General features: G+C 42.3%; 3 protein-coding genes, 1 non-coding gene and 1 pseudogene across 5 annotated transcripts in view; 2 read left to right on the top strand and 3 right to left on the bottom strand.

The window, feature by feature from the left end:
• LOC145400254 (ADP-ribosylhydrolase ARH3-like) overlaps positions 1 to 64,466 on the bottom strand; it is a 92,801-nt gene extending 28,335 nt beyond the window's left edge. The window contains exons 1-7 of one of the 2 annotated variants that reach the window (XM_080272770.1): positions 64,297 to 64,466; positions 58,925 to 59,024; positions 44,410 to 44,558; positions 39,726 to 39,856; positions 18,956 to 19,068; positions 7,449 to 7,644; positions 2,608 to 2,698 (exon numbers count right to left, since the gene is read on the bottom strand). In XM_080272770.1, the coding sequence (XP_080128896.1) occupies positions 2,608 to 2,698; positions 7,449 to 7,644; positions 18,956 to 19,068; positions 39,726 to 39,856; positions 44,410 to 44,558; positions 58,925 to 59,024; positions 64,297 to 64,462 (946 nt within the window). In that variant the 5' untranslated portion in view covers positions 64,463 to 64,466. The remainder of the gene's footprint in view (positions 1 to 2,607; positions 2,699 to 7,448; positions 7,645 to 18,955; positions 19,069 to 39,725; positions 39,857 to 44,409; positions 44,559 to 58,924; positions 59,025 to 64,296) is intronic. The other variant, XM_080272771.1, reaches the window with a different exon arrangement.
• Positions 64,467 to 64,977: 511 nt separating this feature from the next.
• LOC145400306 (5S ribosomal RNA) lies at positions 64,978 to 65,096 on the bottom strand. Its single transcript, XR_013897413.1, has one exon. It is a non-coding gene; the product is annotated as a 5S ribosomal RNA (ribosomal RNA).
• Positions 65,097 to 103,139: 38,043 nt separating this feature from the next.
• On the bottom strand, positions 103,140 to 255,698 carry okr (DNA repair and recombination protein RAD54-like okr). Its single transcript, XM_080272769.1, has 13 exons — positions 255,622 to 255,698; positions 226,214 to 226,413; positions 211,662 to 211,731; positions 204,275 to 204,469; positions 185,130 to 185,345; positions 169,257 to 169,432; positions 158,677 to 158,778; positions 146,218 to 146,363; positions 143,246 to 143,399; positions 123,714 to 123,912; positions 114,538 to 114,744; positions 112,602 to 112,768; positions 103,140 to 103,645 (listed from the first exon to the last, which is right to left on the bottom strand). The coding sequence occupies exons 1-13, from the start codon at positions 255,685 to 255,687 to the stop codon at positions 103,447 to 103,449; spliced, it is 2,097 nt and encodes a 698-aa protein (XP_080128895.1). The 5' UTR covers positions 255,688 to 255,698; the 3' UTR covers positions 103,140 to 103,446.
• A 14,695-nt stretch (positions 255,699 to 270,393) lies between these two features.
• LOC145400333 (5S ribosomal RNA) lies at positions 270,394 to 270,512 on the top strand (annotated as a pseudogene).
• Positions 270,513 to 280,638: 10,126 nt separating this feature from the next.
• The window catches only part of LOC145400192 (bridge-like lipid transfer protein family member 3B), a 265,439-nt gene continuing 257,719 nt past the window's right edge, over positions 280,639 to 288,358 (top strand). Inside the window, exons 1-2 of the mRNA XM_080272706.1 lie at positions 280,639 to 280,649; positions 280,696 to 280,897. Coding sequence (XP_080128832.1) covers positions 280,639 to 280,649; positions 280,696 to 280,897 — 213 coding nt within the window. The remainder of the gene's footprint in view (positions 280,650 to 280,695; positions 280,898 to 288,358) is intronic.

The raw sequence follows: 288,358 nt of genomic DNA, 5'->3' as shown, positions 1-288,358 counted from the left end.
ATCTTTAACTTGGCGGCGTGTGTCAGAAGTTTCTTTACTCTTGGGGTTGGAGCCATGGTGCAGCAAAGTACAGGCAGCACAAAAAACACCACACGTTGTACACGACAGGTTAGTTGTAGACAGCGGATCCGCACAGTGCACAAGCCAGGACTGTTATGGCGCGCCCGCTCCCTTGTACCCCAAGCTGCGCAGTAGAATGCCCGGGAATTTCTGCACATCAACATGACGACACGTGTCACGCTCTGTGAGGGGTGGTCGCGCATTAGTAGAAAATGGCATTTTTGAGCCACTCCTTGCCTCTGCCTCGCGTTCTGTGCGGTAAACTCGCGCATTAAAGGGTTTTTAGTTATGATTTTTGGTCACTCGTGCACAAGGCGAATCGCACACTGCGGTGACGCGCACTGTGCGAGCCCACTGTATGTATGTATTATATATATATATATATATATATATATATATAGACACATATACATATATAGTATATATATATATATATATATATATAAATATATATATATATATATATATAATATGTCTATCTATCTATCTATAGCCCAACGCCCTAATCCTGCAAAGGGTGGTCACAGACAAAATGCCTCCAAGTCGCTCTGTCACCCACCATTTGACTACCCTTCCCCCAACTCACTCCTCCTTCCCTCATATACCTCTCAACTCCATCCCTACACCTCATCCTCAGTCTTCCCCTTCCTCTCCCTCCTCCACCTCACCTACATACACCCTCTTCGTCAGTCTTTCATGCTCTCCATATGTCCAAACCACCTCAGTGTATTTCTCCTAACCTTCTCAACCACATCCACATCCACCCCACAATGTTCCTTCACTTCTTCATTCGTCAACCTGTCCCTCCATGTCACTCTACATGCTCCTCTCAAGTAACTCATTTCCACTGCTCTCACTCTTGACTTGTTCCCCTCTTGCAAGGTCCATGCCCCGCTTCCATACGTCAGGGCAGGGATCACAATACTATCATGCAGTGTCTTCTTAACTTCCATACTCACCTCCCTATTTCTCATCACTGTTTTCGGTGAACCAACAACCTTCCTTCCCTGCTGTACCCTTTCAAGCACTTCATCCCCAAAAGTTCCATCCTTACTCATCACACTACCGAAGTACAGTACTTGAATGCACTCACATTCTCCATATCCTCACCATCCAACCTCACTGTGCATTCTGTGACTTCATTCCTCTCAAACACCATAACTTTACTCTTGTTTACATTAACTTTCAGATTTCTCTTCCTACACACTCTCCCAAATTCATTCACCAAACCCTGCAACTCCCATTCATCTTTACTCAACAATACTGTATCATCAGCAAACAACAACACCGGAAAATCCCACATCTCACCCTCATTCATTAGAGCCACCCCCACATCCACTGCCCTACCTTGCACCTCCCTTACAACGCCATCCATGTATATATTAAACAGCCATGGAGACATCACACAACCCTGTTTCAGTCACACTTATAGATCAAAGAACTCACTCAGCTCACCATCCACTCCCACCATAGCCCTAGCTCCTTCATACATACTTTTCACAGCACTCAACAATTTCCCCTCCACTCCATATATTCTTAATACCTTCCACATACCTTGCCTATCTATTCCATCACAAGCTTTCTCCAAGTCCATGAAGGCAGCATACAATTTCTTTCCCTTCTCTGGATACTTCTCCACTAAACATCTTAGAACAAATATCTGATCTACACACCCTTTTCCCTTCCTAAATCCCCCTTGATCTTCTCCAACTAGCTCCTCTGTTATATGCCTAACCCTATCAATGAGTATTCTATCATACATTTTTCAAGTCCCACTAAGAAGGCAAATACCCTATGGTTACCACATACTTCTCTCTCCCTTCTTCCTTTGTATATAAGAACAATTACACCTGATTTCCAATTCCACAGCTTTCTCATCTATCTTATTCTGCTATTTGATACCCTCATTAACCATACAGTATTACTCATTTTGTTCTTGGCCTACCACATCTCCAAGAATCAACTTTCTCACATATTCTTTTCACTACCTATATCCATGCTATCACCACACCGTTATATGCATACAGTACTCCCTTCTACTCTTTCATCAATATATGTCTATACTCATGATTTCTCATGAATTTCTATTTCTTATCCTATCCACTGTAAGCAAACCACTCACGCATTTTCCTTAACAATCATAATTCCATTACTCTCACTCTTGACTTCTGAAACCCATGCTACACCAAAGTCTCACAACCTTACACAAAAGTGTGCACTAATAAACCTTCATATAATATTCTGACAGCTTCCATACTCAAGTCCAATGTTTTGTAGCAAGATCATTGCATCAGCCACTTTTCTTGCTTAAGCCAATCTACCCATACTCAACTTAATTTACACAATAATCTCTCTTTTTTTTTTCAAGCACGAAGGTACTCCACCTCTTCCATCAACTCAAATCTCTCTCTCCATTCACCACCATAGTACGCTACAAGTCATTACTTTCAACATTCTGACCAACACTTGACTTCTCTGAACTCTGGCTAGTACTCTCCAATGGAATCTCTTGCACCACCCTGTACCCATAACCCTCCATCACCTCACCTGCAATGCTGCCAGCCATGGAGGCGATGGTATCAGTGTCACCCCCAAGACCAATGGCATAGTGTATTGTCCGCACAAATGCATTTTCAGCCTAGAAAAAATAAATATAATGAACAATCACTGAACACTTGAAAAAACAACTGATATGAAACAAATATACTGAGTTTCTCTTGCAGGGCAACTATTAGTTCCAGCACATACCTGATAAACAAATGTATCAGTTTAGTGCAAAAAATTGCTTTAAAAGGTATCCATATGCACCACTCTGGTGCTAAGTGGATCAAACATCAGTAAAGATTCATTAATTCTTCCATAATTCATTGTCATAAAGTACAATGATCCCATGCTTTATACAGCCACATACCAATTTCATCAACTATACAAATTGTGGGTTTTAGAATAAAACCTTCCATTTGCTGACAAGAAATGTTATAGTGACTGAGAGCTATGTATTACATAGCAGCCCTAGAACAGGCTTCTAGTTCTTCAAATCACTTGGTAGAGATACTGGCCTATGAAAGAAAAACTTTGCCCATACACTATACTCAATTTTTTTCTAGCTGATGATCCACTTTCGTGAATGTGGCACCTGTGCACTCCTGCCGCATGATTGGTTGGTTCCAGTTTCATACCTGACTTATCATATTTACAAAAAACAATTGTATCTTATATTCTAATTCTCATAAATGCTGTCTTGCATTGTCATTGTACTATACAAACAGACATGAAATGAGTATGTATCTGCTTCACCCAAACGGACAATGAATAAGTTGAATTTGAACTGGAATATTTATTGTTGTAAAAGGTACAGAGTTGTTGCATCTTCCTATATTTTTTTAAATAAACGCATTTGGCTGGGTAACTGCAAATAAAAGGTATCTTAATACTTAGGCAATTGTTACATTAGACCATAGTACCTTTCTAAGTAAATTAGCAGTTTTGTCAGTGGTAAAGTGGTGGAAGTGAGGAGGCGAATGGAACATTCGCTACAGAGAAGGGAGGGGGGAAACAAGAGACAGTCAGGTGGGAAAAACAAGTTGTCTCGTCTTGCAAGATGTCAGACTTTATTATGGAGCACACCTACTCCACTGCTTCGATACCTTTGCCCATATTATCCGAGTACTTGGGTAGTGTGATGAGTAAGGATGGAACTTTGGGGGATGAAGTACGTGAAAGGGTACAGCAGGGAAGGAAGGTTGTTGGCACACTGAAAGCAGTGATGAGAAATAGGGAGGTGAGTATGGAAGTTAAGAAGTCACTGCATGATGGTATTGTGATCCCTACCCTGACGTATGGAAGCGAGGCGTGGACCTTGCAAGAGGGGAACAAGTCAAGAGTGAGAGCAGTGGAAATGAGTTACTTGAGAGGAGCATGTGGAGTGACATGGAGGGACAGGTTGACGAATGAAGAAGTGAAGGAACGTTGTGGGGTAGATGTGGATGTGGTTGAAAAGATTAGGAGAAATACACTGAGGTGGTTTGGACATGTGGAGAGGATGGAGAATGAAAGACTGACTAAGAGGGTGTATGTAGGTGAGGTGGAGGGAGGGAGAGGGAGGGGTAGACCGAGGATGAGGTGGAGGGATGGAGTTGAGAGGTATATGAGGGAGGGGGGGGTGAGTTGGGGGGAGGGGAGTCAAATGGTGGGTGACAGAGTGACTTGGAGGCGTTTTGTCTGCGGCCACCCTTTGCGGGATTAGGGCGTCGGGCTATAGATAGATAGATAGATAGATATATAATTATTTATTAGAGCTGGAACAACTCTGCACCTTTTACAACATTAAATATTTTAATTCAAAGTCAACTTCCTCATATTCATTGTCCAATTGGGTGAAGCACAGATATATACTCGTTTCATGTCTGTTTATATGGTACAATGTAAATGCAAAACAGCATTTATGAGAATTGAAATATAAGGTACCGTACAATTGTTTTTTGTAAATGCAATACTTCAGGTATGAAACTGAAACCAACCAATCACGTGGCAGAAGTGCGCAGGTGCCACATTCACAAAAGTGGATCATCAGCTAGAAAAAAATCAAGTACAGTTACCCTCTGAACTTTCAACTAAGCCACACAAGTTCCCAGTATAGGCTACATAACTGCAAGTACCATGAGCTGCTCTTCTGTTTATTTATGTTGTCATTCCATAAACCAAAGTAAAAGATATGAAGAGGTTTGAAAGTGGGATGAAGGAGAGACAGGAAAACTGAGGGCCATGGAGGGCAGTATTATGGCACTATACCCTTCAAGTCAGCAAAACAGAGGGTATTATTCTAAAACTTACCAAGTTACTCACATTTACTTGGTGTAGTTCCTGAAAGCTATGAATTTCATACAACCACACCAAAATAAGAGAAAACAAGGAAATTTTTTCTTCCAGTGCACTTCTTTCCCCATCCCACCCTCCACTACAATAATCACTTGCGTATCCGAAGTAATTGAGCCAGAGGAGGGTCAGATAATTTAAAAAATTCAGTTAAAGACAAATATAGTATTCTAGGAATACAATTGTCTGTACAGTATAGGTGCATTACATTACTCACTAATGTACAAGCCTGCCTCCTCAATCTCATCCTCACTGTCGTCATTACTCATAGATTTTGCCATCCTTTTTTAGGTATAAGGATAGAATCCCCAAAGCTTTATGCTCTAACATTGTGTACAAGTTTAACTGTTCCTACTGTAATGCAGGATACATTGGGAGTTCTATTCAAAACCTGAAAATTAGGATGTTTGAACACAAAGGCCTGTCATATAGAACCACTTTACCACTCTCAAACCCTCCCTTCTCAGAAATTAAGGAACATTCATTTGTTTCGGGTCATACATTTGATCTGGATGATTTTGAGATTTTAATGACAAATAATGATAAAACTAGTCTTAGAATAGTGGAATCATTGTTCATACATGACTTAAAGCCTTCACTGAATACCTATGAGTCTTCCATTAAATTATTTACCCACTGATTCACGGATTCGATTCAGCAGTCACATGCAGCTCAACCTAAGTTTACTTTTCCACAGACTTTCCTCTACTGATTAGTTGCTTTGTGAAGTTGCCACGGTGTGGACGTGTTTAGGTTAGATTTTTAGTAATTTTGTGAATGATTTCTTTTTTTACTAATTCATTTTTTAATTTCATTCATTCATTCATTGCCAGACGCCATGTATCCCGAACGGGGTGGTCAAGGGCTTAGAGTTAATTGTTTTACAGGGAGGGGCACTAATCCTCCACCAACCCCACTTGACTAATTTGTATATATTTTATTGGTTTTTATTAACCCTTTAACCGCGGGTATTGTTTTGGTCTGACTGTCCTCTCCCGCGGGGGTTTCAGCCAAATGTAAACAAACCTTTTAACCTTAATAACTCTGCACAGAATAAAGCTAGAGAAAAAAATAAGGTACCATTAGAAAGTACTAACCTTCAGCTTTCCATTGATGTAGGTTTCATGACTTTGTTGACTTTCACAGGACGGGCAGTGCCGTTAGAAGTGAGGGGTGTAAAATCACTATTTTTCGCTCACACATCATTACCTTCGCTCATACACCATTACCAAATGCCAGCCTCATTCTGATAATAATACTATAAACATATATGAACACTGCACATACGATAAACACCCACTCTGTGTTCACTGAGGCAGGTAAAAGGCACTGTAATTACCTGCACTTCACTGCCACATCAGCGGTGTTGTAATCACTATTTTCGCTCACACACCATTACCAAATGCCAACCTCATTCTGATAATAATACTATAAACATATATGAACACTGCACATACGATAAACACCCACTCTGTGTTCACTGAGGCAGGTAAAAGGCACTGTAATTGCCTGCACTTCACTGCCACATCAGCGGTGTTGTAATCACTATTTTTCGCTCACACACCATTACCAAATGCCAATCACATTCTGATAATAATACTATAAACATATATGAACACTGCACATACGATAAACACCCACTCTGTGTTCACTGAGACAGGTAAAGGCACTGTAATTGCCTGCACTTCACTGCCACATCAACATGTGTTGTCACTCACACAGCTGGACAGATACTGATGCGCGCTTGGTCAGGGGTGGGGTGGGGGGCCCAGGGGGTGGGAGGTGGGGCCCCAGGGGGGGGAAGAGGGAGATGGGGGTCGGCTGGAGTGAAAGAACTTAATAGCTACTCTCCCTTGAAACAATTGGCGCACGGAAAAAACGCGGGGTATTCAAAATATTCACAAACATTCGAGAATGACACCCGCGGTTTGGTCCAGTTTTTGCAACGTCATTCTGGAATGACACCCGCGGTTAAAGGGTTAATTTGTGAATGAGGTTTTGGTGATACTTCATTTTGTAATTCATGTTACGTATTTTAGTTTGTCTGATGATGAGGTTGGATTTCCTCGAAACGTCACTGGAATAAATTGTGAACATGGCCCCAGTCCATCGTCTCCTTGTCCTGGTCTTCAGTTTTATATATGCCATCAGGTTCCCTACTGGATCCTCAGTTGTTAACATTCTACAGACTCGTTATGGCCGACCAGTACTCTCCATATATCGTCGATTGGAACGTCTGCACTGGACATCACACAAGGCAGCTCAGGATTTGGTCTTTTTAACCAGTAAATATCGAAATTCGTTTGGTATTGAAAAAATGCAAATATTGGCTATATATTGGTTCAGTGAATCATATCAGTTACAGCACTAAATTATGCTGATACAAAATCCTCATAAAATGAGGGTCCACTATATAAATAAAAAACTAATTACAAGGCATAAATTAAATTTTAAAGCTTCTCAATCAACTGTAAATTATGTCAGCAAAACAAGTACTAAATATTTCAAATTACCTCAATGTTAGGGATAGGATTAGTTGCCCTGAGGAAGGAGTATATGGCAGTGGGGACGGACTCAGATGCTATAATGTTTACTCCAAGCTCCTCTTCCACCTGCTGGCAGCTTACTGCATCCCCACGGTCTAACAGTCCAGCCACATGACTCAGAAGACTTGTGTACTCAAACTCCTTTTGACCTTTGTCCAGGATTCTGTAAGTGCAATAATTTATGTGTGAATTTACATACAAAATATATTCACATATACTGTAGTCAATGTAATTATTTTTTTTTTTAAAGAGGGGATGAACAGAGGAAGGAAAAAATAATCCATACACCAGAAAACAGGTGTTTTCCATTAATAAAAAATATTTAACAACTGGATTTGAATGAATGTAGGTTGAAGTTTAGTGGGAAACAAATCTGGGAAAGTGAGTTCCAAAGAGAAACAATTTGGGGAATAAAGGAACTCGGATATGCAGAAGTTTTGCAGTATGGTAGTGTGACACTCAAAACACGAGCACTACTGTACCTGCATCCATCCTAAAGATGGCTGACATATATACAGGGTGTCCCCTAAACTTGATTCACACACTTCAGGTGCTGATTCTAGGGCTAATTTTGATTAAAAAATGCAATGCCAACATGGCTTAATTTCTCATCTGTTATAGAGTTATAATTACTAGTGGCCTGATGGATAAATTATGAAGGAGGTCATTTTTCACCCAGTAGGTTGTCAGTAACGGTAGCTGAGAACTGGATCTAAGTTGATATGGCATTATTTGCTCAAAATCATCCAATGAATCACCTCTTTAAGTTAGTATGTCAAGTCCCTGCTGGTGACTGTGTGTGTCTATATATATATATATATATATATATATATATGTATATATATATATATATAAATATATATATATATATATATATATATATATATGTATATATATACACACACAGGTAGGATTGGAAAAGTACAAAGGGCAGCTACATGATGGGTACCAAGCTCAAGGGATCTAAGCTACAAAGAAAGACTAGAAAAACTGAATCTACCAACACTACAGGAGAGAAGGAAAAGAGGAGACATGATTATGTTATGTAAATGCATCTCAGGGAAAGAGAAAATAGATATAAATGAATATATAACCTATGAGGAAGCAGCAACGAGAGGACACTGCAAAAAACTACATAAAATGAGAGGCGATAAAGTCTTAAGGAAACTCACAAATAGGGCAAATGATCAGTGGAGTGCACTACCGAAGGAAATAGTATGTGCCAAAACTATTCATAAATTTAAGGATATGTATGATAAAAATGGTTTACTACATGGGTCAGTACAAGTCTGACTAATTCCTGTAAAGATATAAATAGGTAAGCATACACACACACACACACACTATGACAGAGTTACAGAAACATTACAGAAAAGAGGATGGGTAAACAGTATTTATTTAGATTTCAAGAAAGCATTTGACAGAGTACGACATCACAGACTTTTATGGAAACTGTACCATCAAGGAGGTATCCAAGGCAACCTGTACTGTTGGATACAGGATTTTCTCAGAAAAAGGGAAATGAGAACAGTATTAAGGGAAAATTACTCATAATGGGGGGAAGTGACCTGCGGAGTTCCACGGGTCTTAGTGCTGGCACCAATTATGTTTTTAGTATAAATAAATGACACAGTAACATTGGAAATGGAAGCTATCTAAATATGTTTGTTGATGATGCAAAAATCTATCTATCTATCTATCTATAGCCCGACGCCCTAATCCCGCAAAGGGTGGCCGCAGACAAAACGCCTCCAAGTCACTCTGTTACCCACCATTTGACTCCCCTCCCCCCAACTCACCCCCCCCTCCCTCATATACCTCTCAACTCCATCCCTCCACCTCATCCTCAGTCTACCCCTCCCTCTCCCTCCCTCCACCTCACCTACATACACCCTCTTAGTCAGTCTTTCATTCTCCATTCTCTCCACATGTCCAAACCACCTTAGTGTATTTCTCCTAATCTTTTCAACCACATCCACATCTACCCCACAACGTTCCTTCACTTCTTCATTCGTCAACCTGTCCCTCCACGTCACTCCACATGCTCCTCTCAAGTAACTCATTTCCACTGCTCTCACTCTTGACTTGTTCCCCTCTTGCAATGTCCACGCCTCGCTTCCATACGTCAGGGTAGGGATCACAATACCATCATGCAATGACTTCTTAACTTCCATACTCACCTCCCTATTTCTCAAAAATACAAAGGAAAATTACTAACACAGATTCTTACAGAGAGCTACAAGAAGAATTAAATAAACTTCATGAATGGAGCAATAAATGGCAAATGGAATTTAACGTGGACAAGTGTCATGTAATTAACTTGGGTAAAAATGAAAAAACACAAGACTGGGATTATAAGTTAGGAAGTTCAACCCTACACATCAGAAAGGGACAAGGACCTAGGAATGATTATCAATAACAGACTATTTCCGGCTGACCACATCAGTGAGATGTTACATAACATGTATACACTGCTTGCTAATATGAGAACAGCATTCACATATATAAATGATGACATGCTGAGAAAGATAATAACATCATTCATCAGACCAACCCAGGAGTATGCATCAGTAGTCTGGAATCCTCATCTCAAAAAACACATTCATAAGACTGAAAAAGTACAAAGTGCAGCTACAAGATGGGTACCAAGCTTAAGGGATCTAATCTACAAAGAAAAACAAGAAAAACTGAATCCACCAATACTACAGGAAAGAATGAAAAGAGGAGACATGATTATGCTATGTAAATGCATCCCAGGGAAAGAGAAAATAGACATAAATGAATATATAACCTATGGGGAAGCTGGAGCAAGAGGACACTGCAATAACTACATAAAATGAGAGATGATAAAGACGTAAGGAAATTTAGTTTCACAAATAGGGCAACTGATCAGTGGAATGCACTTCCAAGTGAAATAGTGTGTGCCAAACTATTCATAAATTTAAGGATACGTATGATAAAAATGGTTTAACACACAGGACAGTATGAGCCTGACTCATTCCCGTAAAGATATGATAAGGTAAGAACAATTAGGTAAGAACACACACACACACACACACACACACACGAAAGAGACACGGGAAGGGCCGGATGTGTTGGCGGTTAGTTCCGCTCTGTAAACAAACAACATGGCATGCGAAGGCAGTCAAACCCCTCGCAGTAAAAAGAAACTTGATTTCATTAGGTTCGATACTGAAGAAAGAGAATTTACTGTTAAATTAGGATGGAGGAGAATTCTGAATTTTGAGTATCATGGAGGGGCTGCTGAAGACTGGAAAAAGTGGAAAATGTGGCATGTGAGCTAAAGACTGAAAATAATGAATGATGGCAAAAGTTGGAATCAAATGAGAAGAAAATTAATGGGGTTATTTCCAATCTCAACACAGAAAGCCAGATTCTGAAAGAAAAATTTGAAGCTTTGTGTGAGAGGATATAAGGAAATGAAAATGAGAAGGAAACTGTCGAACATGTCAAAGGCTTGCAGAAGGAATGGAAGGAAGAAAAGGAGGAAGTGAAAGTGAACTTCAGGGATATAATGGAAAACCAACTGAAGGAAAAGGTAGTGTTATAAAAGAAATGGGGACTCTGGTAAGGGAAACAGCCAACAAGAAAAAATGTGTAGGTGTTTTTGGGGGGTTACTGAGGATTTAATGGCAGTCCATCACCTCAGAGAGAAGCAGGAAAAAATGGTGGCCAAAAAGATAATAAAGGAAGTTCAGGAGACAGACGCAGCATTGGATGAAGAAACTGAAGAGGTGCACGGGTTAGGGAAATACGAAGAAGGTGGTGAGACCCATGAAATTCAAATTCAAGTTGCAGACTGCTGCCAAAGAAGTTATTACAAGGTCATGGAAACTGGCTGAGAAAGAAGAGTTTAACCTGTTAACTGCTCTATACAGCCTGGGCTGTTCCGAGTGCAACTGCTCAATACAGCCCTGGCTGCGCAGGTGAATTTCGAATATAGTGCCATGGTGACCAAGGCAGACCCATGCAAGCATGTCTGACCCTTCAAAACCGAAACTGAAAACATAACCGAAAAAGAAAAAAAAAAAACATACGTTCCAATAGGGAATCAGACACTTCGATGTTCATCCATGGCTTTACCAAGGTAAATATTGAGCTAATATTTCGATACATATACTTTGGTATGTGTTCTCCCAATTCCTAAAACAAAATTTGGTCTTCGGGAAATATCATTTTTACCCCTATGTCTGTGCACCACGGACACCACCAAAAAACCGCCATGAGCAGTTAACGGGTTAAGAAAATTTGTACCGGGAAAGATATGAATGAGGAAAAAAAGCCAAAATAAGTTACCGTAATTTGAGGGATATAAGACGCATTTTTTGGTCTCAAAATTACCTTCAGATACCCCCATGCATCCTGGAGGCCTGACTAACCCTTTAACCGCGGGCTTGTTTTGCTTTGACTTGCGGCTCCCGCGGGCATATTCGCGCTCCGACACTCTCTAAAAATATTTGCCAAAAATCAGTTATTAGTCCTAGAATATTAAAATCACATATACTTACGGCACATACCTTCAGCTTTCTCCTTGGGTGTTTGTTGAGCCTTCGTCGAGTACCATAGGACTTGTGGAGACCTCTGAAGTTGGGTAACGAAGTCTCCACTTTACACTTCCTGACAATCCATAATATGATTACCACAGCCTGATATTATCACTAGAAACACTATTCTATGATTCTCAAATAGTTTGGAATCCATACTAAAAAAAAAAAAAAAAAAAAAAAAAAAACACTGTGAAAGCAATGAAAATTATGAGGGCATATGACCATCCCACTTCCGATTGTTCGCCCCTAGTGTTGTATATTATTCATAAAAACACTCACAGTTTATATTTCTGTTACTATATAACACTTATATATATCTACAGTCTTTATCCATAAGTTTCCTTCAGTAATAGTAGTTTATTGTCACTGTTGGGATTCAATTTCTTTCAGTAAAATACATAGCATTCACTTTCTCGTCCAGTATACTGGCATTAAGAGTGAATGTCACTTTCACCTTCACTCTCATAACTCATAGTATTCATACATGCTAGAGTGAAACTTTCACTTCCATTACTCCTAGTATATATACTCGTATTCTTATAATACTACTCATTTACATTTCTATTTACGTTCTCTATTTAGTTTACATTATTTACATTTCTATTTTATTTACACTGTGTTATGCACTATCACTTGAAGTAACTTATAAAACTATTTTCCACTGTTCACTTATATTTACATTCATTGCTTTCACTTGCTGTTTACACATTATTTACACATTATTTACAATTCCACTTGCACTGTTTTACTCAAGAAAAAGATTGTAGTCACTCTCTATCAATTGTCAGCCCTTTACCTCTTTCCACACGAGGTTTAGTAAGCGGTAGAGGTCACAGGGCCCTTTGCATGGGGCTCAAAAGCATCGGAAGTTAGCAGGAGCTAATCAGACGTACCTTCACCTTCAAAGACAACAGTGAACTGATAGTAGTGGCCTCCTGATGCCTGGCTAGGGTGAGTGCAATACTACCAACTTCAGCCCTGTGAGACCTGCTAATATATAGCAATAAAATGATTGGCAGGAAATCAAGACAATACATAATAAATTAGGTAGTTCCAGGTGAATGTAAATATCACTTAGGTTTCTCCCTTCCCTCCTTATATGTATATTTATTACGAAAATAGATTATACGGCATATTTCAAGGGGAAATAAACAGCGAAAATTAGCAAACGAGTGCACGTGAGGTGTTGTCAGGGGATAATTAGCCAATTCCAGGTGTATGGCACTATCACTTACCTTATTTCTTTTTTGTATATATTATTTGGTATAAGAATAGGGCATAGGGCTTATTTCAATGGATGAAATCAGTGGAAAATTCCAGGGAAGATTTACTTAGCGTAGAAAACAGTGTGGTGGCCTGCAATAATTATTTTTTATTTATTTTTTTTTTTATGCGAGGAAGAAGGAATCAAAGGCAATAAGCCCGCAGTAACAGCTCCCTCCAAGAGAAAAACAAAATACAATAGAGAGTCAAATTCAAGATCCGATCATTCTGAGATGCCTGGACACACTGCGTTTGAAAGACTGGAGATCATAGGCAGCAGGAAATACAGACAGAGGGAGACAGTTCCAGAGTTGACCTGTTGCATAAATGAAAGACTGGGAGTAACGGTTAACTCTTGCATTAGAGAGTTGGACAGAAAAGGGATGAGAGTTTGCTGCTAGACAGGTGCTACGCGCCCGTCGTAGAGGTGGAGGAATGCAAGCAGACAGTTCAGAGGAGCAGTGACCATTAAAGTAGCGATAGAAAAGAGATAAAGATGCAACAGTGCGGCGAAGGGACAGAGGTTGAAGGGAGTCAGTAGGAGGAGGAGAGTTAATGAGACGAAAAGCCCTTGACTCCACTCTATTGAGAAGAGCTGTATGTGGGGAGCCTCCCCACACATGAGAGTTATACTCCACACAGGGGCAGATAAAACCCCTGTATAGAGTCGACAATTGTGCAGGGGTAAAGAAAGAGCGGAGTCGGCTTAGCACACCCAATCTCTTGGAAGCAGATTTTACAAGAGATGTAATATGACTTTTCCAAGATAAGTCCCGAGTAAATGAAACCCCAAGCAAGTTCAAGGATGATGCAGGGTTAGGCTGAATATTATTAAACATTAGTGGGTATACCTGTGGAAGATTTTGTCGGGTAGATAGGTGTAAGAACTGAGTCTTAGATGCATTAAAAACAACCAGATTATTTTTACCCCAGTCAGAGATACGAGCCAAGTCAGACATTAGGTGTGCCATAGCCTCATCCCTTGTTTGTTGAAGTAACTGTTGAGATGGGCGTTGCGGGAACTGAATGGAAAGGTGAAGGGTGGAGTCATCAGCGTATGAGTGGATAGGGTTAGATGTACAGCTTAGAAGATCATTGATGAAAAAAAGGAAGAGAGTTGGTGATAGAACAGAGCCCTGAGGAACACCTCTGTGGATAGATCTAGGAGAAGAACGATGGCTGTCTACAACAGTGGCTATAGAACGACCAGAAAGAAAGCTCGCGATGAAGGCACAGATAGAAGGATAGAAACCGTTGGAGGGCAGTTTGGAAATTAAAGATTTATGCCAGACTTGATCGAAAGCCTTTGAGATGTCAAGTGCAATGGCAAAGCTTTCGCCGAAGTCCTGAAAGGAGGATGACCAGGAGTCTGAAAGGTAGGTGAGAAGATTGCCAGTGAAGCGTCCCTGACAGAACCCGTACTGACGATCGGAAAGAAGGTTGTGAAAGGAAAGATGCCTTAAAATTTTTCTATTGAAAATTGACTCGAAAACTTTTGAAATACAGGACGTTAAAGCAATTGGACAATAGTTGGAGGGTTGGGAGTGGTCACCCTTCTTTGGGACTGGCTGAATGAGAGCAAACTTCCAGCAAGAAGGAAAGGTACAAGTTGACAGACAAAGGTGAAAGAGTTTACCTAGGCAGGGTGTAAGCACAGAAGCACAGTTCCTGAGAACAACAGGAGGGACCCCATCAGGCCCATATGCCTTGTTAGTACTGAGGCCAGTGATGGCAGAAAATACATCAGCTGAAGAAATTTTAATGTCAACCATGAGGAAGTCAGAGGGGGGAAGTGATGGAGGAACGGCACCGGAATCGTCAAAGGTGGAATTGGAGGAGAAAGTCTGTGCTAAGAGGTCTGTTTTATCAGTAGAAGAAATAGCTACAGAACCATCAGAGTAGAAAAGAGGAGGGAAAGATGATAAGGTAAAGTTGTTAGAAAGGTTTTTGGCAAGGTGCCAGAAGGAGCGGGAAGAATTCGAGTTGGAGAGTTGAGAGCATTTAGTATGGATGAAATTATTTTTAGCAAAGCGAAGAACAGACTTAGCACGATTCCGGGCAGAAACGTAAAGTTGATGTGATTCAGGGGTGGGTTGGCTCCGGTACCTTTTGTAGGCCCTCTCCTTGTTGCGGACAGCATTAGAACAAGAGTGATTAAACCAAGGCTTTCTTGCGTTAGTCAAAGGATATGAGAAAGAAATGTATGCTTCCATGCCCGAGAGAATAACCTCCGTAATGCGCAAGTCACACTCAGATGGCTCACGGCCATGAAAGCAATAATCATTCCAGGGAAAATCAAAGCTGTACTGCCTGAGGGCCTCCCAGTCCACGACTCCAAAATGCCACAGACGACGTTTCCCTAGAGGGTCCACAGGCCGTACCGGAGTGATAGGACAGGTTAAGGTGATAAGGTTGTGATCGGAGGAGCCCAACGGAGAGAAAAGATTAACAGAGTAAGCAGAAGGATTAGTTGTGAGGAAGAGGTCAAGTATGTTGGAGCTCTCTCCAAGGCGGTCTGGGATACGGGTAGGGTGCTGTACAAGCTGCTTTAGGTCATTAAGGATAGAAAAGATGTAGGCTTGTTCACCAGGTGGATCAGTGAAAGGAGAGGAGAGCCAAAGGTGGTGGTGAACATTGAAATATCCTAGAATAGAGATTTCAGAGAAAGGAGAAATGGACAGAATGTGTTTCATCGTAGAAGTAAGATAGTTGAAGAATTTTTGATAGTCAGCAGAATTAGGGGATAAGTAAACAGCACAGATATATTTAGTCAGAGAATGACAGGAAAGCCAAAGCCAAAGTGTAGAGAATTCAGAAGAATCAAGTTCAGGAACACGTGAGAGCAAGATAAGTCATTGCATACATATACACAACAGCCACCTTTGGCTTTGAAATGAGTATAGAGAAAGTAGGAGGATACAGAAAAGGGTTTGCTGTCAGTTGCCTCAAACAGCAGAGTCTCAGTCTGAAAAAGAAGGTGAGGTTTAGAGGAGGAGAGGTAGTTACAGGTGAATGTAAATATCACTTAGGCTTCTCCCTTCCTTTCTTATATATATTTTTATTACGAAAATAGATCATACGGCATACTTCAAGGGGAAATAAACAGCGAAAATTAGCGAACGAGTGCACGTAAGGTGTTGTCAGGTGATAATTAGCCAGTTCTAGGTACAGTATATGGCACTCTCACTTACCTTATTTCTTTCTTGTATATATTATTTGGTATAAGAATAGGGCATAGGGCTTATTTCAATGGATGAAATCAGTGAAAAATTCCAGGGAAGATTTTCTTAGCGTAGCACGGCCGGGCAGGCGAGAGGATAGGGTAATGGAGGCGAGGTAGGGAGGGGAGTCAAGAACGGGGAGAAATGGCTAAATTGTCAACAATGGATGGGAGTACAGATGAGATTAGGAGTGCTGACTAGTGTTGGACATTGGCAGTACTGATAGATGATACAAGCCCCCACTTCGAAGCCCAGGCGAATTCAAAATAACACAGAATCACAAAAGTGTCGCCCTGCGGTATGATCCCTTGCTCCCAAGCGTCACAGAAGTGATGCCCCGCGGTTAAGGAGCTAAACAGGTTTGCTTGACTCCATTTAGAAGAATCTCTTATACAGATGATTATCTCCCTGCTTGGCAGTCACAAGGATTTTCTAGAGTATAGAGACCTTTGATTTATTGTAAAAAGTTACATTCACTTGTGTATATACTCAGATTTTACAAACAGAAACACCCAAGTTCAAGAACAGAACACTCAGGGTTTGAGATCTGGGGGTTTAGCGGTACAGCAGTTTAGCAATTTAGCATCTAGCATAGATACACCCTACTCTAGCAGGCTAACATGATCACTGGTGAACTCCCTGCTAACTTTCTGAAATGCAGTCATGATCACTTTGCTTGCCATCCACTCAGTAACTAGTAAGGGAATCATATTGGAGATGTTGGCCAGTATGGCTGCTGAGTCATTGTAACAGACGTCTGTCCCATATGGAAATTCAATAACACTTGTTAGGCTGGCTTCTCTTACTGATATTTTGTTTCATTCAAGACAAGAATATCATAGAAGGAAACAGTCTTATATTACTGTTAGTTAACAATGGGAAAAGCAGTTACAACATTAAACAATATTGTTATGTCCCAGTCCCAGACTGCCACAGGCTCTAACAGCAGCAGATCAGCATAGCAAGGATGTTGCCCAGTGAGCTGTTCTTCCTATGGTCAGCCTTTTGGTGTACAGCACACAAGAGCAGCTGAGGCTTTGTAAATAAATACTAGCTTCTTAAGTTCACTGTCTTTATTTTCCAAATAATTACACTTAATGCTTTCCAACTTCACTGTTTTCATAAGCACTGGAGCTATACAAACTTTACCAACTGCAATTCAGTGTTTGTCAACAACACTTCACTATTTTCACAAAGACTGATGATATACAAACTTCACTGACACTTCACTGTTTGCCAACAACACTTCACTAGTTTCACAAGTACCAAAAATATACAAACAGCACTGCATTGACACTGAACTACACTCAAACTGTACTGAAAACCGACTGAACTTGCTCTAGTCTCTTCCCCATCATTATATAAGCTTGCACTGTTCTAGAATGATCTACATTTCACCACAGTTCTGGTGTATTCCAGAGAGAGAGCATTGGTTACAACAGCTACCAACTCAAAGACACCTGAAACATGCCGGAGTTCTCTACACTGCATAACATTCTAAATTATTTAGCATACAAACTTAAACAAACCCCTAGGATATGCAATTCGACTGATCGTACCGGCGTGAAAATCTGTACATGAAGCAGATTTTTTTACTCTTCCAGAAGTAAAAAGTATTATGCCCCAGGTTTAGAGCCTGAATTTACACACCTTATGCCGCAAACCAGAGCATTTTAGACCAACTGGTTCATGAGCTATAGCCCGTCAAAGTTGAAACCCTCGTGCTAGGGGTGAGCTTGCTGTGTATATATTTACAGTATATATATATATATATAAGCCTCTGTGGTACAGTGGTAGAGTGTGCGCTTTGAACGCTGGTAAGCGCGGTTTTGCCTCCCGCCAGAGTTGTAAAAACTTTGGGAAGCGTTCACCATGCCACTTGCTACTTTGGCGGACACAAGGGGTGCTGTGGTTGAACCAGTGTCGCATACTAGTATGCTTGCACCCAATCGACTTAAAGCAGGCCGATTACACTTGGTTCACAGACTACACACACATCCAAGCCACTACAACACTACAATTACATTTAAAAGCACTTCTCACCCTACATAGTCTCTACCAGACAGCCTAAGCCACTTGGTAGAGATACATTGGCTGTATTGTCCCTGCTTCGATAGGGATAGGCCGGTCCTGCAGTGGACCTCAACGGCTGAGGATGAATGGATGGATGATATATATATAGATAGATAGATAGATAGATAGATATAGATAGATAGATAGATAGATAGATATTCAGTATACTGTATAAGTTGCTTTTTCTTACCTCCACCTGTCATTATACTTCTTTTCAAACTGTATACACTCATCTTTTAACTCCCCCTCAGTAATGTTAAACCATACCTTACTGATAAGTAATTCCTCTTACAGCCTGTCACACTTCCTTTATCACTCTAAACTACTCTTCTACTTTCTATTCACTTACTCATCTTCTCCCAAGGTCTCCACTCTTTTCATCTTCTCTGTGAGGCACTGTAAGAATTTTGCTACATCAAGTTGGTTTGGAGGCGTTCGAAGTGCCTCAAGGACTGCCAAACACTGCAAAGAGATTATAAAAGTCAGTTGGTTAGTGGTGAATGGGGATTTGCATGATTCACTCACTTCAGGTACGTGGTTCTGAGGAAGGGGATGGAGAAATAGAAATAGGAAGGGAGTGGAGAAATAGAATTAGGGATTAACTCCTCAAGCAGGGCCTAATCTTTGAATCCCCCCCCCCCCCAAAAAAAAGGCTGCACTTTCATTGTCAGCAAAAAGCAGCTCAGATGTGCAACACACACACACATATACTGTATACTATCTATCTATCTATATATATATATATTGTCTGACGCCTTAATCCCTTATACGGGGTGGCCACAAACAAATCGCCTCCACATCACCACGTCCCCTGCCATTTCACTGCCCCACTCCCAGCTCAAATCCCCTTCTCCCATATACCTCTCCACTCCATCCCTCCATCTCATCCTTGGCCTTCCCCTCCCTCTCTCCCCCTCCACCTCACTCATATACACTCTCCTCGTCAGTCTCTCACTCTTCATCCTCTCCATATATATACAGTATATATACAGTATACAGTATTTCCTCGTTTTTCGCTGCTTGGATGTTCCGCCAAAACCTTGCGAACTGTGAAACGTCAAATTGTGAAGTTAAGAATCAATAGGAAAAATATAGGAGCATTCCAGTGAGACATGTACCTACCCTATCAGAAAGTACCATAACACCAAACAGGCCCTACCCAAAATTAAATGAAGAGTGTTTACTAGTGCTAAAACAGCATAACACAATAAACATGTACCTGAAAAGATATTAAAACTGTTATAAAGAGCTGAAACACCAAAAATCCTTACCAGAAATAAAGTGAAGACTGGTTTGAGTGGCGAGTGAGGGTGTGTTGAGGGTGGATGGGCTAGTTCCCAGTGTCACTAACCAATGAAAAACTGCCACTTTTCACCAGATTATTTAATATTCAAAATCAAAGTCAGTTAACTAAACCCTGGTCATTTTATGTCCCCTCTTTGTCACTAAAAGGAAGGGAGAAATTATAACAACATTATTTTACTCACTGCTACAAGGAAGAGAGGCTGTAATAGGGTAAAATAGAATAAAAAATTGGTGGGCTGAGTCTACCATCTCTGTATTGGGACGGTTATTATTCTTTCCTTCCTTAAATATCGATAAGCTTTATTTTACATCCATTTCAGGTATTTGTCCATCAAAACAAAAATAAACAGCGTTACGAGAAACATGTAACGATTCTTTGTCAAGAAATAGTAGCACAACATGGCTAAAGATCGTACATTACGATCACAAACAATAACAAACTCACGTGTGCATACTGCCCAGCTGGACCTGCTGTGTATTCACGACAAGGCTGAAGATCTACATTACGATCATAAACAATAACAACCTCACGTGTGGCTACTGCCCCGCTGGACCTGCTGTATAAAGATCATGGAAAACTGTTGCATAGAAAAATGGACAGTGCTGAGACTGAGCATCGGTACGCATCATCTGCTGAGTGTCGGCTGCCGGCTGGGAGCATCAAATTGTGGGGAAATTCGTGAATTTTGAGACAACTCAGAAACTTTTTTCTTGCGTGAAAAACGAGGTGTCGAAGTAAAATGTGTCCAAACATGAGTACTGTATATATACATATACATATATATATACAGTATATATATATATATATATATATATACACACACGAGGTGCTACCCAAAAGTTCCAGTAATTTGAAAACATGGAGCCAACCCTTTTATATATATATATATGTAGAAGCCTCTATGGTACAGTGGTAAAGTGTGCGTTTTCGTACACTGAAGAATGAGGGTTCGCGCCCTGCCAGGGTAATAAACTTTGGGAGCATTCTTCTGGCCACATACTGCATTGGCAGACATCAGGGGTCCTGTGGTTGAACCAGTGATGCTTACTATAAAGTATGCTTGCACCCAGTCGGCTTGCGCGGGCTGATTACACTTGGTTCACAGACAACACACACATCCAAAGCCACTCCAACATTACAATTACACTTACAAGCACTTCTCACCCTACATACAATCTCTACCAGACAGCCTAAGCCCCTTGGTAGAGATACATTGGCTGTGTCGTCCCCGCTTCGGTTGCGATAGGCCGGTCCTGCAGTGGACACTCAAACTGCTGATGAGATGAGATAAGATGAGATATATATATCTATCTATCTATCTATTGCCAGACGCCTCAATCCCGTTTGGGGTGGCCACAAACAAATCGCCTCCAAGTCGCCCTGTCCCCCGCCATTTCACTCCCCTGCTCCCAACTCACACCCCCCTCTCTCATATACCTCTCCACCCCATCTCTCCATCTCATCCTCGGCCTCCTCCTCCCTCTTTCCCCCTCCACCTCACTCACATACACTCTCTTCGTCAGTCTTTGACCCTCCATCCTCTCCACATATATATATAATATATATATATATATATATATATATATATATATATATATATATATATACAGTAAAAGTCCTTTAATCCGAACATAGATAATCCGAAAATCAGAATACAGTAATTCCTCTAATATCCAAATGCCCAATATCCAAACATCCCCACTATAAACATAATCGTCCCGGGATCCAATATTCCCAAAATGGGCCAAAAACCGCAAAAAATTAGAAAAAAATCTGACTTTTTCCCTCAAGTAATTTTAAATTGCCGCCTGGCGCCGAACAGCTGTTACACCATGGTCCCTTCACCCCTTCCTTCCTCCCCCTCCCCTGTCAGGGTTGCCATTTGGTATTTTTCATTACCAAGTGTGGGCCAATTTGGTAATGAATCAGAATAATGCATTACCAAATGGATTTTTCACATGTATGAGGATACACAGGATGGAGATGGTGGATTGTTTGTTCTCTCTGATTAATCTGCTACCCTACATGGCGTGAAAATAATCAACATGGTGTTAATTATAAGGAGAGTGATTACATGTATTTCCACTTGTATATATAATTAGTGAAGAATAAATGCTAGCTTTACAAATTTGGTAATGAAAACTTAAATTTGGTAATGAAAGTTGAGGAGATTGGTAATGTGGCTGTTGCAATCTGGCAACTCTGTTACCCCGCCATCATCAACAGTCACAGCCAAACTCCGATCGAGAGCAGATGCTTATAGCAGTGCAAGCCACAAGTGCTTGTTTTTTGTGAATAAACAGTGAATAAACTGCAATACCTTGCCACTAGAACACACGGGAATTTACAGTGTTGTGCAGTGTTAAGAAATTAGAATTTAGAGTCCAAAGGATTAACTGTGGACTGCAAACTGGCGGTTCAAACCAGTCCAGGAGCCAGGGACTTGTAAGTACCCAGAATGTTTAATATTGTATAAACTCACCTCTAAAACCTCATTTTATGGTTCTTTTCCATTTATTTCAGTCTTTTATGTCCCTTATTGGTGTGATTTGGGTCTTAAATAGGTGCAATGCATGTCCAGAGGGAGTTGTATAGGTGTTTTTCTAAGTTAGGGTCCATAAGTACAAGTCCAGGAGGCTGGGGCTCAATATCCAGACAGGATCACTATCCGGACATGCCTTTGGCTCTATTACATCGGATATTGGAGGGATTACTGTAATCCGAAATTTTGAAGAAGGCTGACAATAACTCCAAAAGTAAAAAAAATCAGAATTTAAAAATTCAAACTGGGCGCCAAATGCGCCGAACGGTGTGGTCATGGATCAGATAATGCATGGATTGGCAACTCCTCGTAAACAAACGACCACTTTTGGATCTATACCGTACCTTTAAGGAATTTTCCACAGTAATACATACTGTATTAAGTTTTTGTGCTTTTACAATATGTGCATATTATTACTGACCCTGGACTTACTCTAATTGGATATACCTGCCTACAACTGCTGTTTTCAACACTACACATAACTGGTGAGTTAACTCCTAAAGTACTAATCTTGTCGATTGTGCTTTTTGAGCAATGCCAATCGGGTAACATCCACAAAAACTGGCGGCAGCTGGCTGCACCCCAGCTGTGACGTAGATGGCTTCTAACCATTTAGAACTAAGTGTTGGACACACCAGGTGGGGGGGGGTCCCAGGCTCATACCTAGGCAGTAGGGGATGTACCCCCCACCTCCCTCTTGCCACATCCCTCTACCCCACTACCTTGTTACTACCTTACCTCCCACCATTCTTACCACCACCACCACCATCCCTCCCACACCCTCCTCATGCATCCCCCCCTCCCATGTGGATCCCCCCATGTTCCCCCCTCAGTCATCTGGGGGGAGGGTATTTCCCCCCTACCCTCCCTCCATGTTCCTGTACTCCACTGGCGTCCTTCCTTCGTATCTGGTGATGGTCTCCTCCCATCCCTCCATCCCCATACACCACCTCCAGGCCTTACCACCTCCCACCACCTTCCACCATCCCCACCCCCTAGCACACAGTATCTTTACCTCCCCGGCCTTGAATATATTGCGTATTTCTTACGCTTTATGGAGCGTCTTTTTTAATCATTACCTGTAATTTATTCGTGTCTTTGCATACAGATATGCAGATCACAATTATCTTAGCTGTCTTTATTCAAAACCCAATCGAAAAAGAAATTTTATTTTATGCCGAGGCATGCAAGCATGTTGCAGCCTTTGAAAACAAAACAAAACGAAAACTAGCTAGATTTGACAGCTCGAAGGGGAGAGGAGGGGGAAGGAAAAAGGGGGGAGGGGAGGTTAGGTGAGGTGAGGGGAGGGAAGGAAAGGAGAGGGAGTGGATTGGAGGTATGGGGAGGGGAGAGGAGGGGAGGATATTTTTTACTATTTATCATATTTTTATTGGGGGGTTCATGACCATTTTCCCTAGCTAGATTTGACAGCTTGACAGGGAGGGGAAAGGGGGAAGGGAAAGGGGAAGAAGGGAGAGGAGAGGAGGGAAGGGGAGGGAGGGGATTGGAGATATGGGAAGAGGAGAGGAGGGAACGATAATTATTACCATTTATCATATTTATTTGGGGGGTTTGTCACCATTTTCTTTTTTTCTAAGCACATTACAATGGTTGATAACATCTGTACACCAAAAAAAATTTATTTCGGTGATTTTTGTACTTTACATACTTTTGTGAAGAAAAAAGGTGCGAGCAGCGTATTTTCTTTCTCGCTGGGTCCATGACAGGTAACTATTTTCAACTTTGACAGGCCATAGCTCAGTAACTATTGGGTCTAGGAGGGTGGGGTTTGCGTTTTCAGGTGTGTAAATTCAAGCTCTATAAATCGGGCATAAAACTTTTAACCTCTGACATAGTTGAAAAATAGGCCTGTTTTTGTGTCTTGGGGGGTAGTCGAGGCTGGAGAATTGCGTACCCTACGGGTTAAACAACCTATAACATCTCTTAAGTTACCAATTACACTTCATGTCTTCAGTAATACATTATTACATAAAAAATTTGAGTAATAAGTAATGTTAATATGTGTCATATTGTATCATGAATGACAGAAAAGTCATCCATTCGGTAAAATTTCAGTTTAAACATGAATTTGTCATAGGGATCCCACCCAAAAATCCGAAAAATCTGATAATCCGAATGATTCTCAGTCCACTGCCGTTCGGATTAATGGACATTTACTGTACATACATATATATAAGTAATCCCCCTAATATCCAAATGCCCAATATCCGAACATCCCCACTAACCGGACATAATCGTCCCGGGATCCAATATTCCCAAAATGGGCCAAAAACCGAAAAAAATTAGAAAAAAATCTGACTTTTTTCCCTCCCATAATTTGAAATTGCTGCCTGGCACTGAACAGCTGTTACACCATGGTCCCTTAACCCCTTCTTTCCTCCCCCCTCCCCCCTCCCCTGTCAGGGTTGCCATTTGGCATTTTTCATTACCAAGTGTGGGCCAATTTGGCAATGAAAAATTCGTTTGGTAATGAATCAGAATAATGCATTACCAAATGGATTTTTCACATGTATGAGGATACACAGGATGGAGATGGTGGATTGTTTGTTCTCTCTGATTAATCTGCTACCCTACATAGCATGAAAATAATCAACATGGTGTTAATTATAAGGAGAGTGATTACATGTATTTCCACTTGTACATATAATTAGTGAAGAATAAATGCTAGCTTTACGAATTTGGTAATGAAAACTTATAGAGAGCAGAGGATTAACTGTGGACTGCAAACTGGTGGTTCAAACCAGTCCAGGAGCCAGGGACTTGTAAGTACCCAGAATGTTTAATATTGTATAAACTTACCTCTAAAACCTCATTTTATGGTTCTTTTGCATTTATTTCAGTCTTCTATGTCCCTTACTGGTGTGATTTGGGTCTTAAATAGGTGCAATGCATGTCCAGAGGGAGTTGTATAGGTGTTTTTCTGAGTTAGGGTCCATAAGTACAAGTCCAGGAGGCTGGGGCCCAATATCCGGACAGGATCACTATCCGGACATCCCATTGGCTCTATTATGTTGGATATTGGAGGGATTACTATGTATATGTATGTATATATATATATATATATATATATCTATACAGTGCTCCCTTAACATCCACAGGGGTTAGGTAACAGAGACACCCACGTATATATATATATATATATATATATATATATATATATATATATATATATATATATATATATATATATATATATATATATATATATATTTATGTACACTCAACTCCCTGCTATTGTGCCTAATTGGTCACAGGAAACGCGCGTGATTGCTGAATACGTGATAGCTGAACTGAACAATCAATGGGAAAATTTCTAATTGGTTTTTCAGTGGCCCATTTTTCTAACTTTGAACCACTTTATGCCTACGATTTCCTGCCAATCTCTCCTCTAACATGAAATAAAGCATTATTATATTAATAATAACAGTATAATGAATAAATAAACAACATAAAAGGCCATCAAACTTTTATAAGGATTATGGCCTGGGTGGTTTGATGGGTTCCGAGGCTTGGGAGTGGCTTAGTTGCCGCCAGATCACTTTGGCTGTCTCCATTTCTTTAGTGTCCACAGCTAAAGGGGGTATCACATGGTACCTTATATCAGGAATGGCTGAGGAACATTTAAGTGGAACAAAACTTGGACGCTATCACACACGTTCCTCACACTGTCGTCAGAGCCCCGTCTCAGTTTTAAACATGTGATTACTTCATCGACATCACAGTTTTTTCGGCATAGGAAATTTTAACTCTTTATAAGGGTTTCAAAACGATTGATATTTATTCTAAAATACAATATTAATAAGTATTCATTGTTAGGCTAAATTTCAATACTGTAGTACGATATATTCTTTCGAGCCGAATCTGTTTTGGTCACTGTTTTGCCCGTCGTGTCCTCGGCAGGAATCCGTTCAGATGCATTCCAAATGCCCGTGCAATAATCGGGAATTTTACCACGTTACCGTTCCGATTAACCATCGTATCCTCTGCAAACCTCGTATGAAGTGCCGTGTGAATAAGTTTCGCTTAGCCTGTCTTCAAACTCGACGTGTGATAGCGGTCTTGGGGTGCATGATAGCATGTATGGTTGTGCATTTGATGTGTGCGTGATAGCATATAAACGTGATAGCTGAATGCGTGATAGCAGGGGGTTGAGTGTATATACAGTAAAATCTCAAATTTCGATGGACATATGTACCCAAAAACCGCATCTAAATTCAAAACATCAAAATTTAAACTGAACTTCTTATAGGAAAAATCAATTTGGGTCCAGGGCCTCCCAACTTCACTACGTAAAATCATGATTTTTTGCCCACACTCCCTGTAAACTTTATGAACTATAAATGTGGATAAGTAAGTGTAGTTCTGCACTGTATTGCCATACTGTACTGTAGTGTAGAATACAGCAAAATTTGTTACAGTTTGTCAGTATCCTGTCACAGTTTTTATTACAGTAGTTACAGCACACTGTACAGTACAGTACAAACCTTAGGTTATGGAATATTATCACTTGGCTGGCTGGTGTTTGTGGTGTGTGCCAAGGGTGGAGTACTCAGCTGAAGTGCCTTCTCTGTGGAGGTATCCAACCCAAACTCCACAAAATCAAAATCATCCTCGAGTATCTGGAAATCTGCAGTGTCGACATCTTCCTCCTCCCCCTCTTGGATGGTTATTAAGCTAATATATTTTTTGTTTTCACTATGTGGAGATAAATTATAATAATGGTATTTAAGCACTAAATGGCAGAAACATGCTTAATTTTTATAAAATAAATGGTTGTAAGATAATCTTAGCGAGAATACTATAATTTTGGCTACAATGTACGATAACCTCGGATCCAAGAAATTCCATCCCTGCCTGACAGCATCAAAATACATGACTTTCCATCAAAACGTGAGGTAGGCAGACCACTCGAAAATGCATCGAAATTTGATTCATCGAATTCTAAACTGTCGAAATTTGAGATTTTACTGTATATGCATACTGTATATATATATATATATATATATATACAGTGCTCCCTTAACATCCACGGGGGCTAGGTAACGGAGACACCTGTGTATGTCAAAAATCCGCAGATATCTGATGTCCCCCTTAAAAACACCCTTGAACCCCCCTTAACCCTTTGGCTGCAGCAGTTGTGATGACAATGTACTGACTGTGCTCACTGCGGAGAAATAGGAAAAAAATTGTGTGTTTTCAACTTCTGTTTAAACCCACATCGTTATCAGACAAACGTCAATCTTTCTACTATCGTTTGCAACAAACTGCAAGTCCATAGGCACTCCAAGCACGGAGAATGATTTGAGAGAATCCAAGGTGTGTTTTGACTGTTTGATGCAGGAGATAGCCCAGGGAGGTGGAAATTTCCACCAAAAGACAAGATTTTTTCAACACAAAACAGGGTTACAGCCACATTACCTCATCACAGTAATTGCAATAATCTCTATCTATCTATCTATTGCCATATGTCTCAATCCCGTTTGGGATGGCCACAAACAAATCGCCTCCACGTCGCCCTGTCCCCTGCCATTTCACTGCCCTGCTCCCAACTCACACCCCCCCTCTCTCATATACCTCTCCACCCTATCCCTTCATCTCATCCTCGGCCTCCCCCTCCCTCTTCCCCCCTCCACCTCACTCACATACACTCTCTTCGTCAGTCTCTCACCCTCCATCCTCTCCACATGGCCAAACCACCTCAGTGTGTTCCTCATAACGCTTCCTATCACATCCACATCCATACCACAACGCTCCTTTATATCCTCATTCGTCAGCCTGTCTCTCCATGTGACTCCACAGGCTCCTCTTAAATAACTCATTTCCACTGCTCTCTTGACTTGTGTCCTTCCAACAACGTCCAAGCTTCACTTCCACACGTTAGAGTTGGTATCACAATACTGTCATGTAGTAACTTTTTCACTTCCATGCAGTGATAAGAATTGCAATAATAATACAAATAAAACACTTCTAGCTAGTCTCTTATGATTCTGTTATGATATTCCAGTGTATACGTTAGACTTCAGCAAAACAGTAACGATGTGAGGAAAATCATTACAAACTTTATCAAACTTCATGAATGACTTTTTACCACTTACTTTTATAAAGCTTACTGATATGTCATGAGCCATTTCATAGCATAGCTGCAGTTTGCAACCGCAAAAATGATCGCTAACTAAAGCGCTTAGCATCATGACTTCTCTGATTATCGCAAAAATATCACTAAATCACTTGTATTTTATCACAGTAATTCTATCTATCTATCTATTGCCAGACGCCATAATCCCATAAGGGGTGGCCGTTTGATTTTCAGTTATTTGTTTTACGAGGAGGGGCACTAACCCTCCACCAACCCACTTGCTGACACGTAGGGAGCACGTACGGTTTGGTTATATGGCTACCACCCAGCATTGTACAGTAATCCCTTAACATCCGCAGGGGTTTGGTAACAGACACCCACGAATGTTAAAATTCCGCAGATATCTGCTGCCCCCTTTAACCCTTTCAGGTCTCCTGGCCACTATAGTGGCTTTTTCGGCAGGGGTCTCCTAGCCACTCCCGTGGCAGCATATTTAGGCATGAATGAAAACTGTTGCATGAGGCTGGTGAATTAAATAAGGATACAAGCTGCTCCCCAGACCCCTCTGCTTCCACCGGGCATGTGCAGATCACAATATTTTAGTTTAAACAGTCTGGGAAGAGCTAATCATGGTGGGGGGTTGGGCTGCATGTACTGATTTTATTATACTGTTGATCTGGCAATATTTTTTAATATTTTGGTATCAGACAGTTCATTTAGCAAAAGAATATTATTTGCAATACATTTTTACTGCTCTGGAGTATACATAGCTCTCACCTTCCTCCTCCCTTTCAGATCCCCCTTCCTCCAGCCCCCTACCTCCCACTGATTCCCCACCCCTCTACCTCCCACCCTCCACCCTCCACTCTCCCTCCAATCCCCCACCCCTTACTTCCTCCACCCTCCTATCTCCCACCGATCCCCCACCCCTCTACCTCCCACCCTCCACCCTCCACTCTCCCTCCAATCCCCCACCCCCTGCCTCCCGCCTACGCACGTAGCTGCTGCGTCACAGGCAAGCAAGAGATTTCCACGTTGTATGTCTCAATATTTATTCATTTCCTGGATGTTAGAGTGTCTGATTGAGGGAAATTAATTACAGATTTATGATTTAGGTTTCTAAGGTTGTTTCTGTAGCCTTTTATACATGTACCATGCATTTATTTGTTACCAGGCAGACATACACGTGCAGCAAGTGTTGCCTTTCTCAGTGACAAATGATTGTTAGTGTCTCCTTACTTTTTTCTGATTTATATTTCATGAATTTCTCACATTTCCTGGTTATACTTATAACACCGTCAATTTTGAGAAATAATAAATATTTGATCACTGTCTCTAGTGCTGCCTGTAAGTATACAGGATGATATAGTTAGCAACGATGAACTAAACATACGTACATACAAAAAGCAAGCTCGTAGGCTTACCCCCATGTCCTCACCTCCACAGCCTTGGACAGTACTAAGCAAAATAAGTGCAAATTAAAATAAATTGGTCAGTAGCCTAGTAAGCGATAGTTTTATATGGATCTTGTAACTGTTTAGTTTGTCGTTTGTAAAGAAAACATCTCAAGAATCATTCACAAATCATGTGAGATATAGTGTACATATATTAGTGCACTGTTTTTTATGGAAAAACATGGAAACAAACAATGCAGTCATGTCACCTATGCACCAAGAAATCACCTACCCACCGAGATGGCAATACTCATCACGTTACCCCACCACTTGCTACGCAACTTCCCATCATTTTTGCGGCACTTGTAGAGTGAGTAGAGCGCTAATGTTTTATAGGTAGATGTGTATTACTACCTTGTGCATGAATATGATATTTTTTCTTTATTTACAAACCTTGACTTTATTCAAAAAAATGCATCTCTCAAACGTGACCTTGGGACCTATTTGAGACCTGAAAGGGTTAAAAACACCTCTGGGCCCACCTTTTCCTTATATAACTAAAGAAAAACCCTATGTGCATGTTTACAACCACTTTACTTAATACAAGAACACTAAACAACCACTTTATTTAATACAAGAACACTAAAAGTTAAAAATAATGAATAGTGTACTCCTGCATGGCCTCTTCTGACTACTGTGCTCATCCTAGCTTCCTCCAAAAGGAAGAGTGTTACAGTATATTTCATTCACTGGATAATGCCATTGCTGTACTAAAACAGCCATGAACTGTGCCTGGGATAACGTTACAGTGTCAGCAGAGTTCAACGATATTTTTCTTATTTCTGTAGCCATCCGCGGATATTCAAAACTGTGTATGTTAAAACCGCGGATGTCAAGGGATGACTGTAAATGGTTTCTTGGCTTACAGTAATTCACAATACAATATAACACTTTCGGCTAATCTCACATGATTTCAGTGCAATTTGGGTGCATATTGCTTCGTATTATTTACAAAAGAGGGGGGGGGGGCAGCAAACTGGTTTAGACCAGCTCATTGATGTATGTGTATATGTGTGCATGTATGTACGTATGCCATTATTTAGTACTGGGGTAACTGTCAGTGTTTAAAAGTTTAACCCCTAATGTTGAAGTCACTCATCCACCAAACGAATTTTTCCCCATTATAGTAGCCGCAGCGAGAAATGAACACTGTGGTGGGGCAGGCGGGATGACCTGGGATTCCCCCACTGTTGCCATATCCAAATGTCACCGACCATAGAGGTACGATGTCACCGACCATCGGCCACCGCTGCAGCCCCGCTCCATGATCCTTACCCTGTGTCTCTGGCTTTCTCTTTCTCTCTCGGTTTTTATATAAACTGGTGTATTTCCGAAACTAATTATGAAATTATTATGACTTTTGTTCCACACCATCACTGAGGTAAAAATCAAGGAGAGTTTTCTGTATAAAGGTTCCCCCCCCCCTTGTCTGAGGGCAGGTCAGTTCTGGCGAGTGTATAATTATAGGTCAGGCGGAGGTATCGGCAAGGCCGCACTCCCCCGCTCATATGCCACATTTAGGAGGGGGGGGGAAACTTTTATACAGAAAACTCTCCTTGATTTTTACCTCAGTGGTGGTGTGGAACAAAAGTCATAATAATTTCATAATTAGTTTCGGAAATACAGCAGTTTATATAGAAACCGAGAGAGAAAGAGAAAGCCAGAGACACAGGGTAAGGATCATGGAGCGGGGCTGCAGCGGTGGCCGATGGTCGGTGACATCCTACCTCTATGGTTGGTGACGTGGATATGGCAACAGTGGGGGAATCCCAGGTCATCCCGCCTGCCCCACCACAGCGTTCATTTCTCGCTGCGGCTACTATAGTTATGTGTATCATTTAGTGCGATATCAAATACTGTAGTGTGCACTCGCACATCCACCATATAGGCATGTTAATTGGCATCAAGGTGTCTTTACAAACAATATAGTAATAAGGGCAAGAAAAGCTATAAAAACAGTTTAAATTTTCAATTTACCTGTATTTGGCGATGGGAGCAGGGTCATCAGGTTCATCAGCGTTTCAACCGTTACCATCTGATTTCTGATTTGCCAATGACGAAGGTTCTTACACACAAAGCTTTGGTATGACCAACCAATCACGGAGCTTTCCCTTTGTATCAGCTGGTAAACACAACAAAGCCCTTCGCCGTCAAGATTGCAAAGGAGAACACGGAAGAAAAGAAATACTCCCAGTCCACCCTAACTTTTCCCCTGATGAATTAATGGCATTAATAAATCAAGTGGGCAAAAGGAAGAGTGTTATATTTGATTCACTGGATAATGCCATCACCAAAATAGCCATGAACTGTGTCTGGGATAATGTTACATTTGCAGTGAATGATGTCATCAGAGTTCAACCAGATAAAATGCTTTTGTGAATCCGGCCCCAATACTGTATCCACCTGTGGATATTTAAAACTGCTTATGTATGTTAAAAACGCGGATGTTACGAGATGACTGTTTGGGTTTATGCCACGCAGGGGGACCACTGATACCATATTCATTGTTCGGCAGCTTCAGGAAAAATATACTGGGAAGAAAAGGGATCTGTATTTTGTTTCTGTTGATTTGGAAAAGGCATTTGACAGAGTCCCTAGCCCTTTAAGTCCAGGTCGGGTCTTAAGACGGGTTCTCTTGACGGATACCTAGTCGGGTCTTATGAGTTAAATCAGGCGACGGGTGACATCGTTTGATACCCCCCACCTTCTATGTTGCACTCCGAGTGGTCTGGGCTATGACATCATATGTAAACAAACCTGCTGGTACAAGTGTACTGGGTTTTGGGGTGGATTTTTTTTTTTTTCGCATGTTATGCTCAAATAATTACCTAAAAATGACCCATAAATCATAATATAATTTTCTACAAACAAACATATGCCTAAAATGATTTAAAAATATGCTATAGTAACAGTACACGTGGCCGATTTTTTTTCACGTCTGTATACACGCAGGGTTTAGGCAGCACGATTGTGTTTATGATGGAGTTAGAAAGAAGTCTTCATTTTTCGCTCTCAACACAAGCTTCATATGCGATGGCAGAACTGGACAGCAACTTGGAGAACTCTGAAGTGACCAGTAGACTCGGTGAAGAGAGGGAAGTGCATGACATCACCGATTTTGAAGGATTTTCAGCCAGTGATACACAAACTCCATCAACCTCTGGGGTATCAGTGAGTAGTATTGGCATGAAACGTAAGTTATCGCCAGGTTTGGAGTACGATAATGATGACCAGGAGAGTGATAGTGAGTGACAGGATGGCAGACAATGACAGTGATGGATTTATTCCTGAGTGATGAGAGTGATGATGATTCAGACCTAAGTGATGATGATGATGATGATGATAACCCCAAGGTGTGTGACCCTCCCTGTAGGCCTGGTGGTACTGGTAATGCTGATGGATCTGGGTTTATATGGGAAAATGGTGACAGATTCATACCAAATTGCTATAGATTTGATGCAACTCACAGTGGAGTGACAAGGGCTGCTGGTGTAGACAAAAACAGTTCTGAAATGGAGTATTTTCTCCTGTTTTTTGATGGTGAAATTCTTGATTATTTGGTACAAGAAACCAATAGATACTATCAGTTCATGAAGGACAAACATCCTTTTTCTCCACACAATAAAATGAAACGTTGGTATGATACCAGTGTACCTGAAATGTACACTTTTCTTGCACTCACTCTTCTGATAGCACAAGTAAAGAAGCAAAATGTTCGTGACTACTGGAACCGAGATCCTCTGATTTATACCCCAATGTTTCCCAAGTACATGCCCAGGGACAGGTACCAGCTACTCATGCGATTTATTCATTTCACAGACAACAACCATCCCAGTACTGATGACCACCTTTGGAAGGTTCGTCCAGTAATAGAAAAGATAAGGGAGTGTATTTGCTCCTTCTTTGCACCCTATCAGAAGCTTGTCATTGATGAAAGTCTCATTCTGTTCCGTGGCAGACTTATATTCAAGCAATACATTCCCTCCAGAAGACATAGATTTGGAATAAAAAATTTTATTTGTTACTGCCTAACTGGCATAGTGTTAGACATTATAGTGTACACTGGCACTGATATTGATGTACCTGCAAGAGATCCCCTAGGATTTTCTGGTTCTGTGGTAAAAAAAAACTGATGGCACCATTTCCGAACAAGAGACATGTTTTGTATACTGATAATTGGTATACTTCCCCAGCCGTGTGTAGCTTCCTTCATGATCATAACACTGGTAGTTGTGGGTCAGTCCAGAAGAACAGGAAACATCTTCCAAAGTTTGGAGGACGTAGTGCTCGAGGAACCTGTGAGTGCTACAGAAGTGATCCTTTGCTGTGTGTCAGATGGACAGATAAACGGGAGGTTTGTATGCTGAGCACCTTCCATCATGGCAACTTGATTCCATCAGGAAAAGTGCACTATAGAACAAAAGAACCAGTCCTCAAACCGGACGTAGTAAATGATTACACAAAAAATATAAGACTTGTTGACAAGTCGGATGCCCAAATAGGTACTGTGGAGTGTATCAGACGTACCGTAAAATGGTACAAGATGTTATTTTTACTGTGGAGTGTATCAGACGTACCGTAAAATGGTACAAGAAGTTATTTTTACTGTGGAGTGTATCAGACGTACTGTAAAATGGTACAAGAAGTTATTTTTACTGTGGAGTGTATCAGACGTACCGTAAAATGGTACAAGAAGTTATTTTTACTGTGGAGTGTATCAGACGTACCGTAAAATGGTACAAGGTTATTTTTACTGTGGAGTGTATCAGACGTACCGTAAAATGGTACAAGAAGTTATTTTTACTGTGGAGTGTATCAGACGTACCGTAAAATGGTACAAGAAGTTATTTTTTCATTTGGTTGATTTGTCAATGCTGAATGCCTACCATATGTAGAAGGCAGAAACCCAAAAGAAGAAGTCATTGAGGCACTTTGTTCTGGAAGTGGTGAGACAACAGCACACCAAGTATGGCACACTGAACAAAGACCATCCTGGACGCCACTCTGAACTTGCTGCTGACAGACTTATAGCATCGGAATTCGCCAATAGGCACTATCTACAAAAGCTCCCTCCAACACATAACTGAAAGACTGTCTGCCTTCATTCTGTGAGAAAGCCAAGGAAGAACAACCGAGTGAGCACATGGTGCAAAGATTGTGGTGTCGCACTATGTTTTGAGTGTTGGCGTGACTACCACACACTTGCTAAGTTCTAGCTAAACAGAAGTAGTGGATAACAAGAAGAAAAGTTTTGTTGAATGAGAGGAAATAAGTTCTGTTCTGGACTGTCTGGGTAGTGGTTGTCTGGATAATCGAGAGATGACTAGATTTCTTGCTGTTACACATTAACAGGTTTCATTACATGGAGGGAGCAAGTTGAAAACCTAGCTATTCTAAATAACTCCCAAAGGGGGAGGGAGTATTCCCCCCTTTGGCAGTTGGAGGGGGTATCGTCAAATATTTCTAGCAAATGTGGGGAACGACCAGGAAAAGTTTGGGAACTTCTGACCTAGATCATCACCGCACACCATGGGGCCTGAGCTGTAAAAAATACATCTGGGCAGTGACAGATAATGCCAAATTTGTCCCTATGGTCTCTAGTACCTTGGATATAGCTGCACTGCAGTAATGCTGACAACCTTCTGCATTATATATGATCAACATTATGGAAGCACACATTATAGGCAAGCTAACTGTATTAGCTATGGCTGTCTCATCTAGATCTGGCATAATGGAATTTGTAAGAGTGTTTTTGCAACATATCAGTAGGCCTTTTGTGGAAGATCAATAAAGGTTATTTCAGCTTACAACATCAAACTGTTCCCTGCCTTGGCCGGGTTTTTTTTTTTCCCCCCTCTAATAGCAGCCAACTTATTTAACCACTCAACCGCCACCTCCCTTTTATAGAAAATTCTAAGATAAAATGGATGGAAGAATACCATTTCCAAACATCATGTGCCCTGGATGCTGACTTAGGACCCACTAGCTCTGTCACTGAACACAAAGTTTAGAATGCTGACTGTGGAGAATGGCTGCTTGGAGTCCAGCCACACTCAAGACTACACCAGCTGGGCCCAGACAGCTCCCCTGAATAAATCCCAAACTATAAAAAAAGAATTGGAATATGCCACAGTTTGGGGTGGAAGAATTCACTCTGTATCTTCCTCATAAAACTAGGAGGGGCTAGTATGATTTTCACAGTCATGCCTCATGCAAGGACAACTGATATCCTGAAATTAGAAGTGCTGCAGCTTGGTTCACCTGAACTGCATTTTTGATGAGATAACTAAACACCCGACCTTCCTGAACCCAGAACAGTTCCCTCATGGATGCATTTCAGACCATTTGGCCTTCATATGGCAGGATCATGACAGAACAGAAGATAGTGGATATGAAGCTAGCAAAGCAGTTCATAACTATTCAAACTTCTCTTACTTTCCTGTTCATCCATCCATCCATCATCCAATCCTGCGTTGTCCCATGAGGGACGTAGGAGCTTGGGGTTAGGCAAGTTGGTCCTAACATTTAAGACGAATGTGACCAGCCTCACTCATCCCTGAGTGGCATTATGATAACAATACACCCCAACCACCCATTGGATATAAACCTTCACCGGCTCAATCCGACTGGAGTGCCGCAACTACCCACTAAACCCCCAGGTGCCATAATTTGGTTATATGGTTACCACTTAGTGTAGTAAATGGTTTCCTGATGCAGAGGAAACCATTTGGCTTATCACTCAGTGTAGAGTCACCCACAGGCAGAAGGAAGAGGAAAGAATGAAGGAAAGATAGACAGAAGAGGGAGTGTCAAGTCACTCATAGGCAGGAGGAGGAGGAAAGAATCAAGTAAAGAACAACAGAAGGGGAAGGAAAGATGCCAGGAGGAAAGGAAAGGAGCGACACCCGAGAGCAGCATTACATCAAGTGAGTGGATGGTGAGCACCCCCATCTACCACAATTCCTCATAATAAATGGAGACAAATACATGGAGGCTGCTCAGATAAAAGGAATCATATGCTGCTTCAGAGTAGCACTTAAATACTGATAGGTAAGATTGATAAGCAGGAGCCTGGAAATGAAGAATACCACTCCATAGCATTAGTTGGAGCTGTGACCTGGTGGCACTGTAAAAACACTGCAATACACGTTTACATAATGCACAAACCTTACCTGTGATTCAGGCATGCATTAGTTAATGCAGAATAATTTTTATAAGTGATAGAAGTGTATTGATAGAATGGTATCATTAGTGAACATTTATCAAATGAGTGTAAACAGCACTGATTTCATGTGAAGCTCCAGACACTACACTGCATCATGAAAACTGTTGTCTTGTGTATGTGGTCTCAGCACAACCACTGGTAGCACCTTTTAGTGAGTTACCTCATCCTACTCCAAGACAGAGCAGAATACCAAATTTGGACTTGTATCAGAATCAATCAACTCCCCCCCCCCCTCTCTCCAATACTCTGCATACTTTTTAAATGAATACAATAGAAGACTTGGCAAACATGTGAGTTCCTCAGCACTTCTGGTATGCAGGCTTCTAAACACCATCTTGAAGCAGTTTCAAACTTTATTATGGTACTTAATGCTAGAAAGGGGTGCCTTCATGCAATGGCACTGATAATGCAGAAGCTCTACTGCCTGGCTATAACATGTCCCTCAACTTCTTATCACTTAACAGGAGGGTTACTGGAAGAAGATGGCAATTTCAGTCTACAGTTCACCAGGTTCATCTCCAGTTCAGACAACAAAAACAAAAATCATGACAAGATTGTCTAAAAAGTAGTGTATTGATGGTGTGTGGTGAAATGTTTAAGCATGGGAGAGAGAGTAGGAGAATGGATGTGGAAGATGTGCATATTGGCACGGGAGGAAGGTAAAGTCACGGAGGATTGGAAGTCAGGTTTAATTATTCCCCTGTACAAAGGAAAAAAGGAAAAAGAAGCACCGCCAGATTAAGGGGGGGGCCCAAGGGGCCCGGGCCCTGGGCCACCCACCAAGAGGGGGCCTCCCACCAGAGCAGCAGAGAGTTGAGCACAGGCACCCACCTGTGCGGAGAAAGGTATCCCTAATATTCAAAACTGTATCTGGAACATTAAACATATTCTATGAAAAATATTGGATGAATAGTCCCCGTTCAGTATTTCCTAACTAAAAGTGTCCTATTTATATGTTAGGATTTAGGTTACCAGTCTGTGGTGTATGCCATTGGGGGAGTTGGAAAGGGGGCCTCCCTTCCAAGTGGGCCCCGGGCCTCCCACATGCTTAATCCAGCCGTGAAAAGAAGTGTGTGGTAATCATAGGGACATTTATCTTCTTAGTGTAATAAGAAAAGTACATGGTAGGATACTTACCGACAGAGTTAGGAAAATAACAGAGGAATTAGTTGGAGAACAACAGGGAGGCTTTAGGAAGGGAAGAGGTTGTGTAGATCATATAATCACTCGAAGGTCTTTAGTGGAAAAGTTTCTAGAGAAGGGACTAGATGTTGTATGTGGCCTTCATGGATTTGAAGAAAGCATATGACAGGGTGGATAGACAAGGATTGTGGAAAGTATTAAGAATATGTGGAGTAAATGGGAAGTTGCTGACTGCCATGAAGAGTACATATGACGGTGCTAAGGCTGCAGCGTATGTGGACAGTGAACTGAGTGAATTTTTCTATTTGAAGGTTGGATTGAAACAGGGATGTGTCAAGTCTCCAAGGATGTTCAATCTGTATATGTATAGGGTTGTAAAAGAGACACCAGGTAGGGCAGTGGATGTTGAAGCAGCCCTAGTGAGAGAGGGCAGTGTGTAGAAACTCCCTGTACTGTTGTTTGCAGATGGTACAGTATTGTTAGACAAAGAAGAAGGGAAACTGCAAAGTTTGGTGAATGGTTTGAGAGAGTTTGTAGAAAACAGAATCTAAAGGTCAATGTAGGGAAGAGTAATGTTATGGTCTTCGACAGATATGAAGTCACTGAATGTACAGAGAGGCAAGATGAGGAAGAAATGGAAAATGTGAGTGCGTTTAAGTACCTGAGGAGTATGCGAGTGAGGAGGGAAGTTTAGAGGGTGAAGTGCTTGAAAGGGTACAGCAAGGAAGAAAGGTTGCTGGTTCTTTGAAAGCAGTGAAAAGAAACAGGGAAGCGAACATGGAAGTGAATAAGTCACTGCATGACAGTACTGTGATACCAACTCTAACATATGGAAGTGAAGCTTGGACCATGTTCGAGGGACACAAGCGAAGAGTGAGGGCAGTGAAAATGAGTTATTTGAGAGAAACATGTGGAGTTCCATGGAGAGACAGACTGACAAATGAGGAAGTGAAGGTGCATTTTGGTGTGGATGTGATAGGAATGTGGTTTGGCTATGTGGAGAGGATGGAGAGAGAGACTGACAAGGAGAGTGTATGTGAGTGAGGTGAAGGGGAGAGAGAGGCTGAGGATGAGATGGAGGGATAGAGTGGAGAGGTGTATGAGAGACGGGGGTGTGAGCTGGAAGTAGGGCAGTGAAATGGCAGGGGACAGGGCGACATGGAGGCGATTTGTTTGTGGCCACCCATTACGAGATTAAGGCATCTGGCAACAGATACACAGACAGACAGATTTTTTTTAAAACTGGAGCCTAACATAAGCCCTGCATGTCATAAACAGCAGATCAGATACCATACTCTCCATACCAAGCAGACAGAAGATTTTATTAAACACCTGCCAATATTTCAACTTACTTGCAATACAGCTCCATTGTAGCCCAATCTGTTGGCATGAGTGAGAAGAGCTGAATTTTTTGCCATGGTGGTTACATCTTGGTCAGTTGCAGCATGGCAGAACAAGGCCACAGGAGCCACTCTCATTGCTCCTGCAGCCAGTACAAGTAATGAATAACATTAAAATATAATATTATTAATTTATATATATATATATATATATATATATATATATAGTAGAAGTCCGATTTTTCGGCATCTATGGGACCAGGCAAGTGCCGAAAAATCAAAATTGCCGAATTATCAAAAACCCTACCCACTCAGTACCTTATATGTTTCGGTGAACACTATCATCACTACTCATATCATTACAAATGTGTTTGGAGAGAGTACTGTATACTGTTTGATACTGTACAATACTGTAATGAATACAGTACTATACATGAATATGAAAAATAAAGAAATTAGTGAACATACTGTATATAAATGTAATGGTACAGTAGGCCTACAAGTTCACATGCACTTACCTTAACTTATAGTAGGTTCCTTATTTACATATGTACAATAGAAGGGGTTGATTGGAGTCTGCTACTGCTGGAAGAAGTCCCCAGCAGTAGAGGGGACGAAAAAAATCGGAAAATCTGCCGAATGATCAGAGATTTTCGCAAATGGGACAATTTCTCAAAACTGCCGAAATGTCAGATTTGCCGGGGAATTGGATGCTGAAGAATTGGACTTTTACTGTATATCTGACCACCAATAATCTGAAAATTCCAATACTCCAAAAGTGAACTGAGTGAAAATTAACATTATTCTGGGAGCAAACCAAGTGTTGTTTTTTTTTTTTTCTATCACTGGGCCTTATCTATGGATTTATTTGGCTTGGACTAGCTATCTTGCTACATTTCTATGCATTTCCGGAAAGCAAAACAATAACCCGTATCATTTTAAGTGCTTATTTACTGATCACTTACTTATTTCTAATGTTTTTAGGTAACTCCCAATAGTCCAAAAAAAACAATAATTCGAAAGACCCTTGGTCCCCTACCATTCCGATTACAAGACTTTTACTGTGTAAGTGTGTGTGTGTGTGTGTGTGTGTGTGTGTGTGTGTGTGTGTGTGTGTGTGTGTGTGTGTGTGTGTGTGTATACTGTATACATACATACATATATATATATATATATATATATATATATATATATACAGTATATATAGACAGCAATCCCTCCAATATCCAACGTAATAGAGCCATAGGCAGGTCCGGATAGTGATCCTGTCCGGATATTGGGCCCCAGCCTCCTGGACTTGTACTTATGGACCCTAACTCAGAAAAACACCTATACAACTCCCTCTGGACATGCATTGCACCTATTTAAGACCCAAATCACACCAATAAGGGACATAAAAGACTGAAATAAATGGAAAAGAACCATAAAATGAGGTTTTAGAGGTGAGTTTATACAATATTAAACATTCTGGGTACTTACAAGTCCCTGGCTCCTGGACTGGTTTGAACCGCCAGTTTGCAGTCCACAGTTAATCCTCTGCACTCTAAATTCTAATTTCTTAACACTGCACAACACTGTAAATTCCTGTGTGTTCTAGTGGCGAGGTATTGCAGTTTATTCACAAAAAACAAGCACCTGTGGCTTGCACTGCTATGATCATCTGCTCTCGATCGGAGTTAGACTGTGACTGTTGATGTTGGTGGGGTAACAGAGTTGCCAGATCGCAACAGCCACATTACCAATCTCCTCAACTTTCATTACCAAATTTAACTTTTCATTACCAAATTTGTAAAGCTAGCATTTATTCTTCACTAATTATATATACAAGTGGAAATACATGTAATCACTCTCCTTATAATTAACACCATGTTGATTATTTTCACACTATGTAGGGTAGCAGATTAATCAGAGAGAACAAACAATCCACCATCTCCAACCTGTGTATCCTTATGCATGTGAAAAATCCATTTGGTTATGTATTATTCTGATTCATTACCAAACGAATTTTTCATTACCAAATTGGCCCACACTTGGTAATGAAAAATACCAAATGGCAACCCTGACAGGGGAGGGGGGAGGGGGAGGAAGGAAGGGGCGAACGGACCATGGTGTAACAGCTGTTCTAATTTCAAATTACGGGAGGGAATAAAGTCAGATTTTTTTCGAATTTTTTGCGGTTTTTGGCAAACTTTGGGAATATTGGATCCCAGGATGATTATGTCCGGTTAGTGGGGATGTTCGGATATTGGGCTTTCGGATATTAGAGGGATTACTGTATATATATATATATATATATATATATATATATATATACATGTACACGTCACTTGCACAGTGTGAGAGAGATTGGGTGGTCTGCGACCTCAAGCAGTGTGAATTCGCGCACTAAGAATACATAATCTTATGGGAAAAATTACATATGGGCGGTACCCCCTCAAATCTGGACCTTTTTTGGCCCTTAGAGACATAATAAAGGGAAATTTTTTCAGACACTGTACTACAGATATAGCTACAATAACAAAAATATGGGCAGTCACCTTAACAACAGTAGACAACAGGCCTGATGGACTTAAATAACAGGTGTTCCGAGGCGCGGCAACACACTTACAGTTCCCCCGCCGCCACCCCGGTTGCACCACGCTTGTTTAACAGTTGCCAATGTTGTATTATTCCAGACTTTGACGAAGAAATTTACGGCCTGTCGAATGTTACATTTCTTCCAGAATGCAGCAACAGTCATTATGGTGGGGGTTGCAGGTATGCCAGGTGATGCACGTGAGTCAGGTGGGGCTGTGGAGATGGAGGGGAACGCGGCTGGTGAGTCAGGTGGGGCAGTGGATGAGGAAGGGACAGCAGCGGGCGAGTCAGGGGAGGTGGTGAGGGGAGGATCCTCCCTCTCCTCCTCGCTACTGCTAACATTTTTGGCAATTTCCTTCATCTCTTCTTGCTTGTTTGTCTCATTCCTCATCTTGTTATGGATGTATTGGCAGTATAACAACATGGTATTCACAAAATAAATGTCATTATTATAAAAACTGGGTATCTATTCTAAGTTACTGTTATTACTGAAAACGTTATTGTCTAAGTTCTTATTAGCAGGATCTTACTGTAGACTCCTCTTGAGCACCTTCCCACGAGCCTCTAGGTCACTATTGGCACACTGTGCGAGGGTCAGGGTCACGTACTCATGGAAAAAGGCGTTTTTGAGCCATTCCTTGCCTCTACCTCGCGTTTTGTGAGGTAAACTCGCGCATTCAAGGATTCTGGTTATGATTTTTGGTCACCCGCTCACAATGCGATTCGCACACCCTTAGCTCGCGCAATAGGCGAGCGAATTGTATATATATATATATATATATATATATATATATATATATATATATATATATATATATATATATAAAATATATATTCTTTCTTAGATCTTTAATGGAAAAGTTTCTAGAGAAGGGAAAGAAGTTGTATGCAGCCTTCATGGATTTGGAGAAAGCATATGACAGGGTGGATAGACAAGGATTGTGGAAAGTATTAAGAATATATGGAGTGGATGGGAAGTTGCTGAATGCTGTGAAGAGTACGTATGAGGGTGCTAATGCTGCAGTACGTGTTGATAGTGAACGGAGTGAATTTTTCTATTTGAAGGTTGGGTTGAAACAGGGATGTGTCATGTCTCCATGGTTATTCAATCTGTACATGGATGGGGTTATAAAAGAGATACAAGGTAGGGTAGTGGATGCTGGAGTGGCCTTAATGAGAGAGGGCAGTGTTTGGAAACTCCATGTACTGTTGTTTGCAGATGATACTGTGTTGTTGAGTGAAGACAAAGGGGAGCTGCAAGGCATGGTGGATGAGTTTGGGAGAGTGTGTAAGAAATGGAATCTTAAGGTGAATGTAGAGAAGAGTAAAGTTATGGTCTTCGAGAGAAGTGGAGTCAGTGAATGTACAGTGAGGTTGGATGAGGAGGAAATGGAAAATGTGAGTGCGTTTATGTACTTAGATAGTGTGATGAGTAAGGATGGAAGTTTTGAGAGTGAAATGCTTGAAGGGGTACAACAAGGAAGGAAGGTAACTGATTCCTTGAAAGCAGTTTTAAGAAACAGGGAAGTGAGAACGGAAGTGAAAAAGTTACTCCATGACAGTATTGTGATACCAACTCTAATGTAAGGAAGTGAAGCTTGGACCTTGTTGGAGGGACAGAAGTCAAGAGTGGTAGCAGTGGAAATGAGTTATCTGAGAGGAGCATGTGGGGTCACATGAAGAGACAGACTGACAAATGAGGAAGTGAAGGGGCATTGTGGTGTGGACGTGGATGTGATAAGAAGCATTAGGAGGAACACACTGAGGTGGTTTGGCCATGTGGAGAGTATGGTGGGTGAGAGACTGATGAGGAGAGTGTATGTGAGTGAGGTGGAGGGGGGGAGAGGGAGGGAGAGACTAAGGATGAGATGGAGTGATGGAGTGGAGAGGTGTATGAGAGAGGGGGGTGTGAGCTGGGAGCAGGGCAGTGAAATGGCAGGGGACAGGGCAACATGGAGGCAATTTGTTTGTGGTCACCCCTTATTGGATTCAGGCATCTGGCAATAGACAGATAGATAGATGGATAGAAATGTAAAGCTCACTTTGTTATTTATGTATATGATAACATTTGACATCATTATGTATGTATATCTCTAACTCACAAACCTGACTGCCTCACCTCCATTGCCATAGGAGCCTCGGCCACCAAACTGCATGGCTGCGGGAACACAGACATCAGCAAATTTAGTGGCTCTGAGGGCAGCAAACACATCCACCACATTACTGCCATATCCTCGCCCTGGTTCTTCATAGTACTCCTTCACAAACCTACCAAGAAGAGGGATTGGAGGTTATAGGAGATCTGATGATAAGAACATAATATAATGCTACAATTCTTCATAGATAAGAGTCGGAATGCCCATTACTAATTGCTACAGGGCAGTCTCTAGAAAATCTGCAGCACAAAGTTAATCAGCCATTAGGATAGATCATACATCCAGCACACTTGCAATGTTAGGCTACTGCCCAAGTTCCTTGAAAGATGTCTATGGGTGAGTGCTTTGCTCTGAGTTGCAAGTATGGCCCAAAGATTGTTGGATATCCCACTCTGTGATGGAGATGAGGATTTTTTCTTTTCTTTTTTTTTCTTTTGTATCTGTCCAAAATGAAACTGAACTTTATTATATAGTTTGCTAACAAGCCAGCATAGCGTGATCGTGATGACAGCGCTGTGTACTGGTGACTTTGAGTTTTAGTCTAAAGCTAGCTGCACCACGCCACAAACAAGTATAGCAAGATCACGATGAGAGCACTGTCTCCAGGTGACTTTGAGTTTTAGTCTAATGCTAGCTGCACCACACCACATCACTCAGATCTTTGACATACACGCACTTGAGTGAACATGAGCTTAGCAGACTTGAGGATTTGTATATTTTATGTTGCAAGCTGAACAATGATGGATCTCGAAGAGCAACGTTTATCTATCTATCTATTGCCAGACGCCTTAATCCCATACGGGGTGGCCACAAACAAATCGCTTCCATGTCGCACTGTCCCCTGCCATTTCACTGCCCTGCTCCCAGCTCACACCCCCCTCTCTCATATACCTCTCCAACCCATCCATCCATCTCATCCTCGGCCTCCCCCTCCCTCTCTCCCCCTCCACCTCACTCACATACACTCTCCTCATCAGTCTCTCACTCTCCATCCTCTCCACATGGCCAAATCACCTCAATGTGTTTCACCTAATGCTTCCTATCACATCCACATCCACACCACAGTACTCCTTCACTTCCTCATTTGTCAGTCTCTCTCTCCTTGTGACTCTGCAGGCTCCTCTTAAATAACTCATTCCTACTGCTCCCACTCTTCACCTGTGTCCCTCCAACAAGGTCCAAGCTTCATTTCGGTATGTTAGAGTTGGTATCACAATACTGTCATGTAGTAACTTTTTCACTTCCATGCTCACTTCCCTGTTTCTTATCACTGTTTTCAAGAAACCAGCAACCTTTCTTCCTTGTTGTACCCTTTCAAGCGCCTGACCCACAAAACTTCCACCCTTACTCATCACACTCCCCAAGTATTTAAACGTACTCACATTTTCCATTTCCTCCTCATCCAACGTCACTGGACATTCGCTGACTTCACTTCTCTTGAAGACCATAACTTTACTCTTCCCTACATTCATCTTTAGATTCCATTTCTTACACACTCCTCCAAACTCATCCACCAAGCCTTGCAGCTCCCCTTTGTCTTCACTTAACAACACAATATCACCTGCAAACAACAGTACAGAGAGTTTCCACACACTGCCCTCTCTCATCAGGGCCACTCAAACATCCACTGCCCTACTTTGTATTTCTTTTATAACCCCATCCGTGTATAGATTGAAAAACCATGGAGACATGACACATCCCTGTTTCAACTTAACCTTCAAATAGAAAAATTCACTCAGTTCACTATCCACATGCACTGCAGCCTTAGCACCCTCATACATACTCTTCACAGCATGCAACAACTTCCCATCTACTCCATATATTCTTAATACTTTCCACAATCCTTGTCTATCCACCCTGTCATATGCTTTCTCCAAATCCATGAAGGCTGCATACAACTTCTTTCCCTTCTCTAGAAACTTTTCCACTAAAGATCTATGAATGAATATCTGATCTACACAACCTCCTCAACCTTCCTGTTCTTCTTCAACAAATTCCTCTGTTATTTCCCAAACTCTGTCAATAAGTATCCTACCATATACTTTTCCCATTACACTAAGAAGACAAATGCCCCTATGATTACCACACACTTTTTCCCCTTTCCCTTTGTACAAGGAAATAATTATATCTGACTTCCAATCCTCCAGGACTCACAGTTCCTCCCAGGCCAATCTGCACATCTTCCAGATCCATTCTACTACTATCTCCACTGCATGCTTCAGCATTTCACTAAACACACTATCCATCAATTCCTGGGGTTTCCCCATTTTGACTTTCTTCATTGCTTCCATGACTTCCATCCTACTAACTTATTCCTGTCTTCTGACTTCCCTCCTTCTCCCAGCCACTCCCCAGCCACTTATACTCGCATTACTTTCATTCTCTATGTTCAACAATTCCTTAAAGTGTTCTCTCCATCTGCTCACTTTTTCTCCCTTCTCCACCAGTAATCTACCAATTTTATCTTTCACTCCCCTACTAACTTCACTGCCACCCTATCTAACTCTCTTTACCTCTTTCCGGAACATTTTCTTACAGTCTCTCCACTTTGCACTCCAATTCCTTCCAAACTCCTCATCCAAACTCTTCTTCCCTTCTCTTACTAATCTTTTCACCTCTCTCTTCCTTGCTACATATAACTCTTCCGTCTCTCAACTTCTTTCACGCCCCTATTTCTCACCCATTCATTATATGCTTTCTTCTTTTGTGATACAGTCTATCTCACCTCTTCATTATACCATGTTGTTCCTTGCATCCCCTTTCATCTTCTCTTCACCACACACACCACCTCACATGCTGCACATATTTTTTCTGTGAATATCTTGCACACACCTTCCACATCCCCCACCTGCTCCAATCCATATTTACCCAATTGTTCCTCCATTCTCTCTTATATTCTGCCTTTTTCTCAGCCTCTTGTAACCTTTCCACTCACCTTGCATCTACTCCTTTCTCCCATCCTTCCCTTCTTCTATTTCTCCATTTTATTTGGACCCTGAAGTGGCGGTGGTCAGAAAGTCCACTCCCCCAACCTCTATATGCTCTTGCATCCATTAAACACCTTCGCATCCTGTCATCCACACACACATAATCAATCACTGCCTTCCTTTCATTCAGTTCACCACCCACCCTTCTCTTCATCCGCCACGTATACCTGTAGATTATTTTGTGCCTGAAGAGGGTATTGGCTATTATCAACCCCCTCCTGGCACAAATGTCCACTAAAGCACTGCCATTCTCATCTATCTCAGCAGGCATAACTCACTTACCAACTGCTCCATCTACCTTCACATTTCTTATTATACCACTCATATCACCAATCAAAAACACTCTATCATTCTTTTCAAACTTTTCCATGCACACTTCCATATTTATCCAGAACTCTTCCCTCACTCTGCTTGCACGATCTTGCATTCGTGAATACACGCACACAATCGCCCACATATGTAGTCCAATTTTCAATCTTACCCACACAATCCTTGCGCCAACTGATCTATCTATCTATTGCCAGATGCCTCAACCCCATTTGGGGTGGCCACAAACAAATCACCTCCACGTCGCCCTGTCCCCCGCCATTTCACTGCCCTCCTCCCAACTCACACACCCCTCTCTCATATACCTCTCCACCCCATCCATCCATCTCATCCTCGGCCTCCCCCTCCCTCTTCCCCCCTCCACCTCACTCACATACACTCTCTTCCTCAGTCTTTCACCCTCCATACTCTCCACATGGCCAAACCACCTCAGTGTATTCCTCCTAACACTTCCTATCACATCCACATCCACACCACAACGCTCCTTTATATCCTCATTCGTCAGCCTGTCTCTCCATGTGACTCCACAGGCTCCTCTTAAATAACTCATTTCCACTGCTCTCACTCTTGACTTGTGTCCTTCCAACAACGTCCAAGCTTCACTTCGGTACGTTAGAGTTGGTATCATAATACTGTCATGTAGTAACTTTTTCACTTCCATGCTCACTTCCCTGTTTCTTATCACTGCTTTCAAAGAACCAGCAACCTTTCTTCCCTGCTGTACCCTTTCAAGCACTTCACCCTCCAAACTTCCATCCTTACTCATCACACTACCCAAGTACTTTAACTTACTCACATTTTCCAATTCCTCACCATCCAACCTCGCTGTACATTCACTGACTTCACCTCTCTCATAGACCATCACTTTACTCTTCCCTACATTCACCTTTAGATTCCATTTCTTACACATTCTCCCAAACTCATCCACCAAGCCTTGCAGCTCCCCTTCGTCTTCACTCAACAACACAGTATCATCTGCACACAACAGTACAGGGAGTTTCCAAACACTATCCTCTCTCACCAGGGCCACTCTAACATCCCCTACTCTACCTTGTACCTCTTTTATTACCCCATCCATGTACAGACTGTACAACCATGGTGACATGGCACATCCCTGTTTCAACCCAACTTTCAAAGAGAAAAATTCACTTAGTTCACTATCCACACACACTGCAGCCTTCGCACCATAATACATACTTTTCACAGCATTCAACAACTTCCCATCTACTCCATATATTCTTAACACTTTCCAAAATCCTTGTCTATCCACCCTGTCATATGCTTTCTCCAAATCCATGAAAGCCGCATACAACTTCTTTCCCTTCTCCAGAAACTTTTCCACTAAAGATCTAAGAATGAATATCTGATCTACACAACCTCTTCCCTTCCTAAAGCCTCCCTGTTCTTCTCCAACTAATTTCTCTGTTCTTTCTCTAACTCTGTCAATAAGTATCCTACCATACACATTTCCTATTATACTAAGAAGACAAATGCCCCTATGATTACCACACACTTCTTTTTCCCCTCTTCCTTTGTACAAGGGAATAATTATACCTGACTTCCAATCCTCCGGGAGTCTACCTTCCTCCCAGGCCAATCTGCACATCTTCCGTATCCATTCTACTACTATCTCTCCCCCATGCTTCAGCATTTCACCACACACTCCATCAATTCCTGGGGCTTTCCCTGATTTAACTTTCTTCATTGCTTCCACAACTTCTATCCTACTGATTTCTTCCTGTCTTCTCACCTCCCTCCTTCTCCCTGCCATTCCCCAGCCACTTATACTCGCATTACTTCCATCCTCTATGTTCAACAATTCCTTAAAGTGTTCTCTCCATCTGCTCACTTTTTCTCCCTTCTCCACTAGTAATCTACCATTTTTATCTTTCACTCCCCTGCTAACTTCACTTCCACCCTGTCTTACTCTTTTCACCTCTTTCCAGAACATTTTCTTACAGTCCCTCCACTTTACACTCAAATTCCTTCCAAATTCCCCATCCACTCTCTTTTTACTCTCTCTTACTAATCTTTTCACCTTTCTCTTTCTTTCTACATATAACTCTCTCTTCCGCCTCTCAACTTCTTCCATGCCCCTATACTGTATATAATGATAATATTGAATATTTTACTAAATACCTGGTGTTCTAGCTTGACTTACCCTGCAGAGTTAAAGGCTATGTTCAGACTCTAATGTATTATAATTTGCACTGGGTATCTGACTAAATAACATTCGGAAAATAAGGTCTTACTGTGTACCGATCATTAAATGCTTATTTTCCATGTCGTTAAACTATAAATATCATTATTATATGGCACAGCGGACAATACTGTAATGCAAACTTCATGGTGATAAAGACGTGTTTATGAGAACTGGTGGAAAACCACTCACACACACACACACACACACACACACACACACTATCCACCCCGGGCAGAGCCGTCGACCCTGGGCCCATCTCCTTCTTCCCGTGCCCCCACCACAACGTGTGACGGCCAGCTACCCCCCCCACACACACCACCAACCACTACAAACTTTTACTTACAGCTTCTGACTGTTTAATATTACACAGTGACTGGATACAACCATCAAAATGAAAAATTGTATGATTACAGATCTTTCTATCATACGAATATATTACTATTTTAAATCACCCTGCGTTCACATCATGGTGTATAAATAACTATTCTGTGGAGTAAAACACAGTGTAATGTGTTTTTATTCGTTATCATAACAAAACCATTATTTCCCAAGACAGATGGATGATGGAAGAGTTGTTGAGAATCCAAGTAGGCCTTACTTTACTCTCTTGCCCTTGGATGTGGGGAGGGTGGAGGGTAGACGAATGAATGGAGACGAGGGAGGGAGGGGGTGGGGTGAAACTGCTGGTGAGGCAGCAAAATAAATAAAAATAAAAAGTAATCCATACACCATGTTACAGGTGTCCTCCATTTGAAGTAGGTTGAAGTTTGGAGGGAAACCACTTTGGGGAAGCGAGTTCCAAAGAGATGCAGTTCAGGAAATAAAAGAATTCTAATAGGAAGAGGTTCTGCAATATGGCAGTGTGACAGCTCAGTCATGAGCACTACCACATGCCTGTGCAGCATGGGGAGAAGGTGTGGAGAGGTGTCATAATGTATGCAACTTAGTCTTCGCATTTGTCACAAAAGTACAGTATCTGTAAATTAATGCAATGGAGGCAACATTCCTTCTTACTTGTCAGAGAGGTAGTTCATTTGCAATAGTAGGGTTATTAATAATTCTAACAGTTTTGTTTTGAATATTGTCCATTTGTTTTAGTGAAACCTCTCCTCATCCATTCCACAAGGATGAGCAATATTCCTGCTGACTGCACACGACTCTTATAAATTATAGCTACCTGCTCGTCAGTGACGTTACGGACTCTGTACAATAATCCAAGTTTCTCTGAAGCAGTTTTAGCAAGTGATCTAACATGACAGGTCCAGCTGAGGGCATTCATAAGCGAAACAATGAGAATTTCAATACGTTTGGAGATAGGAATGGCACTGACAGTAATACAAGAATCAGGCAATAACAGTCTCTTAGTAAATTGTACTGTATGTGTTTTCCTAGTATTAAATCATGTTCTTTTGTCCCCATTCATTAACCTTATATAAGTCTTGATTTATGGAGATTGCTGCACCAAGTTGTGCACTAAAGGTATGAAACTTTGTGAATGGGTGTTTGATTGTCAATGAACTATGATGTGCTGAGTCATCTGCATGTGAAAGGATGGGATTATGGGTGACAGATAACGAGATCATTTATATGAATTACGAACAGGGTTGGAGACAGAACTGTTCCTTGTGGCACACCGGCAATAACTGAGTGGAAATTGGAATATACATCATCTACTTTTATCTTTCTGTTGCTGAGATACGAGGAAATCAGAGGAACAAAAGGAGACAGGCCATAGCAAGGGAGTTTGGATAGCAATGAACGGTGCCCCACTCCGTCAGAATGTTTAGAAATATGAAGGACTACTGCATGAGTATCTCCATGTTGGTCAGCTGACTGATGGATGGTATGAGTCAGGTGATAGAGTATATGAACAGTGGATTGAGCCGGTGAAAGTTTATATCCAAGGGATGGTTGGGGTTTATTGCTTACATAATGACACTCAGGGATGAGTGAGGCTGGTCACTCTCATCTTAAATGTCAGGACCAACTCGCCTAGCCCCGGGCTCCTACACTCCTCATGGGCAACGTATGATTGGATGATGGATGGATGGATCTTTTGTGGCAAAGACCATACTATCACTAATTAAGTTGTTGGATTCAAGATGTTTAACCATGCTCTTATTAATTATACTCTCAAATACTTTACCAACAGAATGTCATGAAGGTGATGAGAGTCAGTGAAAGAATAATAGTAGTGAAAATTTTGTTTGGTAGGATCATCTTTGCATTTATATCAACGAATGAACCACAGGCAGGCTTGGATAGGACATAGAAGGATGGATTTTGGGATGACTTAATACATGCAGTAAGTGGTATTTGGGATGATTAGATTGTAGTTTTGGGCGGGGACTTAACTGGTCACGTAGGTGAAGCAGCTCAAGGATATGAAGAAGTTCATGGGGGATGTGCATATGGTACAAGAAATGAGGAAGGGGAGAGGACACTAGAGTTTGGGGAGGCAATGAACACGAGTCTGTGAAACACACATTTTAGGAAAAGAGAGAGTAGGTTCTCAAAGAAGTTAGTTGGGGAGTGAAAGATAAAAATGGTAGATTACTAGTGGAGAAGGGAGAAAAGGTGAGCAGGTGGAGAGAACACTTTCAGGAACTGTTGAACACAGAGAATGAAAGTAATATGAGTACAGTAATCCCTTTAAGACCCAGGTGCCTAAGTCCCGGATATTTTGGGCTCGGGTCTTTGGACACACATACACAAACTTCAAGCAAGAAGGCAAAGTACAAGTAGATAGACAAAGTCGAAAGAGTTTAACTAAGCAGGGTGTAAGCACAGAAGCACAGTTCTTTAGACAACAGGAGGGACCCCATCAGGCCCATATGCCCTGTTAGTATTGAGGACAGTGATGGCAGAAAAAAAAATCAGCTGAAGATACTATAATGTCAGCCATGAGGTAGTCAGAAGGGGGAAATGATGGAGGATCTGCACCAAAATCGTCTACAGTGGAATTGGACACGAAAGTCTGTGTGAAGAGAACTGCTTTATTAGTACAGTATAAGAAATACCTACACAACCATCAGAGAAGAAAAGAAGGGGGAAGGATGATAAGGTAAAGTTGTTAGAAAGGTTTTTGGCAAGGTGCCAGAAGGAGCGGGAAGTATTCGAGTTGGTTGAGAGCATTTAATGATACTAAACGTGCTTAGTACCTGGAAGTTATTATCCTCCTAAGGAGAGCCAAAGCTACTCATAATGCTATTTGGCATTATGACTATGAGATCTGATTGAAAGGTATCTGACCAAATTTTTTTTCTCGTAAACCAGTTGGAACATAGAGATGCAACTCAGTGGAGTGTGACCATAAATTGTACACATGCCTGAATACTGTATGTTCAAGTGCTACTGCCATACAGCGTGTGTCTGAGGATGTGTTCTTGCTCACTGCATTTTCGTTTTGTGCTGCAATGATCGAGCAAACTGAGCAAAGTTATTGCATCAAATTTTGTTAAAAACTTGGTGACTTGCAATGTGAAACCATCAAGAAGGTTCGTCAGGCTTCTGATGATGAAGCTATGGGTATTACGTAAATTAGGTACTGATATGGTACAATCACTTCAAAAGGTGAAGCTCGTGCTGTTGAGCCAGGTGGATGAAGCCTATGGTCATTATTTTTGTACGAAATCTATCTGTATCTGTGTGTCTGTGTCGACAACTCAGATCTCTGAAAGTACTGATTGTAGAAGGAAAAGTTATTAACAAAAGTTGTATACAGTACAATCACAATATGAGTTCACATCAATCAACCAACTTTGGGGGTCATCCAGGATGGATACATAAGTCAAGTTTTCATCTAACAGTATTATTACAGTCTAACTGGCTCACAGATGACAGGTAGTCTTTTTTTTTTGTTTTTTAAATAATTACCAGGACACCGCTCATTATGTATATGATCCAGAAGGTCAAAAAAATAAAGAGTGCTAGCTGAGAGTTCTCTGCCACCTACAGAATGCAGTGCTTTGGAAGAGACAAGAGTTGTGGGAGCTGGAGCACTGGCAACTCTACCACGACAATGCACTAGTCCACTCACCTCATCTCATCCAAGATTATCTGGTCAAACAGAGAATCAAACAGGTCCAGCAGGCTCCCTACTCTCCTGACATGGCTCCCTACGACTTCTGACTACAGTAATCCCTTTAAGACTAGACGCCCAAGTCCTGGACACTCCAAGACATATTGGGCTGTGGAAAAAAAAAAAAAAAGCCAATGTGTGTTCATCCCTACTCTAAATTTGCTGCTTGATGACGAACAGCTGTGTTTTGGCATGTAGTTCTGGCGATGTCTGCTAGAGCACCCCTGCATCCTCCCCACTTCCAGCCTACCTACTGTCATGACTGCATGCTTGTCACCATGGCTGCCCACATGCTCACTTTTGTGGTGGACGGTGAATATACTGCAATACCTCACCGCTAGACCACATGGGAATTTACAGTGTTGTGCAGTGTTAAGAAATCAGAATTCAGAGACCAAAAAATTAAGTGCAGAGTGCAACACTAGCATGTTGCAACTGGCGTGGTACAAGTAAGAACAGAATGAGCAGTGTTAAACAATTATAATTCACAGTGCAAAGGATGAAGTGCAGCACAACACTGTTTTACTGTAGATGCTTCAGGTGCACCTTCACCACTGTCAGAGCCATAGAGGAGGTGGGTTAATCTTCACGACGGTCATGGACGTGTCATAAGTACCACGTACACTGTTAAATATTTTCCATACTGACTACTAATTTCTCATTCTCTGGTTCATTTTCATTTATTTTATGGTTTCTGTTCCTTATTTGTGTGAATACGGTCTTAAACAGGTGCTGTGCATGTCCAGTAGAGAGTTATTTAGGTGGCCTCCAAAGTTAGGTTGGGTTGGGGTCTATAACTACCTATCCAGGGGCATTTTTCCCAAGTCCCAGACAAAGCCAAGTCCTGGACATGCCTTTGGCTCTATTACTTCGGATCTTGATGGGATTACTGTATTTCCGAAACTGAAGATGCCACTGAAGAGTTCAAGATTCAAGGACACAAATGAGATGAAGACAAAAGTGACAAAGATCTTGTTGGCAATTCCAAAACCTGACTTTACAAATATTACCAGCATTGGAAGGACCACTGGGCTAAGGGTGTTGAGTCCCAGGGGTTATACTTAAGAGATTAAAGTCCGAACCCACTTTGTTTTTTTAAACCAGGTAAACATAAGAACATAAGAAGAGAGGATAACTGCAGTAGGCCGGTTGGCCCATGTTAGGCAGCTCCTAGATGAGTAACTGAACTACTAGAATGAGATAAGGACAGCAAAGAAGAAGGCCTCTCTCAACCCAACCCCCAATGTTCACACTTAGATCCATAATATCTGAATGACTTGTCTCCTTTATCATTGGTAGAGGTTCCCTGTACTGTGTGTGTGTGTGTGTGTGTGTGTGTGTGTGTGTGTGTGTGTGTGTGTGTGTGTATTTACCTATTTGTAGTATACAGGAATTGAGCAATGCTCGTGTTGTCCTGTCTCCATATCCACATTTATCAAGTCTACCTTTACACACATGAATGTTTTTCTCATGCACCACCTCTTTGTCTAAGTCGTTCCAAATATTTAAGATTATACCTAATTGTGATATACACGGAATGTACTATGCTCGTGGGTTTCCGTCGCTGTTTCTCAATAAGTCGAATTTAACTTTAAACTCGTTTAAGTTTTTTGACTGGACGATCTCTTTGTCCAGGCTATTCCATAAGTCTATACTTCTGTAAGGAAAGCTATATTTCTTGATATCCTTTAAGCAGCTTGACTTTTTCAATTTCATTCCATGTCCTCTTGTTGCTCTCTTATCCCATACAAACAGATCTTCTTTGTCAATTTTATCTACTCCCACCATGGTCCTGAACACTGCAATCATGTCTCCCCTCTTTCTCCTTTCCTCTAACGAAGGCAAATCCAGTTTTTCCAGCCTCTCTCTGTATGACAGGTCTGTCAGACTGGGGACCATCTTGGTTGCTGTTCTTTGTATTCTCTCAATCTTGTTTATATCTTTCTTTTTGTGTGGGCACCACACTACCGCTGCATATTCTAACCTGGGGCGGATCATGGCCACTATCAATTTTTTCATCATTTCCTCATCCATATAATGAAATGCTACTCTTATGTTAGTCAAGAGCTTATAAGTCTCTCCAACTATCTTGTTAATGTGCTTTTCTGGTGACAAACTATCTTGGACCAGCACTCCCAAATCTTTCTCTTCTCTCCTTTTTGTGATTAATTCATTACCCAAAAAATAATTCAGTGATGCTCTCCTGGTACTTTTACCCATTTCCAATATTTTACATTTCTTTACATTAAATTTCATTTCCCACGTCCGGCTCCAATTGTGTATCCTATCCAAATCCTCCTGCAGTATTTTACAACCCTCCTCAACCTCTATCTTCCTCATGATCTTTACATCATCTGCAAACAGACTCGCATAACTGTTCACTCCATCTACCATATCATTTACGTAAATCAGGAACATTACTGGCGCCAACACTGAGCCTTGAGGGACTCCACTTGTTACTTCCCTCCATCCAGACATCTTTTCCTTTATTACTGTCCTCATTTGTCTGTCTCTCAAAAAGTCTCTCATCCATTCCAGAAGTTTCCCCTTTAGTCCTCCTATATATTCTAGTTTCCACATTAGTCTCTTATGAGGTACCTTGTCAAAGGCCTTCTCTAAGTCTAAGTACACACAATCCACCCAACCATCTCTCTCCTGTACCACATCAATCGTTCTTGAGTAACAGCTCAACAAGTTTGAAACACATGACCTTCCACTTCTGAATCCAAACTGACATTCAGACAAAATATTCATCTCTTCCAGATATTTTATCCATCTGTCTTTCAGGATTCTCTCACACAATTTTGCGACCATGCTGGTTAGAGACACTGGTCTATAATTCAGGGGTTCTTCCCTGTTTCCTCCCTTGTAAATTGGTACCACATTTGCCCTCTTCCATTCTTTTGGCACTTTCCCCTCTTCCAGTGAGCATACAATTAAGCTGTGAATTTTATACGCCAGTTGTTCTCTGCATTCCTTCAGTACCCAATTAGAAATTCCATCAGGTCCTGGGGCTTTCCTTACATCTTGAGTTTCCAGTAATTTATACACTTCCTGCACCTCCACTTTTATATCTTTCATCACCGGAACATTTCTAATCACTCCCTCCCCTTCCACAAGCTCCTTTTCTTTAGTGAAAACTGACTGGAAACGTTTGTTCATTATTTCTGCTTGCATTGCCGCATCCTTAAAGACCTCTCCATCTACTTTCAGCTTGGTGATTCCTTCCTTTTGTTTCAGTTTGCCATTAACAAATCTATAAAACAGTTTGGGTTCATCCTTGCATTTGTCAATTACACCTTTTTCAAAATTCCTTTCTTCTTCCCTACGTATTCTTGTGTATTCGTTTCTTGTTCTTTTACATTCTTCCTTTGTTCTGTCGTTACCTCTCTTTCTCCAATTGTTCCACCCCTTATCTCTCTCTTTTTTGGCTATCATACACCTTCTATTAAACCACTCCTTTTTCCTGTTTTCTTTCCCTCTTACTCTTGGTACAAATTTTTCCACTCCCAAATTATAGAGGTCTAGAAAGATATCCCGCTTCCTCTGTATCTCTCTTGTTTCTCTGAATTTTCTCCAATCCGCATTTTCAAAAAAGTTTCTCAATCCTGTAAAATTTGTTTTGCCAAAGCTGTATCTTCCCTGTCTATGAAGCTCGTCTCTTGGCTCGACGTTTCCTATTAACATCTGGAACTCAATGACCACGTGATCACACGTGTGTGTGTGTGTGTGTGTGTGTGTGTGTGTGTGTGTGTGTGTTTACTGACACATTGGAGGAATAACTCTATATGGCCAAATCTACACCTACTGAAAGGTCAGATACTTTTCCATCAGACCTTGTATAACAAGCACCACTGAAGTTTATGGTTCCCAGATAATAAGCATCACATAATAGTAATGTGATGCTTGCTTCCAATGCACTGCCTCTGTCTGGATGATTGGTGCCTGGTAAGACACATATTCAATACTTGTGAGTTTTAATCCTAAGGATAAAATTTTACAACCACAGGAGGGTAATGTACTTTCATTTTGTGACAACCACAATCACTGTGAAATGTTTCATATTTTATATGGTGATATGTTTCAAGCTTTGTATAGATAAGGCAAAATACTGGAATAGATAAAGTACTAGTCAATTACATACTACTTTCAGAATGTAATCTGTTATTATTACAATTACACTACAGAATTCAGAATCATATTACATATTACGACCTATTACCCGTATAAACTGTAACCAATTACAGCCTATTACTATTACATATTATCTCATACCCAACTCAGTTCTTGCCTACTACATTCAAAATACCCACACAGTGATGTGGCTCCAATGTCATGGCTACGGTACATGCGCACCCAGCATCCGTCCTGCCCAGATGTTCCTTTCCTGTGCAACTTGTACATCATGCAAGGATAATGGCACTAGTTCATACAGCATGGCTTCAAGCACCAAACCTTTCACCTCTATGAGCAAAGGGAAGTGGTGATGGTAGTGGTGACAATAAAGACAGTGATGATGAGGATGATAAGATAAGAGGTACAGACGGTAACTCAACACCATCAAAAGTTGGGCTCTCAGTGCATTACGTATGCTTAGTACATCAACGAGTACTACTAACCACCCATGGGGAAGGTTGCCATGCCTTTTGATGCATTTTAATTGCAGTCAAGATGAACTGCACCCTTACCATCATTTCTGTCTTGAGTCTGGGATGATTTCTCCCATTACAGTTTATTATGCCTGGATAGTTTCACATAATGGCAGAAATCCTTTTCCTCAATGCACCTCCAAAGATGGGGGCATAAGTGAACAAAACAAATAATAAAAAAACACATAAATAAATTATCACAAGAGCATACAAATAAACTACCAGACAAACCTTTTGGCCATGTCTGTGCCATTGAACTTCTTCTCCTTGATAAGTGAGACAGCCACACAACGTGTCATAGCGGTGTCATCGGTGTACTGCTTGTATGGAACTAAAAGAGAGAAAAAGATATTACAGTATTTAATATCCCGTTAGTCCAGTACTGAGATATAAAAATCAATCTAACTGGCTTGCTATTTCAACCAGTCAGTTGGAAGAGCAACCACTTAAAGAACCAATACATTCACCCACATATTATGGTGCCAGTTGGGGGGGGGGGGAAACTCTTGGCATCATACTGTACCTGCTGCATTTGTGTACAATGCTCCTTCACTTTATGAAGCCTTAGCTTGCTTGATCACACTTTACATAGCAACCATTACCATTAGCGTTCACTTGGATAAGTGATTAAAGTTCACCACTTCCATGGTTCTAGACTACAGTAATGCCCCAATATATGATACCACTAGACGCAATACCCCGGCTTAGTGATGGGAGTACAAATATCACCAGGCCCTGATACGCGATGGGCGAGCCACGGTTTAACAATGGGCCCTCCGATGTTGCGCCCACAGACGACGGGCTGAAATTTTGAATTGTGCGCGTTCCCGTGGCCAGCTGAGCCCACCCACCTCCCAGGATGCGCAGAAACACACGTGCAGGCCCCATTGCCATCACTTACCCCACCTCCTCGATTGAGGAGATCCAGACAGAATCGCAGGAGGTGCTCAAGACCATCAAGCCTGAAGCATTCCAGGGATGCATGGGCTCGTAGAAAAACACTGGGACCACTGTATATATGCCCAAGGGGACTACTTTGAAGGCGACAGTGAGAACTAAGAGGTAAGGTAACTTATTTTCCTACAATATTCAAATTACCGAAACTTTTGGGTACAACCTCATATTGTGTGATTTTGGGTCCAAATAAGTGAGATAATGTCTGGTAAGGGTGCTGCATGTGGTGGGGCTAGTGGAGGCCCCAGTCGTGGTGGTATGTGGCCTGTTAGCGATGGCGCTGGTGATGTTCCCACAAAGCATGTACGTAAGACTGTGTCACTGGAGATGAAACTGGAAATCCTGAAGCAGCACGACAAAGGCAATGGTGTGTGTTCTATTGCCTCAGCTTTCCACCTGGCCCAGTCAACTGTCTCCACCATCATAAAGAAGAAGGCCATTAACTCCTCATGACTGCAATTATTTCAGGCAGGATACCTCACACAATCACAATTCGGGGGTGTTTTGGCGAGTTCCATCAAGGGCAAAGGCAAATTGATTGTGTTCTGATTAAAGAGGAAGAATTTACACACCTGACAATGCAATCCGCACCCCCGTCCGTCAGTTAAAAAAAAAAAAAATTATAATAGTTACCCCTCAAAAACAATCGAAACTGTGAACATTTTGATAACTACCTATTTTTCTTGTTGAAGCAGGTCATTTCAAAGTGTTTTGTCACACCAACCAAGAAAACAGGTGCATGTAGGTGTGGGGAAATAAAATAGGCCGTGGAGAGTAGGCCTACAGGTACGGGGCTAACAGGGGTTGGAAATAACCAGCTTTTTGCATGAAAAGAAAGCGCTTCAGTGTGTTCTGTAACATCTATCATGAAAATAGGTGTGTATGTAGGTGTGGGGAGATAACTAGTGTAAGCAGTAGGCCTACAAGGCCTAGGTGGTACTTGAGTTCTTGCTGTTTACTCACTGTCAGAGTCCAAGAGCAGGTGAGGCAGGTGGCCTAGGGGTGCGTAGCTGGGACATGGTGGGGAACTACCCACTGCAGAGAACTCTGAAGACAGTCACAAACTCACGTCCAGTGGCGACTCCACTGTAGCCGGTGCGCTGGACTGTGGTTCAGAGGTGGAAGGCCTGTCTTGGGGAGGCAGTGGTGTGGAGCCAGGGCTGGACATGGCAGGGGTAATGGGCCTGAAAAAACAGTCAATCGTTGATTGACGCAAGCAATGAAGAGTCTGACAATTGATGATGCGCTGCCTGAAAGCACACACTTCCTCCACAAGTCCCAAGAGCCCCATCTCCCTGTCGCAGTCCAGGTGTTGCAGGTAGTCGAGAATGAACTTGACGTGCTCCTGGAGTGCACTCAGCTTGGGCATGGCAGAAGTAGTGGCACGCTGAGGAGTCCCCATCCTCGTCGCTTTCCTCATCGGAATCTTCCAGTTGGGTACTTGTACCTGCGACTGAAGATGCGACCTTGTTATCAGACATGATCTGATACCCAGGATCACCCTCGTCATCATCCAACCACTCATGCACTTTGTCCACATCAACATCATCGCCAGCCACACGAAGATGTGCATGGAAGTCATCCACGTCAAAACCTAGGAAATTGTGCACCACATCAGCTCCGAGAAGCGGGCGAGACCAACCACTTACCAGAGTCTTGACAGAGACTCCTTCCATGCACTGGCCCAGTTATAGATGGCTGACTTGATGTTGTAGCGGCGAAGGTTTCCTATAGTCTGCTGGCCTCGTGTGTCCCGTCCCTCCCTGAGCTCGTCCTCATCTTCAGGAACAACCATCACCTCGTCCTGGAACTTCCGACAGTACAGCCTCTTCGTTGCCACGATCACTCCTTGGTCCATTGGCTGGATGAGAGCAGTCATATTAGGTGGCAGAAACATGCACCTAATCCGGCCATTCTCAGCCACCAACTCCTTGTCGGACAGAAGCGCAGGTGCATTGTACATGAGAAGGAGGGCCTTTACCTGGTCACGTGGGATTCCCAGTGTGTTCGTCTGGTAATGGATGATCTCCTTGACGAAGTGCTCAAGAAACCAGCCTCGGAAGATCTTGGCTGTGAACCAAGCCTTCACAGAATGGTACCAAACAACAGGAAAAATATCCATCACCCCATGAAGACACCAAGGCTGCTTTGCACGGCCAACAATAACGGGCTTGAGCCAGTGCATGCCGTTAGCACTATCACAACACACAGCAGATATTTGTTGCTTGGAGAGCTTGCGGCCAGGTACACGCTTCTCCGTCTCCTCAGCTAGAGTGTTCGTTGGCAGCGAGCGATAGAATGGACCAGTTTAGTCTGTGTTGTAGACTTGACTGAGAGTGAGGCCCTCCCTGTCGATCAAGCCCTTCACCTCCTGCCGAAACTCCTCTACTCCATCCTCGTTGGCTTCCAGAGCTTCGCCATGGGCCTTACAGTTGGTAAGTCCATGCCGTAACTTGAAAGCGAAGAGCCAACCCTCGGGTGCTTTGAAGTCTAGGGTATCGTGGAGCCTTGTGAACTTTTCAGCAGCAGCCTTCAGCTCTGTACCACGCACCAGCACACTAGCAGCATGTTGCTGAAGATACCAAATCAGCGTGGAGCGGTTAATTTCTGAAACCTGGGAGGGTACATAACCTTCCTCTCCACATTGCATTTGGTCTTCCATGCGAAGTCAGCCGTGTACTGAGTAGGTTTGTTGTGGGATTTCTTGTTACCAAACAATGTAGAGAGGGGCAGGTTGAATTCACAGAGGATGCGTGACGTCAACTGTCCCGTGTCCACCTTGTCCATTCTCTCTCTCTTCCTCTCCAGAGTCAGAACCACTCGTTTCCTCTTCTCAGGCAGCGGGGCCATCATCAAACACATAAAGAAGAAGCAGAAGAGGAACAGTAGAGCCTGCAGGAGGTAGGGCACCACCACAAAAGCAAGCACATGGGAGGCCATGGTGATGAAAGTGCACTCACGATGAAGGACGGGTGGGAAATGGGGAGGATGCAGGGGTGCTCTAGCGGACATCGGCGGAACTATGGACCAAAACATAGTTGGTCCACACCGTGCGTCAGGTTCAGATTTCAGGGGAAAAATAGTTTGTTTTTCCTTTTTTTTTTTTCATTTTTTGGGCAATTTGGGGGTTATGAAGTCCCGGACCGAAAATGTCCATATATTGGGGTGTCCGTGAATTGGGTGTCCAGATATTACAGAGATTACTGTAGTTAATATGAAAAACCAAAGTAAAAATTTGGAGATATAAGCCTTCAAAGTTGCACAAAAAGAGGCTGATGGCATCACGAGCCTCCAGTGGCTGTGATGTCACAGACCGCCAAGCCCAGAGACAAAACAAGACTGTGATCCCCAGCTAAGGTGTGTGATTGTGGTTCTGCTGATTAGCCAAGTGTTGCTTCGTCATGACCATGTCAGCAAATAGCCACCATTGAAGCTTTGTTCCACTGTGCAAGAACACAAGTAGAATCACACCAGAAAAAAGAGCACTGTTCCAAGAGATGAAAACCAGGAAGCTACGGTGGCAAGCAGTGCATCAAGAGTGCCCCATCACAACTGGCAACTCCGACTGTTGTGCAGCAATGTGAGGAAATACCAAACAGGAGGAAAACATTATAATTTTTATCATCATATAGGTTCCTGCAAACCTAATTATCTGAAATCCAATCAAAAATTTGTGCTTAATATGACTATTAATAAAAAATCAGGTTTCAGTGCTAAAACATAATAAAGTTAGCAGATATTTACCCAAAAGATTTTCAACACTCATTGATAAACTTCCATTTTGCATAAATATTAATTTAAAACACACGTACAGTAAATGTATTTGCATTGTAAATCAATGCAAATACATTTACTTGTGTAGAGTACAACTCTCATGTGTGGGAAGGCTCCCCACATACAGCTCTTCTCAGTAAGGTGGAGTCAAAGGCTTTTCGTCTCATTAACCCCCCTCCTCTTACTAGCTCCCTTCAACTTGTCTCTTTGCCGCACTGTTGCATCTTGATCTCTTTTCTATCGCTTCTTCAATGGTCACTGCTCCTCTGTACTGTCTGCTTGCATCCCTCCACCTCTAAGACGGGCACATAGCACCCGTGTAGCAGCAAACTGCTAGAGTTAACTGTTACTCCCAGTCCATCATTTATGCAACAGGTCAACTCTGGAACTGTCTCCCTCTGTCTGTATTTCCTGTTATCTATGATCTCCAGTCTTTCAAATGCAGTGTGTCCAGGCATCTCAAAATGAATGGATCTTGAATTTGGCTCTCTCTTGTATTTTTTCTCTTGGAAGGAACAGTAATTGCAGGCTCATGGCCTTTGGTTCCTTCTTCTTAGCATGAAAAAAAAAAAAATTACACAAACCAATTGGATTGAGCCGGTGATGGTTTATATCTAAGGGGTGGTTGGCATTGATTGCTCATGTAATGCCACTCAGGGATGAATGAGGCTGGTTACTCTCATCTTAAATGTCGGGACCAACTGCCTAGCCCCGGGCTCCTACACTCCTCATGGGGCAACGTAGGATTGGATGATGGATGGATGGACAAACTTGTACACGACCGTCAACAAGTACATTTCCCATCTGTTACCAATGCATATATTTAGACTACAAAGATGTACATATAACAAGCTACTACCAGGTAAAAAACTTACCTTTAATGTCTGGGTCACAGAGTCGCTTGAAGTATGAGTTGAGGACAGAGCGTGAGGTCTGTGACTCTCCCTCAAAGGGTGCCCCAAGACAGTCCCCCATCAAAGCACCTACCAAGCAGCCTCTGAACCTCCCAGCAGCAGCCTCCATAGCCTCCACTACTGCCATATCAAGAAACTGTGTAAACAGACCACAAGTTAGTACTTTCAGATTTTTTTTTTTTTTTAGATCAAAACAAACTGAATTTGGCTTCAAAAAGAAGAAAAAATAAAGTTAAAAGCCCATTTTTTTACTCTCAATGAATAAATTCTGGAGACTGTGGAAAGAATCTTTGAGAAACTTTCAACATCACCCAGCCATTAGAAATGGTGATGGGACGAATCAATCCACACACAAAGGGCTGAGGTGTGGGTCATTTCTTTATATTTCAATTTAAATGGTAGTTGTCAAGGTCTTGTCTACTCTTATAAAATGCACATCTCATGGTATCATTATCATGTCCATCATGCAGGGAGCTATTGGGTGTCTAGATCAAACCACTGTAACTGGTGACCTTGGGTCACATCATTCATCATTCATTGCCAGACGCCATGTATCCCAAACGGGGTGGCCAAGGGCTTAGAGTTAATTGTTTTACAGGGAGGGGCACTAATCCTCCACCAACCCCACTTGACACGTAGGGATGCCGACAGCATCTGGTGTTCCCAGGCGGTCACCCATCCAAGTACTAACCAGACCCAACGTTGCTTAACTTCGCTGATCGGACGGGAAGCGGTGTACTCAACGTGGTATGGCCGTTCACACCACCATTAATATGTGTGCAGCTTCAGAGAGAGAGTTCTAGAAGGTATGATTAGTGAAAGAGTGAATATTGATAAGATGCAGTTTGGGTTTATGCCAGGCAGGTGGACCACTGATGCCATACTCATTGTTCATCAGCTTCAGGAAAAATATATTGGGAAGAAAAGGAATCTGTATTTTGTTTTTGTTGATTTGGAAAAGGCCTTTGACCAGTCCCTAGAGAGGTGGTGAAGTGGGCAATGAGAAAGCCTGAGTTGAAGGAGTGGCTGGTAAGGGTGGTTATGGCCATGTATGTGGGTGCTCACACCCAGGTAAGAGTGAATGATGATTTAAGTGATGAGTTTTCCATGAATGTTGGTATGCATCAGGGGTCAGTTTTGGGTCCAATGATGTTTATCATGGTACTTGAAGCCCTCTCACGACTTCAGAAATGGACTCCCGTGAAAGAAGTATGCTGATGATTTGGTGTTGATTGCAGAGAATGAAAGGGAGGCAGAGGAAAGATTTAGGAAGTGGAGAAATGGTATGGGGCACAAGAGTTTACGGGTAAATGCAGATAACACAAAAGTGATGATATCTTGGGTTGGTGGCGGTAGTCAAAAACGAGGGAGAGTGGCCATGTGCAGTTTGCCACAAGGGCGTGGGAAGTAATTCAATCTTGTGCAGTGTTTGTGATAAATGGGTGCACAAGAGATGTAGTGGTATTAGAGGCAGACTGCAAGATAATGCCGATTTTATGTGTGTGGCGTGTCGGGGAGAGCAGGTGGAGACTGTCAGGCATGAAAGGATTGAAATTGCTGGTGAGTCTCTTGAGTGTGGAAGAGTTTTTTATTTCAAAGACATGTTATGTGCTGGAGGTGGGGCTGCAGCTAGCTCTGTGGCTAGGGTGAGAGGTAGTTGGAAGAAGTTCAGGGAGCTGTTGCCTCTCCTGACATTGAGAGGACTCTCCCTACATGCTTAGGGGTCTTTGTATGCAGCATGTGTTGGGAGCGCAATCCTGTATGGTAGTGAGACCTGGGCAGTAAAGGTAGAGGATATTCACAGGCTCAAACGTACAAAAATGACAATGATTAGATGGATGTGCAGTGCATCCCTGCATGCAAGGCCTGGGGGAGCTGGGTTTATGATGGAAGAGTTGAGAGGTAGGATGGGATTGGAGTGTATTGGTGTTGTGATGAGAAGAGGTAGATTGAGATGGTTTGGACAAGTGGAGAGGATGGGGGATAATTGGGTGCAGAAGGTGAGAAGTGTTAATATTGGGGGTGGGGTTGTGACGGGTAGACCAAGAAAGACGTGGGACGAGGTCATTAAGTGTGACCTCAGGGTTAAGGGACTGAACAGGGAAGCTGCCATAGATCATGCAGCACGGAGAGCTGCCATTAGGTGACCAAGGCTGACACATGCAAGCATGTTGGAACCTTCAAAAATGAAACAAAACAATTACACTAAGAGGACAAATGCCTCTATGAATACCATACACTTCTTTTTCCCCTTTTCCTTTGTACAGGGGAGTAATTATACCTGACTACCAATCCTCCAGGACTCTACCTTCCTCCCAGGCAATCTGCACATCTTCCAAATCCATTTGCTACTATCTCTCCCCAGTGCTTCATCATTTCACCACACACTCCATCAATTCCTGGGGCTTTCCCAATTTTGACTTTCTAATTGCATTCACTACTTCCATCCTACTGATCTCTTCCTCCCTTCTCACCTCCACCTTCTCCTAGCCATTTGCCAACCACTTATACTCACATTACCTTCATTCTCTTTGTTTAACAGTACCTTAATCTGTTCTCTCTATCTGCTCACGTTTTCTCCCTTTTCCATTATCAATCTATCATTTTTATCTTTCACTTCCCTATTAACTTCTTTATCACCAGGTCTAACTCTCTTTACCTCCTTCCAAAATAATTTCTTACATTCCCTCCAATTTACACTCAAATTCCTTCCAAATTCCTCATCCACACTCTTCTTACTCTCTAACTAATCTTTTCACCTCCCTCTTCCTCTCTACATATAGCTCTCTCTTCCCTCTCTACTTCCTCCATGCCTCTGCTCCTCATCCACTCACTACAATTTTCTTCTTTTGTAACTTACAATATCTCACCTTTTCATTCCATCATGCTGTTCGGTCTCACCTTTACATTCCATCATGCTGTTCGGTCTCACCTTTTCATTCCCCCGTGCTGTTCGGCCTCACCTTTTCATTCCACTATGCCCTTCCTTGCATCCCCTTTCGTCTTCTCTTCATCCCACACACCACCTGACATGCAGCACAGATTTCATTTGGAAATAGCTTGCACAAACCTTCCAACTGCTTCAAGTCATATTTACCCAATCACACCTTCTCTTCTCTCTTGTATTCTGCCTTTTTTCCATCCTCTTGCAAGCTTTCTATCCTCCTTGTATGAACTACTTCCTCTTGTCCTTCTCTCCTTCTGTTCATCCATTACATTTGTACGGTACCTTGACTTTCACCACCACCAAGTGGTCAGAAAGTCCACTCCCCTAACCTCTGTATGCCCTTGCATCTATTACCTACATACCTTCTCACTCTCTCATCCACATATGCAAAATCAATCACTGCCTTCCGTTCATTCAGTCCACTACCCACTTTTCTCATCACTTGCCACGTTTACATGTGGATCATTTTGTGCCTAAAGAGGGTAATGGCTATCACCAACCCTCTCCCTGCACAAATGTCCACTAGAGCTTTAGAGCAATATAAATAAATATTAAAACAAGGCAAGTTTTATTTATTTATTTACTATCATATTTTACTTTTTTTTTTTTTGATAATGAGAAGAGCCGAGCACAGAACTTGGTCTATCTATCTATCTATCTATAGCCTGACGCCCTAATCCCGCAAAGGGTGGCCACAGACAAAACGCCTCGAAGTCGCTCTGTCACCCACCATTTGACTACCCTCCCCCCAACTCACCCCCCCCTCCCTCATATACCTCTCGACTCCATCCCTCCACCTCATCCTCGGTCTACCCCTCCCTCTCCCTCCCTCCACCTCACCTACATACACCCTCTTAGTCAGTCTTTGATTCTCCATTCTCTCCACATGTCCAAACCACCTCAGTGTATTCCTCCTAATCTTCTCAACCACATCCACATCTACCCCACAACGTTCCTTCACTTCTTCATTCGTCAACCTGTCCCTTCACGTCACTCCACATGCTCCTCTCAAGTAACTCATTTCCACTGCTCTCACTCTTGACTTGTTCCCCTCTTGCAAGGTCCACGCCTCGCTTCCATACGTTAGGGCAGGGATCACTATACCATCATGCAGTGACTTCTTAACTTCCATACTCACCTCCCTATTTCTCATCACTGCTTTCAGTGTACCAACAGCCTTCCTTCCCTGCTGTACCCTCTCACGTACTTCATCCCCCAAAGTTCCATCCTTACTCGTCACACTACCCAAGTACAGTACTTGAATGCACTCACATTCTCCATATCCTCACCATCCAACCTCACTGCACACTCTGTGACTTCATTCCTCTCAAACACCATAACTTTACTTTTGTTTACATTAACTTTCAGCTTCCTCCTCCTACACACTGTCCCAGATTCATTCAACAAACCTTGCAACTCCCATTCATCTTCATTCAACAATACTGTATCATCAGCAAACAGCAACACCGGAAGCTTCCAAATCTCACCCTCATTCATTAGGGACAGCCCCACATCCACTGCCCTACCTTGCATCTCCTTTACAACCCCATCCATATATATATTAAACAGCCATGGAGACATCACACACCCCTGTTTCAGTCCCACATTGAGATCAAAGAACTCACTCAGCTCACCATCAACTCGCACCGTAGCCCTAGCTCCCTCGTACATACTCTTCACAGCATTCAGCAATTTCCCCTCAACCCCATATATTCTTAATACCTTCCACATACCTTGCCTATCTATTCTGTCATAAGCTTTCTCCAAGTCCATAAAGGCAGCATACACTTTCCTTCCCTTCTCTAGATACTTCTCTACTAAACATCTCAGAACAAATATCTGATCTACACACCCTTTTCCCTTCCTAAAATCCCCCTTGTTCTTCTCCAACTAGCTCCTCTGTCATATGCCTAACCCTATCAATGAGTATTCTACCATATATTTTACCAGTCACACTAAGAAGGCAAATACCCCTATGGTTACCACATACTTCTCTTTCCCCTTTTCCTTTGTACAGAGGAACAATTATACCTGATTTCCAGTCCCCTGGAACCCTTCCCTCTTCCCAAGCCAATCTACACAACTTCCATATCCACTCCACAACAATCTCACCCCCATACCTAAGCATTTCACCACACACTCCATCAATTCCTGGGGCCTTTCCCAGCTTAATCTTCTTTATCGCTTCCACTACTTCCGCTCTACTGATCTCTTCCTCCCTCCTCTCATCTCTTCTTCTCCCAGCCATTCCCCAACCATTTATACTCACACTGCTCTCACTCTCTACATTCAACAAATCCTCAAAGTGCTCCTTCCATCTCCTTAATTTCTCTCTCTTCTCCACCAACAATCTATTATTCCCATCTTTCACTCCCCTACTATTTCCCCTTTCACACTGCCTTACTTTCTTTACCTCCTTCCAAAACAATTTCTTACTCTCCCTCCATTTCACACTCAGATTCCTCCCAAACTCTTCATCCACTTTCTTCTTACTCTCCTTCACCAGTCTCTTAACCTCCCTTCTCCTGCTCACATATACCTCTCTCTTCTCTCTCTCATCTTCTCCCCTACCTCTACTCGCCAACCATTCGCCATATGCCTTCTTCTTTTGTTCCACAGCTCGTTTCACCTCATCATTCCACCATGCTGTCCCTTGCACACCCTTGCATCTCCTCCTCACTCCACAATCCGCCTCACACGCTGAGCCTATCTCTTCCGTGAATATCTTATATACGTCTTCCACCCCTTCCATCTGCTCTAGCTCATACCTTCCCAATCTTTCTTCCACTATGCTCTTATACTCTGTCATTTTCTCACTATCTTGCAATTTCTCCACTCTTCTCACAGGAGCTGCTTCCTCCTGTCTTCCCCTACGTCCCCTCAACCACTTTCTTTGCAGCTCTACCTTGGCCATCACTAAGTGATGGTCCGAGACTCCATTCCCCCACCCTCCACACTCTTGCATCCAACACTTGTCTTCTCATTCGCTCATCCACACACATGTAGTCCATCATTGCCTTTCGTTCAACAAGTTCACCATCCATCCTCCTCATTACTCTCCATGTATACCGGTGGATCATCTTATGACGAAAGTAGGTGTTGGCTATTGCCAACCCCTTACAAGCACAGATGTCCACCAAAGCACTACCATTCCCATCTACTTCAGCTGGCACACCCCACTGACCAACCACTCCATCCACTCGTACATTCCCAACTTTGCCATTCATGTCTTCAATCAACAGCACTCTCTCGCTCCTCTCAAACTTGTCCATACATGCTTCTACTCTTGCCCAAAACTCATCTTTCACTCTTGCCACTCGATCCTCTGTTGGAGCATACACACATACAATCGCCCATGCTTGTATACCTACTTTCATCCTCACCCATACAATCCTTGCACCCACTGTTCCATACTCTCTTATATTCTCCTTCCACTTCTTGCTTATCATCAGACATACTCCCTCTCTTGCCCTCTCATTCTCACTGACTCCCGCACATATACCTACACCATATTCCCATTCTCTCATCCTTTCACCTTCCCATTTAGTTTCAGTCAATCCACATATATCCACTTTTGCATCCTCAAGCACCTGAACAATCTCTCTCTCTTTCACTTCATCATTCACTCCTCTCACATTCCATGTTCCCACCCTAAGAATGTCCTTTGTCCGTTCCTTAGTCGTCAACGTATGGTCCGTCCGGGTCCGAGGCGCTTTATTTGCTTTTTTAGTTAGTTCTTTTTACGGGGTGGGGCACTAACCCACCACCAACCCTTTTAGTCGCCTCGTACGACAAGCAGGGATACTGGGGGAGTATTCTTGAAACCCCCCTACCCCCAGGGGGGAAGAGGTGGTGAAGGTATGAACTTGGTACAGGTGTAGCAGAGTGCAAGGCGCTGCACCAAACTTCATCTCATATACAATAATCTCTTTATATTTCACAAGATGGAGACAGAAATATTGTGCAGGTACAACAGCATTACAAAGTTCTTTATATTCAAATGGAAGAAAACAAGACTGAGACAACAGCCTCAAACAAACAAACACACAGAAGATTTCTTATGATGATTACCATAATTTAAAAAAACATCAATTGACAAATATAGTAACAGTCCAATTATCCATCATAATTAAGCCAAAACCATGTCGGATGTTGCAGATTTTTGGATGATGACACACTACCCCCTCCAAGCCCCTCTAGAAGGGGTATAACCCCAACAAAAACCCTATGTTGTACTGTATATATATTCAAACATAGAAATAACACCCCTAAATTGGCTTCCTAAATAAAAAGCAGTATTCAGTATACAGTATATATTATGCAATACAGTATAACCACTGTATATACAATTAAGCCTCACTTCAAAGGACTAATTGGGGCCCAAGCCATTCTGCACCAAAGATTTTCACCGTGGCATCACCAACTGTTTTCACTACCACTGCAGTACTGTACAGGTACTGTATACCTCGATATACAATACCTCTAGGTGCAATACCCTGGCTTAACGTTGGGGGTAGGAATACCAACACACCCCACCTAACGATGGCCAAACCCCAGTTTAACGATGGGTTTTGGTATTTTTAAATTGATTTTGATGATATTTTAGACTAAAATTGTGTGTTTGGGTTGATTTATAAACCGTTTTTAAACTCAGACTAATGTGTTTTGGCCACAGGTGGGGTGAACATTGTCAGTCTGGGGTAAGGTTTATGAAGACTGATTTTTTCCAAACTTATATTTGATGATTTTCAGATTTTGTTTATTGGTTTTAGCGAGTTATTTATAGATGTTAGGCTTAGGTTAGCTTCTTTCACAGCTGTTATGCCATTTAGATTGGCTTTAAATGTTTTTGGGCTCATTTGGGTGTGTTTTGGACTTGGTTGGGGAGGGAACCATAGGTTGAAAAATGCATCCTATTACTTTACATGTTAAAGCTACCCCAATACACGATACCCTGCCTAACGATGGGTTTTTACCTAACCAATTGCATTGTTAAACTGGGGTATACTTGTACTGTTATGTATTGTACATTCACTACAATAATCAAATGGCATAATTGTATACAGTGGGTACCCGAGTTTAGCGTCTGCTTCATTCTGGTTATAACATGGCAAACTCAATTATCGCTGAACTCACGATATTTGTTTACATGTAAATAGCCATGTTCCTCCTGACTTGTGGCAGTATCCACTCATATTTACCTTAGTCCAAGTTATTCTCACATAATACTATAACAGTCTGCTGCACAACACGTAATATTCTAGCAAGGTTTAGACTCGATAAAGACCACATGGTTTAATCACGCATGTTCTAAAGCTGTCCGCAACAAGGAGAGGGCCTATAAAAGGTACCGGAGCCAACTCACCCCTGAATCACATCTTTTATACATTTCTGCCCGGAATCGTGCTAAGTCTGTTCTTCGCTCTGCTAAAAATAATTTCATCTGTACAAAATACTCTCAACTCTCCAACTCGAACTCTTCCCGCTTCTGCCACATTGTCAAAAACCTTTCTAACAACTTTACCTCATCATCCTTCCCTCCTCTTTTCTACTCTGATGGCTCTGTAGCTATTTCTTCTACTGATAAAGCAGATCTCTTCGCTCAGACTTTCTCCTCCAATTCCACCTTAGACGATTCCGGTGCTGTTCCTCCATCACTTCCCCCCTCTGACTTCCTCATGGCTAACATCAAAATTTCTTCAGCTGATGTATTTTCTGCCATTGCTGGCCTCAGTACTAATAAGGCATATGGGCCTGATGTAGTCCCTCCTGTTGTTCTCAAGAACTGTGCTTCTGTGCTTACACCCTGCCTAGGCAAACTCTTTCGCCTTTGTCTGTCAACTTGTACTTTTCCTTCTTGCTGGAAGTTTGCTCTCATTCAGCCAGTCCCAGAGAAGGGTGACCAATCCCAACCCTCTAACTATCGCCCAATTGCTTTAACATCCTGTATCTCAAATGTTTTTGAGTCTATTCTTAATAGAAAAATTTTAAAGCATCTTTCCTATCACAACCTTCTTTCCGATCGTCAGTATGGGTAATGTCAGGGACGCTCCACAAGCGATCTTCTCACCTACCTTTCAGACTCCTGGTCATCCTCCTTTTGGGACTCTGGCAAAAGCTTTGCCATTGCACTTGACATCTCAAAGGCTTTCGATCGAGTCTGGCATAAATCTTTAATTTCCAAACTGCCCTCTTATGGTTTCTATCCTTCTTTCTGAGTCTACATCTCTAGCTTCCTTTCTGGTCATTCTATAGCCGCTGTTGTAGATGGCTATTGTTCTTCTCCTAGAGATATTAGCAGTGGTGTTCCTCAGGGCTCTGTCCTATCACCAACTCTCTTCCTTTTATTCATCAATGACCTTCTAAGCTGTACATCTAACCCTATCCACCCATACGCTGATGACTCCACCCTTCACCTTTCCATTCAGTTCCCACAACGTCCATCTCAGCAGTTACTTCAACAGGCAAGGGATGAGGCTATGGCACACCTAATGTCTGACTTGGCTCGTATCTCTGCCTGAGGTAAAAATAATCTGGTTGTTTTTAATGCATCAAAGACTTAGTTTTTGCACCTATCAACCCGACAAAATCTTCCACAGGTATACCCACTTATGTTTAATAATATTCAGCTTAATCCTGCATCATCCTCGAACATGCTTGGGGTTTCATTTGCTCGGGACTTGTCTTGGAAAGATTATATCACATCTCTTGTAAAATCTGCTTCCAAGCGATTGGGTGTGCTAAGCCGACTCCGTTCCTTCTTTGCCCCTGCACAATTGTTGACTCTATACATGGGTTTTATCTGCCCCTGTGTGGAGTACAACTCTCATGTGTGGGGAGGCTCCCCACATACAGCTCTTCTCAATAGGGTGGAGTCAAAGGCTTTTCGTCTCATTAACTCTCCCCCTCTTACTGACTCCCTTCAACCTCTGTCTCTTCGCAGCAATGTTGCATCTTTATCTCTTTTCTATCGCTACTTCAATGGTCACTGTTCCTCTGAACTGTTTGCATGCATTCCTCCACTTCTACGACGGGTGCGTAGCAACCGTCTAGCAGCACACTCACCCCTTTTCTGTCCAACTCTCTAATGCAAGAGTTAACCGTTACTCCCAGTCCTTCATTTATGCAACAGGTCAACTCTGGAACTGTCTCCTTCTGTCTGTATTTCCTGCTTCCTATGATCTCCAGTCTTTCAAACGCAGTGTGTCCAGGCATCTCGAAATGAATGGATCTTGAATTTGGCTCTCTCTTGTATTTTGTTTTTCTCTTGGAAGGAACAGTTTTGCAGGCTCATGGCCTTTGGTTCCTTCTTCCTCACATAAAAAACACACACACACACACACACACACACACACACACACACAAGAAGATATTTTCATACATGAAAAGCATCATGGGCACCATCCTGCTTCAACCCACCAGTTCCTTCTAACTCGTGGCAATATCCCATTTGCCTCTTTTCTCAAATGCCACTTTAACCCCTAAACCACGGGGTTGTTTTTGCCTGACTTGCATGTCTCACGGGCATATTCGCGCTCCGACAGACTCTCTAAAAATATTTGCCAAAAATCAGTTATTAGTCCTAGAATATTAAAATTACATATGCATATGGCACATACCTTCAGCTTTCTCCTGGGAGCAGCACAGCAAGTATCCAACGAAACATCGTGTTTAGATAGGTGGAAGTTCTGCTACCTCGTGTTCTCATTAGGCTAGGCCTAGACCTAGGTGTTTTCCAAATTTTCTCTTGAAAACTAGAGTGTGTGTTATGTGCCGGAGTGCGCTATACACTGGGAAATCCAGTATAAGAATTTAGTCCAGTAGGCTCCTTGGCTCCAATAAAAGCAATTCCAGTCTACTGAAGTCCATTGCAGTGAGGTTTTACTGAAGTTATACTATACAATATAACTGTATTGTATATAAAGTTATACTATACAGTATAACTGTACTATATATACAGTACATTAAAGAATAACTGCATCATATATACAATATACTGGTAATCTGCAATTTTAATTTTTTTTTGCAAAAACCTTTTAAAAGATTCTTTGAGTATTTTCTGAGTGTGTTCAAGTTTCAATGTTTATTATTCCTTTTATAGGTGATGAACTGTGTTTACAAAGTAGTCTTTGTTCACAATTCCCAACAGCACCAAAGACAGACAGAAGCCAACTTGTGATGCATTAAAGACAGACAGACATTATCTTACCCATTTTTGACATGAAATTACCTTATCTGTGCTGATTTATCCAAATATAACCTAAATTTTTAAAACTTAACCAACCTATTTTATCCTAAGCTATATAACCTATCAATTACATATTTTCCTTGTTTACTGATGGATCCTCTTCATACTAAAAACTGCATTTCTATACATGTTTTCAGAGTCACTGAAACACTTCACAGGCGCACATATCCAACAGGTATGCATACCTATGATGGTCATCCAATATCAACTATGTCAGATTTTGAAGTGATTTTTTGCACAAGTTTCTTAAGGAATAGTGCAGATGCATTCCAGTCCCCAACCAAAGCTCACACAGTCATTTGTTAAATGCAGGGTATGTGCACACCAATCCTGTGTATGCAGGAACATGTTTTTCCGTTATAAAAGCTGACAGACCTAATATTTATCGTCTCTCATCTCTGTTTTTCTCCCATTTTTCCTCTTCCTCTTTTTTCCTTTCCACTTCTTTCTTTTCCTCCTCCTTTTACTCCTATCCCTACCTCTTACTCAGTTTCTTGTCACATCCAAAGGTTGGCAAAGAAGTCAAGGAAAACTCAGTAAAAAAGGAAAAACTGCACAAAAACACTGCATCCTGCACCCTCTTATCACTTGCAGAGACAATGTTTACCTAAGCCCAGGCAGGTGATTTTGGCCTCTATCTGGCTGACATAATACTTTTGCTCTCTCCCTCTCTCTCTCCACATCCAAAGGCTACAAAAGAAACAAACAGAAATAGAAAATCTATCTACTTATATCTATCTGTAGCCAGATGCCATAATCCTACATGGGGTGGCTGTTTGTCTTTGAGTTAGTGGTTTAATGGGGAGTGACACTAACCCTCAGCCAACCCACTTGCTGACATGCAGGAAACACATGTGGGTTGGTTATATGGTTACCACCCAGTGTTGTAACTGATTTCCTGGCTTACAGGAAACCAATTAACTTGTCACTCAATGTAAAGCCACCTGAAAAGGAAAGAAGAGTAATATAAGAGGACAGGAAAGATGTGAGAAATAGGAAGAAAGGAGGGTAGACACAGAAAAAGAATGAAAAAGGTGAAGGAAGGAGCAGGAAGCACTACATCATGAGTGGATGATTTAACTCATTATTTGGGCTTCCCTGGCTGAAAGAAAAGGTCTGGTATTAACAGAGAGAGAAAAAGAGAGAGAGAGAGAGAGAGAGTGTGAAACCACCACTTCCATGGTAGGCTGAGGGCTCAATATGTACACATCATTCTACGTTGGGTCTGGTTAGTACTTGGATGGATGACCGCCTGGGAACACCAGATGCTGTTGGCATCCCTACGTGTCAAGTGGCGTTGGTGGAGGATTAGTGCCCCTCCTTGTAAAACAATTAACTCTAAGCCGCTGGCCACCCTGTTTGGGATACATGGTGTCTGGCAATGAATGAATGAAAAATGATCTGGATGAAAGAATTGTATTATTATTCCCGTTTATTTTTCTCTTTAAAGAGAAAAAATTTGACTTCCCTCCATGCTGTCTGTTAATTCCACGAAAAGTACAAAATTGCTTTAATTGTGCCTGATTTTTTGATCTGTCGAATACTGGTGGATGTTAGTTGATATGGCATCAGATACTCTAAAAAGTACATAAGGTCCTCATTTAACATCGTACAGTAATCCTTCAATATCCGACATAACAGAGCCAAAGGCATGTCCGGATAACGAACATTATCCCCCTGCCATACCCAGACCCTACCTATACCCAACCTCCAACCTATACCTAACTTATTTGTAGAGTACCTCTTGCTTACTTGGGCAGTGTTTTCTGGTCATTTAGGCACATTTTTACACCAAAACACACATAGGAATATCCAAGGCAATGTTAAAATAAAAAAAAATAAAAAAAAAAAAGCTGAAAACCAAAAAACATCCTATCTATACACTACAGCATGTACAGTGTCCCTCTTAATTTGGGCACTGTTTTCAGGTCTATCTGCCATATTTAGACATCAAAACACACATAGGAATATCTAAAGTAATGTTAAACACCAACAAAACCATGCAAAAAAAAAACACTGAAAACCAAAAAACACCCTGCTTAACCCCTAAAAGACAGATGTTCGCATATGTTGTCCGAGGGTGCTAGGGCCAAAAAGACAGATGTCCGCATATGCGGTCACACCCTCCAAACCCACCCCACCCATACCCCCCAACCCCCAACCCTCACCATCCCTAACCCCTATGCCTCCCACAACCCCCCCTCCCCCAACCACCCCCACACCCCACCATCCCCCTACCACTCCCACCCTCTACCCCCTACCCTTCCGCATTCCCCAAACCCCCTACACCTCTAAACCACCACACCCCTCCAACCCCCACCACCACCCCCTCCCCTACCCACCCCACACCCCCCTCCCACATCCAGATCAATGAGGGATTGCTGTAGTATTGTTCCAAAAACCCACGACTATGAACAAAACTATGTTAAGCGTAGCATTCCTCCCACAGCACTGTCTTAAAATGTGAACATCATGCTAGTTATTGTACGTCAGTACATTATATATTCATTCATTCATTCATTGCCAGACGCCATGTATCCCAAACGGGGTGGCCAGGGGCTTAGAGTTAATTGTTTTACAGAGAGGGGCACTAATCCTCCACCAACCCCATTTGACACGTAGGGATGCCAACAGCATCTGGTGTTCCCAGGCGGTCACCCATCCAAGTACTAACCAGACCCAACGTTGCTATGCATACTCATTTACTACTCTCAATCATACAACCTTCCAACTATCATCCATCATGTAATGTTAACAGGGATAAAGCAAAATTCTTTTATAAAATTTATTCCAATATTTACACTCTATCTATTGCCAGACGCCTTAATCACATAAGAGGTGGCCACAAACAAATCGTCTCCATGTTGCCCTGTTCCCTGCCATTTCACTGCCCTGCTCCCAGCTCACAACCCCTTCTCTCATATACTTCTCCACTCTATCCATCCATCTCATCCTTGGCCTCCCCCTCTCTCCTCCCCTCCAACTCACTCACATACGCTCTCCTCATCAGTCTCTCGCTCTCCATTCTCTCCATATGGCTAAAACACCTCAATGTGTTTCTCCTAACACTTTCTACCACATCCACATCACAATGCTCCTTCACTTTCTTATTTGTCAGTCTGTCTCTCATGTGAATCCACATGCTCCTCTCAAATAACTAATATCCACTGCTCTCACTCTTGACTTCTGCCCCTCCAACAAGGTCCAAGCTTCACTTCCATACGTTAGAGTTGGTATCACAATACTGTACTGTCATGCAGTGACTTTTTTACTTCCATGCTAACTTCCCTGTTCCTTATCATTGCTTTCAAAGAACCAACAACCTTTCTTCCTTGTACCCTTACCAGCACTTCACCCTCTAAACTTCCATCTTCACTCATCACACTACCCAAGTACAGTACTTAAGCACACTCACATTTTCCATTTCCTCCTCATTCAACTTCATGGTACATTCAGTGACTTCAATTCTTTCAAAGACCATAACTTTACTCTTCCCTACATTCACCTATAGATTCCGTTTCTTACGTACTCTCCCAAACTCATTCACCACGCCTTGCACTTCCCTTCATCTTCACTTTACAACACAGTATCATTTGCAAACAAAAGTACAGGGAGTTTTCAAACACTGTCCTCTCTCATTAGGGCAACTCCAACATCCATTGTCCTACCTTGTAGGGTATCTCTTTTATAACCCCACCCATATACAGATTGAACAACCATGGAGACATGACACATCCCTGTTTCAATCCAACCTTCAAATAGAAAAATTCACTCAGTTTATTGTCCATACACACTGCAGCCTTAGCACCCTCATACATACCGGTACCGGTGCTCTTCACAGCATCCAGCAACTTTCCATTTACTCCATATTTTCTTAATACTTTCTGCATTCCTTGTCTAACCACCCTCTCATATGCTTTCTCCAAATCCATGAAGGCCGCATACAACTTCTTTCCCTTCTCTAGAAACTTTTCCACTAAAGACCTACAAACGAATATCTGATCTACACAAGCTCTTCCCTTCCTAAAACCTCCCTGTTCTTGTACAGCTAATTCCTCTGCTATTTTCTTAACTCTGTCAATAAGTACCCTACCACATACTTTTCCTACTACACTAAGAATACAAATGCCCTTGTGATCACCACACACTTCTTTTTCCCCTTATCCAGTATTTACTGCTACTGGTAAATTAACATTAAGCAGTGTTCTAATGTAACGAGAGAACACATGGTTGCCCACCCCAGATCAAAGGTGTAGCTCCCCATCTGACCACCACTCATGTCTCTCTGTTTCACTGCCACCTGTTTCCCTGTTTCACTGCCACTCGTGTCTCCCTGTCTCAATGCCACCACTCATGTCTCCCTGTCTCACTGCCACTCGTGCCTCCCCATTTGACTGCCACCCAACACAATCCCGTATCCTGTCGAGGATAAAATTATGGTTGATGAAAACTAACTATATATTGGTTCTTGTTTTCCCTCAATTTGCGGAGGTATAACGTTTAGTTTTTGAAGCCATCTGAATGAAAATCCTTACTGTGAGTGAATAACAAACTCATAGATAGCAACTTTTCCCCAAAGATAATTCCCTCTAATTGTCTTTCGCTGAATTTTCCCCTTAGATATGCAAGAAATATGAATGATAATAATAAAAATAAGATATTCATGGAAGAGACAGGCACACATGCGAAGTGGTTGGTAGAGTGAGGAGGAGATGCAGGGGTGTGCAAGGGAGAGCACGGTGGAGTGATGAGGTGAAATGAGCTGTGGAACAAAAGAAGAAGGCATATGGTGATTGGCTAGCAAGTACAGGTAGGAAAGATGAAAGAGAGAGAAGTGTATGTGAGCAGGAGAAGGAGAGAGAAGAGAGAGGTATATGTGAGCAGGAGAAGGGAGGTGAAGAGATTGGTGAAGGAGAGTAAGAAGAAAGTGGATGAAGAGTTTCGGAGGAATCTGAGTGCAAAATGGTGGAAGAGTAAGAACTTGTTTTGGAAAGAGGTAAAGAAAGTAAGATGCTGTGAAAAAGGAAATAGTAGGGGAGTGAAAGATGGGAATAATAGATTGTTGGTGGAGAAGAGAGAGAAAATGAGATGGAAGGAGCACTCTGAAGATTTGTTGAATGTAGAGAGTAAGAGCAGTGTGAGTATAAGTGGTTGGGGAATGGCTGGGAGAAGAGATGAGAGGAGGGAGGAAGAGATCAGTAGGGCAGAAGTAGCTGAAGCAATGAAGAAGATCAAGATGGGAAAAGTCCCAGGAATTGATGGAGTGCGTGGTGAAATGCTGAAGTATGGGGGTGAGATTGTTGTGGAGTGGAAATGGAAGCTGTGTAGATTGGATTGGGAAGGGGGAAGGGTTCCAGAGGGATGGAAATCAGGTATAATTGTTCCTTTATACAAAGAAAAAGAGAAGAGAGAAGTATGTGGTAACCAAAGGGGTATTTGCCTTCTTAGTGTGACTGGAAATATATATGGTAGAATACTTATTGACAGGGTTAAGCATATAACAGAGGAACTATACTCTGTTTTTTTACTGAGGCGAAGATGCACATGACAGGTTTATGATGACTGGCTGAATGCAACATGTCCAAAAAATATTTACTAACCCAAATTTCCCCCTCAGATATTTGTTGTCAGTTAGCAATGCTAGATTATGAAGCAATGTAGCAGTCAACAAATAATCACCAATCTGTCAAGTGCATCTTCACCTTGATAAAAAAAAAAAACTGAGTATAGTTGGAGAAGAACAAGGGGGATTTAGGAAGGGAAAAGGGTGTGTAGATCGGATATTTGTTCTAAAATGTTTAGTGGAGAAGTATCTAGAGAAGGGAAAGAAAGTTATGCTGCCTTCATGGACTTGGAGAAAGCATATGACACAGTAGATAGGTAAGGTATATGGAAGGTACTGAGAACATATGGAGTGGATGGGAAATTGTCGAGTGCTTGAAGAGTATGTACAAGGGAGCTAGGGCTATGGTACGAGTGGATGGTGAGCTGAGTGAGTTCTTTGATCTCAGTCTTTGTGGGACTGAAACAGGGATGTGTGATATCTCCATGGCTGTTTAATATATACATGGATGGGGTTGTAAACGAGGTGCAAGGTAGGGCAGTGGATGTGGGGGTGGCTCTAATGAATGAGGATGAGATGTGGAAGATTCCAGTGTTGCTGTTTGCTGATGATACAGTATTGTTCTGTGAAGATGAATGGGAGTTGCAACGTTTGGTGAATGAAGCTGGGACAGCGTGTAGGAAGAGGAATCTGAAAGTTGATGTAAACAAGAGTAAAGTTATGGTGTTTGAGAGGAATGAAGTCGCAGAATGCACAGTGGGGTTGGATGGTGAAGATGAAGAATGTGAGTGCATTCAAGTACTTGGGTAGTGTGATGAGTAAGGATGGAAGTTTGGGGGATAAAGTGCTTCAAAAGGTACAGAAAGGAAGGAAGGTTGTGGGTTCACTGAAAGTGGTAATGAGAAATAGGGAGGTGAGTATGGAATTTAACAAGTCACTGCATGATAGTACTGTGATCGCTACACTGATGTGTGGAAGCGAGGTGTGGACCTTGCTAGAGAGGAACAAACCGAGACTGAGCAGTGGAAATGAGTTACCTAACAGGAGAATGTAATGTGACATGGAGGGGCAGGTTGACGAATGAAGAAGTGAAAGAACTTTGTGTGGTGGATGTAAAAATCAGAAGAAATACACTGAGGTGGTCTGGATGTAAGGAGAGAATGGAGAATGAAAGACTGATTAAGAAGGTGTATGTAGGTGAAGTGGAGGGAGGGAGAAGGAGGCGGAGACCGAGGATAAGGTCGAAAGATGAAGATGAGAGGTATATGAAGGAGGGGGGAGTGAGTTGTGGGGAGGGCAGTCACATGGTGGTGGTCACCCTTTGCAGGATTAGGGCGTCGGGATATAGCTAGATAGATAGATAGATAGACAGATGCTGAAATTATGCAACTGTAATTTTTAACTTTGTGAGGTTGAAAATCTTAGCCAAACACTTCAATTCTCTTCCTTGTCAACTTCTTCCCCTTGTTTTCTACTGAAACACCTTCCAATTTAATCCCCCCATCCGGCAGTTGTTGTCGTGAGTGCTCCCCCCAGCCAGGCATTCCCGAGAGAAATTGGGAATATCATCTATTTTTAAGCTTTCATATCTCAGTTAATACTTAACCAAATATAAAAAATAAGGTCTCATATTACTCACCAATCACACAACAAAAGCATACACTAGCCCTCCACAATAATAACACTTCCAGAAGACCAAAATCCACTACAAACACTGTTTATGTGAATAATTTTCCATAATCGGTTGTACTTGGTGCTGGCAGGCTGGTAACCATAGCAACGACCTCAAAGGAAGGTTATCCACTCACCTCCACCCCCACCACCTAACCTTACAGACAGACACTCGCACGCTCTCACTTTCTCACTCACACACACACACACACACACACACACATACACACACACACACACACACACACAAGCTGGTAGAATGGGTATGCAGATTAGAAAAGGCATTTCACAGTGAAATGGATGAAATTAAGAAGCCATTGCACATGCAAAAGGAGGAAATGAAAAATTAGTAAAGCAGGTGGTAGGTGGTGGCAACCATCATCCACTCACTTGATGTAGTGCTGCCTACTTCTTCCTTAGCCTTTATCATTCTTTTTCTGTGCCTGTCCTCCTCTCTTCCTATTTCTCCCATCTTTCCTGTCACTTCTTGTTGCTTTTCTTTCCTTTACAGGTGGCTTTACATTGAGTAACAAGCCAAATGGTTTCCTGTGAGCCATGAAACCATTTACAGCGCTGGGTGGTAACCATATAACCAAATCATACGTGCTCCCTATGTGTCAGCAAGTGGGTTGGTGGAGGGTTAGTGCCCCTCCCCGTAAAACAAGTAACTCAAAGTCAAATGGCTACCCCTTACGGGATTATGGCGTCTGGCAATAGACAGATAGATAGAATAGGTTAACAAGAAAGACACAACAACAGATGAGCTGTCAGTTAAGATGGGTTCACTTAGAAGGAAGATTAGTGAAATGGCAAGTGCAGTTGTCAACCATGAGAGTATTATGGAGCAGTTCAGAAATGATTCAGAGACAATAAGGCAAGCAAGTGCTCCGACAGATCATAGCAGTGAAACTGATGAGAAGATAACCCTGGTGAATGAAGCGATGCAAAGCTACAAAAATGATGCTCTAATCAAACCCTACCTCTAACAGTAAAGCCTCAAGAATGGGTTAGGCTCGTTTGATACGGTAAGTTAGGATATTATTTTACAAGTTGCCCATATGCAGTTCAGGGATATTAACACCATAACCACATAGTGTACTGTATTACATAAGAATGCTAATAAACTCCATAACCCCATTTGGAAATTGATATATACAGAGATAATGAATTTAATAAAAATTTCCCAAAAAGCCATACCATGGATGTTGACTCCGACAGTCCGTGTAAAAAATGCATGCGTTTGTATGTGTTTATCTCTCCGTTGACTTCACATGCATCTGCTAAGTCTTTTTCACCCACTCACATGCATACTTTATGTCATGTGATTTTATTGTACCAATCAATTTGAAGAGCAGTTTATGATATTTTCTGGGTGAAAAATTCAAATCCTTCTCCCTCTGGCTTCCGATGAGGAAGGACGTATTATGAGCATCGGGTGTAATACTGATTATTTACGCGTTATTAAGCGGTTCCACTCAGAACCGGAGGAAGCCTTTAAGTCACTGAGAAAACACGGAGTATTTTTCTGGTAGTTTTTGATGATATTTGAGTCATTTTGACCTTCATTTTTGTCACAAAATGCTTCATTTTGCCTCTTTTCCAATCATGAACTTTGAATGAGGAGGTGAAATGAAGCATTCTCCTCAGAAAACAAAGGCAAAAATCACTCAAATCGCATCAAAAACCACCAGAAAAATATACTGCACAACCTGAACCATCATATCTCTAAGGTAAGCATTCTGCTGCAGCACGTTAGGTTAGGTTAGTTTAGGTCTGTTTGGTTATATTAACTGGTGTGCAGCATATTTTTGCGGTGTTTTTTTAAAGCGATTTCAGTGATTTTTGCCTTCATTTTCTGTCGGTTAGGTTAGGTTAGGTTAGTTTAGGTCTGGTTAGCTTAACTGGTTGTGCAGTATATTTTTCTGGTGGTTTTTGATGCGATTTGAGTGATTTTTGCCTTCGTTTTCTGTCGGTTAGGTTAGGTCTTTGGTTAGGTTTGGTTAGTTTATGTCTATTTGGTTAAGTTAACTGGTTGTGCAGTATATTTCTCTGGTGATTTTTGATGTGATTTGCATGATTTTTGCCTTCATTTTCTGTCAAAAATGCATCATTTCATCTCCTCATCCAAGGTTCATGATTGGAAAAGAGGCAACACGAAGCATTTCCGACAAAAATGAAGGTCAAAATCACTCAAATCTCATCAAAAACTGCCAGAAAAATATACTGCACGACCTGGGGGGTGTATTGGCAACTTGTAAAAATTTACCTAAGTTAGAACATACAGCTTACATCCTCACAGGCACTATGTAACATAAGTTAGAACAAACAGCTTACATCCTCACAGGCACTATGTAATAAACAACAGAAATATGCATTACTTTAAATACTTAGTTTTCTTTGCCTCCCTCAATGCCTTGTCTGCCTTCCCCTTAACTTGTGATCTAAAATCACAAAATTTCTTCCTCACTTCACTGCTCTCCCTTTTCGCTCTGCTAACACTATTCACCCTACTGTATAGATAATACCTTCTCGTGCTAGCGTCATTGCTTTCTTTGTAATGTTTGTGTCTAGTGAGGAGTATGAAAAAAAATAACCGTTTTTCTTTGAAAAGTTAGGACGTATCTTCTTTGGTTCTGCTGGAGTTTTTATTTCCATTATTTACTTCGCTAAAATATGCCGAGTGATTTTATGATATTACCTCCTCCTGTTGGGTCAATGACTAGGTGATGTGCGTGCTCGCTGTTCTCTCCTTAACTGAACTGTTTACATTAGGGAGATAATATAGGTGCCATATCTTAGGCGCCTTAAATTAAGACCTTGTTAGTGAATCCAGCCCCAATGCTGGTGGAAGGGTTAAGGTTCAGGTATTAATGAAGTAGCTAATTTGATTTTAAAAGTGCGTCTGATTTCATATCATATTACACACGAATCATTATGCACAAATATATTACAGTATTCACGAATATTATTATACACGAACATATTATACACGAATTACATGCGTCTCATATTATACACGAAATCAGAAGCACGTTTGAACGACAGGTTGTCAGGGCACGATAATAATCTCAAAGTCGCGTGCCGTGTCTATAGGAGTGTTCTATGTGGTGGCCTAGAGTGCTTGTGGTTCATTATGTTCAAGGTATATGTTGCTTATGTTGTTTGGGCCACAGGCCGATGAGCGCTTAAGGTTGCTAATAATGTGCTTCGTCTAGTTATAAGTGAAGGGTGCAAAGTCTGGGTCTGTGGGGAACACTTGCGCAGTGTTGCCATATCGTGGATATTATCCACAAATTTGTGGATAAAATTAACTTTGTGGACCCTTTTGTGGACAGTCAAGTTGAACACGAAATTTGTTTTTTGTTTTTTTTTGTGGATATGTACACTGTCCATGGATTTTTTTTGTGGATGTTTAATATTTTGTGAAATCTCGTGGAAAGGTATAGACTGTGGATACTCTTTGAGGGAAAAATAAGATGAAAGAAAAAAAAATGTGCACAATGAAAATTTTAGCCCAGAACCTGTATTACTAAACACGCTCCGTTCTTTGACACGTTTCTTTCATGTTCACTTCGCGTCCCTGCAGCCGGCTGTCTCTCCCTGCCCTCCCTTCCCCAGTCCTCCTTTGGCTTGGCCAGTCATAGTACGTCACGGTCACTTGCGTTTCATTCTTCACACTCTTGTATTACAAATACAGTACCTTACTTTTTTATATTATATATAATCTATACTATATACTATATCTATATCTAATCTAATACTACATACTAATCAACAGTGCCAACATGAGTGAAAAGAAATATACACAGAGGTACAGATGTACGTGGGAAAACGATGGCAGATTCAAAGGTAAAATAGTTTTGTGTATGTTGTGAATTTTCATTCTTAGTGGATATTTTTTCTTACGTGCAGTTTTAATGAACTGCAACTAGGAAACATGCCATGATGGTGTAGGCTAGATGCGAGGGCTACTTTTTTTTTTTTTTTTAATGAACAAGGAACCCCAGTGTGTGTGTGTGTGTGTTTTTGGGTGGTTTGTAATGCCAACCCTGATTACTATAGGATGGCTACAACAGTGTCCTGGGGACTCAACAAAGGCCCGCTGTAAGACCTGTGGGACGGTTCTTCAAGCCCATATGAAGTCGCTGCTGACTCACGCTTCAGGGCAGAAGCACTTGGACCTTATGTCAGTAGCAGGAAGGAAAGTACAGGGATCCATTAAGGACAGTCTCCAACCATTGGTGAATGACCCAACAAAAATAGTAGAATTAAAACTGGCAGTGTTTGTGACAGAACATTCAAATCTATCTGTAGACCACTTGGGTGAACTGGTCCCACAGCTAGATAATAAGTCAAATATTTTACAGAAACATGTTCTTGCACCAAGTTTCGCAAAACAATTGAGAGATGAAATTAAAGACCAACATTTCAGCTTGATTGTTGATGAGAGCACAAATGAAGCGAAAATTTCATGCCTAGCTATGAGCATTCGCTTCTTCAGTCCAAAAAAGGGAGCAATGGTTGACACTTCCTATCGACTTGTGCCCCTTAAAGATGCTACTGCAGAAGCTGTATACAAGACTGTAAAGGAATGTTTGCAGGAGGACAATTTAGATATTAATAAACTGATAGGAATTGGTACAGATGGAGCTAGTGCTATGGTTGGACGCACTCACTCTCTCATAACATTATTGAGAAGGGATAATCCAAATATCACACTAATCAAGTGTGTATGTCATTCTCTTCACTTAGCAGCAAGTAAAGCATGCGATGAGCTTCCCACAGTCGTTGACTGCATAGTGAAAGAAACACACACATGGTTTGCTAACAGCCCAAAAAGAAGGCAAACTTACACTGAGTTGTACTAAAATGCCCGCGACCGGACCTTCCGCCCCGCCACCCCCCACACCACCACCGGGCCACCACCACCCCACCACCCGAGGAGGAGATAACGGTCAGATTAGTGACCCGGGACAAGAGGGTCATCCGACCACCTCTGACCTGGGCCCCTTCTCCCCGCAACTACCTCAACACCAGGTGAGCCCAGACCCGCAACAAGTTATACGGCGGGTTAACCCTCGACAGCAGTGGGGTGGGACTGATACGTCAGTCCCTCGTAGTCGTGTGGTGACGACCACAACTTCACCCCAACGGGACAGGAGGTCCCTAGGTGAGCCACGGGGTGTTTCCACCTACTGCCACCGCGAGCCACGAGGAAGTCCCTTCCTCTGCCGCAGTAACTCAGGTGAGCCACGAGGGGCTTGTCTCCTCTGCCACAGTGAGCCACGAGGGCGTAATACCCTCTGCCACTACCAGGACAGGAGGTCCTTTGACGAGGGAAGAGAGCCCTCTATAACAAATAGGGCAGGAGGCCCAATAGTGGATTGTACGGGGCTCACGCCCCTAGCCACTCTAAGGGTAAGAGACCCTCACACACCGCCACAAGTGGGTCCCAGGACCGATCAACCTGGTGCCACGGCAATCACAAAGACAAGAGGGAGAGTCGCCTCTGTGCTACCCTCCATAAGTGTAAAGGAGACCACGGCCTCCGTGTGTCCTCTCGAGCCAGCTAACTCCTGCAGGAGTAGCCGGACACCACCCGGGGGAGTTACCTCTAAAGTGTCACCTGAACAGAGGCCTGGTCCCAGTCGGGACCTACCTCCTACCCCCGGGAAATTCTTGTCTTCCCCAGGTACCAACGGGAGACGAGGCCGCAGCCCACACCTGACGGCGCGTTCCCCGGTAGACTTCCACAGTCCTCGGACCCCTAGGCGAGCCCGGCAACCCGTCAACGCCGACCTCCCCCTGCCGCAGACCCTACGACGTTAGGCCCGTCTGCTACACCTGTTTGGCCCCAGTCTATAGGGCCGACGCAGACAGGCCTCCCTTCACAGTGACCAGAGGAGGACCTACAACAGGTCGAGACCCCAGGCAAGAGGGTCTCCCTGCACCGTGACCAGAGGAGGACCTACAACAGGTCGAGACCCCAGGCAAGAGGGTCTCCCTGCACCGTGACCAGAGTGAGGACCTACACCTTACAGTGACAAAGTGATATCGCCCCAGAAACTCGGGCAAGAATAGTGACTTCCTCTTCCCTGTAGTGATCCAGTGACAGAGTGAACCAGTGGGATTATACCAAAGAGTGTCCGTAAATACCATCCCCCAACAAAGTCTATAAGTTCTGGGTTCATCCGAACAGTGCACTCCCAAAGTCCAATCTAGAGTAGTCTCCCCTCCCCTTGCCAGTGTATGCGCGGGCGAGAGTCGCCGCGTCGAGCATAAACAGTGAACTCTAGTGCTCTACCTCCCTTGTTAATTTATAGTAATAATCCCTCCTCGGCTCCTCAAGCCCCGACATCTCCATTGCCCCGACACGCTAAGACCATTTGGACTTTGATACAAGTGAATCCCATCCCCCCTACGGACTCTTAACCTGTTATAAACCATAATTAAGGAGTGTGTGAATATCCCATATTACAATAACGTAACTCTGTATGTTTGTATCCTCTGTTTATAATACCATTTTATGTGATATTGTTAAGGTGTTGTAATTAAGGTAATATATGTGTTAAAGGTGGACTGCCTAGTTTTTATGTCCTGTTCCCTTGTTAGTGCATTACGTCCGGTCCGGAAAAAGGACCCCGTTCAGTAGCTAGTGTCTTTAGTACGAGGAGTCGGCCTAAAAACACTCAGCATAACATGTACCAAGTTTTAGAAAACTATGTACCAAAGAAAGTTCCAAGGCTAGCTGGCACACGCTGGTTGTCACGCTTGGAAGCTGTAAATGCTATTCTTGATCAGTGGGACGCACTGAAGCTCCACTTTGATCTATGTTCTACAAAAGAACGCTGCCACACTGCAAAACAACTTAGCCTAGCATTTAAAGATCCCCAGAACAAACTATTCCTTTTGTTTGTTCGTAAAACACTTAAAGAAGTTGTGAGAGTGAACAAACTCTTTCAGGGACAGAATGTAGACATCACAAAGCTTACAGAAGATCTTCTTGACATGTATAGGAATCTGAGGCAACTGGTAATTGAACCATACTTTCTGTCAAAATGCCCAAAAGAAGATCTTCCTAAACTTAATTATGCAAGTTATCTCTTGCCACTAAATGTCATTAACTTTGGATATGAATTCAATACCTATGCTAATTCCTGTCCTCTAAATGGTAATCAAATAATGTATGTGAAAGAGCGTTGTCAGAAATATCTGTTAGAACTCCTGAATCAAGTACAGATTCGATTGCCTGGCAACGTTGAAACTCTGCTAATGCTGAAAAAATTACATCCTGCCATTGCTACTTCCCAGCACAAAGACTCCATTGGACCAATTGCCTGTCAGTACCAGTCAACCTTTAGTGACATGGATAGCTTAGAAAATGAATGGAATGCAGTAAATTTAGATCAGTGGCCCAAGTCTTGTTTGGAAAACAGTGTTTCTTTTTGGGCTGAAGTTAGAGAGAAAAAGAATTCTGCTGGGGAATCAAAATACCCCAACATTTCATCCCTAGCACTGGCATTGTTTGCCTTACCTTTCTCTAATGCCTCTGTAGAGTGCATTTTGTCTCAAATGAATGTGGTACACACTAAGCTAAGAAATCGTTTTTGTGTAAGATCAGTAGAAGCAATACTGCAGATCAGATATGGATTATCTGTTCGAGGGATGTCATGCGTCACTTTCAGGCCAACTGAAGATATGGTAAAAAATTTCAGTGCTAAGGGAAATGCCGAAAGTGATGATGACAATGCAGATATTATATCTCTTGAGTTGGATGCAGAATAGTAAAAAAAAGAATGATACACAAAGAGGATAGATCTTTTTCATGGTTTTTGTGCCATATAATTTTGCTTTTGTTAAAAAAGTACAATTTGTTTTAATTTTATAGCATTCAAGTTTGTAATCAGTTGTCAATAAATGTGACGCAACAGTAAAATTATGATTTCAATATTGTCTAGTAAGGAAATATGTTTGTGGAATACACTGTGGAATATTGATGATTTTTGTGGATATTTTGTGGATAAAAAGTAACTTTTACGTGGATCATGAGTGAAAGTAAAGTGGCAACACTGCACTTGCGTCCGATCATTCGGATGACACGTCGGTCGTCGTGATGGGGGTTTAGGTGACTGATGTGCAAAAAGTGATTCATGTGTGTTTGCTTGTTTGTTTGAGGGTTTGGTGTCTGTTGTTGTGATAACGGCGTGTGATTGTGTAGTGTTGTTGCTGGAGTGTGTGATGCTGTTTAGTGTTTTTTAGAGTTTGCTGGTGTTTGTTTTGTGGTCAGAGGTGTTTAGAGATAGTTATTCCAATTTAGTGTTTGTTGCTTTGATATTTTCTTGTTTATTTGAGTGTTGAATGCATGTATTTGTTGTATAGTGTCTTGTCTATGGGGTGTTGGGGAGTGTTGCAGTGTGTCACATTGACTGATGAGGCCCTGAATTTCTGATGTGAAGTTGGGATTGAGTCTTTTTCTGTTGCCTTTACCTCATTTCTCATAAAGCCCTGAATTTGTATTCAAAGTGTGCAGAGCAGTGTTGATGTTTTTGATGGATGTACTGCTTATTGTTTCAAAGTGTTGTTCAGTTTCACTTGGGAAGGCCACTCTCTTACAATTACTAATGTGTACGTGCGTCTGTGGCCAGCTGGGGTGATTCTGGTGCTGGTAGTGATGTTGATAGAGAGGTGGTCAGAGCCAAGGGTTTTGATCACTCTCCAGGATGTTGTGGGGGCAAGGTTTGAGGAGCAAAAGGTGATATCTGAGGATGATCGGGGGAAGAGGGCTTGGTGTGGGATATGGGTATGTTGATGGAGATTGTTGAGAATGAAAAGATTATCAGTTTTGGGATTGTAGTACCAGCCCTCTGTCTGTGTCAGGGTTGTTGACATGCCAGGCCAACTCCTTGACGTTGAAATCACCACCCAGGATGATGATGGGTATGTTATATAGTGATGTGGTGTATTTGAGAAAAATAATTGTGGTACTGTGAGAGATGATTGGGGGGCAATGCATGTATTGGCGATTTTTATGTGTGGTTTGTTGCCAGTGCATATTTTAATTGATTGTATTTATGTTGTGGTGTCATGTGAGAAGGAAAAGTTGATGGATTGGTGTACCAGGGTGATGAGTCCACCGCCACCACCATCAGCCTGGTCTTGTCTGATGGTGGTGAAGCTATGAAATGTAGGTGTTTTATGTGTTCTGCGTAGTTTTGTTTCTTATAAGATGGCAATATGCATGTTTTGTTGTTTGATGACTGGTGTGGGTTCTTGTTTTTTGGTGTTTATGCCACCTGTGTATATTTGAAGAATGTTTATGTTGTGTGTGCAGTGTGTTGGTTGCTGCAGCACGGGAGGGAGATGGGGGTGTGGGTGGAAGGGAAGGGGTACGAGAATGTTGTGATGGAGATAAGGATTGGGGTGAATTATATTTAGGTGGAATGGGAGGGGTTGGGGGATTGGATGGTGTGGGAAGGATCAGTGGTTAGGCTGAGAAGGTGTGGAGGGTAAAAGAGGAGCTGGTGGGGCGGAAGGAGCAGGTCTAGGTGACTGTATTGTCTCTGGATGCAAGTGTTGTGCAGGTGAAATGGATCCAGTTCTTGCAGGAACTGCACTGAGCTGAACCCTTTGTCTGTCTGTTATACAGCATACTCCAGCTCCAACTCCTTGTCCTCAGAGCTTGAGCAACTGACTTGGGTTCTTTTCAGGGCCTGGTCTAGAGCATGCAACAATAGGAACAGGGCTCAAACACAGGTTAACCAGTCTTACACGTATATTACTGCAAATAATACAAGTGCAGGACACAGTACAAATGACAATACTATCTATCTATCTATCTATTGCCAGACGCCTCAATCCCGTTTGGGGTGGCCACAAACAAATCGCCTCCAAGTCGCCCTGTCCCCCGCCATTTCACTGCCCTGCTCCCAACTCACACACCCCTCTCTCATATACCTCTCCACCCCATCCCTCCATCTCATCCTCGGCCTCCCCCTCCCTCTTCCCCCCTCCACCTTACTCACATACACTCTCTTCGTCAGTCTTTCACCCTCCATCCTCTCCACATGGCCAAACCACCTCAGTGTGTTTCTCATAACGTTCCTATCACATCCACATCCACACCACAACGCTCCTTTATATCCTCATTCGTCAGCCTGTCTCTCCACGTGACTCCACAGGCTCCTCTTAAATAACTCATTTCCACTGCTCTCACTCTTGACTTGTGTCCTTCCAACAATGTCCAAGCTTCACTTCCGTACGTTAGAGTTGGTATCACAATACTGTCATGTAGTAACTTTTTCACTTCCATGCTCACTTCCCTGTTTCTTATCACTGCTTTCAAAGAACCAGCAACCTTTCTTCCCTGCTGTACCCTTTCAAGCACTTCACCCTCCAAGCCTCCATCCTTACTCATCACACTACCCAAGTACTTAAACGTACTCACATTTTCCAATTCCTCACCATCCAACCTCGCTGTACATTCACTAACTTCACCTCTCTCAAAGACAATCACTTTACTCTTCCCTACATTCACCTTTAGATTCCGTTTCTTACACACTCTCTCAAACTCATCCACCAAGCCTTGCAGCTCCCCTTCGTCTTCACTCAACAACACAGTATCATCGGCAAACAACAGTACAGGGAGTTTCCAAACACTATCCTCTCTCACCAGGGCCACTCCAACATCCACTACCCTACCTTGTACCTCTTTTATTACCCCATCCATGTACAGATTGAACAACCATGGAGACATGACACATCCCTGTTTCAAACCAACTTTCAAAGAGAAAAATTCACTTAGTTCACCATCCACACGCACTGCAGCCTTCGCACCATCGTACATACTCTTCACAGCATTCAACAACTTCCCATCTACTCCATATATTCTTAACACTTTCCAAAATCCTTGTCTATCCACCCTGTCATATGCTTTCTCCAAATCCATGAAAGCCGCATACAACTTCTTTCCCTTCTCTAGAAACTTTTCCACTAAAGATCTAAGAATGAATATCTGATCTACACAACCTCTTCCCTTCCTAAAGCCTTCCTGTTCTTCTCCAACTAATTTCTTTGTTCTTTCTCTAACTCTGTCTGTATCCTACCATACACTTTTCCTATTATACTAAGAAGACGAATGCCCCTATGATTACCACACACTTCTTTTTCCCCTTTTCATACGCCATGTATCCCAGAAGGGCTAAGGCGTTGCCTCTGGGTAGAGGACTTTTGAATTGAAGCGTGTAGCATTTTATGACCGGATGCCCTTCCTGATGTCTACCAATGACCCTTGCGTGGATTCGATCCTCCGGTAAGAGCGGAGCGCTCTAACCCACTGAGCCACGGCTGATATATATTTTTTTTTTTATAAAATATATATATATATATATATATATATATATATATATATATATATATATTACGTGTCCGACTGGGGGCCTAGGCTTGGGGGCCTATTCCTTGGGGGCAGTGACGTATCCCAGGCCCAGTAGTCCTCCTACACCTCCACATGTCAGCACTTCGGTGCGAACATCCACCGTCCATACTGAATACATGCTAGGGCTGTCTCATACAGGATTGGTGTATTGGTATTAGCAGGGGTATTTTTACGACATGTCAGCGGGTCATCTGGTAGATCAGGAAAGTCTGCTTTTGGGAAATTCAAATCCTTAAACTGTTTCCCGCCCCAGCCAGGATTAGATCCTGGGTCCATTAGGACTGCAGGCCGCCTCTCTCTCTCTCTCTCTCTCTCTCTCTCTCTCTCTCTCTCTCTCTCTCTATATATATATATATATATATATATATATATATATATATATATAAGAATATATTTCTTGAAGACAATACAAACAGTATTAATACATATGGATAGGTGGTGGACTACAGGAGACCAGGTAGTTGCAGGTGCCGCCCAGGTGTGAGAGGCAGCCCATCAGGTGTGCGCTCTCACAAGAGGCACAGGTCTCTGGTCATGTAGTGGATCATCCAGTGTGGGCTGCGGGGTGGCATCGAGGGAGGCTCCTCTCTGTTGGGGCCTCGGTGTATGTGGCAACCCTCGGGACTGGGGCCGAACAGGGCAAGCAGGCGCGCAGCTCTGTGCATGCCCTTGGAGGAGGGCATCTCGCTGAAGGGTCTGGGTAGGTCCCGGCTTGGAGTCCTCGGGGCGTCCCTCGGTGGGTGGGAGCTGCAGTCTCGCTGGTGCCGGGAGGCCATCAGGGTCTGCCTGCGGCCTCTCACCCTTAGGGAGTCCAACAGTGGCTGGTGTCGTTGGGGCACCAGCTGCAGCGAGCACACTCCCAGGGTCATTATGGGGCCACTCCAGACACTCTCCAACAGGGACTCCGCTGGGGAGCAGGCTCCACCCCTAGGGGTGTGGGGGAAGTGAGAGGGGCGTCCCACTCGGCCTATGGAGGAGTGAGGCAAGCAAGGGACGATACCCTTGATGGGAGCCACAGGGGTAGTGGACGAGGGAAGTACGGTGGACGTTCTCTCCCCGGCAAGTATGGTGGACGTTGCCGCGGTTCCACTAGTCCCTGGGATGGCAGGTGAGGGAAGTACTGTACGATGGATGTTCCCTCCCTGGCAAGTCTGGTGGACGTTGCCACGGTCCTGCTCCTGGTGGGGCTGTAGATGCAGGAAGTACGGTGGACATTCCCTCCCCAGCAAGTATGGTTGATGTTGCCACGGTTCTGCTTTGCCCTGGGATGGCAGGTGAGGGAAGCACAGAGGATGTTCCCTCCCGGTAAGTAAAGTGGATGTTGGCACAGTCCTACTGGGGACTGTGAGAGCACTAGGCTGTCCCACCCTGATGCTGGCGAGTGTTGGTCCGGCTGGATGGTGTACTCCCCGCTGGCTCTGTTGAGGGGGAGAGGGGCATATGGTGGCAGGGGACTCAGGCCCTTATGCATCTCCCTGTGGTCTCCCCCTGGGTGGGTGTTTCCTCATACCATCCGCACGCCTGTCTGTGGTCTCCCCTTGGGGTTGGTATTTCACCGTCGACTCAAAGTGATGTGTTTTAAGCACATTGGACATATGTTTATGTTGGTAGGCCCTGGATTGCTCTCGATGTCACCGGCTAGAAGTCTTCAAGAAATAACTGCTGGAGTGACATTTCTAGGTGTAGAAAAAAACAGTGTTGTTGTGTGTGTTGTGTTGGGAAATGTGACACTTGTCGGGGTGGTCGAAGCCACTCCCAGGTTCTCGGGCCCCGTGAGGGGCCGGGGGGATTTGCAGTGGTTTGGCCCCCATGCTATCCTCCTCCACTATACAGCCTCTGGGGGGTGGACCTACGACGAAGATGCCATCACTCCAGGTCCTGTTGCTTTTGTTGCTCTTGTTACTGTTCCAGAAGCCTTTATCTCGTAAGGGGTGGCCACAAACAAGTCACCTCCATGTTGCCCTGTACCCCGCCATTTCACTGTCCTCCTCTCAGCTCACATCCCTCTCTCTCATATACCTCTCCACTCCATCTCATCCTTGGCCTCCCCCTCACTCTCCCCCCCTCCATCTCACTCATATACACTATCCTTGTTAGTCTCTCACTCTCCATCCTCTCCACATGGCCAAACCACCTCAGTGTGTTTATCCTAATGCTTTCTATCACATCCACATCCACACCACAATGCTTCTTCACTTCCTCATTTGTCAGTCTCTCTCTCCATGTGACTCCACATGCTCCTCTCAGATAACTCATTTCCACTGCTCTCACTCTTGACTTCTGTCCCTCCAACAAGGTCCAAACTTCACTTCCATACATTAGAGCTGGTATCACAATACTGTCATGTAGTAACTTTTTCACTTCCATGCTCACTTCCCTGTTTCTTATCATTGCTTTCAAGGAACCAGCAACCTTTCTTCCTTGTTGTATCCGTTCAAGCACTTCACCCTCCAAACTTCCATCTTTACTCATCACACTACCCAAGTACTTAAAGGCACTCAGTTTCCATTTCATCCTCATCCAACCTCACTGTACATTCAATGACTACACTTCTCGAAAACCGTAACTTTATTCTTCCCTACTCTCACCTTTAGATACCATTTCTTACACACTCACCAAAACTCATCCACCAAGCCTTGCAGCTCCCCTTTGTCTTCCTTAACAACACAGTATCAACTGCAAACAACAGTGCAGGGAGTTTCCAAACACTGCTCTCTCTCATTAGGGCTGCTCTAACAGCCACTGCCCTGCCTTGTATCTTTTATAATCCCATCCATATACAGATTTAACAACCATGGAGACATGACACATCCCTGTTTCAACCCAACCTTCAAAAAGAAAAATTCACTCAGTTCACTATCCACATGCATTGCAGCCTTAGCATCATCATACATACTCTTCACAGCATTCAACAACTTCCCATCTACTCAATATATTCTTAATACTTTCCACAATCCTTGTCTGTCCACTCTGGCTTATGCTTTCTCCAAATCCATGAAAGCCGCATACAACTTCTTTCCCTTCTCTAGAAGCTTTTCCACTAAAGATCTAAGAATAAATATCTGATCTGCACAACCTCTTCCCTTCCTAAAGCCTCCCTGTTCTTCTCCAACTAATTCCTCTGTTCTTTCTCTAACTCTGTCAATAAGTATCCTACAATTTAGAGTGCAGAGGATTAATTGTGGACTACAAACTGGCAGTATATATATATATATATTTTCTATCAATCCATCATCCAATCCTACATTGCCCCATGAGGACCCTAGGAGCCCGGGGCTAGGCAGTTGGTCCCGACATTTAAGATGAGAGTGACCAGCCTCACTCATCCCCAAGTGGCACCACATGAGCAATCAACCCCAACCACCCCTTGGATATAAACCTTCACTGGCTCAATCCAATTGGAGTGCAATAATTACCCACTAAACCACCAGGTGCCAAAATTTGGTTATATGGTTACCACCCAGCATAGTAAATGGTTTCCTTGTGCATAGGAAACCATTTAGCTTGTCACTCAGTGTAGAGTCACCCACAGGCTGAAGGAAGTGGAAAGAATGAAGGAAAGAAGGACAGAAGAGGGAGTGTAAAGTCACCCGTAGGCAGAAGGCCAAGGAAAGAATGAAGGAAAGAAAGACAGAAGAGAATGGAAGGAAAGAAGGATGGAGAGGAAAGGGCAGACACCCGAGATCAGCACTACATCGAGTGAGTGGAGGGTGAGCATGCATATATATATATATATATATATATATTGGAAGTCAGGCATAATTATTCCCTTGTACAAAGGAAAAGGGGAAAAAGAAGTGTGTGGTAATCATAGGGGCATTTGTCTTCTTAGTATAATACGAAAAGTGTATGGTAGGATACTTATTGACAGAGTTAGAGAAAGAACAGAGAAATTAGTTGGAGAAGAACAGGGAGGCTTTAGGAAGGGAAGAGGTTGTGTAGATCAGACATTCATTCTTAGATCTTTAGTGGAAAAGTTTCTAGAGAAGGGAAAGAAGTTGTATGTGGTTTTCATGGATTTGGAGAAAGCATATGACAGGGTGGATAGACAAGGATTGTGGAAAGTGTTAAGAATATATGGAGTAGATGGGAAGTTGCTGAATGCTGTGAAGAGTATGTACGATGGTGCAAAGGCTGCAGTGCGTGTGGATGGTGAACTAAGTGAATTTTTCTCCTTGACAGTTGGGTTGAAACAGGGATGTGTCATGTCTCCATGGTTGTTCAATCTGTACATGGGGTAATAAAAGAGGTACAAGGTAGGGTAGTGGATGTTAGAGTGGCCCTGGTGAGAGAGGATAGTGTTTGGAAACTCCCTGTACTGTTGTTTGCAGATGATACCGTGTTGTTGAGTGAAGACGAGGGGGAGCTGCATGCAAGGCTTGGTGGATGAGTTTGGGAGAGTGTGTAAGAAATGGAATCTAAAGGTGAATGTAGGGAAGAGTAAAGTGATTGTCTTTGAGAGAGGTGAAGTTAGTGAATGTACAGCGAGGTTGGATGGTGAGGAATTGGAAAATGTGAGTACGTTTAAGTACTTGGGTAGTGTGATGAGTAAGGATGGAGGTTTGGAGGGTGAAGTGCTTGAAAGGGTACAGCAGGGAAGAAAGGTTGCTGGTTCTTTGAAAGCAGTGATAAGAAACAGGGAAGTGAGCATGGAAGTGAAAAAGTTACTACATGACAGTATTGTGATACCAACTCTAACGTACGGAAGTGAAGCTTGGACAATGTTGGAAGGACACAAGTCAAGAGTGAGAGCAGTGGAAATGAGTTATTTAAGAGGAGCCTGTAGAGTCACATGGAGAGACAGGCTGATGAATGAGGATATAAAGGAGCATTGTGGTGTGGATGTGGATGTGATAGGAAGCGTTATGAGGAACACACTGAGGTGGTTTGGCCATGTGGAGAGGATGGAGGGTGAAAGACTGACGAAGAGAGTGTATGTGAGTGAGGTGAAGGGGGGAAGAGGGAGGGGGAGGCCGAGGTGGAGGTGGAGGGATGGGGTGGAGAGGTATATGAGAGAGGGGGGGGTGAGTTGGGAGCAGGGCAGTGAAATGGCAGGGGACAGGGCGACTTGGAGGCGATTTGTTTGTGGCCACCCCAAACGGGATTGAGGCGTCTGGCAATATATATATATATATATATATATATATATATATATATATATATATATATATATATATATATATAAAATTTTCCATAATAAAACAGGATAGTACTTGGGAAAAAAAAAAAAAAAAGTCCAGCCATAATATAATGCAGAAACCTAAGCCCTCAATCAGCCTCAGTAACTCCATTACATGGTATGGTTCTGTATAATACATACTGTACTGTACAGTCTGGGTATGAGGGATATCCAAAAAGAAACCAAACTTTCAAACAGCACTCCAATTTAGCAGCTGCATTATAATCGTGACGGGAATGGTGTGTAGTGGCAACTTTGAGCTTTAATGTAACACTAGCCGCATCACACCATATCACTTAGTCACTGAGGTACAAGCCATTAAGTGAATATATTTTTAGTTCACTTCGCAAGTTTTCTTTTATCATCTGAAATTGGCAACCTTGCAGGGTGTATTGTGATTCTAGGAACAAAAATAAGTCTGCAGGGGCCAAATCCAGAGTAGGGCAGCTGGGGAATGTGCTTCACAAAAAGTCATGGATAAGGTGCAATGCATAAGCAAGTGAACTGTCATGTTGCAGCATCCAAGTTTTGTTTGTCCACACCTCAGGCCTCTTCCTTCGCACTGCCTCACTCAAATGCTTTAGGATGTCCAAGTAAAACTCTTTACTGACCATCTGACTTAGTGGAACACACTCATGATGAACAATGCCCTTCTAGTAAAAAAAGATGATCAACATTACCACATTTGAATGACTCTGATGTGCTTTTTTTGGTTACAGTGATGATGTTTCCAACCCCCTGCGACAACTGCCTTTTTGTTTCAGCATCATAGCCATACACCCACATTTAATCAGCTGTTATGACATTGGTCAGAAAGTTACAAATTTTCTCAGTTTGAAACATTATTTCAAACAAATACATTGCTCCCCAAGGTCCTTCATTGTTTAATTTGCAACAGATTGCCAGGTGCACTAAACACATGTTCAATCAAGCTCGTGCACCTTGACAACTAAGTGATGCGATGTGATGTGGTTAGTGTTAGACTAAACTTCAAATTGCCAGTACACAATGCTCCTGCCACCATCATCATACAGCTGCTAGTTGGTGTGCTATTTAAAAAGTTTGGTTTCTTTTTGGACTGACCTTGTACACCTACATGACAGTCCTTAATTACTGAAGATTTCTCTGAATAACAAGGTATGAAGGAATTATCAAGCAAACACAAGATTGCTTACTCTACGGTAGAATACAGAAGACTGAAGAATGAGAGTTTACTATTAATATGCAAGATTTATCACCTTTACAATCTATTTGCTCATATTTCTATGTTCACATGCAGTAGGGAGATGTAATACCAATCTTTTGAGCACACGAATCAGAGGAAAGAGAAAATCCTAGAAAAAACCACTCCTCCATCATGTGGGTGCTTGTACCATAATTAGAATGCAAGGTGGGGGACTGCCATATCCCATTAGTGATACAATGAATGGTTACCCAAATAGGGCAACTGTAATCTTCATAGTGCAAAAATAAAAGCAAATAAACAAGCCCGATACTCAAGATGTATACACTGTACTATCAGCACTTTCTTTGCAACATCTAATATGAAACCTTGGTGGGCAAAAAGGAATTATACCATACATATCCCTAAAGTGGTTTCCATAACACTTCTGGTTGCTATGACAACACTTCTTTTTGAACTTCATCCCCTGGCTGGAGAAATGGAGAATCACAACCATTTACAGTGAGGTGATTTTTTTTTTTTTTTTTTTTTTTTTTTAAATCCCCTTAACTGCTATGTTCCTTCTGAACAGACATATTGACAGACTGCAGCATTCCTTTTAAATTCCACAATTCTATTTCAAAAGTTGCACCCTATATTCTGCCCTGAGAACTTTGTGTAATCATCCACCCACGCTTGGGGTAGCTAGTTCATCATTTTAGCTTCCTGCTATATCTGTATGAACACTAGCAGGTGTGAACAAGTACGAAGGAAAGTGACAACACGGCGTCCAGAATGTCAGGTTGGCTAATGTCTGGGAGACTGCTACCATGACTTTCACACACTCATCAGGTCATAAAATGTAAATAAGTGAAAGAAACTAATTGTAAGTGTAAGTGAATACAACATTTGGAAAATGACAGTGCCTGATGCAGGCTATATAAAAATACTTCACTGAGTTTAGCATTATTTACTATTACAGACTAATTTTTCACTGTTCAATTTAACACTATTTTATTTTATAATGTCTGTAAAATAATGATACTAAAGTGCTAAGTGACACATACACCATAGTGCAAACCTAAGTGACGTGTATAATGGCGCATAGTGGTGAAGTGAAAGGTGGTGGGAGACGGTGAGGGTCACTGAGGACGACAGACGGTTACAGCGACGCACAAAAACACGAAAAATGTCACTGCTTCCTCTTATCTCTACAGCAGCGAAGGAACATCTAGACATTCAGTGAAGGGCTTATAGGTATATAGAAGGGTTTAGCTTTCTTGTGCATTTTCTTTTTTTAAATCTTATGTATTAATATGAAAATTATTGAATATAAAATGGAAAACTTGTGGGTGGACTGCCGCAACAGGGGCCTCACTTCTGCCACCTTAGCCGCAGTCATGGGGTTAACAAGATGAACAGAAGAAGGAAAAACAAAAAAATAAAAAAATTTGTACACCAGATTACAGGTGTCCTCCAGTCACAAAAAGTCTGTATCACTTATACTTGAACTACTGTAAGTTGAAGTTTTGGGGTGAAACTAATCTGAGGAGGTGAATTCCAAAGAGAAGCAGTTTGACAAAAAAAATAAATAAATACATTTAAAAAAATAATAATAATACTGCAATAATAATTTGATAGGCAGATGTTCAGCAACATGACAGTGTGATAGTCAAGTCATGGATGCTACCAATGCCCATGTGGCACAGGGGAAGGTGTTGAGAGGTGGCACAATGGGTGCAACTTCATCTGAGCACTTGTCATAAAAGTATCAGTGAAACCATGCTAGGGAGGCAACATTCCTTCTTACTTGTAGGGGAGGTAGCTAATTTTGTAATTGCTAAGTTATTAATATTCTTATAGCTTTGCTTTAATCTTTGTCCAGTTGCGTTAGTGCAATCTCTCCACATCCACTCCATAAGGGTGGACAATATTTGAGCTGAAACCTAACACAACTCCTGTAAATTACAGCTAACTGCTCATTAGTGAAGAAGTTATGGATTCTGTATAATAATCCAAGCTTTTTTACAGTGGTTTTACCAACTGATCTAACATGTGTTATGCTAAGTGAAATACCATGAATTTAAATACTTTTAGAGAAAAGAATACTGGTTGCACTGAATGTAATATAGAAATCAGACAATATCTGTCTATTAGAAAACTGGATATATATGGTTTTCCTAGAATTAAAAGAGACAATGTTATTTTGTCCCCATTCATTGGATTTAGATAAGCCTTGATTTACTGAGATTACTGTGCTGATTTGGGAGTCAAAGATATCAAACCCTGTGAAAGGATGGTTAAGTGTAAAGGAACTGTGAAGCAATGGGTCATATGCATATGAATGAATGGGATTATGGGGGCACAAACTAGAGAGCATTAATATAAAATGAGGAAATGGCTTGGAGCTAGGACTAATCCTTGTGGCACACCAGCATTAACTGAGTGGAAACTGGAATATACATCATCAGTCTTTACTTTCATATTTGTGTTGTTGAGATATGAGATAAGCGGGCCAAACAATGATAGGCCGTAGGAAGAGAGTTTCATAAGAGGGTATGGTGTCACACTGTCAAAAGCTTTCCCACTGCTGGAAGAGGTACAAAGATACTTGTAGTACAAATGCTGGGTGATGGAGTCACCATTACTCAATACCAATATAACAGAAGGGGCTTCTGGTTTCCCACTTTATATCCACAAGCCACCTTTTACAACACACAAGAAACGTGTAGATAAGAATCTTTTTCCCTTGTTCCCAAGGACATCAGTACACTGGTAGGTTATATATTGTGCAACAGTCTTGGCATAGCTACAATAAACAATGTCAAAAGCAAAATATGTTTTGAGTAAACACAGAATTAATTAAGTAATAAAGAAAACTTAGTAAAGTTTTCTGCTGCAGCAGTCTCAAGGGATGTTCTTTTGCTGGTGGGACTTTTGGTAAAAGACAAAGGAGATACCAGCTGGCCAGCATTGGTACAAGACACGGTCCTGAAGACCTTTTTGACCTTGACAGTGGTGCCAGGCAGCCAGGTCATCTGTGCAATCTGCTTCCTCTGGTGGAGGCTGCATTTGGATCCCATTCACACAACGCCGACATCTGAATCTTAAAAGATAAGAAACACTGTAAAAGCTTCAAATTATAAAATAAAACAAACTATGTAGACACTCCTACAAATATTAAAAGATACCATTCACTGTTTTACATGGTTTAACTCTTAGACTGTGGCGATCCTTCTGGAAGGACTGTGAAGGCAACTCCAATAGTCCTTCCAGAAGACTGCCGGAACTTTCATATTTTTCGTGCTCGATGGATGGATCCTCTCTCCCACCTGCCTGAAGGTAATGCATCACTTAGCCACCGACTGGCCACCATGAGGATGTTGCCCTGTTTCTCCAAATTACCCTTCTTTCTCCTCGACCCAATCAGGCAGGAAGCATGCCCAGACTCCCAGGTGGCACCATCTACTGTACTACCAAATGACCCTTGACAGCAACTCCAAATGGGAAGATGTGAAAGTGGGGAGAAAAATGGCAAAAATTGGAACATGTGTGACTGCGTGTGCCAAGTGCAAGGTTGGCCATTGTATGGGAGAGTGCTTCCATGTCTACCACAACTCCAAATGCTTTTAATTGTCAGAAAAGTTTGTAAATATGTTCCAATATCTTATTTTAGTATTTACAAAAACATAATAGCAAGTATGGAGACAATGGCAAGTGACTCTGCAGTACACTACACAATATGAAAAATGAAAGTGATGCTCACTACGAAGTTATTTTGGACTGTTATAGTTTTATAAAAACTATGATAAGTATAGTAATGATTATAATGTAAAAATACAAGCCATGAAACAAACCCCATATTCAAGATGTATACCGTACTACTGGAACTTTCTTTGTTCCAGTTTGCATTAACTGCAATTTGTATGGCAACATAAACCATACCCCTTATCAATCAGTATGGTGACTCCCCGTTAGTATGTATGAAAATATAAAGTTAATGTAATAGTGAGTACGGAGATAATGGTGAGTGACTGCAGTACACTAGACAATACTGAAAATGAAAGTGATGCACACTATGATATTATTCTAGACCATTATAGCTTAATAAAACCAAAGCAAAGTACAGTACACCCACAAGCAACGTTTTTTTTTTTTTTTTTTTTTTTTTTTTTATGCGAGGAAGAAGGAACCAAAGGCCATGAGCCCGCAGTAACAGTTCCCTCCAAGAGAAAAACAAAACACAATAGAGAGCCAAATTCAAGATCCAATCATGTGGTCCCAGTTTGCATTACGTACTTACAATTTGTGTGACAACATAAACCATACCCCGTATCAGGCAGTGTGGTAACTCCCCCTGTTAGTGCAACAAATTTTTTACTAAAGGGATCCCTCCAAACTCCATCTGAAGTTCCCACGCAATGATGAATACAAACATGGCCACCATGCCCGCACACTCAGCCTCCACCTCCAAGGTCGTACCCCATACCCTCCCTCCATTGTTTATGCTGCCCAGCCTTGACCTTCCCCCTTCCTTCTCATGTACACTGCATGCATTTTCCCAGTGCTGTGGTGTGGTCAGTGTTATATATTCCCTGCATCCAAGTGCTTCTAGTGCCAAAGAAAAGGCACACCAGAAAAGTCTATTACATGAAAAAAAGAGGGAAATACTACGTATGCTTGACAGTGGTGAGTGTGTGGTGGTGGCTAACTACCTCAGTGTTACTGAGACAACTGTCTGGACAGTCAGGAAAACCACAAGAAAAGTGCAGCGCACTTAACTGGTATCAATTATGTTTGTAAGTGGGCTTATGTGCATAACACCGTGTTACTAAAAACAAAGATGCTGTACAAATATGTGTGTGCCCACCATGAAGTTAATATGACAGTGGATAGCAAAGTGATTCATAAAATGGCCCTGGAAATCTGTGTCGTGGGGGCTATGGTGATACGTGTGAAAAACCCACCCGTGTTTATGGCCAGCAGGGGTTGGTTCCATCGCTTTGGGCAGCACAAAGAGTTGCACCATGCCAGAGAATGTGGTGAGGTGGCTGCTGCAGACATTAATGCCACCAAGGCTTTCCCTGTCTCCATCAGGAAGGTGACAGAGGGCCCTTACAAAACAGACCAGGTCTTCAACATGGACAAGACTTGTCAGTTTTGGAAGCAACTGCCCTCTTACACCTTCCTGACAAGGGGGGAAATCTCAGCACATGGATTTAAGGCCTCTAAAGGCCAGCTGACAATTTTACCTGCCTGTAATGCCATCAGTAATTGGAAGGTTATACCCTTGGTCATCCATTGCTTCTCTAAACCAAGGGCTCTAAGAAATTATGATACTGAAAAGTTAGGCATGCACTGGGGGCACAATGCCCGTGGCTGGGCAATGTCCCACTTAGTTCTAGATGTGTTTGACAAAATTTTTGTTATCATAGCTGTACATTACTGAAAAAATAAAATAAAATAAGAGAGAGAGAGAGAGATTTCAAGGTCATTCTACTTTCCAGGTCACCCAATGTCCTACTTGCAACATATGAACCTGGTACAGTATAAGAGTGTGGCTTCGGTCAGGCAGTTGGTACGCCAGCAGCGCGTGACGTATTCAAACATTTGGTATGTCTACGAGGATGAATGAGAGGGTTGCCAATCACTGTTTAAAACTGATATAACTGATAAGTTGCTATGAATCATATATTAGAAGACTCTAGTAAAAATAACCATAGGTATGAGTGTTTTTCATTTTTGTCATAGTTCATTTCACTGATAGATAAACTTCAACTGAAATGATAATCAATAAATATAAAGAGATTTCCGTATCATAGACTCATCTAGCCGGTGCTCACACACCTTATTATTGCTCCTGTCTTATGTTGCCATATGGTGGAGCACATTCTTCATCAATGATTTATATCATACAAAAATAAAATTGTTTCCATGAACTGCATATTGGCATTTTCTGTTTGTAAAACTGATAAATCATATGAAGATGTGGTTACTGGCTGCAACTGTCTTTATATTGCCCCGCGAGGAGTGTAGGAGCCCTGGGCTAAGCAAGATGGTCCTGACATTTAAGATGAGAGTGACCGGCCTCACTCATCCCTGAGTGGCATTACACCCCAACCAACCCTTGGATATAAACCTGCACCGGCTCAATCCGATTGGAATGCCTTAATTACCTACCAAACCACCAGGCATCATAATTTGGTTATATGGTTATCACCCAGCACAGTAAATGGTTTCCTGGTGTACAGGAAACCATTTGGCTTTTTCACTCAGTGTAGAGTCACCCAAAGGTAGAAGGAAAAGGAAAGAATGAAGGAAAGAAAGACAGAAGAGGGAGTGTAAAGCCACCCATAGGCAGAAGAAAGAGGAATAAAAGAAGGAAAGAAAGACAGAAGAGGAAGGAAGGAAGAGAGGAAAGGGCAGACACCCAAAGCAGCACTACACTGAGTGCGTGGATGGGGAGCACCCCCACCTACCACTATCTTTCATTGTTGGAAACTCATTCCCATCTTCCCCTCCCCCTACTCCATCCCTCGAACTCCCTACCTTTCTCAACCTCCCCTTCCCTCTAAAACAGCCAGTTCCTCTACCCCCCACCACCTGGCTCAGGGAGTAATGTCACAGAATCCACTCTCTTTCCGTCTTAAACCAATAGTGGTTACCTGCCTTAATAACCCGACTGCTGTCATTAAGCCATTCCTGTTGACAGTCTCTCTCTCTCTTCCCATCACCCATGCCAATTCACCCCAGGTCTTACTCAAGCTGTGTGTCACCAGTCCGTTGTGCCACAGGGCACTCCAAGGGGAAGCAGGGATAACGGGGAAGCCATTAACTTCTAAGTCATTGTCTCTTTGATGGACATTCTTTTATGGTTAATGATCATTTGAAGTTGTTTGCTTTGCGCTGTGGCAGTATCATAACCAATGAGGTCTTGCCTAAGTGACGTATTTGCTGCTGCTATAAAGCTCGAATTGGGAAAAGTTTCAATACCATCTCAACACTTTTGCGACACCTCGGTTTGGGTTACCTTTCCTAGAAGGGTAGTCAAGTCGTACCCCACCTGCTTGTGGTGACCTCACAGACACCCTGTTTTTTTGTTTTTTTTTCCTATCTATCTATCTATTGCCAGACGCCTCAATCCCGTTTGGGGTGGCCACAAACAAATCGCCTCCAAGTCGCCCTGTCCCCCGCCATTTCACTGCCCTGCTCCCAACTCACACCCCCCTCTCTCATATACCTCTTCACCCCATCCCTCCATCTCATCCTCGGCCTCCCCCTCCCTCTTCCCCCCTTCACCTCACTCACATACACTCTCTTCGTCAGTCTTTCACCCTCCATCCTCTCCACATGGCCAAACCACCTCAGTATGTTCCTCATAACGCTTCCTATCACATCCACATCCACACCACAACGCTCCTTTATATCCTCATTCGTCAGCCTCTCTCTCCACGTGACTCCACAGGCTCCTCTTAAATAACTCATTTCCACTGCTCTCACTCTTGACTTGTGTCCTTCCAACAATGTCCAAGCTTCACTTCCGTACGTTAGAGCTGGCATCACAATACTGTCATGTAGTAACTTTTTCACTTCCATGCTCACTTCCCTGTTTCTTATCACTGCTTTCAAAGAACCAGCAACCTTTCTTCCCTGCTGTACCCTTTCAAGCACTTCACCCTCCAAACCTCCATCCTTACTCATCACACTACCCAAGTACTTAAACGTACTCACATTTTCCAATTCCTCACCATCCAACCTCGCTGTACATTCACTAACTTCACCTCTCTCAAAGACCATCACATTACTCTTCCCTACATTCACCTTTAGATTCCGTTTCTTACACACTCTCTCAAACTCATCCACCAAGCCTTGCAGCTCCCCTTCGTCTTCACTCAACAACACAGTATCATCTGCAAACAACAGTACAGGGAGTTTCCAAACACTATCCTCTCTCACCAGGGCCACTCCAACATCCACTACCTCTTTTATTACCCCATCCATGTACAGATTGAACAACCATGGAGACATGACACATCCCTGTTTCAAACCAACTTTCAAAGAGAAAAATTCACTTAGTTCACCATCCACATGCACTGCAGCCTTTGCACCATCGTACATACTCTTCACAGCATTCAACAACTTCCCATCTACTCCATATATTCTTAACACTTTCCACAATCCTTGTCTATCCACCCTGTCATATGCTTTCTCCAAATCCATGAAAGCCGCGTACAACTTCTTTCCCTTCTCTAGAAACTTTTCCACTAAAGATCTAAGAATGAATATCTGATCTACACAACCTCTTCCCTTCCTAAAGCCTCCCTGTTCTTCTCCAACTAATTTCTCTGTTCTTTCTCTAACTCTGTCTATAAGTATCCTACCATACACTTTTCCTATTATACTAAGAAGACAAATGCCCCTATGATTACCACACACTTCTTTTTCCCCTTTTTCTTTGTACAAGGGAATAATTATACCTGACTTCCAATCCTCCGGGACTCTACCTTCCTCCCAGGCCAATCTGCACATCTTCCACATCCATTCTACTACTATCTCTCCCCCATGCTTCATCATTTCACCACACACTCCATCAATTCCTGGGGCTTTCCCTGATTTAACTTTCTTCATTGCTTCCACAACTTCTATCCTACTGATTTCTTCCTGTCTTCTCACCTCTCTCCTTCTCCCAGCCATTCCCCAGCCACTTATACTCGCATTACTTCCATCCTCAACGTTCAACAATTCCTTAAAGTGTTCTCTCCATCTGTTCACTTTTTCTCCCTTCTCCAATAGTAATCTACCATTTTTATCTTTCACTCCCCTGCTAACTTCACTTCCACCCTCCGAGGAGGGAGACCCACCTCCCACTTATGCTACACCTCTGATGTCTCTGTACAAAATCAGACTAGAGTCAAGCTCAACAGGGTCTTCTTTCCTCGCTGTCTGCTGCAGGCCCGTTCCCCTGCCTGTGGGTTCGCTAGACAGTAGATAGGGACAGTGGGAATCTCGTTAATCCATTCATGCGCGTCACTAATTAGATGACGAGGCATTTGGCTATGATTGACTAGGGTCCTCAGATTTGGGGCGTCTCCCACCATATAACCTACATCCACAGATCTTATAACGCCTCCTTCATCATTGGATCCCTGTCGTTTGCGCTTGAAAAAAAAAAAAGAGGGTGTGGTTAGCCCTCACATGGTATGTCCAAGATCGTATACCAATTCATCTACCATTACCATACCGCCCGCAGACCGTTCTTGTCATCCGTGGATGCCTGCAGCACCACGGTCGGTATGGCGAGGACTTCCACAGGACTGGCAAGCTTAACCAGTGGACGTGCCTCTTGCGACTTTAATACAGTTGCTCAGGCCCCCGTGCCTGTCTCCTCCATCCTCTACGTCGTTGAAATCTAACAATGTTGTTAGATCCCTCCAGAGAAATCGTAACCAGTGTCGCAAGGGTTTCATTGGTGAAGCCCAATCTTCTGAGGGCATCAGCGCTTTTACACGCCAACATCCCTCTCCAATTGAGCACCACCGCCTCCACTGTTGCGTTATGACGGGTTGCCCACTGACACGCCGCCGCTCTCACATCTGGGGTATCATAGTATTCAACCTTGCGTGACACAGCTGAATACAGCGAGGAATAGCGGGCGTCAGATGTTACCGTAACATCGAGGACAACAACAGTGGTCCCTGTGTCGATCAGAAGGTCTGGCCGTCTCATGACCGGTCCTGCACGCAACAGAACCTCTTTCCCGACACGATAGTCAGGATGTGCTCGTTCTATTTGCCCCTGGATGAATTCTACGAGCATATCGTCCCGGGCGACGCGAATCTCATGCATCAGAGCACAACCCTGGAGAACGTGATTCAAGGGAGGTAGGGTCCCACTTCCACCCTCACAGCACAGATTGGGTCGCTGTATTGCATGTCCTCTGGAAGATCTTACGGGGGTGTTCTCGAGGTTGCCACGTAGCTTGACAGCTCCTATATATCGGGAGCCGCTGAGGCCACCAAAACCTTCATAGATCCACGTGTGCGAAGTCCCGTGAGCCTGCTTAGCGCATCCCGTCAGACCCTCACCATCACACCGCCTATAGAGGTCCAGAATCCACTGATTCGCCTCAATGCAACGATCAGTGACCTGAACCCCCTGTATGAGGGGCCATCTGGTTCTCGCCAAGCAGTCCCTGATGTAAGGGTGCTCACTGAGACTAGTCATGATCGGACAAGGTGTTCTACCGATGCGGAGCAATCGAGCTACCCTAAGCGGCGGAACTCGGGTATAGTATGAGGGGATCCCTAGTCCTCCACCCTTCAGCGGTGCGTGGAAGAACGCTGTCGGGGTGTCGGGGGGAAGATGTAAAACGTCCCTCACTGACTCTCTCATGCTCCGATCTAAGTCCTTCAGTGTACCCAAGGGTACTCCTGCTAGGACAAGTCCGTGAAGTAACCTCGGGTACACCACCTAGGTAATGACCCATAGCTTCTGCTGAGGGCGCAAGGGCGCTGCATGGACTCGCCCGAGCATTTCCCTCAGCGTGTCCTTATGCGCACGATAGGATGGCCTCCAGCCTACGTCCACGCCTAAGTACTTCATGGTCTGAGAGGCACTAAGCGTGGGTATTACACTACCATCAGCGGTGAGGAACGGGTTGGCCGACCAGATGTACTTCTTGGCCTTCCCGTCCTGCACCACGGCTATGGATTTACACTTGTTAGGATTTACCCATAGGCCAAGTTGATCCAGCTTAATATAATGTAAACTCTTGCTTCATTTCTCCAATTAAGCTTATTTCTCTTATAGCTCCTAGCTTGCATAAACGTTTGCATTCATAACTGGTACTTAGGCCAGTCTTGTATTAAACTTAAAATCCGTTGTGCCTCCTAGGAGTTAAGCACCAGCAAGAACCTGATACTATTATTAGTATTAGTTATTTATTGTCAGGGGTGAAGTAACTTTCTCCAGAGGCTAACAGTAACAGCAATTGAGTAATTAGTCTCTGCTGTGTACTGTTGAGAAAGTTTATAAACTCTCATTCTTAATTAAACTCTTAAGTCTAGGAAAATACAAACATGAAATACTGGTCGATGAACGCAGTGTATCACTCAAAGCTGGAGAACTAAGGTGGGAGCTTGGAGAACTGTAAGTGGAGTTTGGGTACTAGCTGACCTTTCACACTGCAGCACAGGTCCTCTCTCCGTCACAGCAAACACTTGACTGCCTTCAAAATACGATGTACGGGCAGGACGCACAAGCCACCGGAAGAAGGCGTGGCTAACGGTTGAGGCAAGCAGGGGGGAACGATAAAGAAACAATAGTATCGCTCAGTAGAGCACTTAGTGATGTGCATTAGATCGGTCACTTTTGAAACAGTGACGAATGTTTTGAAAGGTTTACCACCAAAGTGGAGGGAGAAACGGTTAACTGAGCGATACACAGTGAGTTTTCCACTAATAGTTCGTGGCTTCTCACAAAAGGGAAATGTCGCGAATTTGATTCGTGACATATATATACTATATAGGGAAAACACTTTTGTCACCTCAACTTCTATTACGCACACTATGTTTAGTGCTGTGTATGTAACACTTATGATTTTGCTCTTGTAGGTTATGGATATACTGTACCACAATACAGTGCAACAAGTGACCCTATAACTAAAAATTAGTGAAAATACTTCATTTTTCAGTGTCACAAAATATGAAAATCACCTCCCAAACTTCATCTCGCACATACCGTGGTGGCCACTTGGAACACTGTCTCATGGCTACCTGTGCAACCGCTGCTCACCAACCACATAAAATACCTCCTCTTCGACTCACTCTCCTTCCAACCTTGGATCACCTATAAACCCTTTGCTTGTTTCAATGGTTAGTGGAAGGACTTAAACTTGTATGACTAAAATTTAAACATGTTCGGTTCAGTATAAGTGGGTCAAAATAGCTTTTGAAAATACCCTATTTTTCCCATATCGGCCAAACCAGCGATGTGGGTTAAAAACCACACCTCTGCAGCCAAAGGGTTAAAAAATGAAACAGATATGATATGAAACCACCAACTTGTCGTGAGTGTCTGAAGCAGTGGTGTTAGGGGCAAGGGTGAAGAGTTCTCTCAACTCGGCAGCAGAGAAATGCCTTTGGACATCATCTTCACAGTCAACCACACAACTGCTAAGAGCCTTCTTGTGGGCCTGACGCTGAAAGATCTTCTCCTCAATACTTCCCGTCTGGTGAAATAAAATATAAAAGTTATCTGCTGTCACATAACAAGTTCCAAGTTAAACAACAATTTCTGACAGAGGTAAATCTTTAAAGTTTAGATGTGCAGGTACCATTTAGGTTTTCAGCTAAAGGGGAATTTCATTTTAAAATATCTTTATCAGTTTCTTGGAAGTTCATTAGTGTTTCCTAAGACACATCTTAGGTACATATAAAGCACAGATAAATTCTTGGGAACCTATCTGCATGTGCCAGTGTACTGATCCATAACCCTTTGATCCCATTAGTTTATATAATTTTTCCATTCTATGCCCACTCCTTTAGCAAGAACCCCCAAAAGTGATTTCAAGCTGCATATGACAGCACCACACGACATTAGAATATGTGACAGGAGGAATAATCCTGGACTTCGAGAGTTAAAGAGAGAATGCATTTTACATCTCGTCTCCATTTACAATGCCTTCTGAAATATGATGATCTTCTGAAGTCACTGATGCCTCATCTGCTCCTTGGAAAAGGATGCCATACTTTGCAGCATTACAGCAAGAGTCACTGCCATCAAATGGCATAACATAACAAAAATGATGCTCCTCTTATGGAATCCTGTACTGGAAATGGCCAGAGTACAACTGATGTTTTGTATGGACTGGAAACTAAACAAATGCCAAAGGTAGCTAACAACTTCCCTAAAGCTGCTAGGAAAAAGACAACTGAGATGTGTAATAAAATCTGTAACACTATGACAGCCTCATCTTGGACTCTGATTCTATGTACAGTAACATGGAAGAAAGATCACCAAGTGACTGTACTTTAACTCAATGTTCCAGTCTATGAGTGATAATTGTGTAGCTAGTTACCAAACTTGTAACTGCATTTCACTCTCATGGGAGAACCTCCCACAGTTGATGGTAGCCATTCATCAACAAAGAAATTCCTCCTTAAATCTTCCACATGTGCTCATATCTGACCTTACACAGTTCACACCCTCCCACTCATCTATTTCACACCCTCTTATATTTGTCTCACACAGTGCTATCATGATGTACTGTACCTTGTAGTCCTGAACACATTCACCACATCTATTCTTGTGCAGTCATCATCTATGCCCCTTACATTTCACACACCAACACAAACTTGCACATCTTTTCATGGAACCTGAGCAGGTACAGAACCCATGTCCAAGGCTGTCTGCAACACTGACAAGGAAAAATGGGGATAATACTAATCCCTGGTACCCCCTATCTTCTTCCTGCAGGATTTGCAGAAAATACAAGGGAATCAATACTATAATCTTTCAGCCCTACCCTAGGGAATGGTATACAGTTACCACCCAGCATGTGAATGGCTTCCCAAATTTCAGGAAATCATTTGGCTTATCACTTGATATAGAGGCATATTTAGTTAGTGCTACATGAAGTGAGTGTATGATGGGCACCCCAATCACCACTATAATAGTGATTGAAAAAAAAAAAAAAAAATTACAATACAGTATCATGGGTTTTACATAAGTTTTTCAAAATATCCTCTGTTACATAAAATAAAATGTTCTCTACCTACTCACTTTTTTAATGCCTTCTTTGTTTTATTTTTGCTACCACCAAACAATTCTATTCATCTTAGGAGAGTTCTTGTCTTGAGCCAGATGAGATAGTCATCATAAAAATCCTCTCCCTACAGGAGGCCACTCCTGAGCTGAATAAAGTTTGTCTAACAGGGCAAGACTAAAACAGAAAAAGATATCACTGGACTAAAGTGGTTAAAAGAATATTATACTCACAGCCAGTAGTCTGTATATGTAACAGTCCTTCTTCTGGCCATCTCGCCACACCCTGGCCATTGCCTGATCATCATTAGCTGGGTTCCAGTCAGGGTCAAACATAACAAGGCGATTGGCCCCAATAAGATTGAGGCCACACCCACCTGCCTTGCTACTTAGCATAAAAATGAAGTCAGTACTTGAGGGTGCATTGAACTGCTCTACCATCTGCAATTCCAAAGAAATACTTTCAAATGATATTTTGCATATTATCTGATTTTCAGATTTTATGCTGGAAAAAAAAAAAAAAAAAAAAAAAAAAAAATCTGCCACCATTTACAAAGGTGGTTAAGTACAAAACATCTCAAAGGAACATCCTCAAGATTGTTGCTTGTGTCAACAAGATTCTTAAAGGTTCAAATTTCACATGGGCACGGCCAAGGAGAGACCTGAGGGACTTAGGCCTCTCCTTTCTAAATGAGCTTAGTGGAAGGTCAGTCACTTGTCAAGGAAATATTCAGTGCATAATTATACGAGAGAGAGAGAGAGAGAGAGAGTCACAAGGAAAGTTAGTACCTCAAAGAGCTTGCAGTTCAAAACCCAGAGGGTACTTTGTATTTGCTTGGAAATGCACACCCAATTAAACAATCATCCTAGTGTAAGTATGATCCTGTCAAGGTTTCCTGTAAACTGCTCTACTGTAGTGTTATTAAGAATGTGCATGGGGAATCCTTTCCAGGTGGAGCAGATCTTATACATGAAAAAGTTTTCACAAATACTGGTGTTAAGGCTTTTCAATTCCAGCTTCCAACCATGGCTGCATGCTGAGTTCATGCTGAGACTAAACAACTTTCTATGGTCAAGACTGTCAAACCCATTCAGTAATGTAACACTTCAATAAGCTGACATCATCGTCTACAAGTTTCTAATTAAAACAGTCACTAAGCCCTCAGGTGATCCTTTAACCCCTTGACCGCGGGGCGTCACTTTCGTGACGCTTGGGAGCAAGGGATCATACCGCGGGACGTCGCTTTTGTGATTCTGTGTTATTTTGAATTCACCCGGGCTTCCAAGTGGGGGCTTGTATCATCTATCAGTACTGCCAATGTTCAACACTAGTCAGCACTCCTAATCTCATCTGTACTCCCATCCATTGTTGACAATTTAGCCATTTCTCCCCGTTCTAGACTCCCCTCCCTACCCCCCCCTCCATTACCCTATCCTCTCGCCTGCCCGGCCGTGCTACGCTAAGTAAATCTTCCCTGGAATTTTTCACTTATTTCATCCATTGAAATAAGCCCTATGCCCTATTCTTATACCAAATAATATATACAAGAAAGAAATAAGGTAAGTGAGAGTGTCATACACCTGGAATTGGCTAATTATCACCTGACAACACCTCACGTGCACTCGTTCGCTAATTTTCGCTGTTTTTTTCCCCTTGAAATATGCCATATAATCTATTTTCGTAATAAATATACATATAAGGAGGGAAGGGAGAAGCCTAAGTGAAATTTATATTCACCTGGAACTACCTAATTTATAATGTATTGTCTAGATTTCCTGCCTATCACTTCAGTGAAATACATAGCTGTTTCAAGAGCTACGTTGGTAGTACTGAATATCCCCTAAGTAGGCCTCAACCCGGGCCGGCCCTCCTTTATCAGTTCTCTCTCATCTTCCAAAGATGAGGTACGCGTCAGTTCCACTTGCTGACTTCGGGGCCTTTTTCACCCCCATGCAAAGGGCCCTGTGACCTTTACCCCCTACTAAACCTCGTGTGGAAAGAGGTAAAGGGCTGACCATTGATAAAAGAGTGACTACGATCTTTCTATTGAGTAAAACAGTGCAAGTGGAATTGTAAATAATGTGTAAATAATGTGTAAACAGCAAGTGAAAGTAATGAATGTAAATATACGTGAACAATGGAAAATAGTTTTATAAGTTACTTCAAGTGACAGTGCATAACACAGTGTAAATAAAATAGAAATGTAAATAACGTGAATAAAATAGAGAACGTAAATAGAAATGTAAATGAGTAGTATTATAAGAATATGAGTATATACCCTAGGAGTAATGAAAGTGAAAGTTTCACTCTAGCATGTCTGAATACTATGAGTTATGAGAGTGAAGATGAAAGTGACATTCACTCTCAATGCTAGCATACAGGACGAGAAAGTGAATGCTACTTATTTTACTGAAAGAAATTGAATCCCTACAGTGACAATAAACTAATACTACTGAAGGAAACTTATGGATAAAGACTGTAGATATATATAAGTGTTATATAGTAATAGAAATATAAAGTGTGAGGGGTTTTACGAATAATAAATGACAGAGTACCAAGAGCGAACTAGCTTAAGTGCGGCGGTCAGATGCGCTCATAATTTTCATTACTTTCACAGTGTTTTTTTTTTTTGGAGTATGGATCCCAAACTACTTGAAAATCATAGAGTAGTGTTTATAGTGTTAATATCTGGCCGTGGTAATCATATTACGGGTTGTCGGGAAGTGTAAAGTGGAGACTTCGTTACCCAACCCCAGAGGTCTCCACAAGTCCTACGGTAACTGACGAAGGCTCAACAAACATTCCAGAAGAAAGCTGAAGGTATGTGCCATAAGCATATATAATTTTAATATTCTAGGACTAATAACTGATTTTTGGCAAATATTTTTTGAGAGCCTGTTGGAGCCCGAATAACCCCGCGGCACATGCAAAACATCGGTAAACATGCCCGCGGTGTAGGGGTTAAGTGAGTCTCCTGATGGATGGAATAAGTTTTGTAGCTCTAGCTTGAACTCATTCAAGTTGATCTATAATTTTGATAAGTGTAGGGACTAAAACTTCACAGTGGCTGTATTAAGGAGTTATTGACTGCAAGAACAATCTCTTTATTCCTATAACAAAACTGTCTCTGAATGTAACCGAGCAATATCTGGGCCCTTTTCTCAACTGTACATTGATACACTGTTTGGAAAACTTTGAGTCACTACTGATCAATCCACGTAGGTACTTTTCCAAATCAGTCATCCCCAGAGTTCCCCCCCAGAATGAATAATCTGACCCAGGATTTGCATGGCCAATATGCATCACCTTGCATTTCTGCAAGTTCAATGGGATTTGCCTTGTCTCAGACCATTCCCCTAGCTAACACGTCATATTTTTTTTCTTTTTCTTCTTCCATTTTGTTAATGCAAACAAGAAGGAACCAAAGGCCAGGAGCCCACAAACCGTTCCTTGCAAGAAGAATACAAAAACAATACAACAGAGAGCCAATTTCAAGATCGGTTAATTTCAAGATGCCTGGACACACTGCGTTTGAAAGACTGGAGATCATAGGAAGTAGGAATTATAGACAGAGGGAGACAGTTCCAGAGCTGACCTGTTGCATAAATGAAGGACTGGGAGTAACAGTTAACTCTTGCATTAGAGACTTGGACAGAAAAGGGATGAGAGTTTGTTGCTAGACAGGTACAGGTTATCCCTTAATTCACGCGAACTTTTTTCACGCGATTTCGGTTATCCACGAATTTTTTGTACAATAATTAAAACAAAATTATAGTATTCAAATAAGTAATTTCAATATACAAGAGAAATAAATAAAATATAAAAAATGCCTACTGCTGCCCGTGTGCACACATATATGTATGTGTGTATGTGTATGTGTGTGTGGGAGCCTGTGAGATCGGTCTACCAGCACCACAGAGTCAGTTTGAATCCGACGGTCGAACCATGCATGACTTGCAAATCGTTATTTGTGGCTTATTTTTCTGCCTTCCAGTAATTGCTAGCCTTGTCTGTCAACATGGGGCATAAGTGTAGTGCTAGTGATGCATGTGGTAACACACCAAAACTGACTTGTAAAGTGATGTTGCTGACAGAGAAAGTTAAAGTGTTGGACAGACTTCAGGGTGGAATGTAGGCGACAATTCTCCGTCAGGACGATTCCCCGTCATTTATTTACATACCAGTTTATTTAGCAAGTACAGTACACTAGTTTTTTACTTATATGAGTTATAAAATCCTCCTGAAAATTAGTTATTAAAGTATTAATTAATCAATAATAAGTATATTACTACAATGACGGGGAATTGTCCATGTTTTGACAGTGAATTGACTTGATGGTGAATTGTCTCAGAACCGTATGTTTGGGGTGAGTCAACTGTTCATACAATAAAGGAGAACGTAGCATACGGGAGACAATGAGGGCTAGTGCAGCAGACTGCTAAAGTGTCTCCACCTGCACCTGTGAATTGTCTTGTAACCGTATGTTTGGGGTGAATGAGTCAACTGTTCATACAATAAAGAAGGCAGAATGTAGCATACGGGAGGCAGTGAGGGCTAGTGCACCAGACTGCTGAAGTGTCTCCACCTACGCCTGTGCTTGTCAGGTTTCAGTTTTAAATTTGTTACATTTTTGTTGTTTTTAATACTTTATGCTAGTTTATAAGGTGTATGTAGTGCATAAACAGTATTATTCAGATGTAATATACGTATAGACATGCGTAATTATGTGCACACAAGGGCAGAACATATACGTGAATTTACCACATACGCAAAGGGTCTGGGAACCTAACCCTCGCGTGAATTAAGGGCTTACCTGTACACGCCGGTCGTAGAGGTAGAGGGATGAAAGCAGACAGTTCAGAGCAGTGACCATTAAAGTAGCGACAGAAAAAAGATAAAGATGCAACAGTGCGGCAAAGAGACAGAGTTGAAGACAGCCCGTAAGAAGAGGACAGTTAATGAGACAAAAAGCCTCTGACTCCACCCTGTTGAGAATAGCTGTATGTGGGGAGCCTCCTCACACATAAGAATTGTACTCTATACACAGGCAAATAAGACCCGTGTATAAAATCAACAACTGTGCAGGGATAAAGAAGGTATGGAGTCAGCTTAGCACACCTAATCTCTTGGAAGCAGATATTACAAAAGACGTAACATGATCTTTCCAAGATAAATCCCAAGAGAATGAAACCCCAAGTATGTTTAAGGTTGATGCAGGACTGAGCTGGATATTATCAAACATTAGTGGGTATACCTGTGGAAGATTTTGTTGGGTTGATGGGTGTAAGAACTGACTCTCTGATGCATTAAAAACAACAAGATTATTTTTATCCCAGTCAGAGATATGAGCCAAGTCAGATATTTGGTGTGCCATAATTAAGAAACCTGGCCTTGATGTCGAGAGCATGACAAATTATCGTCCTGTCTCTAACCTGTCTTTTTTATCCAAGATTATTGAGCGGGCCATACTTGACCAACTCTTACCACTACTGGAACACAACAGAGTTGTTCATGTTGTTCAATCAGCATACAGAAAATACCATTCGACTGAAACTGCACTAATAAGGATTCAGAGCGACTTGGTGGCAAACACTTGTAGTGGGATGTCCTCTCTCCTAGTTCTTTTGGATCTGTCTGCAGCTTTTGATACAGTAGATCATAAACTATTGTTGGATGATCTGTATTTTTATGGCGTTCGTGATAGTGCCCTTTTGCTCCTTAAGTCGTATCTGTCGGACAGATCTCAGAGAGTGGTTGTTGATTACGCTAGCTCTGATTCTGCTCCTCTTCTATTTGGAGTCCCTCAAGGATCAGTTTTGGGTCCAATTCTATTTACTATCTACACAAGTAGTTTTTTACTTGATGCTCATGATGTGTCCTATCATTTTTATGCTGATGACACCCAGCCCTATGTTAAGATGTCAGATATCAACGATACTAAGATAAAGTTTGAATCTCTAATGTCTGATATTAAGATTTGGATGGCTAAGAGGAAACTTAAGCTGAATGATGGTAAAACTGAGATCATCATCATCAGAGGAAACAGATGGGGTGATGACACTGACAATGCCCTGGCTTTGAACATTGGCGTGTCACAGCTGCATCCAGTCAGTTCTGTTCGAAATTTGGGTGTTTATTTTAATTCTAAGTTAAATTACAAAGAACACATTAATCAGGTTGTAAGAGGGTGTAACTTGCATATCAGAAATCTGTATTTTGTGAGAAGATTCCTGAATAGACAGTGCCTCCTAACATTGGTCCATGCAGTGGTCTTGTCTCGTGTTGATTATTGTAATTCACTGTGGGTTGGTCTTCCAAATAATATACTAACAAAAGTTCAGTCTGTGTTGAACAGGGCGGCACGGCTTATCTTTGGTCTCCCCCCGAGAACCTCAACTACCCCGTTTCTGATTGAGTTGCATTGGTTACCAGTAAAGGCTAGAACTGAATTTAAACTGTGTCTTATTACATTCAAGGTTCTTAAGTTTGGTGAACCGAAGTATCTTGCTGAATTGTTAAAACTCCCATCGACACGCCCGGGTGTGATGTTACGCAGTGAAGATGATTCCTTGCGTCTTGATGAGCCAGGAGCCATTCACCAGTCATCTTTCTCTGATCGTTCTTTTGCATATAGAGCCCCTAGATTATATAACAGATTGCCATTGTCCATAAGACAACTCTCTACTGTTGAATCCTTTAAGAGACAGCTGAAAGCCTTTCTTTTTTCAAAATGCTACGATCTGGAGAGAGGTATTATGACAGATGATTATAGGGTTTAATTTTTGCCACTTTCATGTATATATGATGTAGCTTGTATTATATACAAGAAATGTCACAATTCTTGTAACTGTAAAAATAACGAGCGCTAGTGAATTCCCAAAAGGAAGAACTGGCGCTTTTGAGAAACAAAAGGCCAGATTATTATTATTATTATTATTATTATTATTATTATAGTTTCACCTTTTGTTTGTTGAAGTAACTGCTGAGATGGACGTTGCAGGAACTGAATGGAAAGCTGAAAGGTGGAATCATCAGCGTATGAGTGGACAGGGTTAGATGTACAGCTTAGAAAGTCACTGATGAATAAAAGGAAGAGAGATCGTGAAACAGCAGAGCCCTGAGGAACACCACTGTTCATAGATCTAGGAGGAGAACAGCGGCCGTCTACAACAGTAGCTATTGACGAGCAGAATGGAAGCTATAGCTGAAGGCACAGACGGAAGGATAGAAACCATAAGAAGGCAGTTTGGAAATGAAAAAGTTATGCTAGACTCTATCAAGTGCAATGGCATAGCTTTCGCCAAAGTCCCGAAAGGAGGATGACCAGGAGTCTGAAAGGTAGGAGACAAGATCACCTGTGGAGCATCCCTGACAGAACCCACACTGACAATCAGAGAGAAGGTTGTGATTGGAAAGATGCTTTAAAATTTTCTGTTAAGAATAGACTCAAAAACTTTTGAGACACAGGATGTTAAAGCAACTGGGCGATAGTTAGAGGGTTGGGAATGGTCACCCTTCTTTGGGACAGGCTGAATGAGAGCACCCTTCCAGCAAGGAGGAAAGGTACAAGTTGATAGACACAGGTGAAAGTGTTTACCTAGGCAGGGTGTAAGCACAGAAGCACAATTCTTGAAGACAGCAGAAGGGACCCCATCAGGCCCATATTCCAAGTTAGTATTGAGGCAGGTGATGGAAGAAACTACATCAGCTGAAGAAATTTTAATGTAAGCCATGGGGAAGTCAGAGGGGGGAAGTGATGGAGGAACAGCGCCGGAATCGTCTAAGGTGGAATTGGAGTGGAAAGTCTGAGTGAGGAGATTTGCTTTATCAGTAGAAGAAATAGCTACAGAGCCATCAGAGTAAAAAGACGAGGGAAGGATGATGAGGTAAAGTTGTTAGAAAGGTTTTTGGCAAGGTGCCAGAAGGAGTGGGAAGAATTTGAGTTGGAGAGTTGAAAGCATTAGTATGGATGAAGTTATTTTAAGCAGAGTGAAGAACAGACTTAGCACAATTCCAGGCAGAAACATAAAAAAGATGTGATTCAGGGGTAGGTTGGCTCCAGTTATCTTTTATAGGCCCTCTCCTTGTTCAGGACAGCATTAGAACAAGTGTGATTAATCCAAGGCTTTCTTGCATTAGTCAAAGGATATGAGAAAGTAATGTATGTTTCCATGCCCAAGAGAATAACCTCTGTAATGCGCATGGCACATTCAGATGGTTCCCGGCCATGGAAGCAATAATCATTCCAGAGAAAATAAAAAAAGTACTGACTGAAGGTAATAAGGTTGTGATCAGAGAAGCCCAAAGGAGAGTAGAGATTAACAGCGTAAGCACAAGGATTAGTTGAAAGGAAGTGGTCAGTTATGTTGGAACTCTCTCCAAGACGATCAGGGATACAGGTAGGATGCTGTAAGAGCTGCACTAGGTCATTAAGGATAGAAAAGATGTAGGCTTGTTCACCAGGTGAATCAGTGAAAGGAGAGGAGAGCCAAAGGTGGCGGTGAACACTGGAATCTCCTAGAATGGAGATTTGTGAGACAGGAGAAACGGATAGGATGTTCGAAGAATTTTTCATAGTCGGTATAATTAGGGGATAAGTAAACATCACAGATATATTCAGCCAAAGAATCACAGGAAAGCTGAAATCAGAAAATAGTGAATTCAGAAGAATCAAGTTCAGGACCACAAGAGCAAGATAAGTCATTGCATACATAAACACAGCAGCCACCTTTGGCTTTGAAATGAGTATAGAGAAAGTAGGAGGATACAGAGAAGGATTTGCTATCAGTTGCCTCAGACAGCTGAGTCTCAGTAAGAAGAGGTGAGGTTTAGAGGAGGAGAGGTGGTGCTCAACAGAGAGAAAGTTGGAGGAAAAGTCGCAAATGTTGCAGAAATGAAGAAGAAGCATGTCAGACAGTGGTTCCAGGCAATTCACTGAGTTGTTACTGGGAGAGAGGCAGATAGTTGGGGGCATTTATGCCCCCCCCACCTGGGGACTCCAAGGCTTGGTAAAATAACGCCATTATTTTTTAAAATTTTGAATAGGAAGTGTAGTGTGTAATGTGCATGTAATTTGGTGTTGACAGTTAGAGAAACTTCTACTGGAGAGCACTGGCCCATGCTCTGTTACTGAAACACTGAAAAAGTACAGCAAAGGGGGATAGTCAGGAGCTAGTCCTGAGGGCTGATGAAACAGGAGCTCCAGCTCTCCCTGTCATCAGCTTTCGATCTATCTTGGAAGTACTGCCCTGCTCAACTGATGCTATAGTCTGCCTGGAGTTTTTCAGTCCCTTCAAGACTACTTACATTTGCTCCAAGTTTGATGTCCTTTCCAAAAATAATGGGATATCCATGACTCAATGGATTTTTGCACTATTTGGGAACTACAGGCCTTTTTAAGAAGACATACCTTGGCTCGCTTTTTGATGGACATGGACCCATCAAGTCGCACATATGGGTAATTTCGGAGGGCAGCCAAGTCCTGGAACAGGTCGAGAGTTTGAGTGTAGTTGGAGATAAGCACCACCTTGTCATCTGAACTGCTACGGATGACAGCTAAAAGAGCATCCAGCACTGCAACCTTCCCAGATAGTTCTGGGCGTAGTTTCCTGTCATGGAAAGATAGTTCAGTATCGTCAACATCATTCACCATCATCATCCGGACCTCCTTTCCCACCCTAGGGCAGGGTGAGGGATAGGTCAGTAGATTAAAAAAATAAAAAATAAAAATAAAAAAATAAACAAAATAAACAAAGACATGAATTACTGCAAAATTTTCTTTACCCAAAGTTTTAAAAGGAAAATGATAGATGGCAAAGTACAGCAAAGTCTCGTTACACATCAGTTCAATATGTGATAAATCACTAAAATGATATTTTGAAAGTTAGACACTATTTTGGAATAGCAGTTGAAAATAAGGTCATGAATTAGCGAAATCGATAACTGCGACAGACACCTCTGAGAATCTTGTATGGACGCAGTGACACAAGCAAACCAACAGTCAGTCAGCTGTCTGAGCCAATATAGCTGCCCATTGTCTACAGGCGCAAAATCCCCATCTTGGGTCTCTGAGGAGGCGGAGGCCTCTGCACCAACCCTTTGAAGACCCCGTCCTGCTCATCCACTCGCTCATGTGTTACATGCCAGTGATCATCTCCTCTATGTTCTCCGAGTTACTTACCCTTCTCACCTCCATAAGGCAATTGCTGTCACCAAGCAACAATGCAAGTATGCTATGAACAGTGTTGCATGCAACAGTGGGTTGTGAGAAAACTTTTAGTGTGTGAAATATGTGAAGCTTGTAGCCTGGAAATCGTGTCTGGTGCTTTCCCCAGTGGACAGCGTGGTGCTGTTGATCCTGCCGAGAACAAGGCTAAAAGGGCAAGGCATAGCCTTTCCCATGATATGAAATTAGACACTGTTAAGCGTCATACGGAGGGGCAGAGACTAAGCAAGACCACTGATGCCCTAAAGCTGCCCCAGTCCACAATCTCGATGGTGATAAAGAATTCTAATACTGTTATTGTGGTGTTGCACGATGTGCCTTCCATGGCTGCTAAACGATTAGCCAGATCAAAGGAGTCTATCCTGGAGGAGACTTAGCGTTTCCTAGCTCTTTGGGTTACTGAGCTGAACTGAGCAAAGCAACATCTTCACTGATCCTTTACCTACACTAAATCTCTTGATCTGTGGATGGACTTTCTTGGGGACTTTGATGGATTCAGAGCTTGTTTCAGAACCATAATCCATGGGCAAACTGATTACTTTAAGGAGAGTGAAGTCCACGGGGAAGTTCAGGTCACAGCACTTAGAAAGATATCATCATCATCATCATCCGGACCTTCTTTTCCGCCCTAGGCAGGGTGAGGAGTAGAAACATTCAGACAGCGCAAATTTGTCCAATCCAATGGGCCACGCTTCCATTCACTCATCATTCAAGCCCCCGGAATCCTGGCTTTATGTGATATGCCAAAAACATTCACCACATTCTGTAGCTTCACATAAACGTATCCGCTAGAGTCAATCCGGACGCTGCCATGTTAAAAAAGGGGTGCCAAATCCCTGATCAAGCACTTCTCCTCACAATATTTATCCAACCAGCTTGGTCTCTTGTCAGTCCCCTAGCCTCACTGACTTCCATACCTCTCTTCCTCACACATTCATCCACCATATCCATCCACCTTCTCCTTGGCCTACCTTGCCTCCTCCCTCCTTCAGATTCACTCAGATATACCTTTTTCACCACTCTGTTGTCATCCATTCTCTCTCTACATGACCACACCATCTCAGTACACTCTCCTCAATTCTGGTGTCCACAGACTTCCTCACTCCACATCTTTCACGAATCACATTATTTCGTATCCTATCCACCCTCTGTACTCCACATACATTCCTCAGCAATCCTCCACTGCTCTCACTCTTGACTTTCATGCCACACCATTGTCTCACATCCACATGTTACAGTTGGCATTAACACTCCTTCGTGTAAGTCTCGTGCAGCTGCAACACTCAAGCCTCTGTTTCTTATCAAGGCCTTCATTGCACCAGCTACTTTTCTTCCTTGTGTCACTCTACTTTCAACTTCTTTTGCACATTTTCCTCACTTTTTTATCATTGTACCCAGGTATTTGAACTCTCTCACCAATTCCATTCTCTCTCCATTCACTGTAACATCACACTGGGGGTCACCTTCTCTCTCAATAACAATCACTTTACTCTTTCCTATATTTACTCTCAATGCACGAAGCTCAGTAAAACTCTGCACTAGCCTACCAAGTTCTTGTCTGGTACTTGCAAGCAGTACTGCATCATCAGCATACAACAAATTTGAGATATTCCATCCATCACCGTTCATTACCAATGCCATCCCTCTCTCCATTACTCATGTTTTTACTTCTCTCATCACCCCATCCATATACATATTGAACAATCATCGGGACATCACACAACCTTGTCACACGCCCACACTGATCGTGAACCATTCGCTTAGATGCCCATTAACCATTACACATTCTTCACTGCCATCATAAAAACTCTTGACGGCACCTAGCAGCTGACCATCTACACCGTACATGCGCAAAACTTTCCATAATCCTTCTCTGTCCACTTTGTCATATGTTTTTTCCAGATCTATGAATGCCATAAACACCTTATGGTCCTTCTCACAAGCATTCTCTGCTATCTGTCTCACTGCAAATATTTGATCCACACATCCTCTGCCACTCCTACAGACACCCTGTTCATCACTCACGAGGACTTCTGATATCTCTCTTACTTTTTCTATAATAATTCTTCCATATACCTTCCCTACCAAACTCAATAAACTTATGCCATGATAATTCTTGCACTCACTTCACTCACCTTTATTTTTGTACAGGGGTACAATCACAGCCTTCTTCCATTCTGCAGACACAGTTTCACTCATCCATGCCTTCTTATATATCTATAACAAGCACTTCATTCCACTTTCTCCACTACACTTAAGTATCTCTGCATACACCTCATCAACCCCAGTTGCTATCCCATTTTTCAGCCACTTCACAGCACTCTTCACCTGTGCGAGTGTCACGGCTCCTGGTACTGCATTCTTTCTCTGCACACCCTCAAAACCAATCATGTTCACAGCCGCTCTGCTCTCTTTATTCCCATTCATCAGGCTTTCAAAATATTCTTTCCATCTGGTCCTTACTTCATCCCCATGGGTTAATAATCTTCCACCTGCATCCTTCACACCATCACATTTCTCTCTGCTCTCACTTCTACATTTCTGCATCTCTTTCCAGAATAACTTCCTTATATCAGAGTAGTTCGCATTCATTTTCACTAGTCCCTTTACATGCTTCTTGCTGTCAGTATATTCAGTTCTTATTTCCACTGAACCCCTGTCCTGTAACCACTTTAGCCACCTCTCTCTCTTTTCCTCCACTGCTCTCTTAACCTCCTGATCCCATCATGCCATACCTTTCTTCTTTGTTGTTACTCTTGCCACAACACATACCACTTTACCATTCCTAACTAAGCAATCCCAATATGCATTTCACAGGCTGTCCAGATCCATTTTCTTGCAATTCACTGATTCTAACTCCTCCTCTACTTTAGTCCTGTAATCATCTGCCATTTCTTTGATCCTCAGCTTCTCAACTTTCAGCCTTTCTCCCTGACTGCTCCTCTCTCTCCTGATCCACCTCACTCCTCTCAGCATGACCTTGCATACCACAATCATATGATCTGAAAGACCTCCACATCGTCCTCTCACGGCCCTCTTTCAGCAACCATTCCTATCATCGACCTCTCTGCGGGCAAGCAGTCAATCAGGCTTCTTTCACGCACAATCCCCTTTCCCTCTATACCATGTATACTTATATGCATTTTTGTTTGAAATACGAGTTACAAATGCACAACATCCTCTCCTGACACATATCCTTTAGCTGCTTCCCACTACCATTTTCCCCTGATACTCCATAACAACCCATTATATCATCCTCAGGACCAGTGTCTACTCTTCCATTCATATCCCCCATTATGATCACTTTATTGCTCCTGGGCATTTCTCCCACTACTTCACCCAGCTCATCCCAAAACCTGTCTACTCTCTCTCTCACTCCTGTCCTCACATGGTGCATACATAGAGAGAGAGAGAGAGAGATACTGTGTGTATATATACTGTATATATATACACACACACACACAGTATCTCTCCCCCGCCACCCCTGTGGCGGGAGGGACACAACCTGGCCGCACTGTGGGGTGGTACTACTACTTTGTGGCCAGGTTGTGTTAGGAAGAATACTGCCACCGTATTCCCTGTGTGTCGTAAAAGGCGACTAAAAGGGGCGGGGTGAGGGGACTAGGGACCCCCTCCTCTGTTTTTTAGTTCCTAAAAAGAGACAGGCCAGAGAAAGGGATGGGGGATGGAGTTATGCCCGTACCCTGAAGATTGGGTCTATGAGTGTGCGTGGATGTAGTACGATTGAGGATAAAAGGGAGGAGATTGGGAGAATGTTTGTGAGAAGAAAGTTGGATGTGTTAGCTTTGAGTGAATCGATGATGAAAGGGAAGGGGGAATCTATGTTTGGAAGTGTGAATGGAAGATTGTCAGGTGTTGACAGAGGAAGGGCAAGTGAAGGTGTGGCCTTGTTAGTGAGTCCGGAAGTACAGCAATGTGTGACTGAATGGAAGGAGGTGTCATCGAGACTGATGTGGGTGAAAGCGAAATTTGAACGTGAGTTGTGGGTGTTTGTGAGTGCATATGCGCCTGGTAGTGAAAGGGATGAACAAGAGAGGGAGTCTTTATGGAATGATGTTGATGAGTGTCTGCAGAGTTTTGGAGCGAATGTGAATGTGGTAATGATGGGAGATCTGAATGCTAGAGTGGGAAATGTAGCAGTTGAAGGCGTAGTTGGTATACATGGTGTGCCTGGAAGAAATGAAAATGGGGAACAAATGATAGTGATGTGTGTTGAGCGAGAGATGGTGATTGGGAATACGCTGTTTGAGAAGAAAGATATTTATAAGTATTCATGGGTGAGACAGGAGGGTGGAAGGGTTGTTGACAGAGCTTTGATGGACTATGTGGTTGTGTCTAGGAATGTAATAGGAAGATTGTTGGATGTGAGAGTTCTGAGAGGGGAGGGTGGAGGTATGTCTGACCACTACCTGGTGGAGGGAAAGTTAAGAGTAGGTAAGAGATGGGTGAGAGCTAGGAGGGTTAGGTGTGGCAGGGAGGTTTTGAAAGTGAGTGAGTTGGATAAAAGAGAGAGAAAGATAGAGTATCAAGAGAAATTGAAAGATGAGTGGAACGCAGTGAAAGATCGGGAAAATGGCAGCGTGGAGGAGGAATGGCATTTGTTTAAGAGTGCTGTGGTGGGGCATGCAGAAGAGGTGTGTGGTGTGAGACGTGTGGGTGGTGGTGTAAGAAAAGGAAGTAAATGGTGGTGCGAGGAAGTAAGTATGGCTGTGGCTGAGAAGAGACGCGCATATGAAGTGTGGCTGCAGAGGAAGGATGAGATGTCATATGAAAGGTATAAGGAAAAGAGGAATAGAGCGAGAAGGGCTGTGCGTGATGCTAAAGTGGCAGCAGATGAGTAGTGGAGTAGGTGGCTGACAGAGAATTTTCAACAGAATAAGAAAATGTTTTGGAAGGAGGTGAAAAGGGTGCGAAAGGGAGAGTCTGGGAAGGAAGAACGAATAAAATCAGAGGATGGAAGGATGCTAATTGAAAGGGATGCAGTAAGGAAGAGATGGGCAGAGTATTTTGAAAGATTGTTAAATGTAGAGGAGGAAAGTGTGGCTGAGATTGTGGGGGATGGAAGGGTGCAAGGAATAAATGTGTTGGGAGAGTTAAATGATTCTTTGATCACGAAGGAGGAAGTGGAGAAGGCAGTAAAGGAGATGAAAACAGGGAAAGCTGCAGGTATGGATGGGTGTGCTGTGGAATACCTGAAGGGTGGTGGAGTGACTATTGTTGACCGGTTAGTAAGATTGTTGAATGTGTGCTTTGAGAAAGGTATGGTGCCAATTGACTGGGCAAGTGCTTGTGTGGTCCCGTTGTATAAAGGCAAGGGTGATAAGTATGAATGTACTAGCTTTAGGGGTATAAGTATGTTGAGTGTTGTAGGTAAGGTGTATGGTAGAGTGTTAATTATGAGAGTTAGAGAGGGTACAGAGGGAGTGATTGGTGATGAGCAGTGTGGCTTTAGGAGAGGGAGGGGATGCGTGGATCAGGTGTTTGCTGTGAGACAAGTGTGTGAAAAGTATTTAGCGAAAGGCAAGGATGTGTTTTGGACATTTATGGATTTAGAGAAAGCGTATGATAGAATTGATAGGGAGGCTTTGTGGACTGTTTTAAGATTGTATGGACTTGATAGAATTGATAGGGAGGCTTTGTGGACTGTTTTAAGATTGTATGGACTTGATGGTAGGTTACTAAAAGGGGTGAAAAGTTTATATGTAAATAGTAGAGCGTGTGTAAGAGTGGGAAATGCTGTGAGTGATTGGTTTCCCATGAGAGTGGGGCTGCGACAGGGATGTGTGGTGTCACCTTGGTTGTTTAATATTTACATGGATGGTGTTGTAAGGGAGGTGAATGCAAGAGTTTTAGGTGGAGGTCTGAGTCTGGTGAATGCTGATGGTGGAGAGTGGAATCTGAAGCAGCTGCTGTTTGCAGATGATACTGCACTTCTGGCTGATTCAGAGGAGAGATTGAGACAGTTGGTAGAGGAGTTTGGAAGGGTGTGTGAATGGAGGAAATTGAAAGTAAATGAGAATAAGCGTAAAGTGATGAAGTGCACGAGGTTGATAGATGGTAGGGGGATGAATATACTGTAGTTTTGAATGGTGAGTTGCTTGAGGAGGTAGATTGTTTTAAATATCTAGGGTCACATGTTGCTGTGGATGGAAGAATAGATGCAGAAGTGAAGTTTAGAATAAATGAAGTAGGAAAGGTGCTGGGAGGAATGAAAAAAGTGTTTAAATGTCGTTCGCTTAGAATGGATGTAAAGAGAAGGCTGTGTGAGGGTGTTGTGGTACCGACTGCGTTATATGGGGCTGAAACATGGAATATGGGTGTAGCAGAGATGAAAAGTTTGAATGTAATGGAGATGAGGTGTCTGAGGAGTATGTGTGGAGTGACGCGTATGGATCGGGTGAGAAATGATGAAGTGCGAAGGAGAACTGGAGTTGTTCGGGAGATGGCTGGTAGAGTTGAGCAGAGGATGTTGCGATGGTTTGGGCATATAGAGAGAATGGATAATGAGCGATTGGTGAAAAAGATAACTAGATTTGATGTGAGAGGTGTAAGGCTGAGAGGAAGACCACGAATAGGATGGATGGACGGTGTGAACAGAGCGTTGGATGCGAGAGGGATGTCTGTTGAGCAAGGAAGAGTGGCTGTGCGTGACAGAAATAAATGGAGAGAAATTGTGAATGAATACGTGATGATGCAGCCCTGAGGGGATATTCTCCCGCATTTGGTCTGATCAGCTAGTCAGGTCAGGTGCGGGTAAGGGGATGGGTCTGTTATGATGTGGTAGGGGTAAACCAGTTCTGCTGTCGGGCCCTGCTGCGGATGTCACTGATTGCATTGCGCAGTTGACCCTTGTGCGGTGAGGATCTGTCCGTTCTCCCCTTTCGGGCTAAGATGCGAATGAATGTGTTTGAATGGATGAGTAAATGAGGAGTGTGTCGTCCTGTCTCGGCTACCTCCCTTTCCTTGGGGGAAGCAGCCTAGGTATATAGATAGAATAGATGTAGGTGACTTTACACTCCCTCTTCTGTCTTTCATTCCTTCATTCTTTCCTCTCCCTTCTGCCTGTGGGTGACTCTACACTGAGTGACAAGCCAAATGGTTTCCTGTACACCAGGAAACCATTTACTACGCTGGGTGGTAACAATATAACCAAATTTTGGCGCCTGGTGGTTTAGTGGGTAATTATTGTGCTCCAGTCGGATTGAACTGGTGAAGGTTTATATCCAAAGGGTGATTGGGGTTTATTGCTCATGTAATGCCACTCAAGGATGAGTGAGGCTGGTCACTCTCATCTTAAACGTCAGGACCAACTGCCAAGCCATGGGCTTCTACACTCCTCATGGGGCAACGTAGGATTGGATGATGGATGGATGGATGGATACATATCTATCTATCTATCTATCTATATATACCCTCAGACCTTGAGTACCACGGGCAATATGGACTGGACAAGGACCGTGGTACTCAAATCCGCATCACTCAGACAATATGTTTACATGTATAATGGTACAATGTGTTCTGGCAACTCTCCATAACTCTCACTTTTACCCCTTGTTACAACCTCCTCCTAAATTACCGCCACTTGCATCCACCATCATGTAAAACATTGAAAGAGATATAACTATTCTAATTAAAAACATCAATGGTATTAAAAATAGCATTAACAAAAACAGAAGTAGGACCGGGTACCCTTTCGTTGGTACGTAGTTTCCTGGTATTTTCCTCCCACCCCTCACCCCCAATGTTGTCAAAGTTTTGCCTTGTATCATGTGGCCTTCAGGAGAGACCTTAGGTTGTATGGTTAGACGAAAATTTATGGGTCTGACTGTTTTAGGGGACGAAATAAAATGAAAAATTTTGTGCTGACCAGAAAAAATTACTTTCATCCTTGTGTTCTCGTGACTTAGTGTTTGGTTTCACATTCTTAGTTTGATATTGCACTTCCCTACACATTATGGACAGACTAAGCATATGGCTAAACTGCCCAGTCAGTCCGAAATGTGTTGGGAAAAGCGATAATGAACGAAGAATGTGAAACGGAACAATAACTCACGAGAACACATGGATGAAAGAGTAATTTTTTTTGGTTTGCAAACATTTTTGTTCCATTTTGTCCCCTAAAACTGCCAGACTCATAAATATTAGTCTAACCATATGGCCTAATGTCTCTCCTGAAGGCCACATGATACGAGAAGGTGGAACTCTGACAACATTATGGGTGGGGGGTGGGGAAAGAGTGCCGCGAAGCTACGTATCAACACAAGAGTACACAGCCCGACTTCCACTGATGTTTTTAATTACAATAATTAGATCTCTTTCACTGTTTTATCCGATGGTGCGTATAAGGGGGGTTAATTTACATAGGGAAAAGAGGTAAGGAGTAAGAGTGAGAATTTCTCTGACGCTCCACATAACGTCCTACTGGCCTAAGCTTCTCAGTCAGCTTCAGGACAACATAAACTTTCACAGCTGCCAGGTTTGCATCACTTCCTACGCACGACCTTTATCTTCTCCTGGTCCTTCCAAATCGTTATGATGGTGCTTTCATTCATGCCATTCTTTTTTTTGCCATTTCGGTAAATATACGCTTTACTTAAAGCTGTAGAAGGACTTTAGCAATACAATTCATATTCCTGCAGTTTGTTTTCTGTGATTTTTTGTTTTCAGGGTGGTAAATTACCATTGCCTGTTGAAAAATATCCCACTTTTTATCATCACATTCCTTAAGCTGTACCTATGATTGTCTTGGTTTTCGTCTCCCAACTTCCCAACTGGATGCTAGGTTAGGTTAGGTTTAATTATTAAGTGTATTTAAACTAGGTTAGGTCAAATGTAGTTAACACTTAGGATAGGCTCTTTCGCTGTAACCCTGACGAGTCAAACGGGTTGACACAGTGGAACACAGCTAAAAACAACAGGGAAGCAGAATCAGCATGAAAAGTTTATTTATCACCCAGAAGTAATCCAAAAAATATAAGACTATCAGGAAAAAGAGCGAAGAATGTGGAACTGAATGCTAACTTACAAGAGCACATGGATGGAAGTTTTTGTTTTTTCTGATTAACAAACATTTTGTTCAGTTTCGCCCCCTAAAACTGCGAAACCTGTATGACTGAGGTAGTCAGTGAGATGTGAGAAAGGACTCGATAGCTGTATGCTCAGTCAGTCTGAAATGTGTTGGGACGCACGCAATCGAACGAAAAATGTGGAACTGAACACTAATTTACGAGAACACATGGATGAAAGTTTTTTTTTTTTCTGATTAGCAAACATTTTCGTTTCATTACGTCCCAAAAAACTACGAAACCCATTATGAGTGTGGGGTAGAACTAGGTGAGGCGCGAGAAAGGACTGATAACCGTATGCTCAGTCAATTGGAAATGTGTTAGGATGCACGAAATTGAACGAAGAATGAGGAACTGAATGCTAACTTACGTGAACACATGGATAAAAGAGTAAATTTTTCTCTGATTAGCTAACAATTTCATTCCATTTCGTCCCTTAAAACTGCGAAACCCATTATGAGTGTGTAAAAGCTAGGTGAGGCATGAGAAAGGACAGATAACCATACGCCCAGTTGGTCCGAAATGTGTTGGGAAGCATAAAATTGAACAAAGAATGTGGAACCGAACCCTACTTTATGAGAACATATGGATGAGTTTTTTTTTTTTTTTTTTTCTGCTTAGCATACATTTTCATTCCATTTCATCCCCTGTAATTATGAAACCCGCAATTTTTGTCTAACTATTCGGCCTTGAGTGTGCCTAGGAAGCATATTTCCATTCTGTATGCGTATTCATCTCACCACCGGGAACCCTCAGCCAGGAAGGATGCTCGCCCAGTAGTTTCAAAACTAACCATATGTTTTTCTCGAAAATATGAGCAGTGATTCCCAGGCAAAATTTTCTCAGCCTAACCTAACTTAACCTAACCTATCCCACTAAGGCTGCATGGCTGAAGTGGCTGGATATGGTAGTGAGATAAATACCCATACAGAATGGAAATATGCACCCAGGACAGATAATCAGAGTTTAGAGGGTGACAACATCGCGCGCGACTTTCAAATTTAGTTGCCAGTCCAGCTGACTTCCCGCGTGAGCTCAAGTTTTTCTGCGTGTTGACATGACTTGTCTCAATATGCTTACCGCGTTAGAACAAAAACATGTTACTCAACCACGTGTTACTCAAGGAGTGTGTGTGTGTGTGTGTGTGTGTGTGTGTGTGTGTGTGTATATATATATATATATATATATATATATATATATATATATATATATATATATATATATGGCATCCCTACGTGTCAAGTGGGGTTGGTGGAGGATTAGTGCCCCTCCCTGTAAAACAATTAACTCTAAGCCCTTGACCACCCCGTTTGGGATACATGGCGTCTGGCAATGATGGCAATGATATATATATATATATATATATATATATATATATATATATATATACACACACATATATATATATATACTGTATATATATATATACACACACACACACACACATATATATATATATATATATATATATATATATATATATATATATATATATATATATATATATATAGTTATATATACACACACATATATATATATATATATATATATATACACACACACACATAGATAGATAGATAGATAGATAGATATATATATATATATATATATATATATATATCTATCTATCTATATATATATATATATATAAAGGATAGATAGCCGATAGACAGGACGACTCACTCTCCATTTACTCATCCATTCAAACACATTCATAGCATAGATATATACGCATATATATATATATATATCACCGCATCACACCGCACAAGGGTCAACTGCGCAATGCAAGCAGTGACATCCACAGCAGGGCCCGACAGCAGTAACCCCTCCAATATCCGGATCAATAGAGCCATCGGTAGGTTCGGATATTGGTTTCGTCCGGATATTGGGCCCCAGCTTATGGACTTGTACTTACAGACCCTAACACAGAGAAACACCTATACAACTCCCTCCGGACATGCATAGCACCTATTTAACACCCAAATCACACCAATAAGGCACATAAATGACTGAAATAAATGCAATAGAAACATAAAATGTGGGTTTAGAAGTATGTTCATACATTAATAAACATTCTGGTACTTATGGACTCTAACCGAACCTAACCTAACCGAACTCTGAAAAACACATTCCTACTGCACATGCATGAGGTAAGTTTAGTATGGAAAGAAGTACAGTATGACACTTTCTGGTAAGTATAGTATGGGAAAAAATACAATATGAAACATTCTGGTAAATATAGTATGGAAAATAGTACAACATGAAACATTCTGGCTACTTACAGCAAGTCCCTGGCCACCTCGATGAATAACCGCCTCCTCTCGGACTCTGACAGTAAGAACGATTTCCTGAAGCACTTGCACTACACTCTTCCTGAAGTCTTGCACTGAACTTAGTCACTAACACACAGAAGTCCGTTCTTTTCACAGTGTTCACTTTAGTCCAAATAATGTTCCATTAAATTTAAGTGTTGCACATTAACTTTTCCCAAGTTTTTTAAGTTTCCAAAGCCAAAACAAAGAAGGTTAGTTACGTTAAATTTCTTTTCTACTTAGTCTTTTCTCCCAACTTGAAAACCTTAACACAACACACCGTTTTTTCACTGCACAACACTCAAAATTCCCGTGTGGTCTAGTGGAGAAGTTCTTGCTGTTTATTCACTGTCAGAGCCCGAGAGTATCACTGGCAGGCGTCCAAGGGGTGCATCGGTGGGTAGTGGTGATGGCGTACCGACTACAGAAGACTCTGAAGACAGCCGCAAACTCACGTCGAGCGGTGACTCCACTGTAGCTGATGTGCTGGGCTGTGGCTCGGAGCATGAGGGCCTGTCTTGGGGAGGCAATGGAGTGGAACCAGGGCTTGGCACAGTGGGGGTCACGGGCCTGAAAAAACTGTCAATCGTTGACTGACGCAAGGACCGACGATTCTGGCGATTGATAATGCGCTGCCGGAAAGCACGCACTTCCTCCACGAGTCCCAAGGTCCCATCTCCCTGTCGCAGTCCGGGTGTTCCAGGTAGTCTAGGACGAACTCTAGATGTTCCCGGAGTGCGCTCAGCTTGGGGATGGCTGGAGTAGTGTCCTGCTGGGCGGAGTCTGCATCATCATCGCCTTCGTCGTCGGAATCTTCAAGTTCGGGACTGACACCAGCAACCGAAGACGCGATCTCGATATCAGACAACGTCTGATACCCAGGATCGCCCTCGTCGTCGTCCAACCACTCACGAACATCGTCCACATCAACATCGTCGCCGTGCGTACGTAGCCGTGCATGGAAGTCATCCACGTCAAACCCTAGGAAATCGTACTCCACATCTGTTCCGAGAAGCAGACGAGACCAACCATTTTCAAGAGTTTTCACAGGGACTTCCTTCCATGCACTAGCCCAGTTGTACAGCGCAGACTTGATGTTGTAGCGGCGAAAGGTTTTCCAAAGTCCGCTTGCCTCGAGTGTCACGTCCTTCCCTGCGCTCGTCCTCGTCCTCGAGAACCACCATCACCTCGTCCAGGAACTTCCGACGGTACAGGCGCTTTGTTGCCACGATCACTTCTTGGTCCATTGGTTGAATGAGAGCAGTCATATTAGGTGGCAGAAACATGCACCTAATACGGCCATTCTCAGCAACCAAGTCCTTGTCGCACGGGTGGGCAGGTGCATTGTCGAGGAGAAGGAGAGCCTTTACCTGGTCGCGAGGAATTCCCAGTGTCTTCGTCTGGTAATGTATGACCTCCTTGACGAAGTGATGGTGAAACCAGTCTTTGAAAATCACAGCTGTGAACCATGCTTTCAAAGAATGGTACCATACGACAGGAAGGACATCCATCACCCCACGAAGGCACCGAGGCTGCTTTGCACGGCCAACAATAACGGGCTTAAGCCGGTGCATGCCGTTAGCATTGGCACAACACAAAGCAGATATCCGTTCCTTAGAAAGCTTGCGGCCAGGTACACGCTTCTCCGTCTCATCGGCGAGAGTGTTCGTTGGCACCGAGCGATAGAATAGGCCAGTTTCGTCAGCGTTATAGACTTGACCGAGAGTGAGGCCCTCCCTGTCGATCAAGCCTTTCACCTTGTGCCGAAACTCGTCCACTCCATCCTCGTTAGCGTCCAATGCTTTGCCATGTGCTTTACGGTTAGTAAGGCCATGTCGTAACTTGAACGCGAAGAGCCAACCCTCGGATGCCTTGAAGTCAAGGGCGTCGTGAAGCCTTGCAAACTTCTCAGCAGCAGCCTTCAGCTCCGTTCCACGTACCATCACACCAGCTGCACGTTGCTGTCGATACCAAATCAACGTGGAGCGGTCGATCTCTGCATACTTGGGGGTAAACATAACCTTCCTCTCCACGTTGCGTTTGCTTCTCGACGAGAAGTCAGCCGTGTACTGCATGAGCTTGTCTCGGGAACGCTTGATATCGAACAAAGTTGACCGGGCCAGGTTGAACTCGCGGAGAATGCGAGAGGAAGACCAACCCGCATCAACCTTCTCCAATATCTCCCGTTTCTTCTCCAGAGTCAACACCACTCTCTTCCTTTTCTCAGGAGGCGGGGCCATCATCACACACACTAAGAGTATGGCAGAGAGCAGCAGGAGGCCTTGCAGCAAGTACGGCACCACCACAAAAGCGAGCACGTGGGCAGCCATGGCGAACAGCGCAGGTCTTGTCGCAGTGAGAGACAGGCGGGAAGTGGGGAGGATGCAGCGGTGCTCTATCGGACGTCGGAGGAATGACGAACCAAAACAATGCTCTCACGCAGCGCGTGCAGCAAGTTCAAATTACGGACGGCAAAAAATCGATTTTTTTTCCAATTTTTTTGGATTTTCGGACCATTTTGGGAATGTTTGATCCCAGGACGATAAGGTTCGGTTAGTGGGGATGTTCGGTTATTGGGCGTCCGGATATTAAAGTGATTACTGTATATATAGAGATAGATAGATATATACGCATATATATATATATTTTTAAATAACAGAACAGAGGAAGGAAAAACAAATGAGGAAAAAAAAAATAATCCATACACCAGATTACTGGTGTCCTCTATTCATAAAATATCTGTAACAGTTAGACTTGAACAGTTGTAGGTTGAAATTTGGAGGAAAACAACTCTGGGGAAGCGAGTTCCAGAGAGATGCAGTTCGGGGAATGAAAGAATTCTGATAGGCAGAAGTTCTGCAATATGGTTGAGTGACATTCCAGTCATGAGCGCTACCAGATGCCCGTGTAGCACGAGGGAAGGCATGGAGAGGTGGCACCATGGATGCAACTTCGTCTGAGCATTTGCCGAAAAAATATCTGTAAAATAATGTAAGGGAGGCAACATTCCTTCTTACTTGCAGAGGAGGTAGTTTATATGTAATGGCAAGGTTGTTAATGATTCTAACAGCTTTATTCTGAATTTTGTCTAGTTGTCTTAATGCAACCTCTCCACAACCATTCCACAAGGGTGAGCAATATTCAAGCTGAGAGCGCACATGACTGTTATAAATTATAGCTAACTGCTCATCGGCGAAGAAGTTACGGACTCTGTACAATAATCCAAGTTTCTTTGAGGCGGTTTTAGCAAGTGATCTGACATGAGAAGTCCAGCTGAGGGCACTGTTAAGTGAGACACCAAGAATTTCAATACTTTTGGAGATGGGAATATTAGTAGCACTGAAGGTAATGTAAGAATCTGGCATTATCTGTCTATTAGTAAACTGTATATATTTAGTTTTACTAGCATTAAAAGAGACAAGGTTGTTTTGTCCCCATTCACTGATTGTAGCTAGATCTTGATTTATGGAGATGGCTATACTGAGTTGAGAGGTAGAGACATTAGACTTTGTAAATGGATGTCTGAGTGTGAATGAACTATGTAGTGTTGAGTCATCTGCATATGAGTGAATGGGATTGTGAGTGACAGATAAGAGATCATTAATATGAACCAGAAATAGGGTTGGCGCCAGAACTGATCCCTGCGGCACGCCGGCGTTAATTGAGTGGAAATTCGAATATACATCATCTACTTTTACTCTTATTTTCCTGTCACTAAGATATGAAGAAATCAAAGGAACAAAAGACGTTAGTCCATAGCAAGGGAGTTTGGACAGCAGGGAACGGTGCCATACTCTGTCGAAAGCTTTAGAGATATCAAGAGCTACTGCATGAGTTTCTCCAAAAAGATCAATTGATTGATGGATGGTATGAGTTAAGAGATTGAGTATGTCAATGGTGGATCTTTCGTGGCAAAAACCATATTGTCTATCACTAATTAAGTTGTTGGATTCAAGATGTTTAACAATATGCTTATTAATTAAAGTTTCAAATACCTTACCAAGAGAAGATGTGACAGCTATTGGTCTGTAATTGGAGGGGTCAGACGAACTTCCTTTCTTCGGAACTGGGTGGATATTGGCTTCTTTCCATGAATTTGGGAATAAAGAAGTACGTATGCATAGTCTGAATAATTTGGCTAGGACAGAGGCAAGTTCAGGGGAACACTTTTTCAAAACAATTGGTGGAATTCCATCTGGGTCTGGAGCTTTGTTGGTGGGTAAATTGTCTAGGCCATTGGCCACCCCGTCTGGGATACATGGCGTCTGGCAATGAATGGATGAATGAATGAATGATGGATTTTACGAATCTTGTCTGTATTTTAAGTGGGGCAATTTCGGGAGAATCAAGTTCCAGTACTGAGACATTCTGGCTGGTATCGTCTATGGTAGAGTTTCTTGCAAAGGTATTAGCAAAGATATCTGCTTTCCCACATGGGTCATTTGTAATATTGCCATCTGAAGATTTTAGTGGGGGAATGGAAGATGACTTGTTAAAGTTATTATTGAAAGAATTAAGAGTTGACCAGAATATTCTATTGTCATTAGGGTTGTTAAGTAGTTTTGATGCTTGCTTTTGAAGGAAGTTTGATTTAGATAGATTTAATACAGCATTTGCATGATTTCTAGCAATTTTAAATTGGGAGAGTGATTCAGATGTTTTTGATTTTAAGTAAGTTATATGCTAATGACTTTTGGGCTGTTGCTCTGGCACAATTGCCATCAAACCATTTTGGAGTGTTTGATCTTTTAGTGAACTGTTGATTTGTTATGAATAAATCCATACCAGCTAGTATTAAGTCGCAAATGTGGGACTGGGTAGAACTGGGATCACTAGAGAAGAAAGACTGCCATGAAACATCAGCAAGATAATTTCTAAATCCATCCCAGTCTGCCCTGTCAAAGTGCCATCAGGTCACCCTGACAGGTTCGGAATGGGGAGATGTAGGAGGGTTAACTAATGAGGCTTTGATGAGATTGTGGTCAGAGGATCCAAGTGGTGACAGTACCTCTATCCTGTACTGATCTGGATTATTTGTCAAGAATAAATCCAAGAGATGGGCATTATGGTCAGGATTATCAGGTATTCTGGTTGGTTGCTTTACCAACTGGGTGAGATTAAATGATTCCGCAAACAGCTCGCATTCTAGACCAGCGTCGTCAGTCCGGGCAGAATGCAATAACCATTCAACATTGTGTATGTTAAAATCACCCAAAATGGTAATTTCATTGCCAAGGGCAAGGTCAAGGTTACTCAACTGAGTGGATATGGAATCAAATACACTGGGTTCCGAAGAAGCATTGGGGGAACGATAAACTACACAGATATATTTGGTAATGTTTTGGCAATTTAATTTATATAATGAGTAATCAAAACTGGATGAAGTGAAGCTTAAAATAGTATCAACTGCACATTGGGATTTGATATAACAACAGGTGCCGCCCTTGTTACGGAAGTTTGTAAGGAGATGGTAACCAGGAAAACAAAATGGAGATATATCGGTAGAGGGTGAGATTTGTGGTTCTGTGAGGAAAAGGGCCAAAGGGGATATGGACTGAAGGAAAAAATGAACTGAGTTTAAATTTGTGGTAAGGCCGCGGATGTTGGTAAAGAATAAGGCCGCACCGTCACCTCTTCGCCGACGAGCATTCCCGGAAATAGCAACAGTCGCTGCCGGCACAGTCGCTTGATGGTGACCAGGAGGACCCTGTGCCTCCAGCCCTACCCTGCCAGTGGTGGCAATCCGAGGTACAAACAAATCGCCTCCAAGTCGCCCTGTCCCCCGCCATTTCACTGCCCTGCTCCCAACTCGCACCCCCCTCTCTCATATACCTCTCTATAATATATGTACATATATATAAAGTTATAGGAAGTAAGGAGTGTGTGCAGCAGCACAAACTATTGATTTATGATATGGTGCTTAAGGAACAAGTGATGGAAAAGAGGACTTGTGTACCCAGGAGGAAAATATGGAAGCTGGAAAACCATGTAGTATGGGATGCCTTCTATTGTGAGATGAGGAGAGTGGTAGCTGAACAGGGAGCAGTAGACAGAGGCATTAATGAACAGTACAGAGCCCTCAAGAACAACCTCTTGAGAGCTACTGATGTAATATGCAGTTAGACTAGAGGCCCACAAAGACATAAAGTAACTTGGTGGTGGGATGAGGGTGTACAAGCTCCAGTCAAGGAGAAAAGAAGGCTTTTCTGGGAATGGAAGAAAGGTGGTAACAAGGAGGAATACTTGGCTGCCAAGCTTAGGGCTAGAAGAGAGGTATACAAGACGAAGTCTGAGTCACAGAGACTTTTACTTGATAACTTAAATCATGGGGAAAGGAAAAATATGATATTTAAGGTGGCAAATCAGATGAAGAGGGATAATCGGGATATTATAAGTGAGCAGTGTGTGAAGAATGATGAAGGAATGGTAATGGTGAACAGTGGCGATATTAAAGATGCATGGAGAGAGCATTATAAGCGGTTGTTGAATGAGGAGTTTAACTGGGACAGGGAAGGTTTGGAGCCAGCAGATCCAGTGTTTGGCCCTTGGCTTTTGATTGACGCTGCTACTGTGATTGAGGCAATAGGCAGGATGCAGGTGGGGAAGGCAGCAGGTGTTTCGGGGTTGACTGCTGAAATGTTCAAGGTTTCAGGAGAAATAGGGGTGAGGTTAGTCACTGACCTAATAAATATGATTATATATGAATGCGTTGTCCCAGATGATTGGTTGAAGAGTGTAATTGTAAATACAGTATGTATGAAGGGAAGCGTGATACCCTGGAAAGAGGAAATTATAGAGGTATAAAGCTCTTACACCAGATAATGAAGGTAATGGAGAGAGTTCTAGAAGGTATGATTAGAGAAAGAGTGAATATTGATGAGATGCAGTTTGGATTTTATGCAAGCCAGGGGGACCACTGATGCCATATTCATTGTTCGACAGCTTCAGGAAAAATATATTTGGAAGAAAAGGGATCTGTATTTTGTTTTTGTTGATTTGGAAAAGGCCTTTGACAGAGTCCCTAGAGAGGTGGTGAAGTGAGCAACAAGAAAGCTTGGGTTGGAGGAGTGGCTGGTTAGGGTGGTTATGGCCATGTATGTGGGTGCTCACACCCAGGTATGTATGGGTAGTATTCATCTTATCTGAAGATAAATTAACAGGGAATATTTAACAACGAGCAACTGCATAAAAAATTTGGAATGAACCTTTTTATTAGTGCATGAGTTCCCTTCATAACAGTGATGACTGTTTGACAAGATACAAAGATTCTACCCATATATCATGGATAAAACTACATAAACAAACTTAATCTAACCTTGGGTCATGAGATGGAGGATAGTAAGTCTCCAGGTGGGAGTATCCAGGATCTCTGGCCTTGACCTTGTCCCAGATGAGATCAGGATGGTTGCAAAGTTTCTTCATGCTGGTTATGGCTGCGAGTGCTGTGTTGCCCAACCGCCCATCTCCCTCTGCAGGTTAATACTGTACCAGTAATAATGATTTCCCTTAAATATTGACAAGGTTGTGTTGTCCAAAACCAGACCAGCAAAGTGATTTAGTATTAGGTGAACATGTTACAACATGGTTTTAATAGGGAAATGTAACCTAGGGCTCCATTACAAAATCCAAGTGCTGGCCCAACTTAAATAAAGCCCAAAACCACTTACAACATCACATTGTATATGAAAACCATTTGTGGGTACAGGAGGTACAAGATGTGAACACTGAGGGTACAGATGCACAAGGAAGATTGGTAGCACTAATGATTTAACTGTAACACTGTCATACTACAGAACTTCTGTCTATCAAAATTCCTTTATTCCTTAAATTGCTTCTCCCTGGAACTCGCTTTCCCCCAAACTTTAGCCTACAGCAGTTCAAGTTCAACTGTTACAGATATTTAATGAATGGAGGACACCTAGAATCCGGTGACGTTGTACTGCGTCATTTATAAAGGCTCCAACATGCTTGCATGCATCGGCATTGGTAATCTACTGGCAGCCTTCCACACTGCTCAGTCTCAGACAGCCTCCCTGTTCAATCCTTTATCTCTAAGGTCACACTCTATGACCTTGTCCCAGGTCTTTTTCAGTCTGCCTCTCACAACCCCACTCCTGACATTCACACTTCTCACCTTCCGCACACAACTGTCATTCTCAATCTTCTCAACACACCCAAACCATCCCAACTTACCCCTTCTCATCACAATACCAACACATTCAAGTCCCATCCTTCCTCTCAATTTTCATATCACAATTCTAGCTCCCTGGACCTTACATTCAAGGACGCACTACACATCCACCTAATCATTGTCATTTCTGTTCGTCTAAGCCTATGAATATCCTCTTCCTTTACTGCCCAAGTTTCTCTACCATACAGCATTACACTCCAAACACATGCCACAAACAAAGATCTCTTAGCATGAAGGGAGAGCCCTTTCAATGTCAGGAGAGGTAACAGCTCCCTTAACTTCCTCCAACCACTCCTAAATCTAGCCACAGAGCTAGCTTTTGCCCCACCTCCTGCACATAACATATCCCCCAAATAAATCGCACATTTACCTCAACGAGTCTACATTTAGGGGCAAGGCAAGTAGCTCGTTGAGGTTTCAATAAGGTTAGTGTACCCAGTAGCTATCTATCTATCTATTGCCAGACGCCTCAATCCCGTATGGGGTGGCCACAAACAAATCGCCTCCACGTCGCCCTGTCCCCCACCATTTCACTCCCCTGCTCCCAATTCACACCCCCCTCTCTCATATACCTCTCCACCCCATCCTTCCATCTCATCCTCAGCCTCCCTCTCCCTCTCCCCCCCTCCACCTCACTCACATACACTCTCCTTATCAGTCTCTCACCCTCCCTCCTCTCCACATGGCCAAACCACCTCAGTGTGTTCCTCATAACGCTTCCTATCACATCCACATCCACACCACAATGCTCCTTTATAGCCTCATTTGTCAGCCTGTCTCTCCATGTGACTCCACAGGCTCCTCTTAAATAACTCATTTCCACTGCTCTCACTCTTGACTTGTGTCCTTCCAACAACGTCCAAGCTTCACTTCCATACATTAGAGTTGGTATCACAATACTGTCATGTAGTAACTTTTTCACTTCCATGCTCACTTCCCTGTTTCTTATCACTGCTTTCAAGGAACCTGCAACCTTTCTTCCTTGTTGTACCCTTTCAAGCATTTCACCCTCCAAACTTCCATCCTTACTCATAACACTGCCCTAGTGCTTAAACATACTCACATTTTCCATTTCCTCACCATCCAACCTCACTGTACATTCTATGACTTCACCTCTCTCAGAGACCATCACTTTACTCTTCCCTACATTCCCCTTTAGATTCCGTTTATTACACACTCTCCCAAACTCATCCACCAGGCCTTGCAGCTCCCCTTCATCTTCACTCAACAAAGTATCATCTGGAAACAACAGTACAGAGAGTTTCTACCAGGGCCACTCCAACATCCACTGCCCTACCTTGTACCTCTTTTATTACCCCATCCATGTGCAGATTGAACAACCATGGAGACATGACACATCCCTGTTTCAACCCAACCTTCAAATAGAAAAATTCACTCAGTTCACCATCCATACGCACTGCAGCCTTAGCACCATCATACATACTCTTCACAGCATTCAACAACTTCCCATCTACTCCATATATTCTTAATACTTTCCAAAATCCTTGTCTATCCACCCTGTCATATGTTTTCTCCAACATTTTATAACATTTGCATGTGACTCAAAAAGGAACGAGGGTGGGGGATAGATGTAACAGAAGAAAGAATACAAAGAAAGGAGGATAAAAGGAAGAGGAATAGTGGAAGAAAAATAGAGGGGGAGAGAGGAGAGACAGAGAAATTCGTGGGGTGTCAATTGGAGGTTGTATAATGGAAAAACAAATATCTTTCTATGCAGGACTGGCTGTGTGGTGATTTGCATGGTACCCTATGTTTAATAAATGGCTGCCCAAACTGGTTACTGTACAAACACATAAGCATGGTACTTTTAGAATAAATAAGTCCTTTAGATAGTAATTACATGATATAAACATGAGTAGTTTTACTATTTAGTATTTATTGGTAGATTACTTTACATATTTGTGAGTTTTGGAAAGGGGCTGGAATGCATCTTCACTTTTTTTTTCAGAAACTTATGACAAAAATTGCTTCAAAATCTTACAAAATCAAAATCGATTTTCGACCGTGTTATGGGTATGCATAGCCGCTGGATATCAGGGTATGCCTGTACAATATTTTACTCACTATGTAGTTACCTGTGATCTGCTTTTTAACACATGATGAGTTAATGAAGGCAAGATATATGGCACGCTGGGTGGGAGTGAGCGGACAACACACAACATGTTCTATCTTCACCGGCAGGTACTTGGATAAGATGTCATTAGTTCGCCTGATGATGCATCTGGAATAAATAAGAAAGTTTCAAGTTAACGACATAACTGCCTTAGGTGTCGAAAAAACAATGGTAGGTAGTGACCTGTGACATGACAGTGCTCTATAAGTTGGGCTGGAGTGGCAATTGAGACTGTTGCTGCTGCAACCTCAGGCCCAGTAGACTACAGGAACAAGCCATTTCAATCTGTCATTCCCAAAGGCCTGCCTTTCACTGTGGTTATGCTGAAGGACTGTCTGTGCTGTGTTAGTGTGGTGAATGATGTGAGTAATTGTGTTATAATGTAGGGGGGCTGCACTGCAATGTGGGCACAATGAACCATTTTTGAGTTGTACTGGTAATGTATGAGTAGCAGGGAATGGTGTTAACCACACTGCAGTCTTGACAGGTCCTTTCATGTTTCTCAGGGTAGGGTAGTTTCTGAGGGGTGGATATCTAGTGGTAGTTCATGAAGCATGCTATTTGGTTTTGGGAGATTGTGGTGGCTGTGTATTTGGTTGTGTGTATGTGTGTGTTTCTGAAGCTTAATGTTTGCTGGAGGAAAATGGATGTTGCTGGGTCACTCTGTGTAGTGTTGGGTGGTTGTTGTTGTTGTTGTCTTTCACATATTTTTTGTTTCTTTTGGGAGGGGGATAATGCAACATACCACACTATGAATTAGCAAGGGTGGGATGGGTCTTGACTTGAGGCAAGGAAATATGTGCCTCTCATATTCATATGATCCTTGATTGAAAGTTAATGTTTTTTGACAAGGTGACTTGTATTTGCAGTTTTAGTGCAATCTGATATTATTTGTAAGGATTTGTTTTGTGTTTTTTAAAGCTTATCCATGTTTGTATTACAGTAGTTCACATGCAGGCCCAGCCTTGGCTAGCACAAACCACTATTGTTCTAATGGACTCTTTATGGATGGGTTTCAATTTCTTGTTCAAAGATAATGTCTGGGAGCGTTAGAGAGGCATTAAGTATACAAGATGCACTTGCAATGACATTACTTGTGTTCTCAGAAAAGATTGTGTGTATCCGAGGTATGTCCTAAAATTTTGTGGTGTCTTTCAGGTGGGAGCAGTTGGTTAAGGAGGGAACAGAAACCTAAAGGTGTGTTAATGAGATTCATGTTTGTCTGGAGTGAAGAGGGTAATGACTGACATGGTTGGTGAGACAGTATTTTGTCTCATCTTAGCCACTGTTCTAAAGAGTGTAAGTACAGTTGGAGGTAGGATGCTGAAAGATGAATTTTGGAGTGATGTCAAGCTACTGCCAAGTCATTAGCACAGGAAAGTACTCTTACTGAAGTTGGAGAGGTTAGCAGGTTGTGGAGGAAAAGGTTAAAAGTCAGGGTAAAAGGACTGAGCTCTGTGGGATGATGTTGGATAGTACAGCCAGCTCTCACTTAAAGCATGATCAGAGTGCGCAAACCTCACACAACACGGAAAGCAATTTTTGAGACCAGGAAATGGTCAAAACTCGAAAATGACAGATATAATGAGTGAGAAAAAAATCTGCCCATTTTTTCGAAAACCGTACTAGGCTGCAACGATAGGGATTGCACAGCCTGAGGCCACAAATTATGGTTTAAACAGTCATTATGCGAAAAAACTGGTCATAACGTATTGGGAACAGACAATGCAGGCAGCACTTGTTATAGCGCAGGTTGCATCAGCCAACGATGTATGGCTGTCACATGTCTGCACGTGGTGTCATCACAGTCCACTGAGCATTTCTGCCCCACTTGAGTCTACCCTCTTTCTGCACTTTGGCTCCACACATGCTGTGTGTTATCTTTGCTCTTTTTTTTTTTTGACCACCTGACCAAGCCCGACCACGCCGCCACACCTTGACCCAGCAAAACATCAAAAGAGTCTGACCTAGAAGCAGAAGTTTGATGTCATCAAGCGGGAGGAGAGAGGAGAACATAATTGTGCCATTGCCAAGGTGTATCAGGTGAACGAGTCAACTATTCATACGATCCTGGGGAAGAAGGATGCCTTTGTGAAGACCATGTGGGCCTATGGGGGATCTCCCATGGACCAGAGGATTCAAGTGTCTGACCCAGCACTCGTTATAATGGAGAGGTTCCTGGTCATTTACCTGAACCGAAAGGAGAGGGAAGGAGTTCCAATCAACTCCATTAACATAAGTAAAACAGCCCGCCACCTGGATGCTGTAGCTTGCCATAAGCTGTCCCAACCCCCAGGCAGATTTAAGGCATCGAATGGTTGGTCTGCCAAGTTTAGGAAGAGGAAGGATTTGAAAAGAGTACAGGTGACAGGAGAACGAATGTCAGCAGATGCTGGAGCAGCAGAGACGTTTGTGGATGTCCTTAAGGGAATCATCAGGGATGGGGGTTACAGTGATGAGCAAATTTATACCATGGACAAGCCGGGTCTCCAATACATGAGGATGCCATGGACTACCTATATCTCGACAGAACACAGGCAAGGCAGGGGTGGGGAAGTTGATAAGGTAAGCATTGCTCTACTTTTGTCTTAAAATGCGGCAGGCTATACAATGAGGCTTTTACTTGTATTAAAAAAAAGAAAAAAAAAAAAAAGTGCTTTAAGCAGTTGAAATACATGAATGAGTCAGGGGTTTATTGGAAGAAATCAAAGACAGGGTGGATGAACAGGGATATTCTGAATACGTGGTACAAAAAATATTTTATTCCTGATGCAACGAGAAGGTGTGAGGAGTTGGGCATACCATTTACAATCCTGTTGGTGCTTTATAACCCACCAGGGCACCCAGCTTACTTGGATGACTTACATGAAATCCCTAGACCAGGAAATGATAGCTTCAATGAAGCACCATTATGAGATGATCTTGTTTGAGTATCTGAGGGAGGCCACAGACAATTGTGAGGAGGAACATCTCCTCCAGAAGGAAGTGATTAATGGTGATGAGGATTTGGAAGCATCTGATGAGGAGGTTTTGGATGACCCAGCAGATCCCCAGCCAGCTCCCTCCCATTCACCTCAGCCTGACCCAGCTGAACTGGTGTCCTGTTCTTCTTGAGTGCCTCAGCCTGACCCAGCTGAACTGTTGTCCTGTTCTTCTCGAGTGCCTCAGCCTGACCCAGCTGAACTGTTGTCCTGTTCTTCTTGAGTGCCTCAGCCTAACCCAGCTGAACCGGTGCCCTGTTCTTCTCGAGTGCCACAGCATGACCCTTCACAGCATCACCTTTTAACTGTGAAAGCTTTTTGGAAAAAGTACAATATGAGGAATGTCATCACAAACATTCTTAAGGCATGGGACTGGGAGTCTGTGTCAACAACAAATCATGCCTGGCGCGAGCTGGCACCTGAGTTGTGTGCCATTCGACGTGGTGAGGTGCGGCAGGAAGCGGTATGAGCATGCAGAGCTGTGCCAGGCTGTGAGGTGGTGCAAGAGAAGGATATGGTCAAGGCTGTGGAGGAAAACACGATGCCAGAGGACGCCATGCAACGCACTGAAAAGCTCGACAGTGAACATCATGAGGCAGAGAAGCAGGGGGATCAGGCTGAGGCATAAACCATGGAACCACTTACAACACTGGGTCGCATAAATGGCGGTGGCTCAATCGGTAGAGAGGTAGCCTGAAGTCCTGACGGACCCAGGTTCGAATCCTGGCTGGGGCAGGGAACAGTTTAAGGATTTGAATCTCATTAAATCAGGCTTTACTGATCTACCAGAAGACCCGCTGACATGTCGTAAAAATACCCCCGCTAATACCAATACACCAGTCCTGCATGAGACAGCCCTAGCATGTATTCAATATGGACGGTGGGTGTTTGCGCCGAAGTGGTGACATGTAGAGGTGTATGGTATGTAGGAGGACTGCTGGGCCTTGATAGCAGGCCGTGAAGCCTATGCCCAGAGTCGGACACATAAAAAACATCTTGGCTGGTGCAGAGGTGCTCAAGGAAGCCACCATAGTTTATGAAGTGGATGAGGTTTAGAAGGCCGATATGCTGGAAACTGTGCTGCATGCAATGCGACCACATGAAGAGCTAAGGCAAGAGAAATGCCACCAGGCTCTACTCACCTGATACTTTCATCCTCGATAGATGCCAGAGCAGCAAGAGCCAGAGGAAGATGCTATGTCTGTGGGTTCCCTTGACTTTGAGGGGTTTGTGCAGGAAGCAGAAGAGTTGCAACAGGGGATTATGGATGTACAGGATTTACCTTTTTCCTCAGATGAGAACTCCATGGAGCCAGGGTGGCAAGAGCACCATGTTGGGAACCAGTAGGAGTCCTGCGCTGCCTCAGAACCCCACTCCCTCTCCCCCCAGCAAGCCCACAACCTCTTCAATTCAAGGTGAGGAATCCTCCAGTGTTTGTGTGTAATGAAGTCATTATTAGGTAGGTAAATGTCCGGGGAAAAATCTCTGAAAATTGCCCTGAAAGATGAACTTGGGGATGGCTTGGGTACCATGAAACCCTTTAACATGTGAACATAGGGACCAATAACGTGAAAATCTCATAAAGTGGGATCTTTCAGGGACAATATTTCCATGTAATGTGAAAGCTCGCTGTACTCAGTACTGTATTTAGAAGTCTGATTTTTGTAAAGTACCTGTGCTTGTTTGCCTGAGAGAGTTTCTTACATGTACCTAAAATTTTACTTATCAGGATATGTCTGAATTCTGTGTCAAAATCTTTGTTTATGTTTACTGTTGTCAATGTAGTTCACATTGGTGACTGCTTCTTCTTGAAGCCATCTAGGATGGCTTAGATTGGATTGTGTGTTTGGGTTAGAATTTATGAAGAAGACCAAATAGAGGAATGTGCAGGTTAAGTTCATTAAGATTAACCTTTCCATTATTCTGGATGATGTGCACAGCAGCAATATTGCTGTATTTGATAAGGGACTACTGGGATGTTTTCCTAGTTTTAGTGTGGGGATATTATATGCATTCTTCCAGATAATCAGGTACTGTACTGTATTTGGTTACAAGTCCATGGAAGGCTGAAAATATCAATAAAGGTATTAATTGCTATAGGGCCATAGTGTTTAAGTGAATGTTTGAAATCTAGTTTAGTCCTACTGTTTTGGATTTTTCTCTGCCTTTGATAATTTGCTGTACTGTACTTGCTGTGATGTGAGAGGTAGTGGTGCTTGAGTATTTCCTCTGATTTTTTTCAAAATTCTTTTCTTTTCTTTCTTTCTCATTATTTGTGATGGCTTTCTTTTGGGGATTTGTTTTTGTGCCTTCTTCATGCACAACAGATTATTAGAATGCTTACATGTCCAGTCTTACTGGGGATAGTTTCATTGCTGGTTCATTGGGCTTAATGGGTTTGTGAGGGTGAGGTTTTGGATGAGTGGATATTTCCTACTGTTTCCACAAGTTGCTGGTGTTTGTCATGATCAAGGGTGGCCATCAAACTTTTCTGTTTGTCTTATCTGTGTGTTTTGATAAGTTCAATTATGGCTTTGTTTAGGTGGTGCAAGGTGTCTAATAATGCTAAGTGGACTTATTTTTTTTTTTTTTTTAAATAATGAGTTTTGGAAGCTTCCGGTGTTGCTGTTTGCTGATGATACAGTATTGTTGAGTGAAGATGAATGGGAGTTGCAAGGTTTGGTGAATGAATTTGGGACAGTGTGTAGGAGGAGGAAGCTGAAAGTTAATGTAAACAAAAGTAAAATTATGGTGTTTGAGAGGAATGAAGTCACAGAGTGTGCAGTGAGGTTGGATGGTGAGGATATGGAGAATGTGAGTGCATTCAAGTACTTGGGTAGTGTGATGAGTAAGGATGGAACTTTGGGGGATGAAGTATGTGAAAGGGTACAGCAGGGAAGAAAGGTTGTTGGTACACTGAAAGCAGTGATGAGAAATAGGGAGGTGAGTATGGAAGTTAAGAAGTCACTGCATGATGGTATTGTGATCCCTACCCTGACGTATGGAAGCGAGGCGTGGACCTTGCAAGAGGGGAACAAGTCAAGAGTGAGAGCAGTGGAAATGAGTTACTTGAGAGGAGCATGTGGAGTGACGTGGAGGGACAGGTTGACGAATGAAGAAGTGAAGGAACGTTGTGGGGTAGATGTGGATGTGGTTGAAAAGATTAGGAGGAATACACTGAGGTGGTTTGGACATGTGGAGAGAATGGAGAATGAAAGACTGACTAAGAGGGTGTATGTAGATGAGGTGGAGGGAGGGAGAGGGAGGGGTAGACCGAGGATGAGGTGGAGGGATGGAGTTGAGAGGTATATGAGGGAGGGGGGGGGTGAGTTGGGGGGAGGGGAGTCAAATGGTGGGTGACAGAGTGACTTGGAGGCGTTTTGTCTGCGGCCACCCTTTGCGGGATTTGGGCGTCGGGCTATAGATAGATATAGATAGATGAGTTGTTTTATATAAGTGCAGAAGTTAAGGCTGAAAGTTTTGGTGCTGACATTTGTGATACAATATCTGCTGGCTGCTGTAACAATTCTACTGTAGGTACTGATTATTGTGTCAGTGTTTGGAGATGAGTCTATGTTGAAAGGTTCTAAAGCTTGCTCTATATCCTGAAAGAACTGACTGACTACTTGATTGTATTAAAAAGATTGTGGCAGTCTAAAAACAGAGGTCATTGCTCCTTATCCAAACATTTTTTAAGCCTTCCTTGTCTGATAATTTCCATGTTCTACTGATAATTTCATTTACTGTTGCCTGAGACTTAAACTTAACCTTCAATGGCCTTGCCCCTCCTTCCTCGTACTTTCCTAACCTAAACACCTCTTCAATCTCTTCTTGAGCTTCGTTGTTTTCCTCCATGACTATTGATATTATTTCTTTAACCTTACCCAGTTCTTCTCTTTCTCTTTCTAATCTTATTGTCATACTTTTTCTTTAACTCCTGAAATTATTACACATTTTTTCTTATCTGCTCTACATCTCTAACTAAAGATTCTCTACTTCTCAGTACCCTAACCACTTCCCTCTCCACCTTTTCCTTGCTTTGTTGTTCTATAATCTCCTTCAAATTTACATTTCCCTCTTCCCAAATTTTCTTCCACCCCTTATGTTGCTCCTTGATTTCTTTAATGTGCTCGTCCTGTATTCTTGATTTGGATTCATACTCATCTAGTTTGCTTTCATCCTGTCTCTTTCTTCTTCCAACCTCTCATTCTCCCTCTTGAGCTGTGTGTGTGTGTGTGTGTGTGTGTGTGTGTGTGTGTGTGTGTGTGTGTGTGTGTGTGTGTGTTTTCAGCTCCCACCTGTGACATAAGTGCATGTCATTGCATACATTTTTTAATTTCTGAACTTTTTTTCTGTTTTTGATGCAGCACAAATGGTGCTTCTGCTTGCATGCATGCCCAGCTGGATGTGTTGGCCTTGTTGTGCAAACTGAAATTGTGCATTCTAGACTTGTGCAAATGAAGAGCTTACCGTACTGTGAAAGGCATATGTGTAGGAAGCTATGCTTGTGAGAAGGAGTAAGGATTCTAGAAGCTTGAGTAGCAAATAAAAGGTTCAGTTCATTGGGTATGCCTTCTTTTTTTTTTTTAATGCTAGGAAGAAGGAACCAAAGGCCAAGAGCCTGCGAATTTTTCCCTCAAAGAAAAAAACTAGATACCAGAGCCATTCATTTCAAGATGCCTGGACACACTGCATTTGAAAGACTAGAGATCATAGGCAGTGGGAAATACAGACAAAGGAAGAAAGTTCCAGAGTTGACCTGCTGTATACATGAAGGACTCGGAGTAATGATTAACTCTTGCATTAAAGAGTTGGACAGAAAAGAGAAGAGAGTTTGCTGCTTGACGGATGCTATGCACCTACTGAAGTGGTGGAGGGATGCAAGCAGACGGTTCAGAGAAGCAGTGACCATTGAAGTAGCAATAAAAAAAGAGATAAAGATGCCATTGTGCAATGAAGAGAGAGGCTGAAGGGAGCCAGTAAAAAAGAGCAGAGTTAATGAGACAAAAAGTGTTTGACTCCATCTTCTTGAGAAGAGTTGTATGCAGGAAGCCTCCCCACAAGTAAGAGTTCTACTCAACACAGGAGCACATAAAACCCATGTATAAAGTCAACAACCGTGCAGCAGTCCAGAAGGCAAGGAGTTGGCTTAGCATACCCCGTCTCTTGGAAGCAGATTTTACACGAGAGGTAATATGGTCTTTCCAAGATAAATCTCGAGAGAACGGAACAACAAGTATGTTTAAAGATGATACAGGATTGAGCTGGATATTGTTAAAAATTAGCGGGTACTCATGTGGAAGATTTTGTCGGGTTGATATATGTAAGAACTGTGTCTATGATGCATTAAAAACAACATTACTTTTACCCTAATCAGAGATATGAGCCAAGTCAGACATTAGGTGTGCCATAGCCTCATCCCTCATTTGGTGAAGTAACTGCTGAGACAGATGCTGTGGGAAGCGAAAAGAACGGTGAAGGATGGAGTCATCACCATATGAGTGGATAGGGTTAGTTGTACAGCTTAGAAGGTCATTGATGAATAAAAGGAAGAGCGTTGGTGATAGGATGGAATCCTGAAGAACACCACCATTGATAGATCTCAAGAATGGTAGCTGTCTACAACAGCAGTCATAGAACAACCACAAAGGAAGCTAGAGATAAAGGCACAGATAGAAGGATAGAGACCGTAGGAGGGCAGTTTGGAAATTACAGATTTATGCCAGATTCGATCAAAAGCTTTCGAGATGTCAAGTCCTATGACAAAACTTTCGCTAAAATCCCAATAGGAGAATGACCATGAGTCTGAAAGGTAGGTGAGAAGGTCGCCAGTGGAGCGTCCCTGACAGAACCCATACCGACAATCAGAAAGACGGTTGTGATAAGAAAGATACTTTAAAATTTTTTGGTTAAGAATAGATTCGAAAACTTTTGAAACACAGGATGTTAAACCAATCGGGAGACAGTTAGAAGGATGAGAATGGTCTCCCTTTTTTTGGACAGGCAGAATGACAGCAAATTTCCAGCAAGATGGAAAGGTACAACTTGACAAACAAAGGCGAAAGAGTTTGCCTAGGCAGTGTGTAAGTACAGAAGCACAGATCTTGAGGGTATCAGGAGGGACCCCATCAGGCCCATATGCCTCGTCAGTGTTAAGGCCAGTGATGGCAGAAAATATATCAATTGAAGACATCCTAATGTCAGCCATGAGGAAGTCAGAGGGTGGGAGTGATGGAGGAACAGCACCAGAATCATCTAAGGTGGAACTGGAGGAGAAAGTCTGTGTGAAGAATTCTGCTTCATCAGTAGAAAAAATAGCTACAGAGCCATCAGAGTGAACAAGAGGAGAGAAGGATGATAAGGTAAAGTTGTTAGAAAGGTGTTTGGCAAGGTGCCAGAAGGAGTGAGAAGAATTCAAGTTGGAAAGTTCAGAGCATTTAGAACAAATGAAATTATTTTTGGCAAAGCAAATAACAGACTTAGCACGATTTCGGGCAGATACATAAAAGAGATGAGATTCAGGGGTGGGTTGGCTCCAGTACCTTTTGTAGGCCTTGTCCTTGTTGCGGACAGCATTACAGCAAGCATGATTAAATCATGTTTTTTTTTTTTTCGCATTGGTCGAAGGATATGAGAATGGAATGTATGGTTCCATGCCCGAGAGAATAACCTTCGTAATGCGCAAGGCACACTCAGACAGCTCTTTGCCATGGAAGCAATAATCATTCCAGGGAAAGTCAAAGAAGTACTGCCTAAGGGCCTCACAACCAGCAGCCCCAAAGTGCCACAACCAATGCTTCTTGGAAGGGTCCAGAGGCCTTACTAGAGCAATGGGACTGGTTAAGATGATAAGGTTGTGATTGGAGGAGCCCAACGGAGAGCAAAGATTAACAACATAAGCAGACAGATTAGTTGTAAGGAAGAGATCAAGTATGTTGGAACTCTCTCCAAGGCAGTCAGGGATATGGGGTGGGTGCTGTACACGCACCCACCCCATATATGGAGAAGGGTTTGTTATCAGTCATTCCAAACAGTTGAGTCTCAGTTAGAAAGAGAAGGTAAGGTTTAGAGGTGGAGAGATGGTGCTCAAAAGAGAGAAAATAAGAGGAAAGGCAGCAAATGTTGCAGAAATGATGAAGTGAATCAGACAGTGGTTTCAGGCATCTCGCTTGGCTGTCACCGGAAGAGGAGCAGATAGTGAGGGCTTTGATGGTCTTCCTCCCTGGGGATTCCGAGGCTTTGTGATATGATGCCACTTTTAGTGAAATTTTGAATAAGAATTGTAGTATGTAATGTGCATTTAGTTTGGTGTTGATAGTGAGAGGAACCTGTATTGCGGAGCATGCTGACCTTTGATGGTCTTCCTCCCTGGGGATTCCGAGGCTTTGTGATATGATGCCATTTTTAGTGAAATTTTGAATAGGAAGTGTAGTGTGTAATGTGCATTTAGTCTGGTGTTGACAGTGAGAGGAACCTGTATTGTGGAGCGTGCTGACCTGTTCTCTGTGTTGCTGAAACACTGAAAAAGTTCGGCAAAGAGGGATGGTCAGCAGCCAGTCCCAAGGGCTGATGAAACAGGACTGTCATCAGTTTTCAATCCGCCTTGGGAATACGGCCCTCCTTGACTGTTTTATGGACACTACCTTATCATACCTCTGGTAGGAAAAGCTTGGAACAATAACAGTGTGATGATGACAAACTCTGTCCTCATGTTCTATCTATCTATCTATTGCCAGACGCCTCAATCCCGTTTGGGGTGGCCACAAACAAATCGCCTCCAAGTCGCCCTGTCCCCCGCCATTTCACTGCCCTGCTCCCAACTCACACCCCCCTCTCTCATATACCTCTCCACCCCATCCCTCCATCTCATCCTCGGCCTCCCCCTCCCTCTCCCCCCCTCCACCTCACTCACATACACTCTCTTCGTCAGTCTTTCACCCTCCATCCTCTCCACATGGCCAAACCACCTCAGTGTGTTCCTCATAACGCTTCCTATCACATCCACATCCACACCACAACGCTCCTTTATATCTTCATTCGTCAGCCTGTCTCTCCACGTGACTCCACAGGCTCCTCTTAAATAACTCATTTCCACTGCTCTCACTCTTGACTTGTGTCCTTCCAACAATGTCCAAGCTTCACTTCCGTACGTTAGAGTTGGTATCACAATACTGTCATGTAGTAACTTTTTCACTTCCATGCTCACTTCCCTGTTTCTTATCACTGCTTTCAAAGAACCAGCAACCTTTCTTCCCTGCTGTACCCTTTCAAGCACTTCACCCTCCAAACCTCCATCCTTACTCATCACACTACCCAAGTACTTAAACGTACTCACATTTTCCAATTCCTCACCATCCAACCTCGCTGTACATTCACTAACTTCACCTCTCTCAAAGACCATCACTTTACTCTTCCCTACATTCACCTTTAGATTCCGTTTCTTACACACTCTCCCAAACTCATCCACCAAGCCTTGCAGCTCCCCTTCGTCTTCACTCAACAACACAGTATCATCTGCAAACAACGGTACAGGGAGTTTCCAAACACTATCCTCTCTCACCAGGGCCACTCCAACATCCACTACCCTACCTTGTACCTCTTTTATTACCCCATCCATGTACAGATTGAACAACCATGGAGACATGACACATCCCTGTTTCAACCCAACTTTCAAAGAGAAAAATTCACTTACTTCACCACCCACACGCACTGCAGCCTTCGCACCATCGTACATACTCTTCACAGCATTCAACAACTTCCCATCTACTCCATATATTCTTAACACTTTCCACAATCCTTGTCTATCCACCCTGTCATATGCTTTCTCCAAATCCATGAAAGCCGCAAACATCCTCATGTTACTACCAAAAATTAAAGTAAAAATGGATAGTACTGTAAATGTGTACCCACCATTCCAATGCTGTTGCAATCATTGGAAGTAGACATTTCTTTTCTCTCGTGTTCAGGCAAATGAGCAGCAACACACTGTATTTGACTTAGATGGGGCAGGTGCAGGACACTTTTGGGCCATAACAGTGCAATGTAAGTAAACAAAAAAGTCTGCAGCTAAATTCATGGGTGTTTACAGTGCAGCTGTGCAGAGGGAAAGTGAAAAGCTCAGTTCACTGCAAGGAATAGCATATGTGAAACACATGGTGGGTAGCAGCGGAAACTCTCATAGCATAAATTCTCTCTCATTTGAATTCAAGTCACAAGAGAAACCTGCAGTCAAAACCTTTAATAATACAGGTATCTTGTACTCCTCTGGCTGGTGGTAGCCATGCAACAATCATTAATGAGACTTCTTTATAGCTGTACTGCCATCTTTCACTTACTAACATAACCTCATATTACTTGTTGATATCATCATCAACAGTGTACAGTTTATCATCAAGTGTACAGCTTATGTCACTTCGTGTGATGATACAACCTTCACCTACCTGCTGACAATGGCAATAAGTTCCTCTAGCTTCTCCTTGCTAATCCGATGTTCTTCATCAGTGGCATCTGCATCTCGTCCCCGAGTAATGGGTCGCTCAAATCTGTAACAGATTTGAATTTACTGAACTGATAATGACATTCAGTATAGTGAAATAACAGAAGGTTCATGAATACATTAATTTAAAATACCCAACAAACTTCATAAACTTAATCCATTCATCCATCTATCATCCAATCCTACATTGCCCCATGGAGAGTGTAGGAGCCCTGGGCTAGGCAGTTGGTCCCGACATTTAAGATGAGAGTGACCAGCCTCACTCATCCCTGAGTGGAATTACATGAGCAATCAACCCCAACCACCCCCTGGAAATAAACCTTCACCGGCTTAATCCGCCAAAATTTGGTTATATGGTTACCACCCAGCATAGTAAATAGTTTCCTGGTGCACAGGAAATCATTTGGCTTGTCATTCAGTGTAGAGTCACCCACAGGCAGAAGGAAGAGGAAAGAATAAAGGAAAGAGAGAGAGAAGAGGGAGTGTAAAGTCACCCGCAGGCAGAAGAACAAGGAAAGAATGAAGGAAAGAAAGACAGAAGAGGATGGAAGGAAAGAAGGATTGAAGAGAGGAAAGGGCAGACACCCAAGAGCAGCACTACATCAAGTGAGTGGATGATGAGCACCCCCATCTACCACATGGTTAGCGAACGGTACTTATGAATAACTGTAAAAAACCCACAAGATTTGTTTGTGGCCATTCCTTCCCAGAACAAGGAATCTGGCCACTGACAGAAAAATCCAGGAATTGTTTCACATTCGAAAACTAGGGACAGAGATCAACACAAAAAATATTTAAAGTAATATTTATTTACACTGTCCCTAATTAGTGTATTAAGCAAATTCGATAATGGAACAGCCAAAATATTGGAACCATACTCAGGAGTTTATCTGGCGGGGAAGGGAGGAGAGAAGTTCATTTTGCTTCATTTCATTTCATTTATAAAGGCTCCAACAAGCCTGCATGCATTGAGTTTGGTACCTAATGGTGGCTGTCCTTGCTGCTTAAACTCTGCAAGCCTCTCTATTCAGTCCCTTATCCCTAGTGTACGACTTCATCCCAAGTCTTTTCTAGTCTGCCTTTCACAACTCTACCCTCGGTGTTCATACCTCTCGCCCTCTGCACCAAGTTGTCATCCTTCATCCTCTCCACATGTTCAAACGATCTCAATCAACCCCTTCTCATCACAGAATTAATACATTTAAGTCCCATTCTTCCTTTTAAATCTTCAACTGCAATGCTAACTCCTCATGGCTTGTGATTCAGGGATGCCCCATACTTTACAGTATTTTCATCTATGAATGTTTGCACCTACAGCAATCCTCTCTGTTACTGCCAAGTCTCTCACTTCTGTACAGCATTAAACTCCTTACACATGCAGCATACAAGGACCACTTAGCACAGAGGGAAGACCCTCTCATTGTCATGAGAGGCAACACCTTCCTAAACTTCTTACAAGCACAGAGGGAAGACTCTCTCATTGTCATGAGAGGCAACACCTTCCTAAACTTCTTACAACCACTTCTTACCCCTGCTGTCAAGCGAACTCCAGCCCCACTTCCGGTACATAACATGAACCCCAAATAACAAAACTCTTCCACATAGTCAAGATACTCTACAACAAGACTAATCCTTTCCCATCTCTCTACTTCTAAATGCTGTCCTTTGCATTACACACACTAAAATTCAGCATTATTTTGCAGCCTATCAGCAATACCACAACATCTCTTGTGCAACCACTTATCACAAGCAGAGCACAAAATGGAGTTACTTACCACATCCTTGTGGCAAACTGCCCATAGCCACAGTCCTGTTCTCATTGGCAGCACTGCCACCCACTCTAGACATCATCACTTTTGTTTTATCTGTATTTACACTTAAACCCTTATACCCCATTCCATCTCTTCACTTCCTAAATCCTTCCTCTGCCACCTCCTCATTCTTCATGATCAACACCAAGTTATCTGCATATAACACCTTCAATGGCAGTCCAGATCTGAAGTCATGCAAGAGAGCTTTAAACATAATGATAAACAATAAGACTTAAAACTGACCCATGATGCACATCAACATTCACAAAAAATTCATCATTCACATCTTCGCTCACTCTCAACTGGATACCAGCACCCTTGAACACTTCATAACAACTCTAACCAATCACTCAGTTCTAAGCTTTCTAAGTATCCACTTCACCACCTCCCTAAGGACTTTGTCAAAAGCCTTCTTCAGATCAACAAAAACAAAGTGGGGGAGGGTGGTGATGGTTTTGACATGGGATGGTTTGGACAGTGCATTTCCTGAGAAACATATGGAACCTAGGGCCACGAGATCTTGCCTGAAAGTGGGAAAGTTTGTTCATTTTGACTACACAGAACCTCCAAGCTAGAAATGCCAAACTTCTTGATGCAGGTCAAATTTTATGTTTTTTTGCATCTCCTGTGTAATGCAGCCAAGTTGACTATGATGCGGACTTCTATGCCACGTTTTTCTATGACATGGCAAGGTGCCAGACACCCCCCAAAACGAACCACACGCATAAACTACCTATGGCGGGAGTGCAGCAAGGTTTGAAACGCACAGACAAATTCCCCTGGCAGCACACTCCCCTGTTTGTAAACAAAGAAAATGGCGACCACTTCAGCTCCATACTACAAGTGCTCCAAGTGTGGACTTTTTTCTCTCTTATGAGGAGGTTAAACTTCACCAAATTCATTGTGTTAAGTAATGAAACACTAAAGATTCTTTGGATATTGTGACTAGTTTATAGATTTGTTTGTAAAACCGCTATGAACGGGTTAGTGACGAAGCACCTATCTGAGCTAAGACGAAATATAATGCCTCCCATCATCATCAGCACGTATATAAGAATGATCATTAATGTGCTAAATGTGAGTTTTGTTGACACTTGAGCATACAAACTGTATCAAATAAATTTCTTCAATCAGTGTTTGACCAGGCAGCCTCCGCCATTTTTAATGTTTTGGTCGGTCAGCTGATCTGTGTCTACTTGGCCAAGCTTTTTTTCACTCGATCTGCCCAAGTAGAGACAAGGCTCATCACCCTCCCGTTTTTTATCCCCATTATTACGTGTAATACATGCACTGACTGATTGCTTGATTATGTGTATGTGTGTAAAGCGGGGAAAAATGGAGAAAAGTGGGGTGAAAAAGGGGACTTTGGGTGAACATCCAGAACCAAATTCCATTTTTCCCGTAAGTTTAGTTATTTGTATGGCATGGTTTTCCGTGGCACGGGAGCAGTCCAGAACCAATTAGTTGCGCCTTAGGCGACTTGACTGTAATTTGAGTGCATATCATAAGCTCTACCTTTATGAATATGCCAAGCATCGAACTGTGCATTATCAGGGTAAATCTGTGTTGTATGTAGAACATACTGTTATGAAGAACGAATGTTTAACTCTCTTGTGTGAAACTTGAGGATACCCATCAATTACAGTAATTATGTAGATTCAGGATGATTCAGACAGTTGAGGAGGGGAATGGTTCAGACAGTGTCTGAACTATTGATCCACTATTACCAAGTCATGACCTTATCAAATGATAACGCTACTTCTTTTAATCATTTATATTTGAACACATAGTGAAACACCATTCTTTATAGTTATCAGAGAATATATATTTACTGTTTTGTTTATTTAACCTATTCCTCAAAGTGTAATAAGAAGCAAGAGATCTAACAACTTCTATTTCAGTTTTGCAGGCTACAAAATGCGTTAAAATTCTTAAGTTAGTCTGTCAGTTATAGGGAAATAAATAAATAAAACATGAGGGTAAGTTTCTTTTGAAATCTGAAATAAGGCCTAGAAAGTAAAAAGTGAAGTCAGTATTCCACAGAGAGGGAAAGAAAGAGAGAGAGAGAGAGGCCAATTAAGCATAATTCTGAAACAGGAAATATGAGGTTAAGTCAGTTATTAACAAATCTGGGGAAGGTTATTTCAGTCATAAAATATTTTTTTTTTTTTCCCCACAAATATCGAGTAGTTCATTTGGATTCTGGAGTTTAATTTTGTACTTTAGAAAAATAAAATGTCTTCGAATTAATACATGTTTGTTTTTATCCAAACCTACTCACATAAATTTGAGAATATGCCTAGTAATACATGTGGCCAAACCATCCCACCCTTCTGTCCAATCCAACACCACTGGTAGGGATGGTTTGGACGATTCAATCACTTGTGTTCCATTAACTATAGTTTAAAGCTGAAAAGAGCTAAGAATTTCATATTATCAGACTAAAGAGCCAAATGATGTGGCAACATTTAAACAACAACCAGATTATACTCCTGCTTAAACCTGAATTTTTTATAAATATTTTTTCAAAAAGTGTCTGAACTATCACCGCCCTCCCCGACAACACAATACCTTTTCCTTCCTGTATATTTTTCCTGAAGCTGTCAGAAAATGAATATTGCACCAATGGTCCCTTTGACTGGCATAAACCCAAACTGCATGTCATCAATGTTCACTCTTTTATATATCATACTTTTCAGGACTCTTTCCGTTACATTCATTATTTTGTCCAAAAGCTTTATGCCTAAATAATTTCTTCTTTACAGGGCATCATCTTTCCCTGTATACACTTTTACAATCACATTCTTCACTCTTATCTGCAACAAAACATTCATCTATCAATCTATCTACAGCCCGATGCCCTAATCCCGCAAAGGGTGGCCACAGACAAAACGCCTCCAAGTCACTCTGTCACCCACCATCTGACTACCCTCCCCCCAACTCACCCCCCCCTCCCTCATATACCTCTCAACTCCATCCCTCCACCTCATCCTCGGTCTACCCCTCCCTCTCCCTCCCTCCACCTCACCTACATACACCCTATTAGTCAGTCTTTCATTCTCCATTCTCTCCACATGTCCAAACATTCATACTTAATAGAATTTATTAAATCAGTAAGTAAACCCACTCCCAAGTTTACAGAGGCCTTCATGATCTCAGCAGTCATCCCAGACACACCTGTCACCCTCCACAAATGCACTTCATTGGCCACTCTGCACGCTGTACTAGTATCAACCAAAGACCAAGGGCAAAATGCTGGATCCACCTTTTGAATAATGTTCCCACTCCAGCAAAACTCCTTGCCCAGCTACTGGTTGTAATGTTCTCTCCAAGCATCCTTAATATCCTCACTATTCACCGTGATCCTTCCTTCATCATTCTTCACATGCTGCTCACCTATGATATCTTTGTTTTCTCTCTTCATATCTTTAGTTATCTTAAATATCATATTCCTCATTTAAGCACTACTTAAGTTACCCAGCGAAAGTCTATACAGTATACAGTACAGTGCCTCCTTTCTCACTCTGCATTTAGCTGTCAAGTCTTCCTTTCTGTTTCCATCTCTTTTTCCATTCCATAAACAGCCATATTTTTTCTTTAACTCTGATTTCTGCTCTCTCATTCCACCACTATGTTACCTTATGTCTTGGTGGGCCCCTTGTCCAGCCACACACTGAACCAGGAACTCTCAAAAGAATGTTCCTTAGAGCTCTGTACTGCTCATTTTCATCTGTCAACAGCCTCATGCTCAGCCACTACTCTAATCATCTCATTATGGAAGGAATCCCTTGCAACTTGGTTTTTCAGCTTTCATACTTTCCTCCTCGGAACATAAGTAATTTTCTTCATTACTCGCTTCTTCAGTACCACGTCTATCTATTTATCTACAGCCGGATGCCTTTAGTCCCTAAAGTACTAAGCTCGTCGATCAAGCTTTTTCGCTCAGACTTTCTCCTCCAATTCCACCTTAGACGATTCCGGTGCTGTTCCTCCATCACTTCCCCCCTCTGACTTCTTCCTGACTGACATTAAAATTTCTTCAGCTGATGTATTTTCTGCTGTCACAGGCCTCAATACTAATAAGGCATATGGGCCTGATGGAGTCCCTCCTGTTGTTCTCAAGAACTGTGCTTCTGTGCTTACACCCTGCCTAGGCAAACTCTTTCGCCTTTGTCTGTCAACTTGTACCTTTCCTTCCTGCTGGAAGTTTGCTCTCATTCAGCAAGTCCCAAAGAAGGGTGACCATTCCCAGCCCTCTAACTATTGTCCAATTGCTTTAACATCCTGTATCTCAAAAGTTTTCGAGTCTGTTCTTAATAGAAAAATTTTAAAGCATCATTCCTATGACAATCTTCTTTCTGATTGTCAGTATGGGTTCCATCAGGGACGCTCCACCGGCGATCTTCTCACCTACCTTTCAGACTCCTGGTCATCCTCCTTTCGGGACTTTGGCGAAAGCTTTGTCATTGCACTTGACATCTCAAAGGCTTTTGATCGAGTCTGGCATAAATCTTTAATTTCCAAACTGCCCTCTTACGGTTTCTATCCTTCTATCTGTGCCTTCATCTCTAGCTTCCTTTCTGGTCGTTCTATAGCTGCTGTTGTAGACGGCCATCGTTCTTCTCCTAGATCTATTAACAGTGGTGTTCCTCAGGGCTCTGTCCTATCACCAACTCTCTTCCTTTTATTCATCAATGACCTTCTAATCTGTACATCTAACCCTATCCACTGATACACTGATGACTCCACTCTTCACCTTTCCATTCGATTCCCACAACGTCCATCTCAGCAGTTACTTCAACAAACAAGAGATGAGGCTATGGCACACCTAATGTCTGACTTGGCTCATATTTCTAACTGGGGTAACAATAATCTTGTTGTTTTTAATGCATCAAAGACTCAGTTTTTGCACCTATCAACCCAACAAAATCTTCCACAGGTATACCCACTAATGTTTGATAATATTCAGCTTAATCCTGCATCATCCTTGAACATGCTTGGGGTTTCATTTACTCGGGACTTGTCTTGGAAAGATCATATTACATATCTTGTAAAATCTGCTTCCAAGAGATTGGGTGTGCTAAGCCGACTCCGTTCCTTCTTTACCCCTGCACAATTGTTGACTCTATACAGGGGTTTTATCCGCCCCTGTGTAGAGTACAACTCTCATGTGTGGGGAGGCTCCCCACATACAGCTCTTCTCAATAGGGTGGAGTCAAAGGCTTTTCGCCTCATTAACTCTCCTCCTCTTACTGACTCCCTTCAACCTTTGTCTCTTAACCGCACTGTCGCATCTTTATCTCTTTTCTATCGCTACTTCAATGGTCACTGCTCCTCTGAACTGTCTGCATGCATTCCTCCACCCCTACGACGGGCGCGTAGCACCCGTCTAGCGGCAAACTCTCATCCCTTTTCTGTCCAACTCTCTAATGCAAGAGTTAACCGTTACTCCCAGTCCTTCATTTATGCAACAGGTCAACTCTGGAACTGTCTCCCTCTGTCTGTATTTCCTACTCCCTATGATCTCCAGTTTTTCAAACGCAGTGTGTCCAGGCATCTGGAAATGATCGGATTTTGAATTTGGCTCTCTCTAATATTTTGTTTTTCTCTTGGAAGGAATAGTTTTGCAGGCTCGTTGCCTTTGGTTCCTTCTTCCTCACATAAAAAAAAAAAAAAAGTCAGAAGAGGCCATGCAGGAGTACACCATTCATTTTTAACTTTTAGTGTTCATGTATTAAATAAAGTAGTTGTTTAGTGTTCTTGTATTAAATAAAGTGGTTGTAAACATGCACATAAGGTTTTTCTTTAGTTATATAAGGAATGGAGAGTCCAGAGGTTTTTTTAAGGGGGGGGCAGCAGATATCCGCAGATTTTTAACATTCGTGGGTGTCTCTGTTGCCTAACCCCCATGGATGTTAAGGGATGACTGTACATGGTCTCTCTGGAATAGAAAGAAAGATTGAACTAGAACAAACAGGATTAGAGTGTTCGCCTTTTTTGGCCTGGGCAACGTTAAGTATCCCTGCTAGTCTTAAATATGAGTACAGTAAACCCTCAATATAACGAACCCCGGTATTGCGAATATTGGATATAGCGAACGGCCAAATCGCAACTAAACTTCCCTCGGATTTTGCAAACAATGGTTGCTAAATGCAAGGAAAGTTCATGAATCAGCCCACGGTGACAACAGCATCCCTTCCTGGCACAGTAAGTATACTGTAACAGTATTACATTATACTGTATTCTAAATACTGGTATTGTATTTACCAGTATATGTACAATTTCATTCAGTATTGTATTTACATGAACAACTTCATGTAAAACTTCACAGTGTAAGTTTAGGTTGTGGGTGAGCACACAAGTCCAAACAACTCCCTGGATATAGTGACCTAGGTTTGATAATCACTCGGATAATACCGACTCTCAGATATAGCGAATTATCGGATACAGCGACCCACCTCTCCCCCCAAATTAGTTCGTTTTATCGAGGGTTTACTGTATGTTGTTCCAGATGACTGGTTGAAAAGCATGACTGTAAATATATGTAAGGGGAAGGGTGATGCCCTGGAAAGAGGAAATTATATAGGCATACTGCTTTTGGTCCAGATAATGAAGGTATTGGAGATAGTCCCAGAACGTACAATATGGGAGAAAGTAAATTATGATAAGATGCAGTTTGGGTTGATGCCAGGCAAGGGGACCACTGATGCAGTATTCAGTTTCCAACAGCTTCAGGAAAAATATACATGAAGGAAGAGAATTACACTCTGTTTTTGTTGATCTAGAGAAGGCTTCTGACAGGGAGATGGTTAACTGTGTAATAAGAAAGCCTCGGACTGAGGAATGGTTGATTAGAGTGGATATAGCAATGTACAAGGGTGCTAGCACCATGGTGAGAGTGAACAGGGGTTGAGTGACGAAACTTCCATGAACACTGAAGTAAATCATGGATTAATTTTCGGTCCCTCACCGTTTTTTATAAGAGGTGTTGTATGCTGATGGCCTGGTGCTGATCATGGAGAATGTGAGGGTAGTGGAGGATAGATTTAGGATGTGGAGAGTGGGAACTGGTCACAAAGGTTTGCGAGCAAATATGGATAAACAAAAGTGATGATATCTGGGGCAGGTGGCAGTAGTCATAGCAAAATGAGTATGGTCATGTGCAGTAGTAGTAGTAACAGTAGTAGTGGTAGTTGTTCCCTAGGCAGTCTGGCCAAACAGCCCCAAGTCCCTAAGGAAGGCCACGGCTGAGACTGGGCTTTCTCACAAAGCGCTCAAGGAATGTATGTTGTGTTGCTGGCGCAGGCAGTTGTGTGCAATGCAGTCTACCACCATGCACTTAATAGTATGGGGTGCTGTGTTGCATCCTGGACAGGTGTCAGAAATGGGGTCATCCAGCCTCATCTGATAACTCAGGAGGGCTGGATGTTGCCCACATCTCAGCCTGGCCAGGGGAACCCTGTCCTCATGAGGGAGGTAGGATTCAGAAGTCTGGATATCAGGAGGCCGTGCATGCAGCTGTGTGTTGCTTTTGCATGACTGAATGGAGTGGCGAGTGATTTGTGCATGGATATGTTTCTGGAGGCTGGTTTGAAGTGGGCAAGGGAGGAGAGATGACAGTATTTGTGTTAGATATTGTGTGCCCGGTGTTGTTTTGATGTTCCTTGGTGTGTGTGGATGTGCTGCTATGTAGTGTAGTGGAAGGTGTGGGTTTGTGGAGGCTGTGGCAAGAATTTGTGTGCCTCTCATGTCTAAATGATCCATGACTTTTGTGGATTTTGGTTTCCTGGTGTGGTGGTTTGTAGGTGAAGTAGCTGTGCAGCCTATGATTATTTTTAGGACCTTGTTCTGCATGGTCTGTAGGGTGTTGCAGTGTCACAATGGTGTGGTAAATAACACTAGTTTGTGCAGTGTTTGTGATAAATGGATGCACAAGTGTTATAGCGGTACATGTATTACTGTTAGGCTACAAAACAATGCTGATTTTGAGTTTGTGATATGTATTGAAGAGCATACAGAAGCAGAGAGAAGGGAAAGGATTAACTTGACTGGAGAATGCCTTGAGTGTATGGAAGAGTTTTGTTTTGGCGGGGACATGATTTGTACTGAAGGTGGGGCTGGAACTAGTTTGACTGCATGGGTAACCAGAGGTTGGAAGAAGTTTTAGGAGCTGTTGCTTCTGACACTGATAAGGCCCTCTGTGCTACGGAGTCCTTGGATGCAGCATGTGTTAGGAATGTAACACTGTACAATACTGAGACTTTGACAGTGAAGGGGAACATTCATGTGCTCAAATGTACAAAGAGGAGAATAATAAGTAGTGCATCCTTGAATGGGAGGCCTGGGGAGTTAGGATTGTGCATGACGAGTTGAGAGGAAGGCTGAGACTTGAATGTGTTAGTGTTGTGATGAGAAGGTGTGGACTGGGATGATTTGAGCATGTGGAGGTGACTGAGGATGACAAATGAGTGCAAAGGGTGGAAGGTGTGAATGCTGAGGGTAGAGCTGTGATAGACAGGCCAAAAAAAGATTTGGAGTGAGGTCATACAGTGTGACTTCAGGGATGAGGGACTAAACAGGGAAGCTGTTAGAGATCATGCACCATAGGAAGCCACCATTAGGTGACCAAGGATGATGCAAGCAAGCATGCAGGAGCCTTTATAAACAAAACAAAATGATGAAGAAAAAAGAAAAACTAATAACACTAATGTACCTGCGCCTGAAATCTGCTGCATTTCCAAGGATGCCAGTATTGACAAAATGTACAAGGGAAAAGTATTCAAGAAGGTCATTCTGGATGGGTGTGCCTGACAGCAGGACACGTCTGGTGGTCTGCAATCCTGCCAGTGCTCTGTATGTTTGGTTCTCACAATTCTTCAGTCGGTGACCCTGGGGAGTTAAAACGATTTAAAGGGAGATTCAGTAAATTCTTTGTCATTAGTAAAAAATATATTTGCTTCAATATGATGGTGCCCAAACATCAGACAAAACATTGTCAGTCATATATAGTCTCTACCACAACTGCTGTACATAATAGTCTATGGAAAAACAAATATAAAATATCTATGATCAGGTCCCAGTCAATTCTCTGCAATGTACCCCAACTGCTTCACCATTTGTCACAGATTATTGCCTGTTAGCCATTCTCTCATAAATTATTCCATCCAAACTTGTTTTGCTTTATACAGTACAATCCTCTCACTGTTCTTGATGTTCTGGTCTTTGTGATGCAATATCTATCTCACATCTACCTGTCTTCTCCCTCAACTGCCAAGTTGCAATTTTGTTTATTTTTTACACTAATACTCTTCACAGAGCAATATCATATTAATATACCCTGGTCAGTCTTTCCTTCAGACCACATCTTCAAGATCACTTTCACTTACTCTGTTTAACTTTCCCATTACATGATCGTTAACCCTTGTAGCCCCGGGGTCATCACATGACATACATAATTTTCCTCTATTCTTTTCTTTTCTTACATTCTGTTACATATGGCAGTCTTGGCTGGGGCACTGATCAGAGAGAGTGGCCTGCACTGCCTCTGTCAAGTCTCTTCTTGATATTTTTGTGGCCACAAGCTATTAAGCTTTATCTCATGGCCACATAGAGATGACACAAGCTACAGAGGTATTCTTCGTATTAATTTGCAGACAAATGAGTTTAGTTTTTGAATAAGTTCTTACTTTCCTACCATACTGCTTCCATTAAAGAAAGAACACAAGTTATGAACATTGGAAAATAATATATCTGCCTGCTATTTAACAGTAAAGCACTTTACTTTTAGTACTTGCACACGTAGTATTTTAAGGCCAATAACTAAAATATAAACAGTGTCTGCGCCACTATGACCTCATACAGATCAGTCTTTCCCTGAACAGACTCTAACCTCTTCTTCCACACTGTATTATTGACATGCCAGAAATCCATATTTCTATCATTAAAAGGAACACTCACACTAGTGCTGCCACTCCCTGTCTATGGAGGACTTAAGAATATATATCTCGGACAGAAAAAGGTAAGGAAGTACTGTAACTGGATCAGGACTCCTGAGTGCAGGAATCATATGAAAGAAATCCAAAGATTTTCAACTCACAACCACAAATAGAAAATGCTGTGCTTGGATTGAAATATCGCCCTTTGCACCAATCTCAAAACACACTAGAGTCTTGTAAGATAAGAACAGAAATCACTGAGACCTCATGAGTGACACAGAGTGTGGGGAGATCAGAGGATCTAGAATCCCAGGTGTGTGACCAGGGATGCACTCAGGGTGGGGCCCACTGGGGCCAGGCCCCCTGCTTAACCCTCTGGGTCCTTTAAAATTTATAAATAGTTTTTTCGATAACAGCAGAACATGAAAAACTGGAAAGTACAAACAAAGAGTAACACATGAGCCAGCAGCTCCCTGACTCTAAACCTGCATATATGTATATATATATATATATATATATATATATATATATATATATATATATATATATATGTATATATATATATATATATATATATATATATATATGTATATATATATATATATATATATATATATATATATATATATATATATATATATATATATATATATATATGTATATATATATATATATATATATATATATATATATATATATATATATATATATATATATATATATATATATATATATATATATATATATATATATATATATATATATATTATATATATATATATATATATACATATACATTTAAAAATATATATATATATTATATATATATATTCATTCATTCATTGCCAGACGCCATGTATCCCAGACAGGGTGGCCAAGGGCTTAGAGTTAATTGTTTTACGGGGAGGGGCACTAATCCTCCACCAACCCCACTTGACACGTAGGGATGCCAACAGCATCTGGTGTTCCCAGGCGGTCACCCATCCAAATACTAACCAGACCCAACGTTGCTTAACTTCACTGATCGTATATATATATACTGTATATATATATATTTATATATATACTGTATATATATATGTATATATATATATATATATATATATATATATATATATATATATACATACACACACACACACACAGTAAAATCTCAAATTTAGATGGGGATATGTACCAAAAAACCGCATCGAAATTTAAACTGAACTTCTTATGGGAAAAGTTAGTTTGGGTCCGGGGCCTCCGAACCTAACTACCTAAAATCATGATTTTTTTGCCCACACCCCCTCTAAACTTTATGAACTACTAATTGTGGTTAAGTAACTGTAGTTCAGCATTGTATTGCCATTCTGTCAGCAAGTGTATACTTGGTGTATTTCTGCCCTTTCCTGTATTGCCATTTCTCCTTTGCCTTTGAAGATTTACAGGTGCCAGGCTGCTCTTGTACATTACCACTGCTAACCAAAGAACCACTCTTGCTTGCCATTTTGAAACAGGTAAATTGCGACAAAAATACAAAGAAAATACATACAACTAAACTGCAGTGAAATGCATGTCTACATATGGTTATGCTCATACTTTTTCTTTTAAGTTTCCTTCACTTCTAGCATTTTAGTTCGCATAAAAAATATTATCTTTGCTTGTTTTGGTTGGAGTCTGGCCCTGAGAGCACATGTTACAAACGATATTAGGTTAGGTTCAAACTTTTTCTTATAATTTTCCTTCACTTCTAGCAGGTGGCTTTACACTGAGTGACAAGCCAAATGGTTTCCTGTAAGCCAAGAAACCATTTACAACGCTGGGTGGTAACCATATAACCAAACCATTCGTGCTCCCTACGTGTCAACAAGTGGGTTGGTGGAGGGTTAGTGCCCCTCCCTGTAAAACAAATAACTCAGAGTCAAATGGCCACTTCTTATGGGATAATGGCGTCTGGCAATAGATAGATAGATAGATAGACTTCTAGCATTTTGGTTTGCATCAAAAATATTATCTTTGCTTGTTTTGGTTGGAGTCTGGCCCTGAGAGCATTGAAATTCGCGAATTTGCATAGAAAAGTAAGGTAGGCAGACCACTCCAAAATGCATCGAAATTTGATTCATCGAATTCTAATCTGTCGAAATTTGATATTGTACTGTATATATATATATATATATATATATACTGTATATATATACAGTAATCCCCGTACTATCTGGATGCCCACTTTCCGGACATCCCCACTTACCGGATATTTTGGTCCCGGGATCCAATATTCCCAATATGGGCCAAAAATTGCAAGAAATAAAAAAAAAATCCGACTTTCTCCCGCCCGTAATTTGAACTCGGCTCGTGTGGCGCGGACCAGCTATGTTTTGGTGCGTAGTTCGGCCGCCATCCGCTAGAGCACCCCTGCATCCTCCCCACTTACCGCCCGTCTCTTGTTGTGAGTGCACGCTCGTGGTTATGGCCGCCCACGTGCTCGCTTTTGTGGTGGTGCCTTACCAGTTGCAGGCTCTACTGCTGCTCTCGTGTCTCTTATTAGTGTGTGTGATGATGGCCCCACTGCCTGAGAAGAGGAAGAGAGTGGTTTTGTCTCTGGAGAAGAAGAGGGAGATACTGGACAAGGTGGATGCGGGATGGTCTACCTCATGCATCCTTCATGAATTCAACCTGGCCCGATCTACTTTGTTTGATATCAAGAGATCCTGCGACAAACTCATGCAGTACATGACTGACTTCTCATCGAAAAGCAAACGCAACGTGGAGAGGAAGATGATGTTTACTCCCAAGTATGATGAAGTCGACCGCTCCACGTTGATTTGGTATCGACAGCAACGTGCTGCTGGTGTGCTGGTGCATGGCACGAAGTTGATGACTCCTGCTGAGAAGTTCGCAAGGCTTCTCGATGCCCTAGACTTCAAGGCATCCAAGGGTTGGCTCTTCGCGTTCAAGTTCCGACATGGCCTTACCATCCTTAAGTCTCATGATGAAGCTTTGGACGCCAACTAGGATGGAGTAGAGGAGTTTCAGCACAAGGTGAAGCACTTGATCGACAGGGAGGGCCTCACTCTCGGTCAAGTCTACAACGCTGACAAAACTGGTTTATTCTATAGCTCTTTCCCTACGAACACTCTAGCCAAGGAGACGGAGAAGCGTGTACCTGGCTGAAAGCTCTCCAAGCAACGGATATCTACTTTGTGTTGTGCCAGTGCTAACGGCATGCACTGGCTTAAGCCCATTATTGTTGGCCGTGCAAAGCAGCCTCGATGTCTTTGTGGGGTGATGGATGTCCTTCCTGTCGTTTGGTACCATTCTTTGAAGGCATGGTTCACTGCCCAGATCTTCAAAGATTGGTTCCACCACCATTTCATCAAGGAGGTCATCCATTACCAGATGGAGAAACTGGGAATCCCACGCGACCAGGTAAAGGCCCTCCTTCTCCTCGACAATGCACCTGCTCACCCGTGCGACAAGGACTTGGTGGCTGAGAATGGGCGCATTAGGTGCATGTTTCTGCCTCCTAACATGACTGCTCTCATCCAACCAATGGACCAAGGAGTGATAGTGGCAACAAAGCGCCTATACCGCCGGAAGTTCCTGGACGAGGTGATGGTTGTTCTCGAGGACGAGGACGAGCGCAGGGAGGGACGGGACACGGGAGGACAGCGGACTTTGGAAAACCTTCACCACTACAACATCAAGTCTGCCATTTACAACTGGGCTAGTGCATGGAAGGAAGTCCCTGTCAAGACTCTAGAAAATGGTTGGTCTCATCTGCCTCTCGGAACGGATGTGGATCACGATTTCCTAGGTTTTGACATGGATGACTTCCATGCACGTCTACGTGCTCATGGGGACGATGTTGATGTGGATGAAGTGCGTGAGTGGTTGGATGACGACAAGGGAGATCCTGGGTATCAGACCATGTCTGATATCGAGATCGCATCTTCAGTTGCAGGTGTCAGTACCCAGCTTGAAGATTCCGATGAGGACGGCGACGACGATGCGGACTCCTCTCAGCGTGACACTACTCCAGCTATCCCCAAGCTGAGCACACTCTGGGAACATGTAGAGTTCGTTCTGGACTACCTGGAACACCCGGACTGCGACAGGGAAATGGGGCCCTTGGGACTTGTGGAGGAAGTGTGTGCTTTCAGGCAGGGCGTCATTAATCATGAAAATCGTCATTCCTGGCGTCAACCAACCACTGACAGCTTTTTCAGACCCGTGACCCCCACTGTGCCCAGCCCTGGCTCCACTCCATTGCCTCCCCAAGACAGGCCCTCATCCTCCAAGCCATAGCCCAGCATATCAGGCATGGTGGAGTCACCACTCGATGTGAGTTTGCGCCTCTCTTCAGTCGTCTACAGTGGGTACTCCATCACCACGACCCAGCGACGCACCCCTAGGCCACCTGCATCAGCTACTCTCAGACTCTGACAGTGATTAAACAGCAAGAACTTCTCCACTAGACCACACGGGAATTTACAGTGTTGTGCAATGAAAAAAACAGTGCATAGCGTTAAGAAATTAGAATTCTGAGTGCAAAGACTAAAGTGCAGAGTGCAACACTGATTTTATAGACTTTCAATGTACCACAAATAAACTAGAGTGTGTTATATTTAGAAAATGGATTTATGAGTGCAAAGACTTTAAGTGCAGAGTGCAACACTTATTTCATTAACCCCTTAACCGCGGGGCGTCACTTTCGTGACGCTTGGGAGCAAGGGATCATACCGCGGGGCGTCGCTTTTGTGATTCTGTGTTATTTTGAATTCACCCGGGCTTCCAAGTGGTGGCTTGTATCATCTATCAGTACTGCCAATGTCCAACACTAGTCAGCACTCCTAATCTCATCTGTACTCCCATCCATTGTTGACAATTTAGCCATTTCTTCCCGTTCTTGACTGCCCTCCCTATCCCCCCTCCATTACCCTATCCTCTCGCCTGCCCGGCCGTGCTACGCTAAGTAAATCAACACTGGATTAGATGATAATGAATGATGAATGAATGGTGACAATATGGTAGCTGACAAGTGCTTCTAAACTGTCCAGCAAATTACACTAGAGATAAACTTTATAAAATCATTGGCCAATGCTTTTAGTCTAACGAGGCAAAACACTTACCCTCCAACACTTACCCACTGCTTTGCGCAGTGGCAGTATCATAACCAATGAGGTCTTGCCTAAGTGACGTATTTGTTGCTGCTGTAAAGCTCGAAATTGGGAAAAGTTTTCAATACCATCTCAGCACTTCTGCGGCACCTCGGTTTGGGTTACCTTTCCTAGAAGGGTAGTCAAGTCGTACCCCACCTGCTCGTAGTGACCTCGCAGACACCCTGTTTTTTTTTTCCATTTCTGTTTTTTGTGCTTTTTTTCCTTCGGTTTTCTTTTTTCCTCCTAAATTAGGGTGACACAAATGGGGGCGGCGCTACCCGGGTTTTTCCCGGGTAGTATTGTATATACGTTTTGCTGTTGTTGTCATTTTGTTTTTTTTGTTCTCCCTTATCATGAGTAAACAACACCAGTGCCCTCGCTGCAGTAGGTCTGTAGCAAAAAGTGCACAAGCACTGAAGTGCACCTACTGCAGCGAGTGGATTCATATAGCTTGTGAAAATTTGGATGCAGGCGACTATCCATTCATGAAGAGGAGCCACCAGCTGGGCTTTCGCTGGCTGTGTAGCCAGTGTGTTGCACCAGCAGACAAGGTCTTGGCTGGTGGAGGAAGTAGTACCAAGAAGGAGTATGAAGATAAAGTTATTGGGCCAATCTTTCAAGCAATCAGAGACGTATCAAATAGACTGGAGGCACTAGAGACCAAGGTCTCATCACCTATGGCGGTCACACAAGATCAGGCCAAGTCATTTGCGGATGCTGTTCGTGGGTCTCTCGTGGGGGGAGGGAAGGATCTGCCTGGGGGCGTGATTGAGATCAGTGCTCATGGCCAGAAAAAAGCCATTCATAGTCAGCATGTACTGATTGTGAAACCAGAGAGTGGCGCTAGTGCCCTGACAAATCAGATGGGACCAGAAGACATCAGAGGCGTACTTAACTCGGTACCGGTTGACAGCTGCCTTAAGACCAAGGCTGGTGGGCTGGTAATGAAGTTTCCATCAGCTGAGGCCAAGGGGGAAGCAACTGGGGTGCTGACTGATCATTTTGGCTCTGAGGGCACTTTTTGCATATCAGAGCCAAAGAAAATTCTGCCTAAAATGACCGTGACAGGCCTTTCCTCTTCCTTGGATGACTCTGACATCATCCCAAATATTCTGAGAAAAAACAATAAAATTAAGATGCTCATTGATCGAGGTTGTACCCTCAACCTTCTCTTCACAAGGACAAGGAATGACACCAAAACTGCTGTCTTGAAGATGTCGCCAGAGGTGAGATCCTCCATTGTAGAACAGGGCAATTACATCTATGTGGATCTTACAAGATGCTGCGCTTTCGATAGATTCTGGGTTACACAGTGTCATCACTGCCAAGGCTTTGGTCATACATTTGAGAGATGTTCTAGGAAAAGTGATGAACCTAAATGTGTCTTTTGTGCTGGAGCCCATAAATCTAAGGACTGTAGTAACAGAAATTCTCCCAAATGCATCAACTGCTCCTCTTTAAGACATCAAGATGCTAATTCAAAGTCACAGGTGGTTGCCCATTTTGCTTCAAGTAGAGAATGTCCAATTATGATTTCTCATAGGAATAGATTGATTGAAAACACCAATTTTGACCATTCAAAAAACTGACTACGTCCCTCTTGAACCAGTTAAGGATGGGTCTTTTAAATATTCGTTCCATCCGTAATAAGACAGACTATATTAATGAAACCCTAAATCAGCACGAGCTTGACATATTGTGCTTGACTGAAACCTGGTTGTATGAGTCTGATATCGATATTATTCGTAATGCCTTGCCTAAGACACATTCTATTATTAGTATTCCCAGGCCTGCTGCTGACTATCCAGGAGGAGGCGTAGCACTCATCTACTCTGCAGCACTTGCAAACGTTTCTCTCATTGACTCAGACCTGACCCCATCATCATTTGAATTTATGGAAGTATCAATAAATTTCCATCAGAATACCATTAGAATTGCAAATGTCTATCAACCAGGTCATCCGGGCAGAGATCAAGGTTTTATGGAGGAGTTTGGGCAGTTTCTTGAAGGGTTTTCTCTTAAACCTGGAGGACTTCTTGTTTGTGGTGATTTCAATTATTGGGTTGACAGTCCAGAGTCAAAACCATTTTCTTCAGAATTCCTTGAGTTGATCACCCAGAACAATTTTTTCAATCATGTGAGTAATCCAACTCATGTCTCAGGACATGTCCTTGACTTGATCTTGTACCCTGTTGGTTGCAGGCACGTATCAGATGTGGAGGTTGACTCATTTGACCCCCTCATCTCTGATCATGCTCTGATCACTCTTAGTTTTGATGTCCCGAAATCCCCTTCATATAAAAAGGTCATCAGGTTCAGAAATTACAACAATGTTGACCGCCAGTTGATGTGTTTTGAAATTGATCAACGTTTAAACTCCATCGATTCTTCAAGTCTTTCTTCTGGTGAATTGGTTGATATTTACAACAACGAGCTCAGGTCAATTTTTGACCATTATTGTCCTGAGGTAGTAAAAACAATCACTGTACGTGATAATTCTCCGTGGTATGGTCCATCCATTAATTCTTTGCGTAGACAACGTAGAAGGGCAGAACGTGAGTGGCGCTTGCAGCGGACCGAAGTAACTCATTTGCGTTATGTTTTTGCGAGAAGAGCAGTCGTTCACACTGTAAAAGCCCAAAAGGCTAGGTATTATCAAAATAAAGTTGATTCATGTGGTGGTGATAAAAAAAAAATTGTCTGCAGTTGTGAACAATTTGGTTGGTCGGAGGAATGTAATTGTTAAACCAACTTCTTTATCTGATGCCCAATTGGCTTCTGATTTTGCTTCATTTTTTACAAGTAAGATATCTCGCATAAGAAGTGATTTAGACAGCAGTTCTCCTAGTGAAGTGTACTCAGTTGACTTCCAGCCACAGTGCACCGGGGATCATTTGCTTTCAACATTTCATCCACTGGATGTAAACAAAGTCAAATGTTACATCAGAGAACTTAATAAAACATTTTGCTCACTCGATCCATGTAACATGTCACAACTGCCTGATGTGTATGAGCATGCTGCAGACTTTATCTGCAACATAATAAACAGATGCTTCTTAGAAAGTAATTTTGTGCGGTCTGAGAAACGTGCTTTGCTTAGGCCGCTAATTAAGAAACCTGGCCTTGATGTCGAGAGCATGACAAATTATCGTCCTGTCTCTAACCTGTCTTTTTTATCCAAGATTATTGAGCGGGCCATACTTGACCAACTCTTACCACTACTGGAACACAACAGAGTTGTTCATGTTGTTCAATCAGCATACAGAAAATACCATTCGACTGAAACTGCACTAATAAGGATTCAGAGCGACTTGGTGGCAAACACTTGTAGTGGGATGTCCTCTCTCCTAGTTCTTTTGGATCTGTCTGCAGCTTTTGATACAGTAGATCATAAACTATTGTTGGATGATCTGTATTTTTATGGCGTTCGTGATAGTGCCCTTTTGCTCCTTAAGTCATATCTGTCGGACAGATCTCAGAGAGTGGTTGTTGATTACGCTAGCTCTGATTCTGCTCCTCTTCTATTTGGAGTCCCTCAAGGATCAGTTTTGGGTCCAATTCTATTTACTATCTACACAAGTAGTTTTTTACTTGATGCTCATGATGTGTCCTATCATTTTTATGCTGATGACACCCAGCTCTATGTTAAGATGTCAGATATCAACGATACTAAGATAAAGTTTGAATCTCTAATGTCTGATATTAAGATTTGGATGGCTAAGAGGAAACTTAAGCTGAATGATGGTAAAACTGAGATCATCATCATCAGAGGAAACAGATGGGGTGATGACACTGACAATGCCCTGGCTTTGAACATTGGCGTGTCACAGCTGCATCCAGTCAGTTCTGTTCGAAATTTGGGTGTTTATTTTAATTCTAAGTTAAATTACAAAGAACACATTACTGTAATCAGGTTGTAAGAGGGTGTAACTTGCATATCAGAAATCTGTATTCTGTGAGAAGATTCCTGAATAGACAGTGCCTCCTAACATTGGTCCATGCAGTGGTCTTGTCTCGTGTTGATTATTGTAATTCACTGTGGGTTGGTCTTCCAAATAATATACTAACAAAAGTTCAGTCTGTGTTGAACAGGGCGGCACGGCTTATCTTTGGTCTCCCCCCGAGAACCTCAACTACCCCGTTTCTGATTGAGTTGCATTGGTTACCAGTAAAGGCTAGAATTGAATTTAAACTGTGTCTTATTACATTCAAGGTTCTTAAGTTTGGTGAACCGAAGTATCTTGCTGAATTGTTAAAACTCCCATCGACACGCTCAGGTGTGATGTTACGCAGTGAAGATGATTCCTTGCGTCTTGATGAGCCAGGAGCCATTCACCAGTCATCTTTCTCTGATCGTTCTTTTGCATATAGAGCCCCTAGATTATATAACAGATTGCCATTGTCCATAAGACAACTCTCTACTGTTGAATCCTTTAAGAGACAGCTGAAAGCCTTTCTTTTTTCAAAATGCTACGATCTGGAGAGAGGTATTATGACAGATGATTATAGGGTTTAATTTTTGCCACTTTCATGTATATATGATGTAGCTTGTATTATATACAAGAAATGTCACAATTCTTGTAACTGTAAAAATAACGAGCGCTAGTGAATTCCCAAAAGGAAGAACTGGCGCTTTTGAGAAACAAAAGGCCAGATTATTATTATTATTATTATTATGGAATAAACTGCCTAGAAATGTGGTAGACCATACAGTACTGTAGTACAGTACAGCAATAACATTTAAAAAATCGATTAGATGAGTATCTGGCCTCTAATCTTCAGTTAAACATGTTCATAGCCAAATAATTAATCTGACTGACTGGTATTTCCTCTCTTACATACTGTAAAGAATACAGCAGCAGTTTTCAGGTTGTTGGTTAACTAAAAGGAGTGATGAGAAATAAGGACGTGAGTATGGAAGTTAAGAAGTCACTGCATGATAGTACTCTGATCCCTACCCTGACGTATGGAAGTGAGGCATGGACCTTGCTAGAGGGGAATATGTCAAGACTGAGAGCAATGGAAATGAGTTACCTGAGAGGAGCATGTGGAGTGACATGGAGGGACAGGCTGACGAATGAAGAAATGAAGGAACGTTGTGGGGTGGATGTGGATGTGGTTGAGAGAATTAGGAGAAATACAATGAAGTGGTTTGGACATGAGGAGAGAATGGAGAATGAAAGACTGACTAAGAGGGTGTATGTGGGTGGAGCAGAGGGAGGGAGAGGGAGGGGAAGACCAAGGATGAGGTGGAGGGATGGAGTTGAGAGGTATATGAGGGAGGGGGGAGTGAGCTGGGGGGAGGGCAGTCAAATGGTGAGTGACAAAGTGACTTGGAGGCGTTTTGTCTGCAGCCACCCTTTGTAGGATTAGGGCGTCGGGCCACAGATTAATAGATAGATTTTCAGATATTGTTAATTTTCCCTTACAGTTAGTATAGGATTTTTTTTTTTCCCTTTTCAGTCTTTCTAATGAAATTTCTGTGATAGTTTTTCTAGGCTGTGGTGGTCCTTCTTACTTTTGCTTGCCAGTATCAGCTGAAGGTTTTGGTGGGCGGAGCAGGCCTTCTTATTATGCTGACCTTATCTTCAGCTCATAGATATCACAGGCACAGTTTTCTTTGTAACAAACAGCACTGCAAGGACCAATAGGTTTGTTGCTGTTTGCTTTCTTTTGTACTCTTTTATACTAAGCTCATCTAGCTAGGCTTAGATCAGGACATCACCCAGCCCTCCTCAGCTACCAGCATAGAAATAGGTTGGGTGGAATTGCAGACAACTTGTGCTGTACTAGTAAGCAATGCACATAATGGAACAACACACAGCACATGCCACACTGAGGCAGATGCAATATCTGGAGTGTAGGAAACCCATGGGACAACCTAATATGGGCAGTTGTTTACCAGCAGTTGACAGGCCTGCCTGAGCAGATGGACCAGGGTTGAGAAACAACAACCTTTGCTTCTGGTATAAGCATGGCAATGATATAATTTACAATTTTCTCCAAGCAGAACAGCAACAACAACTACAAAGAAAGCATAAATTGTACTACTCTTATATACTGTTTGAATTATAAAACAATATGAAACATCCACCAAGTTTCTGAAGGTTGCTAAGAGACAGAAACCACCTAATAAGAGAATAATGGATATGCCTGAAAATGTAAGTGAATAAATGGGAGTATGTGAAGACCCAGCAGAGGGGAGGCACATGTAAGCGATAAGGTTAAGAGAATTGTAACAAAGATGTTTGAATATGGAACACAGGATGAGGGCAAGATGGAATATACTGTACAGTAGAAGCTCGATTTAACGGACTAATTCAGCCAACCCCATTCTGTTATCTCGAACTTTCCACTAACTGAGTTCTGTAACGAAGGCTTAATATAAGGGAAACTTTTCCGGAGACTTTCCGCTATATCCTTGAAGGCAACTGACAAGATGAGTTCTGGACAAAGCACATCCAAGTCTAGCAAACTATGCTAACTCTCAGTGCTACACACAGCCATCTGAACTCATAATTAACACCCCCACTTAACAGCTGGTTCCTTGAAAGCAGTAATGAGAAACAGGAAAGTGAGCATGGAAGTGAAAAAGTTACTACATGACAGTACTGTGATACCAACTTTAATGTATGGAAGTGAAGCTTGGACCTTGTTGGAAGGACAGAAGTCAAGAGTGAGAGCAGTAGAAATGAGTTATTTGAGAGGAGCATGAGGTGTTGCATGGAGAGACAGACTGACAAATGAGGAAGTGAAAGAGCATTGTGGTGTGAATATAGATGTGATAGGAAGCGTTAGGAGAAATACATGGAGGTGGTTTGGCCATGTGGAGAGGATAGAGAGTGAGAGACTGACGAAGAGAGTGTATGTGAGTGAGGTGGAGGGGGGAGAGGGAGGGGGAGGCCAAGGATGAGATGGAGGGATGGAGTGGAGAGATATATGAAAGAAGGAGGTGCGAGCTGGGAGCAGGGCAATGAAATGGTGGGGAACAGGGCGACATGGAGGCGATTTGTTTGTGGCCACCCGTTATGGGATTAAGGTGTCTGGCAAGATATAGGTAGAGAGATAGACTTAAATGCATTATTGTGTACATGTTAACAGTGTTAAATAAAGCACTGACTTAGTGATAAAATATGCACGCATAAAGAATAAGATGAGGATAGTAGTGTACAGCATGATGATGATGATAGGTCCGGAATCACATAAAGACTGGGTCGAGTGAGCTGCATTATTGTGTACATGTTAACAGTGATAAATAAAGCACTGACTTAGTGATAAAATATGCACGCATAAAGAATAAGATGAGGATAGTAGTGTACAGCATGATGATGATGATGATAGGTCCGGGATCACATAAAGACTGGGTCAGGTGAGCCTTAGGCAACGCGGTGGGAATGAGTCGCAAAACCGTACAGTAATGATCACGCATGCTGATGAGGGGAGTGTTTTCGGTATTGGCTCTCGGACGCACTTGCTTTACTAGACTTTATCCTGTAAGTTGGTGGTTTTGGGAATGAAATTTCCTTAATGGAATTATGCTGCGGTTAACGGAAATTTTCCCTTCAATAGGGGAAAAAACCTTCTGCTTTTTCGGCCTTCCTTATATCGATTTCTGTTATATCAGGCTCCTACTGTAAAAGAAAGGAAAAGAAAAGAAAAAAAAGGTCATCCTGCAGACAAGAAGAAATCAAAGACTGAAAGAATATGGCCAAAGTGTTGAAAGAAAGTGAAACAATTCTTGAAGGAGGAGAGGAGTTGTGAGCCAAATGAAAGAGAGGCCTGGAGATTTTTTTTTGCTGTGGCCACCCTGGTTGATCCGTGGGATGGGGTATAGGAATAAAGGGAAACAGAAAGTCACCTATAGCACATTAACTTCAACCTAACAAGCATCCCTACCCCCAACTCAGCCAAGTGTCATAGACTGAAGGGCTGATTTATTTAGTAACAGAGAACTCTTACTCCTCCCTCATGATTAAGTCCAAGTCATTTTTAAAACAACAACAACTTAATATACAAGGTATTAAGTGGCCCAATTTTTGCACTGATGAGATGCAGTTTGGGTTTATGCCAGGCAAAGGGATACTAAAGCCATATTCATTGTTCGACAGCTTCAGAAAAAATATAGAGGAAAGAAAAAGAGATCTGTACAGTACTTTATTTTTGTTGATTTAGAGAAGGTCTGTGACAGAGTCCCTAGAGAGGTGGTGCAGTGGGCAATGAGAGCGCCTGGGGTCGAAGTGTAGCTAGTTAGGGTGGTTATCGCTATGTATGTCGGTGCCAGCACCCAAGTAAGGGTGACTGGAGATTTGAATGATGAGTTTTCCATGAATGTTGGTGTGGATCAGGGGTCAGTCTTGAGCCCCCTGTTGTTTATCATGGTACTTGAAGCCCTCTCATGTGACTTCAGAGATGGCCTCCTGTGGGAAATGTTGTATGTTGATGATTTGGTGTTTACTGCAGAGAATGAAATGGAGGTGGAGGAAAGACTTAGGAAGAGGAGAGATAGTATGGGGCACAAGGGTTTGACAGTAAATGCAGAGAAAAGAAAGGTGATGTTATCTAGGGCTGGTGGTGGTACTGTCAAAGAAGAGGGAGAGTGGCAACTTGCTACAAGGGTGTGGGAAATAATTCCATCTTGTGCTGTGTTTGTGATAAGTGGGTGCATAAGAGATGTAATGATATTAGAGGCAGACTGCGAGATAATGCTAATTTCATGTGTGTGACGTGTCTGAGAGCACATGGAGACTGTTAGATGTGAAAGAAGTAATCTTGCTGGTGAGTCTCTTGAGTGTGTGGAAGAGTTCTGTTATTTGTGAGAAAGAGGTGGGGTTAGAGCTAGCTCTGTGGCTAGAGTAAGAAGTGGTTGGAAGAAGTTCAGGGAGCTGTTGCCACTCCTGATATTGAAAGGGCTCTCCCTCTGTGCTAAGGGATCTTTGTGTGTGGCATTTGTTAGGAGTGTAATGGTGTATGGCAGTAAGACCCGAGCTGTAAAGGAAGAGGATATTTGTAGGCTCAATGATTAGGTGGATGACAATGATTAGGTGGATGTGAAGTGTGCCCCTGAGTATGAGGCCTGGGGGGAGGGGCCTAAGTTTATGATGCAAGAGTTGAGAGATAGAATGGGATTGGAATGTATTGGTGTGGTGATGAGGAGAGGTAGACTGTGATGGTCTGGGCATGTGGAAAGGATGGGTGATGATAACAGGGTGCAGAAACTGAGAAGCGTTAACGTTAGGGGTAGGGTTGCGAGAGACAGACTGAAAAAGACCTGGGACGAGGTCATTGAGTTTCACCTCAGGGACAAGGGATTGAACAGGGAAGCTGCCAGAGATTGAGCAGCATGGAGAGTCATAATTAGGTGATGAAGGCTGACCTATGCAAGCATGTTCGAGCCTTTAAAAATGAAACAAAACAAAATGAAACAAAAACAAAAAAATTTTATTTTACCTTGGTCCCACCTACCATTACCTAAAAACATTTTGCAGTAACCTTACCCAATGTCTTCCAATATACCTCATCACAGAGCACAAGCCCAACAGTTCCCTGGTGGAGGACGTGGGCATGGAGGCGAAAGGTTTCATAGGATATGATGAGAACTGGGTAGACTGCCCGTCCAAACGTGCTCATGAAGTTTGTTAATTTCTTGTCAATCTCATCCTTGGTCCCAGAGTCAATGGCTAATGCCGAAAGTCGACCTCGAAGCCACTTCATTATCTCAGCATGCCAGTTCTGTAGGAAATGGACCTATAATTTGCTTTGTGCTAAACCACTAAAAATATTATAAAAAACAATACTACACCTACCACTATATGATATATATTGGATGATGTATGAGGCGCACACATAAAATAAGCACTCACAAAAATTGCTTCTCTTAAAATACACCCCTTTATTTGCAAGTCCCAGGATGGCTAAAGTCCATGTCAAGTGCCTCTCTGAAGCCTTGAGTGGCCAGATTAACTCAGCAGAGAAAGAACTTTTATGTCAAACACTGGCAAGAAGAAACTTTCTTCATGTGTGACCTTGTCCTGGTTGCTTCTTTGGTGATCACTACTTTTTCTCCTTTTCCTGCCTTTCTCCGTTTCTTCCCCCAGTTCCCCTTTTCCTTCCCAGTTCTCACATTTCTTTTCTTTGTGCATCCTTGCTGTTGTCTGTTAAGGTATTAAAAAAAAATAAATAAATAAATTCTCATTCTATACTACATTTGTGTATATTCTTATAGATTATGTTGTTTTCCCCATTCCTATATTAACAGTGGATACTGTATGCCCCAGACCTGCAAAGCATTCTTCTTTTCACTCTCTCCTCTTTAAAACACACTTTTATTAAGAGAATTCACTGTCACTTAAATTACAAACATGTGGTGTACACACTGTCCGTATCGCTTATAAAGGCTCCAACAGGTTTGCGTGGATTGGCCTTGGTCACCTAATGGCAGCTTTCCATGCTGCTCAACCTCTGGCAGCCTCCCTATTCAGTCCCTTATCCCTAAGGCCAAACTCTCTGACCTCATCCCAGGTCTTTTACGGTCTGCCTCTCGCATCCCTACCTCCAACGTTCACACTTCTCACCTTCCACACCCAACTGTCATCCTCCATCCTCTCAACATGCCCAAATCACCTCAATCAACTCCTCCTCATCACACCAATATGTTTCAGTCCCATCCATCTTCTCAACTCTTCAGTCATAATCCTAGTGCCCACCCTCCCAGGTCTCACATTCAAGGATGCACTACATATTCATCTAATCACAGTCATTTTTGTATGTTTGAGCCTACAAATATCTTCTGCCTTTACTGCCCAGGTCTCACTACCATACAGCATTACAATCCTAACGAATGACACATACAAAGATCCCTTAACATGCAGGGAGAGTCCTCTCAATGTCAGGAGAGACTGCAACTCCCTGAACCTCCTCCAACCAGTCCTTACTCTAGCGTGAGGGATAACTCCAGCCCCACCTCCAGCACCATAACATGTCCCCCAAATAACAAAACTCTTACACACACTCATGAAACTCTTCACTAAGATCAATCCTTTCATGCCTGACAATCTCTACAAGCTCTCCCCAACTCAACATACATACAAAATCAGCATTATTCCGCAGTCCACCACTAATACCAATACATCTCTTATGAACCCACATATCACAAACACTTTACAAGATGGAGGTACTTCCCACACACTTGTGGGAAACTGCACATGGCCACACTCCCTCTGCTTTGACAGTATCACCACCAGCCCTAGATATCATCAGCTTTGTTTTTTTCCACATTTACTCTCAAACCCTCATGCCCCATTCCATCTCTCTATTCCCTAACTCTTTCCTCCACCTCCTTTTCATTCTCTGCAACTAATACCAAGTCATCAGCAAACAACATCTCCCATGGGAGTCCATTTCTGAAGAGATAGAGCTGCAAGCACCATGAGACACATTGCAGGGCTCAAGACTGACCTAAGATGCATATCAGTCAATCCATCCATCCATCATCCAATCCTAAGTTGCCCCATGAGGGGAGTAGGAGCCTGTGGCTAGGCAAGTTGGTCCTGACATTTAAAATGAGAATGAGCAGCCTCACTCATCCCTGAGTGGTATTACAAGAGCAATAAACCCCAACCACCCCTTGGATATAAACCTTCACCAGCTCAATCCGATTAGAGTGCCGTAATTACCCACTAAACCATCAGGCACCAAAATTTGGTAATATGGTTACCACTCAGCACAGTAAATGGTTTCCAGGTGTACAGGAAACCACTTGGCTTGTCACTCAATGTAAAGTCACCCACAGGCAGAAGTAAGAGGAAAGAATGAAGGAAAGAAAGACAGAAGAGGGAGTGCAAAGTCACCAGTAGGCAGAAGGACAAGGAAAGAAAACATTTGCAGAAAACTCATCACTTAAAGTTCCATTCACTCTCACCTGGGTGTGAGTACCCACAGACACAACCATAGCCACTCTAGCCAGCCACTCCTTGATCCCAAGCTTTCTCACTGCCCACTTCAACACCTCCCTAGGGACTGTCAAAGGCCTTCTCCAAATCAACAGTTACAAAGTATAACTCCCTTTTCTTTCCCATACATTTTTTATGAATATGTCAGATGATGAATATGGCATCAGTGGTCCCTTTGCCTAGCATAAATCCTAACTGTATCTTATCAATATTCATTCTTTCCTTCATCATACCATCTACAACTCTCTCCATTACTTTCATTATCTGGTCAAAAATTAAATGCCTCTATGGTTTCCGCTTTCCAGAGCATCACCTTTCCCCTTGTACTAATTTACAAGCATACTCTTCAGCCAGTCATCTGGGACAACACACTTATATATAATAACCTTTATTAACCCGTCATGTCCCGACCGATTTCGCATCTCTGATACCCCCCAATCCCGAGCTATTTTGGAAAAAAAAAATTTTGGCTAAAACCTCTGCTTTTGGTGAGAAACATCAAAAATTCATAGAGAAATCGCTCACCTGAGGTTTAAAATACTCGATACAGGTAGAAGTACCTCCTTACCTTACTGGGTTTTCTATCAGGCTGGCTCCAAAGAAAACGAGTTCTATGGGAGGGTAACTATTCCACACCATTCATAAACGGTATTTATTTATTTATTTGGTACGAATTTATATGTAGTACGAGAGTATATTGGTTTTCAAACAGTAATATAGGCATTATGAGCATTCTTTCACTCACTAACTCATCAACATACCTGACCTTTTACGGCAACATTACCTGATCATCATTTCTGACTTTCTTCCTCTAATGCTATGTAAACTTTGTCCTCCACATTGTCATCGATTGGGGAATCACTCCAGCCCTGAATGTCTTTATTGGCCAGGTCACTGGTAACAGGTGAATTGCCGAGACAATGGCGTGCAGTGAGGGGGGGGGGAAGGTAATGCTGTGTAAGGCATTGTCCCTGCCTGGCATCTTGTAGAGGAATAGAGGAAGGTGTGCCGTGTATACGTACCAAAAATCACGCGCGAATTGAAAATTGTGCAAATTATGAACCTTGCAATTGCGCGACGTACCAGTACGTCTTCGGGACTGGCAGTTACATAATGTTGCAACGTACCCATACATCAACGGGACGCCTCGGGTTAAGTCAGTAATTAACCATACTCCTATACCTCCTGAGGCCTTCAGCATATCAGCAGTCAACTCGAAGACACCCGCTCCATTCCCCAACTGCATCCTGCCTATTGCCTTGTTCATAGTAGCAGCATCAATGAAAGGCAAGAGGCCAAACACTGGATCCACTGACTCCAAACCTTCCCTGTTTCAGTCAAACTTCTTGTTAAGCAATCAGTTATAATTCTCTCTCCAGGCATCCTTAATATCCTCACTGTTCATCAATACCTTTCCTTTACCATTCTTCACATACTGCTCACCTGTGATATCCCTGTTTCCCCTCTTTATGTGCTTTGCCACCTCAAACATCATATTATTCCTTTTAGCACTATTTAGGTTATCCAGTAAAGGTCTCTGTCTCATATTTTGCCCTGTATACCTCCTTTCTGGCCCTATGTTTGACAGCCAAGTATTCCTCTCTGTTACCACTCCTCTTCCATTCCTGAAAAGCCTTCTTTTCTCCTTAATAGTGGTTTCTACACCCTCATCCCAACACCATGTTACCTTAGGTTTTGGAAGGCCCCTTCTCCATCCACCCACTGAATCAGCAACTCTCAATGGATAATTAGAGCTCTGTAATGTTCACTGATACCAGTCAACAACTGCCTGTTCAGTCACCACACTACTCATCTCACTGTACAGTAGACGGCATCCCTTACTGCTTATTTTTTCAACGTCCATATTTTCCTTCTAGATGTACAGGCCCTCTTCCTCATCACCCACTCCTTAAGCACAATGTCCCATATCAGTACTGTAATTTATGCTGTTGCACATACTCTTTGCTCTCAATAACTTTAACATTCTTTACCAACATCATATCAGCCCTCCTGAGCAGGAAATAGTCAATCTGGCTACTATTTCTGCCAGACTAATATGTAATCAACCTGCCCTCTCTTTTCCTAACATGTGTGTTGCACACAGTCATAATCACTGCCTCCCCATATTTCTTGTACTGTATGCACAACCCCCATGAACCCCTTCATATCCCTGAGCTGCTTCACCCACATGACCATTTAAATCCCCACCAAAATGCACAATCTCTTCATCCCTTGTACCACCAACCACACATATCAAGTCATCCTATAATTGATCTTTTTCTACATCATCCAAGCGATTCTGTTGGAGCATATGCCAAAATAACTGAAATCATGAGTTTATCACACAATATTTTCACTGCAATAATTCTTCATTAAATTCATGACACATTTCACCCATTTCTCCTCAACCAGTAAACCCATACCACCATATTCATCTATGCATCCCAGCCAAAATAGCTTATATCCATAACACAAATTCACATCCATGATTTTTCTGTAGTTTTACCAGATCATCATCAAGATCCTCACTCCCACCTAAGATGGGGTGATGATGGATCCTGACACAAGAAGAGGGAAAATAAGGAAGTGGGATGCTAACAACACTATCCCCAGTGAAATGGGCCACAAAATCATTGATACAGTCATCCCTTAACATCCACGGTTTTAACATACACAGTTTTGAATATTCGCAGATGGCTACAGAAAAAAAAAAATCTCGTTGAACTCTGCTGACACTGGAACATTATCCCAGGCACAGTTAGTTGATGTTTTAGTACAGCAATGGCATTATCCAGTGAATGAAATATACTGTAACATTCTTCCTTTTGGAGGGAGCTAGGATGAGCACAGTAGTCAGAAGAGGCCATGCAGGAGTACACTATTCACTATTTTTAACTTTTAGTCTTCTTGTATTAAATAAAGTAGTTGTTTAGTGTTCCCGTATTAAATAAAGTGGTTGTAAACATGCACACAGGGTTTTTCTTTAGTTATATAAAGAAATGGGGGGGTCCAGAGGTGTTTTTAAGGGGGGCAGCACATATCCACGGATTTTTAACATTCACGTGTGTCTCTGTTACCTAACACCCGTGGATGTTAAGGGATGACCGTATATCATTCAAGCCCCTAGAAACAGAACTCCATTTCACAATGCTAACCATCAGCACATTTTTCTTCAAGGCTTTATAAAAGTACAGTACAGACATACCCCGGTTTAAAGGTGCAACTGGTTAAGTAAAAACCCATCGCTAGGCAGGGTATCATAACTTGGGATAGATTTAACATGTAAGGTATAAGGATGTGTTTTTGAGCCTTGGGTTTCCCCCCATCCCAAGTCCTAAACCCACCCAAATGAGTCCAAATAAGTTTCTAGGTAACCTAAACCCCCAAATAGCTTTAAAACAAGCTAAACTATGCCTAAAGGCAGTTTATAATTCACCTAAACCCAAAAATAATATCTGAAAATCAACAAATATGTCTAGAAAAAATCAAATTTAGTAAGCTGTTCCCCAAAATGACATGTTCACTCCACCTACAACTAAAACACATTAATCTGAGTCTGAAAACAGTTTATAAATCAGCTTAAACACAAAATTTAAGTAAAGTATCATCAAAATTGATTTTAGAAAAAACAAAACCCATCGTTATATCGGGGTTTGGCCATTGTTCGGCAGGGTAGGGTGGTATTTTTATCCCCATCACTAACCCAGGGTATCGCATCTAGGGGTCTGCCTGTACTTCACATATGAAGTCCAATAGCAAAGTAGCCAACATTTTTCTTCTCTCATAAACAAGTAAGAGCAAAGCAATGCAACTAAGTGAAAGGTGACCTTGAATCACTGTGCACATTCTCAAATAGGTTCAGTGCTACCACCCTGCCCAGTCATTCTAAACAAAGCGTATCTGAGGATGCATTCTTGTTGCTCGTAGAACTTTTGTTTTGTGAAACAATGACTAAGTGAAGTGAACAACGTTATGGTATCAAATTTTGTCAAAAACTTGGTAAAATGCAATCTGAAACCATCAGAAAGATTCAACAGGTTTCTGGCGATGAAGCTATGGCCAAAGATGACACAGCAGTATCAGAACAAGGTGAAGCTCATGCTGACAGTTTTTGTTACAACTATCAACGTGTTGTTCATTATAAGTACACTCCACAAGGCCAAAAAATCAATAATGAGTGCTACCTGGGAGTTCTCCAATGCCTATGGAATAAAATGTTTCACAAAAGACAATAGTTGTGGGAGGGAGTGGACTGGCAACTCCACCACGACAGTGCTCCAGCTCACTCGTCCTATCTCACCCCGGGTTTTTTTACCAAACACAGGATCACACACATTCAGTAGGCTCCCTACTCACCAGGTATGGCACCCTGTGACTTTTGGCTATTTCCTACAATGAAGATGCTGCTGAAGGGTTAGAAAGTTGAGGACACAAGTGAGATAATGACAAATGCAACAAAGATCTTGTTGCCAATCCCAAAATCTGACTTTACAAAATTTTTCCATGATGGGAGGACTTCTGGGCTAAATGTGTTGAGTTCCATTGGGACATACACTGAAGGGGATTAAAGTCTGAACTTGGTAAGCTTCCCCTTTTCCTCCACCAGCTAAATGTCAGATACTGTTCTATTAGACCTCATACAGTCCAGCCTCGTTATTCAATAAGGTTGCAGCAAGTGAAGACCTATTGCATCACGAATTATCACATAATGAGGTCGATATAACATGTTCAGTGGGGTTAGGTAGGGTGACCTTGACCTCAAAACCTAAAAAAAAAAAATAAAAAACTGCTACCCACCAGAATTTTGTCCTCTGCCAGCATGAGTCATCACTAAGGGTCCCCCATGTCCCCAGGGCTAGGAGACAGTTGGAGCACCTGGGCAATCACTCCACACAAAAGATGCAGTATCACTTCACTTAATATCAAACACTGCACTGTTTGTTAAGCTCTTGCACTGTTATTTGGTAATAGCAATGGTGCCTCAGTGGCCTTTCATGCACAAAATACTGTACAGTATAATGAATGGCAAAGTTGGGAATGTACGAGTGGATGGAGTGGTTGGTCAGTGGGGTGTGCCAGCTGACGTAGATGGGAATGGAAGTGCTTTGGTGGACATCTGTGCTTGTAAGGGGTTGGCAATAGCCAACACCTACTTTCGGCATAAGATGATCCACCGGTATACATGGAGAGTAATGAGGAGGATGGATGGTTAACTTGTTGAACGAAAGGCAATGATAGACTACGTGTGTGTGGATGAGCGAATGAGAAGACAAGTGTTGGATGCAAAAGTGTGGAGAGGGTGGGGGAATGGAGTCTGGGACCATCACTTAGTGATGGCAAAGGTAGAGCTGCAAAGAAAGTGGTTGAGGAGACGAAGGGGAAGACAGGAGGAAGCAACTCCTGTGAGAAGAGTGGAGAAATTGCAAGATAGTGAGAAAATGACAGAGTATAAGAGCATAGTGGAAGAAAGACTGGGAAGGTATGAGCTAGAGCAGATGGAAGGGGTGGAAGACGTATGTAAGATATTCACGGAAGAGATAGGCGCAGCGTGTGAGGTGGTTTGTGGAGTGAGGAGGAGATGCAAGGGTGTGCAAAGGACAGCATGGTGGAATGATGAGGTGAAACGAACTGTGGAACAAAAGAAGAAGGCATATAGTGAATGGTTAGCGAGTAGAGGCAGGGGAGAAGATGAGAGAGAGAAGAGAGAGGTATATGTGAGCAGGAGAAGGGAGGTTAAGAGACTGGTGAAGGAGAGTAAAAAGAAAGTGGATGAGGAGTTTGGGAGGAATCTGAGTGTGAAATGGAGGGAGAGTAAGAAATTGTTTTGGAAGGAGGTAAAGAAAGTAAGGCAGTGTGAAAGGGGAAATAGTAGGGGAGTGAAAGATAGGAATAATAGATTGTTGGTGGAGAAGAGAGAGAAACTGAGGAGATGGAAGGAGCACTTTGAGGATTTGTTGAATGTGGAGAGTGAAAGCAGTGCGAGTATAAGTGGTTGGGGAATGGCTGGGAGAAGAAGAGATGAGAGGAGGGAGGAAGAGATCAGTAGGGTGGAAGTAGTGGAAGCGATGAGGAATATTAAGTTGGGAAAGGCCCCAGGAATTGATGGAGTGTGTGGTGAAATGCTTAGGTATGGGGATGAGATTGTTGTGGAGTGGATATGGAAGTTGTGTAGATTGGCTTGGGACGAGGGAAGGGTTCCAGAGGACTGGAAATCAGGTATAATTGTTCCTTTATACAAAGGAAAAGGAGAGAGAGAAGTATGTGGTAACCACAGGGGTATTTGCCTACTTAGTGTGACTGGTAAAATATATGGTAGAGTACTCATTGATAGGGTTAGGCATATGACAGAGGAGCTAGTTGGAGAAGAAGAAGGGGGATTTAGGAAGGGAAAAGGGTGTGTAGATCAGATATTTGTTCTAAGATGTTTAGTGGAGAAGTATCTAGAGAAGGGGAGGAAAGTGTATGCTGCCTTCATGGACTTGGAGAAAGCTTATGACAGAATAGATAGCCAAGGTATGTGGAAGGTATTAAAAATATATGGAGCGGAGGGGAAATTGTTGAATGCTGTGAAGAGTATGTACGAGGGAGATAGGGTTACGGTGCGAATGGATGGTGAGCTGAGTGAGTTCTTTGATCTCAATGTGGGACTGAAACAGGGGTGTGTGATGTCTCCATGGCTGTTTAATATATACAGTATATGGATGGGGTTGTAAAGGAGGTGCAGGGTAGGGCAGTGGATGTGGGGGTGGCTCTAATGAATGAGGGTGAGATTTGGAAGCTTCCGGTGTTGCTGTTTGCTGATGATACAGTACTGCTGAGTGAAGATGAATGGGAGTTGCAAGGTTTGGTGAATGAATTTGGGACAGTGTGTAGGAGGAGGAATCTGAAAGTTAATGTAAATAAAAGTAAAGTTATGGTGTTTGAGAGGAATCAAGTCACAGAGTGTGCAGTGAGGTTGGATGGTGAGGATATGGAGAATGTGAGTGCATTCAAGTACTTGGGTAGTGTGATGAGTAAGGATGGAACTTTGGGGGATGAAGTGCGTGAAAGAGTACAGCAGGGAAGGAAGGTTGTTGGTACACTGAAAGCAGTGATGAGAAATGGGGAGGTGAGTATGGAAGTTAAGAAGTCACTGCATGATAGTATTGTGATCCCTACCCTGACGTATGGGAGCGAGGCATGGACCTTGCAAGAGGGGAACAAGTCAAGAGTGAGAGCAGTGGAAATGAGTTACTTGAGAGGAGCATGTGGAGTGACGTGGAGGGACAGGTTGACGAATGAAGAAGTGAAGGAACGCTGTGGGGTGGATGTGGATGTGGTTGAGAAGATTAGGAGAAATACACTGAGGTGGTTTGGACATGTGAAGAGAATGGAGAATGAAAGACTGACTAAGAGGGTGTATGTAGGTGAGGTGGAGGGAGGGAGAGGGAGAGGTAGACTGAGGATGAGGTGGAGAGTTGGAGTTGAGAGGTACATGAGGGAGGGGGGAGGGGGAGTGGGGGGAGGGTAGTCAAATGGTGGGTGACAGAGCGACTTGGAGGCGTTTTGTCTGTGGCCACCCTTTGCGGGATTAGGGCGTCGGGCTATAGATAGATAGATAGATAGATAGAAAATGAAAGGCTGACAATCACAGCGACTGTAAACGCTCTGTCAGCTCAGTAAAGGCCCGCTATGGATATGATGATTACGTAAGGTTGGCACGATTTCCAAGTCACAGGTTTCAGTATTTCAGACACAAAAAGGTGTGACTTCACTTCATATATCACGCTGCACCATTTGTTATGCACCTGCACTGTTATTTGGCAATAATAATGGTGTTTCAGTGGCCTTTCCTGCACAAAGTAGAATGAAAGGCAACAATCACAGCCAATGTAAACACTGGGTGGCCACCTTGGCTCAGTCAGATGAGAAGAGGCCTATTAGGGAGATGATGGTTACATAGGGTTGACAACATTTTCAAAACACAAGTTTCAGTATTTAACACACAAAAAAGTATCACTTCACTTAATACTACACACTGCACTTTTTTTTTAAGCACTTTCATTATTATATGACAATAACAGTGGTGTTTCAGTGGCTTTTCATGCACAAAATACTGTACAATGAAAGGCAACAATCACAGCCAATGTAAATGCTGGGTGGCCATTTTGCCTATGTCACCAAGTCTGCACAAGATTCTCAAGTGCAGGTATTTGAAAATTTCGTTGTAGAGAAAACACAACTAAATTTCTAACACTGTTCCGAGACGGGGTATAACTTTTGATTTACTGTCATAGCAATGTATCACATAACGAGGCTGCACAGTGCACCTACCAGAGTCTTGTTTTTTTTTTTTTTTTTTTTTTTTTTTTTTTTGGAGGAGAAGGAACCAAAGGCAATGAGCCCACAATACTGTTCTCTCCAAGAGAAAAACAAAATACAAGAGAGAGCCAAATTCAAGATCCATGCATTTCGAGATGCCTGGGCACACTGCGTTTGAAAGACTGGAGATCATAGGAAGCAGGAAATACAGACAGAGGGAGACAGTGCCAGAGTTGACCTGTTGCATAAATGAAAGACTGGGAGTAATGGTTGACTCTTGCATTAGAGAGTTGGACAGAAAAGGGGTGAGTTTGTTGCTAGACGAGTGCTACGCACCCGTCGAAGAAGTGGAGGAATGCATGCAGACAGTTCAGAGGAACAGTGACCATTGAAGTAGCGATAGAAAAGAGATAAAGATGCAACACTGCGGCGAAGAGACAGAGGTTGAAGGGAGTCAGTAAGAGGGGGAGAGTTAATGAGACGAAAAGCCTTTGACTCCACCCTATTGAGAAGAGCTGTATGTGGGGAGCCCCCCCATACATGAGAGTTGTATTCCACACAGGGGCGGATAAAACCCCTGTATAGAGTCAACAATTTTGCAGGGGTAAAGAAGGAACGGAGTCGGCTTAGCACACCCAATGGCTTGGAAGCAGATTTTACAAGAGATGTAATATGATCTTTCCAAGACAAGTCCCGAGTAAATGAAACCCCAAGCATGTTCAACGATGATGCAGGATTAAGTTGAGTATTATCAAACATAAGTGGGTATACCTGTGGATGATTTTGTCAGGTTGATAGGTGCAAAAACTGAGTCTTTGATGCATTAAAAACAACCAGATTATTTTTACCCCAGTCAGAGATATGAGCCAAGTCAGACATTAGGTGTGCCATAGCCTCATCCCTTGCCTGTTGAAGTAACTGCTGAGATGGACGTTGCTGGAATCGAATGGAAAGGTGAAGGGTGGAGTCATCAGCGTATGAGTGGATAGGGTTAGATGTACAGCTTAGAAGGTCATTGATGAATAAAAGGAAGAGAGTTGGTGATAGGACAGAGCCCTGAGGAACACCACTGTTAATAGATCTAGGAGAAGAACAATAGCCATCTACAACAGCGGCTATAGAACGACCAGAAAGGAAGCTAGAGATGAAGGCACAGATAGAAGGATAGAAACCATAAGAGGGCAGTTTGGAAATTAAAGATTTATGCCAGACTCGATCAAAAGCCTTTGAGATGTCAAGTGCAATGGCAAAGCTTTCGCCAAAGTCCCGAAAAGAGGATGACCAGGAGTCTGAAAGGTAGGTGAGAAGATCGCGTGTTGAGTGTCCCTGACGGAACCCATACTGACGATCAGAAAGAAGGTTGTGACAGGAAAGATGCTTTAAAATTTTTCTTTTAAGAATTGACTCGAAAACTTTTGAGATACAGGATGTTAAAGCAATTGGACGATAGTTAGAGAGTTGGGAATGGTCACCCTTCTTTGGGACTGTCTGAATGAGAGCAAACTTCCAGTAAGAAGGAAAAGTACAAGTTGACAGACAAAGGCGAAAGAGTTTGCCTAGGCAGGGAGTAAGCACAGAAGCACAGTTCTTGAGAACAACAGGAGGGACTCTATCAGGCCCATAAGCCTTATTAGTACTAAGGCCAGCAATGGCAGAAAATACATCAGCTGAAGAAATTTTATGTTAGCCATGAGGAAGTCAGAGGGGTGAAGTGAGGGAGGAACAGCACCGGAATCGTCTAAGGTGGAGTTGGAGGAGAAAGTCTGAGCGAAGATATCTGCTTTATCAGTAGAAGAAATAGCTACAGAGCCATCAGAGTAGAAAAGAGGAGGGAAGGATGATGAGGTAAAGTTGTTAGAAAGGTTTTTGGCAAGGTGCCAGAAGGAGCGGGAAGAGTTCGAGTTAGAGAGTTGAGAGCATTTGGTACGGATGAAATTATTTTTAGCAGAGCGAAGAACAGACAGCACGATTCCAGGCAGAAATGTATAAAAGATGTGATTCAGGGGTGGGTTGGCTCCAGTACCTTTTATAGGCCCTCTCCTTGTTGCGGACAGCATCAGAAGAAGCGTGATTAAACCAAGGCTTTCGTGCATTAGTCAAAGGATGTGAGAAAGGAATGTATGCTTCCATGCCCAAGAGAATAACCTCTGTAATGCGCAAGGCACACCCAGATGGCTCCCAGCCATGGAAGCAATAATCATTCCAGGGAAAATCAAAGAAGTACTGCCTGAGGGCCTCCCAATCCACAGCTCCAAAGTGCCAGAGACGACATTTTTTTGGAGGGTCCGCAGGCTGTACCGGAGCAATAGGACAGGTTAAGGTGATAAGATTGTGATCAGAGGAGCCCAACGGAGAGAAAAGATCAACAGTGTAAGCAGAAGGATTAGTTGTAAGGAAGAGATCAAGTATGTTGGAGCTCTCTCCAAGGCGGTCAGGGATACGGGTAGGGTGCTGTACAAGCTGCTCTAGGTCATTAAGGATAGAAAAGGTGTAGGCTTGTTCACCAGGTGGATCAGTGAAAGGAGAGGAGAGCCAAAGGTGGTGGTGAACATTGAAATCTCCAAGAATGGAGATTTCAGAGAAAGGAGAAATGGATAGAATGTGTTCCATCATAGAAGTAAGATAGTTAAATAATTTTTGATTGTCAGTAGAATTAGGAGATAAGTAAACAACACAGATATATTTAGTCAGAGAATGACAGGAAAGCCGAAGCCAGAGTGTAGAGAATTCAGAAGAATCGAGTTCAGGAACACGAGAGCAAGATAAGTTGTTGCGTATATATACACAACAGCCACCTTTGGCTTTGAAATGAGTATAGAGAAACTAGGAGGATACAGAAAGGGGTTTGCTGTCAGTTGCCTCAGACTTAAAAGGCACTGCCAAAGCTATGTCATGTCCTTCTCCATACAGAATTCATCCAAACACTGAATCCTCTGTCCCTTTCCTAACCTTCATAATGTCCATATCTCACATTCATTTACTATATCCATCCATCCATCTCCTTCTCAGTCGACCAGACCTCATCCTCATCCTTATACTTATATATACCATTTTCACCACCAGACCTACATCCATTCCAAATACTGTACATGACCACGCTTTCTACACACACTTCTTTTACCCCTGTATCTATATACCTGGTTATTCCATGTCTTTTGCAAATCTCACTGTTTCTTATCAAGTTCACTATATGCACTTCCTCCAAATTCTTACACTTGACCTTTCATACTCATGTCATACTATTCTCATGATTTAATGTTGATGCAGACAGTAATGAGCTTTCATGAAATCACCCTACAGCCTCAATATGTAGACCTCTCTTTTTACATCAAGGTCTTTATTATTACTCCACATATCTTTTTTCCCTAAGCTAAATTATTCTCAAAACCCTCTGCATATTTATTTCTCTTTTACATTACTGCACTAAGGTGTTTGAACACTACTCCAATTCATCCATTCCATTCAACAGCACATCAAGCTGAAGCATTGTATGCCCATGCAGGAGCGATTGCTTACCTGCGACTGACAGGTCTGCTTGGCCATACGGACCAGGGTTACTCTATTACTAAAGTAAAACCTTGATATAAAAGACTTCAATAGACCAGAATTCATTTTTATCGGAATCAAGGAGCTACCGGACTAAATTCTTTAATACTGTATAGGAAAAAGTCCGATAAAGCCAGAAGCAGTCCGGACTGCCTGACCACTTCAGCTATGTTCACCACAATAAGGTAAATACCTGTAAAAGACATGTTTATCATTGCACAGTACAGTATTATTATCACAGAGTACGGTAGCACTCTGGAAGTAGGAATGGCGCAGGTTCAGAGTGGCATACTCCCCCATAGGGTATAGGAGCATTCACAGGAAAATGGTTGCAAAGCTTAGTTCGAAGCTTATGAACTAAAAGACCTTCGCTATTCAAGTGCAAAACTACTTGCAAAGTCGTGCTAAACTTTGTAGGAGTCGCAAAATCAAACTGCAAAAATACTGATTTTGTTCTTCTTTCCTTCTTCTTCATCAGTCATAACTCCAAAACAAAAGGGCTTTTTTACTTCCATGCTCATTTCCCTGTTCGTATCATTGCTTTCAAACAACCAGCAACCTTTCTTCCTTGTTTTACCCTTTCAAGCACTTCACCCTCTAAACTTCCATCCTTACTTATCACACTAACCAAGTGCTTAACCCCTTAAGACCGCAATTGTTTCAGGCAGGGTACCTCCCACAACTGCAATTCGGGGGTGTTTTGGCAACTTTCACCAAGGGCAAACTGACTGTGTTCTGGCTAAAGAGGAATAAAATACACACCTGACAACGCAATCCGTACCCCCATAGGCCTAATGGTTACCACATAATCGCGTGTCAAAGTTAAAAAAAAGTTTATGATAGTTACCCCTCAAAAACAAAATATGAAAATTTTGATAAGTACATATTTTTCTTATTGAAACAGGTCATTTCAAAGTGTTCTGTCACACCAACCATGAAAACAGGTGTATGCAGGTGTGGGGAGATTACTAGACTGTGGGGAGATAAAGTAGGCTGAGGAGAGTAGGTCTATAGGTACGGGGGTTGGAAATAACCAGCTTTTCGCATGAAAAGAAAGCACTTCATTGTGTTCTGTAACATCTACCATGACAACAGGTGTACAGCATTGTAAAGGTAATTATTGTAGTTTTGCATGATTTAAACCAATTAATATATCTTTGTTTGATTTTTATTACTGAATATTTTTCTACAGCAAAGTATAAATTTATGGTTTTCACCTAACTTCATCTCATCATAGTGACTTTTTATTTTCTTTGTTTTCCTTTTTTGAATATACTACAATAAACTACAACTATTCATCTTTAAACTAACAGCACAAACAGCATTCACTCTTAAAAGTTGTATTTACACTGACTGATCAAAGAAAAAGATTGCCTAGTGAATGTGACCGAGAATCATAAAAAAATTTGGATTTTTTTCCTTTCACCTTACCGCTCAATAAAATACATAAATAACAACAGTATAATCTATATAGCACTGTAGAGGCAATTTATTGTAGTTTCGTATGGTTTAAACCAGATGTATATATCTTTATTAGATTTTTATTGCTGAATATTTTTCTATGGCAAGGTATAAAATTTTTGGATTTCACGTAGCTTCACCTTGTCATTTACACTTTTTTTTTTCCTTTGTTTTCCCTTTTTGAATATACTGTACTATGATAAACTACAACTATTCATCTTTAAAATAACACCACAACCAGCATGCAATCGTAATTATACTATGGTAAACTACAACTATTCATCTTTAAAATAACTCCACAACCAGCATTCAATTGTAAAAGATGTATTTACACTGATCGATCAAAGAAAAAGACTGCTAAGTGAATATGCGGCCGAGAACAATAAAAATATTGGCTCTTTTTCCTTTCGCTTCACACCACAAGATAATGCATAAATAATCATAATCTATATAGCACTGTGAAGATAATTTATTGGTTTTGCATGGTTTAAATCAGACTTATAAATCTTCAATAGTTTTTTTTTTCCCAAATATTTTTCTATGGAGGTATAAAATTCGTGTTTTTTGCCTAACTTCAACTCGTCATTCTGACTTTTTATTTTCTCTGTTTTCTCTTTTCGAACATGCTACAATAAAGTAAAACTATTTAGCTTTAAAATTACTCCAAAACCAACATTCCATCATGAAAAGTGCATTTAGACAGAGCGATCAAAGAAAAATATTGCAGCATGAAGTTGTGGGTCTGCGTGAGAGCGACTAACTCTAGCACAGACATAATACAGTATGTCCGGCCCAGCAACTTGATCGAGTTAACTGTAGGCGAGCTGTAGCTAACCAATACTGCACAAAATGGTGTACTTACGAGTGACCATGACGCAGTTTTCAGGCCGTAACTCGTGAACTGTAGCCTGAATACGTTTCTAAACATGAAAAGAAACATCTACACTTGATGAGAGAGAGAGAGAGAGAGAGAGAAAAGAGGAGAAAGAGAGAGAGAGAGAGAGAAAAGAGGAGAGAGAGAGAGAGAGAGAGAGAGAGAGAGAGAAAAGAGGAGAGAGAGAGAGAGAGAGAGAGAGAGAGAGAGAGAGAGAGAGAGAGAGAGAGAGAGAGAGAGAGAGAGAGAGAGAGAGAGAGACAGACAGACAGACAGACAGACAGAGAGAACTAGAAGAAAACAGTACAAAACAAGGAGCAACTACCCTGCCATATACTGATCGTATACACCCAAAAACTCCCATTACTCAGGCAAAAAGACAACTACTGGGTCCTTGGTCTGAAGAAATGGAAAACATCGTACTTAACAAAACACACTGAAGAATCAGTCAAAATGAAACAAGGCAAGTGAGGTCCAGCAGATGGAGCACCTTGCTCTGAAAGAATGTTGTTGGAGACAAATGATTCAAAGGTTGCACATAAAGAGTCTTGAGCATGAGGATGGTGTTATGGATAGAAAGATCACATCAAAGCAATTTTAAGCACTTGATTAAAGTTGCACTGCAACATTGATATTTTTTCTTTTCACATGGAGTGGTTATATGTTGGAGATTCTTAACCCCTAAAGGGCAGTCAATGTTCCCGAACGTCTGCTCAGGAAAGGGTGGTTGACATTCCAGAACGCATTCCTATTCTGCGGGCCTATTATATGAAGCAAATGGGAGATATGGCAGCAGTGCATGTTAGGATGTGAATATATCTCAGGACACCACCCTGACTCACTGCCAGTTGATGCAAGTGGCTGTTAACAACACAGAAGGTGTGTTGTGTGCAAGAATTCAATGAGACACTCAGGTAAAAACAGAGATGTAACTATGTGGTGCCCTGAGTGTGGCGTGGGTTTCTGTATCAACTGCTTGACAGAATACCACACACAAACGACATATTAGTGGGAACAGCTGTAATATACAGTTGTACATAATGCTTACATACATAAGATAATGAGTTATTTAAGAGGAGCCTGTGGAGTCACATGGAGAGACAGGCTGACAAATGAGGATATACAGGAGTGTTGTGGTGTGGATGTGGATGTGATAGGAAGTGTTAGGAGGAACACACTGAGGTGGTTTGGTCATGTGGAGAGGATGGAGGGTGAGAGACTGATGAGGAGAGTGTATGTGAGTGAGGTGGAAGGGGGAAGAGGGGGGGGAGGCTGAGGATGAGATGGAGGGATGGAGTGGAGAGGTATATGAGAGAGGGGTGTGTGAGTTGGAAGCAGGGCAGTGAAATGGCGGGGGACAGGGCGATGTGGAGGCAATTTGTTTGTGGCCACCCCATGTGGGATTAAGGCATCTGGCAACAGATAGATAGATAGATAGATAGATAAGATTATAATTGTAGAGACGTAATATAAGAATAATTTTACATTTTAATATAGTGTGTAATGTTCAAAGTGAACCAAGAAGACACAGAACAGTGTACATAATGTAAAATTAATATATTTTAGGCTGCTGTTACAAATGAGTGCAGAAACCAAGACTCTCTGCCTGCCTGCTCTCAGTTGCATGCCACTTAGAGTGACCTTGACCTGCCACCACCCCTATCACTCACCTCTCACCACCACCCAGCCCACGAGCAATTTGAAGAGAGTAACATTCAATTCTTTATTTTCTCAACTATTCTGATCCATTTATGCAGGTTTTGCCTGATTTAATGACACTTTAATTTCTCCAAAATAATCCATCACACACGGTTGTAAAATTGGAAAGCAGCCCGCCGTTCAAGGGTTAATTCAGGCACGGTATAGCTACCAAAGCTTTCCAGGCACTAAATCTGGAGGTTATTATAATTTCCATCTACCTGTGTATTGCCACATGCCTTAATCCTGATAATGGTGGCCACATACAAATTACCTCAATGTCATCTCTTCCTCTGCCAACAGGCTGCCCTCTCTCCAACTCATAACCCTCCCTCCTTCTCATATACCTCTCCACACCATCCCTCCAATGCATCCTCAGTCTCCACTTCCCCCACTTGTCCTCACTCAAATACTGTACAATCCTAGCCAGTCTCTCATTCTCTATCTTCTCCACATGGCCAAACCATCTCAGAAGAGCTATCACTGATGCATTCTACCACATCCACATAAACATATTAATACAGTAACAAATATTCTACCTCAAGGATAAAGGATTAAATGGGGAGGCTGCCAGAGATCAATAAGCGTGGAGAGCCTCCATTAGGTTACCAACGCTGAGATGAGACATGCAAGCACGCTGGAGCCTTTATAAACAATACAACACAATGTTATCAATGAAAATATAGCAGAAATATGCCAAAGTGTCTGTCATAAAACATCTCAAGCTCAGACTGTTTCTCATCAATGAACCAATAAATAAATTTTAAAAAACATAACGATCTGTATAATGCTATAAGGGAAAACTGAATGAAGTATACTATATGACTCACCTTGACAAGACTGGATGGGGCAACAACCACAGCCTTTGTGATGGCTGGTTTACACTCAGGTCCTTGCCTTAGCAGTGTCCACATCAGGGTAATACACTGAAGAGTCTTGCCCAGACCCATCTCATCTGCCATGATACATCCATAGTTATCTGGGATCCTACGGCCTGTCACACACTCATACATGAACTTGACACCCTGGAAAGACAGCAAAGTGGGGTGTTGTTTTGAGTTGCACCTTGGTTTTCACACATACTTGCTACGAGCCAAGTGATAACGGAATTGTGCAAAAACAAATACACACAATCTATGGGATGTGTCCTAAGTGATACCAGACACCCCAAGTGCAAGCCCAAATTTTCTCTTTTATGACAATTTAGACCCACTAAATACATACATACCATTATGGTAAGTACCAGCAACACACACAGGCATGGTTAGGTTAATAGAAAGTGATAAAAAGGGTACAAAATGAAAAAAAAATATACCATAGCGAGAGACTTGAGATAAGCCTTCAGGTAAGGGGATCTGAGGTTAAGGAATGGAGAGTTGGTGGTCTCCACCATATGAGATTAACTCCTTGAATAGGACCTCATCTTTGAATCCCTCCATGCCATCAGAAAACCGACAATACTTCATCAATGTTGGCAGAAACCGGCTCAGGTATATGAAAATGTTTTTGAGCCAAAAAACATGTTATAATATCAGGCATGCAGAATTTCATCTGGCAATGCTAACAAAATATGGTATAGCCAAGTGATCACTGTATTATCAAAATCAAGATGTTGATTTAGAGTGAACTGATACAAAATTGCTGATTTAAAGTAATCCCGCAATTATGGACATCAGTTTATAAAAAATCTTTCCTATTTTCATCATCATCATCTGGACCTCCTTTCCCTCCCTAGGGAAGAGTGAGGAGTAGCAACTTCCAGACAGCCTAAGTTTGCCCAATCCTATGGATTACTCTTCTATTCACTCATCGTTCAAGTCCCCAGAATCCTGGCTCTCTCTGATACGCCAAAAACATTCACCACATTCTGTAGCTTAACATAAATGTATCCGACAGAGTCAATCCGGACGCTGTCACGTTAAAAAAAAGGTGCCAAATCCCTGATCATGCACGTCTTCCCACAACATTCATCCACCCAGCTCAATTTCTTGTCAGTTCCCTAGCCTCACTGACTTCCGTACCTCTCTTTCTCACACACTCATCCACCATATCGTTCCACCTCCTCCTTGGCCTACCTCGCCTCCTTCCTCTTTCAGAATTGCTCAGATATACCTTTTTCACCACTCTATTGTTATCCATTCTCTCCACATGACCATACCATCTCAGTACACTCTCTTCAATTCTGGTGTCCACAGACTTCCTCACTCCACATCTTTCACAAATCACATTATTTTGTATCCTATCCAATCACCCTACTCCAGTCTCCCACTCCACTGCTCATACTCTTGACTTTTCATTTTCATGTCAAACCATAGTCTCACATCCATATGCTAAAGTTGGCACTAATACTCCTTCACGTAAGCCTCGTGCAGCTGCAACACTCAAGCCTCTGTTTCTTATCAGGACCTTCATAGCACCAACTAATTTCCTTCCTCGTGTCAATCTACTTTCCACTTCTTTTGCACATTTTCCTCTCTTTTCTATCACTGTACCAAGGTATTTGAACTCTCACCAATTCCAGTCTCTCTCCATTCACTGTAACATCACACTATGATTCATCTTCTCTCTCAGTAACCATCACTTTACTATTTTCTACATTTACTCTCAAGGCATGATGCTCACAGACATCAGCAAAACTCTGCACAAGTCTTCCAAGCTCTTGTCCAATATTTGCAAGTAGTACTGCATCATCAGCACACAGCAAATTTGAGATATTCCATTACCAACATCATCCCCCTCTCCATTACTTGTGTTTTTACCTCTCTCATCATCCCTTCCTGCCGGGGTGAGCAGGTGGAGATCGTCAGACGTGAAAGAATTGAACTTGCTGGTGAATCTCTTGAGTGTGTGGAAGAGTTTTGTTATTTAGGAGACATGTTGTGTGCTGGAGGTGGGGCTGGAGCTAGCTCTGTGGCTAGGGTGAGAAGTGGTTGGAAGAAGTTCAGGGAGCTCTTGCCTCTCCTGACATTGAGGGGGCTCTCCCTACGTGCTAAGGGGTCTTTGTATGCAGCGTGTGTTAGGAGTGTAATGCTGTATGGCAGTGAGACCTGGGCAGTGAAGGAGGAAGACATTCGCCGGCTCAGACGTACAGAAATGACAATGATTAGGTGGATGTGCAGTGCGTCCCTGCGTCCAAGGCCTGGAGGGGCTGGGTTTACAATGGAAGAGATGAGAGGTAGGATGGGACTGGAGTGTATTGGTGTTGTGATGAGGAGAGGTAGATTGAGGTGGTTTGGACATGTGGAGAGGATGGGGGATGATAGTTGGGTGAGGAAGGTGAGAAGTGTTAATATTGGGGGTGGGGTTATGAGGGGTAGACCGAGAAAGACATGGGACGAGGTCATTAAGTGTGACCTTAGGGTTAAGGGACTGAACAGGGAGGCTGCAATGGATCGTGCAGCATGGATAGCCGCCATTAGGTGACCAAGGCCGACACATGCAAGCATGTTGGAGCCTTTAAAAACGAAAACGAAACGATATATATATATATATATATATATATATATATATATATATATCTATCTATCTATTGCCAGACGCCTCAATCCCGTTTGGGGTGGCCACAAACAAATCGCCTCCACGTCGCTCTGTACCCCGCCATTTCATTACCCCGCTCCCAACTCACACCCCCCTCTTTCATATACCTCTCCACCCCATCCCTCCATCTCATCCTTGGCCTCCCCCTCCCTCTTACCCCCTCCACCTCACTTACATACACTCTCTTCATCAGTCTTTCACCCTCCATCCTCTCCACATGGCCAAACCACCCCATTGTATTCAGCATAACGCTTCCTATCACATCCACATCCACACCACAATGCTCCTTTATATCCTCATTCGTCAGCCTGTCTCTCCATGTGACTCTACAGGCTCCTCTTAAGTAACTCATTTCCACTGCTCTCACTCTTGACTTGTGTCCTTCCAGCAACGTCCAAGCTTCACTTCCATACGTTAGAGTTGGTATCACAATATTGTCATGAAGTAACTTTTTCACTTCCCTGTTTCTTATCACGGCTTTCAAGGAACCAGCAACCTTTCTTCCCTGCTGTACCCTTTCAAGCTCTTCACCCTCCAAACCTCCATCCTAACTCATCACACTACCCAAGTACTTAAAAGTACTCACATTTTCCAATTCCTCACCATCCAACCTCGCTGTACATTCACTGACTTCACCTCTCTCAAAGACCATCACTATACTCCTCCCTACATTCACCTTTAGATTCCGTTTCTTACACACTCTCCCAAACTCATCCACCAAGCCTTGCAGCTCTCCTTCGTCTTCACTCAACAACACAGTATCATCTGCAAACAACAGTACAGGGAGTTTCCAAACACTACCCTCTCTCACCAGGGCCACTCCAACATCCACTACCCTACCTTGTACCTCTATTATTACCCCATCCATGTACAGATTGAACAACCATGGAGACATGACACATCCCTGTTTCAACCTAACCTTCAAAGAGAAAAATTCACTCAGTTCGCCATCCACACGCACTGCAGCCTTAGCACCATCATATATACTCTTCACAGCATTCAACAACTTCCCATCTACACCATATATTCTTAATACTTTCCACAATCCTTGTCTATCGACCCTGTCATATGCTTTCTCTAAATCCATGAAAGCCACATACAGCTTCTTTCCCTTCTCGAGAAACTTTTCCACTAAAGGAGAGTGGAAAGGTTACAAGAGGATGAGAAAAAGGCAGAGTATAAGAGAGAAGTGGAGGAACGATTGGGCAAATATGAACTGGAGCAGATGGGAGACGTGGAAGGTGTGTGTAGGATATTTACTGAAGAAATATGGCATGTGATGTGTGTGGAAGGAAGAGAAGACGGAGGGGGGTGCAAGGAACAGCGTGGTGGACTGAAGAGGTGAGACAGGCTGTGGCACAGAAGAAGAAAGCATACAATGAATGGATGAGAAATAGGGGCGTGGAAGAAGTTGAGAGGCGGAAGAGAGAGTTATATGTAGAAAGAAAGAGAGAGGTGAAAAGATTAGTAAGAGAGAGTAAGAAGAGAGTGGATGAGGAATTTGGAAGGAATTTGAGCGTAAAGTGGAGGGACTGTAAGAAAATGTTCTGGAAAGAGGTGAAAAGAGTAAGACAGGGTGGAAGTGAAGTTAGCAGGGGAGTGAAAGATAAAAATGGTAGATTACTAGTGGAGAAGGGAGAAAAAGTGAGCAGATGAAGAGAACACTTTAAGGAATTGTTGAACATAGAGGATGGAAGCAATGCGAGTATAAGTGGCTGTGGAAGGGCTGGGAGAAGGAGGGAGGTGAGAAGACAGGAAGAAATAAGTAGGATAGAAGTTGTGGAAGCAATGAAGAAAGTCAAATTGGGGAAAGCCCCAGGAATTGATGGAGTGTCTGGTGAAATGCTGAAGCATGGGGGAGAGATAGTAGTAGAATGGATGTGGAAGATGTGCAGATTGGCCTAGGAGGAAGGTAGAGTCCCGGAGGATTGGAAGTCAGGTATAATTATTCCCTTGTACAAAGGAAAAAGGGAAAAAGAAGTGTGTGGTAATCACAGGGGCATTTGTCTTCTTAGTATAATGGGAAAAGTGTATGGTAGGATACTTATTGACAGAGTTAGAGAAAGAACAGAGAAATTAGTTGGAGAAGAACAGGGAGGCTTTAGGAAGGGAAGAGGTTGTGTAGATCAGATATTCATTCTTAGATCTTTAGTGGAAAAGTTTCTAGAGAAGAGAAAGAAATTGTATGCGGCTTTCATGGATTTGGAGAAAGCATGTGACAGGGTGGATAGACAAGGATTGTGGAAATTATTAACTTCTTTCCCTTCTCTAGAAACTTTTCCACTAAAGATCTAAGAATGAATATCTGATCTACACAACCTCTTCCCTTCCTAAAGCCTCCCTGTTCTTCTCCAACTAATTCTTCCGTTATTTCCCTAACTCTGTGAATAAGTATCCTACCATACACTTTTCCTATTATACTAAGAAGACAAATGCCCCTATGATTACCACACACTTCTTTTTCCCCTTCTCCTTTGTACAAGGGAATAATTATACCTGACTTCCAATCCTCCGGGACTCTACCTTCCTCCCAGGCCAATCTGCACATTTTCCACATCCATTCTACTACTCTCTCTCCCCCATACTTCAGCATTTCACCAGACACTCCATCAATTCCTGGGGCTTTCCCCGATTTAACTTTCTTCATTGCTTCCACAACTTCTATCCTACTGATTTCTTCCTGTCTTCTCACCTCCCTCCTCCTCCCAGCCATTCCCCAGCCACTTATACTTGCATTACTTCCATCTTCTATGTTCAACAATTCCTTAAAGTGTTCTCTCCATCTGCTCACTTTTTCTCCCTTCTCCACTAGTAATCTACCATTTTTATCTTTCACTCCCCTGCTAGCTTCATTTCCACCCTGTCTTATTCTTTTCACCTCTTTCCAGAACATTTTCTTACAGTCCTTCCACTCTCCACTCAAGTTTCTTCCAAATTCCTCATCCGCTCTCTTCTTACTCTCTCTTACTAATCTTTTCACCTCTCTCTTTCTTTCTACATATAACTCTTTCTTCCTATCACCATCTCTTGCTCAACACACACCCCTATCATTCATTCCCCATTTTCATTTCTTCCAGGCACACCATGCATACCTACAACTGCTACATTTCCCACTCTAGGATTCAGATCTCCCATCATTACCACATTCACATTCGCTCCAAAATTCTGCAGACACTCATCAACATCATTCCAGAAAGACTCCCTCTCTTGTTCATCCCTTTCACTACCAGGCCCATATGCACTCACAAACACCCACAACTCACATTCAAATTTCGCTTTCACCCACATCAGTCTCGATGACACCTCCTTCCATTCAATTACGCACTGCTGTATTTCCGGACTCATTAACAAGGCCACACCTTTTCTTGCCCTTCCTCTATCAAAACCTGACAATCTTCCACTCACACTTCCAAACTCAGACTCACCTTTCCCTTTCATCTTTGTTTCACTCAGAGCCAACACATCCAACTTTCTTCTCACAAACATTCTCAAAATCTCCCATTTAGCCTCAACCGTACAACATCTACGCGCATTCATAGACCCAATCTTCAGGGTACAGGGATACCTCAATCTCCCATCCATTTCTCTGGACTCTCTTTTTAGGAACTGAAAAACAGAGGAGGGGTCCCTAATCCCCTCACCCCGCCCCTTTTAGTCGCCTTTTATGACACACAGGGAATACGGTGGCAATATTCTTCCTAACACAACCTGGCCGCAAAGTAGTAGTACCACTCCACGGTGCGGCCAGATTGTGTCCCCCCCCCACCCCAGGGGGGAGGACACAATCAAGATACATAGGATGAGAGAGTTGAACGAACTGAACACACATATATGAAATAAGTTCTTAAGTTGAAAAATTTTATAGTAGTTATATTAGGATAAGTATATTTTTTGGGCAATTGCTGTGTTACTGAGGAGATGCAAATAATTTGTTTTCTGACAATATCATTTTCTAACATAAATTTTGCCTGACTCTCTACAGTCTTAAATTGAGAATTCCTGTATACATGTGTGAGTGGACATTTCAATAAATAATGCTTCAAAGTGTGTTTGCTGGGTTGTTCACATACTTTGGACTTCCTCTTCTCCTCATCAACATGCCAACCCAGTTCCCGTAACAGTAGCCAAGCCATATTCTTGCATGTACAGAGTCAACCCACCTACTTGTCGCGTGTCTGCCATATACGCAACTTGTCATCAATGTAACTGTGTTGTGGTAGAGTATGGAAGTGTTGGTGTTGTGTTCTCTGAGTCTAAGGTCAGTCACCCTTTCTTTTTGTATGGTCATGATCTTTCTTTTAAGTTGTCTAAGTGAAAGTCCCAGGTCATAGTCATAAGTATCCTACTTAGCAGCCTCCATGGCAAAAATGTCAGCTCTTTCATTACCCGGGATTCCAACATATGAGGGGATCCAAACTAATTTGACCTGTACACTGATCTCCCTAACCTCTGCAACAATCGGCCTGAACTTGTGAACAAGATCAGGGTATGTGGGGTGAGGGTCAGAGAGAGAGAGAGAGATAGAGAGAGAGAGAGAGAGAGAGAGAGAGGGGGAGGGGGAAGGAGGGATGGATGGAGGGAGAGAGAGAGGGAGATGATGGCTGGCTGTTGTCACCAATAACCACACATTCTGTAGATACATAAAGCAACTCAGATGACAGAAAAATTTTTAATTCATACCTCCCGCTGATGAGGTCGCAGCACTGCACTCAACATGGGGTCCACAACCACTGCTACCTCTTGCTTCTCTCTGTCAAAGATGGGAATATTTTATATATTTACATTTATATTTATATTCAGGAAAAATATATTGGTAGGAGAAGGGATCTTTATTTTGTTTTTGTTGATTTGGAAAAGGCCTTTGACAGAGTCCCTAGAGAGGTGGTGAAGTGGGCAATGAGAAAGCTTGGCTTGGAGGAGTGGCTGGTTAGGGTGGTTATGGCTATGTATGTGGGTGCTCACACCCAGGTAAGTGTGAATGGAGATTTGAGCAATGAGTTTTCCGTGAATGTTGGTGTGCATCAGGGGTCAGTCTTGAGTCCCATGTTGTTTATCATGGTACTTGAAGCCCTTTCACGTGACTTTAGAAACAGACTCCCGTGGGAATTGTATGCTGATGATTTGGTGTTGATTGCAGAGAACGAAAGGGAGACAGAGGAAAGATTTAGGAAGTGGAGAGATGGTATGAGGCACAAGGGCTTAAGCATAAATGCAGATAAAACAAAAGTGATGATATCTAGGGTTGGTGGTGGTACTGTCAAAGAGGAGGGATAGTGGCCATGTGCAGTTTGCCACAGGGGCGTGGGAAGTAATTTAATCTTGTGCAGTGTTTGTGATCAATTGGTGCACAAGAGATGTTGTGGTTTCAGAGGCAGACTGAGAGATAATGCTGATTTTATGTGTGCAGCATGTCGGGGAGGACAGGTGCAGATTGTGAGGCGTGAAAGGATTGAACTTGCTGGTGAGTCTCTTGAGTGTGTGGAAGAGTTTTGTTATTTGTGAGTGAAGTTGTCACTTTCATTTTCTTACACCCAGTATTCATACATGCTAAAGCTAAACTTTCACTTTCCCTTTCATTACTCCTAGTATATATACTCATATTCTTATAGTACTACAGTACTAATTTACATTTCTATTTCTATCTATCTATTACCAAACGCCTCAATCCCGTTTCGGATGGCCACAAACAAATAGCCTCCACGTCGCCCTGTCTCCCACCATTTCACCGCCCTGCTCCCAACTCACACCCCCCTCTCTCATATACCTCTCCACCCCATCCCTCCATCTCATCCTCGGCCTCCCCCTCCCTCTTCCCCCCTCCACCTCACTCACATACACTCTCTTCGTCAGTCTTTCACCCTCCATCCTCTCCAAATGGCCAAACCACCTCAGTGTGTTCCTCATAACGCTTCCTATCACATCCACATCCACACCACAACGCTCTTTTATATCCTCATTCATCAGCCTGTCTCTCCATGTGACTCCACAGGCTCCTCTTAAATAACTCATTTCCACTGCTCTCACTCTTGACTTGTGTCCTTCCAACAACGTCCAAGCTTCACTTCCATACGTTAGAGTTGGTAGCACAATACTGTCATGTAGTAACCTTTTCACTTCCATGCTCACTTCCCTGTTTCTTATCACTGCTTTCAAAGAACCAGCAACCTTTCTTCCCTGCTGTACCCTTTCAAGCACTTCACCCTCCAAACCTCCATCCTTACTCATCACACTACCCAAGTACTTAAACGTACTCACATTTTCCAATTCCTCACCATCCAACCTCGCTGTACATTCACTGACTTCACCTCTCTCAAAGACCATCACTTTACTCTTCCCTACATTCACCTTTAAATTCTGTTTCTTACACACTCTCCCAAACTCATCCACCAAGCCTTGCAGCTCTCCTTCGTCTTCACTCAACAACACAGTATCATCTGCAAACAACAGTACAGGGAGTTTCCAAACACTATCCTCTCTCACCAGGGCCACTCCAACATCCACTACCCTACCTTGTGCCTCTTTTATTACCCCATCTATGTACAGATTGAACAACCATGGAGACATGACACATCCCTGTTTCAACCCAACCTTCAAAGAGAAAAATTCACTTAGTTCACCATCCACACGCACTGCAGCCATAGCACCATCATACATACTCTTCACAGCATTCAACAACTTCCCATCTACACCATATATTCTTAATAATTTCCACAATCCTTGTCTATCCACCCTGTCATATACATTCTCCAAATCCATGAAAGCCACATACAACTTCTTTCCCTTCTCTAGAAATTTTTCCACTGAAGATCTAAGAATGAATATCTGATCTACACAACCTCTTCCCTTCCTAAAGCCTCCCTGTTCTTCTCCAAGTTATTCCTTTGTTCTTTCTCTAACTCTGTCAATAAGTATCCTACCATACACTTTTCCTATTATACTAAGAAGACAAATGCCCCTATGATTACCACACACTTCTTTTTCCCTTTTTCCTTTGTACAAGGGAATAATTATACCTGACTTCCAATCCTCCGGGACTCTACCTTCCTCCCAGGCCAATCTGCACGTCTTCCACATCGATTCTACTACTATCTCTCCCCCATGCTTCAGCATTTCACCACACATTCCATCAATTCCTGGGGCTTTCCCCAATTTAACTTTCTTCATTGCTTCCACAACTTCTATCCTACTGATTTCTTCCTGTCTTCTCACCTCCCTCCTTCTCCCAGCCATTCCCCAGCCTTTTATACTCGCATTACTTCCATCCTCTATGTTCAACAATTCCTTAAAGTGTTCTCTCCATCTGCTCACTTTTTCTCCCTTCTCCACTAGTAATCTACCATTTTTATCTTTCACTCCCCTGCTAACTTCACTTCCACCCTGTCTTACTCTCTTCACCTCTTTCCAGAACATTTTCTTACAGTCCCTCCACTTTACACTCAAACTCCTTCCAAACTCCACATCCACTCTTTTCTTACTCTCTCTTACTAATCTTTTCACCTCTCTCTTTCTTTCTACATATAACTCTCTCTTCCGCCTCTCAACTTCTTCCACGCCCCTATTTCTCATCCATTCATTGTATGTTTTCTTCTTCTGTGCCACAGCCTGTCTCACCTCTTCAGTCCACCACGCTGTTCCTGGCATCCCCCTCCGTCTTCTCTTCATCCCACACACCACATCACATGCTGCACATATTTCTTCTGTAAATATCCAGCACACACCTTCCAAGTCCCCCATCTGCTCCAATTCATATTTCCCCAATCGTTCCTCCACTTCTCTCTTATACTTTGCCTTTTTCTTATCCTCTTGTAACCTTTCAACTCTCCTTGCAACTACTCCTTCCTCTCGTCTTTCCCTTCTTCTATTCCTCCATCTTACTTGGATCCTAATTCTGGCCACCACCAAGTAGTGGTCAGAAAGTCCACTCCCCCAAACTCTATAAGCTCTTGCATCCATTACACATCTTCGCATCCTTTCACCCACACACACATAATAAATATTGCCTTCCCTTCATTCAGTTCACCACCCACCCTTCTCATCACTTGTCATGTATACCTGTGGATCATTTTGTGCCTGAAGAGGGTATTGGCTATCACCAACCCCCTCCCAGCACAAATGTCCACTAATGCACTGCCATTCTCATCTATCTCAGCAGGCACACCCCACTCACCAACTATTCCATCCACCTTCACTTTCTAATTTACCATTCATATCACCGATCAAAAACACTCTCTCATTCCTTCCAAACTTTTCCATGCACACTTCCACATTTGTCCAGAACTCTTCTCTCACTCTGCTAGCACGATCTTGCGTTGGCGCACACACACACACAATCGCCCACATTTGTATTCCAACTTTCAACTTTACCCACACAATCCTTGACCCAACTGATCCATACTGTCTTATGCTCTTCTTCCATCTTTTACTCAATGCATGTATTTAATAGAAATAAGCAATGTTAAGGAATCTCACCTTAATCCTATGACGATATTGCTTAAGTGAATGGAGTGGGGTGGTGTTGGGAAGAACTCAGAACCTCTCAGCACTTGTTCTTCCCAAACTCTTTCGCCAGCTTTGAAAACTTCTCCCCCTTCTCAACACGCCAAATGAGCTCCAAACGTTGACTGTACGACAACGGTGGCTGCTTCTGGATGCCATACGGATTAGAGCGCTTCATCAGGGGTTCAGGAGGAGCCATGGAAGGTAGGAGGCGGGGGGGAAGGTGCACAAAAAAAGGCAGGTAGCTCTCGTACTCCATGGCGATGCTCTGTAGTGCGCGGACTGGCGGAAAGAACAACAACAACGTGGCGGCATTAGTATGCACACTTGCCACCAGGGATGGGTGGTGATTGGTTGTTGGGTCACGATTTTCAAATTGAATGCCGCAGTTTCCGATTCTCCTCGGAAAAGGCCCACTTCGGTGCCTAGGTCCACGATTTTCGTGACTTAACAGCGATTTAAGGGTGCCGGCAGTCTGACAGCCACTTAGCCGTGATTTATGAATCCATGATTTATAAACACGCGATTTACGAGGATTGAGTGTATAGTAATCCCTCAATTATCCGATATAATAGAGCCAAAGGAATATCCAGATTGGGGGGAAAGTTCGGATGCGGAGCACTATCCTCTACTGTACCCATACTCTAACCTATACCTTTACCCAACCTACATGTACAGTACCCCTAATAATTTGGGCAGTGCTCTCTGGTCTATCAGTTGTTTTTAGACATCAAAACACACATTGAAGTATGCAATATAATCCTAAACACTAAGAAAACAATGCATAAACAATAAAAATCCACAAATACCTGGATGTATGGTACTCCACCTAATTGTGGCAGTGTTCTCCAGTCTTTCAGCTATGCAGACATCAAAACATATATGGGAATATAGATTCTAATATACTACAGCAGTAGCCATGTGTGTGTGTGTGTGTGTGTGTGTGTGTTTTGGGCAGCCGAAACTACACATTCAAATCGCACCAAAATTGGCATAGAAATCGCAAAATATTCGCTGATGTGAAAAAACTTGGTCCCTACGTGTCAACAAGTGGGTTGGTGGAGGGTTAGTGCCCCTCCCCGTAAAACAACTAACTCAAAGTCAAATGGCCACCCCTTACGGGATTATGGCGTCTGGCAGTAGATAGACAGATCACATTTTGACCAAAAAAACGCCTCTCCTGGCACCCGGCATAGGATCTCCGTAGAATTTTTTGCCCACAGGTACAACTAAAGTATTTAGGACTTGCATTCAAACAACTTGGGTTCCATTCCCGAAGCTGCAAATAACACGATCAATTGGTTAGCTGCAAAAAATCCAAGCAACAACATTACACTAGAACAGCACATAAATGCGAAAGCTCTCCGCAGGAGCAAGTGTGAGGGGCCCTGGGCCCACGAGCACTTGTTTAAAGCTAAATACTAAGAAAACAAAGCATAAACAACAAAAATTCACAAAGAAATCAATGAATACGAACGTTACATGAGTTTTGGAACTGATGTCATTAACACAGCCATACACCAACTGACTCACTGAGCGGAAAGTTAGCCAGCTAAGGCAACATCTGCTTCCTCCCAGGGACGAAGAAAAATGATTCCATGGACAAAATTGCCCAAGGATATTGGTTACATTGGTATAAATAGTATACCATCATCTTTGCTGGAGTTCATACTGTAAGATAAGCTAAAAAAAACACACAAAACAGATGAGTTAAAGTACAGAAATGCAGTGAGAAATGAACCTGTCCAAGAGTAAAAGTAGCCTCAAATAACTTCCCAACAACCTAGTGCAAAATTTTGCCTGCACCATGCAAGAGCAATGCATATGTCCAGATGCTGAATTTCATGAGCTTTCTCGTGGCATTTTCAGAATTTTGATATGACCAATAGTTTTTGAGTAAATCACCAAAAACTTTAAAAAGTTGCCTGTGGTGATGGAGGGAGGGTGGTTTCCAAGGCAAAATTTGCCCATGAAAATTGTCTACACAATAATCCCTCAATTATCTGGACATCCATTATCTGGACAATCCATTATCCGGACGCTGTGATCTGGATGTTTGTAACCATTATTCGTACATTTTTCCATATTATACAAAGAAAATTATTGCGTCCCAGTGGAAATTATGGCTGTGTGAACATTTTCGTCCAGCTGGGCTTTTTCTTTTTTTCTTTTTTTTTTTCACTGCAGGATATGGCCCTACAGTGGTGATTGCTTGTCTGCAGTTGATTGGTCTGCTTGACCATAGTAACTGCTTGGCTGTGGTTTATAGGTCTGCTTGACCAAACAGAGTACAGTAGTGTAACACACCAGAAACAAGTGTTGTATGATATACTGTAGTGGCCTTTTACAATGGCTTTCAAAGATAGAGTATGTACAAAAGGGGGGCCAGGGGAGAAGTCCATTATCCAGACAGATCCATTATTCTGACATGCCTCTGGCTCTATCATGTCAGATAATCAAGGTATTACAGGCATACCACGGTTCAACTATGCAATTGGTTAAGTAAAAACCCACTGCTAGACAGCGTATCGTATCTCAGGGTAGATTTAACATGTAAAGTATGGGGATGCATTTTTGAGTCCTGGGTTTCTCTCCCAACCGAGTCCTAAACCCACCCAAATGAGTCCAAAAACATGTTTCTAGCCAACCTAAACCCATACATAGCTTTAAAACAAGCTAAACTAAGCTTAAAAGCAGTTTATAAGTCACCCAAATCCCCCCCCCAAAATCTGAAAATCATCAAAAATAAGTCTGGAAAAAAATCGAACTTAGTACTAGGGAACCTATATCCCAAAATGACAATGACCACCCCATCTATGACTAAAACAAATTAATCTAAGTCTAAAAACAGTTTATAAATCAACCTAAACACAAAATTTAAGTTTAAAATATCATCAAGATCGGTAAAAAAAAAAAAAAAAAAAAAAAAAAAAAAAAAAATCCATCGTTATACCGAGGTTTGCCCATCATTCGCTGGGGTAGGGTGGTACTGTATTTCTACCCCCATCGCTATGCCGGGGTATCGCATCTAGGGGTATCATATTTCAGGGTCTGCCTGTACTATAGTCATATAAATTGTATACTATAATCTTTTCGGCAAAGATTATAGTTTACTGATAGGTAAACTAATTATAGTTTATTATAGTTTACTGATAGGTAAACTAATAAAAACACACAAAACTGAGGAGTAAAAGTACAGAAATGCAGTGAATAATGAAGTTGTCCAAGAGTAAAAATAGCTTCAAATAACTTCCTCACATTCTAGTGCAAAATTTAGCTTGCACAGTGCAAGAGCTAAACAAATGTCTAGATACAGAAATTCACAAGCTGTCTCGCAGTGTTTTCAGAATTTCGATACAACCAATCGTTTTCGAGTAAACTGCCAAAAACTACAAAAGGTGGCCTTGATGATGGAGGGAGAGTAGAAGGCCAGCGCGGGGAAGGGAGGGGGATGGACCCAGCAGGATGGGTAGACTTTGACCGTTTTGTGATGAGGCAGACAGGTGGTGCTGCCCTGCTGGTAGGTTAGGCTCTGTACTACCCGCGCACTGGTGGAAATTTCTTATCAACCTGGACAGGTGGGGGACCTTGACAATTCAGTAGGGAGCCAGACAGCCTTGTTTGCTCTGCTTGTGGTTTACAGTCCATTACCCGCACGTGGACAGAGAGGCCAGTGAGCCAGTCAACCGACTTTTTTTACTTTGTAGGCCAGCTGGCTGCCAATTCTGGAACTTTAATGTCCATGTATGGATAAATAAATTCAAATATGCACCTAATAGAGCCAAGGCCTAACATCTGTATACAGAGCACGACCGCATATGGTACGTCTGGATAAATGGGCAGTTACTGTGCACAGTTATTTACAGAAACTAATCACTTGCATCTATGACAGACAACACTTTAGCGAATAAAAATTTAGAGACAGGATGAACAAAATTCCTGAAACTGCTCAAGGTAAGTTCATCAATAGAAGGTGGTTAGGAACCCGACTGTCAGCTGTGTGTGTGTGTGTGTGTGTGTGTGTGTGTGTGTGTGTGTGTGTGTGTGTGTGTGTGTGTGTTTGCTGCCAGAAAGCTCATGCCATAATGGTGGAGGGAGGCAGAGACAGTTCAAAGGAGATGTGACCACTAAAGTATAGTGCAGCCTAGCTAAACAAAGCCCCATTATGTGAAAATTCGCTGCAGCAATATTTAAAAAGTTATACCCAGTCTCTGTATGTTAAAAAATTAATCGTAATTTTGCTACAACGATACTTTCAATGGTCACCTCCAAGAATGTCCTGCGGACATGGTGACGCACGCAACCCAAATTGGCTGCCCAGTGTTTACAATTGCTGTGATCATTGCCTTTCATTCTAATTTGTGCATGAAAGGCTACTAAAACACCCTTGTTACTGCAGGACAGCAGTGTAAGTGCTTAACAAATGGTGCAGTGTGCAATATTAAGTGATGTGATACAGTAATCACTCAATTATCTGAATGCTCTGTATCCGGTCATGCTCCATATACAGACATTAGGCCTTGGCTCTATTAGGTCTGTATTCAGATTTATTTGTTCATACCCAGACACAACAGTTCTGGTATTGGCAACCAGCTGGCCCACAAAGTAAAAAAAAAAAAAGTCAGTTTGTGGCTCACCGGCTTCTCTGTCCATGCGCGGGCAACAGACCATAACCCACAAGCAGAGCAAACAAGGCTGTCTGGCTCCCTGCTGAAAGGTCAAAGTCCCCCGGCCACCCGGTTCACTTGGATACTACTGGCCGCTCAAGGGTAATGGATCGTAACCCACAGGCTGAGCCAAAATGGCTGTCCAGATCCCTACAGAATGGTCAAAGTCCCCTGGCCACCAGATCACTAGGATGCTCATGGCTGCGGCAGAGTAATACAGACCGCAACCCACATGCTGACTGAAGCCCATTCAGCTCCTCACCAAATGGTCAAAGTCCACCAGCTTGCCAAATCAATGGGAACGTACCAGTCTCAAATGAGTAACACAGAGCCTACCTCACCAGGAGAGCAAAAGCGCCTGTCAGCCTCCTCATCGAAAGGTCAGAATCCCCCAGCATCTCTCGTTTCTCCCCCCCCTCGTCCCTCCTCCATCTCTCCCCATGCTCACCACTGCCTGGTCCAACCCCGTCCCTCAGTCCTCCCCTACCCATGCATCACCCTCCATCCCTGCATTGCCACCAGCTAGTTTTTTAGTTTTTTTATGTGATTTATTCGAATACTATTGATCGTATCAAAAATCCAAAAACACCACAAGAAAGCTCATGAAATTCTACATCTAGACATAGGCTCAGCTTTTGCACAGTGCAGGCAAAATTTTGAGTTAGGATGTTGGGAAGTTATTTGAAGATATTTTTTACTCTGGAACAAGTTTATTCTCACTACATTTCTGTACTTTTACTCATCAGTTTTGTGACTTTTTATTAGCTTATCTTACAGTATGAACACCAAACAAAGATGATGGGTATGCAATATACCAATATTACCAATTTCAGAGGAGAATATTTAAATCAAATTAAATGTTTTTCTTTGTGCCACAGAAGCAGCCATCACTCTTGGTGTCTCAGAAACTTTTTGAATTCCTGAGAGGGTTAAAAATACTTACTGCAACTGTCATCTTCATTGATTTTTTTGTGGACTTTTGTTGTTTATGCATTGCTTTCCTAATGTCTAGCAATACACTGGATATTCCCATGTGTGTTTTATGTCTAAATACAGCTGAATGACCAGAAAACACTGCCAAAATTAGGTGGGGTACTGTACATATAGGTAGGGTTTTTGTGGATTTTTATTGTTTGTGCACTATTTTCTAAGTGTTTATGATTATACTGCATATTGCAAAGTGTGTTTTGATGTCTAAAAAGAGACGAATGACTGCAGAACACTGCCAAAATTAGGAGGGGTACTGTGCATTTAGATAGGGTTTTTGTGGCATTTTTTTTGGTTTGTTGTTTAGGATTAAACTGCAAACTGCAATGTGTGTTTTGACATCAAAAAACAGCCAAAAGACTGCAGAACACTGCCAAAAGTTGGAGAGGTTCTGTGCACATAGGTTGAATTAGAGTACAAGGTGGGGTATAATTATGTAGGGTATGGGTACCGTCAAGGATATTGGTTTGTAACCGACCTTTATCCCTATCTGGATATGCCTTTGGCTCTATTATGTCGGATAATCAAGGGATTACTGTAATTTTTTGTGTGTGAAATACTGAAACTTGTGACTTGGAAATCATATCAACCTTATGTCCATAATCACCCTTTTGGGCCTCTACTCTTGCATGGAAGGCCACTGAAACAGTATTGTTATTGCCAAGTAACAGTGCATGTGCAAAACAAATACTGCAGTGTGCAATATTAAGTGAAGTGATAGTTTTCATGTGTGAAATACTGAAACTTGTGACTTGGAAACTGTGTCAACCTTACATAACCATCATCCCCTTTTTGGGCCTCTACTCTTGCATGAAAGGCCACCAAAACACTACTGTTATTTCAAGGTAACAGTGCAACTGCTTAATGAATACTGCTGTGTGTAATATTATGTGAATTGATAGGTTTTGCGTGTGAAATACCGAAACTTGTGACTTGCAAATAGAGTCAACCTTATGTAACCATCATCCCCATTTTAGGCCTCTACACAGTTGACAGAGCCAAGATACCCGCCCAGTGTTTACAATGGCTGTGATCATTGCCTTTCATTTTATTTTGTGTATGAAAGGCCACTGAAACACCATTTCTCTAGCCAAATAACAGCAGAAGCACTTAATAAATAGGTCAGTGTGTGATAATTAAAGTGATACCATATCTCTTTTACAGAGTGGTAGTCCAGGCCCGCAAACTGTTCCTCATCCTGGAGGGCACGGAACCCTTGGTGACAACTCATACCAGCATAGGACAAACTTCAGGTAGGTGGCAGAGGTGTTTTAGGTCATTTTAGGCTTTGCAGTTGAGGTCACTCTCCCTAATCCCATTGAACCAATGTTATATCGACCTCGTTATGAGATAATTCATTATGCAATAGCTCTTCACTTGACGCAACCATATCAGATAGCGAGGCTGCACTGTAACTAAAGCAGCATTAGAAACAAGATGGTCAGAGCGCAGAAATTATCATCTACCTTTGTTGTTGTTTTTGTTGTTGTCTCCAGTTGGTGTGTCTGACACCCATGCGATTTCCACATAATCCACGTTTGGACTGTTGCATTTGTGTACTTTCACTCTTATGGTACAGTTCTCTAATGCACACCAAGAACATGGGTGGGCCTTCATGCTGTGTACCAATGTAGTGCTATAGCCCCATTGCCTTCATACTTTGTTGAATATCTGCTGGTTTAGTGAGTTAAGGAGTTCCAGGTGAGGGTGGTTTGTACAGGTCTACTTCCAAATGATGGTTGAAGTTTACTGCTCACAGGGCATGCAACGGATTATTCTTGCCTGCGTTGAGTATTCTAGTCCAGGGTCCCTATACTTCTAATAGGGCAACTGCGGAACGATGGATGGATGGATGGTCCATCATTTCCGTGATGTCACTGATTACTGAAGTACATCAAGCAATATGTGACAAACGTTAAAACGGACTAATGTAAACTGGGCTTATGAGGCTAATGCTAATTAATTACTATAAGTGATTCCTGCCTGTGCTTGGTGTAATGGCTAGGATATACTGTATCACAATATGTGGCGGGTGATGAGAAGGGTGGATGGTGAACTGTATGAACGGAAAGCAATGATTCATTATGTATATGTGGATGACAGGATGAGAAGGTGTATAATGGATGCAAGAGTATATAGAGGTTGGGGGAGTGGACTCTCTGGCCACCACTAGGTGGTGGTCAGAATCAGTGTCCAAACAAAATGGAAAAATAGAAGAAGGGAAGGGCAGGAGGAAGTAGAACATACAAGGAGAGTGAAAAGGTTACAAGAGGATAAAAAAAGAGCAGAATATAAGAGGAAAGTGGAGGAGCAATTAGGGATATATGGATTGAAGCAGATGGGGGACGTGGAAGGTGTGTGCATGATATTCACAGAAGAAATCTGTGCAGCATGTGAGGTGGTGTTTGGGGTGAAGAGAAGATGAAAGGGGATGCAAGGAACAGCATGGTGGAATAAAGAGGTGAGAGAGACTGTGGCACAAAAGAAGAAAGCATTTAGTGAGTGGATGAGAAACAGGGGTGTAGAAGAAGTTGAGAGACGGAAGAGAGAGTTGTATGTAGAGAGGAAGCAAGAGGTGAAAAGATTAGTAAGAGAAAGTAAGAAGAGAGTGGATGAGGAATTTGGAAGGAATTTGAGTGTAAAGTTGAGGGAATGTAAGAAAATGTTCTGTAAAGAGGTAAAGAGAGTTAGACAGGGTGTGAAAGAAGTTAGTTGGGGAATGAAAGATAAATATGGTAGATTACTAGTGGAGAAAGGAGAAAAAGTGAGTAGATGGAGAGAACACTTATGGAGTTGTTGACCACAGAGAATTAGAGAATGAAAGTAATGCGAGTATAAGTGGCTGGGAGACAGAGGGATGGAAAAAGAGAGGAAGAAATCAGTAGGAAGGAAGTTGGGAAGCAATGAAGAAAGTTAAAATGGGGAAAACCCCAGGAATTGATGGAGTGTGTGGTGAAATGATGAAGCATGGGGGAGAGATAGTACAGTACATCCCCCTAGTACATGCCTATATGGGCGGCAGAGGACGTCACGTACTAGGAATTCGCGTACTATGAATACATAAACTTATGGGAAAAATTACATAAGGGTGGCACCCCACTTCATGGGCAACCCTTGAGATGCCTTTCAGACCTAAGTATTGTACTATACAGGGAAATTGTGTAAAACATATTACCTAAGATAAAGTAAAGCTACAAGATTATGGCTTTACTAGGTAAATCATTGGTGGTAGGTGGTGGCGACCAATATCCACTCACTTGATGTAGTGCTGCCTACTTCTTCCTTAGCCTTTATCATTCTTTTTCAGTGTCTGCCCTCCTCTCTTCCTATATCTCCCATCTTTCCTGTCACTTCTTATTGTTCTTCTTTCCTTTACAGGTGGCTTTATATTGAGTGACAAGCCAAATGGTTTCCTGTAAGCCAAGAAACCATTTACAACACTGGGTGGTAACCATACAACCAACCCAAACGTGCTCCCTACGTGTCAACAAGTGGGTTGGTGGAGGGTTAGTGCCCCTCCCAGTAAAACCAATAACTCAAAGTCAAATGGCCACCCCTTACGGGATTATGGAGTCTGGAAATAGATAGATAGATTGATAGACCTTTAGCTGTTATCGCATCTTGGGGGGGCAATGTTGTGTACTCAGGGTAACCCCGGATTTGGGCAACTCTTTGCTGCCCGTCCTGCTTACAAGGAGTTCAATTTGCGTACTAATAAAAAATACACTAAAATAAAATAAAAAATAGGTCCTCACATACAAGACGGATTGTGTACTCGGAACTCATGTACTGTTGGGATGTACCGTAGTAGAATAGAAGTGGAAGATGTGCAGATTGGCCTGGGAGGAAGGTAAAGTCCTGGATGATTGGAAGTTAAGTACAATTATTCCTCTGTACAAAGGAAAAGGGGAAAAAGATGTGGTAATCATAGGGGCATTTGTCTTCTTAGAGTAAAGGAAAAGTATATGTAAGGATACTTATTGACATAGTTAGGGAAATAACAAAGGAATTAGTTGGAGAAGAACGGGAAGATTTAGGAAGGGAAGAGGTTGTGTAGGTCAGATATTCATTCTTAGATCTTCAGTGGAAAAGTTTCTAGAGAAGGGAAAGAAGTTGTATGCAGCCTTCATGGATTTGGAGAAAGCACATGACAGGGTGGATAGACAAGGATTGTGCAAAGTATTAAGAATATATGGAGTAGATGGGACGTTGTTGAATGCCTTGAAGAGTATGTATGAGAGTGCTAAGGCTGCAGTGCATGTGGATAGTGAACTGAGTGAAGTTTTCTATTTGAAGGCTGGATTGAAACAAGGATGTGTCATGTCTCCATGGTTGTTCAATCTGTATGTGGATGGGTTTATAAAAGAAATACAAGGTAGGGCAGTGGATGTTGGAGCAGCCCTAATGAGAAAGAGCAGTGTTTGAAAACTCCCTGTACTGATGTTTGCAGATGATATTGTGTTGTTAAGTGAAGATGAATGGGAGCTGCAAGGCTTGCTGGATGAGTTTGGGAGAGTGTGTAAGAAATGAAATCAAAAGGTGAATGTAGGGAAGAGTAAAATTATGGTCTTCGAAAGAAGTGAAGTCAGTGAATATACAGTGAGGTTGGATGAGGAGGAAATGGAAAATGTGAGTGTCTTTAAGTACTTGGGTAGTGTGATGAGTAAGGATGGAAGTTTAGAGGATGAAGTGCTTGAAAGGGTACAACAAGGAAGAAAGGTTGCTGGTTCCTTGAAAGCAGTGATAAGAAACAGGGAAGTGAGCATGGAAATGATAAAGTTACTACATGACAGTATTGTGATACCAACTTTAATGTATGGAAGAGGGAGGGGGAGACCAAGGATGAGATGGAGGAATGGAGTGGAGAGGTATATGAGAGAGGGGGGTGTGAGCTGGGAACAGGGCAGTGAAATGGCGGGGAACAGGGCAACATGGAGGCGATTTATTTGTGGCCACCTCTTACAGGATTAGGGCATCTGGCAATAGATAGATAGATAGATAGACAATACCTGTAAACATAATACACTATAATAAGACAAGACAATAGGAACAATAAGCCAGTCACCTGGCATCTGCACCTACAAGTTGGCAGTAAGCTTCTCAGTGGCAGTAAGCTCAGGTGGACGATACAGGACCAAGGCACCTGGCTCATCAGGATCATGCAAAGGTCGTCGTATTCCACTCCGCCGTACACCCAAGCCTCGCACAATCCCTGTCTGGCTTACATAGTTGGGAATGGGTACTTTAAATGGCCTTGCAAGGATCTTCCGAATGAAGGCTTCCTGGTGGGAGAGATGAAGAGAATATCAGTAATATGTGCATCATTCACTGATTTAGTCAATGAATATTGTTAGCAAATCTTTTTTGCAAATAATTTACCTTGTCCTAGCAAAGACGGTGTTGCCTAGTAATCAATGAAGCAACACTAGTAACATGCAACCATACCAAAGATAGGTAAAATCACCGTCATGGATCAAACAAAAAGGTGTCCCCCTGGAAAACCCACAAAACCCACACAGCCATTGCTACAAAGTATGTTTCAACCCTACCATTAAAGCATAAATATGAGTCCCATTATCCTATGGCCCCTAGTCTCCAGTGAGAAGAACAAGCAGCAGCCATGGCAACAGTCAGATGCATTTCAAAGCAGGAGGCACTAAAAATCAATGCATACAGTTGCCCCAAGAAGTGACAGCAGAGTATCCAGAAGCTTTCGCTCAAATGATAATATCTACTGTATATATTTCACCTTGTATCATCTAAAAATAAAAATTAATATGTATAATTGTATTAGAAAACAGTCAATGAAGGCTAAAATATATGTTCATTTCAAATTTGAAAGAAAGAGTTTATTCGTTATAACATTAAGAAATCATCAAAGGGAACAACTGTGCTTGAAACTTCAGAACTAACACTCAGGGGAAGTCAGGATTAATTTGCAGAGTTTAAGTCTATTATGGCCAAAAACAATAACTCATGAATAGCCTAACACTGACATCATCATCATCATCCGGACCTCCTTTCCCACCCTAGGGCAGGGTGAGAGGTAGCAACGTCCAGACAGCCCACATTTGCCCAATCCAATGGGACACACTTCCATTCATTCATCAATCAAGCCCCTGGAATCCTGGCTCTATCTGATACACCAAAAACATTCACTACATTTTGTAGCTTCACATAAATGTATCCAGCAGAGTCAATCTGGATGCTGTCATATTAGAAAGGGGTGCCAAATCCCTGATCATGCTCTTCTCCTCACAATATTCATCCAGCCAGCTCGATCTCTTGTCAGTCCCCTAACCTCATCGACTTCCAAACCTCTCTTCCTCACACACTCATCCACCATATCTCTCCACCTTCTCCTTGGCCTACCTCACCTCCTCCCTCCTACAAATTCACTCATATATACTTTTTTCATCACTCTATTGTTATCCATTCTCTCCACATGACCACACCATCTCTGTACACTCTCTTCGATTCTGGTGTCCACAGACTTCCTCATTCCAAATTTTTCACGAATCACATTATTTTGAATCCTATCCACTCTCTGTACTCCACATACATTCCTCAGCAGTCTCATCCACTGCTCTCACTGTTGACTTATCATTTTCATGCCACACCATAGTCTCACATCCATATGTTAAAGCTGGCACTAACACTCCTTCATGTAATCCTTGTGCAGTTGCAACACTCAAGCCTCTGTTTCTTATCAAGGCTTTCATTGCACCAGCTACTGTACTTTCCTTCCTTGTGTCACTCTACTTTCCACTCTCACATCCATATGTTAAAGTTGGCACTAACACTCCTTCATGTAAGCCTTGTGCAGTTGCAACACTCAAGCCTCTGTTTCTTATCAAGGCTTTCATTGTACCAGCTACTTTCCTTCCTTGTGTCACTCTACTTTCCACTCTCACATCCATATGTTAAAGTTGGCACTAACACTCCTTCATGTAAGCCTTGTGCAGTTGCAACAGTCAAGCCTCTGTTTCTTATCAAGGCCTTCATTGTACCAGCTATTTTCCTTCCTTGTGTCACTCTACTTTCCACTCTTACATCTGTATGTTAAAGTTGGCACTAACACTCCTTCATGTAAACCTCGTGCAGTTGCAACACTCAAGCCTCTGTTTCTTATCAAGGCCTTCATTGCACCAGCTACTTTCCTTTTCTTGTGTCACTCTATTTTCCACTTCCTTTGCAAATTTTCCTAACTTTTCTATCACTGTACTCGGGTATTTGAACTCTTTCACCAATTCCAGGCTCTCTCTGTTCACTGTAACATCACACTGGGAGTCACCTTCTCCCTCAATAACCATCACTTTACTCTTTTCTACATTTACTCTCAAGGCATGACGCTCACAAACATCAGCAAAACTCTGCACTAGTCTACCAAGTTCTTGTCCGGTATTTGCAAGTAGTACTGCATCATCAACATATAGCATATTTAAGATATTCCATCCATCACCATTCATTACCAACACCATCTCCCTCTCCATTACTTGTGTCTTTACTTCTCTCATCATCCCTTCCATTTATATATTCAACAGCCATGGGGACATCATACAACATTGTCATATGCCCATACCGATTGTGAACCATTCACTCAGATGCCCATTTACCCTTACAAATGCTTCACTATCATCATAAAAACTCTTGACAGCACCTAGCAGCTTACCATCTACACCGTACATGCACAAAACCTTCCACAATCCATATGCTTTTTCCAGATCTGTGAATACCACAAACACCTTATAGTCCTTCTCACAAGCCTTCTCCACTATCTGTCTTGCTGCAAATATTTGATCCACACATCCTCTGCCAGTCCTAAGCCACCCTATAGGACTTCTGCTCTCTCTCTCACTTTCTCTATAATAATTCTTCCATATACCTTCCCTATCACACTCAGTAAACTTATGCCACGATAGCTCTTGCACTCATTCACTCACCTTTGTTTTTGTACAGGGGTACCATCACAGTCTTCTTCCACTCTGCAGGCACAATTTCACTCATCCATGCCTTCTTACACATCTCCAATAAGCACTTCATTCTGCTCTCTCCATTACAATTACTCAACTCTGCATATACATCATCAACCCCAGCTGCTTTCCCATGTTCCAACCGCTTCACAATGTTCTTCACCTGTGCAAGTGTCACGTTTCCTATCACTGCATTCCTTCTCTGCACACCCCCAAAACCAATATGTTTGCAGCTGCTCTGCTCTCTCTATTCCCATTCATCAAGCTTCCAAAATATTCTTTCCATCTGGTCCCTACTTCATGCCCATGGGTTAATAACCTACCACTTACATCCTTCACACTTTCACATTTCTTTCTGCTATCACTTCTACATTTCCGCCCTCTTTCCAGAATAACTTCCTATATTCAGAGTAATTTGCATTCATTTTTCTTCCAAGATCATCATTTATCTCCTTTTTCGTCTTCACTTGTCTCTTTACGGGCTTCTTGCTCTCAATGTATTCAGTTCTTGTTTCAAATGAACTCCTGTTCTGTAACCACTCTAGCCATTTCTTCCTTTTTTCCTCCACTGCTCTCTTAAACTCTTCATCCCACCATGCCATACCTTTCTTCTTTGTTGTTACTCTTGCCACACCACACACTGCTTTAGCATTCCTAACTAAGCAATCCCTATATGCATTCCACAGGCTGTCCAGATCCATTTCATTCCAATTCACTGATTCCAACTCTTCCTCTACTTTGGTACTGTATTCATCTGCCATTTCTCTGATCCTCTGCTTCTCAACTTTCAGTCTTTCTCCCTGACTGCTCTTCTCTCTCCAGGTCCACCTCACTCCTCTCAGCTTGATCTTGCATATCGCAATCATATGATCTGACAGACCTCCACATCGTCCTCTCATGGCCCTCGTATCAGCAACCATTCCCAGCATCGATCTCTCTATGAGCAAAGAATCAATTAAGCTCCTTTCAACACGATCCCCGTTCTCTCTATACCACATACATTTATGTGCATCTTTGTGTTTGAAATATGAGTAACAAATGCACAACCTCCTCTCCTGACACATATCCTTTAGTTGCTTCCCATTATCATTTTCTCCTAGCACTCCATTACAACCCATTATGTCATCCTGAGGACCAATGCCTATTCTTCCATTCATATCCCCCATTATAATCACTTTATAGATTCTGGGTATTTCTCCCACTGCTCATCCAGCTCATCCCAAAACCTGTCTTTCTCTCTCATACTCCTATCATCACACGGTGCATACACTACAATCAGAGCCACTTTCACCTTCTCAAACTTGAACTTGACATACATACATCTTGAGCTGACACATTTGTAATCTCTCATTCCACTCTGCCACACTTCATTCGTCAACAAAGCAACTCCTTCCTTGCATCATCCTTGCCCATTCATGCCCGACCTTACACATTTTACACCCCCCCACTCCTCCACTTCACACCCTATCATCTTTGTTTCACACAATATCATCACAGCATATCTTCATCACTTCCACCCTCTTGCTCTCCTCATTCACATCTCTCACATTCCACATGGCCATATGAATCTGCCCATTCGGTTGGGGTCCTTGACAGGTTTTAAGACTGCTGAGGCTTTCTGAAATATTTACCACGATTAAGTGATTTTAGATAGAGGAATCTGGGAGACACTTAACCCGACCAAAGTCCCCGGTTATATGGTTACCACCCAGAGTAGTAAATGGTTTCCTTGGTATAGGAAACCATTTGACTTGTCACTCGGTGTAAAGGCCATAGGGCATCCCTACTGTGAGTGAGTGGATGATGGGTGCCCACATCTACCATGCAATTGACATGATTAAGAAATAACTAATGTTAAGACGAATAGCTAATATTAATGAAAGTCTTTGTTATAACACCAAAAAATAGCTGCAATAAATGTATTTCTGCTTCTGCTGTCTCCATGGACAGCGAAATGCTGGAAAGCAAAGTATGTCGGTAGGCTATTCAAGATGGACCATCCACAAGCACGAAGGGAGATTTGGGTCCAGCACGGAGAGCAATTAATTAGTATTATTTAATACGATTTAATTACTGCAACACGAGTGTGTTAGCATAACACGCACAGAGCTCCGAGAAGTGGGCCAAATCCGCAGAGTTCACTCTAGCACGATCACCCCCGGTCCAACACGGTCATACTGGACATTCCCATGATGATGATAGCCAATGAAAACTTCTGATCAAGTAGCCTTCCCCGCCCGCTATCGTGACGTGATCGTGATGCCGCCCAATTAAAAACGCTTCTGGTGTCACGTGATGTTTTGTTTAAATTTTTCCCGCCACAGTGCCACTCAGTCGCATTGGAAGGTGCTTTTTTCTTGCTGCATTTTTTGCCCTTGTTACTGCATTTTACCCTGCTCATGATGCCTAGGAAGCCTTCTGAGAACCCCAAGAAGCGTCGGCACCTCCCTCAGGCCACCAAGCTAGAAAGCATCGAGAGGAAGAAGAAAGGGGAGAGGAAAGTTGACATTGCCAAGGCCTACAACATGAATGAACCCAACGTGATCATAATAAAAAACTAAGACAAGATCCTGGCAGCCGAAGGCTATCACACGGCACTTCATACCAGGTTTGCCAAGGATACGATGGTAAATCGGAACGGTAACGTGGTAAAATTGCCGACGATACCACGGGCATTTGGAATTCATCTGGATGGATTCCTGCCGAGGATACGACGGGCAAAACAGTGTGACCAAAACCCAGGCAACTCGACAGAGAATGTATCGTACTACAGCATTGAACATTTAGCCTGACACTGAATACATATTAATATTTTAGAATAAATATCAATCGTTTTGAAACCCTTCTCATCGGCGTGCGTACCAGTTTATAAACAAAGTTGCTTCTCCTTATTCTCTACCGAGTCAGCGACGGCGATCACTTTCCACAGTCACGAGATGGGGCTCTGGCAACAGAGTGAGAAGCATGCACTTTGCCGAAGATTACAGTGCTAGGACAGGCAGAAGCAGGACCTTCCATGGCTGTGGACGAAGATAGTGATTCTGAGTGTGATTTCGAAGGATTTATGAGGAAGGTTGAGGAGGAGCAACAGCCATTACCGCTAGTGACGCCAGCAGCCATCCTCCAGGGACCCAGTAGGAATACCTACAGCCTTGGATACCACCTTCCATTCCCAGCAAGCCCACCAACACTATCCTAAAAGGTTAGTTATCATTCATAACACAGTACCATTTATTATAATTACAATAGTACCAATATATGTATAGGTATATGGTAGGTATTTAGGGTGACTTTTCCGAGGGTTGCTGACATAATTCATTTTTCCCCATAAGCTCTATTGTTAGTCCAACACGTTTTTGGTCCAACACGTGACCCATGCATGACAATATTACCGTGCTGGACGCGAGGGTACTGTATATATACAGTAATCACTCCAATATCCGACGTAATAGAGCCATAGGTAGGTCCGGATATTGGTTCTGTCCGGATATTGGGCCCCAGCTTATGGACTTGTACTTATGGACCCTAACTCAGAGAAACACCTATACAACTCCCTCTGGACATGCATAACACCTATTTAAGACCCAAATCACACCAATAAGGCACATAAATGACTGAAATAAATGCAAAAGAAACAAAATGAGGGTTTAGAAGTAGGTTCATACAATAATAAACATTCTGGTGACTGGCTCCTGGACTGGTACTTATGGACCCTAACCTGGCCTAACTCAGTAAAACACCTTCCTACTGCACATGCCTAGCTCCTAACACCCTATTCACACCAATAAAGGACATTAAAGAGTGAAATGAGATAAGTATAGTATGGAAAAAAGTACAGTATGAAACATTCTTATGTCCGGATAGTGGGGATGTTCGGATATTGGGCGTCCGGATATTAGAGTGATCTTTATATAATGGATATGTATAATATATATATATGTGTGTGTGTGTATATATATATACATATATATCATACAGTGCTGGGCAGATGCGCAAACACTTGCGCAAAGCACAATTGCGCACCGTTGCACTTCGGTGAATATTGTTTGCGCATTGCGCACTGCACGAGACCATAAGCAATATTGCGCTTTTGCACATGGAAAGGCAGGTGCGCAAGAGCAAATTTATTTGCGATTGCACAACTAATTTTGTGCTTGTGCACCTGCCTTGTGCACCTGTCCTGTGGAATGCGCACTGCGCAATCCAAGGGACACGTGGTCTTGGGAGCTTCCCGTATGTCTTGACAAGGGATGGGGAAGGCTTGGGTGGGTCGTGAGGGTGCTGCTGGGGGGAGGCGGGAGGGTCAGAGGGTAGTAGCATTTCTTAAAATGCTTCAACAGAAATAATGTATTTTAATATTTTCTAATTATTATTATTAGTAAATATTAATAAATTAAAAATACATTATTTATTACGAGTAGCATATGCAACTCCTTACAAAAATTATTAAAACATATTTTATAAATCAAATATCCACAGCCTAATAATTTATTAGGCAATGGATATTTGATTTAAATACAGTAATATGTTTTAATGAATTTTGTAAGGAATTACATATGCTATTGTGTATCTATACTGAATAATTTTTTTTTTTTTTTTTTTTTTTTTTTTTAATAACAGAACGGAGGAAGGAAAAACAAATGGAGAAAGAAAATAATCCATACACCAGATTACTGGTGTCCTCTGTTCATAAAATATCTGTAAAAGTTAGACTTGAACAGTTGTAGGTTGAAATTTGGAGGAAAACAACTCTGGGGAAGCGAGTTCCAGAGAGATGCAGTTCGGGGAATGAAAGAATTCTGATAGGCAGAAGTTCTGCAATGTGGTTGAGTGACATTCCAGTCATGAGCGTTACCAGATGCCCGTGTAGCACGAGGGAAGGCATGGAGAGGTGGCACCATGGACGCAACTTCGTCTGAGCATTTGCCAAAAAAATATCTGTAAAATAATGCAAGGGAGGCAACATTCCTTCTTACTTGCAGGGGAGGTAGTTTATATGTAATGGCAGGGTTGTTAATGATTCTAACAGCTTTATTCTGAATTTTGTCTAGTTGTCTTAATGCAACCTCTCCACAACCATTCCACAAGGGTGAGCAATATTCAAGCTGAGCGCACATGACTCTTATAAATTATAGCTAACTGCTCATCGACGAAGAAGTTACGGACTCTGTACAATAATCCAAGTTTCTTTGAGGCTGTTTTAGCAAGTGATCTGACATGAGAGGTCCAGCTGAGGGCACTGTTAAGTGAGACACCAAGAATTTCAATACTTTTGGAGATGGGAATATTAGTAGCACTGAAGGTAATGTACGAATCTGGCAATATCTGTCTATTAGTAAACTGTATATATTTAGTTTTACTAGCATTAAAAGAGACAAGGTTGTTTTGTCCCCATTCACTGATTGTAGATAGATCTTGATTTATGGAGATGGCTGTATTGAGTTGAGAGGTAGAGATATTAGACTTTGTAAATGGATGTCTGAGTGTGAATGAACTATGTAGTGTTGTCATCTGCATATGAGTGAATGGGATTGTGAGTGACAGATAAGAGATCATTAATATGAACCAGAAATAGGGTTGGCGCCAGAACTGATCCCTGTGGCACGCCGGCGTTAATTGAGTGGAAATTCGAATATACATCATCTACTTTTACTCTTATTTTCCTGTCACTAAGATAAGAAGAAATCAAAGGAACAAAAGACGTTAGTCCATAGCAAGGGAGTTTGGACAGCAGGGAACGGTGCCATACTCTGTCGAAAGCTTTAGAGATATCAAGAGCTACTGCATGAGTTTCTCCAAAAAGATCAATTGATTGATGGATGGTATGAGTTAAGAGATTGAGTATGTCAATGGTGGATCTTTCGTGGCAAAAACCGTATTGTCTATCATTAATTAAGTTGTTGGATTCAAGATGTTTAACAATATGCTTATTAATTAAAGTTTCAAATACCTTACCAAGAGAAGATGTGATAGCTATTGGTCTGTAATTGGAGGGGTCAGACGAACTTCCTTTCTTCGTAACTGGGTGGATATTGGCTTCTTTCCATGAATTTGGGAATAAAGAAGTACGTATGCATAGTCTGAATAATTTAGCCAGGACAGAGGCAAGTTCAGGGGAACACTTTTTCAAAACAATTGGCGGAATTCCATCTGGACCTGGAGCTTTGTTGGTAGGTAAATTGTCTAGGATGGATTTTACAAATCTTGTCTGTATTTTAAGTGGGGCAATTTCGGGAGAATCAAGTTCCAGTACTGGGACATTCTGGCTGGTATCATCTATGGTAGAGTTTCTTGCAAAGGTACTAGCAAAGATATCTGCTTTCCCACGTGGGTCATTTGTAATATTGCCATCTGAAGATTTTAGTGGGGGAATGGAAGATGACTTGTTAAAGTTATTATTGAAAGAATTAAGAGTTGACCAGAATATTCTATTGTCATTAGGGTTGTTAAGTAGTTTTGATGCTTGCTTTTGAAGAAAGTTTGATTTAGATAGATTTAATACAGCTTTTGCATGATTTCTAGCAATTTTAAATTGGGAGAGTGATTCAGGTGTTTTTGATTTTAAGTAAGAGTTATATGCTAATGACTTTTGGGCTGTTGCTCTGGCACAATTGCCATCAAACCATTTTGGAGAGTTTGATCTTTTAGTGAATTGTTGACTTGGTATGAATAAATCCATACCAGCTAGTATTAAGTCACAAATGTGGGACTGGGTAGAATTGGGATCACTAGAGAAGAAAGACTGCCATGGAGCATCAGCAAGATAATTTCTAAATCCATCCCAGTCTGCCCTGTCAAAGTGCCATCGGGTCACCCTGACAGGTTCGGAATGGGGAGATGTAGGAGGGTTAACTAATGAGGCTTTGATGAGATTGTGGTCAGAGGATCCAAGTGGTGACAGTACCTCTATCCTGTATTGATCTGGATTATTTGTCAAGAATAAATCCAAGAGATGGGCATTATGGTCAGGATTATCAGGTATTCTGGTTGGTTGTTTTACCAACTGGGTGAGATTAAACGATTCCGCAAACAGCTCGCATTCTAGACCAGCGTTGTCAGTCCGGGCAGAAAGCAATAACCATTCAACATTGTGTATGTTAAAATCACCCAAAATGGTAATTTCATTGCCAAGGGCAAGGTCAAGGTTACTCAACTGAGTGGATGTGGAATCAAATACACTGGGTTCCGAAGAAGCATTGGGGGAACGATAAACTACACAGATATATTTGGTAATGTTTTGGCAATTTAATTTATATAATGAGTAATCAAAACTGGATGAAGTGAAGTTTAAAATTGTGTCAACTGCATATTGGGATTTGATATAACAACAGGTGCCGCCCTTGTTTCGAAAGTTTGTAAGGAGATGGTAACCGGGAAAACAAAATGGAGATATATCGGTAAAGGGTGAGATTTGTGGTTCTGTGAGGAAAAGGGCCGAAGGGGATATGGACTGAAGGAAAAAATGAACTGAGTTTAAATTTGTGGTAAGGCCGCGGATGTTGGTAAAGAATAAGGCCGCACCGTCACCTCTTCGCAGATGAGCAAATATGCAGATAAAAGTAAAACTGGCAACATCACAGCCTTTGTTTCCCTGTCCCTCCACTTCACAGCCTGTTCACTCCTCTGTTCTAACTTCCTAGAGTGAAAAAGTTTCTACATGGCAGTATTGCGATACCAACTCAGAACTCTAATGTTTGAAAGTGAAGCTTTGACCCTGTTGGAGGGACAAAAGTCAAAAGTGAGAGCTGTGGAAATAAATGAGTTACTTGACAGGAGCATGTGGAGTTACATGGAGAGACAGACTGACAAATAAGGAAGTAAAGGATCGTTATGGTGTGGATGTGGATGTGATAGGATGCGTTAGGAGAAACATACTGAGGCAGTTTGGTCATATGGAGAGGATGAAGAGTGAGAGACTAATGAGGAGAGTGTATGTGAGTAAGGTGGAGGGGGGGAGACGGAGGGGGAGACCAAGGATGAGATGGAGGGATGGAGTGGAGAAGTATATGAGAGAAAGGGGTGTGAGCTGGGAGCAGGGCAGTGAAATGGCAGGGGACAGGGCAACATGGAGGTGATTTGTTGCTTGTTTGTGGTCAGTGGCCACCCATTACAGTACGGGATAAAGGCGTCTGGCAACAGATAGATAGAATAATAATAAATAAAAGTAAGTAAGCTATTATATTTAAATATCTCAATAATTTTCCAACAAATATATGCAAATGGTTTGTGCTTGCCCTTTGCGACAATGCGAAAGCTAAATATTTGTCAAATTGCGCACTTGCGCAAGGTAGTGAACTGTGGATTGTGCATTGCGTTTGAGCAAGGTCTTTCTTCGTTTCCGCTGCCCACCACTGGAATAAAAATATATATATATATATATATATATATGTAATATATATATATATATATGTTGGAAGGACACAAGTCAAGAGTGAGAGCAGTGGAAACGAGTTATTTAAGAGGAGCCTGTGGAGTCACATGGAGAGACAGGCTGACGAATGAGGATATAAAGGAGCGTTGTGGTGTTGATCTGGATGTGATAGGAAGTGTTATGAGGAACACACTGAGGTGGTTTGGCCATGTGGAGAGGATGGAGGGTGAAAGACTGATGAAGAGAGTGTATGTGAGTGAGGTGAAGGGGGGAAGAGGGAGGGGGAGGCCGAGGATGAGATGGAGGGATGGGGTGGAGAGGTATATGAGAGAGGGGGGTGTGAGTTGGAACCAGGGCAGTGAAATGGCAGGGGACAGGGTGACTTGGAGGCAATTTGTTTGTGGCCACCCCAAACGGGATTGAGGCGTCTGGCGATAGATAGATATATACATACACATACACAAAAAATATATATATACAATGGAGTCTCTTTTATCCAAAAATCATGGGACTTTCAAAGTTTCATTTAACTGATTTTTTCGGATAAAAGATACTGTAATAATATGTTGGATACAAGGGAACAGTATTGTACTCACCCATCACCCATTTCTGGTGACGTCTAGCTCACCACCACCACCAGCACCCCAAAAGCCCCTCACCATCACCAAAACACTTACTACACTGTAGTAACTATGTATGTAACTGGGCTTTTGTAACTGTAATTGAAACTGTCAACTTAAATAAATCTTCACTCAAATAAACTTAAATAAACCTTCACCAAAACAATTACGTAATTCACTGTAAGCAATTAGAACAAATAAAGTCTTAAATCTAATTGTTTTTTCATATTTTCTGTTTCCTTATTCAATCATTTCCACATCACCCACATCATCTCCCACATTATCCAAATCTTCCGACGTGGTGGATGTAGGTTAGGGAGTGGGCAACTCCCTAGCAAGGGATATATATGCGGTCATAAACTAATGCTAGTGGTACAAAACAAGCCCACCGTGTTTGAATTTTTGGATAGAGTTCAGATTTTTGTGGTTAACCGAAATGAGAACATTTTAGTAAAACTTACGGTTAATGGAATATTACGGTTAAAAGAATTTTGGATAAAAGAGACTCCACTGTATGTATGTATGTATATACATACATATATATATGTTTGGAAACTCCCTGTACTGTTGTTTGCAGATGATACCGTGTTGTTGAGTGAAGACGAAGGGGAGCTGCAAGGCTTGGTGGATGAGTTTGAGAGAGTGTGTAAGAAATGGAATCTAAAGGTGAATGTAGGGAAGAGTAAAGTGATGGTCTTTGAGAGAGGTGAAGTCAGTGAATGTACAGCGAGGTTGGATGGTGAGGAATTGGAAAATGTGAGTACGTTTAATTACTTGGGTAGTGTGATGAGTAAGGATGGAGGTTTGGAGGGTGAAGTGCTTGAAAGGGTACAGCAGGGAAGAAAGGTTGCTGGTTCTTTGAAAGCAGTGATAAGAAACAGGGAAGTGAGCATGGAAGTGAAAAAGTTACTACATGACAGTATTGTGATACCAACTCTAACGTACGGAAGTGAAGCTTGGACGTTGTTGGAAGGACACAAGTCAAGAGTGAGAGCCGTGGAAATGAGTTATTTAAGAGGAGCCTGTGGAGTCACATGGAGAGACAGGCTGACGAATGAGGATATAAAGGAGCGTTATGGTGTTGATGTGGATGTGATAGGAAGCGTTATGAGGAACACACTGAGGTGGTTTGGCCATGTGGAGAGGATGGAGGGTCAAAGACTGACGAAGAGAGTGTATGTGAGTGAGGTGGAGGGGGAAAGAGGGAGGGGGAGGCCGAGGATGAGATGGAGAGATGGGGTGGAGAGGTATATGAAAGAGGGGGGTGTGAGTTGGGAGCAGGGGAGTGAAATGGCGGGGGACAGGGCGACTTGGAGGCGATTTGTTTGTGGCCACCCCAAACGGGATTGAGGCGTCTGGCAATAGATAGATAGATATATATATATATATATATATTATATATACAGATATATTATATATATACAGTATATATATATATATATATATACAGTGAGTCCTCGAAATACGAATGGGATAGGGACCAAAAAAAACTTTCATAATCCGAAATTTCGTATATTGGAACGATTTTCCCCATTGAAATATACATATAAAGGGGGGGATGCGTTCCAGGATCCCATTGGACTCCCACTGAAACTTTACCCCTCCTATTCAGAAGTATGCAATACACGTATACGATACTATACAATTGTACAGACGTTAAAAAATAAAACATACAACTAATTACTGTAGTATTAGGACACTGTACGGTGACATGGAGGGACAGGTTGACGAATGAAGAAGTGAAGGAACGTTGTGGGGTAGATGTGGATGTGGTTGAAAAGATTAGGAGAAATACACTGAGGTGGTTTGGACATGTGGAGAGGATGGAGAATGAAAGACTGACTAAGAGGGTGTATGTAGGTGAGGTGGAGGGAAGGAGAGGGAGGGGTAGACCGAGGATGAGGTGGAGGGATGTAGTTGAGAGGTATATGAGGGAGGGGGGGGTGAGTTGGGGGGAGGGGAGTCAAATGGTGGGTGACAGAGTGACTTGGAGGCGTTTTGTCTGCGGCCACCCTTTGCGGGATTAGGGCGTCGGGCTATAGATAGATAGATAGAGACAGTTAAATACAGACATGTGCTGCGGCTGGAGAATCATGTCGTTGATATGGTGCTAAGTCACGTGGTGGACCCTAATAATTTCCGATTTCCTCTCCAGAGTCTGAGTACAGTGTTGTTTCTTCTTGGCAGCTGGTTCCCTGGATGCTGAAGATGATGCAGGGCACTTGGGAGGCATGGTGAAAGTATGAAAACAGGAAGAACAACAAAAAACTGCGTAACGTACTGAAGCTGAGAGGAGAGGAGGGACGTGACTCGACTGGGAAGTGAGTGAAAATGTGTTTACCAGAGAGGGGTTAGTTCGTTTTCTCGCCGCAAGCGAGCGCGGTGCTGTGCAGAACACCCATTTTGAATTTTTCTTATTTCCTCTCGTATCTCTTTTCGTACCATCGAGACAGATACTTTCTGTGGAATTCGTCCTACATTCATCGCTCTCGTACCATCAGAAATTCGTACTTTGAGTTTCCATATTTCAAGGACTCACTCTATAAAATATATATATATATATATATATATATACTGCACTTGCCTAATTCAATGTAATTTCCTTCTGAACTCATGCCGTGAGATGGAAAAACATGAGTTAAAAAAACACACCTTATAGGGAAAAATATATTTGATTCTGCCATGGTGTCAGGTAGCCTAGTATAACATTAACAGAAATCCTCTGAACACAACACTAACATCCTGTCTCAGAAGTATGTACTGCATATCTTTTAATGATAATAAACAATATTAAAAGACATTACATATCCTTGTATGATAATAATAAATACTGAAAAGCATTTTCCTAAATCCTACCGATGACAATGCTCACGTCGACGAGAGATAGGTAGTTGTTTCGGCACACTAGCCTAGTTGCAATACTGGCCACTAGGTGTAGGAGGCATGGGTGGAGAAAGCATTGTTCTGATTGGCTGCACAATCACAATGACTGTGTGCTTACATATGATTGGCTTCCAGACGCGAGTTGTGGCAACAATACCATGTGCTAAACATCTCAGAAATAAACAATTTTCTAGTGGAAAAATGCAAGTTAAAGCATTTTCTGTGAGTTTGATGATAATGGTGACTTCGATAAGGACACCGTGAATTTGATAATTCGCGAGTTAGAAGTCCGTGAGTTATGCGAGTGCACTGCACACACACACACACACACACACACACATATAATTTATTAGTTTCTAACTGTTGTGAAGTTGTTTGATCAAAATGTGAGCATCTGAATTTTAGTAGTGCAGTATATGGTTTTTGGACGGAATGAATCATAACTTAGTGGCACAGAGTACTGTACAGTACTTAAAAATGACTAGAATACAGTGTTCATTAGAAGTATTGAGCGCCCTGCATCCCTCCTACGAAACAAACCTTTCAACATTGAAAAAACATATAAATAATGCATTTTATTTACCTTTAGTGCTTCGTAGGGTATCCTTTACGCTTTTTCACGGATCTGAGACGTCTTGGAAGTGAAAGGGCGAGGTTCCTGAGGTGCTGGAGGGGTATTTTGTCCAGGAGTCACGAATGGCAGCTTCCAGCTTAGGCAGAGAACTCACGTCCTTCCCTTGGAGATTCTTCTTTACGAGGTACCAGAGGTTTTCAATCGGGTTGAGGTCTGGGCTATTTCCTGGCCAGTCTTTCATGAATGACACCTCGCAGTCACGAAGCCAATTGGTGACCAATTTGGCCTTATGAGCAGGTGCACCGTCCTGCTGAAACACTCGTGCACCTGTGAGCTCGAATGACTCAGGTAAATGATCACACAGAAGCTCCAGATAAACATCCTGATTCACTCTGCAGTTCTTGGGAAGCACAACAAGCTTCCCCAAACCTTTACCAGAAAAACAAGCCCATACCATGAGTGAATCAGGATGTTTAACTGTGCTTTCAACGTACCGTGGGTCAAGTGGGTCACTACCTTTGCGCCAGTACACACATGCTCCTCTGTTACGGGTTACACTAAACGTTGCCTCATCAGACCACAACACTGACAACCGTTGCTCGTCACCCCAGTTAAGGTATTTGTTAGCAAAGGCAAGCCTACGAAGTCGCTGGTAACGAGTGAGAAGAGGCTTTCTCACAGGCCTGTGACTTGTGTAACCAAGCTCATGGACCCTTCGAGACACTGTGCGCACAGAAACCTCACCAAACACTTCCGGGTTGCTCTCCTTTATATTCCTTGCACTCACACGAGGATTAGACTCCACTGCACATTTTAAAACATTAACAAACCTCAGGGGGGTTTTCCTAGGCCTACCAGACCGCGGTTTCTTTGTGGGAACGTCACCACTGTTTTCCACTCGAAAACGTGCGCACCACCTACACACTGTCGATCGAGCCACACCAACCAATTCACTAATTTCCTTCATTTGGTGGCCTGCCTCCTTTAGGGCAATGATCTGGGATATGATTTCACTCGAGAGTTCACGGGTAGGTGTCATAACAAAGTGGTGAAAGCCAAAACACTGCGGGACACTCGGTAAAAAATGGTGCAAAAAGAGAGGGAGATGCGGCAGAGTTCCTCTCTCTCAGGCAGCCCATAGGCAACTGAGGAGGGAACCAACCAGCGCGTAGGAAGGCCTCAGGGTACCGTGACGTCATGCTAGCACCGCAAACTTCTGGCTCAATTTTTACTACCAAAAATGGGTGATTCTTTTTAGGCCATAAGTATTGCCCGCCCGCCCATGGGCGCTCGATACTTCTGACGAGCACTGTATGCTATATTTAAGTTGTATACCCATTCCATATGGCCTCAAAATGATCATAAAATTGGCCGAAGTGCAAAATTTTCTGGGGGTGGGGTGGGCTTTCAGCACCCCTCGAACCCACCAGGCTGTATGGGCTCACTGCGCTCGCCAAAGTCAAGGGCTGCACAGTAAAAAAAAAAAAAAACTTTCAATTTTCTGGGCATGCCACTGTTGAGAGATGTAAGAAATGAGTTTTTGATGCATTAAAAACAAAAAGATAACTTTTACCCCAATCAGAGATATGAGGCAAGTCAGACATTACGTGTGCACATAGCCTCATCCCTTGTTGTTGAAGTAACTGCTGAGATGGACGCTGAGGGAAATGAATGGAAAGGTGAACGGTGGAACATGTGAGTGGATAGGATTAGATGTACAGCTTAGAAGGTCACTGACGAATAAATGGAAAAGAGTTGGTTACATGACAGATCCCTAGGGAACACCACTACTGATAGCTCTAGGAGAATAACAGTGGCCATCTCCAACACCAGCTATAGAACAACCAGAAAAGAAGCTATAGATGAGGGCAAAGACAGAAGGACAGAGACCGTAAGAGGGCAGCTTGGAAAGTAAATATTTATGCTAGACTCGATCAAAATCCATTGAGATGTCAAGTGCAATGGCAAAGCTTTTGCCAAAGTCTTGAAAGAAGGATGACCAGGAGTCTGAATGGTAGATGAGAAGATCGTCCGTGGACTGTTCCTGGCAGAACCCATACTGATGATCAGAAAAAAGGTTGTGATAGGAAAGATGTTTTAAAATTTTTCTGTTAAGAATAGACTCAAAAACTTTTGACATACAGGATGTTAAAGCAACTGGGCAATAGTTAGAGAGTTGGGAATTGTCATCCTTCTCTGGAACTGGCTGAATGAGAGCAAACTTCTAGCAAGAAGGAAAGGTACAAGTTGCTAGACACAGGCAAAAGAGTTTACCCACGCAGGGTGTATGCACAGAAGTACAGTTCGTGAGGACATCAGGAGGGACCCCATCAGGCCCATATGCCTTGTTAGTACTGGGGCCAGTGCTGGCAGAAAATACATCAGCTGAAGAAATTTTAATGTCATCCATGAGGAAGTCAGAGGGGGGAAGTGAAAGAGAAAGAAAACCAGATTTGTCTATGGTGGAATTGGAGGAGAAAGTCTGAGCAAAGAGTTCTGCTTTATCAGTAGAAGAACTAGCCATAGAACCATTAGAGTGGAAAAGAAGAAGGAAGGATGATGAGGTAAAGTTGTCAGAACGAGTTCTGGCAAGGTGCCAGAAGAAGCAGGACTTTCAGCGTATTTAGTACGAATGAAATTATTTTTTGGGAAGCGAAGAACAGACTTAGCACGATTCTGGGCATAAACATAAAAGAGATGAGATTCAGGAGTGGGTTGGCTCTGGTACCTTTTGTAGGCCTTCTCCTTGCTGTGGACAGCATTATAACAAGTGTGCTTAAACCAAGTTTTTTTTTGGATTAATCAATGGACATGAGGAAGGAATGCATGCTTCCATGCCAAGAATAACCTCCGCAATGCAAATGGCACACTCAAATGGCTCCCAGCCATGGAAACTATAATCATTCCAGGGATAATCAAAGAAGTACTGCCTGAGGGCCTCCCAATCAGCAGCTTGTTGGGAGGATTCACAGGACTTACTGGAACAATAGGACAGGTTAAGGTGATAAGGTTGTGATGGGAGGTGCCCAACGGAGAGGAAAGATTAATAGCATAAGCAGAAGGATTAGTTGTAAGGAAAAGGCCAAGTATGTTGGAACTCTCTTCAAGGCAGTCAGGGATACGGGTAGTGTGCTGTACAAGCTGCTCTAGGTCATTAAGGACAGAAACAATGTAGGCTTGTTCACAAGGTGGATCAGTGAAAGCAGAGGAGAGTCAAAGTTGGTGGTAAATATTGAAATCTCCTAAAATGAAGAATTCAGAGAAAGGAGTAATAGATAGGATGTGTTCCATCTTAAAAGTAAGATACTGTAGTCAAAGAAATTTTCATAGTCAGCAGGATCTGGGGATAAGTAAACAGAACTGATATATTTTGTCAGAGAATGACAAGAAAGCCGAAGCCAGAGCGTAGAGAATTCAGAGGAGTCTGGTTCAGGAACATGAGAGCAAGATTATGTCGTTGCGTACATATATGCAACAGCCACCTTTGGCCTTGAAATGAGTACAGGCATACCCCGGTTTAACAATCTAACTGGTTAAGTAAGACCCCATCGTTAGGAAGGGGTCTTACTTAACCAGTATTTCAATGTGGACAGTTTACCAGCCTTGGGTTTCCCCCATGATCAAGTCCAAAACCCATCCAGATGAGCCCCAAAACAAGTTTAAAGGCAATCTAAGTGGCCTAATAGCTGCTGAGGAAGCTAACCCAAGCCTAACACCTGTAAATAACTCATTAAAAGCAACAAATAAAGCCTGAAAATCATAGGGAATAGGTTAGAAAATATCAAACACCTCTCATCACTTACTTCTTGTAAGTCCATGCCCAGTCCTGGTCATCATCCTTGCTATCCCCCCGGAGGCTAGGGGACATGTGGTGCTCCCAAACAAATAATCCTCCTCCTCAAAGCCCTCAAACCCGATCTCCAGGGGAGGGTCAGAGGAGGGTGGCGATGCAGTGCGATGTGATGACTCAGGCGGAGGCGATGGAGTGCGATGCGATAACCCAGGCGGAGGCAATGAGGTGTGATGCGCTGGCTCAGGTGGTGGTGATGAGCTCAGATGCAATGGCTCTGGGGGTGGCAATGGTGTGTGATGCGATGATAGAGGAGGTGGTGTGGGAGACAGCTGCAATGTCCAGTGAGGTGGTGAGGGAGACCACTGCAATGAATGATGGGGTAGCGATGGAGTCAGTTGCGGTGGCTCTTGCCATGGCAAGGGAGACAGAGACAGTGGCCGAAGTGGTGTGGGAGATGGAGGCTGGGACGAGGAAGGCAGAGAAGGAATAGCGGAGTGCCTTAGTGGAGACACAGGTGACACGGGAGACGGCGATCGGCTGGAGGTTAGGTCCAGCACATTGGGCCGTGCACGTCCTCAGCGAGAGGTGTCCCTTGGTGTTTCTCTGCTGGTTGACGGTTGGGGAGTTGTTCTGCTGGTTGATGGCTGGGGAGATGATCTACTGGTTGAAAGATGGGGAGATGCTCTGCTCGTTGAGGGCTGGAGATCCTGTGTGACTTGCTGGCCTGGTGGGGGCCTGCTTAAAGAAGGCTGTGATTGTTATCTGCCTGGCTTCCCTCTTCTTCTCCTTCAACACTGTCCTGTAGATTTTCATACCCTCCTCGAGCCAATTACATATGTCCCTGCTTTGTCCTGGGATGGGGTCATGTTTTTTCATTAGGTCTATAATTTCATCCAGCTTCGTTAGCATCTCCTTCTGGATCCTGATGTTGAGAGCTCAGACCTCAGGCACAACCTCCTCCTCCTCTGCCTCCTGGTGCACCTGCTGGATCTCCATACTGAGGAGCTCCTTGTTGCTGAGCTCCTCCCTGTGGCTCTCAGGAACCTCCTCCATGTTATCCTCGTCGACCTCCGCGAATCCCACCTCGTGTGAAAACTCGACAACGTCCTGCCGCACATGCTCAACAGGCGGAGGTTGCATTCCCTTGGGGAAGCCGGGGAAGGAGTGAACACACACTGGCAACAGCTTCCACCATACACCATTCATCGTCGCCTGGCTAACCCTGTCCCATGCATTACTTATATTCTCCAGCGTGTGGCGTATGTTATACCCCCTCCAAAACTGCTGCACTGTTGTCCTGTTGTCACTGTTGCAGGCCCTTACCAACTGCTTGATCGTGCAGCGTGGTAGTAGGCCTTAAAGGCGGTGATCATCCCTTGGTCCATTAGCTGCAACAAAGATGTGGTGTTGGGGGGCAGGAACACCACCCAAAATATTGCTAGCCCATTCCTTCATTGCGGGCGGGTGGCTAGGCATATTATCCACCACCAGGAAAAATCTGTTAGCCAAATTTTCACATGATGCATACCTCTTCAGCACACGAGAGAGGTACGAATGGAAATAGAATGAACAGATATCTGAAGTCAACCAAGCCTTCTTGTTCAACTTCCAGATAACCCCAAGGTTTTCCTTAACATACCCCACCACAGCCCCAGGTTTCTCAGAGTGGTTGACTAGGAGCTGCTTCAACTTGAGGTTGCCTTCAGCACTGCCCCCCAGTAGCAGAGTCAGCCAGTCCTTCGAGGCCTTGAATCCTGGTATAGACCTTTCCTCTGCTGCAAGATGTGCTTTGGAGAACATTCTCTTCCATAAGAGCCCACTCTCGTCAAAATTCAAGACCTGCTTCGCACTATAGCCATCCTCTGCAGTGATGCGTTTCAGCTCATCAGGAAATGCTGCCACTGCCACTGTTTCTGCACTCGCTGCCTCACCCTACATCTTCATGTGATGGAGATTTGCCCGCCTCTTAAATCAGTCAAACCACCCGTGGCTTACCTTTAAGGTCTCGCTTTCATCAAGCTCACATCTGACCTTTAGCTCGTCCCAGAGCAAGAAAGCCTTAGTGCAAATACAATAATAGCCTGGCTCATGGGTGCCTTGCACCAGTTCTGATCTTCCACCCACATGTGCTGCATCCGCTCCAGCTCCTCCATCGCAGGCTCTCGTTGGCGGGTGATACAGGAGGTGGATAGGGTTGCAACCTCCCCAGAAGCAGCCTTAATGGCCTCCTTCTTCTTTATGATGGTGAAGACAGTTGACTGGGTCAGGTGGAGAGCCAAGGCGATAGAACACGCACCTTCGCCTTTGTCGTGCCACTTAAGGATGTCCAATTTCACCTCCAGTGACACAGTCTTACATACACGCTTCGCGGGAACATGAACAGCACCACCACTAGCAGGCCATTTACCACCATGACTAGGGCCTTCACTAGCACCACCACTAGCCCCATGCAGCACCCTTACCAGACATTATCTCAATTATTTGGGCCCAAAATCACACAATATTGCACTCCACACACGATTAGTATCACTGCTCTACTCACAGTACTGCTCGAACACAGTTACAATGCATTGCGATAGACTGTAGCACCAGTCGAGAAGGGCAGTACTCCCAAAGTGGATGGAAAGCTGATGACAGAAAGAGCCGGAGCTCCCATTTCATCAGCCCTCGGGACTAGTTACTGACCATCCCCCTTTGCTGAACTTTTTCAGTGTTTCAGTAACCCAAAGAGTAGGCCAGCATGCTCTCCAATACAAGTTTCTCTAACCAATAATATCAATCTACATGCGCACTACACTACCTTTTAAAAATTAAAAAAGAAAAATGGCACTCTATAACCATGCCTCGGAGTCCCCAGGGGGGTGGGGACCATAAATGCCCCCACCATCCGCCCCTCTCCCAGTATCGACTAAACGTGCCTGGAACCACTGTCTAACTCACTTCTTCTTCATTTCTGCAACATTCGCAGCCTTTCCTCTAACACTCTTTCTGTTGAACACCACCTCTCCTCCTCTAAACGTCACCTTCTTTTCTTAACCGAGACTCAGCTGTCTGAGGCAACTGACAGCAAGCACTTTTATGTATCTTCCTACTTTTTCTTCTTTCAAAGCCAAAGGTGTCTGTTGTGTATATGTACACAAACACCTATCTTGCTCTCGTGTTCCTCAACTAGATTCTTCGGAATTCTCTACTCTCTGGCTTCGGTTTTCCTGTCATTCTCTGACTAAATAGATCTGCACTGTTTACTTATCCCCTAATTCTACTGACTATCAAAAATTCTTTGACTATCTTACTTCTACGATGGAACACAATCTATCCATTTCTCCATTCTCTGAAATCTCCATTCTTGGATATTTCATTGTTCACCAACACCTTTGGCTCTCCTCTCCTTTCGCTGATCCACCTGGTGAACAAGTCTATATCTTTTCTATCCTTAATGACCTAGAGCAGCTTGTACAGCACCCTACCTGTATCCCTGACCACCTTGGAGGGAGCTCCAACATACTTGACCTCTTCCTTACAACTGATGCTTCTGCTTACACTGTCAATCTTTTCTCTCCGTTGGGCTCCTCCGATCACAACCATATCACCTTAACCTGTCCTATCATTCTGGTACGGCCTGTGGATCCTCCAAAGAAACGTTGTCTGTGGCACTTTGGAGCTGCAGATTGAGAGGCCCTCAGGCAGTGCTTTTTTTATTTTCCCTGGAATGATTATTGCTTCCATGGCCGGGAGCCATCTGAGTGTGCTCTGCGCATTACGGAGGTTATTCTCTCGGGCAGGGAAGCATACATTCCTTTCCCATATCCTTTGACTAATGCACGAAAGCCTTGGTTTAATCACGCTTGTTCTAATGCTGTCCGCAATGAGGGCCTATAAAAGGTACCAGAGCCAACCCACCCCTGAATCCCATCTTTTTATTTTTCTTGCTGGAATCATGCTAAGTCTGTTCTTTGCTCTGCTAAAAATAACTTCATCCATACTAAATGCTCTCAACTCTCTGACTCAAATTCTTCCCGCTACTTCTGGCACCTTGCCAAAAACCTTTCTAACAACTTTACCTCATCATCCTTCCCTCGTCTTTTCTACTCTGATGGCTCTGTAGCTATTTCTTCTATTGATAAAGCAAATCTCTTCACTCAGACTTTCTCCTCCGATTCCACCTTAGACGATTCCGGTGCTGTTCCTCCATCACTTCCCCCCTCTGACTTCCTCAAGACTAATATTAAAATTTCTTCAGCTGATGTATTTTCTGCCATCACAGGCCTCAATATTAACTAGGCATATGGGCCTGATGGAGTCCCCCCTGTTGTCGTCAAGAACTGTGCTTCTGTGCTTACACCCTGCCTAGGTAAATTCTTTCGCTTTTGTCTTTCAACTTGTACCTTTCCTTCTTGCTAGAAGTTTGCTATCATTCAGCCAGTTCCAAAGAAGGGTGACCATTCCCAACTCTCTAACTATCGTCCAATTGCTTTACGACCCTGTGTCTCAAAAGTTTTCGAGTCTATTCTTAACAGAGAAATTTTAAAGCATCTTTCCTATCACAACCTTCTTTCTGATCGTCAGTATGGGTTCCGTCAGGGACGCTCCACTGGCGATCTTCTCACCCACCTTTCAGACTCCTGGTCATCCTCCTTTCGGGACTTTGGCGAAAGCTTTGCCACTGCACTTAACATCTCAAAGGCTTTTGATCGAGTCTAGCATAAATCTTTAATTTCCAAACTGCCCTCTTATGGTTTCTATCCTTCTATCTGTGCCTTCATCTACAGCTTCTTTCTGGTCGTTCTACAGCTGCTGTTGTAGACAGCTATTGTTCTTCTCCTAGATCTATCAACAGTGGTGTTCCTCAGGGCTCTGTCTTATCGCCATCTCTCTTCCATTTGTTTATTAATGACCTTCTAAGCTGTACATCTAATCCTACCCACTTAAATGGGGACTCTCTTCCTTTTATTCATCATGATCTTCTAAGCTGTACATCTAACTCTGTCCACTCGTACGCTGATGATTCCACCCTTCACCTTTCCATTCGGTTCCCACAACGTCCATCTCAGCAGCTAATTCAATAAACAAGGGATGAGGCTATGGCACACCTCTGACTTGGCTCGTATCTCTGACTGGGGTTAAAACACTCTCGTTGTTTTTAATGCATCAAAGACTCAGTTCTTACACCTATCAACTTGACAGAATCTTTCACAGGAGTATCCACTAATGTTTAATAATATCCAGCTAAATCCTGCATCATCCTTTAACATGCAATTTATAACTGTGGTTTCATTCTCTCGGAACTTATCTTTGAAAGATCATATTACTGTATATCTCTTGTAAAATTTGCTTCCACGAGATTAGGTTTGCTAAGCCTACTCCATACCTTCTTTACCCCTGCACAGTTGGTGACTTTATACATGGGTTTTATTTGCCCCTGTGTAGAGTACAACTCTCATGTGTGAGGAGGCTCACCATATACAGCTCTTCTCAATCGGGTGGAGTCAAAGGCTTTACATCTCATTAACCCCTACACCGCGGGCTTGTTTACCAATGACTTGTGTGTGCCGCGGGGTTATTTGGGCTCCGACAGACTCTCAAAAAATATTTGCCAAAAATCAGTTATTAGTCCTAGAATAATAAAATTACATATGCTTATGGCACATACCTTCAGCTTTCTCCTGGAATGATTGTTGAGCCTTTGTCGGTTACCGTAGGACTTGTGGAGACCTCTGAAGTAGGGTAACGAAGTCTCCACTTTACACTTCCCGACAACCCGTAATATGATTACCACAGCCAGATACAAACACTATAAACACTATTCTACAATTTTCAAGTAGTTTGGGATCCATACTCAAAAAAAAAAAAAAAAACACTGTGAAAGCAATGGAAATTACGAGCGCGTCTGATCGTCGCACTGGCACTAGTTCGCTCTTGGTAGTCTGTCATTTATTATTCATAAAACCCTTCACACTTTATATTTCTATTACTATATAACACTTATATATATCTACAGTCTTTATCCATAAGTTTCCTTCAGTAGTATTAGTTTATTGTCACTGTAGGGATCCAATTTCTTTCAGTAAAATACATAGCATTCACTTTCTCGTCCTGTATACTGGCACTGAGAGTGAATGTCACTTTCATCTTCACTCTCATAACTCATAGCATTCAGACATGCTAGAGTGAAACTTTCACCTTCATTACTCCTAGGGTATATACTCGTATTCTTATAATACTACTCATTTACATTTCTATTTACGTTCTCTATTTTATTTACGTTATTTACATTTCTATTTTATTTACACTGTGTTGTGCACTGTCACTTGAAATAACTTATAAAACTATTTTCCATTGTTCACATATATTTACATTCATTACTTTCACTTGCTGTTTACACATTATTTACACATTATTTACAATTCCACTTGCACTGTTTTACTCAATAGAAAGATCGTAGTCACTCTTTTATCAATTGTCAGCCCTTTACCTCTTTCCACACGAGGTTTAGTAGGGGGTAAAGGTCACAGGGCCATTTGCATGGGGGTGAAAAAAGGCCTTGAAGTCAGCAAGAAGAAACATACGTACCCTCGCTTCGGAAGATGAGAGTAAACTGACAACGAAGGGCCAGCGTGGAGGCCTGCTTGGGGGTTATTCAGAGTTACCAATATTACTTCTTGAAACAGCTAAGTCTAGCACTGATATGATTGGCAGGAAATCTAGACAATACATTATAAATTTGGTAGTTCCAGGTGAATGTAAATATCACTTAGGCTTCTCCCTTCCCTCCTTACATGTATATTTATTACGAAAATAGATTAGAGGCCTACTTAGGAGATATATATTCAGAGCTACCAATGTTAGATCTTGAAACAGCTTTGTCTAGCACTGATATGATTGGCAGGAAATCTAGACAATACATTATAAATTAGGTAGTTCCAGGTGAATGTAAATATCACTTAGGCTTCTCCCTTCCCTCCTTACATGTATATTTATTACGCAAATAGATTATACGGCATATTTCAAGGGGAAAAAAACAGCGAAAATTAGCGAACGAGTGCACGTGAGGTGTTGTCAGGTGATAATTAGCCAATTCCAGGTGTATGGCACTCTCACTTACCTTATTTCTTTCTTGTATATATTATTTGGTATAAGAATAGGACATAGGGCTTATTTCAATGGATGAAATCAGTGAAAAATTCCAGGGAAGATTTACTTAGCGTAGCACGGCCAGGGAGGCGAGAGGATAGGGTAATGGAGGGGGGGTAGGGAGGGGAGTCAAGAACGGGGAGAAATGGCTAAATTGTCAACAATGGATGGGAGTACAGATGAGATTAGGAGTACTGACTAGTGTTGGACGTTGGCAGTACTGATAGATGATACAAGCCCCCACTTGGAAGCCCGGGTGAATTCAAAATAACAGAGAATCACAAAAGCGACGCCCCGCGGTATGATCCCTTGCTCCCAAGCGTCATGAAAGTGACGCCCCGCGGTTAAGGGGTTAACCCTGCTCCTCTTACTGGCTCCCTTCAACCTCTGTCTCTTTGTTGCACTGCTGCATCTTTATCTCTTTTCTATCATTACTTCAATAGTCATTGCTCCACTGAATTGTCTGCTGCATCCCTCCACCTCCATGATGCATGCGGTGCTAGCAACAAACTCTCATCCCTTTTCTGTCTAACTCTCTAATGCAAGAATAACCATTACTCCCAGTCCTTGATGTACGCAACAGTTCAACTCTGGAACTGTCGCTCCCTGTCTGTGTTTCCTACTTCCTATGATCTCCAGTCCTTCAAACGCAGTGTGTCCAGGCATCTCGAAATGAAAGGATCTTGAATTTGGCTCTCTTTTGTATTGTTTTTGCTTCTTTCTTGGAAGGAACGATTTGCAGGCTCCTGGCCTTTGGTTCCTTCTTCCTTGCATAAAAAAAATAAAAAGGGAGGGGGCTTGCTGAATTTTTTTCCTTATAAATTCATTGTATTTGCATAGTGATGTGAAGTACTGGATGATTATTCTAAGCCTGGCACAGGATACATATCTTTGAAATACTACACAATTTAAAGTCTGCAAAGAGAAGGCATTATTCTACAAGCTGCCAATTTACATCAAGAGCCATAAGCGCCAAAGCAGGAACCACTAACTCTATTACCACTGAACAGAAATCTATTTTTTTTTTTTTTATTGCCAGATGCCATAATCCTGTAAGGGGTGGCCATTTGACTTTGAGTTATTTGTTTTACGGGGAGGGGCACTAACCCTCCACCAACCCACTTGTTGACATGTAGGGAGCACGTATGGTTTGGTTATATGGTTACCACCTAGCATTGTAAATGGTTTCCTGGCTTACAGGAAACCATTTGGCTTGTCACTCAACGTAAAGCCACCAGTAAACGAAAGAAAAGCAATAACACACTAATTACAGACTGGTAAAAGGACTAACAACAGAAAATACTCTCATATTTCTCCATGACACACTGAACACAGAACAATCCAACTATGTTTTCTACCATCACAGTGTAAAAATGCCACATCAAATATAAACTGCCATAGAATCAGGAGGAAGAGTAAATGCTAAACTGTACAATGAAGGGTTTTCAGTCAGTCTGGAGGATTGTCAAGTAGTGGGTTCATGGACAAAACCTGACTCATTGCTTATACAAAGTGATCCATACTCCACCTGAATCTCACCTGGTGGTATGCTTCACACTGTGTGAAGAAAGGGAGAGGATGGGTGTTGGAAGAAGAGAGGGGATGGGTGGGAGTGGGAAGGAATGGAAGGGGAGAGAGGGGAGGGATGGGGAAGACAGAGGAAGTGAGAGAGAGAGAGAGAGAGAGTGTGGGAAAGAGGGAAAGGGGGACTCAATTTGCTAATATGGGAATGGCTGTGCAAATGGGTATACAAAATTAGTAAATCACACAAGAGAAACACTAACAATGCTGACTTAACCATCCCCACAACACATGAGAAACTGCCAGGCAGAGTAGAAGAGATGCAGTACATATGGATCACCCTTGAGGTAAAATATATACAGTATAACCTACCCTACTGGAATAAATGAAATGAAACTTGATAAACTGATCAAAGTCAGAGATAGGAACCAAATCAAGGCTTTATGAATCTCAGTGCACAATGTAGTCACAGAATTACAAGAAATACTCCACCTGACTACCATGTTCCTGGGTTTTCCTTCATGTCATAGTATCACTAACCCTGAAAGGAAGATGCTGAACTGCAGAAGGGCAACTTTGGCCTGCAGTCCACCAGGCTCATATTCTGATGAGCATGGCATTGCAACCACTTCCATTACCACCACCACTACTTTGGCCATTAATTTCTCACAATGATTAATTTGTGAATTTTAACACTTCCAATGTGATAGCATAGTACTGAATGCCGTCATCAAAGACACAGGCAGTTCTCCTCATTAGTCAGAGATGTGTTACAAAAGAAGTGTGGGGATCAGAAGCACAGGAGGTGCAGATAAGAATTTAAAAGGCTCAAACAGTGAGTGAATGGATGTGTGGCTCATTTCACTGGACACTGATAATAATTTTTCCTACTATCATTGCCCTTCTCTTCCTGTTTCTGGGTCAAATCCATTTACTAATTTAAAAAATCTGGATGACCATTCTCCTACTATAGAAATCTGAGCTGTGAAATACAGTTATGTAGAGTCAGGCTAAATCTATAAGGAAGTAACTGGGACTGTTGGCTTTTGCCAGTTATGTAGAGTCAAGCTAAATCTATAAGGAAGTAAATGGGACTGTTGGCTTTTGCCAAATATTGTTTCTAATTGCCAGAACTGGACAAATGGTGACAGACAGAGTTTGAGATAAGAGTTGGAATATGCTATAGTTTAGGGTGGAAGGATATTGATTCATTCTTCTTCACAGTGTCTGCAGAGCTTGCAGTCAGGTCAGGCATGTTTTTTGCAAAATACATCTGATTTTTGGTGAAACAGTAAGGGTGTATATTTTCAGCAGACACTCAATCATTCGACACCTTAAGTTAAATTACCAGGAAACAAAACATTATCACACGACCATATGGAAAGGTGAGGAGTTAGACCCAATGAACTAGGAACAAACAGACATAAAATCTGTGGAATGCACACAAAGAGTCTTTGATTATACATGGTAAAAAATGTGAAGGAAACCACTGAAATGTGATACAGTAATAGGATATAAAGAATATGAAAGGATGCAGAAGTACTGTAGATGGAACAATCTCATACTGTACTGAATTATTCTAGCTGACAGGATTCATGTTCTGACAACACACAACAAAACTTACATGTGCTGAGGTTGGCCTATGGCATGAAACTGGCTTTGTGTTGACTATAGATGAAAGAGGAGCCATACTGAGCTGAACTGATGAATCCTCCTCCTCTTCCTCTTCTGAGCTCTCCTCATGTTTTCTCTTGGCTCCAAGGACAGGATCCACAATTTTGGCTTTCCCAGACACAGCATGCCCGAGGCCACGTTTCTGAAGCTGACTGGGAACGTGACTACGCCGCTGAAGGATGAAAGGATGTATCATTAACAAACACCATACCAAAAGCAAAATCACTGTCATCATCATCATGACAATGCTTGCCCAACTGTGGACGGGCTAGGCAATATTCAGAAGGCACTGAAATAGAAAAAAAAAAAAAAAGATAGAAGGAGAACTGATTATCAGCATGCCCAGTGAATCAAATGAGTCACATGCCCATTCACTAACCATTAAAGACTCCACAATTCTATCTCCCCTCACAGGCATGGCCATTAACAGTCTCTAATTTATCCTTCTTACCAAAGAACATTGAGTATACTATTCTGGACAGGTTAATGGTTACCTTTTTTTTTTTTTTCTTTCTTTCTTTTTTATGTTAGGAGGAAGGAACCAAAGGCCAAAAGCCCACAATAACTGTTCCCTCCAAGAGAAAAACAAAATACAAGAGAGAGAGTAACAAGATAATCCCACTTGTCCAGTCTGCTTTTAGGGAGTACCAATCAGTTAAAACTGCCTGACAGAAAATTCTGTTTGACACAGTATTGTTGCTGTTCAACCCTAAGCATGCCTGGGCCAGCAGACCCGTCAATCACAGGTAAGCAACTACCCATATGGGGCCACCCTATGCATTCCCTGAACCATTGATGGTGTGTCTGTGTCTTGGTGTGGCATGTGCTGTGCAGTGCTCCATAATATGAGCTATGTTGTATGAGCCTATTCTATAAGTGGGGAACATATCTGTGATTCCACCTAACCCACATCAAAGTTGGTAACTGAGGAGGGCTAGGTGATGTTCTAATCTAAGTCTAGCTGGATGAACTCAATCAGCTCTGTGCAAGGATACATCTAATGGGTGGATGTTAGAAGTGGGGTTTTGTAGTACAGTACTCTGTTCAAGGTGCTGTGCAGCCCTGCACATGAAACTGTTATGTAGATTTATGTTCAGTGCCAGTGTTGGAGTGTCTGGATGTGGGTTGTTGTTGAAGAGGGTCAGGCAATGTCTGTGGGGACTGTTTTGTGTCTACTGTAGTTGTGTAGAGGGTTCCATTATAAAATGACAGTGCAGTTGTGTGTCAGCACAGGCTGCTGCACAGAAGTGTGTGCTGCTCTAGTCAAAACATTCTCTAACAGGGAAGACTCTGGTTTCAAAGTGTAAGAGATGGAAGTGGTACTGGTGTAGTCAGTGTGATGTGCAGTCATTCTGTATGGTCTGCAAGGTGTTGTAGTGGGTGTTAGGTAGGATAGGGACCCATAACAGGAAGGCATTGATCACTTATCTAATATACTGTAGGAGGAGTTATTTTTTGTTGCCCAAAGTCTGTCACTGCAATTGCCTTGAGTCTGGGAGTATAATGCCTCCTAGTGTTTCATTAATGGTCTCTGAAAGTGAATCTAGTGCCATATGTCACTCCAAGGATCTTCAAGGGCGTGTGTGGTACTAGTACATTTTTAAGTGTGATGTTAAGGGTATCCTTGTGCTCATAAATGCTGCTGGTGATAAGTGCAGTTATAGATTTGGTTGGAGTGACTATCAGTGTGCAGTCCTTGACCCATGACTGAAGTGTGTCAAGGTAGTTCTGTTGCAGTGCGCACCCTGTCTGTGATGTGGTGTGTGGTTGTTATAAGTGTCATCTGCGCATGAGGCAATGACTGTGGGCAATGAGGTTGTACGCATGTCATATATAAGTTGAAAAATGTGGGTGCAAGAACAAAGACCTATGGAACTCTGTTCAGAAAGTTTTTTGCTCATGCCCTGGAGTGTAACATGTGCTTGTCTAACAAATAAATAGACTGCAAACCAGCCATTTTTGCTCACCATGTTTATGTTGGGTAATTTCCTCATTTCTGCCTATACCTGTACTCTATTTGGAGATAAATTTATGACTTTTTAAAAATATGTTTTGCATGATTTTATGACTTTTTCCATCAGATATGGTAAGTTTTTGAGATATATATGCCACCCCCCCATTTTCCAGCAATAATGGGGAAATGGTGGGAAACGGATTTTGGGTGGTAGAAACTGGTCATTTCAAACAGAAATGTACCTTGGTAATTCAAGAATAAAAAATTTTTAAAAAAAGTAGATAACCAACCTAGCTCCCTCGTTCTTTTTAATATATGAAAACTTAGTGCATATCAATAAGCCATTTTAGGCATTACTCTATCCTGACTTAGAGCCAAGCAATTCAAGCCTCATGGGGAAGGGGAGGTGAATAATGATCAGCCATTTAAGGCATTAACCTATCTTGACCCCACTTACTTAACCCTGAAGTGAGCAACCAAAATCACTTCAATCTATCTATCTATCTATTGCCAGAAGCCATAATCCCGTAAGGGGTGGCCATTTGACTTTGAGTTATTTGTTTTACAGGGAGGGGCACTAACCCTCCCCAAACCACTTGTTGACATGTAGGGAGCACGTATGGTTTGGTTATATGGTTACCACCCAGAGTTGTAAATGGTTTCTTGGCTTACAGGAAACCATTTGGCTTGTCACTCGATGTAAAGCCACCTGTAAAAGAAAAAAAAGCAATAAAAAGTGACAGGAAAGATGGGAGAAATAGGAAGAGAGGAGGACAGGCACAGAATAAGAATGATAAAGGCTAAGGAAGAAGAAGGCAACACTGCATCAAGTGAGTGGATGATGGTCACCACCACCTACCACCTTCAAACCTTACTTAATCCGCAGCCTCAGGGTCAATGCTTACTTTGTTATTTCAACATTCCTGACAAACTTACAGCAGGAATGGAAGAGCACCTGTTACAAGGAGCACTCATGGAGGACTGTCTTTGAAAATCAGATAGGAACTTTATCAGAACAACTCTGCTATTGACCAACTACAATACATGACAGACAAAGACCCACCCTGTTGACTGATTTTATATGAAGTTGCTAAGTAGTGGCAGCACTGCCAACACAAGAAGATGGGAGTCAACATACTGTACAATAAGCATGACAAGGAGTCTGATAGGATACTAGTACAGCACTGTATTCATGTTTTATTTACAAGTGCTATATAATATCTGTGTCATGATTATTTTTCAGCAGAAGAGTCATAGAACAAAAGAGGTTTATACTCTATGTACAAATGCCCAAAGAAGTGATGACCAGATTCCCAGTACCTTTCGCCCAGAAAGTGGTATCTGGCAACTGCCACGGCCCAGTTATGTTTCCTATATTGCACACCGGAAAGAGCAGCATTTAGGTAAACAACAAAAAGCAATATATAAGTATTTTTACCCTGTATATCTCGCATTACATGAGAGGAAACCACAATACATGCATACTAAAGTTGAGGCTTAGCATTACAAAAGAATGTGAAATGCACACCCTATCGCTCAATGGTTTCAGGATTAAAATGCGGAAAAAAACTCTCTTAATACTTATTTTACATCCTAAATCAACAATACTGAAGGAAAAATGTCCCATAAAATACACACACAGATAATGGTAATGTTGAAATCACGAGTGCCACCAAATCAGATAAATAAACATCTAAAAATATATTATTATCCACATTTAATTCCCTATGCAGGAAAATATTTATGTGAGAAAACCCACGAGCACTGTAAGCAAGCTGCATCGTGAACACGATACTACAGCCTGTCAGTGCAAGCAAATTCTTGCTCTTTATTTAGTAAATAGTCCAGCAAGACAGACATCCCAGCAACTTGATATCGAGAAGACAGTTAACGGATAAATAAGCGATATAGAGAGGAGGATATAGAAAATTTGCCAACTGAAGCCCCTCCTAGCACAAGACCAAGACAGACAAATTATTGCATATGCCAAAGAATCAACCCCTAACCACGTGTGTTGTTATCAAGAAGCAAATTAATCTGCCGGTATTCAGTTAAGTTTGTGAAACCAGTGCAATTACTGGGAGAAAATTGGTCATTTTATTCACACGATGAATATTCAACATGTAATAAAATATGTAGAGCAATTTCATGAAACAACCAAACAGGGAGAGGACATTCAAAAGCAAGAGTGCGACAATGAAGAGAACTTCTGATGAAAATGATCGTATAAAAGGGGGTGGATCGTGACAAAGGCCGAGACACCCACCCATAACCATGGCGTGATACTGACTGACGTAAGGTCTTTCGTGCACTGATGCTAAAGGAAAACCATAGATATCTGCTAGATTGGTCTCAAAAGTAGCAAAAATCTGCTAGACAGGGAAATTAAGGAAAACAATGCTAGACAGGACTTTAAAAGAATGCCAGATACACAGACAATATTTTAATTTTTACCAGCTAGATGGCTTTTAAAAACTTTAAATTTAGTGTGAAAATTGCTACACTGGTAACACTGCTTGCATGAATCATGACAATGAGTGGAAATGTGCCAGATATCGCTTCTTATTTCTATCTATCTATTGCCAGATGCCTCAATCCCGTACGGGGTGGCCACAAACAAATCGCCTCCACGTAGCCCTGTCCCACTGCCTGCTAAACTTAACTAATATTTTTGCAAGATGAGATGGAGGGATGGGGTGGAGAGGTATATGAGAGAAGGGGGTGTGAGTTGGGAGCAGGGCAGTGAAATGGTGGGGGACAGGGCGATGTGGAGGCGATTTGTTTGTGGCCACCCCAAACAGGATTGAGGTGTCTGGCAATAGATAGATAGATAGTTTTTTTACACCATAAATAATATTTACAGGGCAGGCAAAGACTGTTTCTGTCTCCTAACTCTCAAGTAAGTGAATGTTACCAGACCCAAGGAGTTTGTCCAAAACTTAAAGAAAGTGAGTCGTCAATTTGTTGGGCAATTGAACAGATTAGATCTGAACTATCAGATTTTAGATACAAGTGGCCACTTGGGGTCCCTTCTGTCTCTAGGGGCCCCTAATATAAAGTACTGTGGAAAAATAAATAAATAAATAAATAATAAATAAATTTCACTGGATCAGAAATTCAGCTTAGACGATCAACATATATCAGAATAATTATAAAGAGGAATCATATTTCATGTCTGATATAGGCCTGGGCAAGAGTCAGTCACTGGAAAAAAAAAAAATTACATTCTGTTGGTAAAAAATCTATCGAAATATTTAAGTTCCCTCTCGATAACTGAAATATAATTGCTATATAAAGAACTATAAAAACCTTTGGTACATGTATCTGGCTAAATTTCAGGCTTTTCAGCTTATCTTTTCATACCTGTTTATATAAATTATAAGGGCTATTAATACTGATGAATAATAATATTACATTATTTGTATTAGTGAACTGACACTAGGTAAAATGCAAGTAAGATACATAAGGGAAGGGCCTCCAAGATGGCTAGAACCATCATTGTTGACTACAGAATACCCCCAAAACAACCGGATGGAGTACAGGCCAAAAGGAGAATAATATCTTATATTGTAGACTTTGGGAATTAGTTTGCATTGAGGGATGCCATCAGAGGCATTACTCATGTCTATTGTTGTAAGAAGTGTATGTTCAGCAGGTCGCTTAGAGTTGATGCAATCAGATAATTATGTAATGTGTGTGTGTGTGTGTGTGTGTGTGTGTGTGTATTTACCTAATTGTGATATACAGGAAACGAGCTACGCTCGTGGGGTCCAATCTCTGTTTCTCAATAAGTCAAATTTAGCTTTAAACTCGTTTAAGTTTTTAGACTGGACGATCTCTTTGTCCAGACTATTCCACAGGTCTATACATCTATAAGGAAAACTATATTTCTTGATACCCTTAAAGCAGCTTGGTTTCTTGAGTTTCATTCCGTGTCCTCTTGTTACTTTCATATCCCATACAAACATATCTTCTTTGTCAATTTTATCTACTCCCACCATGGTCCTGAACACTGCAATCATGTCTCCTCTCTTTCTCCTTTCTTCTAAGGAAGGCAAATCCAGCTTTTCCAACCTCTCTCTATATGACAGATCTGCCAGACTGGGGACCATTTTGGTTGCTGTTCTTTGTATTCTCTCAATCTTGTTTATATCTTTCTTTTCGTGTGGGGACCACACTACTGCTGCATATTCTAACCTGGGGCGAATCATGGCCACTATCAATTTTATCATCATCTCCTCAACCATATAATGAAAAGCTATTCTTATATTAGTCAGGAGTTTACACATCTTTCTAACTGCCTTGTTAATGTGTTTTTCAGGTGAGAAACTATCCTGGACCAGCACTCCCAAATCTTTCACTTCTCTCATTTTTGTGATTGGTTCATTGCCCATCAAATATTTCAATGATGGCCTCCTGGTACTTTTACCCATTTCCAATATTTTATATTTCTTTACATTAAATTTCATTTCCCACGTCCGGCTCCAATCATGTATCCTATCCAGATCCTCCTGCAGCATTTTACAATCCTCCTCAACCTCCACCTTCCTCAAGATCTTTACATCATCAGCAAACAGACTTGCATAACTGTTCACTCCATCTACCATATCATTTACGTAAATCTGGAATATTATTGGCGCCAACACCGAGCCCTGAGGGACTCCACTTGTTACTTCCCTCCATCCAGACATCCTATCCTTTATTACTGTCCTCATTTGTCTGTCTCTCAAAAAGTCTCTCATCCATTCCAGAAGTTTCCCCTTTAGTCCTCCTATATATTCTAGTTTCCACATTAGTCTCTTATGAGGTACCTTGTCAAAGGCCTTCTCTAAGTCTAAGTACACACAATCCACCCAACCATCTCTCTCCTGTACCACGTCCATCGCTCTTGAGTAAAAGCTCAACAAGTTAGAAACACATGACCTTCCACTTCTGAATCCAAACTGACATTCAGCCAAAATATTCATCTCTTCCAAATATTTTATCCATCTGTCTTTCAGGATTCTATCGTATAATTTTGCGACCATGCTGGTTAGAGACACTAGTCTATAATTCAGGGGTTCTTCCCTGTTTCCTCCCTTATAAATTGGTACCACATTTGCCCTCTTCCATTCTTGTGGCACTTTCCCCTCTTCCAGAGAACACAGGATTAAACTGTGAATTTTATCCATCAGTTGTTCTCTGCATTCCTTCAGTACCCAATTAGAAATTCCATCAGGTTCTGGGGCTTTCCTTACATCTTGAGTTTCCAGCAATTTATACACTTCCTGTACCTCCATTTTTATATATTTTATCACTGGTACATTTCTAATCACTTCCTCCCCTTTCACAAACTCTTTTTCATTAGTGAAAACCGATTGGAAACATTTGTTCATTATTTCAGCTTACATTGCTCCATCTTTATAGACCTCTCCTTTTACTTTCAGTTTGGTGATTCCTTCCTTTTGTTTCAGTTTGCCATTAACAAATCTATAAAACAGTTTGGGTTTATCCTTGCATTTGTCTATTATACCTTTTTCAAATTCCTTTCTTCTTCTCTACGTATTCTTGTGTATTCATTATTAATTCTTTTATATTCTTCCTTTGTTCTGTTTTACCTCTCTTTCTCCAGTTGTTCCATGCCTTATCTCTCTCTTTTTTTGCTATTATACACCTTCTATTAAACCACTCCTTTTTCCTGTTTTCTTTCCCTCTTACTCTTGGTACAAATTTTTCCACTCCCAAATCATAGAGGTCTAGAAAGATATCCCACTTCCTCTGTATCTCTCTTGTCTCTCTGAATTTTCTCCAATCCGCATTTTCAAAAAAATTTCTCAATCCTGTAAAATTTGCTTTCCCAAAGTTGTATCTTCCCTGTCTATGAAGCTCGTCTCTTAGCTCGACGTTCCCTATTATCATCTGGAACTCAATGACCACATGATCACTTTTTCCTAAAGGACAGAGATATTTCAATGATTCTATTACATCGGGTTCTTTGGTAAACAGTAAATCTAACCTTGCTGGTGTGTCCTCACCTCGAAACCGTGTCTCTTCTTTAACCCATTGCATCATCACATTATTCATTATTATATTTAATAACATAGTGCCCCACGAATCCTCGCCGCCTCCTGAGTACCATTCCTCCCAGATCACCTCTTTACAGTTAAAGTCACCCTCCAAAATTATATTATTGCTTTTCTCAATTACTTTTTGTAAATAGCTAGCCATATCTGACAACTCCTGGTATTTGTCATCATTCCATGCTCTCGTCTTAGGGGGAACATACACTACCGCCATATCTCTCTTAACATTCTCTCCAGTTTCTAATTTCATATATATCACTTCAGCCCTGCCTTCTCCCATTTCCACAGTATCTACATTTATGTTGTTCTTCACAGCTATCATCACTTCTCCTCCCGTTTTTTCTTTTCTGTCTTTTCTCCACAGTTTGTATTTACCATCTCCCAAATGAACATCAATATCTTCTCTTAATTTGGTCTCTACAAAGCACATGATATCAGGTTCATGTTCTCTCAAGAAATCGTTAATTTCAAGCCTTGCCAATATTAAACCATCAACATTAGTATATATCACCTTCAACTTATTTTTGATGTTTTTTATACCCTCTTCTCTCTGTCAGTACCACTTCCTCAACTTCTGATCTTTCACAGCCATCCCCCTTAGTGTGTGTGTGTGTGCAGGGGGGGGGGGCTGTAAATGAAAATTGTGGCTAGAAAAAAAATCTAGTTCATGTCACTTTTATTTACTTCCGTGCATTTGATATACACAGATTTAAAGTGACTATTAGTGTATTGATGTATGATTTTTTTAAGTGACTATTAGTGTACAGTATTTCATTTCTTACAAGGAAGTAAATTTCGGGAGGGGGGGCCCCATGGCCCCCCCCCTTGGTGCGCCCCTGTGTGTGTGTGTGTGTGTGTGTGTGTGTGTGTGTGTTAGTTTTGGGGTAAATCCCCTTACCTAGGATCAATGGACCATATAACTCTACAAGGCAAGGAGAGATCCTTGGAGAGACTGCTATATCTCTCACCAGAAATACACTACTCTGATGTAAGCCTGAACTGCCAACCCAACAGTTGTGAAGCGCGAGCATTACCACTGAACCATTTCAGCCCCAATATGTGTTGTGTAAGGCTGGCTAGTAAGAAGTTTGTGGAGAGTAGTGCATTAAAGCTGTTTTATGAGGAAGCAAGGGCAACATGAAGTGTTACTTTAGGAATGAGGCAATTCGTTATCTTCGATGGCATGCTAAGTAGTATAGTAGACCTTCCCTTTAAAGAACTACTGGGGAGAAGCCAGGTTCATTTAAGTCGCAAGTTCATTCAATCCTCAGGTCCCCCCCTCAGGTGGGAATTCAAGCACATGTTTGAAAATAAATGAGAACTATACCATATTCTAGCATTATAAGGTAACTATACCCTTTTTACACTACTTTGGCCCATAATTTTGCCTATCTGCAGCTTATTGTACATCCTTATCATAATACATCTTCATAGCTAGTAGAGTATTGTTATAATCTATTATTACAAATCAGCAATCATAAAGGGGTGAGGTCAATTTCAGGCAGGTTGGAGTAAAAAGGGAAGGAAACACATGTATTGCACCCCATTTAACAACCACTGTTCATCATAGCCAGAGAAAGTTTGGTAGGCTCTGAGGTGTTTGTTATGTCTGAAATCCATTATATCGAGGCTGATTACAGCAAGGGTCTACAGCATTATGGGTCTGTAGAAAAGAAGGGTACAAACAAATAATCTGTGTACATATACTCTCCTTGCCTGGATCGCAATCTGTATGCAAATGAACTCTCCTGAAAATTTTCAGCTTTCCAAGTCTAGAATTATGGATATTCAACATTCTAGTGCCATTATTCAATACCAGCTGAGCTGCTACAGTAAGAGAGGGGAAAAAAACAGGTCAGCTGAGCAAACTAAAAATCTATGAAATGAAAAAGTTAACAAAAATTTTATTACCATAGTTATTCCCATTTACAGGCTTGCATTCTGATGTTTTTCACTGCAGGAAGTATTTCCATCAAACAAAATGAGCTGGACAGCACATTTTCCATTCTGAAATACAAAATAGTGTAAGTTCGAACATTTCACATGCAAAGCTCAGGTCTGCTGTTGATTTCTTAGAAATATTTCACTATCACAGCACTTGTCCTTGTAACCAAATAAGTCCTTCTATGATGAGCAAGTGAAATACAGTAATTCGGTGACAAATGTGATGCAATATACAACTGACAGCTATTTAATTTTAAAGTAACTAACAAATGCCGAGCCTAATAACTGAAACTTACAACAGCAAAGGCAACCACAAGGCTGAACTAGAAGTATCCTAAATTATTAGAGGGTCTTGTGATCCCTACCCTGACGTATGGAAGCGAGGCGTGGACCTTGCAAGAGGGGAACAAGTCAAGAGTGAGAGCAGTGGAAATGAGTTACTTGAGAGGAGCATGTGGAGTGAAGTGGAGGGACAGGTTGACGAATGAAGAAGTGAAGGAACGTTGTGGGGTAGATGTGGATGTGGTTGAGAAGATTAGGAGAAATACACTGAGGTGGTTTGGAGAATCAAAGACTGACTAAGAGGGTGTATGTAGGTGAGCTGGAGGGAGGGAGAGGGAGGGGTAGACCGAGAATGAGGTGGAGGGATGGAGTTGAGAGGTATATGAGGGAGGGGGGGGTGAGTTGGAGGGAGGGTAGTCAAATGGTGGGTGACACAGTGACTTGGAGGCGTTTTGTCTGCGGCCACCCTTTGCGGGATTAGGGCGTCGGGCTATAGATAGATAGATAGTATTTTTGTGGCTTTCTGTTTGAGTTTGCTGCTAGAAATTAATATTAGTATAATAGCCATATGGATCAACCTTCTTCATCTGATGGCTACTGATGATCTACACTACCTGTATTTACTGCGAATGATAAACTGAAGCAGTAGACACACAGTTCATTCGTATGTTTATCTTCTTCTTGTGGGTACATTATAAAGGGCCCTGGTCAAAAGATGACCCAATGCTCTTCCTCGTCCAACAGTGTGTGGTACTGTATCATAGGCGGGCTATTGCTCCGATGACCGCAGGAACTCACAAGTGTTCCACTCAATCAGTTGGTGAAAAGCAGGATCTCCAACGCTGCCTCCAAGACCAGGGAGGGATAGGTGGGGAAACTCAAGGGCAATCAGGCAGTCCCATAGGAAGACCCAGAGGGAGAGGAATCTAGGGAACCACTGTATGAAGTGCTCAACTGTCTCTGTTGTTCAAGAACACCAGAGACAACAGGGAGTCAGCACAATACCTAACCAATGTAGGTGACTGTTTAGACTTGTGTGATCAGTGCGCAGATAGGCAAGGGCAATATCCAGAAGACATTTGGGATGGTGGGCGGCCGCATCAGTATGGAAGAGGCCCTATGGGGTTGCACCCAGGTTGAACGAGAGGTGTGGCTCCTGCATAAACTAACAGGTATAACAGATGCAAGAATGGAAGATAGTGGAGCCCACTGTGCTGCATGGTCAATAATTTTCTTTCCATGGATGCCATGGAAAGGGGTCCATTGAAAGCATGTATGATAAAGGTAGGTGAGGCAAAGAAGATGAGAAGAGTGGACTGCATGGACTAGCTGTACGTTAGGATGGCTATCCTGAGAGAAGGTGTATTGATGGTTGCTTGGGGTGGGGCATGAAATGTTTCACGAACGCATCTAGATCTTAGAAGACAATACAGAGTTCTGTGGTGAGGACAGTGTGTGAGCTAGAAAAGGTCCAGGTTTGCAAAGGGAGAGGTCCTCGAAGTATGCCAGTATGGCAAAGGAAATGGGTGGGGAATTGGAACTGTCAGTGAAGCCACCATACAGGGAGGCATCTATATCCAGGTACTGCAATATTGGTGGGCCAGCACTGCAACAGAGGACTTACAGAATGGGAGTAGGAGATCAGGGAATATCATAGAAGACAGGTCAAACCAAGAAGGAGTGGAAGAGACAAGGGTTGCTGAAGAAGAAGGAGGTGCAATGAACAGAGTGCCACTGGCCTGCAAGAAATGGATGAAAAATGGCTTGCTTGACCAAGGCCAGTGCAGGGGAGGACAATAAAGTGGGGTGTGAGAGAGGAGGTGGCAAGGTGGATGACCATGGAGACAATGGAGTCATTGACAGTCAAGAAAAGTGCACAAAGGGGAGAGGGGTAGCACTTCAGATTCTGCTTGGAGGGACTGACCAGAGAGGGCTTGATTGCCCCAGAGGTGTTATGGAAGGGTAGTGTTGTGAATAACTTCCATGTTCTGCAACTGAAAGAAGTAGGCAGAGCCATACTTAGAGAACTCACAACATGTGGAACTAAAAATAAATGCAGAGTACAGGTGTTTCCCAGTTCCCCAACTTAAGCCATCCAAACAGCACATGATGTCCAGCCGATGGAGGCAAGATGACTGTAGGTAGTCCATGTGACTCTCCCATGTCAATGTAGGACCATCCAGGTGTAGGCCTAGAAAGGCATACCTCCTCTGTAGGGGACAGTTACAGGAAATAGTTAGTACAGTGGTCCCTTGGTTATCAAGGATAGTTGGTACCAAACATAGAGCATGATAATGGGACTGCACGATAACAAAAGCAGCCGTGGTTCAGTGGGTTAGGGCGCTCCGCTCTGATCGAAGGGTCGGAGGATCGAATCCACCCAAGGGTCATCGGTAGACATCAGGAAGGGCATTCGGTCATAAAATGCTACACGCTGGCAACATTCCAAGAAAGTAGGTATACACCATCATGCCAACTCCAGATGTGGACAGAAAGGATACGTTCCTAGTGTGGACCGTGGAGAAGGAGGGAATTCGTGAGGCACCAAATCATGTTAGGGTATGGTGAACGTACCGCACTATGAGTTGTCCCAACCGAGGGTCCCCATCACCTCACTCCAAGAGGATGTGAAAAAACAGGCTGGAAACCTCAAAAATCCCAGGCCGTCACGCATCAGTATGCATCTATACACATAAAAAACACGACCCACATGCAGCTGTTCTGTAGACAACGTTAATGTTGGCGGTCTATAAACGAGTTGAGTCTTCCCTGAGCCATAAACGTTTGTTCACCATAAGTACTTTCCTGAGTTCTATAAACTACCAAATACTATAGCTCGTTACTACCGATGTTTTTTTTTCTCAAATACCTTACTCTGAAATAGAACATTTGTTTATGTTTTTAATGACATCTATAAACAAAATAATTCGTTCAATACCCATTGTAATTTACTACTTGCAGCAGTGACTCGTCATTTGGAGGCAATAAAGAGTAAATACTTTTGGAAGGAAATAAATCATTCATTGCCAATACTTATAAGTATTTGGAAATCTCTCCCATACTCACTCGGAAATAAAGAAACCTTACATTAAGCCTAATTGAATTAGTGTAGAGTAGAAATAATTTCATTTCTAATCATATATATTAATCTAAATGTACCATCAAACTACCTATAACAGGGAAAACAACCACAGATAGCATCACAACACTATAAATGCCAGAAACTTCCGACTGTCAAGGTACAGGGGACAGGTTCACGAAAATGAATTCAGTAAACAACCGTCCTCTTCTGCTGATCGTAGTAAATATGAGGTTGATTGATCGTTAGAAGTGTATTCTCTCCTTCTTGCAATAATCCTAGAATGGCGGGGCTGATCAAAAACCAAATCCTCAAACACTTATCAAAGTAAGTTCATGAATGGGTTGTATCTAAAACACTGATAAGGTAGTGAGAGAATGAGGAACGGTACTTCGCACATAGGAACCAGACTGAAGTTGCAGAACGGAACTTAAACATCCTATGCTTATTTCTGTAGGTGCTGTATGTATGTATGTACAATATATACATATCGTCTGCATTTGACTAGTGCTGAGTGTTTGTCAATAGAATACCATGTTGAGTCATTTAACATAACTGTCTTACTGCCATATTCTTAAAAATAATTCCTTCCCTAAACTTTTCCTTCCCTTCAAAGGATTTTTCTTTCCCTTCAGTATGTGTAAAGATTTCCTTGGAAGGGAAGGAAAAATGTTCAGGTTGGTAGCCCTGTTAAACTAAAATGACCCACCCTGCTGATATTTGGTATGGTGGAGCATTAAATTTATAAACTAATACATCAAAACACGCATATCTTGTGCTGGATAATGAAAGCACAACACATTTGAGATGTGGGAGGTCACCACCACATCTACGGTATACTGTTGGTTTGTATTCAGCCATAAATGCCATTCTGGCCAACACCGCAGCGGTGTTCACTCCTCAAGACAATATTTTGATAATAAATTATATTCGAGGAATATTATTACACTTAATGTTGTTATTAGTAAGTGTAAAGAATCACCTGTTAACGTCCGTCTCGTGTCCTCGCATGGCGGCGCTCACTTGTTTTTTTCCAGCTGGAAGACATGAGCCGAACCACTCGTGTGACCTTGACGGCAGATTTTCCTTTTTCGGGCAAATTAACAACCAAAATGTTTCTTGAAATGAATCCTCGTTTGACTCTGGCCATAATGTATAAGATTTGTCAGTGTCAGATCATAAAAGACTGGATAAATATCGGAGGTAGTACGTTGTCTGCTCTGTTTATGTCTGGCTAAATGTCTCAGCTGACATGGGTAACACTTTTAAAGAGACACAAATAGTGCTTAAACATTAGTATAGCATTGTAAACTGCATAAATAAAATTATACAGTAACTTCCGTCAACATTTTAAATATATATAAGACAATGAACCACAACAGAAAGCACAAAATTTGTGAAGGAATTTTTGAAGCCACGTTGAGTACACCGCTTCCCGTCCGATCAGCGAAGTTAAGCAACGTTGGGTCTGGTTAGTACTTGGATGGGTGACCGCCTGGGAACACCAGATGCTGTTGGCATCCCTACGTGTCAAGTGGGGTTGGTGGAGGATTAGTGCCCCTCCCTGTAAAACAATTAACTCTAAGTCCTTGACCACCCCGTTTGGGATACATGGCGTCTGGCAATGGATGGATGGAATTTTTGAAGAGAAGGGTCAAGGAATTCCTTCAAGTTCCAATAATTTCTGCTGCCCAGAGGAAAAATCTTTCCCTTCGCACGGCTCAGAAAGGGAAGGAATTTTTAAAGAATACCAATCCAGCTAAAGATTTCCTTCCCATGCCTCTACAAGGGAAGGAAATGTTTAAGAATACGGCCGTTAGTACTGCATTTCCAGTTCTTGGTTTTTCCAGTACATGTCATTACTTATGTAGGTGCTCTACTGGATGAAGGATCACTCCCTCATGTCCAGCTCTTCATCGGTGGTTGATAGTTTGATAATTTCGGTATAAGTTTAGAAGTAACCAACGTTACCGATTTTCATTATATTTTGTCCCTGAACTATTCTAACTAAGACTTACCATTTAAGCCTAGTTTGAGTTGGGGGAGCAAATTTTGTTGGGGTTGTCATGTAGTGGCTTAGGTTAGGTTATCACTTAGTAGCGGATGAATGTCGCGCCACATTGGCTGGTGCAGGCGTGTGCACTCGGTCTATGTCAGGCCCTAGGTTAGGCCTAGTTTAGGTTAGGTTGGGTTAGTTCTATCTATCTATCTATTGCCAGACGCCTCAATCCCGTTTGGGGTGGCCACAAACAAATCGCCTCCAAATTGCCCTGTCCCCCGCCATTTCACTGCCCTGCTCCCAACTCACACCCCTCTCTCTCATATACCTCTCCACCCCATCCCTTCATCTCATCCTCGGCCTCCCCCTCCCTGTTCCCCCCTCCACCTCACTCACATACACTCTCTTCGTCAGTCTTTCACCCTCCATCCTCTCCACATGGCCAAACCACCTCAGTGTGTTCCTCATAACGCTTCCTATCACATCCACATCCACACCACAACGCTCCTTTATATCCTCATTCGTCAGCCTGTCTCTCCACGTGACTCCACAGGCTCCTCTTAAATAACTCATTTCCACTGCTCTCACTCTTGACTTGTGTCCTTCCAACAATGTCCAAGCTTCACTTCCGTACGTTAGAGTTGGTATCACAATACTGTCTTGTAGTAACTTTTTCACTTCCATGCTCACTTCCCTGTTTCTTATCACTGCTTTCAAGGAACCAGCAACCTTTCTTCCCTGCTGTACCCTTTCACGCACTTCACCCTCCAAACCTCCATCCTTACTCATCACACTACCCAAATACTTAAACATACTCACATTTTCCAATTCCTCACCATCTAACCTCGCTGTACATTCACTAACTTCACCTCTCTCAAAGACCATCACTTTACTCTTCCCTACATTCACCTTTAGATTCCGTTTCTTACACACTCTCCTAAACTCATCCACCAAGCCTTGCAGCTCTCCTTTGTCTTCACTCAACAACACAGTATCATCTGCAAACAACAGTACAGGGAGTTTCCAAACACTATCCTCTCTCACCAGGGCCACTCCAACATCCACTACCCTACCTTGTACCTCTTTTATTACCCCATCCATGTACAGATTGAACAACCATGGAGACATGACACATCCCTGTTTCAAACCAACTTTCAAAGAGAAAAATTCACTTAGTTCACCATCCACACGCACTGCAGCCTTCGCACCATTGTACATACTCTTCACAGCATTAAACAACTTCCCATCTACTCCATATATTCTTAACACTTTCCACAATCCTTGTCTATCCACCCTGTCATATGCTTTCTCCAAATCCATGAAAGCCGCATACAACTTCTTTCCCTTCTCTAGAAACTTTTCCACTAAAGATCTAAGAATGAATATCTGATCTACACAACCTCTTCCCTTCCTAAAGCCTCCCTGTTCTTCTCCAACTAATTTCTCTGTTCTTTCTCTAACTCTGTCTATAAGTATCCTACCATACACTTTTCCTATTATACTAAGAAGACAAATGCCCCTATGATTACCACACACTTCTTTTTCCCCTTTTCCTTTGTACAAGGGAATAATTATACCTGACTTCCAATCCTCCGGGACTCTACCTTCCTCCCAGGCCAATCTGCACATCTTCCACATCCATTCTACTACTATCTCTTCCCCATGCTTCAGCATGGGTTAGTTGTGGTTAGTTTAATGGAAAATAGTGTGTTTTTATTTACTTTTGATCTTGATTTTGGGGGATAAACCCAATTTTGGAAATCTTACTTAAAATTCCAAAGGGGGATTTTCCCCAAAAAATGAAGGTCAAAATTAATTAAAACACAGTATTTTGCATTGGAAACCATAAAAAAAATAATAAAAGAAAACTTTGGTTACTTTAAAAATTTACCATAATTTCTTCCATTGGTGCTGATCATGGTCAAACTTTAGTATCGGTCCCACAGAAAACTCAAACTTATTCTACCTATCAGCCTATGCACCTCATGTTGCTGTACTCACCAGGATGTGTCATTGCTCTCACAAATGAACGGTTTATGAGATTACTGATTTTTTTCCATGAATACAGCAAAAGCCTGGGCTGTGCCGCTGTTCAGCCATGTTTACCAGCAGCAGTGGCAGCAGTCCCTCTTACATTGTTGTCAGTTTCTTATGTACATTTAATACCATTTTATATGCATTTGATGATGTTTTACACTGACATGACAGCGTTGGAATCATGTGACTTATAAAAGCCAGTCACAGCTATCCCTCCCTCTTCAACAACCAATCACATTTAATTTCCTTCCGCCAATGAGTGAAGTTTCCCGCACTCCGCCAGATTCAAAAGTCAGTCCCGCCATGTCTTACTCTTGTACTGGGTGTGTGCTGAAGCCTTGGGAGATTTTCAAGGCATTTTATCAAGAACCTGAGGCATCTGTTGATTTTCTACATCGCCACAGCGTCCTTCCAAGTCAGGTAGAGTGTCCTCACTGTGATGTGCGACAAGAAAAGCATCTCTGGGTGTGCTGCCAGTGAACGCCTATCGCCAACACCAAGCGGAGAAAGCAGTGCTCTACTCGGTGTCTGACCACAAGAGAACATTCCTTGATAACAGCAACAGTTTAGGTTAGGTTAGGATTGTTTTACTTACTTCAAGCCCTGCTCTCATTCCGGGGCTTCAGTATTGAAACGACATCCAACATGGGTGTTTCCAGTGGTTTTTGGTGTGATTATTGATGATTTTGACTTAAATTTCTATAAAAAATCAGTAGTTTCTGTGATGACAGAAAATGGGTCACATCTCAGAAACTATTGATTTCCAATAGAAATGAAGATCAAAATCGAACGAATCACACCAAAAACCAAGATCAAAATCGAACGAATCACACCAAAAACCAAGATCAAAATCGAACGAATCACACCAAAAACCAAGATCAAAATCGAACGAATCACACCAAAAACCAAGATCAAAATCGAACGAATCACACCAAAAACCAAGATCAGAATCGAACGAATCACACGAAAACCATTGGAAACACCTACGTTGGATGAAAAAATCATTGTGGGACCGATACTATAAACTGACCCTGATCATCAGGGCAATTTCATAAATATAGGGTGAATAGGGAGTAAATCATGCTATTGCTGGGGAAAGATACTCTAGAAATCTAAAGTAAGGTCTTGAGAAACATTAGTGATAGAAGATACCTTAGGAACAAGGCTGTATTTGCAAATGGTACCATTTGATAATTGTCAATGGCTATGTTGTTACTCATTCATCCCATGGTTATTGCACTAGAGTAAAACGCCAAACCCGGAATACCAGTCATATGCGTGATAAAACTCACTCTCGTATTTCTTTAGCCCTGATTTTCTGAGGTGGGGTACCCTCCTACCTGCTGACTGTAGGCTTCTAAAGGTAACTAAGTTTCCCTTATTTTTCAGTGACAGCTTCTAAACCTGATATTAGACAATATATCCCATACTTATGTTGGTCATCACTACACACACACAAAAAATGTGAATTTCACTATGTTTACACACCATTTTTTCCTCAATATCTCACACTGCCATTAATGTGATTGGACCCCACCCCAGTTTTTAGAAGACCAAACAGGGATGGATGGTTGCAAAACTTACATCTATGGGGTGTACTTAAAATTTTGAAGCTATGCACGATAAAGCTGTTATGTGATATGTGGTGCAACATTGATGAAAAAAGGGACAAAAAATCAGTAGGGTATATTTATTGTATGTAATAAATAAGGACACTTGAAAATGATAAAAGCATTATTAGCCAAGTTAGAGCATTAGAGCCATGGTCAAACCCTTTAAAGCTGGATTTTTTTTTTTTTTTTTTTTTTTTTTTTTTTTTAATGCAAGGAAGAAGGAACCAAGGGCCAGGAGTCCACAGATTGTTCCCTCCAAGAAAAAACAAAAACAAGATAACAGAGAGCCAAATTCAAGATTGTCTTATAGCAGGCTGTCATAGAATTTATATTGACTGTAGTGAAATCCGAGGTAAATGTGAGGCTAGGAAAAGAGGAATAAAATGGGGCAAGAAAGATGGGAGAAATAGGAAGAAAAGGGGCAGGCACAGAAAAAGATTGATAAAGGTGAAGGAAGAAATAGACATTACTGCATCAGTTGATTGGATGATGGTCACCACCAGTTACCACCATGGCTACAAAGAAAAACTCCCTTTGAAAGCTGGAGCTGAGACAGGATATAAACACTTAATGTAAACTAAAGAGCATTTGAGTGCATACCTCCACCAATGCCATTGCCATTTAAAAGGATCCGGACCTGGATCCGGATCCACCCCAAAATTCAATCAGTTCTTTCTTGGCTCATGGCCTACCCTTCCACAAAAATTCATTAAAATTCACTGGGAACTTTTGGATATACTGTATTGTGCAGAATACACTGACTCCAGATCCACCCCCAAATTCAATAACTTCTTCTTGGCCCATGGCCCACCCTTCCTCAAAATTTCACTGAAATTCATACAGAGCCTTTGGAGATATCATCTGGACAAATAGATGGACAGACAGACAGACATAGGAGAATAGCATTCATATACAGTATGTGAATAAAGACATGCTGAGAAAGATAATTACATCATTCATTAGACTAGCTCTGTGGTATGCATCTGTTGCTTGGAATCCACATCCCATAAAACACACAGATAAGGTTGAAAAGGTACAAAGGACCGCCACAAAATGGGCACCAGGCTTAAGGGATCTAAGCTTTGAAGAAAGATGAGAAATTAAACATACCAACATTACAAGAGAGAAGGAAAAGAGGAGACATGATTATGCTATGTAAATGCATCACAGGAAAAGAGAAAATAGACATAGATGAGTATATAACCTATGGGGAAAGAACATCAAGAGGACACTGCAAAAAACTGCACAAAAGAGGGGTAATAAAAACATAAGGAAATCCAGTTTTCCAAATAGAGAAGTTGATCAATGGAATGCACTACTGATTGAAATAGTGTGTGCTAAACTTGTTCATAAATTCAAAGACGTTTATGATAAAAGTGGTTCTAAACACGGGACAATACGTGGTTGACTCAATCCTTTAAAGATACAATTAGGAAAGAACACACACACACACACACACACACACACACACACACACACACACACACACACACACACACACACACACCGTTAGAAACCACACTAGCTTTAAAAACACATATCCACAGTACCAAGACATAGCTTGGTATATAAAATCTTATACATGAAAGTGGGGAGATGGAATGGGGCACAAGGGTTTTAAACATGGATAAAACAATAATAATGGCATCTAGGGCTGGTGGTGGTACAATCAAAGCAGAGGGAGTGTGACCCTATGCAGTTTGCCACAAGGGTGTAGGAAGTAACTCATTGTTGTTCAGTGTTTGTGATAAATGGATGCAAATGAGGTGTAATAATATTAGATATAGACTGGGAAGTAATGTTATTTCGTGTGTGTGGTGTGTTGGTTAAGAGCATGTACAGTATAAATTCGGAGGCATAAAAGGATTGATCATGCTGGAGATTCTCTTGATTTTTTTTTTTAATTTGGGGGACATGTTGTGCTGGAGGTGGGGCTGGAGCTAGCTCTGTGGCAAGAGTAAGGAGTGGTTGGAAGAAGTTCAGGGTGCTATTGCCTCTCACAACATTGAGAGGGCTTTCCCTCCATGCTATGGGATCCTTGTGTGCAGTATGTTTTAGGAGTTCAATGCTGTATGGTATAGAGACCTGGGCAGTATAGGTAGATGATATTCATAGGCTCAAATGTACAGAGATGACAGTTGTTAGGTAGATGTGTAGTGCATTCTTGAATATGAGGCCTAGGGAGCTAAGACTGTGATTGAAGAGTTGAGAGGAATGATGGAACTTGAAATACTGCTGTTGTGATGAGTACGGGTAGATTGAGATGGTTTTTGGCATAATGAGAGGATGGAAGATGACAGCTGGGTGCAGAAGGTGAGTGGTTTGAACATTGAGGGTTGGGTTAAGAGAAGGAGGCCAAAAAAAGACCTGGGGTTAGGTCATAGAGTGTGATTTCAGGAATAAGAGACTGAATAAGGAGGCAGCCAGAGATGGAGCTGTGTAGAGAGCTGCCATTAGGTGGCCAAAACTGACACATGCAAGCATATTGGAGCCTTATAAATAATACAATATGAACAACACAATGACAGCCATTGACAAGAAATGGCAAGCTAATTTCCTTTCACACAGGCATGGCCGAGTACTCAGTCAAAATATTTCCAAATTTGAACTAATACCCAGTGGTGGCCCACATGACAGTGGTGTCTCCCAGTGTGCAAGAGTATGGTCGTCAAAATGCACCACATATTGGAAATTTGGCATATTAGAAACCGTTGAAGCAGTGGAAATAAATATGTATGGTCGTTACCTTCCCTAATTTTGTCACCTACAGTACATCCCCAGTATTGACTGTCAGTTTAAGAAAGACTTTTGCCCAAAGAAAGATACTAGATCTGTGAATGTTATTTGCCAGGTAATGCTCAGTATATATAATTGTGGAATTAGCAACCTTATTACACCCATCCACTTGTCGACCTCCATAAGGCTTGACAGTTCATGAAATCTGCTCCTTGTTCTTGAGAACATTCTTCACTGTCAGTTCATGTAAGCTAAGTTCACGTCCAATGTTTGAATTCCTTTCACCTTGCTATTCAACTCTATACAGTACCCTTCATTTTTAGCTCCAAGGTGATCCTCTTATTCATGGAATGAAGTGTTGGGGCCATGATGTAACAGGTGAGCCAAAGCAGGTCTTCTGCAGTGTTAGAAATACCACAATAAGTGAGTGTGGCATGGGCAGACACAGACTGAGAGTCTTGAGACTTAAGAGACGCCGTGAGTGGGGGGAAGGGGGGGTAACCGTTTATCCATCTGGTGGTGGCCTCGGTTACTACCATTTTGAGCAGGAACACCATTTTTCCATTGCTTTCGGATGATGAGTTCGCATTTTAGAATCACGATTAGCATATTATTATTATTTTTTTTTTTATTTTTTTTTTTATTCCTGAGTCAGGTTCGCATATTAGGTGTTTCGCACATTGAGATTCCACCCCTGCCTTTTGACCTCTCCCTGTACAGTTTATCAACCTTCCCTCTTAGTAACAGGATTGCTCTATGCTGCTGACAGTACTACCTTCACATCACTTCGTAACTCAACAAACAGCAGGCCAGCTCCAACAGTAGCTACCTATATTCACTAAAGCACTGGTTTACACAGAGCAGAATGGCTGCCTTGACTAAACCAACCATCACTATATTCCAAAATGCCATGAGTCTCAAACATACCCCTTTGTCCTTCTCTGTTACCAACCACTTCCATTTGAAAGACATCCCGAGACCCTTGAACTTACACCGGATACACATATAACTTATTCCCAGCACACAAGCAACATTAATGTAAATGCATCTCATAAACAGTGGAGTTGATAGAATTTAGTTGGTTGAATAAAGTACTTGTTAGGATGCTCAGGACAAATATTTGGCACCCAGATTTTAACTTGAAATATGACAGCATGACTGTTTGACAGGAGTATTTGAACCACATCTGTAAGGAAAAATGAAGAATGATATGTAGAGATGGTTAGGCTTGTGAGGTGGAGCAAAGATTACAGAAGTTTGAATAGCGTGTGAATGACTGTGTGTCTCCTCTTGCTGGACATGCATGGTGATCGTTCTCACACTTGTTAATTTTGTAAGTCATATCTTGTGCCAACTTAGGTGGAAAATAGGGTCAAGATGACGATGATGATGATGGCGATGGTGGTGATGCTGATGATGAACTCTTTATTAAAGTCATACGTAGTTTCAGAAGATCTATCTATCTATCTATAGCCCGACGCCCTAATCCCGCAAAGGGTGGCCGCAGACAAAACGCCTCCAAGTCACTCTGTCACCCACCAATTGACTACCCTCCCCCCAACTCACCCTCCCCTCCCTCATATACCTCTCAACTCCATCCCTCCACCTCATCCTCGGTCTGCCCCTCCCTCTCCTTCCCTCCACCTCACCTACATACACCCTCTTAGTCAGTCTTTCATTCTCCATTCTCTCCACATGTCCAAACCACCTCAGTGTATTTCTCCTAATCTTTTCAACCACATCCACATCTACCCCACAACGTTCCTTCACTTCTTCATTCGTCAACCTGTCCCTCCACGTCACTCCACATGCTCCTCTCAAGTAACTCATTTCCACTGCTCTCACTCTTGACTTGTTCCCCTCTTGCAAGGTCCACGCCTCGCTTCCATACGTCAGGGTAGGGATCACAATACCATCATGCAGTGACTTCTTAACTTCCATACTCACCTCCCTATTTCTCATCACGGCTTTCAGTGTACCAACAACCTTTCTTCCCTGCTGTACCCTTTCACGTACTTCATCCCCCAAAGTTCCATCCTTACTCATCACACTACCCAAGTACTTGAATGCACTCACATTCTCCATATCCTCACCATCCAACCTCACTGCACACTCTGTGACTTCATTCCTCTCAAACACCATAACTTTACTTTTGTTTACATTAACTTTCAGCTTCCTCCTCCTACACACTGTCCCAAATTCATTCACCAAACCTTGCAACTCCCATTCATCTTCACTCAACAATACTGTATCATCAGCAAACAGCAACACCGGAAGCTTCCAAATCTCACCCTCATTCATTAGGGCCAGCCCCACATCCACTGCCCTACCTTGCATCTCCTTTACAACCCCATCCATATATATATTAAACAGCCATGGAGACATCACACACCCCTGTTTCAGTCCCACATTGAGATCAAAGAACTCACTCAGCTCACCATCCACTCGCACCGTAGCCCTAGCTCCTTCGTACATACTCTTCACAGCACTGAACAATTTCCCCTCCACTCTATATATTCTTAATACCTTCCACATACCTTGCCTATCTATTCTGTCATAAGCTTTCTCCAAGTCCATGAAGGCAGCATACACTTTCCTTCCCTTCTCTAGATACTTCTCCACTAAACATCTTAGAACAAATATCTGATCTACACACCCTCTTCCCTTCCTAAATCCCCCTTGTTCTTCTCCAACTAGCTCCTCTGTCATATGCCTAACCCTATCAATGACTATTCTACCATATATTTTACCAGTCACACTAAGAAGGCAAATACCCCTATGGTTACCACATACTTCTCTCTCCCCTTTTCCTTTGTACAGAGGAACAATTATACCTGATTTCCAGTCCTCTGGAACCCTTCCCTCTTCCCAAGCCAATCTACACAACTTCCATATCCACTCCACAACAATCTCACCCCCATACCTAAGCATTTCACCACACACTCCATCAATTCCTGGGGCCTTTCCCAGCTTAATCTTCTTCATCGCTTCCTCTACTTCCGACCTACTGATCTCTTCCTCCCTCCTCTCATCTCTTCTTCTCCCAGCCATTCCCCAACCACTTATACTCACACTGCTCTCACTCTCTACATTCAACAAATCCTCAAAGTGCTCCTTCCATCTCCTCAATTTCTCTCTCTTCTCCACCAACAATCCATTATTCCTATCTTTCACTCCCCTACTGTTTCCCCTTTCATATGATTTCATATTATATTTCACTACAACAGTGCAGAATGTATTAGTTACTAGTAAGCTTCCTGCATGGTGGACATGTGCTTTATGATACTCTTGTTAAATTAGGTAACACTTCTTTTTCAGATTTGCCAAGAATGTGTCCTCAGACAGTGTCAATGTTAGTACACTGAAGGGAGAGGGAGAACTCACAAATTTGGAACTTAATGAAACAGTACTCACAGACTTACTGGAGCTACCCACCTGGCTGAGAATTACACGGGCTCAGGTCAACAGAGTCAACCTCAAAATACAATGGACAAAACTCAAGAGTGTTCCTATACTTGTGGTAAGTACAGTATTATGGAGGATCATGGTAAGAATAATTTTTGTTATTGACTTATTAAGGTTCTATTTATCCTCTGACTTGTGAAATCACAGTACATTGAGATCTGGTATTATTGGTAATTAGCATTAGTTGCATGTGGGTGTTGTAAGGAAACAAGAGCCACAGGCCAGTTTCGCACAGGGTCATCTTCAAAGGAATTAAAGCTTTCTTGGGCTGACCGGACCCAACATACCTGACTGCTGGATCCACGAATGTGGACTCTAATCTGCTGGACACTAATTGACCCATTTTCTCTCCCTCTTGGATATTGTTGGTTGGGCTTCGTCATGTGACCATACCACACCTACACAGTTATTGTTATTGTTTTTTATGTTAGTGGACATGTACAGTGCATCCAGAGGATTTGTATGTAATTAAAATTGCATTTTAGTGCTGTAATGTCTTTCTGTTTGGGTAGGCAGCTTTTATTGTCTATACTCTGTATGATTCATCAGGGCACTGATTGCATAATGATATGTCACAGCTGCCTTGTGTTCCCTTACTGTAGTTTCTAGACCTCTTCTTGTTTCCCCATAGTAACCTGCTTTGCAGTCACTTCATGGGATTTTATAACCAACACTGTTCTCATTGGGAGGATTCTTAGCCTTTTCTCCTAAAATGTCACATTTTTTTACCAGCCGATGTTACAGTATTGATGTCAGTGTGGCATAGTATCTTCCTGAGGACTGTAACTGTATCTGAACTTGGTACAGCTATCCAGGGTGTCCCAGGAGGGAAGGGCATAGCTTTGGGAAATGATAAATGAGGGAATTCTGAGCAAAAAATGCTGTATCAACCTGTGTCCAAATCCCAGGCATTACAGAACAACAGTTATGACCCTATGGGTGCAATATGAAGAAGACTATTTTTGCCCATAAGGTCATCAGTGATTGTAACGTTGTAACACCTGAGATTTAGACACTTGTTCATGAAACATTTTTTGCATGGAATTCCATCATCTATCGTATCCCAAAAATATGCCCTAACTTCCTAGGACACCCTGTATATTTCATCTGTGTTTTCTCTGTTTTTCCTTTTTCCATCATTGACTTCTTTCTTTCTTTCAGAGCGATCAGGAGACGCTCAGGGTATCCTGTTTATGTAAATGCACTGATATAATGTATTGTATTGCAGCTCACTCCCAAGGTACTCTTCACTGCATATCCTAAAGGCGTTAAGAAAAAAAAAAATCACTACCCTTAATTTTGTTCTTTCATCACGAACACTGAAAAAAAGGATGAAATAGTCATCATATGTAGTGCCCTGATGAATCATTTTGATGAAAAAGGTCACCTACCTAAATAGAAAGGCATTGCAGCAGCAGAAAGAAATCCAGCAAAATTACATACAAATGCTCTGGAGGTACTGTACCTATCCACTACCATAAACAACGATAACAACAAAAGCGTAAATGTGGTATGGTCACATGACAAAGCCCAGGTAGCAATATCCGAGTGGGAGAGAAAATGGGTCAATTAATGTCCAGCAGGTTAGACAGTCTACATGTGTTGATCCAGCAAAGCCCAGGTAGCAATATCTGAGAGGGAGAGAAAATGGGTCAATTAATGTCCAGCAGGTTAGACAGATCGTGGTAGGTGGTGGCGACCATCATCCACACACTTGATGTAATGCTGCCTACTTCTTCCTTAGCCTTTATCATTCTTTTTCAGTGCCTGCCCTCCTCTCTTCCTATTTCTCCCATCCTTCCTGTCACTTCTTATTGCTTTTCTTTCCTTTACAGGTGGCTTTACATTGAGTGACAAGCCAAATGGTTTCCTGTAAGCCAAGAAACCATTTACAATGCTGGGTGGTAACCACATAACCAAACCATACGTGCTCCCTACGTGTCAACAAGTGGGTTGGTGGAGGGTTAGTGCCCCTCCCCGTAAAACAATTAACTCAAAGTCAAATGGCCACCCCTTAGGGATTATGGCGTCTGGCAATAGATAGATAGATAGATAGGTTAGACAGTCCACATGTAAGGTCAACCTGAGAAAAGTCTAATTCCTTTGAAGAAGCCCCTGTGCAAAACTGGTCAGGAATAAGTGTCTTCCTGTTGCTCTTGTTTCCTTACACCATTCACAAATGAATGTCATAATGTCCGAGCATAATGAGCATGGTCTTCAGTACATTGTGCTGATGTTCAGCTGATGTGATTTGGATAAAAGTTTCCGCAGTTTGAAATTTAGGCTTCTTTAGGAACGAGAATGATTAGTAATGATAGTTAGTGAGCCTTGACATATAGACATCCTTCATTTTTGCCAATTTCGTTTCTTTGTAGATAAGTAAACCATTACAAAAGAAGAGGTGGGAAAAGTTGAAGGGCTAATTGCAGTGATAACCGAAGCTGAAGTGAAGATAGTCTTAAAGGAAATGAAGACCGGGAAAGCTCCCGGCCCAACAGGTATAACAGCTGATCTGATATGAAAAAGCTGGAAGTACTGGGATAAAAGAATCAATAAGGATTTTTAATAACATCATAGCAGGAGGACAGCCACCTGAAGACTGGAGAGATAGCTGGACAACGTCAATTTATAAAGGCAAAGGAGATGCCCTTCTGTGTGGAAAGTACCGAGGGGTCTGACTGTTGGAGCATAGAATGAAGATATTCAAAAAGGTGCTGGAAGGAAGGCTGAAGCAGATAGTGAAGATAGATAACCAACAGTTTGGATTTTGTGCAGGTAAATCCACAATAGATGCAATATTTATCATGAGAGTTGCAGGAAAAGTTTCAACAGAGGAGGAAATGCTTGTATCATGTGTTTGTAGACCTCGAGAAAGGTTCTGATAGAGTACCAAGGAGAGTTATAGAGTAGGCCTTGAGAAGACAGAATGTGCCTGAGAGACTCATTGCTATTGATACAAGATCAAAAGTCAAGACAATAGCAGGAACATCAGGAAATTTTGGAAATGGAGTTGGGGTACATCAAGGTTCAGCACTCAGTCCATTGCTGTTCAAGACAGCAATGGAGGAGGCAACACGGGAATGTATGGGGGAAGGCCCATGGGAATTGCTGTGTGCTGATGACCTAGTGCTGACAGCAGAGACTATGGAAGAAGTGGTGGAAATGTTTAATAGGTGGAAAAATGGAATGGAGAAAAGGGAAATGAAAATAAATATGGATAAGACGAAGGTAATGGTGACAGGCAGGAAACCAGTAGAAAGAATTCAGTCAGGAAAATGGCCATGTGGATGCTGTGGCAGAGGAGCAGGAGTGAACTCAGTGTTGTGCATGGAGTGTAATAACTGGTGCCATAAAAGGTGTTCAGGTCTGCAGAATTTGAGAGGAGTGCAAAATTTCTGCTGCCCAGCTTGCATAAGAAGAGAGGTGAAGGGTGAGGCAGAGTATGAACTAGAGGTGAATGGGGGCACACTACAGGAAATGCAGCAGTTCTGCTATCTAGGAGATGTATTTGACTGTGAAGCAGGGGTGGAGAGATCAGTTAGAACAAGAGTGGCATCAGCACGGTTAAAGTGGACGGAAATAGCTAGTCTATTGGTCAACAAACACATACTACTGAGACACAGAAGTAAAATATATGAGGCCTGCATTAGACCAGTGTTGATAAATGGTGCTGAAACATGGGCTTTGACAGATAGACTGATGAATATTCTGAGAAGTACTGATCGTAGAATGTTAAGATACATGGCAGGAGTGAGATGGGAGGAAAGAGTTCTGAGTGAGGTAGCCAGAAGATGTGGGGTGAAGGATCTCGATATCATCTTGAGGCAGAGGCGGCTTAGATGGTGTGGTCACGTGAGGAGGAGTGAGGAAGGGAGCAGTGTAAGAATACCAGAGGAACTGGAGGTAGTGGGATTTTGACCACCAGGAACACCTAAGAAGACCTGGAAAAGTGTTGTAATGTAAGATATGGAAAGACTGGGTATTGGAGAAGATTTAATCCAGGATAGGAAACAGTGGAGAAAAGCCGTCGCATATCCAACCCCAGTTTGAATATGGGAACAGGAGGACATAAAACGAAGATGATGATGATGATGATTAGTGTAAGGGGTATTTTTTGATGATTTAACAGAGTTTGTTATTAAATCATCTGGAAATACACTTTAAGCAAGTAGATTCTGATGTCTGGTTATGTTTAGGGGCACTGCAAAAAGCTTTTAGGCTATGGGAGCCATTGTACTGTAAGTGGGCTATCTTCACAAATTTCTGTTCTTAAAGGTATGTCTGTTTCCAAAGCCCCCCACACACACACACACACACACACACACACACACACACAATAAGCTGAGAGTAGAAGGAAATGTCTATAAAGATACAGCTATGCAAGCTGAAATAATGAACAAATGCATCCAATCAGTCTTCACAAGAGAAAGTGATTTTGTGGAGCAGGAGGGAGTGACTAGAAATGTAGTGTTAAAAGAAGTAGAAGTTGAAGTGCAAGAAGTTTACAAATTACTGAAACTCAAAATGTGAGGAAGGCCCAGGACCAGATGGGATATCTAACTGGATACAAAAGGAATGCAGAGAACAGCTGGCGGATAAGATTCACAGTTTAATTCTTTATTCTTTGGAAGAAGGGAAAGTGCCTCAGGAATGGAAGAGGGCCAGTGTGGTACCAATTTATAAGGGAGGGAAGGATGAACACCAGAATTATAGACCAGTGTTCTTGACCAGCATGGTTACAAAATTGTGTGAGAGAATCCTGAAAGACAGATGATTAAAATATCTGGAGGTGTACATTTTTTTTTTTTCTTAATACGAGGAAGAAAGAACCAAAGGCTAAGAGCCTGCAAAACAGTTCCTTCCAAGAAAAAAACAAAAACAATACAAAAGAGCCAAATTCAAGATCCATTCATTTCGAGATGCCTGGACACACTGCGTTTGAAAGACTGAAGATCATAGGAAGCAGGAAATACAGACAGAGGGAGACAGTGCCAGAGTTGACCTGTTGCATAAATGAAAGACTGGGAGTAGTGGTTAACTTTTGCATTGGAGAGTTGGACAGAAAAGGAATAAGAGTTTGTTGCTAGACAGGTGCATAGCACCTGTCATAGAGGTGGAGGGATGCAAGCAGACAGTTCAGAAGAGCAGTGACAATGGAAGTAGCGACAGAAAAGAGAAAAAGAGGCAACAGAGCGGCGAAGAGACAGAGGTTGAAGGGAGCCAGTAAGAGGAGGAGAGTTAATGAGATGAGAAGCCTTTGACTCCACCTTATTGAGAAGAGCTGTGTGTGGGGAGCCTCCCCACACATGAGGGTTGTACTCTACACAGGGGCGAATAAAACCCGTATATAAAGTCAACATCTGTGCAGGGGTAAAGAAGGTACGGAGTCGGCGTAGCACACCTAATCTCTTGGAAGCTGATTTTACAAGAGATGCAATATGATCTTTCCAAAATAAGTCCTGAGTGAATGAAACCCCAAGCGTGTTCAAGGATGATGCAGGATTGAGCTGAATACTATTAAACATTAGTGGGTACTCCTGTGGAAGATTCTGTCAGGTTGATAGGTGTAAAAACTGAGTCTTTGATGCATTAAAAACAACAAGATTATTTTTACCCCAGTCAGAGATATGAGCCAAGTCAGACATTAGGTGTGCCATAGCCTCATCCCTTGTTTGTTGAAGTCCTTCTGAGATGGACATTGCGGGAACTGAATGGAAAGATGAAGGGTGGAATCATCAGCGTACAAGTGGATGGAGTTAGATGTACAGCTTAGAAGATCATTGATGAATAAAAGGAAGAGAATGAATGATAGGACAGAGCCCTGAGGAACACTGCTGTTGATAGATCTAGGAGAAGAACGATGGCTGTCTACGACAGCGGCTATAGAAAGACCAGAAAGGAAGCTGTAGATGAAGGCACAGATAGAAGGATAGAAACTGTAAGAGGGCAGTTTGGAAATTTAAGATTTAAGCCAGACTCAATTGAAAGCCTTTGAGATGTAAAGTGTAATGGCAAAGCATTTTCCAAAGTCCCAAAAGGAGGATGACCAGGAGTCTGAGAGGTAGGTGAGAAGATCGCCAGTGGAGTGTCCCTGACAGAACCCATACTGACGATCAAAAAGAAGGTTGTGATAGGAAAGATGCTTTAAAATTTTTCTGTTAAGAATAGACTTGAAAACTTTTGGGACACAGGATGCTAAAGCAATTGGATAATAGTTAGAGGGTTGGGAATGGTCACCCTTCTTTGGGACTGGCTGAATAAGAGCAAACTTCCAGCACAAAGGAAAGGTACAAGTTGTCAAAGGCAAAAGAGTGTACCTAAGCAGGGTGTAAGCACAGTTCTTGAGGACAACAGGAGGGACTCCATCAAGCCCATATTCCATGTTAGTATTAAGGCCAGTGATGGCAGAAAATACATCAGCTGGAGAAATTTTAATGTCAGCCATGAGGAAGTCAGACGGGGGAAGCGATGGAGGAACAGCACCGGAATCGTCGTAAGGTGGAATTGGAGGAGAAAGTCTGAGCAAAGAGATCTGCTTTATCAGTAAAAGAAATAGCTACAGAGCCATCAGAGTACAAAAGAGGAGGGAAGGATGATGAGGTAAAGTTGTTAGAAAGGTTTTTGGCAAGGTGCCAGAAAGAGCAGGAAGAATTTGAATATGAGAGTTGAGAGCATTTAGAAAGTCAGTTTGGATTCAGAAGTGGAAGGTCGTGTGTTTCCAACTTGTTGAGTTTCTACTCTAGAGTGATTGACATGCTACAGGAGAGAGATAGTTGTGTGGATTGTGTTTATTTAGATCTGAAGAAAACCTTTGACAAGGTACGGTACCCCTACTAGCGACTAATATGGGAATTGGTACACATAAAAAAACTAAAGGTGAACCTCTTAGAGTGGATGAGAGACTTCTTGAGAGACAACAAATGAAGACAGTAATAAAGGACAGGATGTCTTGATGGAGGGAAGTAACAAGTGGAGTCCCACAGGGCTCAGTGTTAGCACGTGTAATGTTCCTGATTTACGTAAATAATACAATAGATGGAATGAACAGTTATACAAGTCTGTTTGCTGATAATGCAAAGATCATGAGGAGAGAAGAAATTGAAGAAGACTATAAAATGCTGCAGGAGGACCTGGGAAGGATTGATGATTAGAGCTGGATGTGAGAAGTGAAATCCAACACAAAAAAATTTAACATCATCATCATCATCATCCTCTGGACCTCCTTTCCCACCCTAGGGCAGGGTAAGGAGTAGCAGTGTCTAGACAGCCCAAGTTTGTCCACTCCAGTGGGCTACGCTCCCATTCACTCGTCATTCAAACCTCCGGAATCCTGGCTGTATCTGATACACCAAAAACTTTCACCACATTTTGTAGCTTCACATAAACATATCCGATAGAGTCAGTCTGAATGCTGTCACAGTAAAAAGGGTGCCAAATCCCTTATTATGCACTTCTTCTTATAACATTCATCCAGCCATCTCGCTCTCTTGTCAGTCCCCTCACAAAAAAATGTAAA

This window comes from Coenobita brevimanus, chromosome 51 (genome assembly GCF_032717465.1).
Source record: "Coenobita brevimanus isolate Jiangsu-jjx chromosome 51, ASM3271746v2, whole genome shotgun sequence".
In the NCBI taxonomy this organism is placed as follows: domain Eukaryota; kingdom Metazoa; phylum Arthropoda; class Malacostraca; order Decapoda; family Coenobitidae; genus Coenobita; species Coenobita brevimanus.
Note: the sequence above shows the minus strand (reverse complement) of the source record. Positions and strands in the feature narration are given on the sequence as shown.

Coding starts and splice junctions, on each gene's coding strand:
- okr (XM_080272769.1), bottom strand. CDS start 255,687: ATGGCTCCTCTTTCATCTATAGTCAACACAAAGCCAGTTTCATGCCAT. Junction 143,400..146,217: donor TGTTAAAAAGCAGATCACAG/GTAACTACATAG, acceptor ATTAACCTGCAG/AGGGAGATGGGCGGTTGGGC. Junction 103,646..112,601: donor GCTTCAGACACTCACGACAA/GTTGGTGGTTTC, acceptor TTATCTTTTAAG/ATTCAGATGTCGGCGTTGTG.